Source organism: Pelodiscus sinensis, chromosome 18, assembly GCF_052426305.1.
Source record: "Pelodiscus sinensis isolate ZL-2025 chromosome 18, ASM5242630v1, whole genome shotgun sequence".
NCBI lineage: Eukaryota > Metazoa > Chordata > Testudines > Trionychidae > Pelodiscus > Pelodiscus sinensis.
The window spans coordinates 30,972,316-31,196,240 of NC_143069.1; the positions used below are offsets into that span (position 1 = coordinate 30,972,316).

At 58.8% G+C, this 223,925-nt stretch overlaps 12 protein-coding genes across 23 annotated transcripts; 8 read left to right on the plus strand and 4 right to left on the minus strand.

Moving 5' to 3' along the window:
• The first annotated feature begins 31,134 nt into the window (after positions 1-31,134).
• LOC102455996 (sulfotransferase 2B1-like) lies at positions 31,135-47,240 on the plus strand. Of its 4 annotated transcripts, XM_089770344.1 has the most exons (9): positions 31,135-31,285; positions 36,478-37,228; positions 37,525-37,574; positions 39,879-40,035; positions 41,078-41,286; positions 41,643-41,769; positions 42,553-42,647; positions 43,571-43,751; positions 45,490-47,240. In XM_089770344.1, exons 4-9 carry the CDS (start codon positions 39,894-39,896, stop codon positions 45,600-45,602), a joined length of 867 nt encoding a protein of 288 aa, XP_089626470.1. In that variant the 5' UTR covers positions 31,135-31,285; positions 36,478-37,228; positions 37,525-37,574; positions 39,879-39,893; the 3' UTR covers positions 45,603-47,240. The 4 variants fall into 4 exon arrangements, with proteins under 4 accessions (XP_089626470.1, XP_075771567.2, XP_075771566.2 ...); XM_075915451.2 differs by lacking the exon at positions 31,135-31,285 and having other exon boundaries at positions 35,057-37,228; XM_075915452.2 differs by lacking the exons at positions 36,478-37,228; positions 37,525-37,574 and having other exon boundaries at positions 31,167-31,285.
• Positions 47,241-48,735: 1,495 nt separating this feature from the next.
• On the plus strand, positions 48,736-55,328 carry LOC142823839 (sulfotransferase 2B1-like). The gene is made up of 7 exons (XM_075915444.2): positions 48,736-48,869; positions 51,050-51,200; positions 51,996-52,204; positions 52,561-52,687; positions 53,227-53,321; positions 53,887-54,067; positions 54,994-55,328. The coding sequence occupies exons 2-7, from the start codon at positions 51,065-51,067 to the stop codon at positions 55,104-55,106; spliced, it is 861 nt and encodes a 286-aa protein (XP_075771559.2). The 5' UTR covers positions 48,736-48,869; positions 51,050-51,064; the 3' UTR covers positions 55,107-55,328.
• A 2,108-nt stretch (positions 55,329-57,436) lies between these two features.
• On the plus strand, positions 57,437-64,397 carry LOC149523366 (sulfotransferase 2B1-like). Its single transcript, XM_089770354.1, has 7 exons — positions 57,437-57,546; positions 59,677-59,827; positions 60,546-60,754; positions 61,110-61,236; positions 62,291-62,385; positions 62,951-63,131; positions 64,059-64,397. Exons 2-7 carry the CDS (start codon positions 59,692-59,694, stop codon positions 64,169-64,171), a joined length of 861 nt encoding a protein of 286 aa, XP_089626480.1. The 5' UTR covers positions 57,437-57,546; positions 59,677-59,691; the 3' UTR covers positions 64,172-64,397.
• A 2,076-nt stretch (positions 64,398-66,473) lies between these two features.
• On the plus strand, positions 66,474-73,795 carry LOC149523367 (sulfotransferase 2B1-like). Of its 3 annotated transcripts, none has more exons than XM_089770348.1 (7): positions 66,474-66,592; positions 68,776-68,926; positions 69,645-69,853; positions 70,210-70,336; positions 71,398-71,492; positions 71,986-72,166; positions 73,093-73,795. In XM_089770348.1, exons 2-7 carry the CDS (start codon positions 68,791-68,793, stop codon positions 73,203-73,205), a joined length of 861 nt encoding a protein of 286 aa, XP_089626474.1. In that variant the 5' UTR covers positions 66,474-66,592; positions 68,776-68,790; the 3' UTR covers positions 73,206-73,795. The 3 variants fall into 3 exon arrangements, with proteins under 3 accessions (XP_089626474.1, XP_089626473.1, XP_089626472.1); XM_089770346.1 differs by lacking the exon at positions 66,474-66,592 and adding an exon at positions 68,175-68,195; XM_089770347.1 differs by lacking the exon at positions 68,776-68,926 and having other exon boundaries at positions 66,506-66,592.
• A 1,713-nt stretch (positions 73,796-75,508) lies between these two features.
• On the plus strand, positions 75,509-82,354 carry LOC142823841 (sulfotransferase 2B1-like). Its single transcript, XM_089770353.1, has 7 exons — positions 75,509-75,615; positions 77,789-77,939; positions 78,658-78,866; positions 79,222-79,348; positions 80,409-80,503; positions 80,998-81,178; positions 82,022-82,354. Exons 2-7 carry the CDS (start codon positions 77,804-77,806, stop codon positions 82,132-82,134), a joined length of 861 nt encoding a protein of 286 aa, XP_089626479.1. The 5' UTR covers positions 75,509-75,615; positions 77,789-77,803; the 3' UTR covers positions 82,135-82,354.
• Positions 82,355-83,547: 1,193 nt separating this feature from the next.
• LOC102445634 (sulfotransferase 2B1-like) lies at positions 83,548-92,074 on the plus strand. The gene is made up of 7 exons (XM_075915456.2): positions 83,548-83,686; positions 85,562-85,712; positions 86,323-86,531; positions 86,888-87,014; positions 88,253-88,347; positions 88,967-89,147; positions 90,569-92,074. The coding sequence occupies exons 2-7, from the start codon at positions 85,577-85,579 to the stop codon at positions 90,679-90,681; spliced, it is 861 nt and encodes a 286-aa protein (XP_075771571.2). The 5' UTR covers positions 83,548-83,686; positions 85,562-85,576; the 3' UTR covers positions 90,682-92,074.
• A 3,774-nt stretch (positions 92,075-95,848) lies between these two features.
• On the plus strand, positions 95,849-101,987 carry LOC102445395 (sulfotransferase 2B1-like). The gene is made up of 6 exons (XM_089770349.1): positions 95,849-97,295; positions 98,084-98,292; positions 98,649-98,775; positions 100,117-100,211; positions 100,656-100,836; positions 101,650-101,987. The coding sequence occupies exons 1-6, from the start codon at positions 97,160-97,162 to the stop codon at positions 101,760-101,762; spliced, it is 861 nt and encodes a 286-aa protein (XP_089626475.1). The 5' UTR covers positions 95,849-97,159; the 3' UTR covers positions 101,763-101,987.
• Positions 101,988-103,161: 1,174 nt separating this feature from the next.
• On the plus strand, positions 103,162-111,958 carry LOC142823840 (sulfotransferase 2B1-like). 2 transcript variants are annotated; one of them, XM_075915455.2, is made up of 7 exons: positions 103,162-103,257; positions 105,804-105,954; positions 108,184-108,392; positions 108,729-108,855; positions 110,054-110,148; positions 110,597-110,777; positions 111,620-111,958. In XM_075915455.2, exons 2-7 carry the CDS (start codon positions 105,819-105,821, stop codon positions 111,730-111,732), a joined length of 861 nt encoding a protein of 286 aa, XP_075771570.2. In that variant the 5' UTR covers positions 103,162-103,257; positions 105,804-105,818; the 3' UTR covers positions 111,733-111,958. The 2 variants fall into 2 exon arrangements, with proteins under 2 accessions (XP_075771570.2, XP_075771569.2); XM_075915454.2 differs by having other exon boundaries at positions 103,165-103,299.
• Positions 111,959-111,976: 18 nt separating this feature from the next.
• Positions 111,977-171,933, minus strand: LOC112545992 (immunoglobulin superfamily member 1-like). The gene is made up of 36 exons (XM_089770440.1): positions 171,663-171,933; positions 171,488-171,523; positions 170,325-170,618; positions 169,534-169,818; positions 165,698-165,988; positions 165,461-165,517; positions 164,258-164,422; positions 159,677-159,982; positions 159,502-159,537; positions 158,785-159,075; positions 157,748-158,032; positions 155,360-155,650; positions 144,623-144,913; positions 143,958-144,242; positions 141,647-141,937; positions 140,648-140,713; positions 138,678-138,788; positions 138,030-138,057; positions 137,653-137,702; positions 136,935-136,972; positions 136,387-136,515; positions 130,924-131,218; positions 128,610-128,900; positions 127,521-127,595; positions 126,086-126,211; positions 125,468-125,495; positions 125,123-125,172; positions 124,406-124,443; positions 123,932-124,063; positions 118,280-118,400; positions 117,416-117,451; positions 115,895-116,185; positions 114,563-114,853; positions 113,407-113,472; positions 112,506-112,645; positions 111,977-112,411 (listed from the first exon to the last, which is right to left on the minus strand). Exons 1-35 carry the CDS (start codon positions 171,691-171,693, stop codon positions 112,506-112,508), a joined length of 5,637 nt encoding a protein of 1,878 aa, XP_089626566.1. The 5' UTR covers positions 171,694-171,933; the 3' UTR covers positions 111,977-112,411.
• Positions 171,934-174,907: 2,974 nt separating this feature from the next.
• On the minus strand, positions 174,908-192,481 carry LOC149523368 (immunoglobulin superfamily member 1-like). Of its 6 annotated transcripts, none has more exons than XM_089770328.1 (8): positions 192,158-192,453; positions 191,939-191,974; positions 190,932-191,222; positions 190,234-190,518; positions 187,955-188,230; positions 187,489-187,560; positions 185,494-185,630; positions 184,605-185,396 (listed from the first exon to the last, which is right to left on the minus strand). In XM_089770328.1, the coding sequence occupies exons 1-7, from the start codon at positions 192,183-192,185 to the stop codon at positions 185,494-185,496; spliced, it is 1,125 nt and encodes a 374-aa protein (XP_089626454.1). In that variant the 5' UTR covers positions 192,186-192,453; the 3' UTR covers positions 184,605-185,396. The 6 variants fall into 6 exon arrangements, with proteins under 6 accessions (XP_089626452.1, XP_089626453.1, XP_089626454.1 ...); XM_089770330.1 differs by having other exon boundaries at positions 187,504-187,560; positions 192,158-192,451; XM_089770326.1 differs by lacking the exons at positions 184,605-185,396; positions 185,494-185,630; positions 187,489-187,560; positions 187,955-188,230 and adding exons at positions 174,908-176,650; positions 177,033-177,317; positions 177,906-178,196 and having other exon boundaries at positions 192,158-192,481.
• A 9,116-nt stretch (positions 192,482-201,597) lies between these two features.
• On the minus strand, positions 201,598-207,405 carry CACNG6 (calcium voltage-gated channel auxiliary subunit gamma 6). The gene is made up of 4 exons (XM_075915459.2): positions 206,974-207,405; positions 204,386-204,460; positions 203,086-203,223; positions 201,598-202,110 (listed from the first exon to the last, which is right to left on the minus strand). Exons 1-4 carry the CDS (start codon positions 207,299-207,301, stop codon positions 201,878-201,880), a joined length of 774 nt encoding a protein of 257 aa, XP_075771574.2. The 5' UTR covers positions 207,302-207,405; the 3' UTR covers positions 201,598-201,877.
• Positions 207,406-211,543: 4,138 nt separating this feature from the next.
• CACNG8 (calcium voltage-gated channel auxiliary subunit gamma 8) lies at positions 211,544-223,705 on the minus strand. The gene is made up of 5 exons (XM_089770339.1): positions 223,510-223,705; positions 220,265-220,913; positions 219,519-219,602; positions 214,070-214,210; positions 211,544-212,670 (listed from the first exon to the last, which is right to left on the minus strand). The coding sequence occupies exons 2-5, from the start codon at positions 220,416-220,418 to the stop codon at positions 212,066-212,068; spliced, it is 984 nt and encodes a 327-aa protein (XP_089626465.1). The 5' UTR covers positions 220,419-220,913; positions 223,510-223,705; the 3' UTR covers positions 211,544-212,065.
• Positions 223,706-223,925: the final 220 nt, after the last annotated feature.

A 223,925-nucleotide genomic window follows, 5' to 3' on the forward strand; every position in this document is an offset into this window, starting at 1 on the left:
CAGGCCCTGCCATGCTTCTCCGGTCACTCCCCTCCCTCCCCACACCGCTTGTGCCCAGACTGCTGGGGGCACACCCACCCACGCGGCCCCTCCCTGAGCTCTGCCAGGGTTGGCAAGTGCCCAGGTCCAAAGGTGCCCTGGGAGGAATGGAACCAGCTGCGGCGAGGAAAAGGGGGGGGCAGTACTGCCCAGTCTTCATAATAGGACCTAGGAGTCCTGGCTGCTCCCCCCCACCCTAACTCCCCTCCCAGAGCCCAGGAGTCCTGGCTCTCAGGCCACCTGCTTTAACCACTGGTGCCCACTATCATCCCAGAGCCAGGGAGAGAACCCAGGACTCCTGGCTCTCAGGCCACCTGCGCTAACCACTAGCCCCCACTCCCCTTCCAGAGCCCAGGGATAGAACCCAGGAGTCCTGGCTCTCAGGCCACCTGCGCTAACCACTAGTCCCCACTTCCCTCCCAGAGCAAGAACCCAGGAGTCCTGGCTCTCAGGTCACATGCTCGAACCATTAGTCCCCACTCCCATCCCAGAGCCAGCGAGAGAACCCAGGACTCCTGGCTCTCAGGCCGCCCGCTCTAACCACTAGCCCCCACTCCCCTCCCAGAGCCCAGGGAGAGAACCCAGGACTCCTGGCTCTCAGGCCGCCTGCTCTAACCACTAGCCCCCACTCCCCTCCCAGAGCCCAGGGAGAGAACCCAGGACTTCTGGCTCTCAGGCCGCACGCTCTAACCACTAGCCCCCACTCCCCTCCCAGAGCCCAGGGAGAGAACCCAGGACTCCTGGCTCCCAGCCCACTTGTGCTAACCCATTTGGCTCCCATATCCCACTGCCGCAGGGCGAATCCCAGAACACTCGAATGGGAAGAGACCCCAGGAGGTCATTGAGCCCCGGCCCCGGCCCTCACGGCAGGACCAAGCACCGTCTAGAGCATCCCTGGCAGGCGTCTGTCCAACCTGCTCTTCAATATCTCCAGGGACGGAGATTCCACAACCCCCCTCGGCAACTTATTCCAGTGCTGAACCACCCTGACTGGCAGGAAGTTCTTCCTAATGTCCAACCTCATCCTCCCTTGCTGCGGTTTAAGCCCCTTGCTCCTTGTTCTATCCTCAGAGGCCAAGAACAATTTTTCTCCCTCCTTGTGACACCGTATTAGGTGCTTGAAAGCTGCTACCAGGTCCCCTCTGGGTCTTCTCTTTTCCAGCCTGGCTGCAGAAAAAGGTTTTATCCTTCCATGGTGGCCCAAGCTAAAAAAAAAAAGAAAAAACGACTGGCGTTGGAAAAGGTTCCCCAAAGGGCAACAGAAGGGAATGGGGTCTGGGACGGCTTTTGTGTGAGGAGAGATTAAAAAAAGGGGCCTTTTCAGAGACCCCGACAGGAGGCGGATAAGCGAGTGTTATTCACGCCTGGCCGTAACACAGGAACTAGGGGGGACCCGAGGAAATGAACAGTCAGCAGCTTGACGAGAAGCAACAGGAAACGTTTCCTCACTCAACACGCCGCCAGGCCGGGGACTCAGCGCTGCCAACCAGTCAGAGGGTATAAACCCGAACACAGGGGGCCGCGTTGGGCTTTTCTCCCCACCCCCCACCGGTGCTGTGAGCAACAGGGACCCTCAGAGACCTGAAGACCCCAACAGAGGGGACTGGCCCAGGTTTGAGGGACACACCCGCAGTATCTGGAGGGGAGGAGGTGAAAGAAATTGCTTCCCCTGGTTGTCGCCTAGTGTCCAAGGGGGGTAGTTTTGCTCGCCTGCTTCTATTTAGCTCATCATCTAATAAACCATCTTGTTAGTCTTTAAAGTGCTACATTGTCCTGCACAGAGACCAGAAGCTTCAGGATCTCTACCAAACATTTATAAATCTCAACTACCCACCCAGAGAAACAAAAAAGCAAATTGAAAGAGCCAGACGAATACCTAGAAACCATCTACTTCAAGACAGACCCAAGAAAACCAACAATAGAACACCACTTGTCATCACCTACAATCCCCAACTTAAACCTGTCCAACACATTATCAATAAACTACAGCCTATATTGGAACAGGATACCATACTCAAAGAGGCTCTGGGAGACAGACCCATAGTCTCCTATAGACAACCACCTAACCTCAAGATGATTCTTACCAACCACCACAGGACATACCACACTAATACCAACCCTGGTACCTTCCCTTGCAACAAACCCCGTTGCCAGCTTTGTCCACATATTCATTCTGCTGATACCATTATTGGACCTAACCAAGTGAGTTATAAGATCAAGAACACATATTCCTGCGCATCCAGAAATATAATCTATGCTATCATGTGCCGAAAGTGTCCGTCTGCTATGTACATTGGACAAACATCTCAGACACTTCGCCAAAGGATTAATGCCCACAAAACAGATATCAGACAAGATCACAAAGAGAAAACAGTTTCTTGCCACTTTAACCAGAAAGGACACTCTCTAAATGACTTAGCCACCTGCATTCTGCTACAAAGACCTTTTACATCTGCACTTGAAAGGGAATCCTCTGAACTGTCATTCATGTTAAAATTCGACACTTACCAACAAGGACTTAACAAGTCTTTGAACTTTCTCACCCATTACCAAGACAGTTTCCCCAATTATCACCTGTAATACCATTAACTCACAAACATCCCACTCTCCCTACCTTTAATATCAGCAATTCACAGACACTTACCTTCCTTCCTCCCCCTTCCCACCCCCCCGCATCCCCCTTCTGTTCTGCAATGTGATTTGTCCTTTTCATATTTGTTCATTTTTTTAAATTGTATCCTTTGGTATATATGGTTGTGACTACTTTCTTCCACTATTTGATCTGAGGAAGTGGGTCTGGCCCACGAAAGCTCATCATCTAATAAACCATCTTGTTAGTCTTTAAAGTGCTACATTGTCCTGCATTTTGCTTCTATTTTGTTGTCTTTGGTCACTGTCAGCAAGGCGCAAGGTGTCACGGGGCCGGCCCCCCCCACATACGCAGCCAGAAGAGACTTTTGGCCAGCTGGTAGAATGGGCTTATTAGTTTTTAAAGTTTTTTTAAGTGACAAACTAACACGGCTACCCCTCTGAGAGGTTTATTGGGCGCCAGGGACACGTGTAGAACAGACTTGGCAGCACAGGAACCAGAATCATAGAAGGGGAGGGGACCTCAAGAGGTCATCGAGTCACGACCCTCATGGCAGGACCAGGCACCGTCTAGAGCAATGGTCCCCAACCTTTGGGGGCTGCCGGGCGCCCGGGGGCGGGGCCACTCACGTGCCAGGCACCCGGGGGCGGGGCTGTGCATGCGCCCCGGGATGGGGCTGCTCACGCACCTGGGGACGGGGCCACCCATACGCCGGGTGCCCGGTACTGGCACCACCCATGCGCCGCACTCCCGGGGCTGGCACCGCGCCTGTGACGCACGCCCAGGGGCGGGGCCGCCCATACGCCTGTGCCCGGGGCCAGAACAGCCCATGTGCTGCATGCCCGGGGATGGCGCCACTCCTGTGCTGCATGCCAGGGGCTGGCGCTGCCTCTGTGCCGCGTGCCCGGGGGCGGGGCTGGCCCCAATCACTCGGCGGGTGCACAGAAATGGCCCGGCGGGCACTTTCGCGTTGTGGACCACGGGTCTAGAGCATCCCTGACAGGTGTCTGTCCAACCTGCTCTGAAATATCTCCAGGGATGGAGATTCCACAACCTCCCTGGGCAATTTATTCCAGTGCTGAACCACCCCGGAAGTTTTTCCTAATGTCCAACCTAAACCTCCCTTGTTGCAATTTAAGCCCATTGCTTCTTGTCCTGTCCTCAGAGGCTAAGGAGAACAATTTTTCTCTCTCTTCCTTGTAGCATCCTTTTAAGTACTTGAAAACCGGTGTCCTGTCTCCTCTTGGTCTTCTCTTTTCTAAACTAAACAAGCCCAATTCTTTCAGTCTCCCCTCCTAGCTCATGTTCTCTAGATCTTCCATCATTTTGTTACTCTTCTTCTTTCTCCCATTTCTCCACATCTCTCCTGAAATATGCTGCCCAGAACTGGCCACAGTCCTCCAGCTGAGGCCTGATCCGTGCAGAGCAGGCGGAAGAACGACTCCTCGCGTCTTGCTCACAGAAGCAGTCAGTACAATCAGAACGAGGGCCCGAACTCTCCCCCTGCGCCCCAAACCAGCTGGGACGAACACCACACAGCCCGGCCCGAGCCCCTTCCCCGGGCTTTGGTTCTGCTTCCCGGGCAAAAAGGAGACATCTGCTCAGGTTAGGAGGGTCATTGGCCACTGCGTACGTGCTGGGGCCGGGGCAGCCTCCTTCAGTGAGAGTCACACCTAAAATTTTCCTCACCTGTGAAGTATTAGTGCAGTGCCCCGGGGAAACTGAGGCACACGCACAGGCTTTCCGGAGCAGCAGTTCCCAACTGCCAGTCCGCACATTGCCAGGCCACGCCCCCAGCTTTTAATTAGCCCCGCCCACTGGGGGTTCCCCATAAGGCAGTGGTCATCAACCAGTCGATCGGGATCGACGGGTCGATCTTGGAGCCTCTGACAGGGGATCCTGACTGGCTTGACTAGGAAGCTCTCAAGAGCTGGCACTTCAGTTGTCCCTCCTGCCACAGTCCTGCTGCTCCTGCCCTCTGCCTTGGAGCTGCCCCCCTGGGCAGGGTGTGGGAGGGAGTGGGAGTGGCTGTGCAGGGTGTGGGAGGGAGAAGAGGGGGGGTGCTGATGCCAGGGTGTCCCTCCTCCCTGGTGTCCCTCCTCCCCCCACTCCTGTATCCCATCCCGACCCAGAGAGAAGAGGATGGAGGGAGCTTCGCAATGCAAATCTCTGTCACACTCACACAGTGTGTGTCTCTGTCACACTCACAGTGTGTGTCTCTGTCACACTCACACAGTGTGTGTCTCTGTCACACTCACACACACCCTGTCCTTCCCTCTCCTCTCCTGACCCAACACACACGTGGGTTGTTGTTCCTGCTGCTGCTGCTTGCAGAGTGGGGTATTCTGGGTTTCTGACTGGTCTGTGCGTTTCATCGCTTTCATTTCTCTTGCGCTTACATGTAATTCTTCGGGCCGTGAGTTCTAAACTGCCGCACCTGCCCTGGCTGGAGTCATCAGCCCCGTGGCGATTGCTGCTGCTGGACGTGGCGGGCATGTCCCTGCAGCCCCTGAGAGAGGCAGAGCAGGGGGTCTCCACACGCTGTCCTTGCCTGCACACACCCCTCCTGCAGCTCCTATTGAGCAGTAACGGGGAACCGTGGCCGGTGGACGCTGTGGGCTCAGTGCCGGTAGAGGAGGAGCAGCACGTGGCGCCATGGAGCCGTTGCCGTACCTGCCAGCTGCTTTCAGGAGCGGTGCAGGGCCAGGCCAGGAGTAAGCTGCCGAAAGCCCACTGCTCCACCACCTGGAAGCCGTCTCAGTTAGACGGTGCCCAGCCAGTCTGCTCCCTGAACCCCTGGCCCTGCCGTGAGTCCCCCTGCACCCAAACTCCTTCCCAGAGCTTGCACCCTGAACCCCCTCCTGGACCCCAACCCCTGCCCTCGGCTGAGCCCGGAGCCCCTCCCACACGCCAAACCCCTTGGCCAGCCTGGTGCAAGCGAGTGAGGCTCAGGGAGGAAGGGGGATGGAGGGAGGGGGGAGGCCTTGGAGAAGGGGCGGGAAGGGTATCTGGGGTTGAGGTGGATCTGACATCACACTGAAATTGAAACAGTGACCTTGTGGTTAGAAAGGTGGGAGACCCCAGCCATAAGGGAATTCCCTTTCCACCCACTTCCCCACACAGCAGCAGGGTGAGCCAGGCGGGGGGCAGCCAGAGCGGGGAGGGAGCGGGACAGCAGCAGGAGCTGGGGCCACGGTGTGGCTGTCCCCACTGGGGCAGCCTCACCGCAGCCCCGGCTCCAGCTCCGTCCGGTTGGTGGAACCGCGTGGAGAGCGGCTGTGTTTGTGTGTGTGGGGGGAACCAGCACTCGGCTGGCCTGGGCCACGGGGTCCTGCCAGGTCTGGCTGAAGACACAAATATCGTCGATGTGAGCCAAGGCAAAGCTCTCCATCCCCCTCCGCCGCTGGTCCCCAGGCGCTGGAAGGAGGCCAACACCCAACACCCTCCGGAGGCCAAAGGGCAGAACCAGGAAGTCCTAGAGCCCCACCAGGGTGATAAACGCCGATTTCAGCCTGGCCTCGGGGTCCAGCGGCACCTGCCAATAGCCCTTGGTGAGGTCCATGGCGGCAAGGTAGCGAGCTTCCCCCGGCTTGTCCAGGAGCTAGGCTTGGGGGAGGGCGATTAGCTTCCGCTAGTCCATGCAGAATCGGATCGACCTGTGCTTGGGGACCTGCACTGCCGGAGAGGCCCAGGGGCTGGAGGGCAGTTGGATCACCCCTAGCGCCAGCATGTCGGAGCTCGCTCTCTCTCCAAGTCCTGGGCCGTCTTCCCCCTGACTCTGAACGGGGAGCAGCGCTCGGGGGTGGGAGCCCGTCTCCATCCGGTGCACAACCAGGTTAGTGAGGCCAGAGTTGTCAGAGAGCAGCTGGTGGGAGCGCAGCCCCTCCCGGATCTCTGCCTCCGGGCCGAGCTGGTCTGAGACACAACTAGATTCCAGCAAGGAGTCAGCTCCGCTCCTAGGGAACAGACCCACCAAGGGATCAGATTGTGTCCCTGCCCTTCCCAACACCCACACCCAGCCAGCATCCAATTCTCCCTGCCCCCATCATACTGCCACAGTGCACCCGCTGGCTGGTTCCACTCATTCAGCTGCTTGATGACCTTGTGGGGCCATCCAGCGCTGCCTGCACCATCCCTGACAATTTTTGCCCCAGTCCCTAAATGGCCTCTGCAAGGATTGAACCACAACCCTGGGTTTAGGTTTAGCAGGCCAATGCTCAAACCGCTGAGCTAACCCTCCTAGTCCAGTGCATAAATGTCTTCAGCTTCGCTTTAGCGCCCCACTGGTGTATCTCCGCCAGCCCCCTGGTCTGGGGGTGATGCACTGAGGCCTAGGTGTGCCGGACCCCGCACTTCTCCCACACACACCGGAGCTGGGATGAATTCTTCCCTGAATCTCTGCCCAAGATGGCTGCTGCAAACCCTGAAGACTGCACTGGGGAAGAACACACTTCCCGAGGCGGGGGAAAGTGTCTGGCTTGCGAGAGACACGCCTACAACAACATTCAGGGCGAGAAATTACTGCTGGCGGCCTGTTTCTTTAGCGCATTGAGCTTTGTTGGCGAGTTTGTTTGCTCAGGAATCTGCTTTGCTTGGTCCGTTTGCTCTGCCTTATGCACACTCAACACCCGTCGTTTTCCGGGAAGAAATCGGTTGTCTCCGAACCCACTTTGTGAAACTCATACCTGGGGCGGGGAGGGGTGACATAAAGCGGCGCACATCCTCCTCCACATTAAGGGAGGAGGTGACATTCGAAGAGCTGACGCACTACGGGTCTCTGTGCCGCGCCAGACAACACAGTTTGGGATTTGCGCCCCTGAGGGCGTGTGCGCTTGAGGCCGGTCCAGTGTCTTTCTCCAGCTGGCTGGGCCCCCTCTTGGGTGTGTGCTAGAGCAGGCTCCAGGGCCTGGCTCAGCCGGACGGTGAAATGGGGGGAGGGACTCGGAGGTACCCCTCAATCCATCAGGCGGCACCCCCGAGTGGGGGCAATTCATCACACCAGTGTGGGAACTGTCCGCCACTGCTGACGGGGGGGTGGGGGGAATTCTGGGTATCATCGCACCTGCACAGAATTCACACGCTCCACATCATTTGGCTTCCCCCCACCCTGCACAAAATCCTTTCTGGCCAAGAAGGGCTGCAGTTCCACTTTTGCCCACCAGAGGCCGCTATGAGACCAGAACAGTGAGTGGCCTGAAGGCTGTTCTGGCACCCCAGCGACCCCTGGTGGGCCAGAGGGCGAAGTGCAGCGCTTCAGGGACTGAATCTATTTTGTGCCCAGAAGGGAGTGTGTGTGTGGAGGGGGATTAGAATCCCCCCGAGAGTAGCAGTTCATCACAGCACCCTATCTGTGAAGCCAGGTTAGGACAGAGGGGGGCACACAGGGCTGCTGGGGGGGGGGGTCACAGGCTGGGGCATGGGTCCAGGAGCTAGTGGGGTGACAGCATTGAATCTGGGGAGGGGGGTGCAGGGATACATGGGAGCAGGGAGGGGGCTGCAGGGATGCATGGGGGTGGGGATTGCAAGGACAGGGGCTGATGTGCGTGACTGGATCTTACCCACAAGGTCACGCTAAGCCAATCCTTTAGAATTTACAATCTAACGGTTTATTACTAAAGGTGACATAGTGTTTTCCTCCCATAGCTTACATAATAGCTTACAACAAGTATTTAAAGAAAGCAGACATCAATTATCAATTATGTGTGAAGTGGCGATGTGTCTGTCAACTTCAGGAAGGTATCTTTGCAGGGATGTGGTCCATCTGGGGATTAAAGCAGAGACATTAGGAGGACTTGACAATTGTGTATTTGTTCCTAGCACTATTGAATGTGTCATGTCCTGTCTCCCATCCTGGGTCATTAGCTCTTTGACGACCTTTCGTCCATGGGCGAGGCGGGGGGAGGGGAGTAACGATCATGTGCCGTGTTTGTGTGTCAGCTTCAGATTGGAAATTTAGAATAGGGGTTCTTAACAGAATATTATAGCCTGCCTCCGAAATGTTTACCCTACACATATAGACCAGTGTTTCTCAACCAGTGGTATGAGGACCCTTGGGGTACTCGAGAGAAGTCGGGGGGGGGTATATAAACACAACTGCAGTTTGGAGACAACTGAATTTTTGTTGTAAGTTTTACAGCGCTTTGTTCTTTTTATACTTTTTACACCCAAACATTTCATCGCCTGCCCAGCTACGATTAAGTTCTTTGGAAAAAAAGAAATGAATGGAGATCGCCTCTCTCCTAGAGCTGGAAGGGCCCTTGAATCCAGTCTCCTGCCTTCACAGCAGGACCAAGTACCATCCCTGACAAATTTTTGCCCCAAATCCCCTCCATAGGGCTTGAACTCATAACCTTAGGTTTAGCAGGCCAATGCTCAAACCACTGAACTATCCCTCTCCACATCTTTAAACAAATGTGTTGCAATAGTAGAAAAAAAAATTTGTTTGTCTGAAAACTGTAGGTACTGGGGGTACTTATACATTTTTTTTTTGAAAAAGGGGTACTTTATTTTAAAAAAAGGTTGAGAAATACTGATATAGACCATAGAAACTTGGTAGTCAGTCTTTTGTATTAAGTCTTGGTAGGATAGTCCCTAAAATGAGAACCAGAAGAGAATGTCTTTGTAACCAGACTAGATCTCCCCCCTACCTTTGGCTGAATGGATTGCCCTGACGTGTGGATGAGTTATGAATGGATAAGGCATCTCCGGGCAGTTGCAATGGTTGGAGAGGGGATGGAAGCCAGATCCAAGAACAATGGGACCTGGGAAGTGGGCCCATTGAAAGAAGACTGGATCTCTTGAGGCAAGGGACTACTTTTGGGAGCCCCCTCTTTGGAGGGGAATGCAGCAGCATGGAGACCCGCCCCCCCAGAAGAAGGCGCCACAGATGACTCACCGCGTAGGCATTGGGTGACTCGCCCAGATCTTGCATGGGCCTAAGATGATGGATTTGCTACTATAAATTAAAGGCCTCTTGCAGGGAGACCCCGGGTTTTTGTGTGGTCGACATGGGAGCATTGATCTGGACTGGCAGGAGCCCGGCTCCTTAAGGTTTATGGGACCCCATGCAGCACTATTAAAGTCATGCCCCCATGCCAGAGGGCAGCCGGGGGAGCAGGGAGACCTGCTTTCAAAGCGGTGAGTTTATAACCTTCAGCCACACATGCCAGTGAAATATTCTGAAATAAAAAGTTCGGCTAAGTTCAGCTGTCGACTCACACCGTAAATTCGGAAACCGACAGGCTACACCTGAGGGCTCCCAATGCTTGTTAAATGGCTTGTTACCACTGGATTGGCTCTTTCGCCGGCTCATTGTTCTGCTCTCCGGAGGAAGCAGAGCCACGGAAGAGGGCTAGGAAGAGGCAGGAGGGTAGACATTAAGACACAGGGGTGCCCCCAATTTTCGGGTGCCCTACCGCAGCTACGTATTCAGGTAAGGACGGCCTTGGTGCAGCTCTCTGGGGAGGCACATGGTTCTGTGTCCTCCGTCACCCCTTGCTGCTCCTATTGGCCGCGATTACAGCCAATCGGAGCAGCGTGGGAAAAGCTTTGCTGTGCTGCTGTTTCTCCAGCAGGGGGAAGCAGCAGCACATGGAGCGGCTTCCTCCCCCCTGCACCAGGCAGAGGCCATGGGTCAGATCCAGCCCCAGGCTTGCCTGACTCCAGTCTGTGAGTCTCGGAGCCCCCCCGTCTCCCCGCAGCAGGCAGCCGATGCTACAGGGTGGTGTGCCAGTGTCAGCTCACTGGTGCCGGGAGCTGGGGGGAGCCACAAGCCTCGGGGGCCGAATCCAGGCAAGCTGGAGCCACATCCGGCTCCCAGGCCTTAGGTCCCACACCCCTAGTCTAGAGGCAAGCTCTGAGACAGCTTCATTAGCTCCAGTCCCTCAGAGAGCACCAAACACCTCCAGGATCTCTGTCCAACCTTCTTAAAGTTACAGCGCCCACCTGGGGAAAGTGCAGAAAGAGATGGACCAGGCCAGGCGTGAACAGAAGCCACCTACCACAGGACAGACCCAACAAAGAAAGCAACAGACCAGATAAAACCTCCCCGAGGACCACCAAAAGACAAACCGGACTGTCTTGGCACTGCGGAATAAACAGACGCATGCCAGACGCCAAGCATGGGACCCTACAAAGACCAGTGGGGGACCATTTCAACCTCCCACAGGCGTAGACTTGCTCGTTGCCAATGCTCAAGCAAAAGAGCTTCAAAAATGGCCTGCAACACACCACGGCCAAGCTGGAATTCCTCAGCAAATTGGACACCGTCGGGACTGAATAGAGATTGAGAATGGTTTGTTCATTCCCATAATTCTGCCTGTAATTTCCATAATCCTCAGGACTGCCCGGGCACTCATGAATAACTCTCAAAGTCAGGGGTTGTTTTAGGCCAATTCCACAAGCCAAACCCTCAGGGAAGTGTTGGAAGGTAAGTTCATTTACAGGGCTGGGAGCCATCACAAAGGTATGAATAAAGACGCCACCTGACAAGCGCATTACCTTCCACAAACAATAGGTCCTTAAGAACATTCTGTACCTTCTCTAGCAGCTTCAGGTAACATGAACCCTCTAATTCAGTGTTTCTCAACCAGTGGTATGAGTCCCCTTAGGAGTACTGGAGAGAAATCAGGGAGGCGGAGTATGTCAACACAACTGACATGTGGAGAAAACTGAATTTTTGTTATAAGTTTTACAGCATTTTACAATTTTTGTACTTTTTACACCCCAAAATGTCACCACCCGCCCGGCTACGATTAACTTGTTTAAACAAATGTGTTGCAATGGTAGAAAAAAAATGTGTGTGTCTGAAAACTGTAGGTACTGGGGGTACTTATAATCCTTTTTTTTTAAAGGGGTTACTTTATAAAATAAGGTGAAAAACACTGCTCTAATTCACTATTTTTTCCCTTCCTTCTCCACCCCCCATCCCCTATTTATTTTGAAACTGGATGTTTCACACTCCAGTCATCTGAAGAAGTGAGCTGTTCATTGTTTTTTAAGTTTTCCCAGTTACAGACTCACTTGGCTCTCCCACGGAAGCGTTCGTTCCCGTAAATCATTTTCCAGGTTAGATAGTCTCACCTTCTTATCCACACCCACCCTGCTTGCATGTGCTTTGATGTAACGCTCCCCCACCCTGCTCTGCAGCCCTCCTTTCTGTGTCTTTTTCTTGCCCTTCATGCATCTGATGAAGTGAGTTGCCACGCACAGAAGTTTACGCCAGATGAGTCCTGAAGGTGCCACTGGGTACCTGGTTGTTTTGGCTGAAACAGAGAAACACAAGCTACTTCTGCAACCTGACACGTCTCCGCAGCTGTGAACACAAGCCCTCCCCAGCCCGAATTGGAGACAGGATTACATTTTAGCCAGGAGTAGTGATGCGGGGAAATCACAAAAGAACCGTACACCACTGAGTTTGCAATCTAGACAAGAAGCCATGTTAACAAGAGCCAAGCCCTTTTAGCAAACACTCTACTTATTACCATCTTTAGAATTATATTCTTATACCCACAATAAAATACTCCCTTTTGACTACAATGTCCAACCTAAACCACCGTGGCTGCAATTTAAGCCCATTGCTTCTTGTCCTGTCCTCTGGCATTACAGAGAACAGCTCTTCTTCCTCCTGCCTGTAATCATTCTTACACCCTAGAAAACTGGTCTCATGTCCCCTTACACCTCATTTCAGGAGGAGTAGCACTTAATTCGAACTAAGGACTTAGTTCGAATTACCGTTTCACTGCCGTGTGTAGCAGTTACTTCGGGCTAGTGGAATTTCAAAATGGCGGCCAGACGGGAACATGCAAATAAAGTCTGGGATATTTAAATCCCGGGCTTCATTTGCAACTTCGAACTAGGGGGCTAGTGTAGACATACCCTAACTTCTGTTCTCCAGACTAAACAAGCTCAGTATTTGTATTTACTTCACCAGCACAAACCAGCTTCCGCATTCCCTTATAGGTCAATCAGGGCACTTCTGCGTGGCAGGGCAAAAGTTGAATTAACCTTCAGCTACGTTGATTGCGTAAGCTGCCGTTGAAATAGCTTCTTTCGGCTTTGGGCACCGTCCACACCACAGAAAGTCAAAGGGAGAATGATCTTCCTTTGGCTTCCGTTACTACCTGGTGAAAGGGAGGATACAGAAGCCAGAGTAAGAAGCTTTCCGGCTCCAAATGATTTCGAAATAACGGCTTGCTGTGTAGACCCTGTGAGGAAGCGGGGAGTTTGGGGGTACAAAGGGGGGTGTTTGATACAGGGGAGCACTCAGTGCCCGGCAGTGATGGGTTTAATGTGACAAAGGGGGGGAGTTCGTTGTTTAAGAGAACAGCCCAGAGTTTGAGCCGGGGTGTCTGGGACCCTGGTGACCCCGACTCTGTTTGGAGGACACATTCGGTTCTGGCCAGAAGATGGACAATGGTCTGCAGAGAGGGACCTGGCAACCGGCCCAGCTGACCCCAGCGAGGGGAGAACATTGGATGGAGGAGGGAGGCGGAGAAGAGGGGCCCAGGTGATCCTCTTACCTGGGGAGAAGACGATGGATTGGGGAGGGGCTGTTGCTGGAGGCTCTGCTCGGAGACTCGGGGGGGGGGGGGAGGAGATGAAGGGCCAAGTGTGGGCACGACCTGTGAGCCATGACAGACCCACTCTTTGTTATTTCGAAATTCCATCGGTTATTTCAATCCGCCCTGTGCCCATCAAGTACCCAGTCTTTTTTTTTTTTGTTCAACACCTTTTCCCCAGCCTCTTTTTTTTTTCTCAACAAAAAGTCCTTGGTGTTCCTCATAAAAAAAATATTGTTTGGTGTCCCTCCGTCTTAAAAAGTTTAAGAAACACTGCTGTATTCTAACTACGGCACATGTCATTCAAAATAATCTTGTTCAGAGGCTGCATATCAATGCTAAATCCTGACGCAGAAATAGCTGATCAGTTAATGACTGTCCATTCAGTTGCTTATCCAAAAGACAACGTCCATTAGAAACAACTTGATCTAGGTCAACTACTGATATATCACAGAACAGCTGCAACAAGGTCCCTCACCAAAGGCTCTTGTGTAAATTACATGGCCATGGGATAAGAGGGAAGGTCCTTTCTTGGATTGAGAACTGGCTAAAAGACAGGAAACAAAGGGTAGGAATAAATGATAAATTTTCATATTGGAGAGGGGTAACTAGTGGTGTACCCCAAGGGTCAGTCCTGGGACCAATCCTTTTCAACTTATTCATAAATGATCTGGAGAAAGGGGTAAGCAGTGACGTAGTAAAGTTTGCAGATGATACCAAACTGTTTAGGATAGTCAAGACAGAAGCAGACTGTGAGGGACTCCAAGAAGATCTCACCAAACTGAGTGATTGGGCAACAAAATGGCAAATGAAATTTAATGTGGATAAGTGTAAAGTAATGCACATTGGGAAAAATAACCCCAACTATACGTACAGTATGATGGGGGCTAATTTGGCTACGACAAATCAGGAAAGAGATCTTGGAGTTATTGTGGACAGTTCTCTGAAAACTTCCACACAGTGTGCGGCGGCTGTCAAAAAGGCAAATAGGATGCTAGGAATTATTAGGAAAGGGATAGAAAATAAGACCCAGAACATCTTACTGCCCCTGTATAAAACTATGGTACGCCCACATCTTGAATACTGTGTACAGATGTGATCTCCTCACCCCAGAAAAGATGTTTTGGCCTTGGAAAGGGTTCAGAAAAGGGCAACTAAAATGATTAGGGGTTTGGAACGGGTCCCATATGAGGAGAGGCTAAAGAGACTGGGACTTTTCAGTTTAGAAAAGAGGAGACTGAGGGGGGATATGATAGAGGTCTATGAAATCATGAGTGGTGTGGAGAGGGCTGATAAAGAAAAGTTATTTATTAGTTCCCATAATAGAAGAACTAGAGGACACCAAATGAAATTAATGGGTAGCAGGTTTAAAACTAATAAAAGGAAGTTCTTCACACAGCGTGTTGTCAACCTGTGGAACTCCTTGCCAGAGGAGGCGGTGAAGGCTAGGACTATAATAGAGTTTAAAGAGAAGCTGGATAAATTCATGGAGGTTAGGTCCATAAAAGGCTATTAGCCAGGGGATAAAATGGTGTCCTTGGCCTCTGTTTGTCAGGGATGGCAGGAGACAAATCACTTGATCATTGTCTTCGGTCCACCCTCTCTGGGGCATCTGGTGCTGGCCACTGTCGGTAGACAGGATACTGGGCTAGATGGCCCTTTGGTCTGACCCAGTACGGCTGTTCTTATGTTCTTATGTAATGGAACAAAAAAGTTAAGTGTTCCTGTTTCCTGCCCAGCTAAGCTTATCCTAGAGGGTGTCACTCAGTAGTGAGAGTAAAGCATGACAGAATGGACAGTAGTAATTAATTACAAGATAATTATATCTCAAGGCCTCATTTGTAATATCATCGTTCCACATTGGTTTTACTTCTTATATTCAGAATCTTATGGGACACTCTGTAACAATGCGTATCCCAGTATTTCAAAGCAGTCACCCCTAGAGTTGCCAGATACCGTCACAAAAAATCCCGAACAGGCAGGGAAAAATTGGTTGAGCAAAAGAAAAAAAAAAAAGGAGGTTGCTGCGCCTTTAAATTAGCTTGCTCCTTGCACCCCTCGCAGACACTGCCGGCCTTCCATCCGAGGAAAACAGAAAATACCGGACATTTTGTATGTCCAGTATTCTATATTTTTTTTTACCGGATGGAAGGCTAAAACACCAAACTGTCCAGGTGAAAATTGGACACCTGGCAACCCTAGTCACCCCAAAACCAGTAATGATACAGAGAATAACTATAATTGCCCTAATAGGAGTGTGCGCGATTGGAAAATAAATAGTTATAAGGGTGTTCCATATGTACACATACATGGTATGCCCATATCCATTACAAATATATCCCCGATATCCATTCACAGATGTGATTTGGAAGGGCTTCTAAGGCTCAGTCATAACATTACACTCCTCAGTCATGGTGCCAGGCCTAACATTCCCAGGCCCACCGTAAGGGACTAAGATACAATTGGCAAATAAAATCTGTCCCTCGGTCGTACGAGGGAATGTGCAGACTAAGAGACAGATGGGGCACGAATGTGTGAACGGTAAAACAAGGTGTCCACATACCAGTGTTTAGCCCACTGGGGCATCTTCAGTCCGTGCATCGTGCTTTTCTGGGATGATGGGTAAACATCCTCCCCAGAAAAAACGAAAGTGGGGGAATGTCGTACGAGGAGGGCGTGAGACATAAGCCGACGCAACACAGGTCTGCTCTGAGGCCTAGCTAACCATGGACAAAACATGGCGCACATGAAGCAAAGCTAAGCTGTGAGCAAAAGCAGACCTTAGCTCCCAGACCTTGACATAAACAGGGCTAGAACTAACTGGTACTAGGTCCAAGGCTGAGAGAGCACAGTCCCAGGTGGAGACCAGTCACTGGGGCCTTTTCAGGAGTTGTAAACACCCGGCTCATTGAAAAAGGCCATGATACCCACTCCTCATAAATACCAGATCAGGGTCAGGAAAAGGGTCTAAGATAAACAGCCTGAGAGAAAAAACAGCCTTAGAAAAGGGTCTAAGATAAACCCTTAGACTCCCCACAGATACTAACTCTGGTTCAAGAAAGAGTCGAGGTTGATACATGATGGATGGAGATGGTCTAATCAGATCACAAGGCACAAGGTGATTGGTGGTCGCCTGGCAACAGCAGAGGAAGGCAACCTCATGCGTCAGCAGTGATGTGTTTGTCCCTGTATATAAGGTGGTGTCTTGGGGGACAGTCTTTGAATGGCTCAGGGGGGCAAGGGAAGTGTTTCGTTGTGTTGAGCCAGTCCATTGTTACGGGGTACAAACGCACAGTGGTTCAGCAGAGTCTATTGACAGCTATTAATGTACGTCGCTTAAAAATAAACCCAGCCTGGCGCCGTCAATCCTTATCTGATTTGCAGTCTTTGGGGGCTCTCTCGGAGTCTGCTGTGAAGACTAAGGGTATGTCTACACTTGCAGCCTAATTCGAAATAGGCCTGCCAATGTCGGCATTCGGAATTGCAAATCAAGCCCGGGATTTAAATATCCCGCAGTTGATTTGCATCTTCCCAGCCGGGCGCCATTTTTTGAAATTGACAAGCCCGGAATAACTGCCCGCGTCTACATGTGGCAGTGGAACGGGTGCTTGAAATAAAACCCTAGCTCAAAATATCTGTTAAATCTCATGGCAGGAGGAACCCCCCTGGGCAATTTGTTCCAGTGTTTAGCCACCCGGACAGTTAGGAAGTTTTTCTTGATGTCCAGCCATGATGGGGTGGGCAAACCCTGCACCAGAGCAGGAGTAGCCAAAACCCTGCTGGAAGAGGAAGTCCTGCCTCTTCAACAGGACTGGGCGTGCCCCAAGTGCTGGGGCAGCAGAAAAGGCCAGAGAGCTGGGCTGGCCGGTGAAGGGGAAGGACTTCTAGCCAGGGCTCCGGAGCAGCAAGCACCAGTGATCCAGACAGCGGGAACCGGAGTCCCAGGAGATGGCGGCTACACGGCCCCAGCGGAGCCCCAGGGAGAAGCCGCTGCTGGGGAACCTGGAAACCCAGCTGCCACGTGGGACGTTGCCCCAGCAGCACCGGTAGGAAGCGACCCAGGGATGGTGCCGGAGCGGCCTTTCCCACCCAGGTACACTCGGCGTGTTTTGGCCAGATTCCCGCCGAGGGAGTGGTAGACCCATCTGCTGCTCATGGGGCCCTGGGTTAGGATCCGGTGCGGCAGGGTGGGCTTGGCTCTCCCTGCTGGGGCACTTGCCCCCAGTGCCACTGACTCTGGCCCTTAGGCCACACTGCCCTGAGACAAGGGCTGCCCACAGACTCTGGCTACTAGGCCACACTGCCCTGGACAAGGGCTGCTTACAGACGCTGGCTACTAGGCAATACTGCCCTGAGACAAGGGCTGCCCACAGACTCTGGCTATTAGGCCACACTGCCCTGGACAAGGGCTGCTTACAGACGCTGGCTACTAGGCAATACTGCCCTGAGGCTAGGGATGCCCACAGATTCTGGCTACTAGGCAATACTGCCCTGAGACAAGGGCTGCCCACAGACTCTGGCTACTAGGCCACACTGCTCTGGAGAAGGGCTGCTTACAGACGCTGGCTACTAGGCAATACTGCCCTGAGGCTAGGGATGCCCACAGACTCTGGCTACTAGGCCATACTGCCCTGTGACAAGGGCTACTAACTGACTCTCTGTGCTGCCCTGAGGCAAGGGCTATTTACTGACGTTGGCCAGTAGGCCATACTGCCCTGCCACCAGGGCCGCTTACGGACTCTGTGTTACCCTGAGGCAAGGGGATATTTACGGACTATAGACACGGCTGACGACCCTGCGGCCAATCAGCAGGTGTCCTCACCCCGGAATATTTTCACAGCCGTGACGGGGTGTGCCTATGCCGCCGCACCAACCTCAACCTCCCTTGCTGCAGTTTAAGCCCCTTGCTTCTTGTCCTATCCACAGAGATTAAATTTTCTCCCTCTTCCTTGTGACGCCCTTTTAGGTACTTGAAAACGGCTCTCATGTCCCCTCTCAGTCTTCTCTTTTCTAAACTAAACAAGCCCAATTCTTTCAGCCTTCCCTCCTAGCTCATGGTCTCTAGACCCTTCATCATTTTGGTTGCTCTTCTCTGGACCTTCTCCAGTTTCTCCACATCTTTCCTGAAATGTGGTGCCTGGAACTGGCCACACTATTCCAACTGAGGCCTAATCAGCACAGAGTAGAGCGGACGACTGACTCCTCGGGTCTGGCTCACAACACTCCTGCGAATGAATCATGTTGGCTTTGTTTGCAACAGCGTCACACTGTTGACTCATATTATCTTGTGGTCCCTTATGATCCCATATGGTCCCTTATGGTCCCATATTATCTTGTGGTCCCCCTCGATCGCTTTCTGTGGTACCCCTTCCTAGACAGTCTCTCCCCATGCTGTGTGTGTGACACGGGCTGTTCCTTCCTAAGTGGAGCCCTTGGCGTTTGTCCTTATTAAACTTCACCCGACTGACCTCAGACCATTTCTCCAGCTTGACCAGATCTCTTTGAATTAGGACCCCTCCCCCAAAGCACTGGCAACCCCTCCCAGCTTGGCGTCACCTGCAAACTGCATAAGCGTCCTCTCCGCCCCAATACTGAAGTCGTTGACGAGTTAACGTGGATGAGAGACAGTTCTGCCCACCCCAACGGATCGGACACGGTACCGGCCAGGCCCATGAATAGCTCCGACCTTGTCCCAGATGCGCACGTGGAATCATTTCTGTCGCTAGAGTACAATGGATGACCAGAGAAACGAGAGAGCTCATTGGCCAGCGGAGCCGTATGTATCCATGAACCCACGGGCCATGGGCTGGGCCCTGCCTGTAGCTTGTTCCGATGAGGCTCAGGGCTCCCCCCCCGCCCTCCCATGCAGCCATGTGAACCCTCGCTGCTGTGGCTGGAGAACTAGGGCCTGCAGCGGGGGGTGGGGAGCCCCGAGCCCCGTGGGCCCGGTGAAGGGACTCGCAGGCAATGGGAGTGACGGGGGGTCCCTGCACGAAGCCACCTGTGCCTCCCCCGGGCCCTGCACCAGGTTGGTGCCCCATTGCCTGCCCCCCAATCCTCTCCTGCACCCCCCGCCTAGACCCAGCACCCCCACCTGGTCCTGCATCCCCCTCCTGTCCGGTCCCCCGCACGCCCATCCCCGGCCCACTCCTGCACCCTCCCACCCAGCCTGCGCCCTACCCCCAGCCCAGCCCTCACCCCCTGCACCCTCACCTCCAGCCTGCTCCTGCACCCTCCCACCCAGCCTGAGCCTGCTCCTGCACCCTCCCACCCAGCCTGCGCCCTACCCCCAGCCCAGCCCTCACCCCCTGCACCCTCACCCCCAGCCTGCTCCTGCACCCCCCAACCCCCCGGCCCTGCACCCTACCCCCAGCCCACCCCTCACCCCCTGCACCCTCACCCCCAGCCCGCTCCTGCACCCTCCCACCCAGCCTGCACCCTACCCCCAGCCCTCACCTCCTGCACCCTCACCCCCAGCCTGCGCCCTACCCCCAGCCCAGCCCTCACCCCCTGCACCCTCACCTCCAGCCCGCTCCTGCAGCCTCCCATCCCCCTGGCCCTGCACCCTACCCTCAGCCCAGCCCTCACCCCCTGCACCCTCACCCCCAGCCCGCTCCTGCAGCCTCCCATCCCCCTGGCCCTGCACCCTACCCTCAGCCCAGCCCTCACCCCCTGCACCCTCACCCCCAGCCCACTCCTGCATCCTCCCACCCCCCAGGCCCTGCACCCCCATCCCCAGCCTGCTCTCCTGCAGCCCCCTCCAGCACAGTGAAACTCTCATTTTTGGCCCCATCCCAGAGCCAACAGAGAATTCATAAAACACACTAGCCCCGGCCCTCAGACGAGTTCACCCAGCCCTGGGGTTAGCCTTAAGCGTGGACACTCTGTCCCCCGTGGGGCTGGAGCGTGAGAATTTTTGGGTTTTTTGCTTCTCACCCCCACAATGGCCCCCACCCCCGACCTACGGACAGGAGATCAGACCTTGCGGTGCAGTGACAGAATGGAGATGATGGTCTTGTCATTGCAAAATCACGGATCGACTCCAGGGTTAGGACCCAGACTCAAAGCTTGTGGCCCGGTGCCCTGCCTGCTCAACACAGACCTTCCCACGGACCGCCAGCCAAGCACCCACCGTGACAGAATGGCTGGGGGATCTGGGTGGGAGGTAGGGTGCAGGAGCAGGTTGGGGGGTGGAAGGTGTTTGAGTGAGGGGGATGGGGGCACTTCCCTGGCTCTGCACCCCTCCCTCCACACACTGCTCCCAGGCCCCGCCCCCTGCTGCTCCCATTGACTGGGATTCCAGCCAATGGGAGCAGCAGGGAAAGCCTCCAGGCGACAGGGCGGGGGCGGGGGCGGGGAGGCGGCAGCGCACGGTGTCCCCACCAGCCAGATCTGGCCCACAGGGCTCACCCCCGCCTCCTCTGCAGGAAGCTGGCGCACCAACCTTGGGCAGGGGGCGGGGCTGGAGCGCCAGCGCAGGCTCCCGGCGGGGGGAGGGAGCCCTGCGCCCTCGGCCCACCTGCAAGATGGTCGCGGACCACGCGACTGCCCCGAGCCAACGTCCATGAGCCGGGCACGAGGATCTCCTGGGATCTCATTTCTTAGGGCTTCCCCCCGGAACATGCAAGCAGATCCGTGTCAGGACCCTCCATGTGCCACGGCCCCTTGCCCTGGGTGAACACAGTCGTCGTTGGATGGACCCTCGCGGTCCTTAACCCCCGGCGACGAGCATCAGGGGGCTTATCAGGGGGTTTATCCCTGATCTCGCCCACCACTCATCTAGATGTTTGTGTTCCCTTGTGAGCTCTGAATCAACAGGTAGCGAGAGACAGGAGCTGTCTGTTGACATGGTTCGCGTCTGTAAACACAAGGGACTAGGAGTACCTGGAATTTTTGACCAGGCCGGTCAGTGTTTCAAAGTTCTAGCATATCAAGCACTGAATGACCTTAATGAACAGTGATATGGTTTTCTCATGGGCCTGTACAGGTTGACTCTGGGGCACTTGGCCTGGGGTTGTTTGTTTATTCTTTTCTGGCCACGTGCCCTGCTTGGAGCAAGGTTTGGTTGCAGCCGTGAGCTGGATCCAATTTTGTTTTCCCTACCTGTGTGCGGAATAAATTTTATTCTGTGCACCAAAGCATGTGCAGATGGGCACCACCCATCGAAATACACGCTGCCGGCGGAGGGCGCTCCGCTTGCCAGCTGGGCAGCATTAGAATCTCTTCTGGGTGGCCGCCCGAGCGCTCAGGGCACAGGGAGTGCTGCCCAGGTGGCCACATTTGAATCAGATAACGGTACATCGTATTTTCTAGGCCTGTAATCATTTCCATGAGTTAGCCTGTAACTTTATAAACAACGAGTAGTCCTGAGGGATGAACGAAGATATATATATTTAGGACAGACTAGACTTCCTTGGTCCGGCACCGTTGGGACCTGACTGGTCCTGAAGGAGAAGACTTGCTGGACCAGGGGAAGTCTCCTGCCACCGACTCCCAAGGCTGCCCCAGTGGGACTCTGCCAACTCCCTGGGCTGCAGAGGCTCCCGTGCCTTCTGCAGGGGGCTCCGGCCCCGGCCCCACGCTGCTGGCAGCTGCTGGAGGCTGCCATGGGGCTCTGGCCCCGGTCTCGCACTGCCCTTAGCCAGGTTTTGGTTTTTTTTGCAAACCACTTAGACATGAGCTGATTTCCCAGTACACAGAACTCCGGAACTAGTTTTCCATCAGTAATAATTCAATTCTTTACAGAGCGGGAAAGCAAGAAAAAATGAGACTTGAGAACTTGTTAGTTAAAAACCGGCGACAGAAACTTCTGAGCTGGGCATGGTACAAACGGAGGCGGGAAGGAATAGTCGAATCAACAAGTCATGTCTGGGATTAGGATATTTATTTGTGTATTCTGACGGGTTGTAGTGGGGTGGTTGGGGGGTTTTGTGGCTGTTTTGTGGTAGTTGTGCTGGTGCATAAAGGGAGGGAAGTAATATCTTTAATTGGACCAAATGTGGCTGGTGACAGAGACAAGCGATGGAACCCCTCAGGGCTCTTCCTCAGGTCTGGGGGGCTCCGATGGGCAAATCTCTCACCCCTCAAAGCTGTTCCAAAATTTAAAAAAAAGATAGGACCTCCCCCCGCCCTTGTCTCTCTGTGTTTGAACAGCTTTAAAGCTTGAACTCTTTGCATCTCCACTGTGTCGGCCATTAAAAAAACGCTCTGCCCTCCCCTCGTGATTTCCCGCAACCGTGAAAAGTGTAAAAAGACAAAAAGTGTAAAACGTATTCCACGTCAAAAGGGCGTCCCGCCCAAGTCGTCGTGTAAGCCACGGGAGGGGGAGGAGCATTGCAGAGGGGGTGCAGGGATGGGCGATATGCCCATTGTGTTCCCTGGGAGTGTAAGGGCCTGATGGGACATGCAGGTCACTACAATCGCACCTGAGCCTCCGAGTCTCACGCTAGGAACCCGAGCAGTGTCCAGAGCGTGAAGCAGGTTGGCAGCCAAGAGAATGTCCTTGTTTGTCATCCCGAGGCAAGAACCAAGAGCTTTGACAAGGCCCCCTGCCGGAGGAAATTCCAGCATCCCGACACGCACAGCTTGTGGCGTAAACATAAAACCGGAGATTGGGGGGAGCGATCGGCAGCTGATCGGGGGTTCAGCCCCCCTCCCCCGCTGTGACCCGTTTCCCTTCTCCCTTGGGAGGGGGCACACACGATGGTCGATTTCCGAAGCAGGTTCCCCCCCCCCCCCCAAGTGAGTGAAGCTTCTGAGCCAGCCAGGGAAGCAGGAGGACAAGACCAACTGTGGTTGCGGGGGGGCACAATTTAAAGCCCCCCCCCCCGCCAACAACTCAAGTGTCATACTCCCCTCCCCAGCTGGTAACCCAGCCCTCCCCCTCAGTTCCCCTATGGGGCTTTTAGGGGGGAAAAGGAAGAAAAGGGGGGGGGGTGGACCCAGACCTGCTCCTCCAAACCCCAGCCAGGCAGAACACAGAGAGAAGTTGTGCGTACACACACACACACACACACACACAAGCAAGCGTGCACACACATACACAAGCGTACTAACAAGCACATGCACACACATGCATGCATGCACACACAAATACACACACATGCAACAAGAACACACACACACACAAGCGTGCGCACACACACACACAAACAAGCGTGTGCACACACACACACAAATAAGCGTGCACATGCACACACACACACGCAAACAAGCACACACATACAGACACACACACACAAACACACACCCTGGTCCAAGCCTCAGCCAGGCAAAACACAGAGAGAAGTGTCACACACTCACACACACAAACAAGCATGTGCGCGCACACACACGCAAACAAGCACACGCAAACAACTGCGTGCACACACACACACAAGCACACTCACACATGCAAACAAGTGCACGCAAACAACCGTGCGTGCACACACACAAGTACACACACACACGCAAACAAGCACACGCAAACAACCGCGCGCGCACACACACACACACGCAAACAAGTGCACACGCACACACTCGCAATCAAGCACACACACACAGACACACACATACACCCTGGTCCAAGCCTCAGCCAGGCAGAACACAGAGGGAAGTGTCACACACACACACACACACACACACACACACACACAAGCATGCGCGCACACACACATAAACAAGCGCACACGCACACACAAACAACTGCGTGCACACACACACAAGCACACACACGCAAACAAGCGCACACAAACATCCGTGCGCGCGCACACACAAGTACACACACACACGCAAACAAGCGCACGCAACCGCGCGCACACACGCACAAGTACACACAGACACACGCAAACAAGCGTACGCTCACACACACACACACACACACATTCCTACAATCCCCACCAAACTCAGCCGCTCACCCCGAACCTCTTCCAGCACAGCCTGTCCCCCTCTCTCCCCTCAGGGCTTCTACAGGGGGCCCTCTATCCCAGGGAGAATGGGAAGCCCCCCGGACATTCGCCCTGCTGCTGCTCCCACCAAAGCAGAGGAGTTACCTGATTCAGTGAGTGAGTGAGGGCCTCTGTCCTCCCTGCCCCGGCTGCTCTGTTTCCCCTCCTGCTTAGCTGGCTGGCCCAGGTAAGGTCATGGGAGACTATTCATATGTGCCTTCAGCACATCGCCCTGGGCAGGTGCCCTGGTTGCCCAGGTCTAGGGCCCAGTGGACCGGAGAGTCCCAGTTTTTGGAGGTACAACCTGTATCACAAGCTTATGTGGGCAAAACTCACTTCCTCAGAAAAGCAAAGATGTTCCCCTAACACAAGAACTAGGGGTCACCCAAGGAAATGAATAGGGAGCAGGCTTGAAACAAACCAAAGGAAGTCTTTCTTTCACACAGTGCACAGGCAACCTGTGGAACTCCTTGCCAGAGGATGTTGTGAAGGCCAGGACTCGAACAGGGTTTGTAAAAGAATGACATAAATTCAAGGAGGAGCCAGGATGGGTAGAAACGGTGTCCCTAGCCTGTGGGAATGGGTGACAGGGGAGAGATGGCTTCATGGTTCCCTGTTCTCTTCACTCCCTTTGGGGCACCTGGCGTTGGCCACTGTTGGAAGACAGGACCCTGGGCTAGGTGGGTTTTTGGTCTGACCCAGTTCTTATGTTACGATGTGATAATAAAATATGGAGACATACCATCTCATAGAGCTGGAAGGGACCTTGAAAAGTCTTCAAGTCCAGTCTCCTGCCCTCACACCAGGACCAAGTGCCACCGCTGACAGATTTACCCTAGATCCCTAAACAGCCTCCTTAAGAATTGAACTTGTAACCCTTAGTTTAACAGGCCAATGGTCAAACCACTGAGCTAGCCCCTATTTTAAACAGCTGGGTAGGTGTCAGGTTACACAAAGGGTGTCACAAGGAGAAGGGAGACAAATTGTTCTCCTGGGCATCTGTGGCTAGGCCAAGAGGCAAGGGGCTTAAATTGCAACAAGGGAGGTTGAGCTTGGACATGCGGCAAAAATTCCTGCCTGTCAGGGGTGGTCGTCAGAAGGCACCGGGGGGGAGAAGCCCTGAGAGATCCCCTGCTTCTTCGGTGGCGATGACCCCGTGATGTGCGCTTCTCCGTGGGCCGTGCACAAAGTGGCACCACAGCGGACTCCGAGAGAGCCCTCGAAGACCCCAAAATCAGACCAGGGCGGAAGCTGCCCGGGATTAGGCTACGAATTTGGGCCGGTGACAATGGACATGGCTCACTCACAGAACTGTAGGGTGGGAAGAAACCTCAGCCGGTGACGTGGGCTCCGTCCTGGCCCCCTCGGCAGCTCCTCGGGTCCACTCCAGACAAGTTTCACGTCCCTCGCGATGTCCCAGGTGGCCGCCCCTTGACGTTCCCCGGACCTACCCCCCCTTGCCAATGGTGCTTCGATAACTGTCAAGCTGCCAGTTTAGACCTTGTGTCAGTACGTTCCTCTTATCTGTGGGGAACGCGATGTGACTGAGATGTTCCTTCGCAGGCTGTGCGGTCACCACCCCTCTGGGGGTGGGGTGGGTAGGAGGTTGGGTGCAGGAGCGGGCTGGGGGTGGGGAGGTCTGAGTAGGAGGTTGGGTGCAGGAGCGGGCTGGGGATGGGGAGGTCTGAGTAGGAGGTTGGGTGCAGGAGCGGGCTGGGGGTGGGGAGGTCTGAGTAGGAGGTTGGGTGCAGGAGTGGGTTGGGGATGGGGGGTTCTGGGTAGGAGGTTGGGTGCAGGAGCGGGCTGGGGGTGGGGAGGTCTGAGTAGGAGGTTGGGTGCAGGAGCGGGCTGGGGGTGGGGGGTTCTGGGTAGGAGGTTGGGTGCAGGAGCGGGTTGGGGTGGGGGGTCTGGGTAGGAGGTTGGGTGCAGGAGCGGGTTGGGGTGGGGGGTTCTGGGTAGGAGGTTGAGTGCCAGAGGGGTGGGGTGGGGGTTCTGGGTAGGAGGTTGGGTGCAGGAGCGGGTTGGGGTGGGGGGTTCTGGATAGGAGGTTGGGTGCCAGATTGGGGTGGGGGGTTCTGGGTAGGAGGTTGGGTGCAGGAGCTGGTGGGGGGTTCTGGGTAGGAGGTTGGGTGCCAGAGCGGGTTGGGGATGGGGGGTTCTGGGTAGGAGGTTGGGTGCAGGAGCCGGTTGGGGTGGGGGGTCTGGGTAGGAGGTTGGGTGCAGGAGCGGGTTGGGGGTGGGGGGTTCTGGGTAGGAGGTTGGGTGCAGGAGCCGGTTGGGGTGGGGGGTTCTGGGTAGGAGGTTGGGTGCAGGAGCGGGTTGGGGGTGGGGGGTTCTGGGTAGGAGGTTGGGTGCAGGAGCGGGTTGGGGGTGGGGGGTTCTGGGTAGGAGGTTGGGTGCAGGAGCAGGCTGGGGGTGGGGGGTTCTGGGTAGGAGGTTGGGTGCAGGAGTGGGCTGGGGGTGGGGGGTTCTGGGTAGGAGGTTGGGTGCAGGAGCGGATTGGGGGTGGGGGGTTCTGGGTAGGAGGTTGGGTGCAGGAGCGGGTTGAGGTGGGGAGTTCTGGGTAGGAGGTTGGGTGCAGGAGCGGGTTGGGGGTGGGGGGTTCTGGGTAGGAGGTTGGGTGCAGGAGCGGGTTGGGGGTGGGGGGTTCTGGGTAGGAGGTTGGGTGCAGGAGCAGGCTGGGGGTGGGGGGTTCTGGGTAGGAGGTTGGGTGCAGGAGCGGGTTGGGGTGGGGAGTTCTGGGTAGGAGGTTGGGTGCAGGAGCGGGCTGGGGATGGGAGTTCTGGGTAGGAGGTTGGGTGCAGGAGCCGGTTGGGGTGGGGGGTCTGGGTAGGAGGTTGGGTGCAGGAGCGGGTTGGGGGTGGGGGGTTCTGGGTAGGAGGTTGGGTGCAGGAGCGGGTTGGGGGTGGGGGGTTCTGGGTAGGAGGTTGGGTGCAGGAGCGGGTTGAGGTGGGGAGTTCTGGGTAGGAGGTTGGGTGCAGGAGCGGATTGGGGGTGGGGGGTTCTGGGTATCTGGGTAGGAGATTGGGTGCAGGAGCGGGTTGGGGTGGGGAGTTCTGGGTAGGAGATTGGGTGCAGGAGCGGATTGGGGGTGGGGGGTTCTGGGTAGGAGATTGGGTGCAGGAGCGGGTTGGGGGTGGGGGGTTCTGGGTAGGAGATTGGGTGCAGGAGCGGGTTGGGGTGGGGAGTTCTGGGTAGGAGATTGGGTGCAGGAGCGGGTTGGGGTGGGGAGTTCTGGGTAGGAGGTTGGGTGCAGGAGCGGATTGGGGGTGGGGGGTTCTGGGTAGGAGATTGGGTGCAGGAGCGGGTTGGGGGTGGGGGGTTCTGGGTAGGAGATTGGGTGCAGGAGCGGGTTGGGGTGGGGAGTTCTGGGTAGGAGATTGGGTGCAGGAGCGGATTGGGGGTGGGGGGTTCTGGGTAGGAGATTGGGTGCAGGAGCGGGTTGGGGGTGGGGGGTTCTGGGTAGGAGATTGGGTGCAGGAGCAGGTTGGGGTGGGGAGTTCTGGGTAGGAGATTGGGTGCAGGAGCGGGTTGGGGTGGGGAGTTCTGGGTAGGAGGTTGGGTGCAGGAGCGGATTGGGGGTGGGGGGTTCTGGGTAATGGCTAAATTATCTGCCCCCAAACTAGAGTTTTCCAGTGCCTAAGTAGCCTAGAAGAGAGAGGTGAGATGTTTGGGGGGGGGGGAGGGTGCGAATGGGATAAGTTCCCTCCCACCTTGTTTGCTGCTTGGCTTGTACTGAGCATGCTCGGTAACACTTCTGAAGCTGCTGTCCTCAGTCTGCCCACCCCGTGCTCTTACTCTCTCCCACCCCCATCACGGTGTTCACGAGTTGCCGCCCCCCACCAAAATCTGACATGGCACCCCTGGGGTGCAGGAGTGGGGTATCGGCAAGAGGGAGGGTACAGGAGTGGGATGGGATGGGGCAGGGTTTGGGCACGAGAGGGATAAGAACATAAGAACGGCCAGACCGGGTCGGACCAAAGGTGCATCCAGCCCGGTACCCTGTCTGCCCACAGTGGCCAATGCCAGGTGTCCCGGGGAAGTGAATCGAACAGGTAATGACCAAGCGATCTCTCTCCTGCCATCCATCTCCACCCTCTGAGCCTAACCCTTACCCACACTGGCTAATAGCCATCTGTGGCGGGGCTCAGTCCACCCAGCTGCGCCCCACCTTCAGTCTCCTCCCTGCCGCCTCCCTTTCGGGCCTCCCGGCCGGCGTCCCACCCTCGCACACCGAGCGCGCTGGCCGCCCTCTCCCGGGTCCTAGGGTCTGCCGCTTGCGGTCCGGACCCTCCTGCGCCTGCGCCATCGGCATGCCGCTTGCCCTCGGCCGGGGCAGCCACGGTGCCCCCGGAGCTGCCACGTCCTGCCGGCCAGCTGGCGCAAGTGCGAGGATTGGCTTCCCCGTCACACCGTCTATGGTCTTAGCCTTCATGAATTTATCTCGTTCTCTTTTTGTAGCCAGACAGAACCGCCCCTCTCTCTGCCCCTCCTCCCTCTGACATACTTGGGAGAGAGAATCCTTGAGCGCGAACCTCTGTCTTCAAAGGCTCCCGGGCCTCCAGAGGTGCTGGCCCTGGATGCTAGACAGGAACCAGATAACAGCGGCAATTGGGCCAGCAGCGGTCGGGGGCCTCGGGCTGCCTTTGGCTGGTACCAGTACTGATACGCCTACACACACTGTCCCAGAAGAGGAATCCGCCGCCCCATCAGAAAAAGGACGTCCGGCCCTAATGATTTAGTCACCTCCACCTCACAGGTGCAAATTAAGCTTTGGACCCCCTGCGGGAACGGGCGTCACAAAGACGTTCCAACTGAATTGGCATTTTAATGACAAGAGAAGCGTCTACGTGCCCACTGGAGTATAAAGTACGGCCCTGTGCCCCACTCTGCTTGGAGATCCACCCATATACCTGCTGGCCAGGCGGTCTTGGACCCCTGAGACTTTAGGGACGCCTTCGTCTCGTACTGACTGCTTCCCATTGGGATTGAGAGAAACGCTGGCTTCACCGGAGTAAAGATCGCAGGGGTGAGAATAGGCCTGCTAGGTGTCTGGTTTTGCGCGCATTTAATAAGAGCTCAGAGAACCAAAAGGGTTTCATGGTACCTGTAAGTGACTTTTTAGTGTCATTTCTGTCTTGTCCTTTTGTGGTGGCTGTGTCATTTGTAACACAGCAGTAACATTTGACAGCTAAACTTGCCTTGTAACAATAAAATAGCAACTGTTTAAGCTTTAACCTGACTCCTCTTGTTGCTGTAAACAGTGGTCCCAACCTTTTGGGGCTGCCGGGCACCCGGGGGCGGGGCCACTCACACGTTGGGCACCCAGGGGCGGGGCCACTCATGGGGGGGCGGGGCCACCCATATTCTGTGTGCCCGGTGCCGGCGCCACCCATGCGCCGCACTCCCATGGCTGGCACCACTCCTGTGCCGCGTGCCGTGGGGCGGGGATGCCCATGTGCTGCACGCCCAGAGCTGGCGCTTCCCCTGTGCTGCACGCCTGGAGGCAGGGCTGGCCCCGATCACTTGGCGAGTGCACAGAAATGGCCTGGCGTGTGCCATGGCGCCCGCAGGCACTGCGTTGGGGACCACTGATGTAACAGAACCAGACACAATTAAAAGACTCATAGCTGGTCAGGGGTAAACGCAGTAAGAGCTGAGCATTGAGTTGTACCACCTCCACAGGGCAGACTCTTGGAGCACCCGTCAGCCTCCCTGGCTGCCCGCTGCGAAGAGACCCTGTCCTAGCAGTTGAAGACTCAGGTGTGTGATAGGGCTCACAGACTACTCACTACCCCGGCCACTGGCTAACACTTTTAAACCCTGTTCTAGTCCTAGCCTTCACAGCCTCCTCAGGCAAGGAGTTCCACAGATGACTATGCGCCGTGTGAAGAACTTCCTTTTCTTTGTTTTAAACCTGCTGCCCATTAGTTTCGTTTGGTGACCCCTAGTTCTTATATTATGGGAACAAGTAAATAACTTTTCCTTATTCACTTTCTCCACACCACTCATGATTGTATAGACCTCTATCATATCCCCCCTTAGTCTCCTCTTTTCTAAGCTGAAAAGTCCCAGTCTCTTTAATCTCTGGGGGATGGGGGATGTTTACCTGGCTCTATGACTCCTGCTGCTCCCATTAGCCACAGTTCCAGCCAATGGGAGCCGTGGGAAAAGCCTCCAGCTGAGTGGTTTTCCGCACTGTCATTCCCTGCTTCCTGCCTTTGTCAGGAACCCAAATCTCTCCTGAGCAGCCTGGGTGTTCATCCTACATTGAACCCTGGTTGGGGATCCCATCTGGCCCCTGGGCCTTAGGTCCCCATGCTCCCCACCCGCTTTGGACCCTCATTTTAGGACACCAAAGTGGTTCAACACTGGAATCAGTTGCCTAGGGAGGTTGTGGAGTCTCCATCCCTGGAGATATTTCAGAGCAGGACCGACACCTGTCAGGGATGCTCTAGACACTGGTCCTGCTGGGAGGGCCAGGGCCGGGCCATGATGACCTCCCGAGGTCCCTTCTGGTTCTCGGATTCTGAGTCCACGGTCCCCTCCATGCCGACCGCAGGGGCAACGACAGATGGTGGCCGATGCGCAATTATCATGGGAATCCCGAGACCCGGGACTCTGCTTCTCCTGTCTCAAGTGAGGGGGGCCACTCACCCCTGTCGGAACCTCAGGCGGGCCGGGTGTCAGAGCCCCGTGCAAGCAGGACAGGTAGGGACAAGTATCTGGCCCCGGTGCCTGCTCTGAGACTGGTTTGGCCTGTTCCTCTGTCCAAAACAAGAGCGAAATTGGCTTTCCGGAGAAGCTCTTTCATCATGGAAACCACTGGGGGCAGAATTCAGTGTCTGCCCTGCCTGCTAAGAACCAAAGTGCCCCCCCACCCCCCCACCCCCGTGCGCTGGGGCAGAGCTTTGGTCCAGCCTACGAAAGCGATGGGCAGATTCCCCCGCGACCGATGGGCAGAGGTGGCCATGGAAAGGCAGATGGCCCGGAGGAGGGCTGAGAGCCAAGTGCATGGATTAGGGGAGGTGTGGCAGATGGGGGTGGTGAAAGCAGTGAGCAAGCAGCCGGGGAGTGGCCAGTGGGGAAGGTGCCTCTTTAACACTCCCTTTGCCCAAAACTCTGCAGAGGCACCTGTTTGCCTGGGTCTGCACTGACCAAGGACAGCTACCGTGAGTGGGGCGCAGAGGAGGGTCGGGCGCGTGGTGAGGACTTGGGGGGGCGGGGCTGGATTTAAGGACCAGAGCAGGAATGGGCACTGTCCAACCTACTTGGGGTGGGACTTTTACTGGCGGATTTTGCTCCTGGGACCCTGGTTGGGGGGGTTTCCCACAGCAATGCCCCGTTGCTTCCCTCGCTTGCAGTAAAAGTTTCTTTTCTACCCTCCGATTCGGGGCATGCGGGCAGGGAAGCATTTGCCCCCCCTGGAGGTGCCCCGGGGTGGGGGTGTGAATTTCCCACCTGACTGGGTGGCAGCTCCAACCGGTTTGGTGGTGGATCAATGGAAAGGAAGCCCTCGATATTGAACTCGGCCCTAGCTGCAGCCGGTTCAACTTGGCAGGCAGGTTACAGTTCCACCGTTACCTCGCTCACTCCGAGTCAGCTTGTGATCCACTCTAACCCCCAGATCTCCTCCCTACGCCGCCCTCTCTGCAGTTTGTACGCGGGCCGCTGATTTTTCCTTCCTACGTGGGGCACTTTTCATTTGTCCTTTCTCTGCCTTCCACAAAAGGTGTCCAAGGCACACGGCGGAGACGGGGGCTTATGGAGATGAAGGACCCGCCTGCTTGGTGGCTGGGGTGGTGCTGAGACACGGGGGGTGTGGAGACACCCTTGGCCACAGCCTTGGGCCGCTCGGAAGCCGGGCGTCACGGACAGGCCGTGGCAGGGCACTGCAGGGGCTGGGCTAACTGACTGGGGAAAGCCGGGAGGAGAGGAGCGGGGGGATCTAGATGGGAGCAGCCAGAGCTCACAGTCCAGGGCAGGCTGGGAGCCCCCAACCCGCCTCTCCGGGAGCGGCACAGGCTGAGCAGCGGGAGTGAGGGGCACTTTGAAAAACGCTGGTGCTCCAGAGGGGGGAGAGGCACGTCACGGCCTGGCCAGAGAGCTGAGCCATAGAGCACAAGGGGGCTGCCCACCCCTGCTGTTCCCCAGAACGGCCAGCAGGAGGTGCCCTCCCAGCAGCGAGGGGAGCAAGCGTGGCCCCGCTCACACTCTGCCCCGAGCCCCCCCCTTCCCTGTGTCTCCCCCAAGGCTCAGGAGGGTGGGGCTGAGTGCTCCTCTTCTGTGTGCTCACTGGGGCTAGGGAAGGCTGGGCCATGGCCCCTTTCCCGGGTGCAGGCTGGGTCTGGGCGCTGTGGCTGGGGGAGGCGCTCTGCCCCGACCCTGATCCCCCTGCCCCTCCCGTTCCCTGCGTCCCATTCCCCGTGCCTCCCCTGCACCCCGCACTCTGCTCCCCCCAATCCCTCTGTCCCTCTGGCTCTGCGCCTCCTGTTCCCCGCGCCACCCCTGTACCTCCCACACTGTTCCCCGCACCCGTCTGCGCACCCCAGCACCCCAGTTTCCCTGCATCCCCCACTCTCCGTGCCCTTCTGGCTCTGCGCCTCCCATTCCCCACGGTGAACCCTGCCCCCCCTGTTCCCCACGCCCCTCTGGCTCTGCACCCTGCACCCTACTCCCCTGTGGGTCGGGAGTGAAGGGTGCTTGTCCATAGGGAGGGGCTGGATAGGGCAGGGAAAAGGCCGTTGTGACCCAGCAGTGAGCGAAAGGGGAAGGGGAGTTTACCTGAAGCGCCTTTGCCTTTATGGAAAACAAATCATTACAATTCGATTTGCTATTTATAGGGCTAAAATGCCAGGACAAAAACGGAAACAAACAAAACACCCACCATTGCAAAGTGCAAAGGTGTAAAAGCCAACAAAAAAAAGGTGGCCAAATATTTTTGCTTGGGGCAGCAAAAAACCTAGAACCAGCCCTGCCCACAGGGCCCTGGCAGCAGGGGCGGGGCCTCGGGCAGAAGGGGCGGGGCCGGGGGCTTGCCTGCCCCTGTCCTAGGGTTCCCTGCTGCTGGGGCCAGAGACCTCGCCTGTAGGTCCCGGGCAGTGAGGGCGCAGCCCTCCCGAGACGGCCACGGGGGTTCTGTGTCCAGTTTTGGGCGCCGCTCAGTGGGGGGATGTAGAGAAAGCGGAAAAGGAGGCGAGGACGCCCCCCGGGTCCGGCCCGCCAGCCGCACGAGCAAAGACTGAAGAAAGGGTCGGGCGAGTTTGGGACAGGGCCCCTCAAGCGAGGCCGTGCGAGCAGCCTGGGAAAAGTTGGAAGGTGGGCGTGGGAGAGACGGAGGCGCCGCCCTCTCCCTCGCCACGGCGGGCAGGGCGGGAGGCGAAGCTCTCCGACGGCAGGCTGGGGTGAAATCCAGGGACAGATATCCTCCCCGTGAGGCACAAGGGATACTGCGATCCTACAGTAGCCCCTTAGCGGGACAATGAAACTCCTCACCAGGGAGGGTGTGAAAACAGGGGGAGGGTGTGAAACCGCCCCCTGCTGGCGGCTGGTTGCAACGTTATCGGTTTGACATCTTAGCCAGCGGATTAAAACGGAGCACACGGCGAGAAAGGACGAACCGGCTCGCAGGCCGACTGACCCAGGGTCGACCCCTCAGTAAAGGACAAGTGCTACGTGTGCTTAGAGCAAGGATGGGAAATCTTGGGATCGGGGGCCGGATGTGGCCCCTGGCTTGTCTGGATCTGTCCCCTGAGGTTCAGGGCCCCCCCCAGCATTGGGGAGCCTGCCCTGGCACTCCAGCCCCCCCCCCCCTCGGCATCTTACCACAAGGCTGGAGCACACACAATCGACTAAGCTGGGCTCCCCTAGACTCTGGGGTGTGTGGGGAGGGACTGTGGGGAGAGTCCTTCTCATTGGGGGGCTGGGTCAGCGCGGGGTTTGTTTGGGTGTTTTGGTTCCGTTTGGGTTTTTGGCTTCTCACTTGTGTGCGGCCCCCGACTCATTCCCGCCTGGATCCTGGGCCCCCGACCCAAAAAAGGTTCCCCGGCCCCGGCAACTCTGACGTGCAAAGGTGCCTCGTTCGGAGCAGCCGTTTGCTCTGGTCTCGGGAGGGGGAACCAACCACCCACGTCTGCCGCCACCACCGCTTTAGGAGGGGCTAGTCCCATTTGTGATGAAACGGGACCGAAGAGGGACCCTCGTCTGTCTGTCTCCGGGAAAGTTGCAGTGAGCCGGCTGGGTGCTGTGCAAAGAACAAATTACTTTGCGCTCGCTCTCATCCTGTGTGGAAGATACCGTGCCAGAAGAAAAGTCCACCGTGTTCTTTGCTAAAGGAGAAAGTCCATTTGGAGAGGATCCCTTTTGTCTCTGAGTGGCTTGGCTGCTCCTTGCTGCCAGCCCTAAAGGAGGGTGTCATGATTATGAGGGTTAGCCAGCAGCCCGGGGATTAAGGGGTTAACTACACCTAGCCAGGTGGAGTGACCAGTAGGACTGTAGCTGGGACTTTCAAACTGGGACAAAGGAATTTGGGTTTTTTCCTTTCTCCCTTTTGTCTCTCTGGGGCCGTGTCCAGACTCAGGGTTTTTTTCGGGAAAAGTAGCCTTTTCCCGAAAAAACTTCCCCTGCATCCAGACTCAAGCCGCGTTCTTTCGAAATTATTTCGAAAGAACGCGGCTTTTCTTTCGATGGCGGTAAACCTCGTTTCACGAGGAAGAACGCCTTCCTTCGAAAGTTCTTCTTTCGAAGGAAGGCGTTCTTCAATGTAAAGAGGCCGTCTTCGAAAGAGAGCATCCAGACTCGCTGGGTGCTCTCTTTCGAAAAAGCGGATTTCTCTTTCGAAAGATCCGCCTGCAGTCTAGACGCGATCTTTCGAAAGATGCTCTTTCGAAAGATGCTTTCGAAAGAGCATCTTTCGAAAGAAGCCTGCAGTCTAGACATAGCCTGGGTGTGTTCTCTGCAGCTACACAGAGGGACAAGTATCTCTCTCTCTCTCCCCAAGACACCATTCCTCATTTTCTGTAAGTAGGGTAAAGTTTAGGTAGTTTCGTTAGGCTTTATTGTTTTAAGGGTTGGGTATGGGATCTGAGATCTGGCACTGTTTAAAAGATGTTTTGGCTTTTCTTTGTAACTAAGTTCTAGGCCCATGGAGTTTCTCCTTGGCTGTGTCTAGACTGGCAAGTTTTTCTGCAAAATCATCTGATTTTGTGAAAAAACTTGCCAGCTGTCTACACTGGCCGCTTGATTTTCTGGAAAAACTATGCTGCTCCCGTTTGGGCAAAAGTCTTTTCCCTGATTACTTTATCAACATTTGGGTGGTGGCAGCGGAAGTTTTATTCCCAAGATCTAGGTTTTTAAGATTTTGGGGGAAGTTTTATACCAAAGCCTGGTAGATAAAGGTTTGGGGTACACTTGCTGGCCCCCACTTCTGCATTTATCATGCCAGAGTGGGGAAGGAGCCATGACAGAGGGGTTCCCTTGGGAGCCTGGGTCCTTTATAATGAGCTTTGAATGAATCGCTCTGGACCAGTGTTTCTCAACCAGTGAAATGCGTCTGCTCTTCTGAAATGTTTTTCGGCAGAGCAGACACATTTTTTCAGCATCCTTGTAAACCTCGTTTTACAAGGAAGAAGGGATGTTCTGGAAAAGGGTTTTTTCCTGACATTTGGGCCAGTGTAGATGGGTCAAATGTCGGAAAAGCCTCTTCCAAAAAAAACCAGGAAAATATACGCCAATTGCGGGTCGCAATTTTTCCAGAAGAACAGCGTAGTCTAGACCAGTGTCTCTCAAGCAGCGGTACGATTACCCTCAGGGGTACTCGAGAGGAGTCTGCGGGATACGTCACCACAACTGAAATTTGGAGTAAACTGAATTTTTGCTTAAGTTTTACAGCACTTGACTATTTTTGTACTTTTTATACCCCAAAATTCCATCGCCCGCCCAGCTACAGTTAAGTTGTTTAGACAAATGTGCTGCAATGGTGTGTGTCTGAAAACTGTAGGTACTGGGAGTACTTATAATTTATTTTTGAAATGGAAGGCGGGACGCCAGGCTAGATGGGCCCGTTGGCTGGAGATGGGGTGGCTGGAGGAGGAGGCTGAGATGCCTTAGAAATGAGGCCAGGCTGGGTCAGCCAGCGCCCCCTAGTGCCATGCTGGGGCAATGGGGAGAGTGCCCCCTAAACAGCCTCCTGCAGCACAGCACCCCCTTGCATCTGGCTTGCTCTGACCCACATGATCCCCTGGACCCCCACTAACCTCCCCATAGAATTGGCTGCTGCCTCTGCCCCGACCTGGCCCCTTGGGTGCCAGGGGTGGGAGGGGTTTGGGGAGACACCGTCTGTTTCATGGCTGCTGCTGTTTCCCAGACGGTTCGGGGTCATCGGGATCTGATAGCCTTAGCACCCTCCTTATCATCGGGGTGAGCGTCGCGGCCATCAGCCTCCTCCTCCTCCTCCTCCTCGCAGCCTTTGTCTACTTCGCTAGAACCCGAGCCAGTAAGTTCCCCGCCCGGCTAGGGAAGGGTCGGAGCTGCCGCTGGGCAGGGAGAGAAGGGGTCGGGCTTGGATGGGGGGCTGCAGGGAAAGCCAAGGACTGGGGGTGGAGTTCAGTGGGGGGCGCCATCCCCAGGCAGCACTAGGGCTGGCTGTGCTGCAGGGAATGGGGGCGGGGGCGCTGCCTGTGTATCCCTGTGCCCAGAGCTGCCCCACCCCAGAGGTGGCCGCATCTCAGGCGAGGGGTCCTTGAATAAAGAGCCACCGATGCCGCACCGCTCAGGTACCTGGGTGCCGGGGGAGCTGACCCCGGATCAGGTTCGTTATAAGTCACTAATGAGGGAAGCTTAAGGGCAGGAAAAGCCCCCAGTTAATCTGCCCCGCCCCCCCCCCCAGCACATGGTGTTGTGCTGCCCCCTGCTGTCTGGCTCACTCCAGCAGGAGGCTCAGCCCCAGCAGGCGAAGGACTCTCCCCCCCTCGCTCACATCGCCCCATCCTGCCGCCCTGCAGGGCTGGGCGCCGGTACCGGGATCTGATTCCCCCGGTACCGGGATCTGATTGGCTCATGGGGGATTCTGGTTTGTGTCCCTCTGCAGGAAAAGGAGACACCCCGAGACCCAGCAGGTAAGAACCCGGCTCCTCCCCCTCCCGATCCACCTGCCTGGGTCACAAGGTTCCTGGTTCTATCCCAGACTCCAGGAGGGGAGTGGGGCCTGGTGGTTAGAGCAGGGGGCTGGGAGCCAGGACTCTTGGGTTCTACTGCAGCTCTGGGAGAGGACTGAGCAGTGGTGCTTGGGGTGGTGGGTTTAGGAAACAGGGTAATAATGTGAGATAGGATGGGGGAAGCTCCCTGGGTGTGTTGGGGAATCTCCCTGCAGGTGGGGGGCTATGACATTTACTAGGGGATGTTTCTCTTTTAGCACCATCCCCTTGGGGGCGTTGAAGGCCCCGGCTCAGCAAGATCCCATCTGTGAGTAACACACCCAAGGGACTACCAGGGTGAGGCAGAACCCTGGGGGAGGGGTGTGTGTTCCTAGACTTTGCCACTGTCTCTGTGCCTCAGTTTTTATTTAAAAAAGGGTGAGAAACACTGGTCTAGACACAGCCTGAGGAAGCGAGAGGTGGCTCCCGAAAGTTTGTGCTCTCGTGCCCTAATAAATTTTTTGGTACCCCTCTGAAACCTCCCCGTGGTGTAGCCGCACCTGGAGAATTGAACTCACCGGCCGGGAGGCAGGCACCTGGCTGCTAGGGATGTCAGCGACTACACAATGAACTGATGAGCCTGGGCTGATGGGTTAATCTTGTCGACTACACGCACTCCCCCTCCCCCTCCTGCTTGCTGCCTCAGTATCAGAGGCAGCTGGAGGGGGGGAGGAGCGGGAGCCGATGCCCCTGAGCTGGCTTGAAAGCTGGCTCCTTTTGAGAACCAGATCAACCTGTTCCCCCGCCCCCGCGCTGCTGCCTCTGCTAGAGAGGGGGGGCAGGGGGCTGGGACGCACCGGCTGCCGCCCCCACCCCTGGGGCCTGTGGGATAGTTATGCAAGGACGAGGTTTTTCGTGCTGTGACACGACTATTCAATTACGCTCTCTAACATCCCTGCCGGCTGCACTCCGACCCCCCGACGCCCGCGGGATCACGCCAGGAGCCAGAGCCGGGCAGTCCAATCCATCTTGGGGAGAGGGGGGCCCAGAACCCAGGCCCTGACCCTCTCTCTGCCCCCAAGCCAGCAAGGATGAACCCCCTCGCCCAGCAGCCTGGTCCCAAGCCCCTTCCTCGGGGCTTTGCTCTGCTTCGGGGCAAAAGGGGTCACCTGGCCGCCCCCCTTCCCTGTCCAGGCCATCAGCCTTTGTGTCGGTGCTGGGGCGGAGGCCGCCTCCCTCCGCGAGAACAACGCCGTGGAATTCCCATCCCCATCTCCCAGTTGGCGCAGTGCCCAGGGAAACTGAGGCACACACAGGGTTTAATATAAGAATAGAAGAACAGCCGGACTGGGTCAGACCAAAGGTCCATTTAGCCCAGTGACCTGCCTGCCCACAGTGGCCAATGCCAGGTGCCCCAGAGGGAGTGAACAAAACAGGGAATAATCATGTGATCCCTTCCCTGTCGTCCATCTCCAGAGAAACACAGGCTCAGGACACAATCCTTACCCATCCTGGCTAAGAGCCATCAATGGACCTAAGCTCCATGAATCTATCTAGCTCTTTTTTGAACCCTGTTAAAGTCCTGGTCTTCACAACATCCTCTGGCAAGGAGTTCCACAGGTTGATGGTGCGGCCAGTAGGACAGTAGAGTGCACATGCAACATCCCCAGGGGAATAAAATCCCCACTTCATTACAGGGACTCAGCCTGACCCTCCATATCACAGACTCCTTTGGGGGAGGGGGGTTCCCCACCCTGTCTCCCTCTGTAACAAAGCAGGGAGGAGGTTGTTTCTTAATGAAAATAGTGGGGATTTTCTTAATGGTTTGCAGGAGTGCAGCGTGTCCTTCAGTTTCCCTGTGTGCTGTGTGTGTAGCAAGGTGATGGTGTGTGTGTGTGGGGGGGGGGGTGTTGGGGCAGGGGGCCAGGCGTGCCCTCGCCTGGCAGCCTGGGCCCCGGACAACAGCCTGGAGACTGGGGAGCCCAGCGACTGACAATCGGGAGACACACCCCAGCTTGGCAGCCAGCTGGTGCTGGCCAGTGATCGCACCCAGGGCAGAGGAGAGAGGACCAGGGTGACTGGACCTGTCGCTCCCAGGCAGCGGGAAGAGGGGGGAGGGTGACCGTGATCCCTTTGTTGGGAAACAGGTGGAGAAGGGACCATGGGGGGATTGGCTGGAGGGGGCGGAGGACAGAGGCCAGGGTCTCTCCCCTCTAGGGGACACCAGTCCACATCCGGCCTCAGGGCAGAGACTGGCTGGCACAGGGGGGCAGGGAATGGGTCCCCGTCCTGTCTCCTCTAGGGCTGAGTTCTCTTGGGGTCCTGGGGACGTGCAGGGGGCCTGGGACTCAACAGCCCCAGGTGGTGCCCAGGACAGTCCCAGGTGGAAGAGAGGGGCCAGGATGCCTGGGTTCTATCCCTGACTCTAGAAGAGGAGTGAGGCCCAGCGGTTAGAGCTGGGGAGTGGGGGGCGGGAGCTGGGAAGCAGGACGCCTGGGCTCTGTCCTCGGCCCTGGGAGGGGAAGTGGGCTCCACGTGCCCCCTGCCCCAGGATACGGCACCTGACTGCATGGGCAGGCCGTGCCCCCAGGCAATGCGGCGCCGTTAAGCCAGACCCTCTGTCTGCCCGCAGGGAGCCACGGCCGTGATGCTCAGACACAGCTTCTCCCACAAGGGGATCCCCTTCCCCACAGAGATGGAGATCTACCACCCCGAGAGCATCGACTTCATAACGAACCGCTTCCAGGTGCTGGACGACGACATCTTTAGTGTTACCTACCCCAAGTCAGGTAGGGACCCTCCCCGCCCCACAGCTCCACCCACTAGGCCCCGCTTCCCTCCCAGAGCTGGGGAGTGAATCCGGGAGCCCTGGTTTCCAGTCCTCCTCTCAACCCCACCCCATCCCACAGCCTGGGGGGCGTCTCACATGTACAGCAAAAACCCAGGGGTAAAATCTTTCAGTTTCTCTCCCTAGCTCTGGGAAGGTAGCAGGGTCTAGTGGTTGGAGCAGGGTGGGGTGGGGAGTGAGGGCTCCTGCGTTCTTACCCCAGGTCTGGGAGGGGAGCAGTGTCTCATGCAGTGGTTCTCAACTTGTTTCAGTCCACGGACCACCAGGCCAATCAAAAACTTTTCATGGACCACCTCCTTTTTGAGACTTCTTACTAACAGATTTTTGGTGGCTGCCCACGCCGTGTGACTTTGGACAATGGACCACCAAAAGAGTCACCATGGACCACCAGTTGAGAACCACAGGCCTAGTGGCTAGAGCAGGGTGGGGCTGCGAGCCAGGATTTCTGAGTTCTCTCCCTGGCCCTGAGCGGGCAGCAAGGTCTAGTGCATGGGTGGGGAGCCTGGGGGCCAGATGCAGCCCCTGGCTTGCCTAGCTCCAGCCCCAGAGGCTCGGGGCTCCTGGTGAGGGATGGGTTGGTTTGTTTGGTTTTGTGTCTCACTTGTGTTCAGTCCCTGACCGATTTTCTGTGGGCCAGTGGCCCTGAACCAAAAAAGGTTCCCCACCTGGTCTAGTGGTTAGATCAGGACGTGGCTAGGCACCAAGACGCCTGGATTCTCTCCCTGGTTCTTAGAGGGGAGTGGAGTCTAGTGGTTAGAGCAGGATGGAGCCTAGGAGTCAGGATTACTGGGTTTTCTCCCTGGTTCGGAGGGGGGGGGGTCTAGCGGTTAGAGCAGAGTAGGGCTGTGAATCAGGACTCCTGGGTTCTCTCCCCAACTCTGGGAGGGGAGTGGGGTCTAGTGGTTAGAGTGCAGGGTGGGGATGGGTCTCCCCCCGGCTGTGGGAGGGGAGCAGGCTGCACCTGTTTTTTGCTCCCATCCTAGGTACCAACTGGATGATAGAGATCCTGAGCCTCATCTGGCAGCAGGGGGACCCGTCCTGGTGCCGCAGTGTGCCCATCTGGGAGCGGGCCCCCTGGCTCGAGGTCACTGAGAACGTGGAGAAGCTGAAGGCTGCAAAGCCCCCCCGCCTCATCAGCTCCCACCTGCCCATCCAGCTCTTTCCCAAATCCTTCTGGGGCTCCAAAGCCAAGGTGCAATGGGCATGAGGGGCTCCCCCCGCACCATTCTGGGATCCAAAAATGGTGGTTCCCTTACCCGGTTGTGGGAGAAGGCTCAGGGGGTCTCGCTCCACCCTCCCCATTGTGCAGGATCCTAAGGGCAGCGGTTCTGCTCATGGCAGAAGGGCCTAGTAGTTAGCACAAGGGGTGCTAGGTGTCCTGGGTTCTCTCCCAGCTGAGGGGGAGGAGTGGGGTCTAGTGGTTAGAGCAAGGAACCCACATCTACAACCTGCTTCCTCACAATTGCGGCCACCCCCCACCAGGGACAGGTTGAGGGGTCCTGGCTGCCAGCCCCCCAGGACAAGCGTTGCTTATGCACCTTCTTGCAGGTCATCTACACCGTCCGTAACCCCAAGGACCTGCTGGTTTCCCTCCATCATTACTCCAAGCTGGCGAGCTTCCTGGAAGAGCCAGAGTCCCTGGAGGAGCTACTGGGTGCCTTCCTGCAAGGGGAGGGTGAGTGGTATGTGGGGTGGCAGGGGGAGCCCTCACCCCCAGTCCTGGCTGTGGGGCAAGGAGCCTCTGCTCGTGCCAGCCTGGGAAGGGGGGAAGGAACCTCCAGAGGGGCAGGAGGACAGGGGGAGGGGCAGAACTGATGTGGAGACTGGCATGGGGCAGAATTTATTGCTGGACGGGAGATGGGCCTCCCCCATCTTCTTCAGAGCAACTTTGAACACTTTGTGAGCCTACTCCCCATACCTGCCCACCTGCCCAGGGTGCGCCCCCCTCCCCCACCCAGTCCTCTGTTGGGTCCCACTGTAAAAAGTTGTTTTCATAGCGGTGGGGTGGGGGGCACATTTTTATGCAGAAAGTTTCTGCTTCTGATGGAGAAATTCGTTTTTTTGGTCAAAGTCAACCCTCAAGAAAAATCTCTGTTTGGAAACACAGTGCCCCAGCCTGTCCCTTGTCCCTTCTCTGACCGGACTACATTTCCCATGCTGCATCATGGACAAGCGCTCCCAGAATGCACTGCATGCCAGCCTCCCCTCCCCCCGCACCAGGCTCGTGCAGTGCAACGTCACCTCCCTAGTCTTCTCAATGGGCTGAAACTCTCCAGCTGGACTACGCCTCCCAGGGTGTCATTCGCACCTCGGCTCCCCCAGGCTCAATCCGGAGTCACACCCGGTTCTCCCTGCAGCTCCCGAATCCTCCCTACAGCTACTGGCTGGGGTAGGAGCCCCCCTCCCCCGATGTGGGGGGCAGTTCCCCGGGGTGACACCCCCCCCTTTGCATTTCCAGTTCAGTTCGGCTCCTGGTTCGACCACGTCAAGGGCTGGCTGGGGCTGCGGGGCCGCGAGAACTTCTTCTGCATCAGCTACGAGGAGCTGCAGGAGGTGGGGCAGGAGGGGGAGGGGACCAAGGGGTGGAGTGGGGGGGGGGTATGGTGGAGGATGTTCCAGGTTGGGGGGGGCCGCCTGGGCTGGATGGGGGAGAAAGGGGCTGCAAGTGGAAGGGACAGTAATGAGGGAATCAGGGAGGCAAGAGGTCTGGGGGGGCAGAAGGCAGGGGTCGGGGAGTGAGTCCCAGCAGAGTGGGGAACTGGGGGGCAGAAGGAAGGGGTTTGGGGAGAGAGTCCCAGTAGAGTGGGGACTGGGGGGGGGCAGTAGAGATCGGTCTGGGGAGGGAAACTGGGGGCATAAGGAAGGAGTCTGGGGATGGAGTCCCAGCATAGTGAGGAAAGGGGGAGCAGAAGGAAGGGGTCTGGGAAGGGCAACTGGGGGGCAGAAGGGGAGGGCAACTGGGGGGCAGAAAGTAGAGATCTGGAGAGGGGAGGTGGAGAGGCAGGAGGAAGGGGTCAAGGAAGGGGAGGTGGAGGGGCAGAAGGAAAGGATCTGGGAAGGGAGTCTCAGCATAGTGGGAAAATGGGGGGCAGAAGGAAGGGGTCTGAGGAGGGGAATTGGGGGGGGGGCAGAGGGAAAGGGTCTGGGAAGGGGAAAGGGGGCAGAAGAAAAGAGTCTGGGGAGGGACTCCCAGCAGAGTGGGGAATGGGGGTAGAAGGAAAGGCTCTGGGGAGAGCAACTGGGGGGCAGAAGGAAGGAGTCTGGGGAGGAGAACTGGGGGGGCAGAAGAGAGGGGTCTGGGGAGGGGAACGGTGTAGGGGGCACAGAAGGAAGGGGTCTGGGGAGGGGAAGTAGGGGGGAGAAGGGAGGTTTTGGGCCGATGAGGAGCAGCGGGGGCCGGGACAACGCAGTGAGGTGCAGGCAGGTGCCCCCCTCACCAGGGCACGCGGCTGCCCCCCTTTCTCCACCCCGCACAGGATCTGCGGGGCAGCGTGGGGCGGATCTGCCGCTTCCTGGGCAAGGATTTAGCCGCCGCCGCCCTGGCCTCCGTGGTGCAGAACGCCTCCTTCCAGGCCATGCGGGACAACCCCATGGCCAACTACAGCCTGGTGCCTGATAACATCCTGGACAAAACCAAGGGCAGCTTCCTCAGGAAAGGTGGGCAGAGGCGGGGTCCCGGTGCCCGTCCTGTGCCCACTCCCTGCCCCCCTGCCAGCCCCTCCCCCAACGTGTGCCCACTGTAGGGGGCAGGCAGGAGGAACCTAGTCCGCTTGAATCCTTTCTCCCCGCCCCCACGTGCTTTGATTCCAGACTGGGTCCTGTCTACACGGTGCTGCCCCCCAGGGCTAGTAGAAGTGGAGCGACCCACCCCTGGCTGGAGCGTCCACACTCCGGCGTGACCCCGGGCTGAACCCAGGCGTCCTAGTGCCCTCCGGCAACCCGAGCCTGCGTCAAACCAGAGCCCGGGGTTCGCACCCGATGGCACTGCCGTGTAGACGCGAGCCCTCCGGCCTGGAGGATCGGGGCTGGACTTCCGGAGCCTGAAGCCAGCAGGGCTGCGTCTACATGGCAGAGCCCGGGGTGGGGGCCTGACTCAAGCTGAGCCCTAGTACCCCCCGTGGGGAGCTGAGGCGTGGGACCTGGGGGGAGCACTAGGAGGGACTAGCAGGAAGTGGATTCGAATCTCCTGTTGCCATGGAGATTCCACCGCTGAGTTTGCCGGCACTTCCTGCCGTTGCGCGTCAATTGTTCAGGGTCGGGGTTTCCGGTGCCTCCCTTGGGCCAGTTCCTCAATGCACCGTCCAGCCTAGTCCCCGCTCCACCCCACCCGGAGCAAAGGAGAGAGGGAAACTGAGGCACACTGAGGCATCATGAAAATGTTACCCATGGGGACGACCTCCCCGCTCCGTAGCGGAAGGCGGCTCTACAGCGAGTAGAAATAGGGCGCTGCCCTTTAATGAGGGGGGTGAACAGGTGCCGACCGGGTTCTGGGGAGGGGTGGGGGGGGGCCCCATGCCAGAGACAGTGGCTGGGTGCTAGCAGCCAGGGTGGGCCTGTGGGATGTAGCCGGAGAACGGGGATAGATGGTGCCCGTCGGAGGGGTGGGGGGCTGCGGAAGGGGCAGATGAGGGGGGCAACCAGACCTGCCATCCTAGTGGGCAATCTGGGGTCATTCACTCCCTTTTGCAGAGCCAGGGAAAGACCCCGGGAGCTGTCTTGGCTCCCAAACCCCCCTTCCCACCCTAACCACTAGCCTCCACTCCCCTCCCCGAGCTCATAGACTCATAGACTTTAAGGTCAGAAGGGACCATTATGATCATCTAGTCTGACCCCCTGCACAGTGCAGGCCACAGAATCTCACCCACCCCCTCCTAGAATAGTCCTCTCACCTATAGCTCAGATATTGAAGCCTTCAAATACTTTGAAGACCCCAAGATGCAGAGAATCCTCCAGCTGTGATCTGTACCCCATGCTAAGAGGAAGGTGAAAAACCTCCAGGGTCTCTGCCAATCTACCCTGGAGGAAAATTCCTTCCCGACCCCAATTATGGCGATCAGCTAAACCCTGAGTATGTGGGCAAGACTCACCAGCCAGACAGCCAGAAAGTTCTCTAGAGTCACTCCTATCATCCCTCCATTGACCTATTTCCCACTGATAATGAATGGTCAATTAGTTACCAAGATCATGTTGTCTCATCAAACCATCCCCTCCATAAACCCAGGCATCCTGCCCCACCACCCCCGCCAGCACTGTGGACCCTCATCGCCCCTGTAGGGACATAGCCCGGCTGCTGTGGAAATGCTCCCCCAGTAGGGGGCGCTGTGGGGGAGGGGCTCTGCGCTGTCCCAGCCCCCGGCACCAGGACCGCTGGCCCACCTGTGTCTCTGCTTTGCAGGGGTGGTTGGCGACTGGAAGAACCATTTCACCGTGGCGCAGAGCGAGCGCTTTGGCCGGGCTTACCAAGAGCGGATGCAGGACCTGGCTGGGACCTTCCCCTGGGACGAGTGACCCCCCAGCTCAGGCGGGGTGCACGGGGCTGTACAGAGCTGGGGGGGGCATGGAGCCAGAGCGCCCCCTAGTGGTGTCTGCGGTACTTCCCCCTCAGCTGCTACTGACCTGTCCGTCCCTCCCACACACTCGGCCCCTCTCTCTGCCCCCGCCTGCTCTTTCCTTCCTGCTTGTCCAGGCCTCCTAAATTAAACCCCGCCCCCTCTGGGGGTCTGTTTACACCACACCGCGCCTGAACCCCCTAGTCCGGACACCTGGATGCTCTGTCAGCATCTGCCTCCCATAATGTGTCTACGTGGAAGGCGGTGCTGAGACATGGAGGTAGGAGGCTGGGGGAGGGTGGACGCGCCTTTGGCCAGAGACCTCGCCTGCAGGCAGATGTGTAGCGAGAGTGTTATGTACCCAGGGGCAAAAGCAAAATTTGCATCCCCCTCCCTCCACCACCACGTGACAGAGCCCTGAACCTGCTACACAGCTGAGCTGCCCAACTTGTCAAAGGAGAAAGGAAACAGGGAGGCCAGAAGGAAAGGTTTGGGGAGTGTTTCTCAACCTTCCTTTCTAAAATACCCCTTTTAAAAAAAATTAGAAGCACCTCCAGTACCTACAGGTTTCAGACACACACGTTTTTCTACCATTGCAACATATTTGTTTAAACAACTTCATCGTATCCGCATCACTCCTTACAAGGTACACTGCCCATGGAGACCAATGGAACTGGGCTCGTTTATATGGAAAGTACTGAGAACTGTATAGGTCAATACCATGATGGCAATATGTATATTATGTAAGTAATACCGACTAATAATTGCCAAAAGAGACCACTTCCCAACCTGCTTACAAAGGGCCTGATACAATTTAAATTATAAGCAAAGATTGAGCCCAAAACAATCTCTTGATATGACCCCAAAAGATCCAGATAACGTTTAGTCCCCTTCAAACATAAGGGACCAGTCAGTAAAAGCCCCATGGCTTGGTAGAGGTGCTTTGGAGAGACGCTGAATTTACTTTTTCTGACAGCAGCGCTTTCTCTCCCTGAATGTGGGGTCTTCAGGCCAGGTTTCACTCTGTGTGTCAGAATAACAGAGAAATAAGTTGTCACGGCTAACTCCATTCAAGTCGAAGCAACGTGCACCCCAAAGACAGAAAAACAAGTCCCTTGAAGCTGGAAGTCAAAACACAAAGGGTCTTGTTCACCCAGAGACACGGGTCATGACAACGCTCTCTGGAGAGAGACGAAACGTCCTGCCTCTCTGTGGACGCACCAAGTGTTTCCACGTGGCATCTCACCATGCTGTTTGAGTCGACTGCTTGCATGAGGAAGACTCACAAAGAGTCTGTCCGTCAGCCGCACTGGAGCAACATGGCGATTTCACCACCGTGGGAACAGACCTGACATCTCTGTGGGCTCTTGTCGAGCAGCAGGGAGCCTGCAGCGGTCTCTTGCGAGGAGAGGCCTCTGTTGCAGTGGTCCTCAAGCTTTTTGGCCCATGGACCACGAGTCTCAATGGAAACCTTACCACAGACGGCCTGTTTCTAGTGGAAACTCACTTTTCATTGCACAATTCTCCCCAAGCCGTTTTGCTAGTGCTGCAGCTGGGGAGAATGGGTTAATTTCAATTATTAAACAGATTAAATGTTTTAACTTTCTCGTGTTAGTTTATCAAACTTCATTTTAAATAAAGTAAAATATTAATTTACTCGCCAATTGGCCTGTCAGAAAACGGGATTTTCAGGTCTCTCCTCCATGTCCTATTCCCTTTCCATCTCGGTCTTCTCTCCTGAGCCTCCGGTCTCTTGCTCCGTCTCTCTCTCTCCCCTCCTCCTACTGCCTCCCCCCCTCTCTCTCAACTCTCCACCTGGTGCCCCTCTCTCTCTGTCTCTCTTTCTCTTCTCCTCCTGCATGGGGAGCGCGGAGCCCAAATGGCTGTTTGCGCCACTTGCTCCCGTGCGGCGGCCCGGCTGAGCGGTTGCCTATGAACACAGGCTGCCCCCCTGCACTGATCCTGCAGCCTCCCAGTTATCCTCCACCTCCCTCTCCGCCTCGTTCCCCCACCCTCCCCCCCGACTAGGGTCTGTTCACGGCCAGGGGGTAGAGCCTGGAGCCGCAGTCACGGCGCACGTCACCGGCCTTCCCCCCTCCCCCTCCCGCCGTGGCATCCCAAAACATCCCCCACAATCCAAGGGAGAGCAGCACCAGTTCCCTGCACCCCTCGCAGCCCAGCTGAGCTGCCCGTCTGTTCCCTGTGGCTTCTCCCATCCACCTCAGCCCGGCTGAGCCCCTTTTCCCTGCACCTAGCCCAAACCCCGCAGACCTGCTGAGCCCAGCACTGATTTCCTGCACCTCCCTCCCCTTCTCCCTCCACTCGAGTCCAACCCTGGGTTCCTGGCATTTCCCTCCTCCTGCAGCCCAGCTGAGCCCAGCACCCCACATGTTTCCCACCCCTGCAGCGCAGGCCGGCTCCCCCCTTGCGAGGCACCCAGGAGAAACTGTCCCCTCTTACTTCCCCCTTGTTACGCCTCCGCCTGCAGGTCCCGGGCGGCGAGAGCGCAGCCCTCCCGAGACGGCCGCGGGAGTTCTGTGTCCAGTTTTGGGCACCGCTCTGTGGGGGGATGTAGAGAAACTGGAAAAGGAAGTGAGGACGCCCCTGGGTCCGGCCCGCCAGCCGCACTAGCAAAGGAGAGGGTGGGGCGGTCGGGCGAGTTTGGGCCAGGGCCCGTCAAGCGAGGCCGTGCGAGTGGTCTGGGAAATGTTGGAAGGCAGGCGTGGGAGAGATGGAGGTGCGGCCCTCTCCCTCGCCACGGCAAGCAGGGTGGGAAGCGACGCTCTCCGACGGCAGGCTGGGGTGAAATCCCCGGAAAGATCCCCTCCCCGTGAGGCACAAGGGATTCTATGGTCCTACAGCAGCCCCATAGCGACAAAAGGAGACACACACCCGGGGAGGGTTAGGGTTGCCAGATGGTTTAAACAAAAATACCGAACAGTCCTCCAAAAAAGAAACCCCACTGAGGAAAAATTATGTTGAAAAAAACCCAGGGGGGAGACCAAAGTTGCTGAGCAAAAAAAAAGGACCCCGAGAGCTAATAAACCCAAAAAATAAAATAAAAAACCCCAGCGTGGCCCCTTTAAGAAATGTTTTTCAGGCTTTTTGGCACAAACAAGCTGCTGGCAGCTGCCCACCATCTTGCCTCCGTGCGCTGGGCCGGACAGTTCCCCTGCGTAACCTGCTAAGCACCCAGGGCTTTCGCCTCCTGATCGGGAAAAAATCCGTAAGTGCTGAACATTTTCAGTGTCCACTATTTTGTGAATTTTATTACCACACAGGAGGTGAAAATACCAGATTGTCTGGGTCAATTCCAGACACCTGGCAACCGTAGGGAGGATGTGAAAACCTGGGAAGGGTGTGAAAACTGGGGGAGGTTGTTTGTGGCCTTATCCCCGGGTTCCCGACCCAAAAAAGGTTCCCCAGCCCCGGCAACTCTTACTGCAAAGGTGCCTCATTCGGGGCAGCTCTTTGCTCTGGTCTCGGGAGGGGAAACCAACCACCTGCGTCTGCCACCAACACCGCCGCTTTAGGAGGGGCGAGTCCCATTTGTGATGAAACGGGACCGAAGAGGGACCCTCGTCCGTCTGTCACCGGAAGGTTTGTGGTGACTCAGCTGGGAGCTGCGCAAAGAACAAATTCCTTTGTGCTCGCTCTTGTCCTGTGTGGAAGACACTGTGCCAGGAGAAAAGTCCGCCATGTTCTTTGCTAACAGATAAAGTCCATTTGGAGAGGATCCCTTTTGTCTCCGAGTGGCTTGGCTGCTCCTGGGGAAAAGCCGCCAGCTCTAAAGGAGAGGATCCTCGGGGAGTTGGGGTCCTTTACGATGAACATTGAATGAATCGCTCTGGCCCAGTGTTGCTCAGCCAGAAATAGGAGTACCCTTACAGACTCACGAGACTTCGGTGGGGGGGAGGGGGAAGGCGGGGAGGTTACGTCACCAGAACCGAAATTTGGAGAAAACGGAATGTTTGTTTAAGGTTTACTGCGCTTTATTATTTAGGAGTAAGTGGTTTAAACAAATGCATTGTAATGGTAGAAAGAAAAGTTGGGTGTCTGAGAGCTGTAGGTACTTATTTCCCTATTGGTGCAGTGCCCAGGGAAACTGAGGCACACACACAGGGTTTAATATAAGAATATGAGACTGGCTGGACTGGGTCAGACCAAAGGTTCCTCTAGCCCAGTGTCCTGTCTGCCCAGTGGCCAATGCCAGGTGCTCCAGAGGGAGTGAACAGAACAGGGAATCCTTACCTGATCCCTCTCCTGTAATCCATCTCCAGAGAAATGGAGCTAGAGACACCATCCCTGCCCATCCTGGCTAGGAACCATCAATGGACCTACCTCCATGAATCTATCTAGTTCTTTTTTGAACACTTGTCTTTATAACATCCTTTGGCAAGGAGTTCCACAGGTCAATGGTGCAGCCTGTAGGACAGTAGAGAGCACATGCAACATCCCAAGGAAAATAAAATCCCCACTTTGTTACAGGGACTCAGCCTGACCCTGCCCATCACACACTCCTTTGGGGGTTCCCCACCCTGTCTCCCCCTGTGACAAAGTGACAATAGTGGGGATTTTATTGATGGTTTGCAGAAGCGCAGCGTGTCCTTCAGTTTCCCTGTGTGTCTTGTGTGTAGCAAGGTGATGGCGGAGGGCGGGGAGTGTGTTGGGGCTCGGGGCCAGGAGTGTCTTCGCCTAGCAGCCTGGGCCCCGGACATCAGCCTGGGGACTGGGGAGTTCAGCGACTGAATATAGGGAGAGACACGCCAGCTTGGCAGCCAGCTGGTGCTGGCCAGCAATTGCACCCAGGGCAGAAGAGAGAGGACCAGGGTGACCAGACCTGCTACTCTCAGGCCGCGGGAGCAAAGGGCAGAGGAGGGAGGGTGACCGTGATCCCTTTGTCGGGAAACGGGTGGAGAAGGGGCCATGGGGAAGATGCTATTGAAGAGGGATTGGTTGGAGGGGGCGGAGGACAGAGGCCAGGGTCTCTCCCCTCTAGGGGGCACCAGTCTGCATCCGGCCCCAGGGACTGGCTGGCATGGGGGGCAGGGAATAGGTCCCCGGCCTGTCTCCTCTAGGGCTGAGTTCTCTTGGGGTCCTGGGGACATGCAGGAGGCCCGGGACTCAACAGCCCCAGGTGGTACCCAGGACAGTCCCAGGTGGAAGAGAGGGGCCAGGATGCCTGGGTTCTATCCCTGACTAGAAGAGGAGTGAGGCCCAGTGGTTAGAGCTGGGGAGTGGGGGGCGGGAGCTGGAAAGCAGGTCGCCTGGGCTCTGTCTTCAGCCCTGGGAGGGGAAGTGGGCTCCACGTGCCCCCTGCCCTGGGATACGGCACCTGACTGCATGGGCAGGCCGTGCCCCCAGGCAATGCGGCGCCGTTAAGCCAGACCCTTTACCCACCCGCAGGGATCCGGGGCCGAGATGCTCAGACACAGCTTCTCCTGCAAGGGGATCCCGTTCCCTGCAGAGATCTACGACCCCGAGACCATCGACTTCGTAGGGAACCGCTTCCAGGTGCTGGACGATGACATCTTTACTGTTACCTACCCCAAGTCAGGTAGGGACCCTCCCTGCCCCACAGCTCCACCCACTAGGCCCCGCTTCCTTCCCAGAGCTGGGGAGTGAATTCGGGAGCCCTGCTTCCCAGTACTGCCCTGAACTAATCCCCTCAATCCCACAGCCTGGGGGGCATCTTACATGTACAGCAAAAACCCAGGGGTAAAATCATGCTGTTTCTCTGCCTGGCTCTGGGAGGGGAGCAGAGTCTAGTGGTTAGAGCAGGAGGGGCTAGGAGCCAGGACTCCTGGCTTTTTTCCCCAGCTGTGGAAGGGCAGCAGGGTCAAGCGCAGGGGTGGGGAGCATGAGGCCTGGGGGCCAGATGCAGCCGCTGGCTTGCCTGGCTCCATCCCCAGAGGCTCGGGGCTCCTGGCGACAGATGGGTTGGTTGGTTTGTTTTTTGTTTCTCACTTGTTTGCAGCCCCTGACTGATTTTTCTGTGAGCCAGTGGCCTTGACCCAAAAAAGGTTCCCCACCCCTGTTCTAGTGGTTAGACAAGGACGTGGCTGGGTGCCAAGACTCCTGGAGTCTGTCCTTGATTCTGAGAGGAGAGTGGAGTCTAGGGCTTACAGCAGGGTGGGTCTGGGAGCCAGGACTCCTGGGTTCTCTTCCTGGCTCTGGGAGAAGAGTGGGGTCTAGTGGTTAGAGCAGGGTGGGGCTGGGAACCAGGACTCCTGAGTTCTCTCCCTGGCTCTGGGAGGAGAGTGGGGTCTAGTGGTTAGAGCAGGGTGGGGCTGGGTCTCTCCCCGGCTGTGGGAGGGGAGCAGGCTGCACCTGTTTTTTGCTCCCATCCTAGGTTCCAACTGGATGATAGAGATCCTGAGCCTCATCTGGCAGCAGGGGGACCCGTCCTGGTGCCGCAGTGTGCCCATCTGGGAGCGGGGCTCCTGGCTCGAGGCCCCTGGTAGCCTGGAGAAGCTGAAGGCTGCAAAGCCCCCCCGCTTCATCAGCTCCCACCTGCCCATCCAGCTCTTTCCCAAATCCTTCTGGGGCTCCAAAGCCAAGGTGAAATGGGTGTGAGGGGCTCCCTGGCCCCCCATTCCGGGATCCCAAGTGGTAGCTCCCTTACCCGGTTGTAGGAGAAGGCTCAGGGGGTCTCACTCCACCCTCCCCATTCTCCACGATCCTAAGGGCAGCGGTTCTGCTTGTGGCAGAATGGCCTAGTAGTTAGCAGAAGGGGTGCTAGGTGTCCTGGGTTCTCTCCCAGCTGAGGGGGAGGAGTGGGGTCTAGTGGTTAGAGCAAGGAACCCTCATATGCAACCTGCTTCCTCACAATTGCGACCATCCCCCACCAGGGACAGGTTGAGGGGTCCTGGCTGCCAGCCCCCCAGGACAAGCATTGCTTATGCGCCTTCTTGCAGGTCATCTACACCATCCGTAACCCCAAGGACGTGCTGGTTTCCCTCCATCATTACTGCAAGCTGATGAGCTTCCTGGAAGAGCCAGAGTCCCTGGAGGAGCTACTGGGTGCCTTCCTGCAAGGGGAGGGTGAGTGGTATGTGGGGTGGCAGGGGGAGCCCTCACCCCCAGTCCTGTCCTCCAGTTGGACTACATCTCCCAGGGTGCACTGCAACCCAGTGGTGCATCATGGGAGCTGTAATCTAGCCAGGCAGCTTGGTAGTGAATCAGGGGAACAACAGTTCATGGTGCACTGTGGTCAGGCACTCCCATGAGGCACTGCAGTCTATCTCGGGTGCCCTACTGCTGCCATGCATCATGGGAGCTGTAGTTTGGGTGCCTTCACCCTGTCCCCAGTCTGCTCTCCAGCCAGGCTACGACCCCAGTACATCTCGCAGCTCCTCTGGGGTCAAGCCTATCTGGAGCGTCCCTTCGTTGCCGTGGGGACAGGGTCTGATTCGGAGCTCGGCTCCCCCAGACTCACACTCCGGGCAGGGCTAGGTTCTCCCTTCAGCTCCACTCCCTGCTCCCGAATCCCGCCTACAGCTACTGGCTGGGGTAGGACCCCCCCACTCCCGATCTGTGGGGCAGTTCCCCGGAGTGACACCCTCCCCCCCTTACATTTCCAGTTCAGTTCGGCTCCTGGTTCGACCACGTCAAGGGCTGGTTGGGGCTGCGGGGCCGCGAGAACTTCTTCTGCATCAGCTACGAGGAGCTGCAGGAGGTGGGGCTGGACGGGGAGGGTCGATCGCAGCGGGGCCAGAGGACCTAGGGATGGGTGGGGGGTATGGTTGAGGATGTTCCAGGATGGGGGGAACCGTGCCTGGGCTGGATGGGGGAGAAAGAGGCCGCAAAGTGAAGGGACAGTAATGAGGGAATCAGGGAGGCAGAAGGCAGGAGTCTGGGGAGGGGAACTGGGGGGGCAGAAGGAAGGGGTCGGAGAGGGAGTCCCAGTAGAGTCGGGAACTTGGGGGGGCAGTAGAGATTGGTCTGGGGAGGGAAATTGGGGGCATAAGGAAGGAGTCTGGGGATGGAGTCCCACCATAGTGGGGAAAGGAGGGGGAGAAGGAAGGGGTCTGGGACGGACAACTGGGGGAGGGGCAGGAGGAATGCGTCAGAGAAGGGGAACTGGGGGGCACAGAAGGAAGAGGTCTGGGGAGGGGAAGTAGGAGGGAGAAGGGAGGTTTGGGGCCGATGGGGAGCAGCGGGAGCAACACAGTGAGGTGCAAGCGGGTGCCCCGCTCACCAGGGCACGTGGCCACCCTGCCCCCTTTCTCCGCCTCGCACAGGACCTGCGGGGCAGCGTGGGGCGGATCTGCCGCTTCCTGGGCAAGGATTTAGCCGCCGCCGCCCTGGCCTCCGTGGTGCAGAACGCCTCCTTCCAGGCCATGCGGGACAACCCCATGGCCAACTACAGCCTGGTGCCTGACAACATCCTAGACAAAACCAAGGGCAGCTTCCTCAGGAAAGGTGGGCAGAGGCGGGGTCCCGGTGCCCGTCCTGTGCCCGCTTCCGGCACCCGCTCTCCCCCCCGACGGCCCCTCCCTCGGTTCTAGGTGCACCACCCCAGACAGGGCCGTGAGGCCTCCCTTGCTATGGGCCCCCCTGCCAACCTCCCCCACCATGTGCCCACTGTAGGGGGGAGGCTGGAGGAACCAAGCCTGGTGGAATCCTTTCTCCCCCTACCCCACGTGCTTCGATTCCAGACTGGGTCCTGTCTACACGACGCTGCCCCCCAGGGTTAGTAGAAGTGGAGCAACCCACCCCTGGCCAGAGTGTCCATGCTCTACTGTGACCCCGAGCTGAACCTAGTGCCCTCCTGCAACCCGAGCCTGCATCAAACTAGGGCTTCGTAGTGGGAGGCGGCTCTACAGCGAGTAGAAATAGGGCGCTGCCCTGTAATGAGGGGGGTGAACAGGTGCCGACGGGGTTCTGGGAGGGGCAGGCAGGGCCCCACGCCAGAGACAGTGGCTGGGTGCTGACAGCCAGGGTGGGCCTACGGGGTGTAGCCAGAGAACGGGGGCTGAAAAAGGGGCAGATGAGGGGGGGCGACCAAACCTGCCTCCCCTTTGTGCCGTAGGGTCAGGGCCAGGTTCTGACCTCAGCAAACTTGGGTCATTCACTCCCTTTGCAAAGCCAGGGAAAGACCCTGGGAGCTGTCTTGGCTCCCCACTCTAACCACTAGCCTGCACTCCCCTCCCCGAGCTGGCGTGGAACCCAGGCGTCCTGCCCCGCCACCCCCGCCAGCACTGTGGACCCCTTATCCCACCTGTAGGCACGTGGCCCGGCTGCTGTGGCAATGCTCCCCCAGTAGGGGGCGCTGTGGGGGAGGGGCTCTGCGCTGTCCCAGCCCCCGGCGCCAGGACCGCTGGCCCACCCGTGTCTCTGCTTCGCAGGGGTGGTTGGCGACTGGAAGAACCATTTCACCGTGGCGCAGAGCGAGCGCTTTGGCCGGGCTTACCGAGAGCAGATGCAGGACCTGGCCGGGACCTTCCCCTGGGACGAGTGACCCCCCAGCTCAGGCGGGGTGCACGGGGCTGTACAGAGCTGGGGGGGGCATGGAGCCAGAGCTCCCCCTAGTGGTGTCTGCGGTACTTCCCCCTCAGCTGCTACTGACCTGTCCCCCCCACATACACTCGGCCCCTCTCTCTGCCCCCGCCTGCTCTTTCCTTCCTGCTTGTCCAGGCCTCCTAAATTAAACCCCGCCCCCTCTGGGGGTCTGTTTACACCACACCGCGCCTGAACCCCCTAGTCCGGACACCTGGATGCTCTGTCAGCATCTGCCTCCCATAATGTGTCTACGTGGAAGGCGGTGCTGAGACATGGAGGTGGGAGGCTGGGGGAAGGTGGAGGCGCCTTTGGCCAGAGACCTCGCCTGCAGGCAGAGGTGTAGCGAGGGTGTTATGCACCCAGGGGCAAAAGCAAAATTTGCATCCCCCTCCCTCCACCACCACGTGACAGGGCCCTGAACCTGCTACACAGCTGAGCTGCCCAACCTGTCAAAGGGGAAAGGAAACAGGGAGGCCAGAAGGAAAGGTTTGGGGAGTGTTTCTCAACCTTCCTTTATAAAATACCCCTTTTAAAAAAAATTAAAAGCACCTCCAGTACCTACAGGTTTCAGACACACACGTTTTTCTACCATTGCAACATATTTGTTTAAACAACTTCATCGTATCCGCATCGCTCCTTACAAGGTACACTGCCCATGGAGACCAATGGGACTGGGCTAGTTTATATGGAAAGTACTGAGAACTGTATAGGTCAATACCATGATGGCAATATGTATATTATGTAAATAATACCGACTAATAATTGCCAAAAGAGACCACTTCCCAACCTGCTTACAAAGGGCCTGATACAATTTAAATTATAAGCAAAGATTGAGCCCAAAACAATCTCTTGATATGACCCCAAAAGATCCAGATAACGTTTAGTCCCCTTCAAACATAAGGGACCAGTCAGTAAAAGCCCCATGGCTTGGTATAGGTGCTTTGGAGAGACGTTGAATTTACTTTTTCTGACAGCAGCGCTTTCTCTCCCTGAATGTGGGGTCTTCAGGCCAGGTTTCACTCTGTGTGTCAGAATAACAGAGAAATGAGTCGTCACGGCTAACTCCATTCAGGTCGAAGCAACGTGCACCCCAAAGACAGAAAAACAAGTCCCTTGAAGCTGGAAGTCAAAACACAAAGGGTCTTGTTCACCCAGAGACACGGGTCATGACAACGCTCTCTGGAGAGAGACGAAACGTCCTGCCTCTCTGTGGACACACCAAGTGTTTCCACGTGGCATCTCACCATGCTGTTTGAGTCGACTGCTTGCATGAGGAAGACTCACAAAGAGTCTGTCCGTCATCCGCACTGGAGCAACATGGCGATTTCACCACCGTGGGAACAGACCTGACATCTCTGTGGGCTCTTGTCGAGCAGCAGGGAGCCTGCAGTGGTCTCTTGCGAGGAGAGGCCTCTGTTGCAGTGGTCCTCAAGCTTTTTGGCCCATGGACCACGAGTCTCAATGGAAACCTTACCACAGACGGCCTGTTTCTAGTGGAAACTCACTTTTCATTGCACAATTCTCCCCATGCGGTGGCCCGGCTGAGCGGTTGCCTATGAACACCAGCTGCCCCCCTGCACCGTTTCCCTTCACCCCAGCACTGATCCTGCAGCCTCCCAGTTATCCTCCACCTCCCTCTCCCCCTTGTTCCCCCGCCTTCCCCCCCGACTAGGGTCTGTTCACGGCCAGGGGGCAGAGTCGGGAGCTGCTGTCACGGCACACGTCACCGGCCTTCCTCCCTTCCTCTCCCGCCGTGGCACTCGGCTGACTTCGGCGCCGCTCCGCCGGGCCGCCGCGCGGGAGCAAGGAGAGCAAGCGGCCGTTTGGGCTCCGCTGCGGCGGCCCGGCTGAATGGCGAGGCCATGCGAGTGGTCTGGGAAATGTTGGAAGGCAGGCGTGGGAGAGATGGAGGTGCGGCCCTCTCCCTCGCCACGGCAGGCAGGGTGGGAAGAGACGCTCTCCGACGGCAGGCTGGGGTGAAATCCCCGGAAAGACCCCCTCCCCGTGAGGCACAAGGGATTCTATGGTCCTACAGCAGCCCCATAGCGACAAAAGGAGACACACACCCGGGGAGGGTTAGGGTTGCCAGATGGTTTAAACAAAAATACCGAACAGTCCTCCAAAAAAGAAACCCCACTGAGGAAAAATTATGTTGAAAAAAAATGGGGGAGACCAAAGTTGCTGAGCAATAAAAAAAAGGACCCCGAGAGCTAATAAACCCAAAAAATAAAATAAAAAACCCCAGCGTGGCCCCTTTAAGAAATGCTTTTCAGGCTTTTTGGCACAAACAAGCTGCTGGCAGCTGCCCACCCTCTTGCCTCCGTGCGCTGGGCCGGACAGTTCCCCTGCGTAACCTGCTAAGCACCCAGGGCTTTCGCCTCCTGATCGGGAAAAAATCCGTAAGTGCTGAACATTTTCAGTGTCCACTATTTTGTGAATTTTATTACCACACAGGAGGTGAAAATACCAGATTGTCTGGGTCAATTCCAGACACCTGGCAACTGTAGGGAGGGTGTGAAAACCTGGGAAGGGTGTGAAAACTGGGGGAGGTTGTTTGTGGCCTTATCCCCGGGTTCCCGACCTAAAAAAGGTTCCCCAGCCTCAGCAACTCTGACTGCAAAGGTGCCTCGTTCGGGGCAGCTCTTTGCTCTGGTCTCGGGAGGGGAAACCAACTACCCGGGTCTGCCACCGCCGCTTTAGGAGGGGCGAGTCCCATTTGTGATGAAACGGGACCGAAGAGGGACCCTCGTCCTTCTGTCACCGGAAGGGTTGTGGTGACCCAGCCAGGAGCTGCGCAAAGAACAAATTCCTTTGTGCTCGCTCTTGTCCTGTGTGGAAGACACTGTGCCAGGAGAAAAGTCCGCCATGTTCTTTGCTAACAGATAAAGTCCATTTGGAGAGGATCCGTTTTGTCTCTGATTAGCTTGGCTGCTCCTGGAGAAAAGCCGCCAGCCCTAAAGGAGGGATTCCCTGGGGAGCCGGGTTCCTTTATGATGAGCATTGAGTGAATCTCTCTGGCCCAGTGTTTCTCAACCAGAAGTAGGAGTACCCTTAAAACTCAAGAGACTTCGGGGGGGAGGAAGGGGAATGTTTGTTTAAGGTTTACTGCGCTTTATTATTTAGGAGTAAGTGGTTTAAACAAATGCATTGTAATGGTAGAAAGAAAAGTTGGGTGTCTGAGAGCTGTAGGTACTTATTTCCCTATTGGTGCAGTGCCCAGGGAAACTGAGGCACACACACAGGGTTTAATATAAGAATATGAGACTGGCCGGACTGGGTCAGACCAAAGGTCCATCTAGCCCAGTGTCCTGTCTGCCCAGTGGCCAATGCCAGGTGCTCCAGAGGGAGTGAACAGAGCAGGGAATCCTCACCTGATCCCTCTCCTGTTATCCATCTCCAGAGAAACGGAGCTAGAGACACCATCCCTGCCCATCCTGGCTAGGAACCATCAATGGACCTACCTCCATGAATCTATCTAGTTCTTTTTTGAACACTCGTCTTTATAACATCCTTTGGCAAGGAGTTCCACAGGTCAATGGTGCAGCCTGTAGGACAGTAGAGAGCACATGCAACATCCCAAGGAAAATAAAATCCCCACTTTGTTACAGGGACTCAGCCTGACCCTGCCCATCACACACTCCTTTGGGGGTTCCCCACCCTGTCTCCCCCTGTGACAAAGTGACAATAGTGGGGATTTTATTAATGGTTTGCAGAAGCGCAGCGTGTCCTTCAGTTTCCCTGTGTGCTGTGTGTGTAGCAAGGTGATGGCAGAGGGCGGGGAGTGTGTTGGGGCTCGGGGCCAGGAGTGCCTTCCCCTAGCAGCCTGGGCCCCGGACAACAGCCTGGGGACTGGGGAGTTCAGCAATTGAATATAAGGAGAGACACGCCAGCTTGGCAGCCAACTGGTGCTGGCCAGCAATTGCACCCAGGGCAGAAGAGAGAGGACCAGGGTGACCAGACCTTCCGCTCCCAGGCAGCGGGAGCAAAGGGCAGAGGAGGGAGGGTGACCGTGATCCCTTTGTAGGGAAACAGGTGGAGAAGGGGCCATGGGGAAGATGCTATTGAAGGGGGATCGACTGGAGGCGTCAGAAGACTGAGGCCAGGGTCTCTCCCCTCTAGGGGGCACCAGTCTGCATCCGGCCCCAGGGACTGGCTGGCATGGGGGACAGGGAATGGGTCCCCGGCCTGTCTCCTCTAGGGCTAAGTTCTTTTGGGATCCTGGGGACATGCAGGGGGCCCAGGACTCAACAGCCCCAGGTGGTACCCAGGACAGTCCCAGGTGGAAGAGAGGGGCCAGGATGCCTGGGTTCTATCCTTGACTCTAGAAGAGGAGTGAGGCCCAGTGGTTAGAGCTGGGGAGTGGGGGGGCGGGAGCTGGGAAGCAGGTCACCTGGGCTCTGTCCTCAGCCCTGGGATGGGAAGTGGGCTCCATGTGCCCCCTGCCCTGGGATACGGCACCTGACTGCATGGGCAGGCCGTGCCCCCAGGCAATGCGGCACCGTTAAGCCAGACCCTCTGCCCACCCGCAGGGAGCCGCGGCCGAGATGCTCAGACACAGCTTCTCCTGCAAGGGGATCCCCTTCCCTGCAGAGATCTATGACCCCGAGACCATCGACTTCGTAGGGAACCGCTTCCAGGTGCTGGACGACGACATCTTTAGTGTTACCTACCCCAAGTCAGGTAGGGACCCCCCCGCCCCACGACTCCACCCACTAGGTCCCGCTCCCCTCCCAGAGCTAGGGAGTGAATCCGGGAGCCCTGCTTCCCAGTACTGCCCTGATCTAATCCCCTCAATCCCACAGCCTGGGGGGCATCTTACATGTACAGCAAAAACCCAGGGGTAAAATCATGCTGTTTCTCTGCCTGGCTCTGGGAGGGGAGCAGGGTTTAGTGGTTAGAGCAGGAGGGGCTAGGAGCCAGGACTCCTGGCTTTTTTCCCCAGCTGTGGAAGGGCAGCAGGGTCAAGCGCAGGGGTGGGGAGCATGAGGCCTGGGGGCCAGATGCAGCCCCTGGCGTGCCTGGCTCCATCCCCAGAGGCTCGGGGCTCCTGGTGACAGATGGGTTGGTTGGTTTGTTTTTTGTTTCTCACTTGTTTGCAGCCCCTGACTGATTTTTCTGTGATCCAGTGGCCCTGACCCAAAAAAGGTTCCCCACCCCTGTTCTAGTGGTTAGATAAGGACTTGGCTGGATGCCAAGACTGCTGGACTCTGTCCTTGATTCTGAGAGGAGAGTGGAGTCTAGTGCTTACAGCAGTGTGGGTCTGGGAGCCAGGACTCCTGGGTTCTCTCCCTGGCTCCGGGAGGAGAGTGGGGTCTAGTGGTTAGAGCAGGGTGGGGCTGGGTCTCTCCCCGGCTGTGGGAGGGGAGCAGGCTGCACCTGTTTTTTGCTCCCATCCTAGGTTCCAACTGGATGATGGAGATCCTGAGCCTCATCTGGCAGCAGGGGGACCCGTCCTGGTGCCGCAGTGTGCCCATCTGGGAGCGGGGCTCCTGGCTCGAGGCCCCTGGTAGCCTGGAGAAGCTGAAGGCTGCAAAGCCCCCCCGCTTCATCAGCTCCCACCTGCCCATCCAGCTCTTTCCCAAATCCTTCTGGGGCTCCAAAGCCAAGGTGAAATGGGCGTGGGGGGCTCCCCGGCCCCCCATTCCGGGATCCCAAATGGTAGCTCCCTTACCCGGTTGTAGGAGAAGGCTCAGGGGGTCTCGCTCCACCCTCCCCATTCTCCACGATCCTAAGGGCAGCGGTTCTGCTTGTGGCACAATGGCCTAGTAGTTAGCACAAGGGGTGATAGATGTCCTGGGTTCTCACCCAGCTGAGGGGGAGGAGTGGGGTCTAGTGGTTAGAGCAAGGAACCCTCATCTACAACCTGCTTCCTCACAATTGCGACCACCCCCCACCAGGGACAGTTGAGGGGTCCTGGCTGCCAGCCCCCCAGGACAAGCATTGCTTATGCACCTTCTTGCAGGTCATCTACACCTTCCGTAACCCCAAGGACCTGCTGGTTTCCCTCTGTCATTTCTCCAAGCTGGCAAACTTCCTGGAAGAGCCAGAGTCCCTGGAGGAGCTACTGGGTGCCTTCCTGCAAGGGGAGGGTGAGTGGTGTGTGAGGTGGCAGGGGGAGTCCTCACCCCCAGTCCTGTCTGTGGGGCAGGGAGCCTCTGCTCGTGCCAGCCTGGGAAGGGGGGAAGGAACCTCCAGAGAGGCAGGAGGACAGGGGGAGGGGCAGAACTGATGTGGAGACTGGCATGGGGCAGAATTAAAGAGGTGTTGGGGGGTTAAACACTTTGTGAGCCTACCCCCCGTCCCTGCCCAGCTGCCCAGTGTGGGCCCACCCCCGGGGCTCCTGTGTTGGGTCTCTGTGTAAAAAGATTTTCTAGGGGGGGGGGGGCAGCACATTTTTATGCAGAAAATTTCTGCTTCTGATGGAGAAATTAGATTTTTTTTTCCGTCAAAACCAACCCTCAAGAAATCTCTATTTGGAAACACAATGCCACACCCTGTCCCTTGTCCCTTCTCTGACCGGACTACATTTCCCATGCTGCATCATGGACAAGCGCTCCCACAATGCACTGCATTACAGCCTCTCCCACCCAGCCAGTGCATTTTGGGAAAAGCAACCTCACCTTCCTTGTCTCCTCAATGGGCTGAAACTCTCCAGTTGGACTACATCTCCCAGGGTGCACTGCAACCCAGTGGTGCATCATGGGAGCTGTAATCTAGCCATGCAGCTTGGTAGAGAGTGAATCAGGGGAACAATAGTTGATGGTGCACTGTGGTCAGGCACTCCCATGAGGCACTGCAGTCTATCTCGGGTGCCCTACTGCTGCGGTGCATCATGGGAGCTGTAGTTTGGGTGCCTTCACCCTGTCCCCAGTCTGCTCTCCAGCCAGGCTACGACCCCAGTACATCTCTCAGCTCCTCTGGGGTCGAGCCGATCTGGAGCGTCCCTTCGTTGCCGTGGGGACAGGGTCTGATTCGGAGCTTGGCTCCCCCAGACTCACACTCCGGGCAGGGCTAGGTTCTCCCTGCAGCTCCACTCCCTGCTCCCCAATCCCACCTACAGCTACTGGCTGGGGTAGGACCCCCCCACTCCCGATCTGTGGGGCAGTTCCCCGGAGTGACACCCTCCCCCCCTTACATTTCCAGTTCAGTTCGGCTCCTGGTTCGACCACGTCAAGGGCTGGTTGGGGCTGCGGGGCCGCGAGAACTTCTTCTGCATCAGCTACGAGGAGCTGCAGGAGGTGGGGCAGGACGGGGAGGGTCGATCGCAGCGGGGCCAGAGGACCTAGGGATGGGTGGGGGGTATGGTTGAGGATGTTCCAGGATGGCGGGGACCGTGCCTGGGCTGGATGGGGGAGAAAGAGGCCGCAAAGTGAAGGGACAGTAATGAGGGAATCAGGGAGGCAGAAGGCAGGAGTCTGGGGAGGGGAACTGGGGGGGCAGAAGGAAGGGGTCGGAGAGGGAGTCCCAGTAGAGTCGGGAACTTGGGGGGGCAGTAGAGATTGGTCTGGGGAGGGAAATTGGGGGCATAAGGAAGGAGTCTGGGGATGGAGTCCCACCATAGTGGGGAAAGGAGGGGGAGAAGGAAGGGGTCTGGGACGGACAACTGGGGGAGGGGCAGGAGGAATGCGTCAGAGAAGGGGAACTGGGGGGCACAGAAGGAAGAGGTCTGGGGAGGGGAAGTAGGAGGGAGAAGGGAGGTTTGGGGCCGATGGGGAGCAGCGGGAGCAACACAGTGAGGTGCAGGCGGGTGCCCCGCTCACCAGGGCACGTGGCCACCCTGCCCCCTTTCTCCGCCTCGCACAGGACCTGCGGGGCAGCGTGGGGCGGATCTGCCGCTTCCTGGGCAAGGATTTAGCCGACGCCGCCCTGGCCTCCGTGGTGCAGAACGCCTCCTTCCAGGCCATGCGGGACAACCCCATGGCCAACTACAGCCTGGTGCCTGACAACATCCTAGACAAAACCAAGGGCAGCTTCCTCAGGAAAGGTAGGCAGAGGCGGGGTCCCGGTGCCCGTCCTGTGCCCGCTTCCGGCACCCGCTCTCCCCCCCGACGGCCCCTCCCTCGGTTCTAGGTGCACCACCCCAGACAGGGCCGCGAGGCCTCCCTTGCTATGGGCCCCCCTGCCAACCTCCCCCACCATGTGCCCACTGTAGGGGGGAGGCTGGAGGAACCAAGCCTGGTGGAATCCTTTCTCCCCCTACCCCACGTGCTTCGATTCCAGACTGGGTCCTGTCTACACGACGCTGCCCCCCAGGGTTAGTAGAAGTGGAGCGACCCACCCCTGGCCAGAGTGTCCATGCTCTACTGTGACCCCGAGCTGAACCTAGTGCCCTCCTGCAACCCGAGCCTGCATCAAACTAGGGCTTCGTAGTGGGAGGCGGCTCTACAGCGAGTAGAAATAGGGCGCTGCCCTGTAATGAGGGGGGTGAACAGGTGCCGACGGGGTTCTGGGAGGGGCAGGCAGGGCCCCACGCCAGAGACAGTGGCTGGGTGCTGACAGCCAGGGTGGGCCTACGGGGTGTAGCCAGAGAACGGGGGCTGAAAAAGGGGCAGATGAGGGGGGGGCGACCAAACCTGCCTCCCCTTTGTGCCGTAGGGTCAGGGCCAGGTTCTGACCTCAGCAAACTTGGGTCATTCACTCCCTTTGCAAAGCCAGGGAAAGACCCTGGGAGCTGTCTTGGCTCCCCACTCTAACCACTAGCCTCCACTCCCCTCCCCGAGCTGGCGTGGAACCCAGGCGTCCTGCCCCGCCACCCCCGCCAGCACTGTGGACCCCTTATCCCACCTGTAGGCACGTGGCCCGGCTGCTGTGGAAATGCTCCCCCAGTAGGGGGTGCTGTGGGGGAGGGGCTCTGCGCTGTCCCAGCCCCCGGCGCCAGGACCGCTGGCCCACCCGTGTCTCTGCTTCGCAGGGGTGGTTGGCGACTGGAAGAACCATTTCACCGTGGCGCAGAGCGAGCGCTTTGGCCGGGCTTACCGAGAGCGGATGCAGGACCTGGCCGGGACCTTCCCCTGGGACGAGTGACCCCCCCAGCTCAGGCGGGGTGCACGGGGCTGTACAGAGCTGGGGGGGGGGGCATGGAGCCAGAGCTCCCCCTAGTGGTGTCTGCGGTATTTCCCCCTCAGCTACTACTGACCTGTCCCCCCCACATACACTCGGCCCCTCTCTCTGCCCCCGCCTGCTCTTTCCTTCCTGCTTGTCCAGGCCTCCTAAATTAAACCCCGCCCCCTCTGGGGGTCTGTTTACACCACACCGCGCCTGAACCCCCTAGTCCGGACACCTGGATGCTCTGTCAGCATCTGCCTCCCATAATGTGTCTACGTGGAAGGCGGTGCTGAGACATGGAGGTGGGGGGCTGGGGGAAGGTGGAGGCGCCTTGGCCTGCAGGCAGAGGTGTAGCGAGGGTGTTATGCACCCAGGGGCAAAAGCAAAATTTGCATCCCCCTCCCTCCACCACCACGTGACAGGGCCCTGAACCTGCTACACAGCTGAGCTGCCCAACCTGTCAAAGGGGAAAGGAAACAGGGAGGCCAGAAGGAAAGGTTTGGGGAGTGTTTCTCAACCTTCCTTTATAAAATACCCCTTTTAAAAACAATTAGAAGCACCTCCAGTACCTACAGGTTTCAGACACACACGTTTTTCTACCATTGCAACATATTTGTTTAAACAACTTCATCGTATCCGCATCACTCCTTACAAGGTACACTGGCCATGGAGACCAATGGGACTGGGCTAGTTTATATGGAAAGTACTGAGAACTGTATAGGTCAATACCATGATGGCAATATGTATATTATGTAAATAATACCGACTAATAATTGCCAAAAGAGACCACTTCCCAACCTGCTTACAAAGGGCCTGATACAATTTAAATTATAAGCAAAGATTGAGCCCAAAACAATCTCTTGATATGACCCCAAAAGATCCAGATAACGTTTAGTCCCCTTCAAACATAAGGGACCAGTCAGTAAAAGCCCCATGGCTTGGTAGAGGTGCTTTGGAGAGACGTTGAATTTACTTTTTCTGACAGCAGCGCTTTCTCTCCCTGAATGTGGGGTCTTCAGGCCAGGTTTCACTCTGTGTGTCAGAATAACAGAGAAATGAGTCGTCACGGCTAACTCCATTCAGGTCGAAGCAACGTGCACCCCAAAGGCAGAAAAACAAGTCCCTTGAAGCTGGAAGTCAAAACACAAAGGGTCTTGTTCACCCAGAGACACGGGTCATGACAACGCTCTCTGGAGAGAGACGAAACGTCCTGCCTCTCTGTGGACGCACCAAGTGTTTCCACGTGGCATCTCACCATGCTGTTTGAGTCGACTGCTTGCATGAGGAAGACTCACAAAGAGTCTGTCCGTCATCCGCACTGGAGCAACATGGCGATTTCACCACCGTGGGAACAGACCTGACATCTCTGTGGGCTCTTGTCGAGCAGCAGGGAGCCTGCAGTGGTCTCTTGCGAGGAGAGGCCTCTGTTGCAGTGGTCCTCAAGCTTTTTGGCCCATGGACCACGAGTCTCAATGGAAACCTTACCACAGACGGCCTGTTTCTAGTGGAAACTCACTTTTCATTGCACAATTCTCCCCATGCGGTGGCCCGGCTGAGCGGTTGCCTATGAACACCAGCTGCCCCCCTGCACCGTTTCCCTTCACCCCAGCACTGATCCTGCAGCCTCCCAGTTATCCTCCACCTCCCTCTCCCCCTTGTTCCCCCGCCTTCCCCCCCGACTAGGGTCTGTTCACGGCCAGGGGGCAGAGTCGGGAGCTGCTGTCACGGCGCACGTCACCGGCCTTCCTCTCCCGCCGTGGCACTCGGCTGACTTCGGCGCCGCTCCGCCGGGCCGCCACGCGGGAGCAAGGAGAGCAAGCGGCCGTTTGGGCTCTGCTGCGGCGGCCCGGCTGAATGGCGAGGCCGTGCGAGTGGTCTGGGAAATGTTGGAAGGCAGGCGTGGGAGAGATGGAGGTGCGGCCCTCTCCCTCGCCACGGCAGGCAGGGTGGGAAGAGACGCTCTCCGACGGCAGGCTGGGGTGAAATCCCCGGAAAGACCCCCTCCCCGTGAGGCACAAGGGATTCTATGGTCCTACAGCAGCCCCATAGCGACAAAAGGAGACACACACCCGGGGAGGGTTAGGGTTGCCAGATGGTTTAAACAAAAATACCGAACAGTCCTCCAAAAAAGAAACCCCACTGAGAAAAAATTATGTTGAAAAAAAATGGGGGAGACCAAAGTTGCTGAGCAAAAAAAAAGGACCCCGAGAGCTAATAAACCCAAAAAATAAAATAAAAAACCCCAGTGTGGCCCCTTTAAGAAATGCTTTTCAGGCTTTTTGGCACAAACAAGCTGCTGGCAGCTGCCCACCCTCTTGCCTCCGTGCGCTGGGCCGGACAGTTCCCCTGCGTAACCTGCTAAGCACCCAGGGCTTTCGCCTCCTGATCGGGAAAAAATCCGTAAGTGCTGAACATTTTCAGTGTCCACTATTTTGTGAATTTTATTACCAGAGAGGAGGTGAAAATACCAGATTGTCTGGGTCAATTCCAGACACCTGGCAACCGTAGGGAGGATGTGAAAACCTGGGAAGGGTGTGAAAACTGGGGGAGGTTGTTTGTGGCCTTATCCCCGGGTTCCCGACCCAAAAAAGGTTCCCCAGCCTCAGCAACTCTTACTGCAAAGGTGCCTCGTTCGGGGCAGCTCTTTGCTCTGGTCTCGGGAGGGGAAACCAACCACCTGCGTCTGCCACCAACACCGCCGCTTTAGGAGGGGCTAGTCCCATTTGTGATGAAACGGGACCGAAGAGGGACCCTCGTCCTTCTGTCACCAGAAGGGTTGTGGTGACCCAGCCGGGAGCTGCACAAAGAACAAATTCCTTTGTGCTCGCTCTTGTCCTGTGTGGAAGACACTGTGCCAGGAGAAAAGTCCACCATGTTCTTTGCTAACAGATAAAGTCCATTTGGAGAGGATCCCTTTTGTCTCTGATTAGCTTGGCTGCTCCTGGGGAAAAGCCGCCAGCCCTAAAGGAGGGATTCCCTGGGGAGCCGGGTTCCTTTATGATGAGCATTGAGTGAATCCCTCTGGCCCAGTGTTTCTCAACCAGAAGTAGGAGTACCCTTAAAACTCAAAAGACTTCGGGGGGGAGGAAGGGGAAGGTGGGGAGGGTACGTCACCAGAACCGAAATTTGGAGAAAACAGAATGTTTGTTTAAGGTTTACTGCGCTTTATTATTTAGGAGTAAGTGGTTTAAACAAATGCATTGTAATGGTAGAAAGAAAAGTTGGGTGTCTGAGAGCTGTAGGTACTTATTTCCCTATTGGTGCAGTGCCCAGGGAAACTGAGGCACACACACAGGGTTAAATATAAGAATGTGAGACTGGCTGGACTGGGTCAGACCAAAGGTCCATCTAGCCCAGTGTCCTGTCTGCCCAGTGGCCAATGCCAGGTGCTCCAGAGGGAGTGAACAGAGCAGGGAATCCTCACCTGATCCCTCTCCTGTAATCCATCTCCAGAGAAACAGAGCTAGAGACACCGTCCCTGCCCATCCTGGATAGGAACCATCAATGGACCTACCTCCATGAATCTATCTAGTTTTTTTTTGAACACTCGTCTTTATAACATCCTTTGGCAAGGAGTTCCACAGGTCGATGGTGCGGCCTGTAGGACAGTAGAGAGCACATGCAACATCCCAAGGAAAATAAAATCCCCACTTTGTTACAGGGACTCAGCCTGACCCTGCCCATCACTCACTCCTTTGGGGGTTCCCCACCCTGTCTCCCCCTGTGACAAAGTGACAACACTGGGGATTTTATTGATGGTTTGCAGAAGCGCAGCGTGTCCTTCAGTTTCCCTGTGTGTCTTGTGTGTAGCATGGTGATGGCGGGGGACGGGGAGTGTGTTGGGGCTCGGGGCCAGGAGTGTCTTCGCCTAGCAGCCTGGGCCCCGGACATCAGCCTGGGGACTGGGGAGTTCAGCGACTGAATATAGGGAGAGACACGCCAGCTTGGCAGCCAGCTGGTGCTGGCCAGCAATTGCACCCAGGGCAGAAGAGAGAGGACCAGGGTGACCAGACCTGCTACTCCGAGGCAGCGGGAGCAAAGGGCAGAGGAGGGAGGGTGACCGTGATCCCTTTGTTGGGAAATGGGTGGAGAAGGGGCCATGGGGAAGATGCTATTGAAGAGAGATCGGCTGGAGGGGGCGGAGGACAGAGGCCAGGGTCTCTCCCCACTAGGGGGCACCAGTCTGCATCCAGCCCCAGGGACTGGCTGGCATGGGGGGCAGGGAATGGGTCCCCGTCCTGTCTCCTCTAGGGCTGAGTTCTCTTGGGGTCCTGGGGACATGCAGGGGGCCCGGGACTCAACAGCCCCAGGTGATGCCCAGGACAGTCCCAGGTGGAAGAGAGGGGCCAGGATGCCTGGGTTCTATCCCTGACTAGAAGAGGAGTGAGGCCCAGTGGTTAGAGCTGGGGAGTGGGGGGTGGGCGGGAGCAGGGAAGCAGGTCACCTGGGCTCTGTCCGCGGCCCTGGGAGGGGAAGTGGGCTCCACGTGCCCCCTGCCCTGGGATACGGCACCTGACTGCATGGGCAGGCCGTGCCCCCAGGCAATGCGGCACCGTTAAGCCAGACCCTCTGCCCACCCGCAGGGAGCCGCGGCCGAGATGCTCAGACACAGCTTCTCCTGCAAGGGGATCCCCTTCCCTGCAGAGATCTATGACCCCGAGACCATCGACTTCGTAGGGAACCGCTTCCAGGTGCTGGACGACGACATCTTTAGTGTTACCTACCCCAAGTCAGGTAGGGACCCCCCCGCCCCACGACTCCACCCACTAGGTCCCGCTCCCCTCCCAGAGCTAGGGAGTGAATCCGGGAGCCCTGCTTCCCAGTACTGCCCTGATCTAATCCCCTCAATCCCACAGCCTGGGGGGCATCTTACATGTACAGCAAAAACCCAGGGGTAAAATCATGCTGTTTCTCTGCCTGGCTCTGGGAGGGGAGCAGGGTTTAGTGGTTAGAGCAGGAGGGGCTAGGAGCCAGGACTCCTGGCTTTTTTCCCCAGCTGTGGAAGGGCAGCAGGGTCAAGTGCAGGGGTGGGGAGCATGAGGCCTGGGGGCCAGATGCAGCCCCTGGCTTGCCTGGCTCCATCCCCAGAGGCTCGGGGCTCCTGGTGACAGATGGGTTGGTTGGTTTGTTTTTTGTTTCTCACTTGTTTGCAGCCCCTGACTGATTTTTCTGTGATCCAGTGGCCCTGACCCAAAAAAGGTTCCCCACCCCTGTTCTAGTGGTTAGATAAGGACTTGGCTGGATGCCAAGACTGCTGGACTCTGTCCTTGATTCTGAGAGGAGAGTGGAGTCTAGTGCTTACAGCAGTGTGGGTCTGGGAGCCAGGACTCCTGAGTTCTCTCCCTGGCTCTGGGAGGAGAGTGGGGTCTAGTGGTTAGAGCAGGGTGGGGCTGGGTCTCTCCCCGGCTGTGGGAGGGGAGCAGGCTGCACCTGTTTTTTGCTCCCATCCTAGGTTCCAACTGGATGATGGAGATCCTGAGCCTCATCTGGCAGCAGGGGGACCCGTCCTGGTGCCGCAGTGTGCCCATCTGGGAGCGGGGCTCCTGGCTCGAGGCCCCTGGTAGCCTGGAGAAGCTGAAGGCTGCAAAGCCCCCCCGCTTCATCAGCTCCCACCTGCCCATCCAGCTCTTTCCCAAATCCTTCTGGGGCTCCAAAGCCAAGGTGAAATAGGCATGAGGGGCTCCCCAGCCCCCCACTCTGGGATATCAAATGGTAGCTCCCTTACCCGGTTGTAGGAGAAGGCTCAGGGGGTCTCGCTCCACCCTCCCCATTCTCCACGTTCCTAAGGGCAGCGGTTCTGCTTGTGGCAGAATGGCCTAGTAGTTAGCATAAGGGGTGCTAGGTGTCCTGGGTTCTCTCCCAGCTGAGGGGGAGGAGTGGGGTCTAGTGGTTAGAGCAAGGAACCCTCATATACAACCTGCTTCCTCACAATTGCGACCATCCCCCACCAGGGACAGGTTGAGGGGTCCTGGCTGCCAGCCGCCCAGGACAAGCATTGCTTATGCACCTTCTTGCAGGTCATCTACACCGTCCGTAACCCCAAGGACCTGCTGGTTTCCCTCCATCATTTCTCCAAACTGGCAATCTTCCTGGAAGAGCCAGAGTCCCTGGAGGAGCTACTGGGTGCCTTCCTGCAAGGGGAGGGTGAGTGGTATGTGGGGTGGCAGGGGGAGCCCTCACCCCCAGTCCTGTCTGTGGGGCAGGGAGCCTCTGCTCCTGCCAGCCTGGGAAGGGAGGAAGGAACCTCCAGAGAGGCAGGAGGACAGGGGGAGGGGCAGAACTGATGTGGAGACTGGCATGGGGCAGAATTAAAGAGGGGTTGGGGGGTTAAACACTTTCTGAGCCTACCCCCCGTCCCTGCCCAGCTGCCCAGTGTGAGCCCACCCCCCGGGCTCCTGTGTTGGGTCTCTGTGTAAAAAGATATTCTGTGGGGGGGGGGAAGCACATTTTTATGCAGAAAATTTCTGCTTCTGATGGAGAAATTAGATTTTTTTTTTCCGTCAAAACCAACCCTCAAGAAAAATCTCTTTTTGGAAACACAATGCCACACCCTGTCCCTTGTCCCTTCTCTGACCGGACTACATTTCCCATGCTGCATCATGGACAAGCCCTCCCATGATGCACTGCATTACAGCCTCTCCCACCCAGCCAGTGCAGTGCATTTTGGGAAAAGCAACCTCACCTTCCTTGTCTCCTCAATGGGCTGAAACTCTCCAGTTGGACTACATCTCCCAGGCTGCACTGCAACCCAGTGGTGCATCATGGGAGCTGTAATCTAGCCAGGCAGCTTGGTAGAGAGTGAATCAGGGGAACAATAGTTCATGGTGCACTGTGGTCAGGCACTCCCATGAGGCACTGCAGTCTATCTCGGGTGCCCTACTGCTGCCATGCATCATGGGAGCTGTAGTTTGGGTGCCTTCACCCTGTCCCCAGTCTGCTCTCCAGCCAGGCTACGACCCCAGTACATCTCTCAGCTCCTCTGGGGTCGAGCCGATCTGGAGCGTCCCTTCGTTGCCGTGGGGACAGGGTCTGATTCGGAGCTCGGCTCCCCCAGACTCACACTCCGGGCAGGGCTAGGTTCTCCCTGCAGCTCCACTCCCTGCTCCCCAATCCCACCTACAGCTACTGGCTGGGGTAGGACCCCCCCACTCCCGATCTGTGGGGCAGTTCCCCGGAGTGACACCCTCCCCCCCTTACATTTCCAGTTCAGTTCGGCTCCTGGTTCGACCACGTCAAGGGCTGGCTGGGGCTGCGGGGCCGCGAGAACTTCTTCTGCATCAGCTACGAGGAGCTGCAGGAGGTGGGGCAGGACGGGGAGGGTCGATCGCAGCGGGGCCAGAGGACCTAGGGATGGGTGGGGGGATTGGTTGAGGATGTTCCATGATGGCGGGGACCGTGCCTGGGCTGGATGGGGGAGAAAGAGGCCGCAAAGTGAAGGGACAATAGTGAGGGAATCAGGGAGGCAGAAGGCAAGAGTCTGGGGAGGGGAACTGGGGGGGCAGAAGGAAGGGGTGGGAGAGGGAGTCCCAGTAGAGTGGGGAACTTGGGGGGGAGTAGAGATTGGTCTGGGGAGGGAAATTGGGGGCATAAGGAAGGAGTCTGGGGATGGAGTCCCACCATAGTGGGGAAATGGGGGGCAGAAGGAAGGAGTCTGGGGAGGGGAAGTAGGGGGGAGAATGGAGGTGTTGGGCTGGTGGGGAGCAGCGGGGGCTGGCACAACGCAGTGAGGTGCAGGCAGGTGCCCCCCTCACCAGGGTACGTGGCCACCCCCCCCCCATCTCCACTTCGCACAGGACCTGCGGGGCAGCGTGGGGCGGATCTGCCGCTTCCTGGGCAAGGATTTAGCCGACACCGCCCTGGCCTCCGTGGTGCAGAACGCCTCCTTCCAGGCCATGCGGGACAACCCCATGGCCAACTACAGCCTGGTGCCTGATAACATCCTGGACAAAAGCAAGGGCAGCTTCCTCAGGAAAGGTGGGCAGAGGCGGGGTCCCGGTGCCCGTCCTGTGCCCGCTTCCGGCACCCGCTCTCCCCCCCGACGGCCCCTCCCTCGGTTCTAGGTGCACCACCCCAGACAGGGCCACGAGGCCTCCCTTGCTATGGGCCCCCCTGCCAACCTCCCCCACCATGTGCCCACTGTAGGGGGGAGGCTGGAGGAACCAAGCCTGGTGGAATCCTTTCTCCCCCTACCCCACGTGCTTCGATTCCAGACTGGGTCCTGTCTACACGACGCTGCCCCCCAGGGTTAGTAGAAGTGGAGCGACCCACCCCTGGCCAGAGTGTCCATGCTCTACTGTGACCCCGAGCTGAACCTAGTGCCCTCCTGCAACCCGAGCCTGCATCAAACTAGGGCTTCGTAGTGGGAGGCGGCTCTACAGCGAGTAGAAATAGGGCGCTGCCCTGTAATGAGGGGGGTGAACAGGTGCCGACGGGGTTCTGGGAGGGGCAGGCAGGGCCCCACGCCAGAGACAGTGGCTGGGTGCTGACAGCCAGGGTGGGCCTACGGGGTGTAGCCAGAGAACGGGGGCTGAAAAAGGGGCAGATGAGGGGGGGCGACCAAACCTGCCTCCCCTTTGTGCCGTAGGGTCAGGGCCAGGTTCTGACCTCAGCAAACTTGGGTCATTCACTCCCTTTGCAAAGCCAGGGAAAGACCCTGGGAGCTGTCTTGGCTCCCCACTCTAACCACTAGCCTCCACTCCCCTCGCCGAGCTGGCGTGGAACCCAGGCGTCCTGCCCCGCCACCCCCGCCAGCACTGTGGACCCCTTATCCCACCTGTAGGCACGTGGCCCGGCTGCTGTGGAAATGCTCCCCCAGTAGGGGGCGCTGTGGGGGAGGGGCTCTGCGCTGTCCCAGCCCCCGGCCCCAGGACCGCTGGCCCACCCGTGTCTCTGCTTCGCAGGGGTGGTTGGCGACTGGAAGAACCATTTCACCGTGGCGCAGAGCGAGCGCTTTGGCCGGGCTTACCGAGAGCGGATGCAGGACCTGGCCGGGACCTTCCCCTGGGACGAGTGACCCCCAGCTCAGGCGGGGTGCACGGGGCTGTACAGAGCTGGGGGGGGGGGGGGCATGGAGCCAGAGCTCCCCCTAGTGGTGTCTGCGGTATTTCCCCCTCAGCTACTACTGACCTGTCCCCCCCACATACACTCGGCCCCTCTCTCTGCCCCCGCCTGCTCTTTCCTTCCTGCTTGTCCAGGCCTCCTAAATTAAACCCCGCCCCCTCTGGGGGTCTGTTTACACCACACCGCGCCTGAACCCCCTAGTCCGGACACCTGGATGCTCTGTCAGCATCTGCCTCCCATAATGTGTCTACGTGGAAGGCGGTGCTGAGACATGGAGGTGGGGGGCTGGGGGAAGGTGGAGGCGCCTTGGCCTGCAGGCAGAGGTGTAGCGAGGGTGTTATGCACCCAGGGGCAAAAGCAAAATTTGCATCCCCCTCCCTCCACCACCACGTGACAGGGCCCTGAACCTGCTACACAGCTGAGCTGCCCAACCTGTCAAAGGGGAAAGGAAACAGGGAGGCCAGAAGGAAAGGTTTGGGGAGTGTTTCTCAACCTTCCTTTATAAAATACCCCTTTTAAAAAAAATTAGAAGCACCTCCAGTACCTACAGGTTTCAGACACACACGTTTTTCTACCACTGCAACATATTTGTTTAAACAACTTCATCGTATCCGCATCACTCCTTACAAGGTACACTGCCCATGGAGACCAATGGGACTGGGCTAGTTTATATGGAAAGTACTGAGAACTGTATAGGTCAATACCATGATGGCAATATGTATATTATGTAAATAATACCGACTAATAATTGCCAAAAGAGACCACTTCCCAACCTGCTTACAAAGGGCCTGATACAATTTAAATTATAAGCAAAGATTGAGCCCAAAACAATCTCTTGATATGACCCCAAAAGATCCAGATAACGTTTAGTCCCCTTCAAACATAAGGGACCAGTCAGTAAAAGCCCCATGGGTTGGTAGAGGTGCTTTGGAGAGACGTTGAATTTACTTTTTCTGACAGCAGCGCTTTCTCTCCCTGAATGTGGGGTCTTCAGGCCAGGTTTCACTCTGTGTGTCAGAATAACAGAGAAATGAGTCGTCACAGCTAACTCCATTCAGGTCGAAGCAACGTGCACCCCAAAGACAGAAAAACAAGTCCCTTGAAGCTGGAAGTCAAAACACAAAGGGTCTTGTTCACCCAGAGACACGGGTCATGACAACGCTCTCTGGAGAGAGACGAAACGTCCTGCCTCTCTGTGGACGCACCAAGTGTTTCCACGTGGCATCTCACCGCATGAGGAAGACTCACAAAGAGTCTGTCCGTCATCCGCACTGGAGCAACATGGCGATTTCACCACCGTGGGAACAGACCTGACATTTCTGTGGGCTCTTGTCGAGCAGCAGGGAGCCTGCAGCGGTCTCTTGCGAGGAGAGGCCTCTGTTGCAGTGGTCCTCAAGCTTTTTGGCCCATGGACCACGAGTCTCAATGGAAACCTTACCACAGACGGCCTGTTTCTAGTGGAAACTCACTTTTCATTGCACAATTCTCCCCATGCGGTGGCCCGGCTGAGCGGTTGCCTATGAACACCAGCTGCCCCCCTGCACCGTTTCCCTTCACCCCAGCACTGATCCTGCAGCCTCCCAGTTATCCTCCACCTCCCTCTCCCCCTTGTTCCCCCGCCTTCCCCCCCGACTAGGGTCTGTTCACGGCCAGGGGGCAGAGTCGGGAGCTGCTGTCACGGCGCACGTCACCGGCCTTCCTCCCTTCCTCTCCCGCCGTGGCACTCGGCTGACTTCGGCGCCGCTCCGCCGGGCCGCCGCGCGGGAGCAAGGAGAGCAAGCGGCCGTTTGGGCTCCGCTGCGGCGGCCCGGCTGAATGGCGAGGCCGTGCGAGTGGTCTGGGAAATGTTGGAAGGCGGGCGTGGGAGAGATGGAGGTGCAGCCCTCTCCCTCGCCACGGCAGGCAGGGTGGGAAGAGACGCTCTCCGACGGCAGGCTGGGGTGAAATCCCCGGAAAGACCCCCTCCCCGTGAGGCACAAGGGATTCTGTGGTCCTACAGCAGCCCCATAGCGACAAACGGAGACACACACCCGGGGAGGGTTAGGGTTGCCAGATGGTTTAAACAAAAATACCGAACAGTCCTCCAAAAAAGAAACCCCACTGAGAAAAAATTATGTTGAAAAAAAATGGGGGAGACCAAAGTTGCTGAGCAATAAAAAAAAGGACCCCGAGAGCTGACAAGCCCAAAAAATAAAATAAAAAACCCCAGCGTGGCCCCTTTAAGAAATGCTTTTCAGGCTTTTTGGCACAAACAAGCTGCTGGCAGCTGCCCACCCTCTTGCCTCTGTGCGCTGGGCCGGACAGTTCCCCTGCGTAACCTGCTAAGCACCCAGGGCTTTCGCCTCCAGATCGGGAAAAAATCCGTAAGTGCTGAACATTTTCAGTGTCCACTATTTTGTGAATTTTATTACCACACAGGAGGTGAAAATACCAGATTGTCTGGGTCAATTCCAGACACCTGGCAACTGTAGGGAGGGTGTGAAAACCGGGGAAGGGTGTGAAAACTGGGGGAGGTTGTTTGTGGCCTTATCCCCGGGTTCCCGACCTAAAAAAGGTTCCCCAGCCTCAGCAACTCTGACTGCAAAGGTGCCTCGTTCGGGGCAGCTCTTTGCTCTGGTCTCAGGAGGGGAAACCAACTACCCGGGTCTGCCACCGCCGCTTTAGGAGGGGCGAGTCCCATTTGTGATGAAACGGGACCGAAGAGGGACCCTCGTCCTTCTGTCACCGGAAGGGTTGTGGTGACCCAGCCAGGAGCTGCGCAAAGAACAAATTCCTTTGTGCTCGCTCTTGTCCTGTGTGGAAGACACTGTGCCAGGAGAAAAGTCCGCCATGTTCTTTGCTAACAGATAAAGTCCATTTGGAGAGGATCCGTTTTGTCTCTGATTAGCTTGGCTGCTCCTGGGGAAAAGCCGCCAGCCCTAAAGGAGGGATTCCCTGGGGAGCCGGGTTCCTTTATGATGAGCATTGAGTGAATCCCTCTGGCCCAGTGTTTCTCAACCAGAAGTAGGAGTACCCTTAAAACTCAAGAGACTTCGGGGGGGAAGAAGGGGAAGGTGGGGAGGGTACGTCACCAGAACCGAAATTTGGAGAAAACAGAATGTTTGTTTAAGGTTTACTGCGCTTTATTAATTAGGAGTAAGTGGTTTAAACAAATGCATTGTAATGGTAGAAAGAAAAGTTGGGTGTCTGAGAGCTGTAGGTACTTATTTCCCTATTGGTGCAGTGCCCAGGGAAACTGAGGCACACACACAGGGTTTAATATAAGAATATGAGACTGGCCGGACTGGGTCAGACCAAAGGTCCATCTAGCCCAGTGTCCTGTCTGCCCAGTGGCCAATGCCAGGTGCTCCAGAGGGAGTGAACAGAGCAGGGAATCCTCACCTGATCCCTCTCCTGTTATCCATCTCCAGAGAAACGGAGCTAGAGACACCGTCCCTGCCCATCCTGGATAGGAACCATCAATGGACCTACCTCCATGAATCTATCTAGTTCTTTTTTGAACACTCGTCTTTATAACATCCTTTGGCAAGGAGTTCCACAGGTCAATGGTGCAGCCTGTAGGACAGTAGAGAGCACATGCAACATCCCAAGGAAAATAAAATCCCCACTTTGTTACAGGGACTCAGCCTGACCCTGCCCATCACACACTCCTTTGGGGGTTCCCCACCCTGTCTCCCCCTGTGACAAAGTGACAATAGTGGGGATTTTATTAATGGTTTGCAGAAGCGCAGCGTGTCCTTCAGTTTCCCTGTGTGCTGTGTGTGTAGCAAGGTGATGGCGGAGGGCGGGGAGTGTGTTGGGGCTCCGGGCCAGGAGTGCCTTCGCCTAGCAGCCTGGGCCCCGGACAACAGCCTGGGGACTGGGGAGTTCAGCAACTGAATATAAGGAGAGACACGCCAGCTTGGCAGCCAACTGGTGCTGGCCAGCAATTGCACCCAGGGCAGAAGAGAGAGGACCAGGGTGACCAGACCTTCCGCTCCCAGGCAGCGGGAGCAAAGGGCAGAGGAGGGAGGGGGACCGTGATCCCTTTGTCGGGAAACGGGTGGAGAAGGGGCCATGGGGAAGATGCTATTGAAGGGGGATCGACTGGAGGCGTCAGAAGACTGAGGCCAGGGTCTCTCCCCTCTAGGGGGCACCAGTCTGCATCCGGCCCCAGGGAGTGGCTGGCATGGGGGGCAGGGAATGGGTCCCCGGCCTGTCTCCTCTAGGGCTGAGTTCTCTTGGGGTCCTGGGGACATGCAGGGGGCCCAGGACTCAACAGCCTCAGGTGGTGCCCAGGACAGTCCCAGGTGGAAGAGAGGGGCCAGGATGCCTGGGTTCTATCCCTGACTAGAAGAGGAGTGAGGCCCAGTGGTTAGAGCTGGCGAGTGGGTGGCGGGAGCTGGGAAGCAGGTCACCTGGGCTCTGTCCTCAGCCCTGGGATGGGAAGTGGGCTCCATGTGCCCCCTGCCCTGGGATACGGCACCTGACTGCATGGGCAGGCCGTGCCCCCAGGCAATGCGGCACCGTTAAGCCAGACCCTCTGCCCACCCGCAGGGAGCCGCGGCCGAGATGCTCAGACACAGCTTCTCCTGCAAGGGGATCCCCTTCCCTGCAGAGATCTATGACCCCGAGACCATCGACTTCGTAGGGAACCGCTTCCAGGTGCTGGACGACGACATCTTTAGTGTTACCTACCCCAAGTCAGGTAGGGACCCCCCCGCCCCACGACTCCACCCACTAGGTCCCGCTCCCCTCCCAGAGCTAGGGAGTGAATCCGGGAGCCCTGCTTCCCAGTACTGCCCTGATCTAATCCCCTCAATCCCACAGCCTGGGGGGCATCTTACATGTACAGCAAAAACCCAGGGGTAAAATCATGCTGTTTCTCTGCCTGGCTCTGGGAGGGGAGCAGGGTTTAGTGGTTAGAGCAGGAGGGGCTAGGAGCCAGGACTCCTGGCTTTTTTCCCCAGCTGTGGAAGGGCAGCAGGGTCAAGTGCAGAGGTGGGGAGCATGAGGCCTGGGGGCCAGATGCAGCCCCTGGCTTGCCTGGCTCCATCCCCAGAGGCTCGGGGCTCCTGGTGACAGATGGGTTGGTTGGTTTGTTTTTTGTTTCTCACTTGTTTGCAGCCCCTGACTGATTTTTCTGTGATCCAGTGGCCCTGACCCAAAAAAGGTTCCCCACCCCTGTTCTAGTGGTTAGATAAGGACTTGGCTGGATGCCAAGACTGCTGGACTCTGTCCTTGATTCTGAGAGGAGAGTGGAGTCTAGGGCTTACAGCAGAGTGGGTCTGGGAGCCAGGACTCCTGGGTTCTCTCCCTGGCTCCGGGAGGAGAGTGGGGTCTAGTGGTTAGAGCAGGGTGGGGCTGGGTCTCTCCCCGGCTGTGGGAGGGGAGCAGGCTGCACCTGTTTTTTGCTCCCATCCTAGGTTCCAACTGGATGATGGAGATCCTGAGCCTCATCTGGCAGCAGGGGGACCCGTCCTGGTGCCGCAGTGTGCCCATCTGGGAGCGGGGCTCCTGGCTCGAGGCCCCTGGTAGCCTGGAGAAGCTGAAGGCTGCAAAGCCCCCCCGCTTCATCAGCTCCCACCTGCCCATCCAGCTCTTTCCCAAATCCTTCTGGGGCTCCAAAGCCAAGGTGAAATGGGCGTGGGGGGCTCCCCGGCCCCCCATTCCGGGATCCCAAATGGTAGCTCCCTTACCCGGTTGTAGGAGAAGGCTCAGGGGGTCTCGCTCCACCCTCCCCATTCTCCACGATCCTAAGGGCAGCGGTTCTGCTTGTGGCACAATGGCCTAGTAGTTAGCACAAGGGGTGCTAGATGTCCTGGGTTCTCACCCAGCTGAGGGGGAGGAGTGGGGTCTAGTGGTTAGAGCAAGGAACCCTCATCTACAACCTGCTTCCTCACAATTGCGACCACCCCCCACCAGGGACAGTTGAGGGGTCCTGGCTGCCAGCCCCCCAGGACAAGCATTGCTTATGCACCTTCTTGCAGGTCATCTACACCTTCCGTAACCCCAAGGACCTGCTGGTTTCCCTCTGTCATTTCTCCAAGCTGGCAAACTTCCTGGAAGAGCCAGAGTCCCTGGAGGAGCTACTGGGTGCCTTCCTGCAAGGGGAGGGTGAGTGGTGTGTGAGGTGGCAGGGGGAGTCCTCACCCCCAGTCCTGTCTGTGGGGCAGGGAGCCTCTGCTCGTGCCAGCCTGGGAAGGGGGGAAGGAACCTCCAGAGAGGCAGGAGGACAGGGGGAGGGGCAGAACTGATGTGGAGACTGGCATGGGGCAGAATTAAAGAGGTGTTGGGGGGTTAAACACTTTGTGAGCCTACCCCCCGTCCCTGCCCAGCTGCCCAGTGTGGGCCCACCCCCGGGGCTCCTGTGTTGGGTCTCTGTGTAAAAAGATTTTCTAGGGGGGGGGGGGGCAGCACATTTTTATGCAGAAAATTTCTGCTTCTGATGGAGAAATTAGATTTTTTTTTCCGTCAAAACCAACCCTCAAGAAATCTCTATTTGGAAACACAATGCCACACCCTGTCCCTTGTCCCTTCTCTGACCGGACTACATTTCCCATGCTGCATCATGGACAAGCCCTCCCATGATGCACTGCATTACAGCCTCTCCCACCCAGCCAGTGCAGTGCATTTTGGGAAAAGCAACCTCACCTTCCTTGTCTCCTCAATGGGCTGAAACTCTCCAGTTGGACTACATCTCCCAGGCTGCACTGCAACCCAGTGGTGCATCATGGGAGCTGTAATCTAGCCAGGCAGCTTGGTAGAGAGTGAATCAGGGGAACAATAGTTCATGGTGCACTGTGGTCAGGCACTCCCATGAGGCACTGCAGTCTATCTCGGGTGCCCTACTGCTGCCATGCATCATGGGAGCTGTAGTTTGGGTGCCTTCACCCTGTCCCCAGTCTGCTCTCCAGCCAGGCTACGACCCCAGTACATCTCTCAGCTCCTCTGGGGTCGAGCCGATCTGGAGCGTCCCTTCGTTGCCGTGGGGACAGGGTCTGATTCGGAGCTCGGCTCCCCCAGACTCACACTCCGGGCAGGGCCAGGTTCTCCCTTCAGCTCCACTCCCTGCTCCCGAATCCCGCCTACAGCTACTGGCTGGGGTAGGACCCCCCCGCTCCCGATCTGTGGGGCAGTTCCCCGGAGTGACACCCTCCCCCCCTTACATTTCCAGTTCAGTTCGGCTCCTGGTTCGACCACGTCAAGGGCTGGCTGGGGCTGCGGGGTCGTGAGAACTTCTTCTGCATCAGCTACGAGGAGCTGCAGGAGGTGGGGCAGGACGGGGAGGGTCGATCGCAGCGGGGCCAGAGGACCTAGGGATGGGTGGGGGGATTGGTTGAGGATGTTCCAGGATGGCGGGGACCGTGCCTGGGCTGGATGGGGGAGAAAGAGGCCGCAAAGTGAAGGGACAATAGTGAGGGAATCAGGGAGGCAGAAGGCAAGAGTCTGGGGAGGGGAACTGGGGGGGCAGAAGGAAGGGGTGGGAGAGGGAGTCCCAGTAGAGTGGGGAACTTGGGGGGGAGTAGAGATTGGTCTGGGGAAGGAAATTGGGGGCATAAGGAAGGAGTCTGGGGATGGAGTCCCACCATACTGGGGAAATGGGGGGCAGAAGGAAGGAGTCTGGGGAGGGGAAGTAGGGGGGAGAAGGGAGGTTTTGTGCCGGTGGGGAGCAGCGGGGGCTGGCACAACGCAGTGAGGTGCAGGCAGGTGCCCCCCTCACCAGGGCACGTGGCCGCCCTGCCCCCTTTCTCCGCCTCGCACAGGACCTGCGGGGCAGCGTGGGGCGGATCTGCCGCTTCCTGGGCAAGGATTTAGCCGACGCCGCCCTGGCCTCCGTGGTGCAGAACGCCTCCTTCCAGGCCATGCGGGACAACCCCATGGCCAACTACAGCCTGGTGCCTGATAACATCCTGGACAAAAGCAAGGGCAGCTTCCTCAGGAAAGGTGGGCAGAGGCGGGGTCCCGGTGCCCGTCCTGTGCCCGCTCCCTGCACCCCTCTCACATGGCCCCCCCCAAGCCCGGGGGTCTGGCTCTAGCCATGCTGCACTACCCCAGACAGGGCTGCGAGGCATCCCTGGCAACGTGACCCCCCTGCCAGCCTCTCCCACCAACCTGTGCCCACTGTAGGGGGCAGGCAGTAGGAACCAAGCCCAGTGGAATCCTTCCCCCCCCCCCCCCCCGACGTGCTTCGTAGCGGGAGGCGGCTCTACAGCGAGTAGAAATAGGGCGCTGCCCCTTAATGAGGGGGGTGAACAGGTGCCGACTGGGTTCTGGGGAGGGGCAGGCGGGTCCCACGCCAGAGACAGTGGCTGGGTGCTGGCAGCCAGGGTGGGCCTGCGGGGTGTAGCCGGAGAACGGGGATAGATGGCGCCCGTCGGAGAGGTGGGGGGGCTGCGGAAGGGGCAGATGAGTGGGGTGACCAGACCTGCCTCCCCTGAGTGCCGTGGGGTCAGGGCCAGATTCTGACCCCAGCATCCCAGAGGGCAACCTGGGGTCATTCACTCCCTTTGCAGAGCCAGGGAAAGACCCCGGGAGTCGTCCTGGCTCCCAGCTCCTCCTCCCCACTCTAACTACTAGCCTGCACTCCCCTCCCCGAGCTGGCGCAGAACCCAGGCGTCCTGCCCCGCCACCCCCGCCAGCACTGTGGACCCTCATCCCCCCTGTAGGGACGTGGCCCGGCTGCTGTGGCAATGCTCCCCCAGTAGGGGGCGCTGTGGGGGAGGGGCTCTGCGCTGTCCCAGCCCCCGGCGCCAGGACCGCTGGTCCACCCGTGTCTCTGCTTCGCAGGGGTGGTTGGCGACTGGAAGAACCATTTCACCGTGGCGCAGAGCGAGCGCTTTGGCCGGGCTTACCGAGAGCGGATGCAGGACCTGGCCGGGACCTTCCCCTGGGACGAGTGACCCCCCAGCTCAGGCGGGGTGCACGGGGCTGTACATAGATGGGGGGGGGGCATGGAGCCAGTGCTCCCCCTAGTGGTGTCCTGCGGTACTTCCCCCTCAGCTGCTACTGACCTGTCCCCCCCGACTCGGCCCCTCTCCCTGCCCCCGCCTTCCTTTTCCTTCCTGCTTTTCTGGGCCTCCCAAATTAAAACGCGTCCCCTCTGGGGGTCTGTTTACACCACTCCGCGCCTAAACCCCCTAGTCTGGAAGCCTGGAAGCTCTGTCAGCATCTGCCTCCCCCAATGAGTCTACCTGGGAGGTGGTGCTGAGATAAGGGGGTGTGTGGAGGCGCCTTCAGCCAGAGACCTTGCCTGCAGGCAGGGGTGTAGTGAGGGTGTTATGCACCCAGGGGCAAAAGCAAAATTTGCATCCCCTTCCCTCCACCACCACGTGGCAGGGCCCTGAACCTGCCACGCAGCTGAGCCCACCCCGGGTGGAGAGGGGGGGGATTGTACCGTGTCTTCCCCCACTCCCTCCAGTTTGGCGCGGGCACCATCCCCCTGTTGAAGAGCAAAAAGGGTGGGGCTGGGGGTGGAGAGACAGGGGGGAGGCTTCAGCTGGCAGTGGTGAGCGGAGGAGGAGCAGGCGAGCCGAGGTCTGATGGGGGGAGCAGAGGAGCAATTTCCCCTCCCCCCACCTCCTTTGCTATGTCAGAGCACGTAAGAGATTAACTTACCTGTTAACATAACACTCAGAAAAATCTTTCAACTAAAACTAACACACAGCACGAGAATCACCTTCACCTCCTTGAAGGCACGTGAAGCGCTAAGTAGCCAATGGCTGAGGGTACCCTGCAAGCGCGGCTTTCTGGCTGCCAGGAGGCCTTTTTCCTTCAGGCTGCTGTGAGATTCTGTCCCTAAGCAAAGGAGAGAGGTTTGGCTGAGCTGCTCTTCCAAATTTGACACAAGCCACTCAACGGAAGCCATCGATATCCAGAGTCAAGGCCAGCCTTGCTCTTTGCAGACGCCCTCGCCAGATATTCACAATCACAGCGTCCAAACAGGTATAAGACTTTTAGTTGGGAAAGCCACGTTAATGCCAAGTCTCTGGTAGGACTGGGAGAGGTGGCTGACCTATAGAAAACACCAGCATTTTCTTTGGAAAATCCACAACAAAACGTGGGGTGATCGATCCCTCAGTAATGCCAACTCCTTTCAACTGAGGTGCTGATCGTCCAGCCGCAGCTGAGGAAGAGCGGGCACTGTGTGCACACGTCTGATCTATTTTTACCAAAACTGCTAGCTGCCCAGCTTGCAGCTAGCAAAAGGGGGGGAGACCAAAGTTGATGAGGAAAAAAAATTGACCCTGAGAGTCATTAAAGCCAAACTAAATAAATAAATAAATAAATAAAAACCCAGCGTGGCCCCTTTAAGAAATGCTTTTCACGCTTTTTGGTCCAAACAAGCTGCTGGCAGCTGCTCACAATCCTGCCTCCGTGCGCTGGGCCGGACAGTTCCCCTGCGTAACCTGCTAAGCACCCAGGGTTTTCGCCTCCAGACCGGGAAAAAAATCCGTAAGTGCTGAACATTTTAGGTGTCTACTATTTTGTGAATTTTTTTACCAGACAGGAGGTGAAAATACCGGATTGTATGGGGCAATTCTAGACACCTGGCAACTCTAGGGAGGGTGTGAAAACCGGGGGAGGGTGTGAAATTGTCCCCCCCCTCCCCACTGGTGGCTGATTATGATGTTGTCAGCTTGACATTTTAGTCAGTGGATTAAAAGGGAGCACGCGGCTGGAAGGGAGTGACCACTCGCAGGCTGACTAACCGAGGGTCGACCCCTCAGTAAAGGAGAAGTGCTACATGAGCTTAGAGCAAGGATGGAAAATCTCGGGATCCGGCCCCCGGCTTGCCTGGATCTGGCCCCTGAGGCTTAGGGGCCCCCCCTTATCCTTGGGGAGCCAGCACTAGCCCTCTAGCCCCCCTCCTCTCTGCACATCACCATAAGGCTGGAGCACACACAGTCGTCTAGGCTGGGCTCCCCTAGACTCTGGGGTGTGTGGGGAGGGACTGTGGGGAGAGTCCTTCTCAATGGTGGCCTGGGTCAGCGTGGGGTTTGTTTGGGTGTTTTGGTCGGTTTGGTTTTTTGGCTTCACACTTGTGTGCAGCCCCCGACTCATTCCTGCCTGGGTCCTGGGCCCCCGACCCAAAAAAGGTTCCCCGGCCCCGGCAACTCTGGCTGCAAAGGTGCCTCGTTCGGAGCAGCCGTTTGCTCTGGTCTCGGGAGGGGGAACCAACCACCCGCATCTACCGCCCCCACCGCCGCTTTAGGAGGGGCTAGTCCCATTTGTGATGAAACGGGACCGAAGAGAGACCCTCGTCCGTCTGTCTCCGGGAAAATTGCAGTCGGGTGCTGCGCAAAGAACAAATTACTTTGCGCTCGCTCTCGTCCTGTGTGGAAGACACTGTGCCAGGAGAAAAGTCCGCCATGTTCTTTGCTAAGGGATAAAGTCCATTTGGAGAGGATCCCTTTTGTCTCCGAGTGGCTTGGCTGCTCCTGGGGAAAAGCCGACAGCCGTAAAGGAGGGATTCCCTGAGAAGCCGGGGTACTCTAGAGACGTCTGGGGGAGAGGAAGGGGATGGTGCATCGCCACAACTGAAAATTGAAGAAAATGGAAGGTTTGCTTAAGGCTGACAGTTCTTTATTGTTTTTGTGCTTTTTCCATCCAAAAATGTCATCGCCCGCCCGGCTAGGAGAACGTTTACACAAATGTGTTGCAATGGTAGAATAAAAAGTTGGGTGTGTGAGAACTGTAGGTACTGGGGGTACTTTCTAAAAAAGAAAGGTTGAGAAACACGGCTCTGGACGACTCTGCCTGGGCCCGGTCACTGCAAAATCCCCTTGGGCCACACACTTGCAAGTTGCCCTGCTCACCCAGAAAAGCTTCCAAACCAAACCGCAGAGAGAAACCGCAGAGCTGGACGGCAGAGGCCAATTTGAGCCCCAGAACAGGTGTCAACCAACATCCAGAATGGTTCTGCCAAGGAAAGTGTCTGCTCTGCCGAATATTTTTTCGGCAGAGCAGATACGTTTTTTGGGGACCTGTCTCCTCTAGGGCTGAGTTCCCTTGGGGTCCTGGGGACGTGCAGGGGGCCTACGACTCAACAGCCCCAGGTGGTGCCTAGGACAGTCCCAGGTGGAAGAGAGGGGCCAGGATGCCTGGGTTCTATCCCTGACTCTAGGAGAGGAGTGAGGCCCAGCGGTTAGAGCTGGGGAGTGGGGGGCGGGAGCTGGGAAGCAGGACGCCTGGGCTCTGTCTTCAGCCCTAGGACGGGAAGTGGGCTCCACGTGCCCCCTGCCCCGGGATACGGCACCTGACTGCATGGGCAGGCCGTGCCCCCAGGCAATGCGGCGCCGTTAAGCCAGATCCTCTGCCTGCCCACAGGGAGCTGCCACCGTGATGCTCAGACACAGCTTCTCCTACAAGGGGATCCCCTTGCCCGCAGAGATCTATGACCCCGAGACCATCGACTTCGTAGGGAACCGCTTCCAGGTGCTGGATGACGACGCCTTTACTGTTACCTACCCCAAGTCAGGTAGGGACCCTCCCTGCCCCACAGCTCCACCCACTAGGCCCCGCTCCCCTCCCAAAGCTGGGGAGTAAATCCAGGAACCCTACTTCCCAGTCCTGCCCTGTTCTAATCTCCTCAACTCCACCCCATGCTACAGCCTGGGGGCCGTCTTACATGTACAGCAAAAACCCAGGGGTAAAATCTTTCTGTTTTTCTACCTGGCTCAGGGAGTGGAGCAGGGTCTAGTGGTTAGAGCAGGAGGAGCTGAAAGCCGGGACTCCTGGGTTCTCTCCCCAGTTGGGGAGGGTTGGGGAGCATGAGGCCTGGGGGCCAGATGCAGCCCCTGGCTTGCCTGGCTCCATCCCCAGAGGCTCGGGGTTCCTGGTGATGGATGGATGGATGGATGGGTTGGTTGGTTTGTTTTTTGTTTCTCACTTGTTTGCAGTCCCTGACTGATTTTTCTGTGAGCCAGTGGCCCTGACCCAAAAAAGGTTCCCCAGCCCTGTTCTAGTGGTTCTAGTGTCCCTGGTTCTGAGAGGGGAGTGGAGTCTAGTGGTTAGAGCAGGGTGGGGCTGGGTCTCTCCCCGGCTGTGGGAGGGGAGCAGGCTGCACCTGTGTTTTGCTCCTATCCTAGGTACCAACTGGATGATAGAGATCCTGAGCCTCATCTGGCAGCAGGGGGACCCGTCCTGGTGCCGCAGTGTGCCCATCTGGGATCGGTCTCCCTGGCTCGAGTCCCCTAATGCTCTGGAGAAGCTGAAGTCTGCAAAGCCTCCCCGCCTCATCAGCTCCCACCTGCCCATCCAGCTCTTTCCCAAATCCTTCTGGGGCTCCAAAGCCAAGGTGAAATGGGCATGAGGGGCTCCCCGGCCCCCCATTCCGGGATCCCAAGTGGTAGCTCCCTTACCTGGTTGTGGGAGAAGGCTCAGGGGTCTCGCTCCACCCTCCCCATTCTCCAGGATCCTAAGGGCAGCGGTTCTGCTTATGGCACGGTGGCCTAGTAGTTACCCCAGAGGGCTCTAGATGTCCTGGGTTCTCGCCCAGCTGAGGGGCAGGAGTGGGGTCTAGTGGTTAGAGCAAGGAACCCTCATCTATAACCTGCTTCCTCACAATTGCGACCACCCCCCACCAGGGACAGGTTATGGGGTACTGACTGCCAGCCCCCTAGGACTGGGGTTACTATAAGCACCTTCTTGCAGGTCATCTACACCTTCCGTAACCCCAAGGACCTGCTGGTTTCCCTCTATCATTTCTCCAAGCTGGCAAACTTCCTGGAAGAGCCAGAGTCCCTGGAGGAGCTACTGGGTGCCTTCCTGCAAGGGGAGGGTGAGTGGTATGTAGGGTGGCAGGGGGAGCCCTCACCCCCAGTCCTGGCTGTGGGGCAAGGAGCCTCTGCTCCTGCCAGCCTGGAAAGGGGAGAAGGAACCTCCGGAGAGGCAGGAGGACGGGGGAGGGGCAGAACTGATGTGGAGACTGGCATGGGGCAGAATTTATTGCTGGACGGGGGATGGGCCTCCCCCATCTTCTTCAGACCAACTTTAAACACTTTGTGAGCCTACTCCCTATCCCCGCCCACATGCCCAGTGTACCCCCCCCCCCCCTCCGGGTCCTGTGTTGGGCCCCATGTAAAAAGATTTTTCCATAGCGGGGGGAGGAGGGGAGCACATTTTCATGCAGAAAGTTTCTGATTCTCGCTGACTCCCAAATGTGGATTAACCCAGACACCCAGGCTCAGCCTCCCAGGGAGAGACAAAGCGGGCTGGGGGGCAGGGCTGGAAGAGTTTTAGTTTCTGTCTGGAATCGTGGAAGAGGCAGCCTAAGCAAGGGGGCTGGGATTTAGGGGCACAGTCTCCCCCCATCTCAAGGGGGGCTGAGGCATCCTAGGCCTGGCCTTGTAACTAGATTACATCTGTGCTGTGCTGCATCCTTGGAGAAGCAATAAACTTCCTCAATCCCAGAGTCTGTTTGTGCCACTACGGGGGTGCAGGAGTCGGGAGAACCCCAAAGCATCATCACACTCACATTCCTAGTCTCCTCAATGGGCTGAAACTCTCCCGCTGGACTACATCTCCCAGGGTGCACTGCAACCCAGTGGTGCATCATGGGAGCGGTAATCTGGCCAGGCAGCTTGGGTGAGAGAGGTAAGTGAGTCAGGGGAACAATAGTTCATGGTGCACTGTGGTCAGGCACTCCCATGAGGCACTGCAGTCTATCTCGGGCGCCATGTTGCTGCGGTGCATCATGGGAGCTGTAGTTTGGGTGCCTTCACCCTGACCTCAGTCTGCTCTCCAGCCAGGCTACGACCCCAGTACATCTCTCAGCTCCTCTGGGGTCGAGCCGATCTGGAGCGTCCCTTCGTTGCAGTGGGGTCAGGTCAGATTCGGAGCTCGGCTCCCCCAGGCTCAATCCAGAGTCACATCCGGGCCAGGGCCAGGTTCTGCCTGCAGCTCTCTTCCCTACTCTGGAATCCTCCCTACAGCTACTAGCTGGGGAAGGAAGCCCCCTCCCCCGATGTGGGGGGCAGTTCCCCGGGGTGACATCCCCCCCCCCCTTTGCATTTCCAGTTCTGTACGGCTCCTGGTTCGACCACGTGAAGGGCTGGCTGGGGCTGCGGGGCCGCGAGAACTTCTTCTGCATCAGCTACGAGGAGCTGCAGGAGGTGGGGCAGGAGGGGGAGGGGGCGAGCGCAGTGGGGAAGGGACCAAGGGGTGGCGTGGGGAGTATGGTCGAGGATGTTCCAGGATTGGAGGGACCCCGCCTAGGCTGGATGGGAGAGAAAGGGGCTGCAAAGTGAAGGGACAGCAGTGAGGGCATCTGGAAGACAGAAGGAAGGGGTCTGGGGTGGGAATCCCACCAGAGTGGGAAAAGGGGGGCAGAAGAAGGTGTCTGTGTAAGGCAACTGCGGGAGTGAAAAAGAGAGGTCTGGGGAGGGGAACTCGGGGGGGCAGACCAGCGGAGTCTGGGGAGGGAGTCCGAGCACAGTGGGAAACTGGGGGGCAAAAGGCAGGTGTCTGGGGAGGAGAACGGGGGGTGGGGGCAAAAGGAAAGGCTCTGGGGAGAGCAATTGGGGGGCAGAAGAAAGTGGTCTGGGGAGGGGAACGCTCTTGGGAGGGAAAGTGGGGGGCAGAAGGAAGGGGTCTGGGGAGGGGAAGTAGGGGGGAGAAGGGAGGTTTTGGGCTGATGGGGAGCAGCGGGGGCTGGGACAAGGCAGTGAGGTGCAGGCGGGTGCCCCCCTGACCAGGGCACGCGGCTGCCCCCCCTTTCTCCACCTTGCACAGGACCTGCGGGGCAGCGTGGGGCGGATCTGCCGCTTCCTGGGCAAGGATTTATCCGACGCCGCCCTGGCCTCCGTGGTGCAGAACGCCTCCTTCCAGGCCATGCGGGACAACCCCATGGCCAACTACAGCCTGCTGCCTGGTAACATCCTGGACAAAACCAAGGGCAGCTTCCTCAGGAAAGGTGGGCAGAGGCGGGGTCCCGGTGCCCGTCCTGTGCCCGCTCCCTGCACTCGCCCCTGCCCCTCCAGCCAGGCTGCACTACCCCAGATAGGGCCGTGAGACCTCCCTGGCAACGTGACCCCCTGCCAGCCCCTCCCCCAACATGTGCCCACTGTAGGGGGGAGGCTGGAGGACCCAAGCTCGGTGGAATCCTTTCTCCCCCCCCCGACGTGCTTCGATTCCAGACTGGGTCCTGTCTACACGGTGCTGCCCCCCAGGGTTAGTAGAAGTGGAGCCACCCACCCCTGGCCGGAGCGTCCACACTCCAGAGTGACCCTGGGGCTGAACCCAGGCGTCCTAGTGCCCTCCGGCAACCCGAGCCTGCGTCAAACCAGGGCCCGGGGTTCGCACCCGATGGCACTGCCGTGTAGACGCGAGCCCTCCGGCCTGGAGGATCAGGGGCTGGACTTCCGGAGCCTGAAGCCGGCAGGGCTGCGTCTACATGGCAGCGCCCGGGGTGGGGGCCTGACTCAAGCTGAGCCCTAGTACCCCCCGTGGGGAGCTGGGGTGTGGGACCCGGGGGGAGCACTAGGAGGGACTAGCAGGAAGTGGATTCGAATCTCCTGTTGCCATGGAGATTCCACCGCTGAGTTTGCCGGCACTTCCTGCCGTTGTGCGTCAATTGTTCAGGGTCGGGGTTTCCGGTGCCTCCCTTGGGACAGTTCCTCAATGCACCGTCCAGTCTAGTCCCCGCTCCACCCCACCCGGAGCAAAGGAGAGAGGGAAACTGAGGCACACTGAGGCATCATGAAAATGTTACCCGTGCGGATGACGTCCCTGCCCCATAGTGGGAGGCGGCTCTACAGCGAGTAGAAATAGGGCGGTGCCCTTTCATGAGGGGGGTGGACAGGTGCCGACCGGGTTCTGGGGAGGGGAAGCGGGGGCCCCACACCAGAGACAGTGGCTGGGTGCTGGCAGCCAGGGTGGGCCTGCGGGGTGTAGCCGTAGAACGGGGATAGATAGTGCCCGTCGGAGGGGCGGGGGGGCTGCTGAAGGGGCAGATGAGGGGGACGACCAGACCTGCCTCCCCTGAGTGCCGTGGGGTCAGGGCCAGATTCTGACCCCAGCATCCTAGTGGGCAAACTGGGATCATTCGCTCCCTTTTGCAGAGCCAAGGAAAGACCCCGGGAGTCGTCCTGGCTCACTGTCCCCCTTCCCCACCCTAACCACTAGCCTGCACTCCCCTCCCCAAGCTGGCACAGAACCCAGGCATCCTGCCCCGCCACCCCCACCAGCACTGTGGACCCTCATCCCACCTGTAGGCACATGGCCCGGCTGCTGTGGAAATGCTCCCCCAGTAGGGGGCGCTGTGGGGGAGGGGCTCTGCACTGTCCCAGCCCCCGGCGCCAGGACCGCTGGCCCACCCGTGTCTCTGCTTCGCAGGGGTGGTTGGCGACTGGAAGAACCATTTCACCGTGGCGCAGAGCGAGCGCTTTGGCCGGGCTTACCGAGAGCGGATGCAGGACCTGGCCGGGACCTTCCCCTGGGACGAGTGACCCCCCCAGCTCAGGCGGGGTACACGGGGCTGTACAGAGCTGGGGGGGGGCATGGAGCCAGAGCTCCCCCTAGTGGTGTCTGCGGTACTTCCCCCTCAGCTACTACTGACCTGTCCGTCCCCCCCACACACACTCGGCCCCTCTCTCTGCCCCCGCCTGCTCTTTCCTTCTTGCTTTTCTGGGCCTCCCAAATTAAAACCCGCCCCCTCTGGGGGTCTGTTTACACCACACCGCGCCTGAACCCCCTAGTCCGGACACCTGGATGCTCTGTCAGCATCTGCCTCCCATAATGTGTCTACGTGGAAGGCGGTGCTGAGACATGGAGGTGGGGGGCTGGGGGAAGGTGGAGGTGCCTTTGGCCAGAGACCTCGCCTGCAGGCAGAGGTGTAGCGAGGGTGTTATGAACCCAGGGGCAAAAGCAAAATTTGCATCCCCCTCCCTCCACCACCATGTGACTGGGCCCTGAACCTGCTACACAGCTGAGCTGTCCAAATTGTCAAATTGAAAGGAAACAGGGAGGCCAGAAGGAAAGGTTTGGGGAGTGTTTCTCAACCTTCCTTTATAAAGTACCTCTTTTAAAAAAAATTAGAAGCACCTCCAGTACCACCTTCAGGTTTCAGACACACACGTTTTTCTACCATTGCAACATATTTGTTTAAACAACTTCATCGTATCCGCATCACTCCTTACAAGGTACACTGCCCATGGAGACCAATGGGACTGGGCTAGTTTATATGGAAAGTACTGAGAAATGTACCTGCAGGTAGCTAAGTAGAGGTAACTATCATGACATGCCTCCCATAATAGCCAAATTGCTGCTGCATCTCCTTTGGCAGCATTAGAAGGTTTGTACATGAGGATATAATGTGCCAATCTATCCTCTAGGTCAGAAATATTACAAATATCTTCAAGGGCATGTTCAATCCAAGGACTGTGCCCATATCTCTGAAGGATTTGTATAAAGGGTGTTATTTATTTTATAAAAGGCGAGGTTAGAGCTCCTTCAAACTCCGTGCCTCCCTCTGAGACTGCTTTCCCTGGACTCTTCTTAAACATCTTTAACAGGTGTGTAGTTTCCTTTATTACCCCTGAACTTTTGCAGCCTAGACTATCAATGAATAACCGTAGCTTCTATTTACAGCCTAAATTATTGCAATAATTGTAGCTTCTAGTTACACAGCCTAGATTATTTCAATGAATAACCGTAGCTTCTATTTACAGCCTAAATTATTGCAATAATTGTAGCTTCTAATTACACAGCCTAGATTATTTCAATAAATAACCGTAGCTTCTATTTACTATGAGCTCTTTTGTGAAGCCTCTATTCTCTGGAGGTCAGCAGGCTTTGGTTAACCAAAAAAAGAAAAAAAAAAAGAAAAAAAACCAACAAAAACTAGAACCACTCTCTGTAGAGTCAGCTTTGTGCACACCAATGTCCACAATACCTGAGGCTCTTTACCAATATTCCCCCTTTCGCATTCTCCACCAAAATGTTGTACCAATAAAAGCAAGCAGGCTCTTATGAGGGGGATAAGGCAAAAAGCCACATTTTGTAAAGATAATAATAACGAATAAAGAAAAGATAGAAGCAAACAACCGTTGTTTAGCTACTTATTCCTATCACTACTTAACCCTTATACACTTTTATATAGATAGATAAACATTCATTCAATCATTCATCTATTCATCCAGGTTCTGCGTATTTGTTATAGTTCCCAGCCTGGATGTTGCTTGTGACAGAATACTGGCCGGGTACTCTGTACACAAGTGATGGGAGTGGGGAGCGAAGTCCTGATCAGATGCGCATCTGAAGCTCCTGGTGGGCTGGCAGCAGAACCTTGGACTCTGACTCCATAGCCTTTTAGTCCAGTTCTTCTAGGAATTTCTTCCAATGCCAGTCTATGGGAATTGCTGCATCATGCTGATGTCCAGGATGGCTGTCAGGTGCTCGTCAGTGATCTCATCTGGTGGACTCCAGTACTTGGTTTTCTCCACTTGACACCTTTTTGGCACCTGACGCCTTCTTCAGCCCTTTGTTGCTGCATTCTCAGGCTGGCACCTCTCAGAACCATTCATTCATCATCCAAGCACTCTCTCTCTCTCTCTCTTCCATACATTCCCTAATTCATGTTTCTCAGACAGTATTTTGTATAATAATAACTTTACATATACAAAAGTTGTGGTTACAAAAAGTCACAAAAGTTTCTGGGTGGCATTTCTTAAAACATTCTCTCTCTGAGTGCTGAGTTAGTTACTGTTATAGTTACAATGTTTCACTTTGGGATTAGGGTTAATTGTTTCACAATGCTTTGAAGAGAACCGGCGTCAATTGTGTAACAATAAGTTTGAGCCTGCCCTAGGACACAGAGAAGGGAGCTGTTTCTGGCTACATAGTATTATATTCTTAACAGTTCTAAGTTACATGACCTAATATTACATTGCTAACGAATTATATTCTAAAGGGGCAATAATAATAAATCTAAACATTTAACAATCTTGTCGGGGACTCGAACCCGGACGGCCTCTGTTCGTTGTCTGACCGCAAAGAGACAGGCAACACCAGCAAGATCCAATCAGAAGCTCTTTATTGAATGGTGCACACAACAATAGAGAGCGGCCCATCTCCAAAGAGAACCAGCCCCGATTTCATTAACAGGTAGGCTTATATAGACAGTTCCGTCGCGTCATAGACTATTTGCCCAAGCAACCCACCCTCCTTTATCGGTTAGAAACTTTAGTATCCATGCACACCTGGCCAACTATACATCATGGCCTTAAGCAATTCATAATACATCAGCAATTTCTTATCAGCCCAAAAGACAGGTACTGGGCAACAAGGAGAGAGTTTGTTATGGCCAAAGGAGAACATAAACAGGGAGTTTGGAACGAACAGGGGGAGAGCAGAAACAGGGAGTCTCCTTATCAGTTCTCAAAACAAACTGTTCCTCATCACAGCAGGTACAAAAATGCAGCTTCTTACTTATCTCATTTTGCAACTTGAGCAAGCGTGTAGGGTGCATCTCTGCTTGAACCTGTCTCCAGTTCTGTCCAGGGACTACCCAGAAACCTTTGTTACATCTGCTTTAGCATAACTGCACTAAGCCTAATTTTCTAGGGCCTAACAATCTTAACAAATAATAATAAAAAATCTAAACTCTTATATGCTTATGCTACTTAACAAACTTATGCTACTTAGACTTTAAGTTGTGGGGAACAAATTATGGGGAGTCACTTCCACTTGGGGGAATCATTTTTAATACTTTAAGATGTTATCCCTACAGCCGTGCGAGCGGCCTGGGAAAGCTTGGAAGGCGGGCGTGGGAGAGACGGAGGCGCGACCCTCTCCCTTGCCACGGCAGGCAGGGTGGGAAGCGAAGCTCTCCGATAGCAGGCTGGGGTGAAATCCCCAGAAAGACTCCCTCCCTGTGAGGCACAACGGATTCTATGGTCCTACGGCAGCCCCATAGCGACGCAAGGAAACACACACCCGGGGTGGGTTAGGGTTGCCCCCACGGGGGGGGGGGGGGAATCCTGTTGAGAAAAAAAAGGGGGAGACAAATGTTGTTGAGCAAAAACAACGGACCCTGAGAGTTATTAAACCCAACCCCCCCCTCCCAAAACCCAGGGTGGCCCCTTTAAGAAATGCTTTTCACGCTTTTTGGCCCAATCAAACTGCTGGCAGCCGCCCACCATGTTGCCTCCATGCGCTGGGCCGGACAGTTCCCCTGTGTAACCCGGTAAGCACCCAGGGATTTTGCCTCCAGATCGGGAAAAAATCTGTAAGTGCTGAACATTTTCAGTGTCCACTATTTTGTGAATTTTTTTACCAGACAGGAGGTGAAAATACCTGATTGTCTGGGGCAATTCCAGACACCTGGCAACCATAGGGAGGGTGTGAAAACCGGGGAAGGGTGTGAAAACGGAGGGAGGTTGTTTGCAGCCTGATTCCTGCGTGGGTCCCGGGTTCCCGACCCAAAAAAGGTTCCCCGGCCCCGGGAACTCTGACTGCAAAGGTGCCTCGATCGGAGCAGCCGTTTGCTCTGGTCTTGGGAGGGGAAACCAACCACCCACGTCTGCCACCACCACCGCCACTTTAGGAGGGGCGAGTCCCATTTGTGATGAAACGGGACCGAAGAGGGACCCTCGTCCTTCTGTCACTGGATGGGTTGTGGTGACTCAGCTGGGAGCTGCGCAAAGAACAAATTCCTTTGTGCTCGCTCTTGTCCTGTGTGGAAGACACTGTGCCAGGAGAAAAGTCCGCCATGTTCTTTGCTAACAGATAAAGTCCATTTGGAGAGGATCCCTTTTGTCTCTGATTAGCTTGGCTGCTCCTGGGGAAAAGCCACCATCCCAAAAGGAGGGATTCCCAGGGGAGCCTGGTTCCTTTATGATGAGCATTGAGTGAATCGCTCTGGCCTTGTGTTGCTCAACCAGAGGTCGGAGTACCCTTAGAGACTCTAGAGACGTCTGGGGGGCGGGGGGGGGGGGGGGGGGGGAAGGGTACGTCACCAGAACCGAAATCTGGAGAAAACGGAATGTTTGTTTAAGGTTTACAGCGCTTTGTTATTTGGGAGTAAGCGGTTTAAACAAATGTGTTGTAATGGTAGAAAGAAAAGTTGGGTGTCTGAGAACTGTAGGTATTGGGGGTACTTATCCTGTTTTTTAAAGGGGTACTTTCTAAACAAGAAAGGTTGAGAAACACGGCTCTGGACGACTCTGCCTGGCCCGGGTCACTGCAAAATCCCCTTGGGCCACACACTTGCAAGTTGCCCTGCTCACCCAGAAAAGCTTCCAAACCAAACCGCAGAGAGAAACCGCAGAGCTGGATGGCAGAGGCCAATTTGAGCCCCAGAACAGGTGTCAACCAACATCCAGAACGGTTCTGCCATGAGAATAGGTCGTTTCCTTTAAGAGATGAGCCGCGTCCACACTGATCTAATTAGCACTGATGTTGCCCTCCCATCTCGGGGTTTCCTCTTTTTTTTTCTTTTCTGTCTTTCTTTTTCTCCTCAGCATCTGAGGGTATGTCTAGGCGGCAGGGTTTTTCCAGGACACTCCGCTCCTCTGGCAAGGAGTTCCACAGGTTGATGGTGCAGACTGTGGGACAGTAGAGAGCACATGCCACATCCCAAGGAGAATAAAATCCCCACTTTGTTACAGGGACTCAGCCTGACCCTGCCCATCACACACTCCTTTGGGGGTACCCCACCCTGTCTTCCCCTGTGACAAAGTGAAAATAGTGGGGATTTTCTTAATGGTTTCCAGGAGTGCAGCGTGTCCTTCAGTTTCCCTGTGTGCTGTGTGTGTAGCAAGGTGATGGTGTGTGGGAGGGGGTGTGTTGGGGCTCGGGGCCAGGCGTGCCCTCGACTAGCAGCCTGGGCCCCGGACAATGGCCTGGAGACTGGGGGCCCAGCGACTGACAATCAGGAGACACACCCCAGCTTGGCAACCTGCTGGTGCAGGCCAGCAATCGCACCCAGGGCAGAGGGGAGAGGACCAGGGTGACCAGACCTGCCGCTCCCAGGCAGCGGGAGCAAAGGGCAGAGGAGGGAGGGTGACCGTGATCCCTTTGTCGGGAAACGGGTGGAGAAGGGGCCATGGGGAAGATTTTATTGAGGGGGGATCGGCTGGGAAGGGGCAGACTGGGGGGCAGAGAATGGGTCCCCGGCATGTCTCCTCTCGGGCTAAGTTCTCTTGGGGTCCTGGGGAAATGCAGGGAACCTGGGACTCAACAGCCCCAGGTTGTACCCAGGACAGTCCCAGGTGGAAGAGAGGGGCCAGGATGCTGTAGTCAGAGAGGAAGTCCCCTGTAACATCCATCTTTGCTTGCCTGGATATGCAGGGTGCAGTGTGACCCTGAATGGCTGTAAACAGAGACATGCCAATTGCTTACCAGGAGTGCCCTTGACTAAAACCCATATTGATACAAACACACAGCCTCCGCGGGGGGAGGAATCTCTCGCCCAGTAAAAAAAAAAAAAGTCCAGTCCTCACAATTTAGTTATCTCCCTTGCAAGTGTAAATTAGCTTGAAACTTGCTTGTAAGAACTGGCGCCACAGAAACGGACCAGTACAATTTGGCATCTTAGATAAGAAAGAGGATACAGGCCCCCAGGGGTATATAGATGAGTCCAGCAGCACATTTCCTCTGATTGTCAATCTGCCATCTATCTGCTGGTCGGGTTAGGTGTTTGAGCTCCCAAGGTTCCACCTCGTATTCGTCTTTCCCAGGAATTGAGGGACCGGCCCTGGCTTGACCCGCTGGAGTCGAGAGGCACAGAAGGGGGTAAAAATTGTACCCGGATGTGTCCTTTGTCTTAAGTGTAGGGCTCTGTCCCCAGCCCTGGGACGGGAAGTGGGCTCCACGTGCCCCCTGCCTTGAGGAATGGCACCTGACTGCATGGGCAGGCCGTGCCCCCAGGCAATGTGGCACCGTTAAGCCAGATTCTCCACCCGCCCGCAGGGAGCCGCGGCCGAGATGCTCAGACGCAGCTTCTCCTGCAAGGGGATCCCGTTCTCTGCAGAGATCTACGACCCCGAGACGATCGACTTCGTAGGGAACCGCTTCCAGGTGCTGGACGACGACATCTTTAGTGTTACCTACCCCAAGTCAGGTAGGGACCCTCCCCGCCCCACGACTCCACCCACTAGGCCCCGCTTCCCTCCCAGAGTTCGGAAGTGAATCCGGGAGCCCTGCTTCCCAGTCCTGCCCTGAACTAATCCCCTCAACTCCACCCCATGCCACAGCCTGGGGGGGTGTCTCACATGTACAGCAAAAACCCAGGGGCCTTGCAGTTTCCCTGCCTAGCTCTGGGAGGGGAGCAGGGTCTAGTGGTTAGAGCAGGAGGAGCTCAGAGCCAGGACTCCTGGGTTCACTCCCCAGCTGTGGAAGGGCAGCAGGGTTGAGTGCAGAGGTGGGGAACATGACGTCTGGGGGCCAGATGCAGCCCCTGGCTTGCCTGGCTCCATCCCCAGAGGCTCAGGGCTCTTGGTGACTGGTTGGTTGGTTTTTTCTCATTTGTTTGCAGCCCCTGACTGATTTTTCTGTGAGTCAGTGGCTCTGACCCAAAAAAGGTTCCCCACCCCTGTTCTAGTGGTTAGATAAGGACGTGGCTGGGTGCCAAGACTCCTGGATTCTGTCCTTGGTTCTGAGGGGAGTGCAGGCTAGTGGCTAGAGCAGGATGGGACCTAGAAGCTAGGATGCCTGGGTTTTCTCTCTCTCTCTGGGAGGGGAGCGGGGTCTAGTGGCTAGAGCAGGGTGGGGCTGAGAGCCAGGACTCCTGAATTCTCTCCCTGGCTTTGGGAGGAGAGTGGGGTCTAGTGGTTAGAGCAGGGTGGGGCTGGGTCTCTCCCCGGCTGTGGGAGGGGAGCAGGCTGCACCTGTTTTTTGCTCCCATCCTAGGTTCCAACTGGATGCAGGAGATCCTGACCCTCATCTGGCAGCAGGGGGACCCGTCCTGGAGCCTCAGTGTGCCCATCTGGGAGCGGATCCCCTGGCTCGATCTCTCTGAGAACATGGAGAAGCTGAAGGCTGCAAAGCCCCCCCGCCTCATCAGCTCCCACCTGCCCATCCAGCTCTTTCCCAAATCCTTCTGGGGCTCCAAAGCCAAGGTGCAATGGGCATGGGGGGCTCCCCGGTCCCCTATTCCGGGATCCCAAATGGTAGCTCCCTTACCCGGTTGTGGGAGAAGGCTCAGGGGGTCTCGCTCCACCCTCCCCATTGTGCAGGATCCTAAGGGCAGCGGTTCTGCTTATGGCACGATGGCCTAGTAGTTAACACAAGGGACGCTAAATGTCCTGGGTTCTCACTCAGCTGAGGGGGAGGAGTGTGGCTTAGTGGTTAGAGCAAGGGACCCTCATCTACAACCTGCTTCCTCACAATTGCGACCACCCCCCACCAGGGACAGGTTGAGGGGTCCTGGCTGCCAGCCCCCCAGGACAAGCATTGCTTATGCACCTTCTTGCAGGTCATCTACACCGTCCGTAACCCCAAGGACCTGCTGGTTTCCCTCTATCATTTCTCCAAGCTAATGAGCTTCCTGCAAGAGCCAGAGTCCCTGGAGGAGCTACTGGGTGCCTTCCTGCAAGGGGAGGGTGAGTGGTATGTGGGGTGGCAGGGGGAGCCCTCACCCCCAGTCCTGTCTGTGGGGCAAGGAGCCTCTGCTCCTGCCAGCCTGGGAAGGGGGGAAGGAACCTCTGGAGAGGCAGGAGGACAGGGAGAAGTGCGGTGTACTGGTAGTTCGAATTAGGATCTTTAATTCCAACTACCTACTCTGGGCCGTGTGTAGCTGCTGGCACAGAGTTTGAACTAAGGGGGATTCAAAAATGGTGGCGCCCGGGAACATGCGCATGAAGGCTGGGATATTTAAATCCTGGGCTTCATTTGTAACTCCACTTGCGCTAATAACCCTATCTAGCTCGAACTAACGAGCTAGTGTAGACGTAACCTGGTATGTTTGGTGGTTGGTGGCAGAATTAATTGCTGGACGGGAGATGGGCCTCCCCCATGTTCTTCAAACCAACTTTAACCACTTTGTGAACCTACCCCCCATCCTTCCCACCTGCCCAGTGTGCACCCCCTCCCCCCCTCCCGGGGTCCTATTTTGGGTCCCTGTGTAAAAAGATTTTCTATAGCAGGGAAAAGTGGGGGGGGGGGGGGGGGGCGGAGCACATTTTTATGCAGAAAGTTTCTGTTTGTGATGGAAAAATTGGATTTTTTTTTTTTGGTCAAAGCCAACCCTCAAGAAAAATCTCTATTTGGAAACACAATGCCACGTGCTGTCCCTAGTCCCTTCTCTGACTGGACTACATTTCCCATGCTGCATCACGGACAAGCGCTCCCATGATGCACTGCATTCCAGCCTCCCCCACCCAGCCAATGCAGTGTATTGCGGGAACAGCAACCTCACCTTCCTTGTCTCCTCAATGGGCTGAAACTCTCCCGCTGGACTACATCTCCCAGGGTGCACTGCAACCTAGTGGTGCATCATGGAAGCTGTAATCTGGCCAGGCAGCTTGGGGGAGAGAGGTAAGTGAGTCAGGGGAACAATAGTTGATGGTGCACTGTGGTCAGGCACTCCCATGAGGCACTGCAGTCTATCTCTGGCGCCAGGCTGCTGCGGTGCATCATGGGAGCTGTAGTTTGGGTGCCTTCACCCTGTCCCCAGTCTGCTCTCCAGCCAGGCTACGACCCCAGTACATCTCTCAGCTCCTCTGGGGTCGAGCCGATCTGGAGCGTCCCTTCGTTGCAGTGGGGACAGGGTCTGATTCGGACCTCGGCTCCCCCAGGCTCAATCCGGAGTCACACCCGGGGCAGGGCCAGGTTCTGCGTGAAGCTCCCGAATCCTCCCTACGGCTACTAGCTGGGGTAGGAACCCCCCTCCCCCGATCTGTGGGGCAGTTCCCCGGGGTGACACCCCCCCTTTGCATTTCCAGTTCTGTTCGGCTCCTGGTTCGACCACGTCAAGGGCTGGCTGGGGCTGCGGGGCCGCGAGAACTTCTTCTGCATCAGCTACGAGGAGCTGCAGGAGGTGGGGCAGGATGGGGAGGGGACAGTAGTGAGAGCATCTGGGAGGCAGAAGGAGAGATCTGGGGTGGGAATCCCAGCAGAGTGGGAAAAGGGGGGCAGAAGGAAGGGGTCTGTGTAAGGGAACTAGGGGGGCAATAAAGAGGGTCTGGGGAGGGGTATTGGGGGGAAGACTGGAGGAGTCTGGGAAGGGAAACTGGGGGTGCAGAAGGAAACACTCTGTGGAGGGAAACTGGGGGAGAAGGAAGGGGTCTGGGGAGAGATTCCCAGCAGAGTGGGGAAGTGTGCGGGGTCAGAGAAGGAAGGGGTCTGAGGAGGGGAAGTAGGGGGGAGAAGGGAGGTTTTGGGCCAGTGGGGAGCAGCTGGGGCTGGGGCAAGGCAGTGGGGGCAGGCGGGTGCCCCCCTCACCAGGGCACGTGGCCTCCTCCCATGTCTCCGCCTCGCACAGGACCTGCGGGGCAGCGTGGAGCGCATCTGCCACTTCGTGGGCAAGGATTTATCCGACACCGCCCTGGCCTCCGTGGTGCAGAACGCCTCCTTCCAGGCCATGCGGGACAACCCCATGGCCAACTTCAGCCTGATGCCTGACAACATCCTGGACAAAACCAAGGGCAGCTTCCTCAGGAAAGGTGGGCAGAGGCGGGGTCCCGGTGCCCGTCCTGTGCCCGCTCCCTGCAGTCGCCCCGCCACCCCCAGCCGGGCTGCACCAGCCCAGACAGGGCCGCAAGGCGTCCCTTACAATCTGCCGCCCCTGTCAGCTCCTCTCACCAACCTGTGCCCACTGCAGGGGGCAGGCAGGAGGAACCAAGCCCGGTGGAATCCTTTCTCTCCCCGCCACGTGCTTCGTAACAGGAGGCGGCTCTACAGCGAGTAGAAATAGGGCGCTGCCCTTTAACGAGGGGGGTGAACAGGTACCGACCGGGTTCTGGGGAGAGGCAGGCGAGGCCCCACGCCAGAGACAGTGGCTGGGTGCTGGCAGCCAGGGTGGGCCTGCGGGGTGTAGCCGGAGAACGGGGATAGATGGCGCCTGTTGGAGGGGCGGGGGGGCTGCAGAAGGGGCAGATGACGGGGCGACCAGACCTGCCTCCCCTGAGTGCCGTGGGGTCAGGACCAGATTCTGACCCCAGCATCCCAGAGGGCAACCTGGGGTCATTCACTCCCTTTGCAGAGCCAGGGAAAGACCCCGGGAGTCGTCCTGGCTCCCAGCTCCTCTTCCCCACTCTAACCACTAGCCTCCACTCCCCGCCCCGAGCTGACGCAGAACCCAGGCATCCTGCCCCGCCACCCCCGCCAGCACTGTGGACCCTCATCCCACCTGTAGGGACGTGGCCCGGCTGCTGTGGAAATGCTCCCCCAGTAGGGGGCGCTGTGGGGGAGGGGCTCTGCGCTGTCCCAGCCCCCGGCGCCAGGACCGCTGGCCCACCCGTCTCTCTGCTTCGCAGGGGTGGTTGGCGACTGGAAGAACCATTTCACCGTGGCGCAGAGCGAGCGCTTTGGCCGGGCTTACCGAGAGCGGATGCAGGACCTGGCCGGGACCTTCCCCTGGGACGAGTGACCCCCCCCAGCTCAGGCGGGGTGCACGGGGCTGTACAGAGCTGGGGGGGGCATGGAGCCAGAGCTCCCCCTAGTGGTGTCTGCGGTACTTCCCCCTTAGCTGCTACTGACCTGTCCCCCCCCACACACTCGCCCCCTCTCTCTGCCCCCACCTGCTCTTTCCTTCCTGCTTTTCTGGGCCTCCCAAATTAAAGCCTCCCCTCTCTGGGGGTCTGTTTACACCACACCGTGCCTGAACCCCTTAGTCCGGACGCCTGGATGCTCTGTCAGCATCTGCCTCCCCCTATGCGTCTACCTGGAAGGTGATGCTGAGACACGGGGGGACGTGGAGGCGCCTTCGGCCGGCTCAGCCTTGGGCCGCTCGGAAGCCAGGCGTCGCAGACAGGCAATTTTTTCTACCATTGCAACATATTTGTTTAAACAATTCAGTCGTATCCGCATCCCTCCTTACAAGGTACACTGCGCATGGAGGTCATGGGACCCTCTCCCCCTCCCCTTGAGTCCAGCCCTGGGTTCTTAGCATCTCCTTCCTCCTGCATCAGAGGGGTAGCCGTGTTAGTCTGAATCTGCAAAAGCGACGAGGAGTCCTGTGGCACCTTATAGACTAACTGAAGTGTTGGAGCATAAGCTTTCGTGGGCAAAGACCCACTTCGTCAGATGCATGCCTCCTGCAGCGAAGCTCAGCCCAGCACCCTGCATCCTGCTCCCCGCAGCGCAGGCCGGCTCCCCCCTTGCGTGGCACCCAGGGGAAACTGTCCCCTCCTACTCCCCCCTCGCTGCCCCTCTGCCTGCAGGTCCCAGGCGGGGAGAGCGCAGCCCTCCCGAGACGGCCGCGGGAGTTCTGTGTCCAGTTTCGGGCACCGCTCTGTGGGGGGATGTAGAGAAACCGGAAAAGGAGGCAAGGACGCCCCCAGGTCCGGCCCGCCAGCCGCACGAGCAAAGGCTGATGAGGGGGGGGGGGGTGTCGGTCGAGTTTGGGACAGGGCCCATCAAGCGAGGCCGTGCGAGCGGTCTGGGAAAAGTTGGAAGGCGGGCGTGGGAGAGACAGAGGCGCTGCCCTTTCCCTCGCCACGGCGGGCAGGGCGGGAAGCGACGCTCTCCGACGGCAGGCTGGGGTGAAATCCCTGGAAAGATCCCCTCCCCGTGAGGCACAACGGATTCTATGGTCCTACAGCAGCCCCATAGCGACACAAGGAGACACACAGCCCGGGAGGGTTAGGGGTGCCAGATGGTTTAACTAAAAATACAGGACAGCCCCCCCCTAAAAGATATCCCCCGGGGGGAAATATTCTGTTGAGAAAAAAAGGGGGGGAGACCAAGTTGTTGAGCACAAAAATAAGGACCCTGAGAGTTAAGCCAAAAAAAAAAAAATTAAAAAACCCAGCGAGGCCCCTTTAAGAAATGCTTTTCAGGCTTTTTCGCCCAAACAAGCTGCTGGCAGCCGCCCACAATCTTGTTTCCCTGCGCTGGGCCGGACAGTTCCCCTGCATAACCTGGTAAGCACCCAGGGCTTTCGCCTCCAGACCGGGAAAAAATCCGTAAGTGCTGAACTTTTTAGGTGTCTACTATTTTGTGAATTTTTTTACCAGACAGGAGGTGAAAATACCAGATTTACCAGACACCTGGCCACACTGGGGAGGGTGTGAAAAACCAGGGGAGGGTGTGAAACTGCCCCACTGGTGGCTGGTTGCGATGTTGTCAGCTTGACATTTTAGCCGGCGGATGAAAAGGGAGCATGCGGCGGGAAAGGACTAACCGGCTCGCAGGCCGACTGACCCAGGGTCGACCCCTCAGTAAAGGACAAGTGCTACGTGTGCTTAGAGCAAGGATGGGATAGGATAGAGCTTTCCTGGATCCGGCCCCCGAGGCTCAGGGCCCCCTCCCCCCCGATTAGCCTTGGGGAGCCAGGACTAACCCTCCATCCCAAACTCCTCCCGGCACCGGGACCTCTGACTGCAAAGGTGCCTCATTCGGAGCAGCCGTTTGCTCTGGTCTCGGGAGGGGGAACCAACCACCCGGGTCTGCCGCCCCCACCGCCGCTTTAGGAGGGGCTAGTCCCATTTGTGATGAAACGGGACCGAAGAGGGACCCTCGTCCACCTGTCTCGGGGAAAGTTGCGGTGAACCGGCCGGGTGCTGTGCAAAGAACAAATTACTTTGCTCTCGCTCTCATCCTGAGTGGAAGACACCCTGCCAGGAGAAAAGTCCACCGTGTTCTTTGCTAAGGGATAAAGTCCTTTTGGAGAGGATCCCTTTTATCTCCGAATGGCTTGGCTGCTCCTGGGGAAAAGCCGCCAGCCCTAAAGGAGGGATTCCCTGGGGAGCCGGGGTACTCTAGAGACATCTGGGGCGGGGGCGGGAGGGAAGGGGGGATGTGCGTCGCCACAACTGAAAATTGGAGAAAACAGAATGTTTGTTTAAGGCTGACAGCTCTTCATTGTTTTTGTGCTTTTTCCATCCAAAAATGTCATCGCCCGCCCGGCTAGGAGAACGTTTACACAAATGTGTTGCAATGGTAGAATAAAAAGTTGGGTGTGTGAGAACTGTAGGTACTGGGGGTACTTATCCTGTTTTTTAAAGGGGTACTTTCTAAAAAAGAAAGGTTGAGAAACACGGCTCTGGACGACTCTGCCTGGCCCGGGTCACTGCAAACTCCCCTTGGGCCACACACTTGCAAGTTGCCCTGCTCACCCAGAAAAGCTTCCAAACCAAACCGCAGAGAGAAACCGCAGAGCTGGACGGCAGAGGCCAATTTGAGGCCCAGAACAGGTGTCAAACAACATCCACAATGGTTCTGCCAAGAAACGTGTCTGCTCTGCTGAATTTTTTTACAGCAGAGCAGATACGTTTTTTTGGGACCCCTCTGAAACCTCCTCATGGTATAGCCTCACCTCGAGAATTGAACTCCCCGGCCGGGAGGCAGGCACCTGGCTGCTAGGGATGTCAGCGACTACACGATGAACTGATGAGCCTGGGCTGATGGGTTAATCTTGTCGACTACACGCACTCCCCTTCCCCCTTGCTGCCTCTGCATCAGAGGCAGCTGGGGCCGGGATGTGGGGGTGGGGAGTGGGAGCCGGTGCTTGTGAGCTGGCTTAAAAGCTGGCTCTTTGTGAGGACCAGATCCACCTCTTCCGCCGCCCCCGCACTGGGTTCCCGACACGTGCAGGGAGCCGGTTTTCAAGCAGGCTCCCCGGATGTGCTGGCTCCTCAGATCTGCCTCCCTCCCCTTGCTGCCTCCTCTAGAGACAGTGGGGTGGGAGGAGGCAGGAACCAGTGCTGGGGGGAGTCAGCTTAAAAGCAGCGCAGGGCAGCAGGCGGGAGCTGGTCTGTGCGGGGAGCCAGTTTAGAAACCGGCTCCCCTTGTGGACCGGCAGCTGCTTCTGCTAGAGAGGGGGAGACAGGGGGCTAGACTGCACCGGCTGCCGCTCCCGCCCCTTGGGCCTGTGGGATAGTCGTGTATCGGTGACGTGACTACTCAATTATGCTCTAACACGCCTGCCGGCTGCACTCTGAACCCCCCTCCATCGCCCGTGGGATCAGGCCAGGAGCCAGAGCCAGGCAGTCCAATCCATCATCAGCACCAGCCTGCATCCAGCCCCATGGCTGGCACAGGGGGGCAGGGAATGGGGCCCTGGATATCTCCCCTCTAGGGTCCGCCAGCCCCCATCTTGCCCCAGGGCAGGGACTGGCTGGCACAAGGGGGCAGGGAATGGGCTAAGTTCTCTTGGGGTCCTGGGGAAATGCAGGGGGCCCAGGACTCAACAGCCCCAGGTGGTACCCAGGACAGTCCCAGGTGGAAGAGAGGGGCCAGGATGCCTGGGTTCTATCCCTGACTAGAAGAGGAGTGAGGCCCAGTGGTTAGAGCTGGGGAGTGGGGGGCGGGAGCTGGGAAGCAGGACGCCTGGGCTCTGTCCTCAGCCCTGGGACGGGAAGTGGGCTCCACGTGCCCCCTGCCCTGGGATACGGCACCTGACTGCATGGGCAGGCCGTGCCCCCAGGCAATGCGGCGCCGTTAAGCCAGACCCTCTGCCCGCCCACAGGGAGCCACAGCCGAGATGCTCAGACACAGCTTCTCCTACAAGGGGATCCCGTTCCCCGCAGAGTTCTACCAATCTGAGACCGTCGACTTCGTAGGGAACCACTTCCAGGTGCTGGACGACGACATCTTTAGTGTTACCTACCCCAAGTCAGGTAGGGACCCTCCCCGCCCCACGGCTCCACCCACTAGGCCCCGCTTCCCTCCCAGAGCTGGGGAGTGAATTCGGGAGCCCTGCATCCCAGTCCTGCCCTGATCTAATCCCCTCAACCCAACCCCATACCACAGCCTGGGGGGTGTCTCACATGTACAGCAAAAACCCAGGGGCCTTGCAGTTTCTCTGCCTGGCTCTGGGAGGGGAGCAGGGTCTAGTGGTTAGAGCAGGAGGAGCTCAGAGCCAGGACTCCTGGGTTCTCTCCCCAGCTGTGGAAGGGCAGCAGGGTCGAGTGCAGTGGTGGAAACATGAGGTCTGGGAGCCAGATGCAGCCCCTGGCTTGCCTGGTTCCATCCCCAGAGGCTCGGGGTTCCTGGTGATGGATGGATGGATGGGTTGGTTGGTTTTGTATGTTTGTTTCTCACTTGTTTGCAGTCCCTGACTGATTTTTCTGTGAGCCTGTGGCCCTGACCCAAAACAGGTTCCCCACCCCTATTCTAGTGCTTAGATTAGGACGTGGCTGGGTGCCAAGACTCCTGGATTCTGTCCTTGGTTCTGAGGGGAGTGCAGGCTAGTGGCTAGAGCAGGATGGGGCCTAGGCGCTAGGACGCCTGGGTTTTCTCCCTGTCTCTGGGAGGGGAGTGTTACCCCAAATATATTCTCACTGGAGACCACCAGGGTTACACTAGTACGGGTTTACTGCTGCTAGGTAAAACTAAAGAGGAGAAAGCAGCCACCAAAGGTTTAAGCTAAAGAAGATAAAACTCTCTGTCTCTCACACACACACATACAGACAAGCAAGCAAGCACACACCCTTCCATTCATTCACACCCCTTCATTCCTGCCCTCACACACTTACACAGACATATGGCTTGCAGAAGGAGCCAAGGCATGTGGATCCTGGAGGGTCCGTGTGCTCATCATGGCTGGGGAAGCTGATCAGGTGAGAGACACTGGAGAGGAGCTTCTCTTTATATAGTGTCTGAATGGCTCCTGTGAGTCATTCACCTTGTCATCAGGGAGCATGCCCAGACTTCCCTTTATCCAGCAGTGAGCATGCCCAGACTTTGATGACTCATTGCCATGTGGTCCATTGTTCCAAGCCTTCTTCAGACACACACTCACACTCTCCATTCACTCAGGGGAGAACGCACTTTAGGGAAAGTTACGAGCAAAGTGGCTGCGTGTTACAAAGATTACAAAGTTGCAGTTTACAGTAAACTTGAGAGTTACACAGATTACAAAGATTGACAAAGATCACAATAAGTTGCAGTTTAAAACCTTAGACCAGGGGTCCGAAATGTGGTGCCCGTGGGCGCCGCGGTGCCCGCGGGTGCCATGACACCCACCGGGCCATTTCTGTGCGCCCACCAAGCGAACGGGCCAGACCCACCCCCAGGCGCACGGCACATGGGTGGTGCCGGCCCCTGGGGCACACGGTGTATGGGCGGCCCCGCCCCCGGGTGCACAGCGTTTTGGTGGCCTTGCCCCCAGGTGCGCAGTGCAAGGGCTTTGCCAGCCCCGGAAGCGCAGCACATGGGCAGTGTTGGCCCCGGGCGTGCAGCACAGGGGTGGCACCGGCTCCAGGCATGCAGCACCTGGGCGGTGGCTGCCCCGCCCCCGGGCGTACGGTGCATGGGCTGTTCCGGTCCCAGTGCACAGCGTATGGGCAGCCCCACCCCTGGGCACGAGGCACAGGAGCGGCACCAGCGCTGGCCCCGGGAGTGCAGCGCATGGGTGGCACCAGCACCAGGGGCGTGCCGTACGGGTGGCTCTGCCCCCAGGCATGTGCACGGCTCCACCCCCGGGTTCATGTGTGTCCCCGCCCCCGGGTGCCCGGCACGTGAGTAGCCCCGCCCCCGGGCACCCAGCAGCCCCAAAAGATTGGGGACCACTGCCTTAGACCTTACAGTTTGGTGTAGCTTTAGAAAATCCATGTATATAAATCTAGTGAGCTCAGGAGGAGGTGTTTTTATGCAACAGGGAGTTGAGCCTGGTGGTTAGAGCAGGGTGGGGCTGGGAGCCAGGACTCCTGGATTCTCTCACTGTCTCTGGAAGGGGAGTGGGGTTTAGTGGTTAGAGCAGGGTGAGGCTGGGAGCCAGGACACCTGGGTTTTCTTCCTGGCTGTGGGAGGTGAGTGGGGTCTAGTGGTTAGAGCAGGGTGGGGCTAGGTCTCTCTCCGGCTGTGGGAGGGGAGCAGGCTGCACCTGTTTTTTGCTCCCATCCTAGGTTCCAACTGGATGCTGGAGATCCTGAGCCTCATCTGGCAGCAGGGGGACCCGTCCTGGTGCCGCAGTGTGCCCATCTGGGATCGGTCTCCCTGGCTCGAGGCCTCTGGTACCCTGGAGAAGCTGAAGGCTGCAAAGCCCCCCCGCCTCATCAGCTCCCACCTGCCCATCCAGCTCTTTCCCAAATCCTTCTGGGGCTCCAAAGCCAAGGTGAAATGGGCGTGAGGGGCTCCCTGGCCCCCCATTCCGGGATCCCAAGTGGTAGCTCCCTTACCCGGTTGTGGGAGAAGGCTCAGGGGGTCTCGCTCCATCCTAAGGGCAGCGGTTCTGCTCATGGCACAATGGCCTAGTAGTTAGCACAAGGGGTGCTAGGTGTCCTGGGTTCTCACCCAGCTGAGGGGGAGGAGTGGGGTCTAGCAGTTAGAGCAAGGAACCCTCATCTACAACCTGCTTCCTCACAATTACGTCCACCCCCCACCAGGGACAGTTGAGGGGTCCTGGCTGCCAGCCCCCCAGGACAAGCATTGCTTATGCGCCTTCTTGCAGGTCATCTACACCATCCGTAACCCCAAGGACCTGCTGGTTTCCCTCTATCATTTCTCCAAGCTGATGAGCTTCCTGGAAGAGCCAGAGTCCCTGGAGGAGCTACTGGGTGCCTTCCTGCAAGGGGAGGGTGAGTGGTGTGTGGGGTTGCAGGGGGAGCCCTCACCCCCAGTCCTGTCTGTGGGGCAAGGAGCCTCTGCTCGTGCCAGCCTGGGAAGCGGGGAAGGAACCTCCAGAGAGGCAGGAGGACAGGGGGAGGGGCAGAGCTGATGTGGAGAGTGGTATGGGGCAGAATTAAAAAGGCGTTGGGAGGATCTCGTATATTTGGGGGTAGGTGGCAGAATTTATTGCTGGACGGGGGATGGGCCTCCCCCATCTTCTTCAGAGCAACTTTAAACACTTTGTGAGCCTACCCCCCATCCCTGCCCACCTGCCCAGGGTGGGTCCTCCCCTTCCGTCCCCTCCGGGTTGTTTTGGGTCCCTGTGTAAAATAGTTTTTTCCATAGCGTTGGGGGGGAGGGGAGCACATTTTTATGCAGAAAGTTTCTGCTTCTGATGGAAAAATTAGATTTTTTGGGGATCAAAACCAACCCTCAGGAAAAATCTCTATTTGGAAACACAATGCCACACCCTGTCCCTTGTCCCTTCTGTGTCCGGACTACATTTCCCATGCTGCATCATGGACAAGCGCTCCCATAATACACTGCATTCCAGCCTCCTCCACCCACCCGACTGGTGCAGTGCCTTGTGGGGACAGCAACCTCACCTTCCTAGTCTCCCCAATGGGCTGAAACTCTCCCGCTGGACTACGTCTCCCAGGGTGCACTGCAACCCAGTGGTGTATCATGGGAGCTGTAATCTGGCCAGGCAGCTTGGGGGAGAGAGGTAAGTGAATCAGGGGAACAACAGTTCATGGTGCACTGTGGTCAGGCACTCCCATGAGGCACTGCAGTCTATCTCGGGTGCCCTGCTGCTGCGGTGCATCATGGGAGCTGTAGTTTGGGTGCCTTCACCCTGTCCCCAGTCTGCTCTCCAGCCAGGCTACGACCCCAGTACATCTCTCAGCTCCTCTGGGGTCGAGCCGATCTGGAGCGTCCCTTCGTTGCCGTGGAGACAGGGTCTCATTCGGACCTCGGCTCCCCCAGGCTCAATCCGGAGTCACACCCGGGGCAGGGCCAGGTTCTGCCTGCATTGCCCCTCCCTGCTCCCAAATCCCACCTACAGCTACTGGATCCTCTCTATGGCTACTAGCTGGGGTAGGAGCCCCCCTCCCCCGATCTGTGGGGCAGTTCCCCAGGGTGACACCCCCCCCCCCTTTGCATTTCCAGTTCTGTACGGCTCCTGGTTCGACCACGTCAAGGGCTGGCTGGGGCTGCGGGGCCGCGAGAACTTCTTCTGCATCAGCTACGAGGAGCTGCAGGAGGTGGGGCAGGAGGGGGAGGGGACCAAGAGGTGGGGTGGGGGGGGGTATGGTCGAGGATGTTCCAGGATGGGGGGGGCCGCCTGGGCTGGATGGAGGAGAAAGGGGCTGCAAAGTGAAGGGACGGCAGTGAGGGCATCTGGGAGGCAGAAGGAAGAGATCTGGGGTGGGAATCCCAGCAGAGTGGGAAAAGGGGGCAAAAGGAAGGGGTCTGTGTAAGAGAACTGGGGGGGACAAAAGAGGGCTCTGGGGAAGGGCACGGGAGGTAGACTGGAGGAGTCTGAGGAGGGGGTCCCAGCAGAGTGGGGAACGGTGCGGTGGGCACAGAAGGAAGGGGTCTGGGAAGGGGAAGTTGGGGGGAGAAAGGAGATTTTGGGCTGGTGGGGAGCAGCAGGGTGCCCCCCTCACCAGGGCACGCGGCCACCCTGCCCCCTTTCTCCGCCTTGCACAGGACCTGCAGGGCAGCGTGGGGCGGATCTGCCGCTTCCTGGGCAAGGATTTATCCGACGCCGCCCTGGCCTCCGTGGTGCAGAACGCCTCCTTCCAGGCCATGCGGGACAACCCCATGGCCAACTACAGCCTGATGCCTGATAACATCATGGACAAAACCAAGGGCAGCTTCCTCAGGAAAGGTGGGCAGAGGCGGGGTCCCGGTGCCCGTCCTGTGCCCGCTCCCTGCACCCCTCTCACATGGCCCCGCCCAACCCCGGGGGTCTGGCTCTAGCCATGCTGCACTACCCCAGACAGGGCTGCGAGGCGTCCCTGGCAACGTGACCCCCCTGCCAGCCCCTCCCACCAACCTGTGCCCACTGTAGGGGGCAGGCAGGAGGAACCAAGCCTGGTGGAATCCTTTCTCCCCCCCCCCCCGACATGCTTCGTAGCGGAAGGCGGCTCTACAGCGAGTAGAAATAGGGCGCTGCCCCTTAATGAGGGGGGTGAACAGGTGCCGACCGGGTTCTGGGGAGGGGCAGGTGGGCCCCACGCCAGAGACAGTGGCTGGGTGCTGGCAGCCAGGGTGGGCCTGTGGGGTGTAGCCGGAGAACGGGGATAGATGGCGCCCGTCGGAGAGGTGGGGGGGCTGCGGAAGGAGCAGATGAGGGGGGTGACCAGACCTGCCTCCCCTGAGTGCCGTGCGGTCAGGGCCAGATTTTGACCCCAGCATCCCAGAGGGCAACCTGGGGTCATTCACTCCCTTTGCAGAACCAGGGAAAGACCCCGGGAGTCATCCTGGCTCCCAGCCTCCCTTTCCCACCCTAACCACTAGCCTCCACTCCCCTCCCCGAGCTGGCGCAGAACCCAGGCATCCTGCCCCGCCACCCCCATCAGAACTGTGGACCCTCATCCCCCCTGTAGGCACATGGCCCGGCTGCTGTGGAAATGCTCCCCCAGTAGGGGGCACTGTGGGGGAGGGGCTCTGCGCTGTCCCAGCCCCTGGCGCCAGGACCGCTGGCCCACCCGTGTCTCTGCTTCGCAGGGGTGGTTGGCGACTGGAAGAACCATTTCACCGTGGCGCAGAGCGAGCGCTTTGGCCGGGCTTACCGAGAGCGGATGCAGGACCTGGCCGGGACCTTCCCCTGGGACGAGTGACCCCCCCAGCTCAGGCGGGGTGCACGGGGCTGTACAGAGCTGGGGGGGGGCATGGAGCCAGAGCTCCCCCTAGTGGTATCCTGCGGTACTTCCCCCTCAGCTGCTACTGACCTGTCCTCCGCCCCTCATTCGGCCCCTCTCCCTGCCCCCGCCTGCTCTTTCCTTCCAGCTTTTCCGGGCCTCCCAAATTAAAACCCGCCCCCTCTGGGGGGGTCTGTTTACACCACACCGCGCCTGAACCCCCTAGTCCGGACGCCTGGATGCTCTGTCAGCATCTGCCTCCCCTAATGCGTCTACCTGCAAGCCAGAACTCCTGGGTTCTCTTCTCTGGGAGGGGAGTGGAGCCTAGTGGTTAGAGCAGGGGGGCTGGGAGCCCAGACTCCTGGGTTCCGTCCCTGGCTCTGGGAGGGCAGTGGGGTCTAGTGAGACCAGCCCAGCTGGGTCAGCTGGTGGGACCCTGACACTCTCCGGGGGCTGCTTGTCTGGCTGTTGCCACAGGGCTACTGCTGTTTGTGAGCCCGGGATCCGATTCCAGGGTGTGGCTGGGAGGGGTCAAGGGGCAGATACCCTGAGGCAGGGACGTTTGGGGCTGGGGGTTTTGTGCCAGTGTCTCAGCCCTCTGAGGGGCAGCAGCTCGTCCCAGGGAGATTCTCTTCTCTGCAAGGACGGATCCAGGCTCCTGGGGACGCAGAGAGACAGTGGGTTGGAGGGGCCCCTGTCGCCCTGGGCCCAGCCTCTCCCGGGAGCACGGGGTGGGGGGAGGGTTACCTCACCTAGGGCTCCCCCGTCAGGTGGCTGCAATAGGCCTTGGCCAGGATCAGCCCCAGGGCGAGCAGGACCCCGGCGCCCAGTGCCAGGCGGGCGATGTTGCTGTGGGTTAAATCCAGGTGCTCTAGGGGCGCTGGCGCTGCTGCTGCGGGGGAAGGGGGAGGAGTCACTCGGTCTGGAATGGGGAGATCAGTGCCCCAAATCCTTGTCTGGCAGGTCTGGCCATGTCCATGTCCCCCTCTAGGAGTGTCCCAGGCCTCAGAGCTCTGGAGCCTCAGTTTCCCCAGCAAAGGTGTTGCCCAGGTAGAGAAACTGCCCCTTGGTGCTGCCCCTTTTCTGAGGCCACGCCCCCTCCCTCCTTCACTCACACTCCTCCCCCACCATCACGATGGAGGCAGGCATGAGGGATTGGGAATGGCAGAGGGGTTCAGCGTGTGGGAGGGGGCTCAGGGCACTGGAGGGGGGCACTGATCTCAGGAAGCTCTTAGGCGGCCAGGCAGCTCTGGCTCCACCCATGGGCACCACCCCACTGCTCCTACTGGCTGAGGTTCCCAGCCAATGGGAGCTGCAGAGGCAGCCTGCCAGCACCTGATCAGCACCACGGGCTCCAGAAGCAACTGGGAGTTCCGGGGAACACCTGGATCATGGGACTCCCGCCCCAGGACCCAGCACCCAACTTGTCCCAACCCCCGAGCCAGGCCCCCCCCTTTCTGCCCCTCTTGGGGGATCCCCCAGGCAGCAACGTACAGAACAGGTGGTGGTGGGGGAGATGAGGTAGGAACGTGGCAGCCCCTCCCCATAGCGTCTGGGCCCATGCACTCCCACCCACTCAACCAGCCCCGAACCCTGAGGGCAGCATGAGCCTCCGAGGGCTGGTTTGATGGTGATTCCCCCCAGCCCTGGTACCTGGTCTCTTGTTGATTGGGCAGATGGGAGCTGGCATTGCTCTGGGCCATGTTGGGTCGGTTCCCTCTGCAGGAATAGAACCAGCATCCATCAGGGGATGCGGAGAGGAGGCTGAAATAGCAACTAGGTGATTGCACCCCTCCCCCAACCTGGGCTCTGGGTCCTCAGTGCAGCCCCACAGTGGGGACAGCCATCTAGGGGCCGGGATCCCCCTCAGTCCCAACTTTCCAGTGCTCACTGCTCCCCCCCGGCTGGAGAACCCCCCAGTAATGCTGTCCCTGCTCCCCAACTGGGCATCTCCTCTTCAGGGCCCAGGGCTTGGAATAGAACCTGGCTCTGTGGGTCGTATCTGGGTGTGGGGCTGGAAGTGGGGAGTACCCTCACCTGCTCTTTCCACACGGCCATCCTCACCCAGGTGCAGAATACGCAGCTGTGTTGGGGCACCCGAAAATTTGGGGCACCCCTGGGTCTTAAGTGTCCACCCTCCTGCACCTTCCTATCCCTGTTCTGTGGCCCTGCGTCCTCCGGAGAAGAGCTAGTGAACACAGAACCTGTGAAAGGGTGGCCACAGAGTCACTTCACAGGCACTTCTGTCCTGCCGGGTTCTAGCCCGTCGGTTTCTGAACTCACTGCATTAGTCGCCAGGGTTAAGTTTAAAAATGGGTTTCATTCGGGTGTTGCTGAAGATTATAAAACAGTGTTTCTTAAACTTTTTAAGACTGAGGAACACCAAACAATTTTTTTTTATGAGGCATTTTTGTGGAGACCAAAAAAACCCCAAAAAACAAAAACAAAAAAAAAACCGAGGGGGGGGGTGGTCAGGGGGAAAGTTATTGAGCAAAAAAAAAAAAAGCCACCTGTCCCTTTAAGGGCGGCCTTTTTGAAATCTGCTGTTCTCCGCTGCACACCTCCAACAGCCTCGTGGCACACCGCTGTGCCGCGGAGCAGTTTAAGAAACACTGTTATAAAATCACAGCTCTACAAACTCGCCCCCTGGCGGCCCTCGGACATACAGCCACCGATCCAATAGTATTGCCTAGGGCCCCATAAACACTAAGGCCGGTCCTGGGCCACCGGCTCTGAGCATCACGTTAGTGGTGAGCCCCACTGGAGATCCGGCTGGGGGTGGGGCTGGAAGTCAAGCCGGGCCCCTCACCTGCTACCACCAGCCCCACGGGGTCGCTGGGCGGCGAGGAGACGAAGGGCTCTGCCCGGGGCCGGTAGCTGCAGCTGTAGCTCCCTCCGTGCTGCCGGCCCACGGGGCAGACGTGGAACTCGGCCCCGTCCCCAGCAGGGTCCATGGGGCGCGGCCGGGTCAGCTCTCCAGCCTGGTGCACGAAGAACCTCACGTCCCCGCCCGGCCCCTGGCACCGGATGGTGACGTCTGCCCCTGGGGCAGTGACCCCAGTGGGGCTCAGAGAGGCGGAGGGTCTGGGCAGGCTGGGATCTGTGCGCAGGAGACAGGCAGTGAGAGCCAGGCCTGGCCCTGCCCACCTCGGCCGGCCCCAGCCACGGGCAGATCCAGGACCCCTGGCAGAAATTCTCTCCCTGACCCCCGAGTCCCAGGATCCCGCCCTGCGAGCTGGGTCCCAGCCCCATAGACACGGAGCCGCGGCTCCCTCATTCTTGGGATCCCCGTGTGCCGTGGGAGGCCCCTGCCTCGTTCACCGTGTCCCAGCTGCAGGGGCTGCTCTCCAGGGCCGGCACCGTGGGGCTGAGGGTGGCCACCAGGCCTCCAGCTTTCGCCCCCAACGTCTGAGAGACAAGAACCCGGCAGAGTCCAGCCAGCACGCTGATCACCTGCACTGACTGGTCTCTGCCAGCAGGGGGCAGCAGCAGTGCCCCTAGCAATGGGGGGGGCTCATGGCTCCTCCCCCTTCCCCTCCCCCTCCCCCAGGCCAGCTGTCCCTGCTTCCCCTTTCCTCCCTGCCCCAAGCATGGCACTCTCTGCCCAATTCCCCCCATCCCTCGAGCACGGCTCTCCCTCCCCCTGCCTGCCCCACTTGCCCCCCCACCTCAAGGGACGGGTGGAGGAGAAAGCAGCCAGGGAAAGAGGAGGGGGTGGGGCCTTAAAGGAAAGAGGTGGGGCAAGGGAGGGGCCTCAGGGAATTGGGGGCGGGTCTAGCACTCAGTGTGCGGTTTTCACAAAACAGAAAGCTGGCCCCCTAGCAGGGCCCGAGCCCCACACAGGAAGGGAGTCACCCTCCCAGCCCCCGCCCTCCCCCGAGGCTGTCCGCCAGGATTCTTTATCCCCATTCTACATGGGGGAAACTGAGGCACAGAATCACTTTCCTTACCGAGCTTTCTGGGGGAGGGCCGTCTCGGCGTTTATGCCGTGCCTGGCACAGTGGGGCTCTGCTCATGTCTGGGGAACCCCCACCGACCCCATCCCTGCTCCTTGGCCAGGCATGCCCTCTGTGGGGCCCAGAGCTCACGGAGCCCGCTTGGGGTGGGGCTGGGAGCCGTGGGGTTGGGAAGGGCCCCATACCTGCTACAATGATCTGCACCGGGTCGCTGAGCTCCGAGTAGGCAGCTCGTCCTGTCCTGTTGGCATAAAGACAGGTGTAGTTTCCACCGTCTTCCCGCCCGGCGCTGACGATGGGGAATTCGGCCGCAGAGCCGGCAGGTTCTGTGTAGGTCTGATAGTTCCCATCCCCGTCCTTGTAGAGCAGGAACCTCATGTCCAGGCGCTGAGTCCAGCACCGGATGGTGACGTTTCCCCCCATGGGGATCACCCCCCCGGGGCTGGCGGAGATGGAGGGTTTGGGGTACAGCCCCTCTGGATGCACAAACAAACCGGCATTAAGTTCCGCCTGCTTCCCCCTCTGCCCATCTAGGCCCAGCGGGTTCCCCCTCGCCCGGCCCTGGGTGCAGGCCCGGCCCCGCGGCCACAGCCGGGGTGAGACACGCGGGAAAGGAGATTTCCAGCCCCTGACTCCTCCAGCTCCCCAGGGTCACTCCTGTCCTGCCCCCGGGGCAGCCAGGGGGCGAATTGGGATCTACCCTGCGGGTTCCTGCCCCACGTTTGGCTCCTGCGAGCAAGCGGCTCCCGGGATCACTCACCCCAACACACGCGTGTGCAAATGTGATAAAGCGGGGGAGGGCGTGAAAGGGGAGGTTGCATGTGGGGGGCACTTAGCGTCCCTGGGTGTGACTGGTGGAACGAGGGGAGCGGGTTGGTTGTTACAGGGACCAGCACAGACCCGGAGCCCCCAGCAACTGGGGCCCTGGTGCCCGGCAGACCCAGCTGGGTCTGGCTAGTGGGAGCCAATGGGTTGCAGAGAGGGAACCCCAGTGCCCTGCCCCACTGGTCCCAGCTTGGGGGGGAGCACAGGACAGAGGAGAGGAACCCAGGTGACCCCAGTTACTAGGACAGGGGGAGAGGCTGCTGGGGGGGGGGATACTGGAGGCTCGGCTGGAAGAAGGGGGCTGCTGGGCTGAAGGAGCAGGCAGAGCCCCCCCCCACCCCCCGGCTGCAGGGCAGGCTCAGACGGGTAGGGCTATGGGGGGCCAGGCCGACAGGCCCGAGGGTCCCTGTGCTGGGTTCAAAGCTCCATAAACCCGCCTGTGTGAGGCTGGGCTGGAGAACAGGGCTGCACCCTCCCTTCCGGGCGTGGGCCCATGGGGGGTCCAGAGCGAGGGGGACCCCTCCCCAGGAGGCTCCCAGCAGAGACAGGCCCTGAGAGGCGCCTACTCGGAGGGGGAGGGGAGGGGAGGGGAGGGCCCCCCCAGGAGAGAGTGCCCCCCCAATAAGGGGCTGTCACACCATTGGGGGTTCTGCCCAGGCCAGGTGGGCGCCACCTGTGGGATGGTGACAACGAAATCCTCCCGTTGCTCTAGCGGGCGCCCATCCCTGTCATGAGCGGGGCGAGGGCTCAGCCTCTGCATGTGGGAGGCAGCCCCGGTCTGACAGCATCGTCCCTGGGGGGTCTGCATGTGCCCCCCCCCCCATGTCCCTCGTCCTTAATACGGAAACTTCCCTGCTGCCCCGGGGTCCACAGATACTCACGCCCCCAAGCCCAGCTCTGCCCGGCCAGCCAGCAGCCTGGAGAGGAGACGGGTCGTTAGGGGCCAGAGCCCGGAGAAACTGGATCCCACAGATCTCAGCTCCACGTCCTTCCCCAGACACTTACCTCAGCCTCCCCCCCCCCCCATGGGCACATGCCCTGGTCTCAGACCCCCCCCCATGGGCACACGCCCTGGTCTCAGACCCCCCCCATGGGCACACGCCCTGGTCTCAGACCCCCCCCCCCCATGGGCACACACCCTGGTCTCAGACCCCCCCCCATGGGCACACGCCCTGGTCTCAGACCCCCCCCCCCCCCCCATGGGCACACACGCTGGTCTCAGACCCCCCCCCATGGGCACACACCCTGGTCTCAGACCCCCCCCCATGGGCACACGCCCTGGTCTCAGACCCCCCCCCCCATGGGTACACATCCTGGTCTCAGACCCCCCCCCCCATGGGCACACACCCTGGTCTCAGACCCCCCCCCCCATGGGCACACACGCTGGTCTCAGACCCCCCCCCATGGGCACACACGCTGGTCTCAGACCCCCCCCCCATGGGCACACACCCTGGTCTCAGACCCCCCCCCATGGGCACACGCCCTGGTCTCAGACCCCCCCCCCATGGGTACACATCCTGGTCTCAGACCCCCCCCCATGGGCACACACCCTGGTCTCAGACCCCCCCCCCCATGGGCACATACCCTGGTGTCAGTCCCCCGCCATGGGCACACACCCTGGTCTCAGACCCCCACCCCCCATGGGCACACACCCTGGTGTCAGACCCCCCTCCCCATGGGCACACACCCTGGTGTCAGACCCCCACCCCCCATGGGCACACACCCTGGCTGTCTCTGTTACTCACCCAGGAGAAGGACGGTGAGAGCAGACACCATGGCGGGGCAGTGGGGCGCCCAGCTCCACCCCACCTGAGGCCCGGGTGCAGGGGGGAGGAGGAACTGCGCTGGGGGTGCCGCTCCGGCCTCCTTCTTCCCCATCGGATTGTTTTTGTGCAATCACCAGGCCAAATCTACCATGGTCACTATGAGATCAGCTCCCTGCAGGGCCCAACATACCACATCCCCCTTGAGCTGCAGCCTGGTTCCCCTTTCACTCTTCCCCCCCCCCCACATCCCCTCCCCGCCTCACAGGGAAGCTACACCAGCTGGAAACGGGGGGGGGGCGGGGGGGGGGGAATCTCCAGAGACATCAACAGGTGCCCAGGCTAGGGCTGCCAGACACGCTAGACATGACATCACAATCCACATTCCATCGGATTTCGGACACACCCGACAGTTCTGTTCTCTCATTCCTATTGGCTCAATTTGGTTGCCGAACACAAAGCTCAAATCCTGGACTGTCCGGTTCAAAACCCGACACCTGGTCCAGGCTGCCCTGACTTTTCTCCGCAGGCCTCTCTGGAGCAGCAGCTCAGAGTGGAGGAAGCCCTGTGCCGGCGAGAGATTCCTTCCTGACCCAGCTGGGCCCAGCGCCTGCCCTGGAGCATGGGGGTGGAAAGACCTGACCACCCTCCTGCTGCAGATGCTGCTCTTAGCCCAGTGGTGTGGGTGGAGGTGAGTTGGGGGGGGCTGTGGTTTCTGGCCCCTGTGAGCAGGGTGAGCCGGGAATTTATTTAGACCCAGAGGAGGAACCAAAGCATCCAAGAAAGGGGAAGTTTTCCTAGAGGTCATGCTTAGGGTTGCTGCTGCTAGGTGTCCACTTTTGAACCGGACAGTCTCTGGTCTGAGCTCTCTGGTCGGGAAACAACTGGAGACAATAGAAATGAGAAAACAGAAATGTCCGGTGTTTTCTAAACACGCTCACTTGCTGTTCCTGCGTCTACCAACGCAACTCAGCGTAAGCCTGATATCCCAGGGCTGGAAGTGGGGCGCTGGGGGGCGCCGGGCTCGGGAGTCCGGGGGTGTTGTCAGCGACAGAAGGGAACATAGAGGCTGTGTCGAGACTGGCCGCTTTTTCCGGAAAATCAGCCGCTTTTCCGGAAAAACTTGCCAGCTGTCTACACTGGCCGCTCGAATTTCCGCAAAAGCACTGACTTCCTGCTGTAAGAAATCAGGGCTTCTTGCGGAAATACGATGCTGCTCCCGTTCGGGCAAAAGTCCGCAGCGGGCCTGTCCAGTCTGTCTGGAGTCGCAACACAGAGCAGAGACGGGAAACCCCCCACAGTCCCCCCCTCCCCGGCCCCCTCTGGAATGGAGCAGGGAAGAGATTCTTTCCTGACCCCGCTGGGCCCTGGAGCATGGGGGTGGAAGGACCTGACCAACCTGTAGCTGCAGATGTTGCCCTTAGCCCAGCGGTGTGGGGCGGAGGTGGGTTGGGGGAGGTCAGAGGGACTGTGGTTTCCATTCCCTGTGAGCGGGGTGGGAACAGGGATTTATTTAGCCCATGCGGTGTTAAAGGAGGAGCCAAATAAATCCAAGAAAGGGGACGTTTACCCAGAGGTTGCTCTTACTGCTTCTACCACCACAACTCAGTGCAAACCTGATATCCCAGAGCTGGATGTGGGGAGCTTGGGGGTGTCATCATCAGTGAGAGAGGGGAACATACCTATCTCATAGAGCAGGATGGGACCTCGAAAACATCAAGCTCTGCCCCCCACCCCCACAACAGGACCAAATGCCATCACTGACAGATTTGCCCCACATGGCCCCCTCAAGAATTGAACTCACAGCCCTGGGTTGAGCAGGCCAATGCAGAAACCACCAAGCTACCCCTGCCCTCTGTACAGCCCTAGGGTGTTTGTCAGAAAATGTGTAACCCTTCTGCTGGGTAGTGCCAGCAGCAGCCAGGGCTGGCTTCAATATCTAGGGGTCCCTTTCTATCCATCTCACACAGAACCGGCTCAAGCCCCCACCCAGTCGCGTGGGAAATTCACACACCCCGGGCGCCTCCGAGAGGCAATGCTTCCCCGCTCCCACGCACAGAGTCTGAGCGGAGAAAAGAAACTGTTAATGAAAGAGAGAAGTCACACGGCATTAACTTGGGAAAATACCACAACAGCGTTCATAGCCTCCCCCCATGAGTAATCATCCCAGCTCAAAAGGATTGAGCAATGTCCTTTGCCTCTCACGCTCACCAGTCCGACAATATAAGGGCCCCATTCACCTACCCAAACTTTCTCCGTACCCCACTTCAAACCCCCGATTTACAGCCCTGTCCAGTCAGTGCGGACCCTGACACATCACCTGATGACTTCACTCACTCAACCTGATGCCACCTTTGTGCTGCTCCTGGGGTCCACTTGCTCCACCTGCTGCTGTTCCTACGGGCCGCCTGACGGTCGCTCTTGCCAGCAGTTTTACTGGCTGCAATGGGTCTGGCTCCAGGCCAAACCAGTGACTTCAAATCTTTGGCTACGTCTACACTGCAGGCTTCTTGCACAAGAACTGTTTTGTGCAAGAGTTCTTGTGCAAAAATTCTTGCACAAGAGCGCGTCCACACTGCTATGTGCTTTTGTGGAAGAGATGTGCTTTTGCACAAGAGCGCCCATGGCAGTGTGGACACACTCTTGCACAAGAAAGTTCTGATGGCCAGGGCTTGACAAACCGTGGTGAGAGCCACTCACCAGCCCCGTACCACGCCTGCGCCAGACCAGCACTACGCATGTATGAAACTCCGGTGAATGGGGTGCACGGAGCAACCGGCTGAAATCTATTCGCCCCAGGCGAGTAGATTCAGCGGTTTGTTGAGCCCTGCTGATGGCCATTTTAGCCATAGGGGTTTCTTGCACAAGAAACTCCAGTTGCCCGTCCACACTGCCTTTTTGCACAAGAGCTCTTGCACAAGAGGGCTCATTCCTCATGGGGAGAGGAACAACTCTTGTGCAAGAAGCCCCGTGTTCCGACACTTTACTGTAAATTTACTTGCACAAGAATGCGTGTGCAGTGTAGACGCTCCACAAGTTTTTGCACAAGAACAGCCTTAGTGATTTCAACTCTTAAGCCACCCCCTAGGCTGGCAAAAGATTCCAGCTTCCCCTGAACTAACAAAAAACTCCTGATGGAGTCTGCCTTAGGTCTGTGCTTAAAACAAGGCAGAAAGAAACAGGTTGAACCAGTCTTACATAAGCGGCGAGGTGTCCTGTGGCACCTTATAGACTAGGGCTATGTCTACACTCGCGGCTTCTTGTGCAAGAATCTGCAGGGTCTCTTGTGAGCTGTTGTGAGCACTCTTGTGCAAAAGTACAGCTCGCACATGGCAGTGTGGACGTTTTCTTGCGCAAGACTTCTTGCACGAGAACACTTGCGCAAGAACATCTTGCGCAAGTGTGCTTGTGCAAGAAGTCTTGCGCAAGAAAACGTCCACACTGCCATGTGCGAGCTGTGCTTTTGCACAAGAGTGCTCACGGCAGTGTGGACGCTCTCTTGCGTAAGGAAGTTCCGACGGCCATTTTAGCCATCGGGCTTTCTTGCGCAAGAAATCCCTCCCGAGCGTCCACACTGCCCTCTTGCGCAAGAGCTCCTGCGCAAGAGGGCTTACACCTGTTAAAAAAGAGCGTAGCTCTTGCGCAAGAAGCCCTCTCTTACCACGCCGTGCTGTAAATTTCCTTGCGCAAGAGCGGGCGGGCAGTGTAGACGCTCTGCGGATTCTTGCACAAGAACGGCCTGTGACGGCGCGTTGGGGGTCCCCCGTCTCCTGCACCCCGAAATGGCACAAACAGACTGCACCAGCCGGTGAAATAGAGGAAGTTTATTGCCTCTCCAGGATACAGCACAGCACAGATGTAATCTGGTCACAGAGCTGGGCTAGGATGCCTCAGGCCCCCTTGAGATGGGGGAGACCGGGCCCCTAAACTCCAGCCCCTTTCCCTAGGCTGTCTCCTCCATGCTCCCAGCCCGCAACTAACTAACTCTCTTCCATCCCTGCCCCCCAGCCAGGGCAGCATTCCACCTTCCTTTGTTCCTCTCCGTGGGGGGTGTCTGGCCATACTGGTTTGCATAATGACTCATCCTGTTTTGCTGGGTCCTGGTACCCACGGCAGCCAGTGGGGGTTACCCCAGAGCCAGCAGCATAGAAACCAGCCAGGTACCCCCACTACGTCACATGGCCATACTTGCGCAAGAAGCCACAAGTGTAGACATGGCCTAACAGATTTATTGGAGCATAAACTTTCATGGGCAAAGACCCACGCTGTCAGATGCATGTAGTGGAAATTCCAGAGGAAAGTATAAATATGCAGGCATAGGAAAAGAGTGCCAATCAAGAGTAAGACCGGCAGGTATGAAGCAGGCTGGCTCAAACCCTTTCCCCCCAACTCAGTTCACTCAACTCTGGAAGGGAGAGACCACTTACAATGATGGTGTCTGTCCTGCAAGCACTGGTCTCATATTTTGAAGTTTCCACATTAAGGGGTAGCACGGTTTGTGACCCCACAACAGCCCAAATTAGTTACAATACATCACATTCAGTCTAACAACCGATCCTCCATCAGCCCTGGCTGAATTGGGTTTATAGAACCACACCTCGGATTTTTTTTCCATCCCGGCATGAGCTGTATTTACATAGCAACAGTTAACAGTTAATTATCTTGCAGAGCTAAGCAATTTGAGTGAGCACCACACCCACCCCAGGCAGATCTCTCCTTTTCGCTGGCTGATAGGAAGCAGTAGTTCAGCCCCTGCTTACAAACGTTTCAGAAGAAAAATGGCAGCGGGCGTTATTTTGCTCTCTCCTTCACACGGCTTGAGCATCCACCGAGGAAAGATTCGGCCGAGCGAGGCAACACGAGGAGACCCAAGGGGCTGAGTGACTTTAATAAGCTGCTGGGGACAGGAAAACACTCTTGAACAAGGGCACGGATCTTCCCCAGAGCCGGGCCCATGAGGAATTTTCGGCCGCGGGTGACGCTGGCGGCCTCAGCGGCTTTGGGGATCCGGCTCCCGCTGCTGGTCGCCGTCACGGGGGCCGAGGGGAGCTTTCCGAAGCTCGGACTCATGAAAAGGGATTTCAGTGATGAGCCCACCCCGCACGCCGACTCCACTCTGCTGTGTAGACGAGGCCGTCTGTGGAGGGGGTGTCCTGGAACGGCCTCCCACCTGCCTTCCAGCCTCAGCCCGACACATTTCCGAGGGAGCGGGGGGACGCGACGTCCTGCGGCAGGACAGAGCCGGGCTGCGCCCGCCAGCAGCAAATGACCACAGCGGCCTCTGGGGCTCGGCCTGACCCCGCAGAATCCTTCCTGGGGTCTGGCTGCTGGGTCTGCCCCACAGGCCCCGGGCATGGCTGGTTGCCGTTTGGGGTCAGGGTGGAATTTGACAAAGATTGGGGGAGGAGGGGTGTTTCACCTCCCTGTGCTGCAGGGGACCCGGGGCCTGGGCGGGTTCAAACTGGTGCAAATGGTGGCGTCTGTGTAACCCCAAAAGCCCCAGGGGCCGTCGGTCTCTCCAGAGGCTCCGGCCTGGTACAGGAGGGGGCGGCACAGAACGTTCTCTTCTGACTTTAAAGTCGATGAGTCTCTCCCCCCGGGGGGCCGGTGCCCCGTGGTTCTGGGGGGCTCTCATGGCGGGGCCCCCCGGCTCCTGCTGACGGCGGCGTACAGGACGGGCTCCGGGGCAGGGGCCCCCCGCTTGGCCTGCAGCGCCTGGTGGTCCAGCTCGGCGTAGGTGAGTCCGTCGGGGTCGGGCTCCTGGGGCTGGGAGGGGAGAGAGTCACTGGGGTGTGGATGGGCCTGTACATCCAGCAACTGTCCCCCCCAACACACACAGAGCAGGGCCTGTCCCCTCCAGCAGGGGGCGCAGGGACACACACACACACACACACACACACACACACACACACAGAGAGCAGGGTCTGTCCCCTCCAGCAGGGGGCGCAGGGACACACACACACACACACACACACACACACACACACACACACACGGTGATCCCATAATCCCAGCTCCACCCCCACGCTGCGAGCCAGGTCAGGCGGGTGGGGCCCACGTGGGGCAGGGTTGGGGCTCAGGCCCCCTGGGGGAACCAGGGACACTCACCAGACTCTGCGGCTGTTTCCCTTCGTCGACGGAGGCGTCTGCAGAACAGAGACACCCGCTGAGCAGCGCCCCCCAGCCAGCCTGGAGCAGAGCCCCACCCCCTGTGCTCACCCCCCCCCCACCTGTCCATCCAGGGGGCTCTGAGCCCAGCACAGTGCCCCCTACCCCACAGCACAGGACATTGGCACCGTGTTACAGAGCGGGAAACTGAGGCACAGAGCTGGCGGCAGAGTCTAGGGGATTATTGGGGGGGTGGGCAGCTGGGAGTCAGGACGTCTCAGTTTTCACTCCAACCCTGACAGGGGAGCAGAGTCTAATGGTTAAAGGGGGCGGAGCCAGGACATTTGGGTTCTGTGCCCGCCTCTGGGAGGGCCGCGGGGGTCTCATGTTTACAGCGCGGGGGGGGAGGGGAGATTCCCTCAGGGCTCTGGCTGGGATGGTCTGAGGGAGAAATTAAGGGGGGGGGGATACACAAAGGCCAGAGGTGTGGGAATGGGGGGGTACAGGGCAGTCCTGAAATTGAGGGACCTGGGGGCAGCCAAGGGGCTCCTGGGGATACAACGTGCTCAGCTGGCACCAGCTATCTCGGGGTCCCCTCCTTAGTCCCACTCAGCAGCGGGTGTAAAGCAGGCCCCGCCCTTGTGGGTGGGGCCCCACAAGCCCCTCCCCTCCCCCGGGGTTCCACCCCTCTGGTAACCCCTTGGGTGTGTTACTCACAGACGGGATCTTGCTGAGCCGGGGCCTTCAGCGCCCCCAAGGGGATGGTACTAAAAGACAGAACAATCCTCTTGTAAATGTCATAGCCCCCCACCCACAGGGAGATTCCCCAACACACCCAGGGAGCCTCCCCCATCCTGCCTCACAGTCTTATCCAGTCCCCTAACATCCTCCCCCCCTCCAACTTCTACAGCATCAGCCTCTCCCAGAGCTGCAGTAGAACCCAAGAGTCCCCGCTCCCAGCTCTAACCACCAGGCCCCACTCCCCTCCTGGAGCCTGGCATAGAACCAGGAGCCTTGTGACCAAGGCAGGTGGATCGGGAGGGGGAGGAGCCGGGTTCTTACCTGCTGGGTCTCGGGGCGTCTCCTTTTCCTGCAGAGGGACACAAACCAGAATCTCCCATGAACCAATCAGAGCCCGGTACCGGCACCTCGGCCCCTCGGCCCTGCGGTGAGGCAGGATGGGGAGGTGGGGGGGCGGGAGGAAGCCCTTTGCCTGCAGGGGCTGAGACTCCTAGGGTGAGCCAGACAGCAGGGGACAGCCCAACACCATGTGCTGGGGAGGGGGGCTGATTAACTGGGGGGCTTTTCCTGCCCCCAAACCTCCATCATTGGTGACTTGTTATAATGAAATGGATCTGTGAGTCGGCTTCCCTGGCACCCCAGTACCTGAGCGGCGCGGCGCCGGCGGCTTTTCCGACAGGGACCCTTTGCCAGTTCTGAGATGCAGCCACCTCTGGGGTGGGGCAGGTCTGTGCACAGGGATCCACATGCAGCCCTCCCCCCCTCCTTCCTACTGAGCCCCCACCCCATTCCTTGCAGCACAGGCTGCCCTAGTGCTGCTCAGGGATGGCGTCCCCCACGGAGCCCCACCCCCCATCCTTGGCTTTCCCTGCAGCCTGACCCCGTCCCACCCTGCTCAGTGGCAGCTCCGACTCTTCCCTAGCCGGGCGGGGCACTTACTGGCTCGGGTTCTCACGAAGCAGACCAAGGCCGCGAGGAGGAGGAGGAGGAGGCCGATGGCCGCGACGCTCACCCCAGCGATGAGGGGGGTGCTCAGGCCATCAGATCCCGATTGCTCCGAATCGTCTGGGAAACAGCAGCAGCCGTGAGGGCCGGGAGCAGCTGGTCTGTCCTCCCCCCCGTCCTCCCCGCAGAGTCCTTCCCACACAGTCAGTGCTCAAGGGGCCAGGACACCGCAGGGCAGAGGCAGCAGCCAATTCTATAGGGAGGCTGATGGGGGCCCATGGGATCAAGTGGGGTCAGAGCAAGCAAGCGCTGGGCTGCAGGGGGCTCAGGAGGGGGCGCTCTCCCCATTGCCCCATGTGGGGCAGCCTGGTCTACCCAGCCTTGGCCATAACTGGTGATGTCTGCCTTGTCCACAGTGCGGAGTTCGGGCCTGTCTCAAGTCTGGTGCGCCGAAGCACGCAGGCTGGGCCCGAGAGTGGGGAATCGTTTTGCATAACACGGCCGATGGAGCGTGTGGTACGCGAGGCCACGTGAGGAACACGGGCCAAGCGGCCTTGTACTGGGACTTGGTTCTGATCAGCAAAACGTGCAGATGCAGCCTCGAAATTGTCAACTGCGCCCAGAGCAGCAATATCCTGAGCAGGATGTACCCCTGGTAGGGGCCTTGGGCATCTGACGTATCCCACCCAACACGTAATCAATGGGCAAATAGCATGAGAACAACCGAGTCTCTCTCTGCTAGAAATTGGGTTTAGTAGGAACAATCGGCGGGAGGGACTGGGCAGTTACGCTGGATGTAACTAGAAGTAATTAGGCCCTTCACAGTGCCTGGTGGGTAAGAACGGAAACAGGACCCCCCGCCTGGCACTGTAGGTAGCGTACGGGTGACGTGTAAGTGAATTAGGCTTTAGTACTGCATGTAGTATAGTAGATCTTTGAGTAATTGCTTTTGCGCTGTATTTGCTTTAGAATTTATAGTGTTTAAGGTGTAAGTTGTCCAGTCACTGTTCTTAAGGATTGTAACTGTATTAGGTACTTAAAGCTTGCAATAAATAAGGACGTGGTTAAATAGCCCTGAAGTGTCGTCCCTGATTCCCAGTAGATCTAAAATAAATCGAACGGCCCCCCCTAAGCAGGGCACTAGGGGGTGCTGGCTGACCCAGCTTGGCCTTGCTGCTAAGGTATTTCAGCCTCCTCCTCTTGGCCGCCCCATCGCCAGCCAACGGGCCCATCTACCCTGGCGTCCCACCTCAGGCTGGCTGCTTTGCCAGGGCACCCTAGTGGCCGCTGATGGGCCCGGCTGCCCCCAGAGGGAGCCTCCAGTCTGAGCAGGAAGGGGAGTCACTGCCCCTGTGAACAGCCTCCCCCCCCCCGTCTCCTCCCACCGGGGCAGGCACTGCGGGGAGCTGCCCTGTGATCAGTGACTCACCAGATTCTCTTCCATCCCCGGAACCCGCCCCCGCGCTGTCTGATGCTGCTCCGGGCTGGGTCAGGTCGGTTTCCCCTGTGGGAACAGAACCAGCGTCTGTCAGGGGGCGGGGGTGGGGCTGAAACACCCACCCAGAGATCACCCTGCAGCCCCGCAGCCCCTGCCCCCAGAGGGGGGTTTAGCCACCGGGACTGGGGCCAAGGGGGGTGGGTCCTGAAGGCCTGGGCATCGTGTCAGCAGGGCGGGGAGGGACCCAGTGCCCAGCCCCACCCCCGGTAGCAGAGACGGCCTTGTCCCCACAGCCGGGGTGGGGGGGATCCCACAGGGAGCCCTGCTGGGTCCGTGGGGTCGGGGACGCTCTGGCTTCCTGCCACGGCTCCAGGGCTGGGCAGCTGCAGCCTGTGGTTGGGCGGGGGAGGGGGACTGAGCGTCTCTGCTCTTGGAGTCACAGTGGGGGGGGGGGCAAGAAAGTAGCAAACGGGCTGTGGGGCTGTAGTGGGGGGAGGGAAGGGGCAGGGCTGTGGGGAAGGGACAGAAAGGGGAGGGGCTGTGGGTGGAGCCATGAATGAAGGGGCGGGACAGGGACTGCAAGCAGAAGGGGTGGGGGGATCCCCACTTGCTCTGCCTCAGGGCCCCAAGAAACCTTAATGGGCCCCTGCCACAACCCGGCATCAACCGTCACTGGCATTCCCAGCGGGGGGGGGGGGGGGTCTGTGTGTGTCTGTCTGTCTTCTATTTATGTCTCTGTGTGACTGTCTGTGTGTGCGTGTGTGGCTGGGGACACTGCTCGTTCGGCAGCCCCCGGTCCCCAACTCCTCTGGGCATCCCCACGAGCGGGAGGTGCAGCTGCAGGAGCACCCCCTGGGAAAGGCCCCCGGTTTGCAGCTCCCCCTGGGGCAGAGATCCCCCCCCTCCCCCCCAGCCCTGAACCTCCAGCGGCTGCTTCTCCTCCCCCAAGGCTGGGACCCCGCAGTGATTCCGTCCCCACCCCCCAGCCAGGCGGGTCCCAGGTCCTGGGGCAGAGCCTGGCTCTGAGTGTCCCATCGGGATGGAGACCCCCAGACGATCTGGCTGAGCCGGGCCCCTCACCTGCTACCACCAGTTCCACGGGGCTGCTGAGGTACGAGGAGACGAAGGGCTCTGCCCGGGGCCGGTAGCTGCAGCTGTAGCTCCCTCCGTGCTGCCGGCCCACGGAGCGGATGTGGAACTCGGCCCCATCCCCAGCAGGGTCCATGGGGTGCGGCCGGGTCAGGTCTCCAGCCTGGTGCAGGAAAAACTTGATGTCCCAGCGCGGCCCCTGGCACCGGATGGTGACGTCTGCCCCTGGGACGCTGACCCCAGTGGGGCTCACAGAGATGGAGGGTCTGGGCAGGCTGGGATCTGTGCACAGGAGACAGGCAGTGAGAGCCAGACCTGGGCAGCCACCCAGCCCCATTGTCCCCGGCCGGCCCAGCCCCATGCAGATCTGGGGGTCCTGGGCAGAGATTCACTCCCTGATCCCAGATCCCCTCTAATCCTGAATCCTGCAGGATCCCAGCCCCACAGACACGGAGCCGCGGCTCCCTAGTTCTTGGGATCCTCATGTGCCCCTGCCTCGTTCACGGCCTCCAGCCCCGGACACAGAGCGACTCAGGGGCTGCTCTCTGGCACCACAGAACCTGAGCCTCTGGAGCGGGGTGGTCACTGCCCTGCTGGCACGAAACGGGTTAAAATAGCACTGGGAGAGGGCTGTAGATAGCGGCCAATCATGAGGGGCTTTGTGACAGCCAATCAGTGCCCAGGAGGGTGCTATAAAAGAGATGGCTGGCCAGGCTCAGGTGGGTATAGGAGGTAGGGGGTTCCCTGAGGGGAAGGACTCCAGTACGTGGGGGTATGGCCATGGGGCAGCACCTGGAGGGAAGGCACCACGGTCTGGGAGGGACACGGTCTGAACTCAAGCTGGCGGAGGGGAAGAGCAGGCGAGACACCAGCTGAAAGAGGCCGCTCAGGTGCTGAGTGGAGCTAATTCCCACAGTGACCAGCAGGAGCCACCGTGCTGGGGAGGCGCATCCTGTTACAACTTCACCCAGGAAGGGAGTCAGTATCTGTCCCCATTCTATACTGGGGGAAACTGAGGCACAGAGAGATTTCCTTAGGGAACATGGTGGGGGAAAGGATCTCTCTTGACTCACAGCTGGGGCCCGACCTGCTCCCACAGCACAAGGGATCCAGCGCTACTGAGCTCAGAGGTTGCAAAAGCGCCCCCCCCATGTGGGTGTCTCAGTTTGTGGGTGCTTGGCCTGAGATCCCCACGTTTGATGCTCCCCAACAATGAAGGGGCACTTCTGAACCACATGACGTGCTCTCAGCCCACGGGGCAGGTGTGGCCACACGAGGAGCTGGGCCGGATCTCCTGGGTCCCAGCCCAGCGCCGTATCCACCGAGGCGCCGCTTCTCCTGCAGCCCCTGCCTCATTCAGCTCAGGCTTGGGCACTGCCTGGGGCAGGGGCTGGAGAACACGGGGGATGGGATCCCGGCATTAAACAGCGACTCACGGTTCAGGGGCAGCGTTACAGTAGCCGATAGGGTTACCAGGTAGACCCCCCCCCTAGAAAATACTGGACAAACTTGATCATGGATGGGGGACTAGCAGGGAGAGGAGCGGGGCCGGCCGGCAGGAAGAGGGGCAGGAGGCGGGGGGGAGGAGGTAGAGGGCCGTGGGGGTGGCCAGGAGGAAGGGGGGCAGGAAGCAGAGATGGTGGGCAGGGGGTGCAACCACTGGCTGCAGCCCGCGTCCAACAGGCCGTGCCCCCGGCAGGCACTCCCTTTAGTTGCTAGTAGAAGCCAGGCAGGGGCGGGGAGAGAGGCTGGGAGCCCTCCCCCTTCCCGGCTTCTGCGCGCAACCAGAGGCTCCTGGGGCCGCGATTAGCGCTGGGAGCCTCTGGTCGTGCGCAGAAGCCGGGCAGGGGGAATGGCTGGGAGTCCCGGCTCCCGCCCCACCCCACCCCACTCGGCTTTTGCACGTGACCACAGGGCTCCCAGTACCAACGTGGCCCCGCCTTCGAGTCACTCCCCCGACCCTGCCAGGCTTCCGTCCGGTGCCGAGCCAGGAATTCAGACAATACCGGACATTGCACATGGCACTTTGCACGTGTTTGGTATTTTCTGAATTTTTCTACTGGACAGACGGTGCAAATACCAGGTGCAAACCGGACACCTGGCAACCCTAATAGCTGGTCCCAGGTCTCCAAGGGCAGCTGCTCCCCACTGGCTGGGAACCCCCCACTCCCCGCGATTCCATCCCCCTTCCCGGCTGGGCGTCCACTCGCTGGGCCCAGGACAGACCCTGGCTCTGCGCGTCCCTTTGGGTCTGAGCCCCCTGCCTGTGGGGCTGGGAGCGGGGAGGCCGGGCTGGGCCCCTCACCTCTCAGCACCAGCTCCACGGGGTCGCTGGGGTAGGACACGGTGAACGGCTCCGATTTGCTGTGGTAGGAGCAGCTGTAGCTCCCGCCCTGCTCCCGGCGCAGGCGGCTGAGGGGAAACTCCGCCTCAAACCCGCCTGAGTCCTTGTGCAGAAACTGGCCTCCCGCTGTCTTCAGCACGAACAGCCTGCCCAGGTACGGACCCCGACACCGGACGCTGACAGATGCCCCCAGCGACACCCCCCCGCTGGGGCTCAGGGAGATGTTGGGTTTGGGGTCGCTGGGCCCCCAGTGACTCTCCCTCCCCCAGCTGGGTGTCCCCTCTGCTGGGCCCAGGGCTCAGGGCAGAGCCTGGCTCCCCACATCCCAGCGGTGCAGAGACCCCCGAGGGTCCAGCTGGGAGTGGGGGGAGCAGGACACCGGGCCGGGCCCCTCACCTGCTACAGTGATCTCGACAGGGTCGCTCAGGTGTGACCAGCGAGTCAGCTCCGTTATGGGTCGATATTCGCAGGTGTAGCTCCCGGCATCTGCCCGGCCCACGCTGGGCAGGGGAAACTCAGCCACGGTCCCAGCAGACACCACCCGCTGCTGCAGGTTCGGGTACCTGCCCTTATGCAGAAGGAACTCCGCGCCTGAGAACCGACCCTCACAGCGGATGGAGAGGTTTTCCCCGGGCGCCACCACCCAGCGGGGGCTCCCCCCGACGAGGGGCTTGGGGAATTCGCGCTCTGCTTTCGACAAGAGACAGGAGTTAAATGGAGACACGACCTGCCCTGCCCCCGTGCACTCAGCCTGTCCCCATTCCACTGCCCCAGGAGCTGCCCTGCCAGCGCTGGCACTGCCGGGCCACGGGGCTCAGGGCTGGGAGTTCACCCCACGTAGCTCAGGGCCCGGCTGTAGGGGGAGCACCAGGCCCTGCCTGAGGCAGCCTAGGCCGTGGGCCCCCTGCGGCTCTGCCCCCTGGCGCTCCTGGGGTTGGCAATTTCCTTTGGTGCTTGCTCCGTGCTTCTCAATACACGGGCTGTGAGGAACCCTCCTTTCCCCCCAGGGAGTGGGAAAAAGGGGGAAGTGGTGTTGGGAGGCTCTGAAACATCTGGGACAATCTAGCTCTTCCCCTCCCCCGTGCACCCTTATCTTCCAGGTCCAGTATTGTGTCCGTCTCTTGTCACACACACATTCAATGATACAGGCCCGGCCCGGCAGCGTCTGTCTGAGCTGAAATAATTCAGCATGACCCCACTCCCCGACCCGCACAGCACTGAGCCAGGGACGGATCAGACCCCAGCTGCTTCCTCAGACCCGCACACGCCGGTGCCTCGTACCCGCACTGGGGATGGGGAGGGAAAGAGAGGAGGGGTTGGAGCCCACAGGGGCATCTTGGGGTTGGGGGGAGGTTCAGGGCTCAGTTCCTCCCTTCCCCTCCCCCAGCAGCCTCCACCCAGCCTTGAACTCAGAGATACTCACGTCCCCACGTCCCACTGTGCCCGGCCAGCCAGCAGCCTGGAGAGGAGACGGATCCTTAGTGCCCAGAGCAACTGAATCCAGCACCCTGGTCTCAGATCCCCCCCCCCTCCCATAGGCACAAGCCCTGCTCTCCAATCCCGCCCCCCCAGAGGCACACGCCCTGGCTGGCTGTGATACTCACTGAGGAGCAGGACGGTGAGAGGAGACACCATGACAGGGCAGTGGGGTCCCCTTTTCGTAGCCACCAACACCCCGGTGCCCAGCTGCACCCACTCTGAGGTCCGAGTGGGAGCAGAATGAGGAACTGCGCTGGGGCTGCAGCTCCGGGAAGCTGACGAATCACTCGGCCCCTTTCTTCCCCGTCAGATGGTTTCTCTGCAATCTCCAGGCCAAATCTACCGCGGGCAGAGCAAAGCCAGCGCCCTGCAGCACCCAGCAAACCACATCCCCCGCACAGCCTCCAGCACCTCCCAGCCCCACATGGGAGCTGCCCAGTGCGAGCACCAGCCGGGAACGGGGGAATCTTGGGAGGTGTCCAGAGGGGCCCAGGCTGCACCGGCCTTTCCCAGCGGGCCCGTCCTGCTTGTCCACAGCTGCAATGCAGAGCAGAGACGGGGAACCCCTGCACAGTCACAACCCCCATCCCCGAGCGCCCCTCTCTCGTGGAGCAGGGCAGAGATTCCTTCCTGACCTGTCTGGACTCCGCATCCGCCCTGGAGCATGAGGGTGGAGGGGCCTGGCCAAGCTCCCGCTCAGGTAGCGGCGCTGCCAACGCTGTTCTCAGCTGGGGGCCCTGAGGCAGAGGCAGGACGTGGCAGGGAGAAGGCGGATGTTTGTGGCTTCTGGCCCAGTGAGTGGAGGAGGCTGAGACACACATGTAGGCTACGTCTACACTGGCATGATTTTCCGCAAATGCTTTTAATGGAAAAGTTTTCCGTTAAAAGCATTTGCGGAAAAGAGCATCAAGATTGGCACGGACGCTTTTCCACAAAAGCACGTTTTGCGGAAAACCGTCTGTGCCAATCTAGACGCGCTTTTGCGCAAAAAAGCTTTTTTGCACAAAACAAATCTGAGCTGTCTACACTGGCCCTTTTGCACAAAAGCTTGTGCGCAAAAGGACTTTTGCCGGAATGGAAGCAGCATAGTTTTTCCGCAAGAAGCACTGATTTCTTACATGAGATCGTCAGTGTTCTTGTGGAAATTCAAGCGGCCAGTGTAGACAGCTGGCAAGTTTTTCTGCAAAAGCAACTGCTTTTACGGAAAAACTTCCCAGTCTAGACACAGCCGTAGAGTCTGTGTTGTGAAAGGAGGTGCTGAAAAGGCTACTCAAGCCTTCTCGGAAGCACTACGGCTCCATCTTTCTTGGGTTCTTCTTATAATTTTGCACAGCTCTGTTAATGAACTTCTCCAATGCAGCGCGTTCATCTTCGGAGGCTTCTCGTGCGTCCGGCACTTCCATTCCTTCACTGGATATGCTCATTAGTTCATTCACATGATCAGGCAGAAGGCGACTTCTTTCAGAACACAAAATTCTATTCGGTGATGAAAAACAACGCTCAACGGTAGCTGTTGCGACCGGGCACAGCAAGAGATGAATTCCTACTTCTTTCACCCCAGGAAACACGGCATAAAGATCCAGTCGAGCCACTAGTGACAATAAAAAGAAGTTGAAGTCAAATCTTCATTCATTTGTCACATGATATTCCACTCTGTGTTCAAAATCTCTATTCTCTCCTGAGCACATGGCAGCCCCCTTGCTGGTAGTGCCTCACTCCGCTCAACTGTCGGTGTTTGATAGGACAGGCTTCTGTAAAAGCTACGTAGAGGTTGAGTAGAATCTAGAAGTCGCTGTTGTAGATTTTTAAGAATCAAGTCTGTGTACTTTTCAGTTGTCTTAACAAGCACTTCGTGTCCTCTTCACTTAAGGATTCAATATAATGCCTTCATTAGTCAACTTCTGGACTGAAATCTTTGCTTCTTTGTTTTGATCTGAGGAAGTGGGTCTGGCCCATGAAAGCTCATCACCTAATAAACCATCTTGTTAGTCTTTAAAGTGCTACATTGTCCTGCACTTCTGGACTGAAATCTTTCCTTCTTCAGTACTTTTTCAATGGATAGCTCTCTGATGGAGACAAATGTAGCTTCTATTGCTGGACAAAGATCTACTACTGTTGTAGTAGATGCCTGGATGGCATTGTTTAATGACCCAAGTGTTTTCAAAAGTTGATTTACGAGAGAGAGAGAATGACAATAGTCTTCTCTGAACGTAGTAGCAAAAGTAATCCCCCAGCCTCACTACTTAGATCCATCCCATCTTGGTAGATACTTTCCAAAGCCAATAATAACGGCTGGAGTAATTTTAAGCCAAGGATCGCTCATGAGAAAGCCAGCAGGTTTTCCTCAGGAGGTCAAGTCCAGCCCCAGGAACAATCCCAACTAAATCAACCCGGCCAGGGCTTTGTCAAGCCGAGACTTAAACACCTCTAGGGATGGAGACTCCACCACCTACACAGGGAACCCATCCCAGTGTTTCACCACCCTCCTAGGGAAATAGTTTTTCCTAATATCCAATCCAGACCTCCCCCACTGTAACTTGTGCCCATTGCTCCTACTGTGAACAGCCTCTCTCCATCCTCTTTGGAACCTCTGTGAGGAAGTGGGGGATTTGGCGGTTCAAAGGGGGGTGTTGCATACAGGGGGACACTCAGAGCCCAGCAGTGACTGGTTTAATGTGACAAAGGGGGGGGGTGTTTGTTGTTTCAAAGAACAGCCCAGAGTTGGAACCGGGGTGTCTGGGACCCTGGCGACCCCGACCCTCCTTGGATGACACAGGTAGCTCTGGCCAGAGGACAGACAATGGGCTGCAGAGAGGGACGCTGGCAACCAAATCCAGCTGATCCCAGCAAGGGGAGAACATTGGACGAGGAGGGAGGGGGAGAAGAGGGGCCAGGCGACCCTCTTACCTGGGGGGAAGACAATGGACGGGGGAGGGGCTGTTGCTGGGGTTTTTGGAGGCTCTGCTGGAAGACTGGGGGGTGTTGTGAGTTTTGGGGACTGAGAGCAGGGCAGGCAGAGCTGAGCTGGCTGCAGGGAAGACTGATGAGTGGGCTGAGGGCCCAGGCCGACTGGCCTGAGAGACCCGTTGCTGCATTCAAAGCTCAGTAAACCCGCCTGTTTGGTGCTGGCTGATAGTTGCCCTGGTCCAGAGAACAGGGGGGCACTGTTCCTTCTGGGAGTGGAGGCCCCGGGGGTCCAGAGGGAGGGGATTCCCCAAAGGGCTCACAGAAGAGGCAGGCGGCTGGAGGCCCTGAGAGGCACCGCCCAGAAGCGGAGGGGCAGACCCCCCAGGTGAGAGTGGGCCCCCCAAGAGAGGGTGGCTGCACTGGAGTGGACCCCTGAGGAAGGGCTGTCTCACTGCCGCTGGAGAGGAGGGGGCTCTCCGAGAAGGGGCTGCCGCCCTGGGCGAAGGGTCTGCCCAGGAGCCGAGGGGCCAAGTGTGGGCAGGACCTGCGAGCCGTGACGGGGTGTCCAGGAACGGCCTCCCACCTGGCTTCCAGCCTCAGCCCGACACGGTTCCGGGGGGCAGGGGGACGCGGCGCCCTGCGTGGGACAGAGCCGCGCCGCCAGCCGCAAATCTCCACAGGGGCCGCTGGGGCTCGGCCTGACCCCGCAGAATCCTTCCTGGGGTCTGGCTGCAGGGTCTGCCCCACAGGCCCCGGGCCTGGCTGGTCGCCATGTTCGGGGCCAGGGAGGAATTTGACAAACTCCGGAGGGGTGGAAGCAGGGTTTCACCTCCCTGTGCTGCAGGGGGCCCGGGCGGGTTCAAACTGGTGCAAATGGTGGCGTCTGTGTAGCCCCAAAGCCCCAGGGGCCGTCGGTCTCTCCAGAGGCTCTGGCCTGGTACAGGAGGGGGCGGCACAGAACGGTCCCTTCTGACTTTAAAGTCGATGAGTCTGTCCCCCGGGGGGCTGGTGCCCCGTGGTTCTGGGGGGCTCTCATGGCGGGGCCCCCCGGCTCCTGCTGACGGCGGCGTACAGGACGGGCTCCGGGGCAGGGGCCCCCCGCTTGGCCTGCAGCGCCTGGGGGTCCAGCTCGGCGTAGGTGAGTCCCTCGGGGTCGGGCTCCTGGGGCTGGGAGGGGAGAGAGTCACTGGGGTGTGGATGGGTCTGTACATCCAGCAACTGCCCCCCCCCAACACACACAGAGCAGGGCCTGTCCCCTCCAGCAGGGGGCGCAGGGACACACACACACACACACACACACACACGCACAGAGCAGGGCCTGTCCCCTCCAGCAGGGGGCGCAGGGACGCACACACACACACACACACACACATACACAGAGCAGGGCCTGTCCCCTCCAGCAGGGGGCGCAGGGACACACACACACACACACACACACACACACACACACACACCCTGGTGATCCCTTCACCCTGTAACCCAATTCCCAGCCCCACCTCCCCACTAAGTGAGCCAGGTCAGGCGGGTGGGGCCCACGTGGGGCAGTGTTGGGGCTCAGGCCCCCTGGGGGAACCGGAGACACTCACCAGGCTCTGTGGCTGTTCCCCTTCGTCGACGGAGGCGTCTGCGGAACAGAGACACCCGCTGAGCAGCGCCCCCAGCCGGCCCGGAGCAGAGCCCCACCCCCAGCGCTGACCCCCCCCCCCACCTGTCCATCCAGGGGGCTCAGAGCCCAGCACAGCGCCCCCCACCCCACAGCACAGGACATTGGCACCGTGTTAGAGAGAGGGAAACTGAGGCAGAGTCTAGGGGGCAGCTGGTAGCAGAGTCTAGGCGGCTCTGGGAGTGGGGGTGGGCAGCTGGGAGTCAGGACATCTCAGTTTTCACCCCAGCCCTGCGAGGGGAGCAGAGTCTAATGGTTACAGGGGCCCGGACGTTTGCGTTCTGTGCCCGCCTCTGGGAGGGCCACGGGGTCTCATGTTTACAGCGGGGGGGGGGGAGGGGATTCCCTCAGGTCTCTGGCTGGGAAGGTCTGAGGGAGAAATGGGGGGGACGCACAAAGCCCCAGGCCAGAGGTGTGGGAATGGGGGGGCCTATGGAGGCCCTGAGGGAGCAGGGGGCAGCCAAGGGGCTCCTGGGGATACAACGTGCTCAGCTGGCACCAGCTTTCTCGGGGTCCCCTCCTTAGTCCCACTCAGCAGTGGGTGTAAAGCAGGCCCCGCCCATGTGGGTGGGGCCCCACAAGCCCCTCCCCTCCCCCAGGGTTCCACCCTACCCTGGTAGCCCCTTGGGTGTGTTACTCACAGACGGGATCTTGCTGAGCCGAGGCCTTCAACACCCCCAAGGAGATGGCACTAAAAGACAGAACAATCCCCTTCTAAATGTCATAGCCCCCCACCCACAGGGAGATTCCCCAACACACCCAGGGAGCCTCCCCCATCCTGCCTCACAGTCTTATCCAGTCCCCTAACACCCTCCCCCCTTTCCACTTCTAGAGCATCGGCCTCTCCCAGAGCTGCAGTAGAACCCAACAGTCCTGGCTCCCAGCCCCCTGCTCTAACCACCAGGCCCCCCTCCCCTCCCCTCCCCTCCCCTCCCCTCCCACCCCACAGCCTGGGATAGAACCAGGAGCCTTCTGACCCAGGCAGGTGGATCGGAAGGGGGAGGAGCCGGGTTCCTACCTGCTGGGTCTCGGGGCGTCTCCTTTTCCTGCAGAGGGACACAAACCAGAATCCCCCATGAGCCAATCAGATCCCGGGACCGGCACCCAGCCCCTCGGCCCTGCGTGGAGGCAGGCAGGGGTAATGGGCGGGAGGGGGGAGCCCTTTGCCTGCTGGGGCTAAGCCTCCTGCTCTGGTGAGCCAGACAGCAGGGGGCAGCACAACACCATGTGCTGGGGGGGGGGCAGATTAACTGGGGGCCTTTTCCTGCCCCCAAACCTCCATCATTGGTGACTTGTTATAACGAACCGGATCTGTGGGTCGGCTCCCCTGGCACCCAGGTATCTGAGCAGCGTGGCGCCGGCGGCTTTTCCGACAGGGACCCTTTGCCAGTTCTGAGATGCGGCCACCTCTGGGGTGGGGCAGCTCTGTGCACAGGGATCCACGTGCAGCCCCTCCCCTTCCTCCCCGCCGAACCCCCACCCCATTCCTTGTAGCACAGTAAGCCCTAGTGCTGCCCGGGGTATCGGGGCCATAGTGACCCAGGGCTCCCCATTGAGCCCCACCCCCCATCCTTGGCTTTCCCTGCAGTCCCCCATCCAAGCCCGACCCCTTCCCGCCCTGCTCAGTGGTAGCTCCGACCCTCCCCTTGCCGGGCGGGGCACTTACTGGCTCGGGTTCTCGCGAAGCAGACGAAGGCTGCGAGGAGGAGGAGGAGGAGGCCGATGGCCACGACGCTCACCCCGGCGATGAGGGGGGTGCTCAGGCTGTGAGATCCATCTGGAAAACAGCAGCAGCCATGAGGGCCAGGAGCAGCTGGTCTGTCCCCCCTCCCCCAGAGTCCTTCCCACCCAGGCAGTGCCCAAGGGGCCAGGACACCGCAGGGCAGAGGCAGCAGCCAGTTCTATGGGAAGGCTGGTGGGGGCCCACGGGATCAAGTGGGGTCAGAGCAAGCAAGCGCTGGGCTGCAGGGGGCTCAGGAGGGGGCGCTCTCCCCATTGCCCCGTGTGGGGCAGCCTGGTCTACCCTGCCTTGGCCATAACTGGTGATGTCTGCCTTGTCCACAGTGCGGAGTTCGGGCCTATCTCAAGTCTGGTGCGGTGAAGCACGCAGGCCGGGCCCGAGAGTGGGGAATCGTTTTGCATAACACGGCCGATGGAGCGGGTGGTATGCAAGGCCATGAGAGGAACAAGTTCCCTTGTACTGGGACTTGGTTCTGATCAGCAAAACGTGCAGATGCAGCCACGAAACTGTCAACTGCGCCCAGAGCAGCAACATCCTGAGCAGGATGTACCCCTGGTAGGGGCCTTGGGCATCTGACGTGTCCCACCCAACACGTAATCAATGGGCAAATAGCACGAGAACAACCGAGTCTCGCTTTGCTAGAAATTGGGTTTAGTAGGAACAATCGGCGGGAGGGACTGGGCAGTTACACTCGATGTTACTAGAAGTAATTAGGCCCTTCTCAGTGCCTGGTGGGGAAGAACGGAAACAGGACCCCCCGCCTGCCACTGTAGGTAGCGTTCGGGTGACGTGTAAGTGAATTAGGCTTTAGTACTGCATGTAGTATAGTAGAGCTTTGAGTAATTGCTTTTGCGCTGTATTTGCTTTAGAATTTATAGTGTTTAAGGTGTTAACTGTCCAGTCACTGTTCTTAAGGCTTGTAGCTGTTTTAGCTGCTTAAAGCTTGTGTAACCCACACACATGGGCTGTGTCTAGACTGGCCAGTTATTCCAGAAAATCAGCCGCTTTTCCGGAAAAACTTGCCAGCTGTCTACCCTGGCCGCTTGAATTTCCGCAAAAGCACTGACTTCCTACTGTCAGAAATCAGTGCTTCTTGCGGAAATACTGTGCTTCTCCTGTTCAGGCAAAGGTCCCTTTTGCGCAAAAGGGCCAGTGTAGACAGCTCAGATTTGTTTTCTGCAAAAAAGCCCCGATCGCTTTTGTGGAAAAGCACGTCTAGAGTGCCAATCTAGACGCTCTATTCCAAAAATGCTTTTTTCCGTTAAAAGCATTTCCGGAAAATCATGCCAATCTAGACACAGCCCTAGTGTGGTTACTGAGTACTGCAAGTGGCACCTAGACCCCTGCAACAGTTAATACCAAGAGACCTCTACAGCAGGGGCTGGGAGCCAGCTGGCTTTTAGCTCAGAGGGTAGAGGGTCCTATAGTCAGCTCCTGAGATCTCAGGTTCAACTGTGCCTTGGTGGTGGTTACACTTGAAATAAACAAGGAAGTGGTTAAGTAACCCTGAAGTGATCCTGGTTTCCTGTGGATCTAAAATAAATCGAACCACCCCCCAGCAGGGCACTAGGGGGCGCCGGCTGACCAGCCTGGCCTCGCTTCTAAGGTATTTCAGCCACCCCATTGCCAGCCAACGGGCCCATCTACCCTGGCGTCCCGCCTTCCAGGCAGGCTGCTTTGCTTTGCCAGGGTTCTCTTGTGGCCACGAATGGGCCTGGCTGCCCCCAGAGGGAGTCTCCGACTGCCCCATTACAGGCGGGTCAGTGTCTGAGCAGGAGGGGGGAGTCACTGCCCCTGTGAACAGCCTCCCTCCCTCCCTCCCCCGGGGCAGCCATTGCGGGGAGCTGCCTTGTGATCCCTGTGACCAGCAGCAGAGTTTCCCCCAGCCCTGCTACCTGCCCCTGTGCCTCCTGGGCGGGTGGGATCCGGCACCGCTCCGGGCTGGGTCGGGTCCGTTTCCCCTGTGGGAACAGAACCAGCGTCTGTCAGGGGGCGGGGGAGGGGCTGAAACACCCACCCAGAGATCACCCTGCAGCCCCGCTGCCCCTGCCACCAGAGGGGGGTTTAGACGCTGGGACTGGAGCCCTGGCCAAGGGGGGTGGGTCCTGAAGGCCTGGGCACTGTGTCAGCAGGGCGGGGAGAGACCCAGCGCTCAGCCCCACCCCCGGTAGCAGAGACGGCCTTGTCCCCACAGCCGGGGTGGGGGGATCCCACAGGGAGCCCGGCTGGGGCCGTGGGGTCGGGGACGCTCTGGCTTCCTGCCATGGCTCCAGGGCTGGGCAGCTGCAGCCTGTGGTCGGGTGGGGGAAGGGGACTGAGAGTCTCTGATCTTAGGGTCACAGTGGGGGGGCAGGAAAGTAGCAAACGGGCTGTGGGGCAGCAGTGGGAGGATGGAAGGGGAGGGGCTGTGGGCGGAGCCATGGGTGAAGGGGCGGGGCAGGGGACTGCAAGCGGAAGGGGACCCCACTTCCTCTGCCTCAGGGCCCCAAGAAACCTTAATGGGCCCCTGCCACAATCTGGCATCGACCATCACTGGCATTTCCAGCAGAGGGGTGTGTCCGTCTGTGTGTGTCTGTGTGCGTGCGTGTGTGGCTGGGGACACTTGGCAGCCCCCAGTCCCCGACTCCTCTGGGCATCCCCACGAGCGGGAGGTGCAGCTGCAGGAGCACCCCCTGGGAAATGCCCCCGGTTTGCAGCTCCCCCTGGGGCAGAGATCCCCCCCCCCCCCAGCCCTGAACCTACAGAGGCTGCTGCTCCCCCAAGGCTGGGACCCCGCAGTGATTCCGTCCCCACCCCGCAGCCAGGCGGGTCCCAGGCCCCGGGGCAGAGCCTGGCTCTGAGTGTCCCATCGGGATGGAGACCCCCAGACGATCTGGCTGAGCCGGGCCCCTCACCTGCTACCACCAGCCCCATGGGGTCACTGGGAGGCGAGGAGACGAAGGGCTCTGCCCGGGGCCGGTAGCTGCAGCTGTAGTTCCCTCCGTGCTGCCGGCCCACAGGGCGGATGTGGAACTCGGCCCTGTCCCCAGCAGGGTCCATGGGGCGCGGCCGGGTCAGGTCTCCAGCCTGGTGCAGGAAGAACCTCACGTCCCAGCGCGGCCCCTGGCACCGAATGGTGACGTTTGGCCCTGGGACGCTGACCCCAGTGGGGCTCAGAGAGATGGAGGGTCTGGGCAGGCTGGGATCTGTGCACAGGAGACAGGCAGTGAGAGCCGGGCAGCCACCCAGCCCCATTGTCCCCAGCCGGCCCAGCTACGGGCAGATCTGGGGGTCCTGGGCAGAGATTCACTCCCTGATCCCAGAGCCCCCCCAGCCCAGAATCCTGCAGGATCCCAGCCCCACAGACACGGAGCCGCAGCTCCCTAGTTCTTGGGATCCTCATGTGCCAGGTTAGGCCCCTGCCTCGTTCACGGCCTCCAGCCCCGGACACAGAGCGACTCAGGGGCTGCTCTCTGGCACTGCAGGACCTGAGCCTCTGGAGCGGGTTGGTCACCTCCCTCCTGGCACAAAAAGGGTTAAAATAGCACTGGGAGAGGGCTGTAGCTAGCGGCCAATCACGAGGGGGCCTTGTGGCAGCCAATCAGCGCCCAGGAGGGTGGTATAAAAGAGATGGGTGGAAAGGCTGTGTTCTGACTCCAGCTCTAGAGGGAGGAGGATCTAGTTGCTTGCTGGACTGGGTGGTCCCAGGGGGGTTTAGCTGTTTGCTGGTCTGGGTACAGTAGACCCAGCAGGGCTGGGGGAACTTCAGCTTCAGTGGTCCCAGCGACAGAGGCCTGAGGGCACTGGGGAGGCAGCTGGGGCAGGAGAAGGCAGCAGGATCCCCCCTTGCCTATGTGTGGCCAGGTCAGGCTGCAGTTTCCCTTGAGGCAGGGGCTGGCCGACAACTGGCAGAGGGTCACTGAGGCAAGGTGGGTATAGGAGGTTGGGGGTTCCCTGAGGGGAAGGACCCCAGAGGGTGGATGCACGGCCATGGGGCAGCACCTGGAGGGAAGGACACTACGGTCTCGGAGGGACATGGGTTCCAACACAAGCTGGTGGAGAGTAAGAGCAGGCGAGACGTCAGCCAGAAGAGGCTGGTCTGGTTCTGAGTGGAGCTAATTCCCACAGTGACCAGCAGGAGGCAACCAGTGACAGCTTCATGCAGGAAGGGAGTCAGTGTCTGTATCCCCGTTCTACACTGGGGAAACTGAGGCACAGACAGTCACTTAGAGAACACGGTGGGGGAGGGGCCTTCTCTTGACTCTCAGCTGGAGCTTTACCTGCTCCCACAGCACAAGGGGCCCAGTGCTGCTGAGGTCAGCATTTGCAAAAGACTCCCCCCAACGTGGGTGTCTCAGTTTGTGGGTGCTTGGCCTGACAGCCCCAAATTTGATACCCCCCAACAATGAAGTGACACTTCTGAACCACTCAGCCCACGGGGCAGGTGGGGCCACACTAGGAGCTGGGCCGGATCTCCTGGGACCCACCTCAGCGCCGTATCCACCGAGTCTCCTGCAGCCCCTGCCTCGTTCAGCTCCGGCCTGGGCACTGCCTGGGGCAGGGGCTGGAGAACATGGGGAATGGGATCCTGGTATTAAAGAGCAACTCACAGTTCAGGGGCAGCGTTACAGTAGCCGGCCCCAAGACTCCAAGGGCTGCTGCTCCCCACTGCCTGGGAACTCACCACTCCCAGGCCGTGTCTAGACTGGCAAGTTGCCAGCTGTCTACACTGGCCGCTTGAATTTCCGGGAAAGCACTGACGATCTCCTGTAAAATCATCAGTGCTTTTGCGGAAATACTATGCTGCTCCCGTTCGGGCAAAAGTCTTTTTCCGAAAGACTTTTGCGCAAAAGGGCCAGTGTAGACAGCATAGTGCTGTTATCCTCAAAAAAGCCCCAATCGCGAAAATGGCGATCGGGGCTTTTTTGTGGAAAACCGCATCTAGATTGGCCACGGACGCTTTTCCGCAAAGAGAGCTTTTGCGGAAAAGCGTCCTGCCAATCTAGACACGCTTTTTCCAAAAATGCTTTTCACGGAAAGCTTTTCCATGAAAAGCATTTTCGGAAAATCATGCCGGTGTAGACATAGCCCCAGCGATACCATCCCCCTTCCCGGCTGGACGTCCACTCGCTGGGCCCAGGACAGACCCTGGCTCTGCGCGTCCCTTTCGTTCTGAGCCCCCTGCCTGTGGGGCTGGGAGCGGGGAGGCCGAGCCGGGCCCCTCACCTGTCAGCACCAGCTCCACGGGGTCGCTGGGGTAGGACACGGTGAACGGCTCCGATTTGCTGTGGTAGGAGCAGCTGTAGCTCCCGCCCTGCTCCCGGCGCAGGGGGCTGAGGGGAAACTCCGCCTCGAACCCGCCTGGATCCTTGTGCAGAAACTGGCCTCCCGCTGTCTTCAGCACGAACCGCCTGCCCAGGCGCGGACCCCGACACCGGATGCTGACGGATGCCCCCAGGGACACCCCCCCGCTGGGGCTCAGGGAGATGCTGGGTTTGGGGGCGCTGGGCTCTGCAGAGGGAAGCAGACAGGCCGGGAGACGCAGGCCCCGTCACTCAGCCCTGGGGCCCGGCCTCACCACGCGGCCTGAGGCGGGTCAGACCCGGAGCCCTGGAGACGGGCCCCTGAGACACGGCGCAGCCCCAGCCCTGGAGCCCAGAGCTCTGCTCCCTGGCAGGTGTCAGGGCAGCCCAGTCTCCAGGGTCCCAAATCTCCAAGTGCCGCTAACCCCACTGTGTCTGGGGACCCCCAGTGACTCTCCCTCCCCCAGCTGGGCGTCCCCTCTGCTGGGCCCAGGGCAGAGCCTGGCTCCCCACATCCCAGTGGTGCAGAGACCCCCTTGGGGTCCGGCTGGGAGTGGGGGGAGCAGGACACCGGGCCGGGCCCCTCACCTGCTACAATGATCTCGACGGGGTCGCTCAGGTTTGAACCGTGAGTGGGCGCATTTATAGGTCGATATTCGCAGGTGTAGCTCCCGGCATCTGCCCGGCCCACGCTGGGCAGGGGAAACTCAGCCACGGTCCCAGCAGGCACCACCCGCTGCTGCAGGTTCGGGTACCCGGCTTTATGCAGGAGGAACTCCATGCCTGAGAACCGACCCTCACAGCGGATGGAGACATTTTCCCCGGGCGCCACCACCCAGCGGGGGCTCCCCCCGACGAGGGGCTTGGGGAATAGTCGCTCTGTTTTCGACAAGAGACAGGAGTTAAATGGAGACACGACCTGCCCTGCCCCCGCGCACTCAGCACGTCCCCATTCCACTGCCCCAGGAGCTGCCCTGCCAGCGCTGGCACTGCCGGGCCACGGGGCTCAGGGCTGGGGGTTCACCCCACGTAGCTCAGGGCCTGGCTGCAGGAGAATCACCTGGCCCTGCCTGAGGCAGCCTGGGCCGTGCGCCCCCTGGCGCTCCTGACAATAGTCTGACCAGCGGGAGTCACGTGTGACCCCCTTTTCCCGGCCTTGGACGCCGGGGGGCTGGCCGTGTGGGGGAGGGGGCTGTTGAGGGCAGGTCTGGGGGTTTCTCCCCCACGGCTGCACTGACACAGCTCTGATGGCTCTGAGGGGAACCAGAGCCCACGGAGTGAGAGAGGCCGTGGGCTGGGCCCAGCTCCGTGGGATGTATGGGTGGGGGTACCCTAGGGCAGATGAGGGGGGAAATTGGTGGGAGGGGAGAGGCCCTGGAGGGGAGCTGTGGGGGGGAGGGGCACTGTCTGGACGGGGAGCACTAGGGCCTGGGGTCGTTATAGGGCCATGTTCGGGTTGGCCCATTCCCACCCCAGCTGCTCCAAGACCCTCCCCCCTGCCTTAGTGTTTCTTTCCGTGGCTGCACCGCACGTGCCTCACTGTGCTTTACGAGCCTCTGCGGCCTCCGCTTCCTGCTGCCCTCGCGGGCGTGTGTGTGTGGGGGGGGGGGGGGTTGGAGGACAGCTCTGTGGGCTGCAGAAAAGCCGGGAGCAAGAGCTGGGAGTTCAGCCCTGGTCCATGGAGGGTGAGGTCTGTGATTTAATAAGCGAAAGCTGATCTGTGCCGGGCACCACACAGACCGTCCCTGCTCCAAGGGCTCTGGACCAGACGGGGGAGGCAGCGCTAATGTACCGGCCTTTCTGGGCACCGGTCAATGTAGGATCAGCATGTGGAAAACACAATCACAGTCGATTGCTTTGGGGCTCTGTTCTGTTAGCGAGGGAACGAACACAGAGACTGGAACTTGCTAAAGTCGCAATCTGAGTCACCGTCAGGCACCGAATCCTCAATTTCCTTTCGTGCTTGCTCAGTGCTTCTCAATACCTGGGGGCTGTGTCTAGACTGCATCCCTTTTCCATAAAAGGGATGCAGATTAGACACATCGCAATTGCAAATGAAGCGGGGATTTAAATCCCCCCCGCTTCATTTGCATAAAAATGGCTGCCACTTTTTTCCGGCTCGGAGCTTTGCCGGAAAAAAGCGCCAGTCTAGACGCGGATCTTTCGGAAAATAAAGCCTTTCCCGAAAGATCCCTTATTCCTTATTTTAAGAGTCATAAGGGATCTTTCGGAAAAGGCTTTATTTTCCAAATAAATAGATCCCCGTCTAGACTGGAGCTTTTTTCCAGCAAAGCTCCGAGCCGGAAAAAAGCGGCAGCCATTTTTATGCAAATGAAGCAGGGGGGATTTAAATCTCCGCTTCATTTGCAATTGTGATGTGTCTAATTTGCATCCCTTTTACAGAAAAGGGATGCAGTCTAGACACAGCCGGGCTGTGAGGAATCCTCCTTTCCCCCCAGGGAGTGGGAAAGAGGGGGAAGTGGTGTTGGGAGGCTCTGAAACATCTGGGACAATCTAGCTCTTCCCCTCCCCCGTGCACCCTTATCTTCCAGGGTCCAGTATTCTGTCCGTCTCTTGTCACACACATATTCAATGATACAGGCCCGGCCCGGCAGCGTCTGTCTGAGCTGAAATAATTCGGCATGACCCCACTCTCCGACCCGCACAGCACTGAGCCAGGGACGGATCAGATCCCAGCTGTTTCCTCAGACCCGCACACGCCAGCGCCTCGTACCCACACTGGGGGCGGGGGAAGAGGGAAGAAGAGGAGGGGTCTGAGCCCACAGGGGCATCTTGGGGTTGGGGCGAGGTTCGGGGCTCAGTTCCTCCCTTCCCCTCCCCCAGCAACCCATCCTTGATCTCAAAGATACTCACGGCCCCACGTCCCACTGTGCCCGGCCAGCCAGCAGCCTGGAGAGGAGAAGGATCCTTAGTGCCCTTAGTACACTCTGGTCTCCGATTCCCTCCCCTACACCATGAGCACACACCCTGGTTTCCAATCCCCCCCATGGACATACACCCTGGTCTCCGATTTCCCCCTCCCCCCCATGGGCATACTCCTCGGTCTCCAATCGCCCCCATCTCCAGTCCCCCCCAATAGGCACACGCCCTGGCTGTCTGTGATACTCACTGAGGAGGAGGACGGTGAGAGCAGACACCATGACAGGGCAGTGGAGTCCCCTTTTCGTAGCCACCAACACCCCGGTGCCCAGCTGTACCCAGCCTCAGTGGGAGCAGAATGAGGAACTGTGCGGGGGCTGCAGCTCCGAGAAGCTGGCAAGTCGCTCGGCCCCTTTCTTCCCCATCAGATGGTTTCTCTGCAACCTCCAGGCCAAATCTACCGTGGGCAGAGCAAAGCCAGCGCCCTGCAGCACCCAGCAAACCACATCCCCCCACAGCCGCCTGGCCCCTCCTGCAGCACCGCCCAGCCCCACATGGGAGCTGCCCAGTGCGGGCACCAGCCGGGAACGGGGGAATCTCGGGAGGTGTCCGGAGGGACCCAGGCTGCCGTAGCCTTTCCCAGCGGGCCCATCTGTCCTGTCCACAGCTGTAATGCAGAGCAGAGACGGGGCACCCCTCCACAGTCACAACCCCCATCCCTGAGCGCCCCTCTCTCGTGGAGCAGGGCAGAGATTCCTTCCTGACCTGTCTTGACTCCGCACCCGCTCTGGAGCATGAGGGTGGAGGGGCCTGGCCAACCTCCCGCTCAGGTAGCGGCGCTGCCAACGCTGTTCTCAGCTGGGGGCCCTGAGACAGAGGCAGGACGTGGCAGGGGGAGGGGGATGTTTGTGGTTTCTGGCCCAGTGAGCGGAGGAGGCTGACACACGTGTAGAGTCTGTGTTGTGAAAGGAGGTGCTGAAAAGGCTACTCAAGCCTTCTCGGAAGCACTACGGCTCCATCCTTCTTGGGTTCTTGTTATAATTTTGCACAGCTCTGTTAACGAACTTCTCCAATGCAGCGTGTTCATCTTCGGAGGCTTCTCGTGCGTCCGGCACTTCCATGCCTTCTCTGGATATGCTCATTAGTTCATTCACATGATCAGGCAGAAGGCGACTTCTCTCAGAACACAAAATTCTGTTCAGTGATGAAAAAGAAGGTTCAACAGTAGCTGTTGTGACTGGGCGTAGCAAAAGATGAATTCCACCTCCTTTCACCCCAGGAAACACGGCACAACGATCCGGTCGAGCCACTAGTGACGATAAAAGAGAGGTTGAAGTCTAATCTTCATTCATTCTTCGAATGATATTCCACTCTGTGTTCAAATTCTCTATTCTCTCCTGAGCACATGGCAGCCCCCTTGCTGGTAGTGCCTCACTCCATTCAACTGTCGGTGTTTGATAGGACAGGCTTCTGTAAAAGCTACCTAGAAGTTGAGTAGAATCTAGAAGTCGCTGTTGTAGATTTTTAAGAATCAAGTCTGTGCACTTTTCAGTTGTCTTAACAAACACTTCTTGTCCTCTTCACTTAACGATTCAATATAAATGCCTTCATTAGTCAACTTCTGGACTGAAATCTTTGCTTCTTCAGTACTTTTTCAATGGATAGCTCTCTGATGGAGCCAAATGTAGCTTCTATTGCTGGACAAAGATCTACTACTGTTGTAGCAGATGCCTGCTTGGCATTGTTTAATGACTCAAGTGGTTTCAACAGTTGATTTACGAGAGAGAGAGAATGACAATAGTCTTCTCTGAATGTAGTAGCAAAAGTAATCCACCGGCCTCACTACTTAGAAATCCATCTTGGTAGATACTTTCCAAAGCCAATAATAAGAGCTGGAGTAATTTTAAGACAACAGCCAAGGATCGCTCATGAGAAAGCCAGCGGGTTTTCCCAGGTTAGATAAGCATAGAGATGGAAGAGAGACCTCAGGAGTCATCAAGTCCAGCCCCCTGCCCAAGGTAGGACCAATCCCAACTAAACCAACCCGGCCAGGGCTTTGTCAAGCCGAGACTTAAACACCTCTAGGGATGGAGACTCCACTACCTCCCTAGGGAACCCATCCCAGCGCTTCCCCACCCTCCTAGGGAAATAGTTTTTCCTAATATCCAACCCAGACCTCCCCCACTGTAACTAAAGACCATCGCTCCTTGTTCTGCCATCCCTCACGACTGAGAACAGCCTCTCTCCAGCCTCTTTGGAACCTCCCTTCAGGAAGTTGAAGGCTGCTCTCAAATCCCCCCTCACTGGTCTCTTCTGCAGACTAAAACAAACCCAAATCCCTCAGTCTCTCCTCGTAGGATATGCGCTCCAGCCCCCTAATCAGGTTGGACTAATTTGAACTTCAGTCCCAGTGTATCTTCTATATGTTCCAAGATGGCCTCTGCAGTGTGTATAGGAGAGATTAGAGTTACACTTTTCTCCGAGCAAAGCTTGTTCTCCACCATGTCTTCCAGAGAAGTTTGCAGTTCCATCAAATGCACAAGCAACCATCTGTTTGGGGTCCAATTGACAAGCACTTAACTCTTCTAAGATGTGGGTTGTCACAGATGCAGCTGATGTGTTTTCTATAACTTGAACATCTAGCAATGCGTCTACCCGCCTACCACTGACATCAAGATAACGTACACAATGGCTTAATACTTGATGCTCATTTGCATTGGAGCATTCATCAGCCATGTATATATGCAAACTTTTTGAACGTGGGGAGAGACTTCTTCACTTTTTCAACTGCTGAGTCTTTCACACCGCATGCTTCTAGCCAGTCCGTTGAGTTTATTGCAGAAAGATAGCGGGCATTTGCTGGTCTTGTTCGGAACCAGCGTTCAACGTCAGGATGAACGAGTGACAACACACTTAACATTGGCCTCCAGTTTGCAGTGTGTGGTAGCTCTTGCTTAAATAGAAAGTATGATGCCACAGCCATGTGGTCTGACCCAGTGTGACCATTCTTCTGTAAAAATTCATTACAGGCAGTCCCCGGGTTACATGGATCCGACTTACATCGGATCCCTACTTACAAACGGGGTGAGGCAACCCCGCGCTAGCTGCTTCCCCCCAGCAGACCAGGGAGACACGAAGCTAGCACCCCTCCCCCCCCAGAAGACCAGGGAGACGCGAAGCTAGCACCCCCCCCAGCAGACCAGGGAGACGCGGAGCGGCTTTTTTCAGCAGACACCTCAGCTTGAGAATAAAGGACTGAGGGAAGTGAGGTGTGGGAGAATAAAACTGAGCTCTGGAGAAATGTTTGGCTAGAGTTTCCCCTACAATATGTACCAGTTCCGACTTACATACAAATTCAACTTAAGAACAAACCTACAGTCCCTATCTTGTACGTAACCCGGGGACTGCCTGTATAATAATAAAAATGTTTAGTACAGAAACTCCCCAACATAATGCCCTCTCAAGATAGCAACGATGTGAGATAACAACCTTGGCAAATAACGCATTTTAAAACTCTTGGCCTGCTAGGAGACACATTTATATAAGTTTCCATTCCCAGTCACAAATCTAGCATTCTGGAGCAAAGTCACTAAAATATAGTCCAACAAACAAATGTTTATTTCATGTGCCCCTCATTTTTCCCTCCACCTCACCCCACTCACGGATGTTGCCCTTGCTCAGTGGAGACTCAGAGTTCAAAGGTGCTGTCCCGTGAGTACTCCTCCCAGGTGGGGGGGCAAGGAGGCATCTTGCTTGTTCCTCCAGCTGCTCACTGTTCGCTCGGGCCACGGTTGTTCGTTGTGCCACCGTTCACTCCATCGTCTGTTGCCGTTGGCCCTGCGCTGTCACCTTCTACTGTCACCTGCCACCGTGACCTCTGCGAGTTGGTCTCTTGAGGTTCCACCCAGCTCCCGGTGATTCCAGCTGAGCTCTCGGTGTGGGAACCTTGCTGATTATCAGTGATTTCAGCTGGAGTGGTCATTTAAGAAAACAAATGACGATATAACAGGACTATGTAGGACTTTAAAGACTAACAAAGATGGTTAATTAGATGAAGAGCTAATCAGCTCTGTCTTTAAACAGGGGAGAGGGGCAGGTCAAATAGCACTTGTGACTCAGACAGACCATCAAGCAAAACACCTGTCGCCACCCTCTTTCTTGATGCCCTCAATCAGTCCAGGTTAAGTTCAGTTCTACTGCCCTTTACTCATACAATAAGAACAACATTTCATTTCATCCCTCCCAACCCTCCCCCCCATTCAAGTGATTTATAACCCAACCGCAGCCAAAATCTATCACTTGGGCAACACAGCTCTGTTTGCTGGATACCTAGGTAGATTAGGTGTGAGTGTAAATACAATCTGGTCCTGAAGCCTTTCCCCCTCAGCTCCCAGCTCATCACGAGCTGTCAGGGAGAGCTCATTTGGACACTGTGTAGGCTCTTAAAATGTGTATTAATGTTTCAGTTTTAATTCAAATGTCCAAACAATCACTAAATGGGCATGTAACTAGTTCACAAAACTGGGGGGGGGGGGTTGGGGATATTCGGGGGGGTGTACACCCCATAGGGGGGTGTGGGGAACCCCCCCCCTTTGAATTCACACAACCCCCCCACTTTCTCACTGATGTGATTACAGAAAAGGGGGGAACCTTTTTTGGGTCGGTGTCCACCGACCCACAGAAAAGTCAGTCGGGGGCCGCAAGTGAGACGTGAGGGGCTAGTAGATTTTGTGGGGAAAAGCCCCCAGGCAGCGTTTACTGCCCCAGCCAGGGAGGGGAACGGGCGGAGCCACTTCCACCCCCCACCAGGCAGAGCCCGGGGGTCGGATTCGTCTCTGGGTTCCTGACCCCAGCACGACACGTTTCCGAGGGGGCGGGGGGACGCAACGCCCTGCAGCGGGACAGAGCCGGACCGCACCCGCCAGCAGCAAATCTCTGCAGTGGTCTCTGGGGCTTGGCCTGACCCCGCAGAATCCTTTCCCGACTGGGGGTCTGCCCCACAGACCCCGGGCCTGACTGGTCGCCATGTTTGGGGTCCGACTGACAAAAAGCTGACCGGGGTGGGGGGTGTTACACCTCTCTGGGGCCTGGGTCACAGGCGGGTTCAAACTGGTGCAAATGGTGGCGTCTGTGTAACCCCAAAGCCCCAGCGGCCGTCGGTCTCTCAGCCAGAGGCTCCAGGCCTGGTACACGAGGGGCCGGGCGGCCAGTCATAGGGAGTCTTTGAGTCAGAGTCCTGTGGTTCTGGGGGCTCTCACGGCCGGGCCCCCTGGCTCCTGCTGACGGCGGCGTAAAGGACGAGCTCCGGGGCAGGGGCCGGGGCCCCCCGCTTGTCATGCAGCGCCTGGTGGTCCAGCTCGGCGTAGGTGAGTCCCTCGGCGCCGGGGTCGGGCTCCTGGGTCTGGGAGGGGAGAGAATCACTGTGTGTTCATGGCGGGGTGGGGCATCCACATCCCCTCCCCCACAGCGGGCTTGTTCCCTCCAGCAGGGGGCGCTCACCCCACTACACACACATCCTCCCATAAGCCCAGCCCTCGCCCAGCAACACCACCCCGCACTGACTGAGCCAGGCCAGGTGGGCAGGGCCCACGTGGGGCAGGGTTGGGGCTCAGGACCCCTGGGGGAACCGGGGACACTCACCAGGCTCTGCGGCTGTTTCCCTTCATCGACGGAGGCGTCTGCGGAACAGAGACACCTGCTGAGAGGCGCCCCGAGCCAGCCTGGAGCAAAGCCCCACCCCCTGTGCTGACCCCCTTCCCCCCCACTTGTGCATCCAGGGGACTCAGAGACCAGCACAACGTCCTCCACCCCACCCCACAGGACATTAGCGCTGTTTTACAGAGAGGGAAACTGAGGCACAGAGACAGTGGCAAAGTCTAGGAACACTCCCCTCCCCCAGGGTTCTGCCTCACCCTGGTAGCCCCTTGGGTGTGTTACTCACAGACAGGATCTTGCTGAGCCGGAGCCTTCAACACCCGCAAGGGGATGGTGCTAAAAGAGAAACATCCCCTAGTAAATGTCATAGCCCCCAACCCGCAGAGAGATTCTTCAATACTCAGACAGCTCCCTCATCCTGCCTCACAGTATTACCCTGTTTCCTAACCCTCCCCCCCCTACAGCACAGACCTCTTCCAGAGCTGCAGTAAAATTCAGAAGTCCTGGCTCCCAGCCCCCAGCTCTAACCACCAGGCCCCACTCCCCTCCCACAGCCAGGGATAGAACCAGGAGCCTTGTGACCCAGGCAGGTGGATCGGGAGGGGGAGGAGCCGGGTTCTTACCTGCTGGGTCTCGGGGCGTCTCCTTTTCCTGCAGAGGGACACAAACCATGAGCCAATCAGATCCCGGTACCGGCGCCCGGCCCGCCCTGGGGCAATCGGGAGGGGGGTGGAGGGGCAGGATCTTTATCTGCTGGGGTGAGCCAGACAGCAGGGGGCGGCACAACTCCATGTGCAGGGATCGGGGGAGGGGCAGATTAACTGGGGGCTTTTCCTGCCCCTAAGCCTCCCTCGTTAGTGACTTATAATGAACCAGATAAGGGGTCAGCTCCCCATGCACCCCAGTGCCTGAGCGGTGCGGCATCGGTGGCTCTTTATTCAAGGACCCCTCGCCTGAGATGCGGCCACCTCTGGGGTGAGTCAGCTCTGGGCACAGGGATCCACAGGCAGCGCCCCCGCCCCTATTCCCTGCAGCACAGCCGGCCCTAGTGCTCCCCAGGACATCAGAGCCCCAGTGCTCCACCCCCCACTGAGCCCCACCCCCCATCCTTGGCTTTCCCTGCAGCCCCCCCTTCCCACCCTGCTCAGTGGCAGCTCCGACCCTTCCCTTGCCGGGCGGGGCACTTACTGGCTCGGGTTCTCGCGAAGCAGACGAAGGCCGCGAGGAGGAGGAGGAGGAGGCCGATGGCCGCGACGCTCACCCCGGCGATGAGGGGGGTGCTCAGGCTGGAAGGTGTCGGGGGTCCCAACCCCTCTGGGAAACAGCAGCAGCCATGAAACAGACGGTGTCTCCCCAAACCCCTCCCACCCCCAGCACCCAAGGGGGCCAGGTCAGGACAGCACAGGGCAGGGGCAGCAGCCAATTCTATGAAGAGGCTGGTGGGGGGCCCAGGGGATCAAATAGGGTCAGAGCAAGCCGGACGCAAGGGGGCGCTGATCTGCAGGGGGCGGGGTGCCCTTTAGGGGGCGCTCTCCCCATTGCCCCAGCACGGCAGTAGGGGGCGCTGGCTGACCTAGTCTGGCCTCATTTCTAAGGCATTTCAGCCTCCTCCTCCAGCTGCCCCATCTCCGGCCAACGGGCCCATCTAGCCTGGCGTCCCGCCTCCCATGCTGGCTGCTTCTGACTGTTTTGCAGGGAGTCCAGGGCACCCTTGTGGCCATCAAAGGGCCCAGCTGCCCCGTTACAGGCGGGTCGGTGTCTGAGCAGGAGGGGGAGTCACTGCCCCTATGAACAGCCTCCATCATCCCTGGGGCAGCCATTTGCACCTGTAATCGGTGACTCAATAGATTCTCCGGTATCTGCCCCCACGCTGCCTGGGCGGGTGGGATCCGGCGCCGCTCTGGGCTGGGTCAGGTCGGTTTCCCCTGTGGGAACAGAACCAGCATCTGTCAGTGGGTGGGGGAGGGGCTGAAACCCCCACTCAGCGATCACCCTGCTACCCCGCTGCCCCTGCCCCCAGAGGGGGGTTTAGCCCCGGGGCCTGGGCCCAAAAGCCCCAGCTGGGGCGTGGGTCCTGGAGGCCTGGACACCGTGTGAGCAGGGCAGGGAGAGACCCAGCACCCAACCCCACCCCTGTGGGGGGGGAACTGAGATTTTCTGGTCTTGGGGTCACAATACAGGGAGGCAGGAAAGTAGCAAACGGGCTGTGGGGCTGCAGTGGGGGGATGGAAGGGGCAGGGCTGTGGGTGGAACAGGGGCAGGTCTCCGGGAAAGGACAGAAAGGGGGAGGGGCTGTGGGCGGAGCCATGGGTGGAGGGGGCGGAGCAGAGACTGCAAGTGGAAGTGGTGGAGCGACCCCCACTTGCTCTGCCTCAGGGCCCCAAGAAACCTTAATGGGCCCCTGCCACAATCTGGCATCGGCCATCACTGGCATTTCCAGCAGAGGGGTGTGTGTGTGTCCCTGTGTGTGTGTCTGTGTGTGTGCGTGTGTGGCTGGGGACGCTTGGCAGCCCCCGGTCCCCGACTCCTCTGGGCTTCCCCACGAGCGGGAGGTGCAGCTGCAGGAGCACCCCCTGGGAAATGCCCCCGGTTTGCAGCTCCCCCTGGGGCAGAGATCCCCCCCCAGCCCTGAACCTCCAGCGGCTGCTGCTCCCCCAAGGCTGGGACCCCGCAGTGATTCCGTCCCCATCCCGCAGCCAGGCGGGTCCCAGGCCCCGGGGCAGAGCCTGGCTCTGAGTGTCCCATCGGGATGGAGACCCCCAGACGATCTGGCTGAGCCGGGCCCCTCACCTGCTACCACCAGCCCCATGGGGTCGCTGGGCGGCGAGGAGACGAAGGGCTCTGCCCGGGGCCGGTAGCTGCAGCTGTAGCTCCCTCCGTGCTGCCGGCCCACGGGGCGGATGTGGAACTCGGCCCTGTCCCCAGCAGGGTCCATGGGGCGCGTCCGGGTCAGGTCTCCAGCCTGGTGCAGGAAGAACCTCACGTCCCCGCCCGGCCCCTGGCACCAGATGGTGACGTCTGCCCCTGGGACAGTGACCCAAGTGGCACTCGATGAAATGGAGGGTTTGGGCAGGCTGGGATCTGTGCACAGGAGACAGGCAGTGAGAGCCAGACCCGGGTAGCCCCCCAGCCCTGCCCTCCCCCGCCGGCCCCAGCCACGGTCACATACAGGAGCCCTGGGCTGCGATTCACTCCCTGATCCCAGAGCCCCCCCAGCCCAGAATCCTGCGGGATCCCAGCCCCACAGACACGGAGCCGCGGCTCCCTAATTCTTGGGATCCTCATGTGCCGTGTGAGGCCCCTGCCTCATTCACGGCCTCCAGCCCCGGACACAGAGGCTACGTCTACATTGGCAAGATTTTGCACAAATCCTCTTTAACGCAAGAGTTTTTGCCTTAGAGTATTTGTGCAAGAGAGCGTCTACACTGGCATGTGCTTTTGTGCAAGAGCATCCGTGCCAGTGTCGATGCCCTCTTGCACAAGAAAGGCCATTTTAGCCATCGGGCTTTCTTGCGCAAGAAATTCATGTAGCCTGTCTACACTGGCCTCTTGTGCAAGAGGGCTTATTCCTGAGCGGGAGCATCATAGTTCTTGCGCAAGAAGCCCTGATTTCACACATTAGAGCATCAGTGTTCTTGCCAAGAACTCCCCGCCAGTGTAGACAGGCAGCAAGTTTTTGCACAAAAGCGGCCGCTTTTGCACAAGATCGCTCCAATGTAAACACAGCGTTAGTCTATAAGGTGCCACAGGACTCCTCGTTGTTTTGGCAGACTGCAGTTCCTCTCAGGAAGGGGCTAGGTAACGGCTGGCAGAGGGTCAGTGAGGAAAGGTGAGTGTTGGGGGCTCCCCAAAAGACATGGGCCCTAACACAAGGTGATGGAGAATAACCAGTAATAGCAGGCAAGACACCAGCTGGAAGAGAACATAAGAACGGCCATATTGGGTCAGACCAAAGGTCCATCTAGTCCAGTATCCTGTCTGCCCACAGTGGCCAATGCCAGGTGCCCCAGAGGGAGTGAATGACCAAGCGATCTGCCTCCTGCCATCCATCTCCACCCTCTTACAAACAGAGGCTGGGGACACCTTTCCTTACCCACACTGGCTAATAGCCATTTATGGACGTAACCTCCATGAACTTATCTCGTTCTCTTTTAAACCCTGTTCTAGTCCTAGCCTTCACAGCCTCCTCTGGCAAGGAGTTCCGCAGGTTGACTATGGGCTGCGTGAAGAAGAACTTTCTTTTCTTTGTTTTAAACCTGCTGCCCATTAGTTTCATTTGATGACCCCTCGTTCTTATATTATGGGAACAAGTAAATAACTTTTCCTTATTCGCTTTCTCCACACCACTCATGATTGTATAGACCTCTGTCCTATCCCCCCTCAATCTCCTCTTTTCCAAGCTGAAAAGTCCCAGTCTCTTTAATCTCTCCTCATATGGGACCTGTTCCATAAGTGGCTGCTCTTGTGCTAAATCCCAGAGTGACCGGCAGGAGGCACTGTGTTGGAGAGGTACATCCTGTTACAGCCTCACTCAGGAAGGGAGTCAGCCCCCCAGGAGACAGACAGTGCCTTTTCCCCATTTTTCAGTGGGGAAACTGAGGCACAGATTGACAACGGGGCCCTGCTGACAGCTGGGGCCCCATCTGCTCCTACAGCACAAGGGACCCAGTGTGACCGAGGCCAATGGTTGCAGAGGTCTCCACTAAGTGTAGGTGTCTCGGTTTGTGGGTGCCCTGCCTCAGACCCCCTGAAATTTGACACCTCCCTCCACCCAATGTGGGGACATTTTTGAACCACACGATGTGTTCCCATCACACTGGGAGCCTGTGGCCACTAGGAGCTGGGCCAGATCTCCTGGGTCCCAGCCCAACACTATATCCACTGTATCGCTGCTTCTCCTGCAGCCCCTGTCTCATTCAGCTCCAGCCTGGGCACTGCCTGAGGCAGGGGCTGGAGAACACGGGGGATGGGATCCCGGCATTGAATAGCGACTCCTGGTTCGGAGGGACAAAGAGCAGCATTAAAGTAGCCGGCCCCGAGTCTCTAGGGGCTGCCGCGTCCCACTGGCTGGGAACCCCCCGTTGACTCCATCCCTGCTCCCTGGTGGGTGTCTCCTCAGCTGGGCCCAGGGCAGACCCTGGCTCTGTGCATCCCATTGGGTCTGAGCTCCCCCCTCACCTGTCAGCACCAGCTCCACGGGGTCGCTGGGGTAGGACACGGTGAACGGCTCCGATCTGCTGTGGTAGGAGCAGCTGTAGCTCCCGCCCTGCTCCCGGCGCAGGGGGCTGAGGGGAAACTCCGCCCCAAACCCGCCTGGATCCTTGTGCAGAAACTGGCCTCTCGCTGTCTTCAGCACGAACAGCCTGCCCAAGTGCTGCCCCCAACACCAGATGCTCACGGCTCCCCCCAGGGACACCCCCCCGCTGGGGCTCAGGGAGATGCTGGGTTTGCGGTCGCTGGGCTCTGCAGAGGGAAGCAGACAGGCCGGGAGACGCAGGCCCCGTCACTCAGCCCTGGGGCCCGGCCTCACCATGTGGCCTGAAGTGGGTCAGACCCGGGCCCCCGGCAACGGGCTCCTGGACGACTTCCCCCAGGGGCCCAGGGCTTCCCCTGAAACACGGCGCAGCCCCAGCCCTGGGGCCCAGAGCTCTGCTCCCTGGCAGGTGTCTGGGCAGCCCAGTTTCCAGGGCACAGTCACTCCCTGGCTTCTCCTCAGGAGGGCTGGGGCCAGGACTCCTGGGTTCTCTCCCAGATCTGGAAGGGCAGTGGGGGCTAGTGGTTAAAGCAGAAGGACTTGGAGTCAGGACACCTGGGTTCTCTCCCCAGCCCCGGGAGGGGAGTGAGGGCTAGTGGTCAGAGCAGAGGGACTTTTCAGTTCTCTGCTCAGTGCCACCACTGACATGCAGGGGACTGAGCAAGTCTCCACGATACACTGAGCTCTGTGACCGTCAGCTTCCCCCATGACCCCATAACTGATGTGGTGCTGGGGACAGGCCTGTCCTAGTCTGCAGCCCTCCGGGGGCAGGGGTCCCCCCCCACCGACTCCAATTCCATCAGCTGCTGCTCCCCCCTGGCTGGGGAACCCCCAGTGACTCCGTCCCCCCTCCCATCAGGACAGCCCCTCTGCTGACTCTGAGGGCCCCACTGGGGTGGAGCCCCTAAGGATCTGGGGGAGTGTGGGGCTGGGAGTGGGGATGCTGAGCCGGCTCCTTCACCTGCTACCACCAGCTCCAGGGGGTCGCTGGGATGTGACCAGCGAGTCGGTGCCATTGTGGGGTGATATTCGCAGGTGTAGCTCCCAGCATCTGCCTGGCCCACACTGGGCAGGGGAAACTCAGCCACGGTCCCAGCAGTCTCCACCCACCGCTGCAGGTTCGGGTGCCCGGCTTTACGCAGAAGGAACTCCACGTCTGAGTACCGACCCTCACAGCGGATGGAGACGTTTTCCCCGGGCGCCACCACCCAGCGGGGGCTCCCCCCGACGAGGGGCTTGGGGTATTCGCGCTCTGCTTTCGACAAGAGACAGGAGTTAAATGGAGACACGACCTGCCCTGCCCCCGCGCACCCAGCCCGTCCCCATTCAGTCATCCTAGGAGCTGCCCCTGCCAGTGCTGGCGCTGCCGGCCTATGGGGCTTGGGACTAGGGGTTCACCCTACGTAGCTCAGCACCCGGCTGCAGGGGGATGACCTGGCCCCCGCAAAGCCCCACCTAAGGGGGCACCTGATATCCCCCTTCCCTAGGCCTTGGTCAGTACTGGGGGGCTGGGTGTGTGGGGGAGGTAAATGTTGGGGTTGGGTCTGGGGGTTTCTCCTCCCAGCTGCAGGGACAGTTTGGGGTTGGGGGAGGTTCAGGGCTCAGTTCCTCTTTTCCCCTCCCGCAGCAGCCCCCTCCCATCCTCAAACTCCTCGTCCTCCCACAGGCAGATACTCACGTTCCCATGCCCCACTGTGCCCGGCCAGCCAGCAGCCTGGGGAGGAGACAGATCCTTAGTGCCAAGGCCAGAGCAACTACACTGTGGTCTCACCCCCTCCCCCCATGGGCACATGCCCTGGTCTCAGACCCCCCCTGCCCCATGGGCACACGCCCTGGCTGTCTCCGATACTCACTCAGGAGGAGGACGGTGGGAGCAGATGCCATGGCAGGGCAGTGGGGGACCCTCAGAGCTACCACCAATGCCCCAGTGCCCAGCTGCACCCAGCCCGAATGGGAGCAGAATGAGGAACTGCGCCAGGGGGAGGCTCCGGGAAGCCGGCGAGTCGCTCGGCCCCTTTCTTCCCCGTCAGATGGTTTCTCTGCAACCTCCAGGCCAAATCCACCGCGGGCAGAGCAAAGCCAGCGCCCTGCAGCACCCAGCAAACCACATCCCCCCGCAGCCGCCTGGCCCCTCCTGCAGCACCGCCCAGCCCCACACAGTCACCCCTCCCCCCCGAGCGCCCCTCTCCCATGGAGCAGGGCAGAGATTCCTTCCTGACCCAGCTGGGCCCAGCACCCGCCCTGGAGCATGAGGGTGGAGCTAGCGCTGGTCTCAGCTGAGGGCCGTGGGACAGAGGCGGGGCGTGGGGGTGGGGGGGTGTTTGTGGTCTCTGGCCCCGTGAGCGGAGGAGGCCGAGGGACACGTTTTGAGCCGGTGTTGTGAAAGGAGCCAGCTCTGGCCTGGGGCTTCTGGAGCTGCCCCGACACTCGGCCCAAACCCCATTCCCCAGCAGCTCCCATGGGAATGGCTCTGGGAGGGCAGTGGAGGCCAGTGGTTACAGTGAGGGGGGGATGGGCTGGGAGTCAGGACTCCTGGGTTCCCCCCTAGCTCTGATGGGGGTGGGGTCTAGTGGTTAGCGAAAAGGGCACAGATAGAAGTGGCCCCCTGGAGGTGAAAGGCCCCGTGTCCCCTTCCCTGGCCCGTTCCATGGCCCCCATCTGCCCTGGCTCCCCAAGGGCAGGAACCCCCGACTGCCATCAGTTAACATGGCCACCGCCCCCTCACTGCCCTCACACTACGGCCATGCTGCCCCTGGCTAAGATGGCCGACGCCTGAGTCTTGTGGTGAAATAATCCTGCACCCCCCCAGACCATCAAAGGGGCAGTGGAAAGAGCCCCCCCCCCCAGCTTATATGACCCTGCCCTGGCCCCCAGCCTGAGCCCCCAAAACCCATCTCTAGATCTCTCCCCACCACCTTAAGGGGTCATTGCCCCACATCCCCCCTCTCCTGGCTGAAGCTGCCCCATTGCCACAATCCTGCTCTTTTGCTGTGTGGGGGGAGCTGCCTGGAAAGGAGCCCCCCGGCCTGCCCCTCCATGCTCACCTCCACATCGGCCCAGCACCCCCAAACTCCCATCTCCTGCCTGTCCTGTCCCTGTCAGGGAGGGGGTGAGAGGATGTGGGGGCAATTATAGGACAGGCAACGTGTGGGGCAGGGGGGAAAAGGGAGGGGGAAGAGGGCTGAGACTGAGGGGGCAGGAGCTGAGAGGAGGCTGGGGGCAGGGCAGTGAGGGGGGAGGGGTTCTGAGGTGAGTGGGGTCCCCCCATGTGTGATTCAATCTACGTTGCCCCATGGCCATGGCGGCGCCCAGTCCCCAGCCTCTCCCGGCTCAGCAGGGGTCTTCACAGGAAATAATCCAGCCCCTTCAGCACAGACCCACTGAGGGGGGCTGTGGGGCAAAGTGTGGGGAACAGGGAAGAGGGGTGAGTTAGGGCACTGGGGCCGGGAGAATGGGGGGGGAGTTTTTTGGGAGGGGGATGTGTCCAACGTTCTGGGTCTGGCTCCAAATCTGGAGCCTCCTAGTCCACCCCAAAGCCGTCCCCCCAGAATGCCCTTCTCCTGTGCCCCAACCTCCTCCCTCAGCCTGCAGCCCCCTTCTATACTCTGATCACTCGGCCCCTGCCTTGAGCCCTCGTGCACCCCAAACCCTTCATATGTAGTCCTACCCCAGAGCCCCTGCACCCCAAACCTCTGCCCCAGCTCTGGGCCCCTCAGCCCCGCGCCACCAGCCAGAGCCCTCACACCCCTGAACCCCAACCCTCTGCCCCGGCCCTGAGCCCCCCTCCCACCCTCAGAACCCCTTGGCCCCACCCCCACCACTTTAATTTCGTTCTGTGCATCAATCCAAACCGGACGTGTCTTCCAGCCCCTCCGTGTCGCACCCCCCCACACACTGGGCACACCCCCAAATGCCCCCTCTCCGGGGCGGGGATGATTAGAGGGAACCCTGCAGGGGAGGAGGGTCACGGCGTGTGGGGGAGTCCCCGGGCCCTGCACCCCCATCTGCGGCCAGATGAGACCCTCAGCCAGTCCGTAGAACAGGAGGTTTATTGGGGCACAGGGACACAGCGCAGCTCAGACTTGTTGTGACAGGAGACAGGAGCATTCGGTGCAACACACCTCGGGGAAAGGGCCCCAGGCCAGCTAGGCTGCCTCCTCCCCCAGTCAGCTGAAAACTAACCCACCCACCCAGCTACTGCTCACAGCCCCTAGGGAGCCCCCCCCCTCCTGCTCTGTCCTGTGTTCAGGCCCAAGTGTTATTTGCTGGCCCTGGGGAGTGAGAGACTGAACTTACTTCCCCAGTGACTCCTGCCCGGCCTCCCCCTCCTCATCCAGTTAGTGCTGCAGTGCCCAGGGAAACTGAGGCACACACACACACACACACACACACACACACAAATAGTCACAGCAGAACAGGGCAGGGCAGCAGAATCACATGCAACACAACCAAGGAAACCAAGTGATTACAAAACAGAGTGAACACAGTGACCACAGGGGCCCACACAGCCCCGCTACGTCACAAAGGATGCAACACGGTGAGCCACGGAAATGCAAAGAAAGCGAGAGTCTGGCTCAGCGTGAACACAAGGAAATCCTTGAAAATGGTTTGAGGAAAGAACCAAACGAGGAGCAAAGGCCGCGGCCGAGCGTGCGCACTCCGAACAGCACTGCGGCCCCGTTACAGACCAATAGTCCTTGCTCCACACCAGCCAGGTGCTGATTCCAATGACACGTTCGGTTTGGGGTCATAGAGAGTTTTCCCACGCTCCGGGAGGCAGGGGGGTGTTGGGATTGGAGTTCTGGTTCCATCGTGCAGCAAACCACATGGGCACGCGGAATTCAAAGTCCTAATCTAATAAATACTTTCCCCCTCCCCCGTCCTACCCTCCAACAACTTAAGCCCCCATATCTAGCCAGAAAAAGTCCAATGCGTGTTTTGCCCGGATTGTCACCTGTCCATGGTGCTGTAGTCAGCAACCCTGGGAAATTCCTGGGAAATACGAAAGCAAAATAAAAGCCGGAAAGGAAGAGCCCTAAACACACCCCCAAGAGGGGTGTCAGGAATGGCAGCCCATCCCCTTGATGTTTTGTCCATCCTTGAGGCATCAATTGTGACACCCCAACTTTGGGCCATGGATTCCAGCTCCCCCACTTCTCCTGTACCCCAGCCGTGCTCAGGGGCTCTGTCTGGCACCTCATCATTGAAATCTAGAATCCCAGGGCTGGAAGAGACCTCAGGAGTCATCAAGTCCAGCCCCCAGCTGACGGCTGCTCTCAAATCCTCCCTCACTCATCTCTTCTGCAGACTAAACAACCCCAAATCCCTCAGCCTCTCCTCGCAGGCCATGTGCTCCAGCCCCCGAATCGTTTTGGTCGCCCCCCGCTGGGCCCTTGTGACGGCGCGTTGGGGGTCCCCCGTCTCCTGCACCCCGAAATGGCACAAACAGACTGCACCAGCCGGTGGAATAGAGGAAGTTTATTGCCTCTTCAGGATGCAGCACAGCACAGATGGAATCTGGTCCCAGAGCTGGGCTAGGATGCCTCAGGCCCCCTTGAGATGGGGGAGACTGGACCCCTAAACTCCAGCCCCTTTCCCTAGGCTGTCTCCTCCATGCTCCCAGACAGCAACTAACCCACACTCTTCCAGCCCTGCCCCCCAGCCAGGGCAGCATCCACCTTCCTTTGTTCCTCTCCATGGGGGGTGTCTGGTTCAGCAGGTTTGGCATCACCTTTGCATAATGAGGTTTTCCCTGCTAGGTCTTGCTCCAGACAGCAGAGGTCACCACAGCCCAGCAAGTACCCCCACTACGTCACAGCCCTCTCCAATGCGTCCACACCCTTCCCATAGAGCAGGGTTCCCAAACTTATTGGCATCAAGCCCCTTTTTCAGCAAAAAAAAAAAAAAAAAAAAAAGGAACTGACCGGGGCCAAAAAACAAAAATAGGAAGGGGATTGATGGGGAGCGGGGCGGGGCTGAGACGCCTTGCACCCCCCCTGGATTACCTTCATGCCCCCCAGGGGGGCACACCTCCCAGTTTGGGAATCCCTGCCACAGAGGGAGGCCCATAGCCAAACACAGGGGAATAACCTCTTCTCTGGCTCTGCTGGCGATGCTCCCACGAGAGTAGCCCGATGAGCCGTCGGCCTTCTCGGTCGGGCTGGACCAACCCCGCCCCCCCAATTCCTCCCCATGTTCACTTGACACTGGGGGCTCCGGTATCCCAGCTGCTCCCGCATGGGGAGGTTTGGGGGCCGGGGGGAGAAGGTTCTGGGGGGCTGCAGAGCGAGGAGGGGGGTCAACCCCTGGGGGCAGCATGTGACGTTATTCCTGGGCCGGATGCAGCCCCCCCAGGAACCAAGGGCTCTGTCTCGGGGTGCGGGGTCTCCGCAGGGCGGGGACCCCAAAGCGCTCAGGGCAGGGGTGGCTCTTTTAGCTGGTGCCGCAGGGGCTGGTGCTCCAGGCTGGCCGTTGGGGTTTGCTCCTGGGTGCAGACGTTGGGTTGGTCCCTGAGGCTGGGCTGTTGGGGGCTGGGGTTTGTGCCGGCGTCCAGTTCCTCCCCCGGGAGAGTCTCTTCTCCACACGCCGGACCCAGGCTCCTGGGGGCGCAGAGAGACGGCGGGTTAGAGGGGCCCCCGTCGCCCTGGGGCCAACCCCTGAGGGGAGCACGGGGCACAGACGGGGGGGTCACCTCACCTAGGGCCCCCCCCTCGGGCGGCTGCAATAGGCCTCGGCCAGGATCAGCCCCAGGGCGAGCAGGACCCCGGCGCCCAGTCCCAGGCGGGCGATGTTGCCGTGGGTGAAATCCGGGTGCTCCGGGGAGGCTTCTGTGGGGGAAACGGGGAGTCACGTGGTGGCGGGACTGGGAGATCAGCAGCTGGTGCTGCCTCAGGAGCAGAGCCCCCAGGTGCCGTCTGGCAGGTCCGACCTGACCCCACCTCCCCGGGTTCTCCCAGGAAGTGCGGCTCTGGGGCCTCCTTGGGGCTGACCCCTCAGGGGAGGCTGCATCCTGCTGCCCTGGGGGACTGAGCCTCAGTTTCCCCAGTGAAAGTGGCTCCTGGGTGGTGAACTGTCCCCTGTGACTCCTCTGTGCCCCCCACAGGCATCTCTGCCCAGCCTGTCGGCTGAGCTGGGAGCCCATCCCCGGGGTGTCCTGGCTGCTGTGAGACACAGTCCAGCCCTGTGTGAAGGGGGAAGCTGGGACAGCACACGCTGCCCCCCACACCACGGTGCCCAGGCCCAGCCAGAGGCAGGAGAACATCTATGGGGGGTGGTTCAGGAGGATCCGGGGGGGGGGGGAAGCAAGAGCAGAGGGAATTCTGGGTCATGCAGCCCAAGAGCTTTTACCCCAGGGCCTGGGCACCCAGCTGGCACCAATTTCACAGCCTGGACCCACAGATCCTGCCCCCTGCCGGGATCTCCCTGGAGCTTCCAGACAGGCGACCCACCGGGGAAGAGGGTCGGGGGAGCTGGGGGTCTGGTGGGGAGGGAGGGGTTGCAGCTGCCCCTTTCCATGGTGTGTGGGCCCCCCCACTAGAAGTCACTGCCCCTGGCCCACCCTCCCCAGGGGTGGCTCTTTGGGCACCAGGAGTCTGTTCCCAGGGCTGTTTTCAGGGGCTCCTCCCCATCCCTGGTACCTGGCCCCGCACGGGTGGGATCCGGCGCCGCTCCAGGCTGGGTCAGGTCAGTCTCTCCTGCGGGAATAGAACCAGTGTCTGTCAGGGGAGGGAAGGGACCAAAACAGGGACTCAGCGAGCCCCACCCCCCATAACACAACGCTCAGTCCATGGGGCTGCCTTGGGCCCGACTCCTCTGTGTACCCCAGAGCTGAGATGCATCCTTGGGGAGCAGGGACATTGAGCCGGGCCCCTCACCTGCTACCACCAGCCCCACGGGGTCGCTGGGCGCCGAGGAGACGAAGGGCTCTGCCCGGGGCCGGTAGCTGCAGCTGTAGCTCCCTTCGTGCTGCCGGCCCACGGGGCGGATGTGGAACTCGGCCCCGTCCCCAGCAGGGTCCATGGGGCGCGGCCGGGTCAGGTCTCCAGCCTGGTGCAGGAAGAACCTCACGTCCCCGCCCGGACCCTGGCACCGGATGGTGACGTCTGCCCCTGGGACGGTGACCCCAGTGGGGCTCAGAGAGGCGGAGGGTCTGGGCAGGCTGGGATCTGTGCACAGGAGACAGGCAGTGAGAGCCAGACTCGGGCAGCCACCCAGCCCCATTGTCCCCAGCTGGCTCAGCCCCGGGCAGGTCTGGGGGCCCTGAGCAGAGATTCACTCCCTGATCCCAGAGCCCCCCCAACCCAGAATCCTGCGGGATCCCAGCCCCACAGACACGGAGCCACAGCATCCTCCGGCCCATAGCAGGTCACATGGAGCCTTGCTAATTAGCATATCCATTGGCTGAGCATTCCTTGCCCCGTGCTCAGCCGCAGACAGAGGATTTTCCAGCATCCCTGCTGAATACGTGTTCATAACTCCACATACAGACATTATACAATGACAGGAAGAGCATATACAGAATCAGGAGAACAGAAGCTTTCATGTGATACCTCACATGACCCCTTTGTACAGACTTTTGGGGCAAACACCCCCCAGGGGTGCAGCTGCTCCCCTTAAAATCCAGCAATGTGACAACAGGGTGGAAGACAAAATGGAGGGTTTCCAGGGCCTTGTTACCATCTGCCAGGTGGGGTAATCCCCTTGTTCTCGCTGTGGAAAAGTACAGCTACAAGATGGCGGTTGGGGTCACATGGGCAAGATGGCGCCATTTGCGCCCGTGTTGGTCTGATGTTTGCCGGAAAGCTCATTGGATGAGGATTGTCCCTGCCCAGGGCCCATGGTCAGGCGAATTCTTGTGTTCAACTAGGCTCGTCCCTTCGTCCTGCTGGTGTCTTCCCATGGCAAACATTTGCAATACAAAGGCAGAGCCAAAGCTCACGACTTCCCATACAAAAATGCCACCTGTATGCAAATGGTATAATCATGGGTCAGGGAAGATAATGGAGCAAGTAATTAAGGAATCCATCTGCAGACAACTGGAAGTTCATAAGGTGAGAGGGAACAGCCAGCATGGCTTTGTAAAGAACAAATCATCTCAAACCAACCGGAGACCTTTCTGTGATAGAGGATAACAAGTCCTGTGGCTAAGGGGGAAGCGGTGGATGTGGTATACCTAGGCTTTAGTAAAGCATGTGTTATAATCTTGCATGATCTTGTCAATCCATGAGGGAAATACTACTTAGATGGGGCTATTCTAAAGTGGGTTCATAACTGGCTGAATAAACGTTCTCAGAAAGTAGCTATTAACAGTTCAGAGTCATGCTGGAAGGGCATAACAAGTGGGGTTCTTAAGGTTCTGTTCAATATCTTCAGTGATTAATGGCACAGAGAGGATGCTTATTAAGACTGCAGATAATACCAGGCTGGGAGGGGTTGCCAGTGCTTTGGAAGATGGGTCCTAATTCAAAATGATCTGGACAAGCTGGAGAAATGGTCTGAGGCCAATGGGATGAAGTTTAATAAGGACACATGCAAAGTGCTCCACTTAGGAAGGAACCACCCATTTCACACACACAGAAAGGGAAGTGACTGTCTAGGGAGGAGCCCTGCCGAAAGGGATCTAGGGCTCGTAGTGGACCACAAGCTAAATATGAGCCAAGAATGTGACACTGCTGCAAAAAAAGCAAACACGATTGTGGGCTGCACTAACAGGAACGTTGTGAGCAAGACACAAGGAGTCATTCTTCCTCTCTACTCCGTGCTGATTAGGCCTCAACTGGCCACGTCTACACTGGCCCTTTTACGCAAAAGTTTTTCGGGAAAAGACCTTTGCCCGAACGGGAGCAGCACAGTATTTCTGGAAAAGCAGTGACAATCTTACATGAGATCGTCAGTGCTTTTGCGGAAATTCAAGCGGCCAGTGTAGACAGCTGGCAAGATTTTCTGCAAGAGCAGATGATTTTGCGGAAAAACTTGCCAGTCTAGACACAGCCCTGGAGTCTTGTGTCCAGTTCTGGGCACCGCATTTCAAGAAAGATTTGAAGAAATTGGAGAAGAGCAACACAAATGATGAAAGGTCTAGAGAACAGGACCTGCGAAGGGAGGCTGAAAGAATTGGCTTGTTTAGTTCGGAAAGGAGAAGACCGAGAGGGGACATGACAGCAGGTTTTCAGCTCCCTAAAAGGATGTCACAAGGAGGAGGGTGAAAAATTGTTCTCCCTGGCCTCTGAGGAGAGAACAAGAAGCAATGGGCTTAAATTACAGAAAGGGAGGTTGAGTTTGGAGACTAGGAAAAATGTCCTGCCTGTCTGTAGGGGTACCAGGTAGACCCCCCAAAATACCGGACACACTTAATTGTGGGCGGGGGGGGGGGAACTGGGTGGGAGGGGGTGCGCTGGCCGGGAGGAAGGGGGGTGGGAGGAAGGGGGAGCAGGAAGCAGAGATGGGGGGGATCGGGGGCCGGGGGAGCTGGGCCAGTGGAATGGAGCAGGAAGCAGAGCTGGGGGGCGGGATCGGGGGCCGGGGGAGCTGGGCCAGAGGAAGGGGGGCGGGAAGCAGAGCTGGGAGGGATCGGGGGCCAGGGGAGCTAGGCCAGAGGAAGGGGGGCGGGAAGCAGAGCTGGGGGGGATCGGGGGCCGGGGAGGCTGGATGAGAGGAAGGGGGCCGGAGGAAGGGGGGCGGGAAGCAGAGATGGTGGGACGGGGGGTGCAGCCACTGGCCGCAGCCGGAGTCCAACGGACTGCGCCCCCGGCAGGCGCTCCCTGTAGTTGCCAGTAGAAGCCGGGTGGGGGCGGGAGAGTGGGTTGGAGCGAGCCCCTCCCCCCACACGGCTTCTGCGTGCGACCAGAGGCTCCCAGCGCCAGTCGCGGCCCCACCTCCCAGCTGGGAGTCCCAGCCCCTACCCCCACCCCGCCCTGTCCCGCCCGGCTTTTGCATTGACCACAGAGCTCCCAGCACCAATCGCGGCCCCGCCCCCCAGTAGCTCCCCCACCCCCACCAGGCTTCCATCCGGCACCCAGCCGGGAATTCAGAAAGTACCGGACATTGCACAGGGCACATTGCACATGTCCGGCATTTTCTGAATTTTTCTACCGGACAGACGGTGCAAATACCGGACTGTGCGGTAGAGAAACGGACACCCGGCAACCCTAGCTGTTTGGCTGGTTAAACACTGGAATAAGTTGCCGAGGGGGGTTGTGGAATCTCCATCCCTGAGATATTGAAGAGCAGGTTGGACAGACGCCTGCCAGGGGTGATGTAGATGGCACCTGGTCCTGCCGTGAGAGCCGGGGACTGGACTTGACCTCCGAGGTCCCGTCCCGTTCTCGTGTTTTATGGTTCTGTGATTCCACGCGAGGCAGCAAACCCTGAGCTACCCACGGCCCCCTCGCCTGGCACACCTGCTGCAAGAGTCTTATCCACACGTGACCGTGGTTCCAACAGTGACCTGCATGTTCATATTTCTGTCATGTAACGTCATCCCTGGACACAGACTGGGCCGGGGCTGGGAGAACACGGGGGCTGGGATCACGGCTACTCACAGGTCAGAGTTACAAGAGGCAACATTAAAGTAGCCGTCCCCGAATCCACAGCAGCTGCCCCCAAAGGCTGGGAGACCCCCAGTGACTGAATGCAGGTCCCTGACCAGGCATCCCCATTCTGGCCCCCAGACTCGGAGTGTGTGGCTGGGAGGCCGAGCCGGGCCCCTCACCTCTCAGCACCAGCTCCACGGGGTCGCTGGGGTAGGACACGGTGAACGGCTCCGATCTGCTGTGGTAGGAGCAGCTGTAGCTCCCGCCCTGCTCCCGGCGCAGGGGGCTGAGGGGAAACTCCGCCCCGAACCCGCCTGGATCCTTGTGCAGAAACTGGCCTCCCGCTGTCTTCAGCACGAACAGCCTGCCGAGGTGCTGCCCCCAACACTGGACAGTCACGGCTCCCCCCAGTGACACCCCCCCGCTGGGGCTCAGGGAGATGCTGGGTTTGCGGTCGCTGGGCTCTGCAGAGGGAAGCAGACAGGCCGGGAGACGCAGGCCCCGTCACTCAGCCCTGGGGCCCGGCCTCGCCACGCAGCCTGAGGCAGGTCAGACCCGGGACCCTGGGGATGGGCCCCTAGATGCCTTCCCCCAGGACTTCTTGGTTCTGTGCCCAGCCCCACCACTGACATGCAGGGAACTGAGAAAGTCTCCACGATACACTGAGCTCTGTAACCGTCAGCTTCCCCCATGACCCCATAACCGATGTGGTAGCGGGGACAGGCCTGCTCTGGTCTGCAGCCCCCCTGGGGCAGGTGACCCCCCCCCCACCGACTCCAATCTCCTTCAGCTGCTGCTCCACCCTGGCTGGGGAACCCCCAGTGACTCCGTCCCCCCTCCCATCAGGACAGCCCCTCTGCTGGGCCCAGGGCTCGGGGCAGAGCCTGACTGTGAGGGTCCCACGGGTTGAGCCCCCAAGGATCGGGGGGGGGTGGGGCTGGGAGTGGGGATGCTGAGCCGGCTCCTTCACCTGCTACCACCAGCTCCAGGGGGTCGCTGGGATGTGACCAGCGAGTCGGTGCCGTTGTGGGGTGATATTTGCAGGTGTAGTTCCCGGCATCTGCCCGGCCCACGCTGGGCAGGGGAAACTCAGCCACGGTCCCACCAGTCTCCACCCACCGCTGCAGGTTCGGGTGCCCGGCTTTACACAGAAGGAACTCCACGTCTGAGAACCGACCCTCACAGCGGATGGAGACGTTTTCCCCGGGCGCCACCACCCAGCGGGGGCTCCCCCCGACGAGGGGCTTGGGGAATAGTCGCTCTGCTTTCGACAAGAGACAGGAGTTAAATGGAGACACGACCTGCCCTGCCCCCGCGCACTCAGCCCGTCCCCATTCCACTGCCCCAGGAGCTGCCCTGCCAGCGCTGGCACTGCCGGGCCACGGGGCTCAGGGCTGGGGGTTCACCCCACGTAGCTCAGCACCCGGCTGCAGGGGGATCACCTGGCCCTCCACCATCCCACCGGAGGGGTCCCCAGATACCCCCCTTCCCCAGGCCTTGGATGCTGGGGGGCTGGGCGTGCGGGGGAGGGAGCAGTTGGGGGTCGATCTGGGGGTTTCTCCCCCACGGCTGCGCTGACACTGAACGTTGCGGTTACGCTGAGGGGAGCCAGAGCCCACGGACGGGCCCCATTAGCGCCTGTCAGAGCTGAAATGAATCCACGTCCCCCCCCCCGCACAGCCCTGGGGGGCAGGGCACGGAACCAGCTGCTCCCTCAGACCCCAGCTCCTCGTGCCTGGGGACCAGGGGCCAGGGCGTGTGCCCATGGAGGGGGGTGGGAAGGAAGAGGACGGGTGGGGCAGGGGGGATAAGGGGCAGAGTGTGGGTGGGACCCCACCTGGCAGCTTGGGAGGCAATTCCCAAGGCTGGGGGAGCTTACGGGGGGCGGGGGGAGACCTGCCCCTACAGGGGGGGGAGTTGGAGCCCACAGGGGGCGGGGCCTCAGGTGGAAGAGGCGGAGCTAAGGATTTGCCTCCCTCTGCCCCTGTTTCACCCACTGTCCACGAACACAGGTCTGAGCCCACAGGGGCAGTTTGGGGTTGGGGGAGGTTCAGGGCTCAGTTCCTCTTTCCCCTCCCCCAGCAGCCCCCTCCCACCCTTGATCTCCCCGTCCTCCTACAGGCAGATACTCACGTCCCCGCGCCCCACTGTGCCCGGCCAGCCAGCAGCCTGGGGAGCAGACAGATCCTTAGTGCCAAGGCCAGAGCAACTGGGTCCTACAGCCTGGTCCCAGAGCCCCCCCATTGGCACATGCCCTGGTCCCTGATCCCTCCCATGGGCACACGCCCTGGCTGTCTCCGATACTCACTGAGGAAGAAGATGGTGGAAGCAGACGCCATGGCGGGGTGGTGAGGGCCCCTTGTCCCTGCCACCAACGCCCCGGGTGTCCAGCTGCACCCACCCTGAGCTCCGAGTGGGAGCGGAATGAGGAACCGCGCCGGGGCTGCAGCTCCAGGAAGCCGGCGAGTTGCTCGGCCCCTTTCTCTGCAACCTCCAGGCCAAATCTACCATGGGCAGAGCAAAGCCAGAGCCCTGCAGCACCCAGCAAACCACATCCCCCCCGCAGCCGCCTGGCCCCTCCTGCAGCACCGCCCAGTGTCCGGAGGAGCCCAGGCTGCCCTAGCCTTTCCCAGCGGGCCTGTCTAGCCTGTCTGCAGCCGCAACACAGAGCAGAGATGGGAACCACCCCCCCACAGTTATACCTTCCTCCCCCCCGAGCGTCCCTCTCCCACAGAGCAGGGCAGAGATTTCTTCCTGACCCAGCTGGGCCCAGCACCTGCCCTGGAGCATGAGGGTGGAGGGGCCTGGCCAAGCTCGCAGTCAGGTAGCGGCGCTGCCAGCGCTGTTCTCAGCTGAGGGCCGTGGGACAGAGGTGGGACGTGTGTGTGTGTGTGTGTGTGTGTGTGTGTGTGTGTGGTTTCTGGCCCCGTGAGCGAAGGAGACCGAGGGACACGTTTAGATCCAGTGTTGTGAAAGGAGGCGCTGAGAAGGCAGCAAAGGGGAAGTCTGCCTGGAGCCAGCTCTGGCCTGGGGCTTCTGGAGCTGCCCCGACACTCGGCCCAAACCTCATTCTCCAGCAGCTCCCCTGGGAATGGCTCTGGGAGGGCAGTGGGGTCTAATGGTTAGAGCAGGGGGCGGGAAATGGGCTGGGAGTCAGGACTCCTGGGTCCTCTTCCTAGCCTTGGTGAAGGTGGGCTCTAGTGGTTAGAGATAGACGTGGCCCCCTGGAGGTGAAAGGCCTCGTGTCCCCTTCCCTGGCCCGTTCCTGGGCAGTGGGTCGGCTCCGCTCCGAGCCCCGGGCAGAGCTCACGGGGCCGAGGGCTGAGCCGCGTTTCCTGCCCGACCTCAAGATGCTGCGTAAGAGATGGGGGAGCGACAGCCGCCAGCCGGGGGGAGGGGGGGGACGAGGGACAGAGCCCACAAGTAACTGGCCCCCCAGCCTCGGTCGCTTCCCCCATTCACACCCCCCAGCCTGTAGACCCCTCACATCCCCCCATCAGGTCCCCATCCTCCCGTTCTGCCCCGTCCTCTGTCCCTTCTCCCCATTGTGTCCCCTCCCCCGCCCATGTGTCCCCCACCCCCAACAGCCCCCGTCCTCCCTCCCCTCCCATCTCCCTGCCGCCTGCTCTGCCCCAGCCTGTGTCCCCACCCCCAATCACAGTCCACCCCAACACCATCCCCAGCCTCTCCCCCTTCGCAGCCCCCACTCGCCATGGCCCCCATCTGCCCTGGCTCCCCAAGGGCAGGGACCCCTGGATGCCCTCAGTTAACATGGCCCCCCCACCGCCAAGACCCTTATTTCTTCTGCTGAAATAATCCTGCACCCCCCAGACTGTCAGGATGGTGCCATCAAAGGGGCAGTGGAAAGAGCCCCCCCCCACCTTATATGACTCTGCCCTGACCCCCAGCCTGTGCCGCCAGCTCCCATCTCTTCATCTCTCCCCGCGGCCTTGAGGGGTCCTTGCCTCCACCCCACGTTCCCGCTCTCCTGGCTGACGATGCCCCATCCCCACAGCCCCCTTCTGTACTCGGATCCCTCGGCGCCTGCCTGGAGCCGCCCTGCACCCCAAGCCCCTCACACGTAGCCCCCCCCGAGCCCCTGCACCCCAACTTCTGCCCCAGCCCTGGGCCCCTCAGTCCCGCCCCACCAGCCAGAGCCCTCACACCCCTGAACCCCAACCCTCTGTCCCAGCCCTGAGCCCCTCAGCCCCGCCCCACCAGCCAGAGCCCTCACACCCCTGAACCCCAATCCTCTGCCCCGCCCTGGGCCCCTCAGCCCCGCCCCACCAGCCAGAGCCCTCACACCCCTGAACCCCAATCCTCTGCCCCAGCCCTGGGCCCCTTAGCCCCACCCCACCAGCCAGAGCCCTCACACCCCTGACCCCCAACCCTCTGCCCAAGCCCTGAGCCCTAGATTTCACTCCCTTCCCAGAGAACACACCCCAGCGCCTCCCCACCCTCCTAGGGAAATAGTTTGTTCTAATCTCCAACCTAGACCTCCCCCACTGCGATGTCAGACCATTGCTCCTTGTTCTGCCACCTGCCACCCCCGGGAACAGCCTCTCTCCAGCCGATGGATCCCCCGTTGAGGGAGTTGAAGGCTGCTCTCAAACCCCCCCCCACTCTTCTCTTCCGCAGACTAAGTCCAAATCCCTCAGCCTCTTCTCACAGCTCATGTGCTCCAGCCCCCGAATCATTTTGGTCGCCCCCCTCCCTCCCCCGCTGGACCCTCTCCAAAGCATCCACATCCTTCCCGTAGAGGGGAGCCCAGGACTGGTTCCCCCTCATCCAGCCCTGGGTGCAGGCCCGGCCCCGCGGCCACAGCCGGGGTGAGACATGAGGAGGGGAAAGGAGATTTCCAGCCCCTGACTCCTGCAGCTCCCCAGGGTCACTGGGGGCCTGACTCGGTGTTTCCTGGGGGCAGAGGCTTGGGTGCAGGTGAATCCTCCCGCCGTGGTGCCCATCCCTGTACTGAGCCGGGCGGGGTCTCAGCCTCTGGCCGTGGGAGGGAGCCCCAGTCCCTCGTCTTGCCTGGGGAAATTTTCCTAGGTGCCCCGTGCCCCACAGATACTCACGTCCCTGCGCCCCGCTCTGCCCAGCCAGCCAGCAGCCTGGAAAGAGACGGGTCGTTAGGGGCCAGATCCCAGAGCAAGTGGATCCCACAAATCTCAGCTCCCCTTTCCCCCCATGAGCACACGCCCTGGTCTCAGATCCACCCAGCACATGGGCCCACACTCTGGCTGGCCCCGATACTCATCAAAGAAGAGTATCGCCTCATGGTGGGAAGGTGAGGGGCCCCTCCGCTCTGCCACCCACGCCCGGTGCCCAGCTGCACCCAGCCCCAAATACAGGGCTCAGCTGGTGGCTGCAGCGACAGGAAGGTGAGGATGTCTCGTCTCTTCCTGTGTCCTTCTCACTTTGGCCCTAATCTGCAGCTGCCATCTAGAGCGGTCGCAGTGAGCACAAGTCTCTGCACAACCCTGGAAACCTTGGGACCGGCAGCCTGGCCAGGCCTCCTGCAGCCCCAGCTTGTGTGTGATTCTGTGGGGGAGGGAGCCATGACATCCTCCAGTGCACCCTGCCAGCATGAGGAAGGTGCCCCAGGCTGGGAGCCAAGAGACCTCAGGCCGTGTTCTTCCATCTTCCCGGAATCACGATCTCCATTCAGATGTCCCTCCCTCCTCGCAGCTTTTCTTAGCAGCTGGGTTCAAGTGGCCGATGACCCATGTAGGCAAAATTAATAGGTGATCGTGCAAGTAAAGGTTGGCATGGGAATGAGGGGCAGAGTTAAGGGTGTTTAGGGAAACTGTCACTGTGGTGTTTCCTGGTTTTGAAGGATTTCACTCTGCTGCCTTCCTATCCAGTCTGCAAGGCAGCCCACATGCGACACGCGCCTTGGCACCGTGCGAGGAGCGGACACGATGGGGCACGCCTGGGTTTGCGGCTTCTTGAGCCACAGCTGAGCGGGATGGCGGCTTTACACTGTAACAATGTAGTAAGTTGAGGGTCAGGTTGGAAGCAATTCCTTCCCCCTCCCTCCCCCGCCCCACATCATCTCCATCCTGGGGCTACTAAGGTGCTGGAAAACTCTTTTTTGGCAGACAACGTAGCCGGTAGCAGGAGCTCTGTGTCTAACTCATATAGAAAGGAAAATAAAGTAAATGAATATTAGAGCCGCTCAGCTCTGACACTAGCATGTTCTGACCTCTTAAGGGACACTGGTTCACCTTCAAATATTTATGTCTAGTCTTACTTAGTGACTGACTCTGGGGAGAGAGAGAGAGACCCCAGCAGGACTCCTGGGCTCTCTCTCAGCTCTGCAACGGCAGTGGGGCCTAGTGGGTTACAGCAGGGGGCAGATACATTTCAGCTCTATGTAAGAATATCAAAACAGCTGGACTGGGTCAGGCCAAAGGTCCATCTAGCCCAGGGTCCTGTCAGCCCACAGTGGCCAATGCCAGGGGCTTCAGGAGGAATAAACAGAAGAGGCAATCATCACGCTCATTCCCAGCTTTTGCCAAACAGACCCCAGGGACACCATCCCTGCCCAGCCTGGCTAGTAGCCATTGATGGACGTATCCCCCTTGAACTTATTTTGTACTTATCGGAACCCTGTTATGGTTTGGGCCTTTCCACCATCCCCTGGCAAGGAGTTCCACAGGTTGATTGTGAAAAAAAATGTATTTTATTGGTTTTACAGCTGCCGCCTGTTAATGTAATTGAGTCGGCTTCTTGTGTTCTGTCAGCGAAGGAATGAAGAACATTTCCTTATTCCCTTTTTCCACACCGTTCATGATTTCCTAGACTTCTAACACATCCCCGGTGACTGGCCACCGGCACGGGCGGCGTCTGCCTCCAAGCCTCAGCCTCTAGGGCGCCCTATGTCCCTATAGCTCCACCCGCCTTGTAGGGCCCGGAGCTCTCCCCAGGGCGCCCTGTGGTGCAGGCTCCGCATACCACCGCCGCTAGCCGTCTCTGCCACCCCCAGAGGGAGGCCCGAGCACTGCACCTCCCCAGCCCCATGTCGCGGTCGGTGGGCCACTCAGTGGGGCCGGCTCACTCGGGTTCGGCCGCAATGGTCCCTCCGGCTCCATCCCGACGATGCGGCGTCACGTCGCTCGGGGTGACAGTGACCCACTGCCCCTCCCCCACGCTTGAGTGGGGTATGATGGGGGGGTCACTTCAGCTAGTGCCTGCCCCTCCCCCAGCCATGGGCAGCCTCAGCCAGGATCAGGGCCAGGCCCAGCACAACCCCGGCGGCCAGGGCCAGACGCACGATGTTGCCCCGAGTGTAATCTGGGGGTGACAGAATGGGAAGGGGGTTGGTGCCGTCAGACCCACTGGGCCCCTCCTGCCCCCCACAACAGGAAACCGCGACAGCTTCCTGTCCCCCTCCCCTTCCTGTCTGGCTCCGTGTGTCCCCGTGCGAACCCCTCGGTCCATCCCACTGCAGGGACCCCTCCCCATGGTGTCTGGTCGCACACGCCCCCAGTGACTCCAGCCTCTCTCCCCTCCAGCCTCCGCCCTGCGTGTCTTCCCCGGGGGAGGGGGCTCCCGGGACCGAACCAGCCCATTTCATAGACTGAGGGGTCCCCTCCCCTGCCCCCCAATATCCCCTCGCTGCCCAGGCCCGGGACTGGCACAGAGTGACCGGGAACGGTGGTTCTGGGCCCCTCACCTCTCACCACCAGCCGTGCGGGGTCGCTGGGGCGGGACAGGGCGACCGGCTCCCGCGAGGTGTGATAGGAGCAGCTGTAGTTCCCTGCATCCTCCCATCCGGCGCCGGCCACGGGGAACTCGGCCACGTGCCCCACGGGGGCCGCGCGCCCCCAGTAGCCCCCGTCTTTGTAGAGAAGGAAGGTGGCGTTCTGGGGCCCAGCCCTGCAGCGGATGGTGGCGGCTGCCCCCAGGCGGACGCCCCTGCTGGGGCTGATGGAGATGGAGGGCCGGGGCAGAGTGGGCTCTGGGAGCAGAATGAGACAGGCCGTGAGACGCAGACCCCGGGGGGGAGGGGCCGTAGGCTGGGGGGCATCTCTCAGATCCCTCCCCCCTCCGTGGGAAGAGCCCCACACAGTCCTGGGTTTGCAGGGGCTGGGGATGGGCCCTGGATTCAGAGTGTGAGGGAGGGGCCGGTTGGGCAGCCCCTGGGTCCTGACCCCTCTGTGCCCCCAAGATGGGCAGCATCCCCTTAGAAAGGCCCCTGCTCCGCAGCGCCTTCTGACAACAGGGTCTCCCCTCCCCCAGACTCAAAATTCCCCCCGTTACTCAGTCCCTCCTCCCCCACCGGGCGTCCTCTCTCCTGTCTTCACAGCCCCACCATTAGGTTCCAGGGCCAACAGAGTGTCCCTCCAAATGGCCAGGTTCCCGTGGTAACGCCCTGGCTGCCTGGGTTGGGAAGTTCCAGGTTAACACCCTGCTGTGCAGGCCTCATGTGAAAGGGGGAGCCCTCTGTCTGTGGGGCCCAGGGCAGAGCCTGGCTCAGTGCTGAGTGCCCCCAAGGGCCCAGCTGGGTGTGGGGCTGGGAACGGGGATGCGGAGCCAGGCCCCTCACCTGCAATCACCAGCCCCACGGGGTCGCTGGGCACCGAGGACACGAAGGGCTCTGCCCGGGGCCGGTAGCTGCAGCTGTAGTTCCCTCCGTGCTGCTGGCCCACGGGGCGGATGTGGAACTCGGCCCCGTCCCCAGCAGGGTCCATGGGGCGCGGCCGGGTCAGGTCTCCAGCCTGGTGCAGGAAGAACCTCACGTCCCCGCCCGGCCCCTGGCACCGGATGGTGACGTCTGACCCTGGGGCGGCGACCCAAGTGGGGCTCAGAGAGACAGAGGGTCTGGGCAGGCTGGGATCTGTGCACAGGAGACAGGCAGTGAGAGCCAGACCCGGGCAGCCACCCAGCCCCATTGCCCACCCAGCCCTGCCCTCCCCAGCCGGCTTGGAGGTTTGCCGGAAAAAAGTGCCAGTCTAGACTCGGATCTTTCGGAAAATAAAGCCTTTTCCGAAAGATTCCTTATTCCTTATTTTAAGAGGACAGACCCTGGCTCTGCGCGTACCTTTGGGTCTGAGCCCCCTGCCTGTGGGGCTGGGAGGGGGGAGGCCGAGCCGGGCCCCTCACCTGTCAGCACCAGCTCCACGGGGTCGCTGGGATAGGACACGGTGAACGGCTCCGATTTGCTGTGGTAGGAGCAGCTGTAGCTCCCGCCCTGCTCCCGGCGGAGGGGGCTGAGGGGAAACTCTGCCCTAAACCCAACCTATGTGGGGCACCTGATGGCAGCTGTAAGGTGACCAGCGTGCCGGGGGGTGGGGCTGCACAGGCGTCGCGTGCCCACTGCCCGGGGCGCAGGAATGGCTCGACCCGGCCCTGCTCCGGGCGCAGGTTGCTGAGGGGAAACGCCGCCTCAAATCTGCCCAGATCCACATGCAGAAATTGGCGTCCCTCTTTCTTCAGCACGAACCACCTGCCCAGGTGCTACGCCGACACCAGACGGTCACGGCTCCCCCCAGCGACACCCCCCTGCTGGGGCTCAGGGATATGCTGGGTTTGGGGTCGCTGGGCTCTGCAGAGGGAAGCAGACAGGCCGGGAGACGCAGGCCCCGTCACTCAGCCCTGGGGCCCGGCCTTGCCACACGGTCTGAGGTGGGTCAGACCCGGGGCCCTGGGGATGGGCTCCTGGACACCTTCCCACAGGTGCCCAGGGCTTCCCCTGAGACACGGCGCAGCCCCAGCCCTGGGGCCCAGAGCTCTGCTCCCTGGCAGGTGTCTGGGCAGCCCAGTCTCCAGGGTCCCAAATCTCCAAGTGCCGCTAACCCCACTGTGGCTGGGGACCCCCAGTGACTCTCCCTCCCTCAGCTGGGCGTCCCCTCTGCTGGGCCCAGGGCAGAGCCCGGCTCCCCACATCCCAGTGGTGCAGAGACCCCCAAGAGTCGGCTAGGAGTGGGGGGAGCAGGATGCTGGGCCCCTCACCTGCTACAATGATCTCAACGGGGTCGCTCAGGTGTGACCAACGAGTCGGCTCCGTTGTGGGGTGATATTCGCAGGTGTAGTTCCCGGCATCTGCCTGGCCCACGCTGGGCAGGGGAAACTCAGCCACGGTCCCAGCAGGCACCACCCGCTGCTGCAGGTTCGGGTAGCCTGCTTTAAGCAGAACGAACTCCATGTCTGAGTACTGACTCTCACAGCGGATGGAGACGTTTTCCCCGGGCGCCACCACCCAGCGGGGGCTCACCCCGACGAGGGGCTTGGGGAATAGTCGCTCTGCTTTCGACAAGAGACAGGAGTTAAATGGAGACACGACCTGCCCTGCCCCCACGCACCCAGCCCGTCCCCATTCCACTGCCCCAGGAGCTGCCCTGCCAGCGCTGGCACTGCCGGGCCACGGGGCTCAGGGCTGGGGGTTCACCCCACGTAGCTCAGCACCCGGCTGCAGGGGGAGCACCTGGCCCTCCACCATCCCACCGGAGGGGTCCCCAGATACCCCCCTTCTCCAGGCCTTGGATGCTGGGGGGCTGGGCGTGCGGGGGAGGGGGCTGTTGGGGGTCGATCTGGGGGTTTCTCCCCCACGGCTGCGCTGACACTGAACGTTGCGGTTACGCTGAGGGGAGCCAGAGCCCACGGACGGGCCCCATTAGCGCCTGTCAGAGCTGAAATGAATCCACGTCTCCCCCCCCCCCCGACTCGCACAGACCTGGGGGGGCAGGGCACGGAACCAGCTGCTTCCTCAGACCCCAGCTCCTCGTGCCTGCTCTGGGGGCGGGGAGGGAAGGAAGAAGACGGGCGAGCCAGGAGGGATAAGGGGCAGAGTGTGGGTGGGACCGCACCTGGCAGCTTGGGAGGCAATTCCCAAGGCTGGGGGAGCTTACGGGGGGTGGGGGGAGACCTGCCCCTACGGGGGGGGAGTTGGTGCCCACAGGGGGCGGGGCCTCAGGTGCAAGAGGCGGAGCTAAGGAGTTGCCTCCCCCTGCCCCTGTTTCACCCACTGCCCATGAACACAGGTCTGAGCCCACAGGGGCAGTTTGGGGTTGGGGGAGGTTCAGGGCTCAGTTCCTCTTTCCCCTCCCCCAGTAGCCCCCTCCCACCCTTGATCTCCCCGTCCTCCCACAGGCAGATACTCACGTCCCCGCGCCCCACTGTGCCCGGCCAGCCAGCAGCCTGGGGAAGAGACAGATCCTTAGTGCCAAGGCCAGAGCAACTGGGTCCTACAGCCTGGTCCCAGAGCCCCCCCATTGGCACCTGCCCTGGTATTAGACCCGACCCCCCATGGGCACCAGCCTGTCCTGAGACCCCCCTCCCCATGGGCACACGCCCTGGCTGTCTCCGATACTCACCGAGGAGGAGGACGGTGGGAGCAGACGCCATGTCTGGACAGTGGGGGGTCCCTCCGCGCTGCCACTGACGCCCCAGTGCCCAGCTGCACCCCGCCCGAGTGGGAGCGGAATGAGGAACTGCACCGGGGGGAGGCTCCGGGAAGCTGGTGAGTTGCTTGGCCCCTTTCTTCCCCGTCAGATGGTTTCTCTGCAAACTCCAGGCCAAATCTACCGCGGGCAGAGCAAAGCCAGCGCCCTGCAGCACCCAGCAAACCACATCCCCCCGCAGCCGCCTGGCCCCTCCTGCAGCACCGCCCAGCCCCAAATGGGAGCTGCCCACTGCGGGCACCAGCCGGAAACGGGGGAATCTTGGGAGGTGTCCGGAGGGACCCAGGCTTCCCATTCTCAAGTGGCCTGTCTGCAGCCGCAACACAGAGCAGAGAGGGGCAACCCCCGCACAGTCACCGTTCCCCGCTCCCCCGAGTGCCCCTCTCGCATGGGGCAGGGCAGAGATTCCTTCCTGACCCGGCTGGGCCCAGTATCTGCCCTGGAGCATGAGGGTGGAGGGGCCTGGCCAAGGTCCTGTTCAGGCGGCGGCGCTGCCAACGCTGTTCTCAGCTGGGGGCCATGGGACAGAGGCGGGGGGGGGGCACTTTTTGCGGAAAAGCGTCCGTGCCAATCTAGACGCGGTGTAGCGCAAGAAGCACTGATTTCAGACAGTAGGAAGTCAGTGCTTCTGCGCAAAATTAAGCGGCCAGTGTAGACAGCTGGCAAGTTTTTCCGCAAAAGCAAGTGCTTTTGCGGAAAAACTTGCCAGTCTAGACACAGCCAAGTAGGGGGTGGGGACTAGTGGTTAGCGAAAAGGGCACAGATAGAAGTGGCCCCCTGGAGGTGAAAGGCCCCGTGTCCCCTTCCCCGGCCCGTTCCCTGGGCAGCGGGTTGGCGCCGCTCCGAGCCCCGGGCAGAGCTCACAGGACCAATGGCTGAGCCGCGTTTCCTGCCCCGACCTCAAGATGCTGCGCCAGAGATGGGGGAGCGACAGTCACCAGACAGGGGAGGGGCGAGGTCGCGGAGACTGAGCCCACAAGTAACTGCCCCCCCCGCCTCTGTCTCCTCCCCCAGTCACACCCCCACCACATCCTGTGTCTCCTCATGGCCCCATCTCCTCTGTTCTGCCCCCCCCTCCGGCCTCAGTCACCTCCACTATTCACACCCCCACCACATCCTGTGTCTTCTCATGGCCCCATCTCCTCTGTTCTGCTGCCCTCCCCCCGGCTTCGGTCGCCTCTCCCTTGTGTCCCCCCAGCCTGTAGATCCCTCATATCCCCCCTCGGCTCCCCATCCCACCAGTTCTGACTCCGTCCTCTGTCCATTCACCCCATTGTGTCCCCTCCCCTGCCCATGTGTCCCCCACCCCCAACAGCCCCCGTCCTCCGTCTCCTCCGCCTATGTCCCCTCCCCGATTCACACCCCACCCCAACACCGTCCCCAGCCTCTCTCCCTTCACTGCCTCCAGTAACCATGGCCCCCATCTGCCCTGGCTCCCCAAGGGCAGGGGCCCCTGGATGCCCTCAGTTAACATGGCCCCCCCACCCTCACCTGCTGCCCTCACATGGTGGCCATGCTGCCCCTGGCTAACGTGGCCGATGCCCGAGTCTTGTGCTGAAATAATCCTGCACCCCCCAGACTGTCAAGATGGCGCCATCAAAGGGGCAGTGGAACGAGCCCCCCCACACCTCATATAACTCTGACCTGACCCCCAGCTCCCATCTCTTCACCTCTCCCCGTGGCCTTGGGATGTCCTTGCCTCCACCCCACGTTCCATCTCTCCTGGCTGACGATGCCCCATCCCCACAGCCCCCTTCTATACTCTGATCCCTCGGCCCCTGCCTGGAGCCGCCCTGCACCCCAAACCCCTCATACGTAGCCCCCCTGAGCCCCTGCCCCCCAACCTCTGCCCCAGCCCTGGGCCCCTCAGCCCTGCTCCACCAGCCAGAGCCCTCACAGCCCTGACCCCCAACCCTCTGCCCCGGCCCTGAGCCCCTCAGCCCTGCTCCACCAGCCAGAGCCCTCACAGCCCTGACCCCCAACCCTCTGCCCCGGCCCTGGGCCCCCCTCTCATCCTCAGAATCCCTTGGCCCCACCCCCGCCGCTTTAATTTTGTTCTGTGCACCAATAGGAAACGGACGTGTCTTCCAGCCCCTCCGTGTCGCACCCCTCCACACACACACTGGGCACATCCCAAAATCCCCCCCTCTCTGGAGCAGGGATGATTAGAGGGAACCCTGCAGAGAGGAGGGGTCATGGAGTGTGGGGGAGTCCCCGGGCCCTACACCCCCATCCGTGGCCAGATGAGACCCTCAGCCGGTCTGTAGAACAGGAGGTTTATTGGGTCTCAGGGACACAGCGCAGCTCAGACTTGTTGTGACAGGAGACAGGAGCATTCGGTGCAACACACCTCGGGGAAAGGGCCCCAGGCCAGCTAGGCTGCCTCCTCCCCCAGTCAGCTGAAAACTAACCCACCCACCCAGCCACTGCTCACAGCCCCTAGGGAGCCCCCATCCTGCTCTGTCCTGCGTCCAGGCCCAAGTGTTATTTGCTGGCCCTGGGGAGTGAGAGACTGAACTTACTTCCCCAGTGAGTCGTGTCCGGCCTCCCCCTCCTCATCCCGCTAGAGCTGCAGTGCCCAGGGAAACTGAGGCACACACACACACACACACACACACACACACACACTGAGTCACTGCAGAACAGCACAGGGCAGCAGAATCACATGCAACACAACGAAGCAACCCGAGTGATTACGAACCAGACTGAAGACAGTGACCACAGAGGCCAACACAACCCCCACAAGAGGTGGGAGGCGGCGACCCACAGAAATGGGAAGAAAGGGAGAGTCTGGCTCAGCATGAACACAAGGAAAAACCCAGAAATGGCTTTGGGAAAGAACCAAACCGGGAGCAAAGGCCACGGCCGAGCGTGCGCAGTGTCCACAGCGCCGCAGCCCCGTTACGGACCAATAGTCCTCGATCTACACCAGCCAAGTGCTGATTCCAATGACAGGTTCGATTTGGGGGTCAGGGAGTTTTCTAATCAATTGTGACACCCCAATTTTGGATTATGGATTTCTGCTCCCGCAATTCTCCCGTACCCCAGTCATGCCCCAGCCCTGCCCTGGGGCGCTGTCCGGCGGCTGGTCCTAGAATCCCAGGGCTGGCAGAGACCTCAGGAGTCATTGAGTCCAACCCCCTGCCCAAAACAGGACCAACCCCAACCCAATCAGCCCAGCCAGAGCTTTGTCAAGCCAGGACTTAAAAACCTCTCGGGATGGAGATTCCACCCCCTCCCTAGGGAACCCGTCCCAGTGTTCCCCACCCGCCTAGGGAAAGAGTTTTTCCTTATCTCCAGTTTAGACCTCCCCCGCTGCAATGTGAGACCATTGTGCCTCGTTGTGCCATCTGCTCCCCTAGAACAGCCTCTCCCCATCCCGTGGAACCCCCCTTGAGGGATTTGGAGGCTGCTCTCAAATCCGCCCTCGCTCTTCTCTTCTGCAGACTAAACAAACCCAAATCCCTCAGTCTCTCCTCATAGGTCGTGTGCTCCAGCCTCCCAATCATTTTCGTTGCCCCCCACTGTACCCTCTACAATGCGTCCACATCCTTTTTGTAGGGGGGGCCCAGAACTGGACACAACACTCCGGATGTGGCCTCCCCAGAGCCGAACATGGGAATCATCACTTCTCTGGCTCTGCTGGCGATGCTCCCACGCGAGCAGCCCGATGAGCCGTCGGCCTTCTCGGTCGGGCTGGACCAACCCCGCCCCCCGATTGTCCCCAATGTTCACTCTCATGCCGCATGCAGAACCTCCCACTTGACACTGGGGGCTCCGGTATCCCAGCTGCTCCCGCATGGGGAGGTTTGGGGGCCGGGGGGAGAAGGCTCTGGGGGGGGGGGCTGCAGCGTGAGTGGGGGGCAGACCCCTGGAGGCAGTGTGAAAGTAGAAAGAATTATACTGTAAGAGAAAGACGAATTGTGCTGTAATAAATGAATAAGTTGAAGGAATTCTGTTTGTCTTTTAAGAGGAAGAAGAAAAGTACGTTAATGTTGATTGTAGGTATGCAGATCAGCGTGCTAGCCAGGTGGGCCTGAGTTAACAGGAAAAGGAGCATTAGGTGTTAGGCAGAAAGCATTTGAGATAACCAGGGAGATATGGACAGGAGATTGCTGTGTGCTTGATGTTGAAACGAAGATACTTGACTAGTCTCACACTAATCATGTGAAGTTTTGCCCCCCTTTTAATCCTGTTAACTTGGCTTTCTTTTGACTGTATAAATCAAGGGGTTTGAACCTTGTAGGGTGCTCACATTTTCTGGGTGCATTTAGCAGAGCTTTGCTAATAAACAGAGCGGTCTGACAAATCTGTGAGTCCTGTCTGACTTTGACAGCAGCATGTGCCATTATTCCAGGGCCGGATGCAGCCCCCCTGGCAGGAACTCTGTCTCGGGGCACGGAGGCTCCGCAGGGCGAGGACCCCAAAGCGCTCAGGGCAGGGGTGGCTCTTTTAGCTGGTGCCGCAGGGGCTGGTGCTCCTGGCTGGCCGTTGGGGTTTGCTCCTGGGGTGCAGACGTTGGGTTGGTCCGAGGCAGGGCTGTTGGGGGCTGGGGTTTGTGCCAGTGTCTCAGCCCCCCGAGGGGCAGCAGCTCGTCCCCGGGAGATTCTCTTCTCTGCAAGGACGGATCCAGGCTCCTGGGGGCGCAGAGAGATGGTGGGTTAGAGGGGCCCCTGTCGCCCTGGGCCAGCCCCTGAGGGGAGCACGGGGCACAGACGGGGGGGGTCACCTCACCTAGGGCCCCCCCCTCGGGTGGCTGCAATAGGCCTTGACCAGGATCAGCCCCAGGATGAGGATGAGCAGGACCCCGGCACCCAGTGCCAGGCGGGCGATGTTGCCGTGGGTAAAATCCGGGTGCTCTGGGGGGGCTGCTGCGGGGGGGGGGGGGAAAGGAGAGTCACATGACAGCAGGATGGGGAGATGAGCAGCTGGTGCTGCCTGGGGAGCAGAGCCCCCAGCCCCCATCTGGCAGGTCAGACCTGCTCCCCCCCCCCGGAAGTGCAGATCTGGGGCCTCCTTGGAGCTGACTTCTCAGGGGAGGCTTCATCCTGCTTCCCTGAGCCTCAGTTTCCCCAGTGAAAGTGGCTCCTGGGTGGTGAACTGTCCCACGTGATGCCTCTGTGCCCCCCACAGGCACCTCTGCCCGGCCTGTCGGCTGTGCTGGGAGCCCATCCCCAGAGCATCGTGGATGCTGCCAGACACAGCCTGGCCCTGTGCGTGGGGGGGGAGGGGGCTGGGATTTCACACACTACCCCTCCCCCACCTCCCACCCCCCGGTGCCCAGGCCCAGCCAGGCTGTGTCTAGACTGGCCAGTTTTTCCAGAAAAACTTGCCAGCTGTCTACACTGGCAGCTTGAATTTCCGCTAAAGCACTGACGATCTCATGTAAGAAATCAGTGATAGAAATGTAGCCGTGTTAGTCTGGGGTAGTTGAAGCAAAATGCAGGACAATGTAGCACTTTAAAGACTAACAAGATGGTTTATTAGATGATGAGCTTTCGTGGGCCAGACCCACTTCCTCAGATCAAATAGTGGAAGAAAGTAGTCACAACCATATATACCAAAGGATACAATTTTAAAAAAATGAACAAATATGAAAAGGACAAATCACATTGCAGAACAGAAGGGGGATGCGGGGGGGTGGGAAGGGGGAGGAAGGAAGGTAAGTGTCTGTGAATTGCTGATATTAAAGGTAGGGAGAGTGGGATGTTTGTGAGTTAATGGTATTACAGGTGATAATTGGGGAAACTGTCTTGGTAATGGGTGAGAAAGTTCAAAGACTTGTTAAGTCCTTGTTGGTAAGTGTCGAATTTTAACATGAATGACAGTTCAGAGGATTCCCTTTCAAGTGCAGATGTAAAAGGTCTTTGTAGCAGAATGCAGGTGGCTAAGTCATTTAGAGAGTGTCCTTTCTGGTTAAAGTGGCAAGAAACTGTTTTCTCTTTGTGATCTTGTCTGATATCTGTTTTGTGGGCATTAATCCTTTGGCAAAGTGTCTGAGATGTTTGTCCAATGTACATAGCAGACGGACACTTTCGGCACATGATAGCGTAGATTATATTTCTGGATGCGCAGGAATATGTGTTCTTGATCTTATAACTCACTTGGTTAGGTCCAATAATGGTATCAGCAGAATGAATATGTGGACAAAGCTGGCAACGGGGTTTGTTGCAAGGGAAGGTACCAGGGTTGGTATTAGTGTGCTTCTTGCAGAAATACTATGCTGCTCCCGTTCGGGCAAAAGTCCCAGTGGCGAAAATGGCGATCGGGGCTTTTTTGCGCAAAAGCGCGTCTAGATTGGCCACGGACGCTTTTCCGCAAAGAGTGCTTTGCCCCAGAGGCAGGAGAACATCTATGGGGGGTGGTTCAGGGGGACCCAGAGGGGGAGGGGAAGCAAGAGCAGAGGGAATTCTGGGTCATGCAGCCCAAGAGCTTTTACCCCAGGGCCTGGGCACCCAGCTGGCACCAATTTCACAGCCTGGACCCACAGATCCTGCCCCCTGCCGGGATCTCCCTGGAGCTTCCAGACAGGCGACCCACCAGGGAAGAGGGTCGGGGGAGCTGGGGGTCTGGTGGGGAGGGAGGGGTTGCAGCTGCCCCTTTCCATGGTGTGTGGGCCCCCCCACTAGAAGTCACTGCCCCTGGCCCACCCTCCCCAGGGGTGGCTCTTTGGGCACCAGGAGTCTGTTCCCAGGGCTGTTTTCAGGGGCTCCCCCCCATCCCTGGTACCTGGCCAAGCGCTACCTGGGCGGGTGGGATCCGGCGCCACTCCAGGCTGGATCGGGTCTGTTTCCCCAGCCTCTGTCAGGGGAGGGAAGGGATGAAAACAGGGACTCAGCGAGCCCCCCCTGCCCCCCATATCGTGATGCTCAGTCATTCCTGGGCACTGGTATTGCGGATCCATGGGGCTGCATTGGGCCTGACTCCTCCATGCACCCCAAAGCTGGGATGCAACCCCCTGGGGACAGGCCTGGCTCTGCAGCTCCCCCTAGGGACAGGGATCTCCTGGGTCCGGACCCCAAAACGCCAGCGGCTGCTGCTGCCCCCTGGCTAGAGAACCCCCCTGCGTCCATCCCAGCATCCCCTCTGCGGTGCCCAAGGAGAGCTTGGTCTGAGCAGCCCGACGGTGCTAGATCCCCTGAGGGTCTGGCTGGGAGTGGGGCTGAGGGCGGGGACACTGAGCCAGGCCCCTCACCTGCTACCACCAGCCCCACGGGGTCGCTGGGCGCCGAGGAGACGAAGGGCTCTGCCCGGGGCCGGTAGCTGCAGCTGTAGCTCCCTCCGTGCTGCCGGCCCACGGGGCGGATGTGGAACTCGGCCCCGTCCCCAGCAGGGTCCATGGGGCGCGGCCGGGTCAGGTCTCCAGTCTGGTGCAGGAAGAACCTCACGTCCCCGCCCGGCCCCTGGCACTGGATGGTGACGTTTGCCCCAGTGGGGTTCAGAGAGACGGAGGGTCTGGGCAGGCTGGGATCTATGCACAGGAGACAGGCAGTGAGAGTCAGACCCAGGCAGCCACCCAGCCCCGTCCTCCCCGGCCGGCCCAGCCCCATGCAGATCCGGGGGCCCTGGGCAGAGATTCACTCCCTGATCCTGGAGCCCCCCCCTCCCCCAGCCCAGAATCCTGCGGGATCCCAGCCCCACAGACAGGGAGCCGCGGCTCCCTAGTTCTTGGGATCCTCAAGTGCCGGGTGAGGCCCCTGCCTCGTTCACGGCCTCCAGCCCCGGACACAGAGGCTGCATCTAGACTGGCATGATTTTGCGGAAATACTTTTAACGGAAAAGTTTTTCCGCCAAAGAGCATCTAGATTGGCAAGTTCCTTTGCGCAAAAGCATCTGTGCCCAGTATAGACACGGTTTTGTGCAAGAAAGCTCCGGCTGCCATTTTCACCATTGGGGCTTTCTTAGCAAAAAATTCCTGTCCCTGTCTACACTGACCCTCTTGTGCAAAAACATTTACACAAGAGGGCTTTTTCCTGAGCGGGAGCGTCAAAGTATTTGCACAAGAACACTGACAATCTTACATGAGATGGTCAATGCTCTTGCACAAATTCAAGCGGCCAGTGTAGACAGGAGGCAAGTTTTTGCACAAAATGTTGCCAGTCTAGACGCACCCAGAGCGAATCCGGGGCTGCTCTCTGGCACCGCAGGACCTGAGCCTCTGGAGCGGGACGGTCACCTCCCTCCTGGCACAAAACGGGTTAAAACAGCCCGGGGAGAGGGCTGTAGCTTGCGGCCAATCATGAGGGGCCTTGTGGCAGCCAATCAGAACCCAGGAGGGTAGTATAAAAGAGATGGCTGGCTAGGCTAAGCACTCTAACTCCAGCCCTGGAGGAAGCAGGAGCTGCCTGGCTGGTGGTCTGGGTACTGTAGACCCAGCAGGGCTGGGGGAGGCCCAGTGATAGAGGCCTGAGGGCACTGGGGAGGCAGCTGGTGTAGGGGAAGGCATCAGGATCCCCCCTTGCCCATGAGGAGTGGCCAGGTCAGGCTGTGGTTTCCCCCGAGGCAGGGGCTGGCCGACGACTGGCGGAGGGTCACTGAGGCAAGGTGGGTATAGGAGATTGGGGGATTCCCTGAGGGGAAGGACCCCAGAGGGTGGGGGCAGGGCCATGGGGCAGCACCTGGAGGGAAGGGCACTGCTGTCTGGGAGGGACTTGGTCTGAACACAAGCTAGCGGAGGGGAAGAGCAGGCGAGACACCAGCCGGAAGAGGCTGCTCTGGTGCTGAGTGGAGCTAATTCCCACAGTGACCAGCAGGAGCTGCCATGCTGGGGAGGCGCACCTGTTAGTACAGGAAGGGAGTCAGCACCTTTGTCCCCATTCTACACTGGGGGAAACTGAGGTACAGACAGACTTCCTTAGGGAACATGGTGGGGGAGGGGCTCTCTCAACTCACAACTGGGCCCCTACCTGTTCCCACAGCACAAGGGACCCAGCGCTATGAGGTCAGTGGTTGCAAAAGCCCCCCCCCCCCCACATGTGGGTGTCTCAGTTTGTGGGTGCTTGGTCTGAGATCCCCACATGTGATGCCCCCCAACAATGAAGGGTCCCTTCTGAACCACATGACGTGCTCCCACCCCACAGGGCGGGTCGGCCCACACTAGGAGCTGGGCCGGATCTCCTGGGTCCCAGCCCAGTGCCGTATCCACCGAGGCGCCGCTTCTCCTGCAGCCCCTGCCTCGTTCAGCTCCGGCCTGGGCACTGCCTGGGGCAGGGGCTAGAGAACACGGGGGATGGGATCCCGGCATTAAACAGCGATTCACGGTTCAGGGGCAGCATTACAGTAGCCAGTCCCAGGTCTCCAAGGGCAGCTGCTCCCCACTGCCTGGGAACTCACCACTCCCCGCGATTCCATCCCTCTTCCCGGCTGGGCGCCCACTCGCTGGGCCCCGGACAGACCCTGGCTCTGCGCGTCCCTTTCGTTCTGAGCCCCCTGCCTGTGGGGCTGGGAGCGGGGAGGCCGAGCCGGGCCCCTCACCTCTCAGCACCAGCTCCACGGGGTCGCTGGGGTAGGACACGGTGAACGGCTCCGATTTGCTGTGGTAGGAGCAGCTGTAGCTCCCGCCCTGCTCCCGGCGCAGGCTGCTGAGGGAAAACTCTGCCTCAAACCCGTGTGGATCCACGTGCAGAAACTGGCCTCCCGCTGTCTTCAGCACGAACCGCCTGCCCAGGCGCAGACCCCGACACCGGATTGTCACGGATGCCCCCAGGGTGACCCACCCGCTGGGGCTCAGGGAGATGTTGGGTTTGGGGTCTCTGGGTTCTGCAGAGGGAAGCAGACAGGCCGGGAGACACAGGCCCCGTCACTCAGCCCTGGGGCCCGACCTCGCCACACAGCCTGAGGCGGGTCAGACCCGGGGCCCCGGAGACAGGCCCCTGGACACCTTCCCACCGGCGCCCAGGGCTTCCCCTAAAACACGGTGCAGCCCCAGCCCTGGGGCCCAGAGCTCTGCTCCCTGGCAGGTGTCTGGGCAGCCCAGTCTCCAGGGTCCCAAATCTCCAAGTGCCGCTAACCCCACTGTGTCTGGGGACCCCCAGTGACTCCTTCTGCCCCAGCTAGGCGTCCCCTCTGCTGGGCCCAGGGCAGAGCCCGGCTCCCCACATCCCAGTGGTGCAGAGACCCCCTGGGGTCCGGCTGGGTGTGGGGGGAGCAGGACACCGGGCCAGGCCCCTCACCTGCTACAATGATCTCGACGGGGTCGCTCTGGTGTGACCAGCGAGTCGGCGCCGTTGTGGGGTGATATTCGCAGGTGTAGCTCCCGGCATCTGCCCGGCCCACGCTGGGCAGGGGAAACTCAGCCACGGTCCCAGCAGGAACCACCCGCTGCTGCAGGTTCGGGTACCCGGCTTTACGCAGAAGGAACTCCGCGCCTGAGAACCGACCCTCACAGCGGATGGAGACGTTTTCCCCGGGCGCCACCACCCAGCGGGGGCTCCCCCCGACGAGGGGCTTGGGGAATTCGCGCTCTGCTTTCGACAAGAGACAGGAGTTAAATGGAGACACGACCTGCCCTGCCCCCGCGCACTCAGCCCGTCCCCATTCCACTGCCCCAGGAGCTGCCCTGCCAGCGCTGGCACTGCCGGGCCACGGGGCTCAGGGCTGGGGGTTCACCCCACGTAGCTCAGCACCCGGCTGCAGGGGGATCACCTGGCACCCCACAGCCCCACCTAAGGCAGCCTGAGACGTGGGCCCCTGCAGCTCTGCCCCCTGCCATCCCTGGGGTTGGAAATAGACTCTGATCTGCAGGAGTCACGTGAGACCCCCCCCCTTTCCCAGGCCTTGGACACTGGGGGGGCTGTGTGTGCAGGGGAGGGGAATGGTTGGGGTGGGTCTGGGGCTTTCTACCCCCAGCTGCATGGACACTGAACGTTGCGGTTACGCTGAGGGGAGCCAGAGCCCACGGACGTGCCCCGTTAGCGTCTGTATGAACTGAAACGAATCCATGTCCCCTCCCCCCAGCAACCCGCACAGCCCTGGGGGGCAGGGCACGGGTCAGATTCCAAATGCTTCCTCAAACCCCAGTTCCTCGTAACTACACTTGTGGGGGGAGGAAGAAGACGGGTCTGAGCCCACAGGGGCAGTTTGGGGTTGGGGGAGGTTCAGGGCTCAGTTCCTCTTTCCCCTCCCCCAGCAGCCCCCTCCCACCCTTGATCTCCCCATCCTCCCACAGGCAGATACTCACGTCCCCGCGCCCCACTGTGCCCGGCCAGCCAGCAGCCTGGGGAGGAGACAGATCCTTAGTGCCAAGGCCCGAGCAACCAGATGCTACACCCTGGTCCCAGATCTCCCCCTCCCCCATGGGCACTCACCCTGGCCTGAGACACCCCCCCCATGGGCACACATCCTGGTCTCAGATTCCCCCTCCCCATGGGCACAGGCCTTGGCTGTCTCCAATACTCACAGAGGAGGATGGTGGGAGCAGACGCCATGGCAGGGCAGTAAATGGAGGGTCTCTCCCTGCTGCCACCAATGCCCCGGGTGTCCAGCTGCACCCACCCTGAGGTCCGAGTGGGAGTGGAAAGAGGAACCGCGCCGGGGCTGCAGCTCCAGGAAGCCGGCGCGTCGCTCGGCCCCTTTCTTCCCCGTCAGATGGTTTCTCTGCAATCTCCAGGACAAATCTACCGTGGGCAGAGCAAAGCCAGCGCCCTGCAGCACCCAGCAAACCACATCCTGCCGCAGCCGCCTGGTCCCTCTTGCAGCACCACCCAGCCCCACATGGGAGCTGCCCAGTGTGGGCACCAGCCGGGAACAGGAGACTCTCGGGAGGTGTCCAGAGGGGCCCAGCATGCCTGCCCAGCCTGTCTGCAACCACAACAGATAGCAGAGACAGGGAACCCCCCCGCAGTCCCTCCTCCCCCACCCGTGAGTGCCCCTCTCCCACGGAGCAGGGCAGAGATTCCTTCCTGACCCGGCTGGGCCCAGCACCCGCCCTGGAGCATGAGGGTGAAGGGTCCTGGCCAACCTCCCGCTCAGGTAGCGGTGCTGCTGACGCTGTTCTCAGGGGGTGTTTGTGGTTTCTGGCCCCGTGAGCGAAGGAGGCCGAGGGACATGTTTAGAGCCGGTGTTGTGAAAGGAGGCGCTGAGAAGGCAGCAAAGGGGAAGGCTGCCCGGAGCCAGACAGCTCCTCATTCCCCGGCAGCTCACCTGGGAATGGCTCTGGGAGGGCAGTGGGGGCTAGTGGTTACAGTGAGGCGGAGAATGGGCTGGGAGTCAGGACTCCTGGGTTCCCCCTAGCTCTGATGGGGGTGGGGTCTAGTGGTTAGAGAAAAGGGCACAGATAGAAGTGGCCCCCTGGAGGTGAAAGGCCCCGTGTCCCCTTCCCTGGCCCGTTCCCTGGGCAGCGGGTTGATGCGGCTCCGAGCCCCGGGCAGAGCTCACGGGGCCGAGGGCTGAGCCGAGTTTCCTGCCCCAACCTCAAGATGCTGCACAAGAGATGGGGGAGCGACAGCCACCAGACAGGGGAGGGGCGAGGTCGCGGGGACAGAGCCCACAAGTAGCTTGCTCCCTCAGGACACGCCCCAGCTCCTGGTCTCAGCTCCCCCCCTGGGTTTTGCGGTTTGCGGTGCGGTTTGGGTTTACACTGGGCTCAACACACGGCCTGTGGGTAGGATCCTTTGAACGCGGGCTCCACTGGCCAGTCGATGTAACGGTCTGATGCTGATCCGCAGTTCGGTCGTTCGATTCCTGGCCTGTCGTTGCTCTTTCAAAGTGCTGACACATGGGTGGAAATCGAGTAACAGTTGCATTTTATGAGTATCCCGCAGGACTGACTTAAATGGGGCCGGCGTGGTGTGTGGGCTTGCCTTAATCTTTGTAATTCACACCCATCAGTGTGAAAGAAGCTATTTGCATATATTTGCATGTATATTTGCATGTTTATGCAACCACACTTCAGCTGCGGCCCTCAGCATGTGCTGGGAGTATCACTGTGGGCTCCGGCGCTTCCGAAGTTGAGTAGACCTGGTCTAGTGGTTAGAGAAGGGGAGTTTGGGAGCCAGGACTCCTGGGTTCTCTCCCTGACTTGGAGAAGGAAGTGGGGTCTATGGGTTAGAGCAGGGGAATCTAGGAGCCAGGACTCCTGGGTTCTCTCCCTGACTTGGAGAAGGAAGTGGGGTCTATGGGTTAGAGCAGGGGAATCTAGGAGCCAGGACTCCTGGGTTCTCTCCCTGACTTGGAGAAGGAAGTGGCCCATGAGACCTAGCAAGGTTACAACCATCTCCTACCACTAGATGGCAGCACAGGCTCAAATAGCCCAGAATTTTTCCCAGGAAAAATCCTTACAAACTTCCTACATTAGAGATCTGAAGAGGTAACTGGTTACCCAGGAAGCATCACCCATACTGGAACCGATGCCCCGGTGCAGCCCCCCACCCCACCCCATCTGCCGCCTGCTGTGGGTAAAGGGCTGTTCCCTGGAGCTGGGATCCCACTTAGTCAGTGAACTGCGGGTTGAACATTAGAACCTTAAAACACTAGAACAGGAAGGGACCTTGAGAGGTCGTCGAGTCCAGTCCCCGGCCCTCACGGCAGGACCAAGCACCATCTAGACCATCCCTGACAGGTGTCTGTCCAACCTGCTCTTCAATATCTCCAGAGATGGAGATTCCACAACTCCCCTCGGCAACTTATTCCAGTGTTTCACCACCCTGACAATTGGGAAGTTTTTCCTAATGTCCCACCTCAACCTCCCTTGCTGCAATTTAAGCCCCTTGCTTCTTGTCCTGTCCTCAGAGGCCAAGGAAAACAATTTCCTCCTTGTGACACCCTTTTAGGTACTTGAAAAACTGCGATCATGTCCCCGCTCAATCTTCTCTTTTCTAAACTAAACAAGCCCAGTTCTTTCAGCCTTCCCTCACAGCTCCTGTTCTCTAGACCGTTCATCATTTGTGTTGCTCTTCTCTGGACCCTCTTCAATTTCGCTACATCTTTCCTGAAATGTGCTGCCCAGAACTGGACACAATCCTCCAACTGAGGCCTAATCAGCACAGAGTAGAGCGGAAGAACGACTCCTCGTGTCTGGCTCACAGCATTCCAGAATCAAGTTGACTTTTTTTTGCAGCAGTGTCATGCTGTTGACTCATATTTAGCTTGTGGTCCACTACGAGCCCGAGTTTCCTTTCGGCAGGACTCCCTCCTAGACAGTCGCTTCCCATTCTGTGTGTGTGAAACTGATTGTTCCTTCCTAAGTGGAGCACTTGGCATGTGTCCTTCTTAAACTTCATCCCATTGACCTCAGACCATTTCTCTAGTTTGTCCAGATCCGTTTGAATTAGGACCCATCCCCCAAAGCACTTGCAACCCCTCCCAGCTTGGTATCATCCTCAAACTTAATACGCGTCCTCTCTGTGCCACCATCTAAATCGCTGATGAAGATATTGAACAGAATCGGTCCCAAAACAGACCCCTGCGGAACCCCACTTGTTATACCTTTCCAGCAGGATTGTGAACCATTGATAACTATTCTCTGAGAACGGTTATCCAGCCAGTTATGCACTCGCCTTAGGGTAGCCCCAGCTAAGTTGTATTTTTTTAGTTTAATGATGTGAAGGTCATGCGAGACCATATCAGATGCTTTTCTGAAGTCTAGGCATACCGCGCGTCTCCCTTATCCACAAGGCTTGTTATCCTATCAAAGAAAGCTCTCAGATTGGTTTGACATGATTTGTGCTTTACAGAGCCATGCTGGCTGTTAACTATCACCTTCCAGATGTTTGCAGATGGATTCCTTAATTATTTGCTCCATTATCTTCCCTGGCTCAGCAGTTAAACTGACTGGTCTGTAGTTCCCTGGGTTGTTCTTATTTCCCTTTTTATAGATGGGCACTAACCTAAGATTTAACCAGTTAACTGATTAATCAGGAGTTTACATCCCTATTCTAAATGCTGCTGAGATTTTCTCTCCGCGCACAGCAAAACCTGTTTGTCAGCTCCTGAGAGCTGCAAAAATCACAATTCACCTCCCCCCCCACACCCCTCCCCATGTATCCTCTAATCTTTTCCATCCATTACTGCAGGGGTTCCCAACCTGGGGTACGTGTACCCCCAGGGGGTACAAGACGCTTGTCAAGGGGATATGGGGAATATTTGGGAAATAGCTAGATTATCCTAATTGAAATATTCCAAACGCAGTAGTGTTAGTGAAAAAAGCTGTGGATTCTAGAGTCTAGAATTGATTTCCTTTCATATTGAATAAGGGGTACGGGAAGGTTTACTAAAAGCTAAGGAGGTACGGGGACTGAAAAAGGTTGGGAACCTCTGAATTAGTGGATTTTTCCCCATCCATGTGCGGAATAAATTTATTATGTGCACTGAGGCATGTCAGAATGTGGACCACCAGTATAAACAGAAAACCCAGCTGTGGATGCTTTGCTAATCGGCTGGGTGACGTTTGAACTTCTCCTGAGCAATCGCACAAGCGCCCAATTGATAGCGAACATTGCCACACATCCGCTGACACAAATTAATCAGCTCTGCTCTGACATTGTAAGGCTGGTTTGAAAAATACAGAGCGTGGTGTATAAACTAGGGTGTGTGGCTTTCATCTTTAGGAGTTCTCTTAAACAATGGTGAGGCGGTTTTAAAACTCAGATTATCGGCTCGTGCCTCGCGGGTGTGGTTAAAAATATCCCCCACGGGAGCGGTTTAAAATTTGTGCGAGTGGTTAAAAGCTCACAAGATGGGTTCACAAACAGCGACCATGGTTTTTAAACCGTCGTCGGGCTGGCTTGAAAATCGCGGAAGTGGTTTACAAATTGGGAGATGCATTTAAAAATCACAAGCACTGAAACCCACAGGACTGGCTTCCCCTCTTGCAGTATGTCTAGACTGCATCTCTCTGTCGGCAGAGGGATGCCGATTAGGCAGGTCAACATTGCAAATGAGGCAGGGATTTAAATATCCCATGCCTAATTTGCATAAAAATGGCCACCACGTTTTGCCGACTCAACACTTTGTGAGCTGGGCGCTTTATGGAGAGTAGGGATGTTAAATATCGGTTAATTCAATAGTCGATTACCCTCATGAATTCTTATTGGTTACTCGACTAGTCTATAATCCCTGGGGGCGGGGCCAAGCAGCCAGGTCGCTCCAGCCCCACTCCTGAGAAGACCCCTGCCACTGCGCTGCTGCTTCTGTATCAGCCCAGGCCCTGGGAGGACATCACACACACACACACACACACACACACACACACACGTGTGTGGGGGCGGGGGGAGCAGTACTGATCTCAGCCACCAGGGGGCAGCAGGACACAACCACACCCCATCTGCCTGCAGGGCTGTGGTTGCAGCTGCAGCGCCCTTCCTCTAGGGAGCGCTAGCTCCCACCTGGCCTCGGGGCACACCTGGCTCAGCCCCAGGGCAGCTGCCTGGAAAACTGGGACACAGAGAAGCCCATTTCTCAACCCAAATTACAGAAGGGATTTTACATCCGGTCGTTCTTCAGCCTTTGTTTCTGCAAGAAAGAAAGAAAAAGAAAAAAAGGGGGGTTGTATGGGGACAGAGAGACAGAGAGAGAGAGAAGGGGTGTGTGGATGAGGATAGATAGATAGATAGATAGATAGATAGATAGATAGATAGATAGATAGATAGATAGATAGATGGGGTGGGTGGGGATAGATAGATAGATAGATAGATAGATAGATAGATAGATAGATAGATAGATAGATAGATAGATGGGGTGGGTGGGGATAGATAGATAGATAGATAGATAGATAGATAGATAGATAGATAGATAGATAGATAGATAGATGATGGGGTGGGTGGGGATAGATAGATAGATAGATAGATAGATAGATAGATAGATAGATAGATAGATAGATAGATAGATAGATGATGGGGTGGGTGGGGATAGATAGATAGATAGATAGATAGATAGATAGATAGATAGATAGATAGATAGATAGATAGATAGATAGATGGGGTGGGTGGGATAGACAGACAGCTAGATGGGGGGGTAGGTGGATTGATCGATCAATCGATAGATTCTGCCTCTCCCCAGGGCCTATGCAGATCGGGGAGGAAGCAGATGATTCTACTGTGTCCTCCGCGTCCTCTATTCCTCCGTCCTTCCCTTCTGCCTTCTCTCCATTCCCCCCCCCCCACACACACACACCTCCCTCCTCCCCCAGCCTAGCACCTTGTGCTACTGCAGCAATCTCCTGAGCTCAGCAAAAGGGAAATGAACTGCCAAGGCCTGAGCTGAAGGCAGAGTTATAATAGAGGCTAGTCATGTGGTGGGGGGTGTGTGCGTGTGTCCGTGTGTGTGCGTGTATGTGTCTGTGTGTGTGCGCGCGCAGTCTGCATGTTGTGAGTGGGGTGTGATGTGTGTTAGTGTCCACATTGGTGTGTAGCTTGCGGATCTGTGCAAGTGTTGGTTGGTCTGTGGATGGCAATGGGGGTATTTACGGCTGTGTTGTGTGTAGGTGTGATATTTGTGTTGATTTGGGTGTTGGTTGGTGGGTCCAGTGCATTCCTGGCTGTGTTGTGGGCATGTGTGTCAGTATGTAATGGGATGGGCGTATGTGTATTTGTAGAAACCTAAGTGTGGTATGTTTATGGCCGTGTTGTGTGTTTGTGTAGATCTGTGTGTGTGTGGAGGGAGTGTTTATGCCTGTGTTGTGTGGCTGTTGTGTGGCTGTTTCTGTAGCTCTCCGTGTGGTGTGTTTATAGCTGTGTTGCGTGGCATTTGTGTATATGTGTGTGAGGTGCATGTTGTGTAGATTTTTGTGGGGAGGGCATGTATGGCTGGGCTCTGTGTAAGTTTGTGGGGGGATTATGGCAAGGCTGTAGTGTTTGTTGTGTAGATGTATGTATGGTGTGTAGATTTGTATGAGAGGGAGTATCTGGCTGTAGTCTGTGTTTGTGTAGATGTGAAGGTGTGTGCGTTGTGTAGATTGGGGCGGGAGGGCATATATGGCTGTGATCTGTATTTGTCCAGATAAGTGTGTAGGGTTGTGTGTTGTGTGGATCTGTGGGAGGTGTGCATGGCTGTGGTGTATGTGTGTGTACATTGTGAATATAGTTGTGCAGTGTCTGGGTGTGGATGTATGTATAAGTTGTGTGATGTGTAGATCTGTAAAGTGTGTACATGGCTCTGTGCAGGGGGGGCTTTGTGTGGTCGTACTGCCTGACAGTGCAGCTGAGAAGTGGGGTGTGGAGAAGTGCCCTGTGCAGGCAGATGTGGGTGTAACACACACACACACACACACACACACACAGTCTCCATGCCCTGGGCGGGAGTTGGAGGCCTGGGGGGGCATGCGGGGTGGGCGAGGGAGGGGCTGCCCAACGCAGGGAGGTTGCTGGCAGGGCCCAGTGGAGGGAGGGGCTGCCGAGGGGACACGGGGGGGGAGGGGGGTGCGGACACCGGCCTGCACCAGAGCTGTTCTCATTCTCATGCCAGGCCGCGTCTGCAGCGCTGCAGAGCCCAGCTGGGCCCGCCAAGCACAGCGGCCTGGCAGGGCCCCTCCCCCAGCTCTGCGGCACACGGCCTCCCCCCCCCACCCGCCCGCCAGAGAACCCTGGCGCCCAGCCCCCCCTGCTCTAACCACTAGCCCTCATGCCCCTCCCACAGCCAGGGAGAGAACCCAGGGGTTCTGGCTCCCGGCCCCGCCCCAGCCGCTGCTCAGACACTGGGGCTGCAGCCGGGCCCCCGGTTTAGGGCACAGGGTGTAATTGGAGAACCAGACTGGCCCAGAATAACCCCGCCCGTGGCCTGGGCCCCAGGGGTGAGCTGAGCTCATTGCACCATGCGCGCACCTCACCCCCCCGTGCTGACCTGCCTTCCTGCCTGCAGCTGCCCCCCAACTCCTCCCAGCCCCCCAAGCCTCCACCTGGGCCCCCCAACCTCCTCCCAACTCCTCCCAGCCTCCCAAACTTCCACCCACCCCAGGAACCCCCCCAACCTCCTCCCAGCCCCCCAAACTTCCACCCACCCCAGGGCCCCCCCCCCCCTCCTCCCAGCCCCCCCAACCTTCCACCCACCTCAGGGCCCCCCCAAACTGCCCCAACTCCTCCCAGCCCCCCAAACTTTCCCTAACTTCCCCTCCCCCCAAACTTCCACCCACCCAAGGGTTTGCCCCCACCTCCTCCAAGTCCCCCCCAGCTTCTCCCTTCCCCAAAATTTCCACTCACCCTGGGGTTCCTCCAACCTTCCCCCAACTTATTCTGCCCCCCGACCTCCACCCACTCACCCCTCTGATCCCCAAACCTTCCCACCTCCCTTCCTCCTCAAACCTAACCCCAATCGCCCCCAAACCTCCCCGGAGTGCCCCAAACCGTCTCCCCAAAACTCATCCCAAACCCCTAGTCCTTCCACCCAAACTCCCCCCAGTCCCTGACCCCCCCCCCCCCCCAAAAAAAACCCCCCTTATCTCAGTTTTCCTTCAGACTTTCAGCTGCAAATGGAAACACTACACTGGCCGGCTAGGTGCCAGCGCCCCCTAGAGGAGACAGGCCCCTTGCCCGTTCCCCACCCCCCTGGGCCAGCCAGTACCTGCCCTGGGGTTCTCCTCCCTCCCCTTCCCCCATTAACGCTAGCGTCGCCCGATCACTTTCATTCGTTCAGCCATGCGCCCGTGTCCTCCCCGCCTGGAAGCCACGGCCGGATGGACACGTGGCTGGTCCGAGCAGCTGGCCTGTGTCGCCTGCAGCGACAGGAACAAGCCGAGAGCTACTGCCGGGGCTCTTCACTCAGACCGGGTCCTTAGTCTGAACCCACTCTGAATTCCGCGCTTGGTTTACACTGAGTAAATCTGGACTGTGGATTGGCACCTCCACCCTAGGCTAGAATCAGAAGTTGGCCCTGCCCCCAATGCAATTGGAAGTTACTCTGGATTGACGCCAGGAGCTAAACTCAGAATCCAGCCATGACCCCAGTGCAATTGGAAGTGACTCTGGATTGACGCCAGGAGCTGAGCTCAGAACCCAGCCATGCCCCCAGTGAAATCGGAAGTGACTCTGGATTGATGCCAGGAGCTGAGCTCAGAACTCAGCTCTGCCCCCAGTGCAATCAGAAGTGACTCTGGATTGATGCCAGAATCTGAAAATAGAACCTGGCCCTGCCCTGCCCCCAGTGCACTCAGGGGTGACTCCAGCTTGACTCCAGGAGACTGAAGTCAGAGCCCAGCCCTGATCCCACTGCAATTGGAAGTGATTCTGGATTGACGCCAGGAGATGAGCTCAGAACCCAGCCATGCCCCCAGTGCAATTGGAAGTGACTCTGGATTGATGCCACAAGATGACCTCAGAACCCAGCCATGCCCCCAGTGCAATTGGAAGTGACTCTGGATTGACGCCAGGAGCTGAGCTCAGAACCCAGCCATGCCCCCAGTGCTATTGGAAGTGATTCTGGATTGACGCCAGGAGCTGAGCTCAGAACCCAGCCATGCCCCCAGTGCAATTGGAAGTGACTCTGGATTGACGCCAGGAGCTGAGCTCAGAACCCAGCCATGCCCCCAGTGCAATTGGAAGTGACTCCGGATTAACGCCACAAGATGACCTCAGAACCCAGCCATGACCCCAGTGCAATTGGAAGTGACTCTGGATTAACGCCACAAGATGACCTCAGAACCCAGCCATGACCCCAGTGCAATTGGAAGTGACTCCGGATTAACGCCACGAGATGAGCTCAGAACCCAGCCATGCCCCCAGTGCAATTGGAAGTGACTCTGGATTGACGCCAGGAGCTGAGCTCAGAACCCAGCCATGCCCCCAGTGCAATTGGAAGTCACTCTGGACTGATGCCAGGAGCTGAGCTCAGAACCCTGCCCCCAGTGCAGTCAGGGGTGACTCTGGATTGAGCCGGAGGGAAGGGGGGGACTGAGACCAGAGAGACGCCCCCTCCAGCTAAAAGTAGCCATTTATAAAACCCAGGAAGAAATACAGACCTGCTGACTGTTAGCGCTCCCCCCTCTTAACACCCCGCGTCCCGGCCCCTTCCCGCGCTCGCCAAACACCCCAGAGGTTCCGTGGCAGGTGGGAGGAACAAACAGCTCCCAGGTTGGGGGGGGGGCTGATCCGAGGCAGGGCCCCCCCCCACAGGCAGGGCATTGAGAAAGAGTTTGTCTGCGGCCCCCTCCCTCCCCCGCAGAGACTCGGACCCCCCCCCGGGAAGGGGTCTGTCAGGTGCTGCTGGCAGCGGTGCCCCGCAAACAGCACTGCCAGGGCCTCTTGGGCAGGGCCGGGAGGGAGAGCAGGAGGAAGCAGCTGCCGCCGAAGATCTGCACGATGCCGGCGGCCACGGCGCAGGCCACGGACCACGAGTACTCGTACTCCAGCGGGATGCTCTGGTCGCTGCCCATCAGCCACCGCACCGAGTGGCGGAAAACCTCCAGGCTGATCAGCACCATGATCCCTGCGGAGAGAGAGGGAGAGTGGGAGCGCCGCGAGGGGGTGCCGTGGGGCAGGGGTTGGGGGGCCCCGCAGAGGGTGCGGGGCTGCAGGGAGAGGGCCCAGCAGGGGGCGCTGGGCTGCGGGGGGGCAGCAGCGGGCGTTGGACTGCAAGGAGAGGGGTGGGGGGACAGCAGGGGTCTCTGGGCTGCAGAGAAAGGGAGAGGGAGGACCAGTAGGGGGCACTGGCTGCAGAGAGCAGGAGAGGGACCAGCAGGGGGCGCTGGGCTGCAGGGAGCAGGGCAGAGGCCCCACTGGGGGCAGGGGGCTGCAGGGAGCGGGGCAGGAGCCCCACAGGGAGCAGGGGGCTGCAGGGAGCAGGGCAGGGGCCCCACAGGGAGCAGGGGGCTGCAGGGAGCAGGGCAGGAGCCCCACAGGGAGCAGGGGGCTGCAGGGAGCAGGGCAGGGGCCCCACAGGGAGCAGGGGGCTGCAGGGAGCAGGGCAGGTGCCCCACAGAGAGCAGGGGGCTGCAGGGAGCAGGGCAGGAGCCCCACAGGGAGCAGGGGGCTGCAGGGAGCAGGGCAGGGGCCCCACAGGGGGCAGGGGGCTGCAGGGAGCGGGGCAGGGGCCCCACAGGGGGCAGGGGGCTGCAGGGAGCGGGGCAGGGGCCCCACAGGGGGCAGGGGGCTGCAGGGAGCAGGGCAGGGGCCCCACAGGGGGCAGGGGGCTGCAGGGAGCGGGGCAGGGGCCCCACAGGGGGCAGGGGGCTGCAGGGGGCGGGGCGGGGGCCCCACAGGGGGCAGGGGGCTGCAGGGGGCGGGGCGGGGGCCCCACAGGGGGCAGGGGGCTCCAGGGGGCGGGGGGGGGGCCCCACAGGGGGCAGGGGGCTGCAGGGAGCGGGGCGGGGTCCCCACAGGGGGCAGGGGGCTCCAGGGGGCGGGGCGGGGGCCCCACAGGGGGCAGGGGGCTCCAGGGGGCGGGGCGGGGGGCAGTACCAACCAGAGACCACGAAGAAGCAGGAGGCGGGTTTGAGCAGGAACTCCACCCCTTTGCTGAGCGCCATGGTGATGCACAGGGACCCCAGCACCATCAGGGTGATGCTCAGAGTGGAGACCACGGCGGCCGTGATGTTCAGCTCTGGGGATGGAGACAGAGCGTTACCCCCCTTCTGGGAGCACAGTGCCTGGGCACCCCCCAGAAACCTTGGCTGGATGGGCCCACGGGACTGATCTTGGGCAAAGCGGAGGCAGGACGCCAGGGCAGATGGGCCCGCAGGGCAGGGAGCAGGCAGGACAGGGGGGTAGATGGGCCCATGGGGCTGGTCTGGAGCAGGAGGGGATGGGACATTGGGGTAGGACATTTTCAGCTTGGAAAAGAGGAGACTGAGGGGGGATAGGGTAAAGGTCTATACAATCATGAGTGGTGTGGAGAAAATGAATACGGAAAAGTTATTTACTTGTTCCCATAATATAAGAACGAGGGGCCATCAAATGAAACTAATGGGCAGCAGGTTTAAAACAAATAAAAGGAAGTTCTTCTTCCCACAGCGCATAGTCAATCTGTGGAACTCCTTGCCTGAGGAGGCTGTGAAGGCTAGGACTAGAACAGGGTTTAAAAGAGAACTAGATACATTCATAAATGGCTAGTAGCCAGGATAGGTAAGGAAAGGTGTCCCCAGCCTCTGTTTGTCAGTGGGTGGAGATGGATGGCAGGAGCGAGATCGCTTGATCTCTGTTCGATTCACTCCCTCTAGGACACCTGGTACTGGCCACTGTGGGCAGACGGGGTATTGGACTGGATGGACCTTTGGTCTGACCCCGCATGGCCATTCTTATGTTCTTAGATGGGCCTATGGGGCTTGTCTAGGGCAGGAAGCAGGTGGGACACTGGGGTAGATGGGCCCATGGGGCTTGTCTAGGGCAGGAAGCAGGTGGGACACTGGGGTAGATGGGCCCATTGGGCCTGTCTAGGGCAGGAAGCAGGTGGGACACCGGGGTAGATGGGCCCATGGGGCTTGTCTAGGGCAGGAAGCAGGTGGGACACCGGGGTAGATGGGCCCATTGGGCCTGTCTAGGGCAGGAAGCAGGCGGGACACTGGGGTAGATGGGCCCATTGGGCCTGTCTAGGGCAGGAAGCAGGCGGGACACCGGGGTAGATGGGCCCATTGGGCCTGTCTAGGGCAGGAAGCAGGCGGGACACCGGGGTAGATGGGCCCATTGGGCTTGTCTAGGGCAGGAAGCAGGCGGGATGCCAGGGTTGATGGGCCTGTGGCTCTGATGGGGGGAGGGGAATTCCTGACCTTTTTTTGTCGTTCTCTGGAATATGTGGGCGTTCTCCCCGGTGCTGAAGAATCTGAAGTAGGAGCAGTTGGCTTCTGGGAAGGGAGAAAGCAAGGACGGGGGTGAAGGGGGAGCAGGAGGAGCCGGGGTGGGGCAGCATGGGGGGGGGCCGAGGAATCAGGATGTGGGGTGGGAACACCAGGCAGCCAGGCTGAGCATGGGGAGAAGGGGTCAGGGAGGGTGAGTTAGCAGCAGCAGCCCCCCCCCCCCCCGTTTCCCAGCCTTGGGCTCCTCTCCACCCCCCAAACCTTCCTGCAGGAACTTCGCACCCCAAGCTCACCCATCCCATCAAACCTGCACCCAATGCACCCAGGCCCCCCTCCCCCCGCTAGAAATATAACCCACAGAAAGTCACCCTGGGCAGCTGAGGGGGTGTCCCGGTGCACTGCCCAGGGTGTGGGGAAAGCAGGGAGTGCGGGCAACTCATTAATACACTGGACACTCAGTCACAGATAGATAGATAGATAGATAGATAGATAGATAGATAGATAGATAGATAGATAGATAGATAGATGGGGTGGGTGGGGATAGATAGATAGATAGATAGATAGATAGATAGATAGATAGATAGATAGATAGATAGATAGATAGATAGATAGATAGAGGGGGTGGGTGGGGATGGATAGAGGGGTGGGTGGGGATGGATAGAGAGATAGATGGATGTAGGGTTGCCAGGTGTCTGGTTTTGAACCGGACAGTCCAGTATTTGAGCTTTCTGTTCAGGAAGCAAATTGAGAAAACAGGTGTTTTCTCAATCCGATGAAATGTGGATTGGGATGTCATGTCAAGTGTGTCCGGTATTTTTGTTGAAACCATCTGGCAACCCTAGAGGGGGTGGGTGGGGATAGAGGGAGAAGGTGGGTGGGGAGGAGGGAGGAGGGCTGGGCTGGGTGGGGAGGGAGGAGGTGGGTGGGGAGGAGGGAGGAGGGCTGGGCTGGGTGGGGAGGGAGGAGGTGGGTGGGGAGGAGGGAGGAGGGCTGGGCTGGGTGGGGGAGGAGGTGGGTGGGGGCAGACAGATGGGGCGGGTGGGGATGGAGGCAGGATAAGATTTTCAGAACACAGCCCCCTGCTCTGTCCCCTGCCAGGTCCGGCTCCATAGCTGCTTGGAGCCCCAGTCCCCAGCGCCCCCCTGTGCCCAGGCCCAGCTCCTGGAAGGAGCACGGGTCTGAGCCAAACACACCTGCATGGGACCACCCTGGGGGCACCGGGCTGGGGGGCAGGGAATGGGGCCCAGGGCCTACAGGACACCGGGCCTCAGAACAGCCCTGCAGGGCGCTGGGTCTCCGGTTGCGCTATTTCCAGCCCAGTGGCACTTGCTGGCCCCAGGCCCCACCCCTTGCCCTGCCTGGACTCCAGCCCAGGCCCTCGGGCGCTGCAGCAGCGTCAGGAAGAAGCACAGAGACGGAACCCAAAGCACTCCTGGGCATGGCCGAATACCTGCAACCCAAACCCAGGAGTCCTTCTGCCCAGCCCCCTGCTCCAACCACTGAGCCCCACTCCCGTCCCCGAGCTGGGGAGAGAACCCAGGAGTCCTGGCTCCTGCCCCCCTGCACAGACCCAAGTGGGATCAGACCCCGGGTGGGTCGTGCGAGGGGGCGAGGGCAGGGGGTTATTTACGAAACTCCAGCTGTGCAAAACTCTCTGCGTCAGGGACAGGAGGATGGGATCAAACATGAAAGGGAGGGGAGGAGATGGAGAAATGTAAACAAGGGAGAATGGACGGACGGACAGACAGACCGGGGGTGGATGGGGACAGCTGGGGAGAGATGTTTGGGGTAGATGGGGACAGACAGACAGACCGACGGGGGTGCATGAGTGGATGGGGATAGACAGACAGATGGGGGTGGATAGGAATAGACAGACAAACGGGGGTAGGTGAGGACAGACTGACAGCCCAACAGGAGTGCATGGGGACAGACAGACAACCAGCCTGACGGGGGTGCATGAGTGGATGGGGATAGACAGACAAGACAGGCAGGGCTGGATGGGAATAGACAGACAGACGGGGGATGCATGGGGACAGACAGACAGACCGACGGGGGTGCAGGAGTGGATGGGGATAGACAGACAGAAGGGGGTGGATAGGAATAGACAGACAGACGGGGGGTGCATGGGGACAGACAGACAGACCGACGGGGGTGCAGGAGTGGATGGGGATAGACAGACAGAAGGGGGTGGATAGGAATAGACAGACAGACGGGGGGTGCATGGGGACAGACAGACAGACCGACGGGGGTGCAGGAGTGGATGGGGATAGACAGACAGAAGGGGGTGGATAGGAATAGACAGACAGACGGGGATGGGTGGGGACAGCCTGACAGGGGTGCATGGGGACAGACAGACAGCCAGCCTGGCAGGGGAACATGAGTGAATGGGGATAGACAGACAGACTGACGGAGGTGCATGGGGACAGACAGACAACCAGCCGACGGGTGCACGGGGCCAGCTAGGGAGGGGTAGGCCGGGGGGCGGCGAAGTGGGGGGAGAAGGGAAACGGGCAATGAAGGAACAGGCGGGGGGCCGGGGGGGCGGGCCGGGGCCCCCTCACCTCCAGGCAGCTCGGCCGGGCCGCAGGTGGCCCGGGTCTCCTCCATGTCCTCCACCCAGAGGCGCTTGTAGCAGAGCTTCCAGAGGCCGTAGTGGGCGGCCTCGCACAGGGCGCTGTGGTTCTGCTTGTAGGTGTTGAGCTCCACCCAGAACTCGGTGCCCACGGCCAGCACGGTCAGCGTCAGCCCCACGATGGCCACGAAGAAGGCCAGCTTGATCTTGCCCTCCTGGGCGTCGGAGAGGGCCGGGCGCCGCTTGGCCGGCCCCCGGCCCCGCCAGCTGCCCATGCGCTCCTCCTCCTGCTGGAGGAAGAAATTGGGCCACATCATCTGTGGCGCGACCCCCTTGTCCCCCGCTCTGCCCCACGCCCGGCCCGGCCCCGCTGCCAGGCTGTCCTCTGAGCCCAGACGCCTGCTGCTGCCCAGAGCCCCGGCTGCCCGCCCCGCGGCCTGGCGGTAAATACGCCCCACACCTGTTCGGAGCCATCACCCATCTCCAAGGCGATGGAGGCTATTTTTAAGGCACCGGGTGCCTGTGTCTTAAAGCGGCACAGACAACCCCGGGAGCTGCCCACGGATCGCGCCCACCCACAGCCCTCCTGCTCTGCGCCCCACAAGCAGCCCTCCTGGCCTGTGCCCCACGGCGCCCCACAGCCAGCCCTCTTGCCCTGTGCCTTACAGTCCTCCTCCCCCATGCTCCACAGCCAGCCCTCCTCCTTTGCACCCCACAGTGCCCCACAGCCAGTCATCCTTCCCCCATGCCCCACAGCCAGCCCTCCTGCCCCACAGCACCCCCTGCTGGGAGAGGCTCCTTGTGCAGCCAGCACATGCACATTGCAGCCCGGGATGCAGGACAGGGGTTAAACCAGGGCTGGGCTCAGTGCTGAGCCCCTAAGCGGCTGCTGTTTGGTGCTGGGAGTCCAACAGGGCTCACGGGGCACAGCAGGGGGCGCTCTCCTCTCAGTCACAGCCGGCCACAGGGCTGCTGGTGATGGGGCCCTGTGAACACAGCCCTTGCGCTCCACCCCAGAGCAGGTCACACCTCTGCCCCGGCTGCGTGACTTGTGATAGAAGAAGTCCTACAGCTCCCATCAGAGAGCCTCTTCTATCAAGGGGCTCGGTGTCTGGGCAGCGCCCGGCCCCACGGGCCCCGATCCCAGTGACTCTGTGTCTGGGCAGCGCCCGGCCCCACGGGCCCCGAATGAACCCCAGCCCGGAATTTTCCATAGTACTTTATTTTTAAAGAGCGATTCCAGTAAAAATCCATGCATTTGGGCTGAGGTTTTTTTCATTGTCGCTTTTCACATTGAACCGGTTTGTTGTATTCTTCCTTTAAATCACCAGGACCACAACAGCTGGGTGCGGGGGGGGCGGTTTAAGTAGGGTTTTTTTTGTTTTTTTATTTATATATATTTATTTTTTCCTTTTATACGAAACACACTTTGACAGGTGACTTCCACTGGCAGACACGGCTGCTCCACATGTTTCTTTTTTGTCGCTTTTCTGATTGTTTTTTTTTTTCTTTTTTTACGTTTTTTTTTTTTGGTCCTTTTTGATAGCTTTTTTTTTTTTCCACAAAAAGTTTTCAAGGTCTTTCCCTCCTCCCCCCCATCTGGATGGCACAAAAAACGGGAAAGCAAAATCGACATCCCCCCCGCCCCATCCCTGATTCAGCCCCCATCCCCATGAAATGAACCAACTGAAACCACACGGGGAGAGAGAAATGGAAATAAATAAATAAATAAGTTAAATAAACCCCCAGCTAAAACCACTCAGAACATCTTTGGAGAGGATTGTCTACTATGTATCCTGCCCCCGGAAGGACTTTTGGGTATTGCCCAGATGGGAACAGGGGAAGATGACCGCCAAAAAGGAGGTGAAATTGCAGGTTATGTGGGTATGAAAAACCCTTGTTCCATGTTTGATCTTCTATTCCAGCCGGTGGCAGCCGGGTGCACAGACGTGGCCTTTGTGCTCTGGGTTTGTACAGCGCCAAGCGTAATTCTTCTGCAGGAAGCCGGACGCGAACAGGCCTGGCTCGAAATTGCTGAATCTCAGAGGAAGACCTCTTCCCACATTCACAGGAGGGTTCGAGTAGAGACCAAAATCAGTTTCGTCTCCAGGACCTGGAATTTCTCCCTCTTGCCTTCTCTGTGCATCTCCCCCGCAACGCCACGGCTGCAAAAAAAAAATCCCCCCTCCCCACACACACACAACACATGCACACGGCGCAAAAAACATGTCAATAAACCATAAAAACGCAAAACAACCCGACACGGCCTCTCCCCAACGGTGCAAAATCTGGTATCGACAGACCCGATGAGAACCGAAACCTAAGAGAAGCGCAACACCGATTCGCTATAGATAGGTCTCTCTCTAGGTGTGTATATATATATATCTATATCTATATTTAAGCTCTCGCGTGAGGGACTGGGGCTGGGGGGGAGGGAAGTTTTAAAAAGAGGTTTCTAATTTTTTGGTGGGCGGAGGGGTGGGGTGGGGGGGTTGGAAGACAACGGAAACAGGAGGGATTCACGGCCGAAGAAACGAATGGGAGTAGGAAATCCGTCTCGCGGGATCGGTGTGAGCGAGCGGCTTTGCTCAGATCCGGCGCGGGATGGTTGGTGAAACAGCTTTGACACCACCCCAGAAGTGGCTGCAGCTCGGTGCTGGGGAAAGGGGCCTTTTGTAAACATCGCTCTTACCAGAGGTGGCTGCTTCAATGCACTCGGCGAGGACCCTCCTGGGTAAACCACCCCCTCACCCCTACTCCACAGTGCCTTGGGCGAAGGGGCCCCTAGATAAATAGCCCCCCTGCCTCACCCCAGCCTCAGCTGCATCTCAGCGCAGTGTGTGCCTGCCTGCGAGGTTCAAGTGCATGCGATACACAGTCCTGTTTGGCTGGGCAGCCATGGTCCCCTGGGAAGGGGGTCCCTTGGGGGGTGCTGGCGGGGATGCTGCGGTCGCTATCTCTTGGAAAGGGGGTTTTCAGCCATGGGCCGAGCTGTGGCCTGTGTTTGTTGATTGCCCGGCAAGGCTGGTGATGATGGAGGCCATCGCCCACCGGGGGGCAGAAGGGTTATTGCCTGCCAATCCTGTTTATTGTAGGGTCTCTAGCGCCCCTGGGGGCTGGACACTGAGCTTAGCAGGGCTGCTTGCTGCGGGTCCACGTGGCCTGGGGAAATGGCTTGTTTTATAGTCCCAATAGGGACCGCGTCATCTGTGTGAATTGTTCATGAGCCGCTTGGGCCTATGGGGTGGAAGGGGGGCCAAGGAATAGCTACAGGGCGGGGCAGCCCAGCCATGCCTCACCTGCCCTCTCTGGGCCTTGGGGTCAGGGAATAGACACAGTGCCTGTGGGGGGGGGGGGCTATGGCGAGAGGCAAGGAGCTGTGCATGGGGCGGACTATCGGGGGGCTCTGTGGGGGGCAGCTGTAGGGAATTTCTTCATTCTGCTCCCCCTGCTCCGGGGTGAACTCTGCCCCCTCTTGGATCCGGGGTCATTCAGCTCACGGCCCTTGCTTGGGGGGGCGGGGGCACTGCTAAGGGAAGCTCTCCCCCTATGGAAACAAAGCTGGGCGCAGAACTCCCCCATCCCCACTCTGGGGGCCCCCCTGAAGACCAGGGAAAGGCCCGGCTGGAGGTGGGAGGGTGAAGCAGACAGAAGATGGGGAGGGTACTAAAACAGAGAGAGACCCCTCCCCCTGAAAATACCAGCACACTGAGTTACCACCCCCCGCCAGCAGGGGGCGCCTGGGGGGTAACATTTTGGCACTTGGATTTGGCACGACTATGAGCCCTTGGTGGGTGGGGAGGAAGGGAGAGGGGGTGATTCTAGGTCACTGACACCCCCCCTTTTCAATGTCCCCCCCAGGTACAAAGTTGCCCCGTTGTGAATTTGGCACTGGCAAAGTACAAGCCTCCCCCATTCTAACCCCTCCCTCGTGATCCCCCAGAGAGGGAGGGGTCCAGCCTGGGGACAGGTTCAGAGGGAAGGAAGGGGACCCCAGCACTGAGACTTGGCCACATCCCCCCTGCAGGGCCCATACCAACAGGACGGTGCTTGAATCGTTTCAACCAGCGCCCATGCTGATCCAGACTTTCCCACGGTCTCCTGGGACCCCCATCCAGTCCTCCCCACGGACAGCGACGGCTGGGACGTTACGTCCTCCAGGCGGGGAAATGCAACCGGCAAGAGGGGAATGGTGGGGAAAGGGGAGAGGGATGGATGGGGATAGGAAGGAGAGGAGAGGAGAGGAGAGGAGAGGAGAGGAGAGGAGAGGAGAGGGATGGATGGATGGATGGATGGATGGATGGATGGATGGGGATAGGAAGGAAGGAAGGAAGGAAGGAAGGAAGGAAGGAAGGAAGGAAGGAAGGAAGGAAGGAGAGGGATGGATGGGGATAGGAAGGAAGGAAGGAAGGAAGGAAGGAAGGAAGGAAGGAAGGAAGGAAGGAAGGAGAGGAGAGGGATGGATGGGGATAGGAAGGAAGGAGAGGAGAGGAGAGGAGAGGAGAGGAGAGGAGAGGAGAGGAGAGGAGAGGAGAGGAGAGGAGAGGAGAGGAGAGGAGAGGAGAGGAGAGGGATGGATGGGGATAGGAAGGAAGGAAGGAAGGAAGGAAGGAAGGAAGGAAGGAAGGAAGGAAGGAAGGAAGGAAGGAAGGAAGGAAGGAGAGGAGAGGGATGGATGGGGATAGGAAGGAAGGAAGGAAGGAAGGAAGGAAGGAAGGAAGGAAGGAAGGAAGGAAGGAGAGGGATGGATGGGGATAGGAAGGAAGGAAGGAAGGAAGGAAGGAAGGAAGGAAGGAAGGAAGGAAGGAAGGAGAGGGATGGATGGGGATAGGAAGGAAGGAAGGAAGGAAGGAAGGAAGGAGAGGGATGGATGGGGATAGGAAGGAAGGAAGGAAGGAAGGAAGGAAGGAAGGAAGGAAGGAAGGAAGGAAGGAAGGAAGGAGAGGGATGGATGGGGATAGGAAGGAAGGAACACCGGGTTCAAAAGACACTTTGCTAAGAATGCCCCTTCTTTCGCCTGAGGCCCTCCCGTCCTGCCCCGCGCCGCGTCTCCCGGCCCCGCCGCCGGCCCCCCGCCGCCCCTACACGGGCGTGGTCTTCCGGTTGAGCGTGTTGGTGTTGGAGGAGGCGTCCTTGCCCAGGGTGCCGGTGGCGCCGGCGGCGCCGGGCCCTGTCACCGTGACGGTGACGCCGGGGTCCTTGGGGAAGGTGTTGTGGAGCTGCAGGAAGCCCCCGCCGGCCCCCTCCCGCTCGGCCCCGTAGAGCCCGCTGACGTTGGCCTTGGAGGGGTCCCGCGACAGGGTGTACATGGAGATGTCGGTGGAGGGGACGCCCTTGAGGCCCACGGGCGAGGCGTCCCGCGACTGCGAGGGCTCGGTGGAGCGGGAGCTGGAGCGGGAGCGGCGCCGGTAGCGGAAGCGGTAGCTGGGCAGGCGCAGGATGGCGGAGGAGGACGAGGGGTTCTTCAGCAGCTCCGTGCGGCTCTTGCAGTGAGCCTCCCGGTTCTTCTCGATGTAGATGTTGACGGCCAGCACCCCGATCATCTCGGCCAGGATGAAGGACAGGCCCCCGAAGTAGAAGGACCAGCCGTAGGAGTAGTGGCTTTTCTTCTCGTCGTCCCGCTTGGTGCCCGGGTCGCCGGCGTTGGCCGAGATGTACACGATCACCCCGATGATGTTGCTGAGGCCTTGGGGGGGGAGGCGGGAGTCAGGGGAGGGGCAGGGGGATGGGGGTGGAGGAGGGGTGGGAAGGAGGTGGATTCGAGGGAGGGGTGGGGGGATGGGGCCGTGGGTGGAGGAAGGGCGTGGAGGGGAAATTTGGGGGAGGGACAGTGGGATGGGGCAGTGGATGGAGGAGCAGTGGGGAGGGGGAGGATTCAGAGGAGGGGCGAGGGGTGGGGTCGATGGATAGAGGAAGGGTTGGGGAATGGGAGGATTCAGGGGAGGGGTGGGGGAGTGGGGAGGAGATAGATTTGGGGGAGGGGTGGGGGGAAGAGGCCGTGGGTGGAGGAAGGGTGGGGAGGGGATGGACTCGGGGGAGGGATGAGGGAATGCGGCCGTGGGTGGAGGAGGGGTGAGGAGGAGGTTGATTCGGGGTAGGGACAGGGAGGATGGGGCCATGGATGGAGGAGGGGTGGGGGTGGATTTAGGGGACAGGGACAGGGAGGGGCGAGAGGAAGGGGCAGAGAGGTGAGGAGGCAGCAGAGGGGGAGTCGAGTAGCCAGGGCAGGAGGGGAGAAAAACAGAAGGTGCAGGAGGGGCAGGGCACAGAGCGCCATTAAGGGGGCAACCATGGAGCCCTCCCCACCCCAGACTGCCCCATGGGGACCCGTCCAATCCCCCACCCCTGAACCACCATGGTGGATCCTCCCTGTGGGGGGCGCAGGGGGAGGCTTCCCCCGTCCCCCAGCCCAGCCTCAGCCAGCCCCACACCCAGATGAAGGCTGGGTAGGTTCCTTCCTTCCTCCCTCCCTCACTCCTCCCTCCCTCCTTCCTCCCTCCCTCCCCCTCCCTCCTTCCTTCCTTCTTTCCTCCCTCCCTCCTTCCTCCCTCCCTCCTTCTTTTCTTCCTCCCTTCTCCCTCCCTCCTTCCTTCCTCCCTCCCTCACTCCTTCCTTCCTGCCTTCCTCCTTCCTTCCTCCTTCCCTCCTTCCTCCCTCCCTTCTTCCTTCCTCTCTCCCCCTCCCTCCTTCCTTCCTTCCTCCCCCTCCCTCCCTCCTTCCTTTCTTCCTCCCTCCCCCCTCCTTCCCTCCCTCTCTCCTCCCTCCCTTCCTTCCTTCCTCCTTCCATCCCTACTTCCTCGCTTCCTTGCATCCATCAATCCAGGTTCAGTGCCCGTGGGTGGCCTGGCTCATCCTAGACAAGCTTGGGGATTGGACCAGAATTCCCTAAATCTGGGCCCGTGTGCAAGAATTCTCAACCCCCCACCCCCACCCCAGCTGTGCCCACGGGCCCCTCCCACTCGTATGACCCCAGGCAAGTTCCATGACCTGGGCTATACCTGAGCCTGGTAGGGTGGGTGGGAAACATACCCTGCCCCATTAAGCCCCTCCCATTAAGCCCCGCCCATTAAGCCCCACCCACTCACCCGCAGCGACGAATAGGATCCCAGCCCCCAGGATGATGTTGCGCTTGGACTTGTAGACCCGGCTGGCGGCCACACAAAAACCCCCCAGCAGCAGCAGGATGGCGCTAAGGATGGGGAAAATGCTGGAGGCGCGGACCACACCTGTAAGGGAGGGGAGCAGAGGAGATGTGTCAAGGGGCGGGATCTCCAAGGCTGGCCTATTGGTGAACAGGACAGTGCCCTGTGGCCAATCAGAATCTAAGCTATTCTAGCATGCTGAGGCCAATAGCCAATCAGAATCCAGGGTTTCTTGGCTCTCTGAGGCAGTGACCAATCAGAATCTGGGGACTTCCAGCCCTCTGAAGCCAGCAGCTTATCAGCATCTGTGATTTTTTGACACTCCAAGGTCAAGAGACAAATTACAATACAAGGTAGGTCAACAGCCAATCAGCGTCTCTAATTTCCCCCATGCTTTGAGGTCAAGAACCAATCAGAGAACAGGACTGCTTAAGGGTCTCAATCTGCCAGCCAATCAGCAGGATTACTCAAAGATCTGCAATGATCACACAATGTACAGATTTCCCGATGCGCTGGTGCCACAGCCAATCAGAAGGCAACTTCTGCGATTGCCAGCCAGTCAGCATTCAAGGCTTCTCCTTATTCCCAGGCCAACTGGAAAACACAATGTCACTGTGAGGCCAACAGCCAACCAGAACTGTGCGTGTTCCAACGCTCTGACACCCCCACCCAATGAGCATCTGGGGTTTTCCCAGCATATTAATGCCACCAGGCAATCAGCGTCTGGTATCAGCCTCCAAGTCCGTCTATGCTTCGAAAGCTCTTAGCCATTGAGAGCCTGGGATTTCCCTGCCCAGGGAAAGCCATTAAGGCAGCCAAAAACAGGGAATGGCTCACGTTAAGGATGTCTAAATCCCCTTAACTCTCCCCCCTTGGTTAAAAAAAAAAGCATCTCTAAGGATGCTGCCCCATGCTATTCCTTCAGTAGAGGGCCCTTCACGCCCAGTGGATGGGAGGGAGAAACGGCTGGGGTGTATTGAATGACCAGCTATCTGCCCAAATGATATGAAATAATACAATATTTTCTGCTGAATCCAATCACTTCGACATTGATTGTTGAAGATGGGCAGACAGATACAGTTGCCCCATCCACCCATCCCTTCTCATACACACCCATCCACAGATTAATGCTATAGACTACATGCATCAGCCCCCTCTTCCCCTGCCTGCCAGTACATTTTTTTAACAGGCTGGCCACAGCCTGACTCAGTCCCAGCTTGTGCCAGGTCTGGGACCCACCCCTGCTGCAGCTCTGCATTTAAAGAGCATTAGGATCCGGGCGGGCAGGCAGCCCGGCTCTGTTCCAGCTCACACTGGGTCCAGGAGCTCAGACTCCCTCTGTATCAGAGGCAGCAGCATGGGTTGACAGGCAGCCAGTCCGCAAAGGGAGCTGGTTTTTAAACTGGCTCCCCTCGCAGACCAGCTCCCGCCTGGCACCCCACGGGAGTGGCAGGGGACACCTTGGGCGTGGGGCCAGGAGCACACTGGCTGCCGGCCCCACCCCCAGGGACTATAGAATAGTCGATTAACCAATAAGAATTCATGAGCTTCATTGACTATTCGGTCAAATGCTATTTAACATCCCTAATGTACACCTGTAGGGCAGGGGTGGCCAACCCGTCCCAGAGGAAGAGCCGGTGGCGACAGTGACGAGCTGGGGAAAAGTCTCCACTGCTATTGTGACTCACAAAAAAAGCCCTGGGAAGGGAGGAGAGGGGCAAGTTCTGGGAGGGAATTTGGGTGAGGATGCTGGCTCAGGGAGGGCTGGAGAGTGTTGGGGTGAGGGGGAGGGTTGGGGTGCTGAGCAAGCCGCAGGCTTGTGGCTGTGAGGGTGAGGAGTTTGGGCTGGGATACAGGAGGGGCTCAGGGCAGGGAGACTGGGGGTATGATGGGCTCAAGACACTGATCTGCAGTGTGTGGATGGTGCAGGAGTGTTGTAGCGGAAGACTGGGGGTGTGGGGGTGCAGGAGTTTGGGAATGTGAGAGGCTCAGGACAGGGGGTTCCAGAGTATGATAGGTTCAGGTTTGGGGTCTGGGGGGGTGCAGGAGTGTTATGATGCTGCGGCCAGATGGGGCTTGGCCCCAATTAGGGGCTTGTTGGCCAGGCTTCATTTTTAAATAAAATATTATTATATTATTAAATTAAATATTATTATATCCAACACAAAGGCTGTGTCTACATTGGCATGATTTTGCGCCAAAGCAGGTGCTTTTGCGCAAAAACTTGCTGCCTGTTTGCACTGGCGGGGAGTTCTTGTGCAAGAACACTGATGCTCTAATGTGTGAAATCAGTGCTTCTTGCACAAGAACTCTGATGCTCCCGCTCAGGAATAAGCCCTCTTGCACAACTGTTCTTGCACAAGAGGCCAGTGTAGACAAGAGGCAGGCAACATGAATTTCTTGCGCAAGAAAGCCCAATGGCTAAAACGGCCATTGGAGCTTTCTTGCACAAGAGCATCTACACTGGCACGGATGCTTTTGTGCAAAAGCACATCTCTTGTGCAAAAGCACATGTCAATGTCGATGCTCTCTTGCACAAATACTTTAACGCAAGAACTCTTGCGTTAAAAGTAATTGCGCAAGATCATGCCAATGAAGACACAGCCAAAATGTTTCAGCCTTGTCTTTATTTATGAGAGGGGCGGCTTTTTTTATGTTTTGAGTCAGGGGTCACTGACCCACACAAAAGTCAGTCGGGGCCACACAAGTGAGATGCAAAAAAACAACCCCTCCAAAACCCTCCAAGCCTCACTAATGTGGCCCCAACAGTGCTGGTGGGGGCAGCGGACAGGGTGCTGGTGGGTGCTGGGGCAGGGTACTCGTGGGGGGGGGGGGGCTGACCAGGGGAGGGGACAGAGCCAGGCATCTTCCCCTCAACCTTATGCCCGGGTCCCGAAACCGCTGCCAAAGCCTCTGCCTGCAATCAGCAGCCGGCTGCTAGCACGTGTAGGCTGGGACGCTGTGTGTGACCCGGTCTGCACGTGCAGGATATGACACAGTGCGGTGGGGGCCGTGAGTGGAACGGCGCGGGCCGTGAGACCAGCTGACCTGAGCGGTTCTGGATTCCGTCCCGGTTCCATCAGGAGCCGCAATTATTTTTCTTCGCGAGCCGCATGCGGCTCATGAGCCTCTGGTTGGCCACCCCTGCTATAGGGGAACACTTCAACCTTCCTGGACATTCAGTAATGCCTTTAAAAGTAGCCATCCTTCTACCAAAAAAAACCCCAAACTTCAAAATCCGATTGCAGAGGGAAACAGCGAAACTCTAATTCGTTTATAAATTCGAGACAATCAAATTAGACCTGAATGAAGATTGAAACTGGTTAACACACTACAAAGGCAATTTCCGCTCACTTGGTATTTACATCTCCACATCCGCTGCTCATTAGCCTCATTAACACTGGTCCTACACTTGATAAGTAACTTCTTCAGTGTGTATATCCACACCCCTGCCTCTGTAACTTTCACTCCATTACATCTGATGAAGTGGGTTTTACCCACGAAAGTTTATAAATCTGTTAGTTTCCACGGTGCCGCTGAACGCCTTGTTGTTTTTACATCTCCAGTTTTCATGTGGATGGTCTCTGGCAAGCTCTTCAATTGTCCCTCTCTGTTGAATAACTAATTTTGCAGGATGCATTTCAAACAATTGGTCAAGGACTGCAACGCAGGGGACTCAAGTTTCCCTATAAAAAGTGCGGTCGAAAGGGAAGTTCTTTGGAAAATAACTCCTCCCCACAGCCCAAGATCAACGCAGCCAAACCTCAGCATCCTGACAACTGACCTCAGCTTGGGCTGGCCACTGGGTAAAATCCACCTGCCTTAGTGGGAGGGGTGAGTATTTTACACTTAGCTCAGGCCTTCTGTGTTGGGGAGTGTTAAGGTTAAGGGGATTTCGGGGTCAGGCTTTTGCACTGGGAAAAGGCCCCACAAACCCAAAGAGGATTAGGCCTTGAGTCCTGGGAACTAGACAAAGGTAGGTGCCTTTCGCTCAGAGCTGTAGGGAACTGGGAAAGGGGGGGGGGGTGCATAAATTAGCTGAATTACGCCTCGAGCCCATGGAAGGGTAAAGGTGGGGTGCCGTCGCATGTGATGGTGACACTCTATATGCAGAGAGCCTTTGATAACAGCTCTTAGACTGTGAGTTGCCCCTATCAATATTGGGTGGGTGTTTACTCTGGAACCTAATGATGATCATTAAAATCACCTCGACTCACAATTATTTGTTTTATACATTTAAGAAGCGACTAGAGGCTCTCACTGAAATTAGGGGCCTCAGATGTGCTGGGGGCTGTAGCCACAAAGGGGCGGAGACTGGTGCCCCATTGCACCGGGCGCTGCCCAGACAGTCGCCCCAATATCAGGACCCATCATGCCAGGTGCTGCCCAGGCACAGAATCACTGAGATCAGGGCCCCGTCATCCCAAATCGGCACAAACCAAGAGGCAGAACCCGACCCTAGCAGCTTACTAGCTATGTCAGGGGTGGGGAGCATGCGGCCCACTCCCTGACTTCCCCACCCCGATCTGTATGGACAGAAAGGAAGTATTCCTGCCTCTGCTTCTGAGCCTTGGACTGTGAAAGTTTCCTGGCTTCTCCGCAGATCTTTTTTATCTTGTGCGAGTGCACAGGGAATTTCCCGGGTTTTTCTTCGGTGGGTCCTCCCCCCAACCCTCCAAAGGGAGCCATCTGCTCCCACCAGCAGGCCGGAAAAAGGAGAGACAGCCTGAACGCGACGCCAGCTCCGCGGAGGCTGCTCCTGGCTAAATCGCAATGGATTTGCACCGAGCCGGGGGAAAGAACTGGACTGGCCCAAGCGCGATTTTGCTGCCAAACCTTCCACTCCGGCGCCCCAGCTGGCGTGGGCACCAGAGTCGTGTCCAAAAAAAACCAAGGTCCAAGATTGCACCGTTCCGATTCGGCGCTTCCGAACCCCTCCAAACGGAATGGCACAAGGTCGGGCTCGGAGCACAGATGGGGCCTGGGGCCTGGGGTATTTAACCCTAGAATGGGAACAACATTTAAAAAAGGGGCTTAGAACGGGAAAGTTTAGGCAACCTTACCTAGAGGTGGGCACAAAGCTCAGTTAGGGTATGTCTACATTACCACCCTAGTTCGAACTAGGGATGCAGTGTAGACATACCCCAAGTCACCTTCCCACTTGTATTACAGCTGTCAGCAGCCCCAAGGCTGAGATCCCCCCCTCCTCGCAGTATTACAGCCCCCCAGAAAGCTCCAAACTGAGATATCCCTGGGTCCCCTCTGCCATTTCAGCCCCCAGGAAGATGGCATGTGGCAAGCTAAGTAGGATCTCCACTCCAGCGCCAAGTGCCCAAGCATGGCACAAGGCCATGACGGGGCCTGCCAGCTGGGGAGCCTGATGGATACGTACGCAGGAGGTACTCCGCACTGTCGTGATCGTAATCCGTGTCCTCGGGGAAATGGTTAATTTTCACGCACACGCCCCTCTTTAGGCCTGCAACGGAGATGGAGAAATCAGAGTCCGGGGCCTGTCTCCCGCTCAGTATCGCGCTCAGACCAAGAGGGATGCCAGCCTGGGGGGGCATCCCTGCCGTGGTGCCCAACTGGGTGCTCCAATGCTGCGTGCTTCCCCACAGCAGTGCCCCAGATGCTGTCAGTTTCCCCACCGTGGTGCCCAGCTGGGTGCTCCAACGCTGTGAGCTTTCCCACAGTGGTACCCAGAGAGGCGCTCTGATGCTGTGAGCTTCCCCACAGCAGTGCCCCCACCTGGGATGTTGAAGCTGCGAGCTTCCCCACAGCAGTGCCCCAGATGCTGTCAGTTTCCCCACCGTGGTGCCCAGCTGGGTGCTCCGACGCTGTGAGCTTTCCCACAGAGGTACCCAGAGAGGCGCTCTGATGCTGCGAGCTTCCCCACAGCAGTCCCCCCACCTGGGATGTTGAAACTGCGAGCTTCCCCACAGCAGTGCCCCAGATGCTGTCAGTTTCCCCACCGTGGTGCCCAGCTGGGTGCTCCGACGCTGTGAGCTTTCCCACAGAGGTACCCAGAGAGGCGCTCTGATGCTGCGAGCTTCCCCACAGCAGTGCCCCCACCCGGGATGTTGAAGCTGCGAGCTTCCCCACGGCAGTGCCCGGCACGGGATCACCCAAGGGAGGTACCTTCCAAGCAGCATATCCTCCAGAGGCCGGAATGGGTGAGACCCCCCGGGTCCTTCTTGTCCTTGTGGGGCATCTCCTCGCTGGAGATGTTGGTGGTGTTACAGATGAAGGCGCGGGCGTAGAGCCAGTAGTCGGTGCCAATGGCGATGGTCATGAGGCCGAAGGCCGCGAAGGCTCCGACGGTGGTGAGGAGGATCTGGACGCCCTTCTCACACCACACCACCCTCTCCTCGTTCCAGCGCTTGAGGGACTCCAGCTTGGCGGGGGGGCGGGGTGGGGCCACCCACCGGACCAGACGACGGGGAGTTCCCTACACCTGCTGGGGGCCGGGGGCCGCCTAGGGAACCCAGGAGTCCGGGTCCCAGGACTCTGCCTGGACCCCACGCGCCTCCCGGAGTAGGAGACGGAATCCGGGCTGACAGCCGCCCTCCCCTGTTCTAACCACTAGCCCCTGCTCCCCTCCCAGAGCACAGATCTTTCTGAAGCAGGTGTCTCCTTCCACAGCTTCAGCCCCGAGCGCGGGGCTGGAGGCCGAGCGGGTCGAGGGGTGAGGGCTCCCGTACTGGCAGCCCCAGGGGCGATTCCATGGGTGGTGCCTGCCCTCTCGGTGCGCAGCCTCTCTCCAGTGTGAGGTGCGGTGCCAGCTGACCTGGGGGTGGGAGAGAAATGGAGGAGCCAGGTCAGCAGGGGATGGGCCAGGAGACGGGCGAGGGACAGGGACAGTTTGTGCCACCGGGTGGGAGAGCCAAACCAGCCACACGTGCATACACACACACGCACGCTCACACAAGTGTGCACACTCACTTGTGCACACGCTCACCTGCACGTGACGTATGCATATGCACACACACACATGCACACTCTCACACGCACACACGTGTGCACATGCACATGCCTGTGCACACTCACGCATGCGCACCCACTCGTGCTCACACAAGCACACTCGCACATGCGCACACACTCACTTGCATACACAACCCTCTTACACCAAGCATCAACCCCACCACAGGATTCTACCCCCAACCCCAACTCCTTCAGCCTGCGTGCCCAACACCTGCCCCCCCCATGCCTCCCATACTGCAGAAATCCCTCCCCTATTCCCCTCATGCCTCTGCGCTCCTGTGGAGGGGGAGGGAGGCTGGCAGCCAGGACCTCTGGGGTCTGCCCCTAGCTCCGTGACTTTGGGCCTGGCCCTTTCCGTCATTTAAAACGCAGGGCACATGCAGACTAGCCACCACACGTGGCTAGAACAACTGTGCACATGTGTGCGTGACATTTACACAAGCACTACCCACCAACTGTAGCTAGAGCACCCATGCACACGTGTGTGTGTCATGAACACCAGCACTAGCCACCATCCATGGCTAGAACACCAGGGCACACAAGTGTGTCGTTCACACAGAGAAGATCACCCAGAGACACAGTCAACGTCACGTCACACACAGCGGCAACACCAAGACACACACATGCAGAAAAACACACAGGAGACACATGCTTCATTGACCAGCTGCGCGTGTGTGTGTGTGTGTGTGTGTGTGTGTGTGTGTGTGTGTGTGTGTGTGTGTCCTGTTCCCAAAATTCCTGGCCTGCCCAACAACCCCTCCACCTGGCTCCTACCCTTGCACTATTCCCCCCTCCCCTCCTGTTATGCATTTCTGTGCTGCCTTTGCAGCCGCCTGGCGATGCAATTTCTTTCCAGGATGCAGAATCCAGCAACCCCCCCACCCCCGTCCGCTAGAAGCCCTGCAATAAAGCGACCCCCTCTTCCCAGCCCCCCCCTTCCATCCAAGCCCCACTTGCTCCCAGCCAGATGCACGCATGAGCTGCCCGTGGATCCCCGGCACGGCCGTGCGGCCATGAAATCACCAAGCAGATCTGTTGCATTTTCCACGCTTGTTTCCTGTTCCCTTCCCCCCCACAGACACCCCCAAAAGCCAGCCACTGAGCAGCGGGAGGGCTCATTTCCTCAGCACCCCCCACGCCCATGGAGCCCCCCAACGTCCATTAGGCCCCATTTCTTCCCACCCACAAAGATACTAACCCCCCCAGTCCATCCCCTGAGCATCCATGGGCCCCATTTCCTCTGCCCCCCCATACACCCCGCAAATCTGCCTGTTGAGCATCTTTGGGTCTCTCCCCCTACCGTGCGTGCACCCCCAAATCCTCACCCACTGAGGGTCTTTGGGGCTCATTCCCCCCCATATCCATCTGCCGAGCATCTGTGGGGTTCGTTTTCCCTGCTCCCCCATACACCCCGAATCCCTCTGCTGAGCATCTTTGAGTCTCATTCTCCTGCATCCCCCCCGTTCCTTCCCAAATCCACACCCATTGAGGGTCTTTGGGACTCTTCTCCCTCCATACACCCCAAAATCCCTTCACCCAGCATCTTTGGGGCTCATCTCCCCCTACTCCCCCAAATCCATCCACTGAACATCTCTGGGCCTTATTTCCTCTGCCCCCAGGCACCCCATATGCACCCAACATGCATCTTTGGGCCTCGTTTCCCTGCCCCTCCTACACCCCCAAATTCATCCACCAAGCATCTCTGGGCTCCTTTCCCCTGGGCCCCCATGCACCCCATATGCACCCATCATGCGTCTTTGAGGTTCATCCCCCTGCCCTCATGCACCCCCAAATCCAGCATCTCCCTGAATACACCCCCAAATCCATCTGCTGAGAATCTTTGGGGCTCATCTCCCCTGCCCCCTATGCACCCTGAAATCCAGAATCTTTGTGCCCCATCTTCCCCCATACACCCCCAAATCCATCCACTGAGCATCTTTGGAACCCATCTCTTCCTGCCCCCCCAATCCCCCCGAATTCCAGCATCTTTGGAACCCATCTCTTCCTGCCCCCCTAATTCCCCCCGAATTCCAGCATCTTTGGGGCCCGTCTCTTCCTGCTCCCATGCACCCCGAAATCCATCCGCTGAGCATCTTTGGGGCCCATCTTCTCCTGCCCCCATACACCCCGAAATCCAGCATCTTTGGGGCCCATCTCCCCGCATACACCCCCAAATCCATCCGCTGAGCATCTTTGGGGCTCATCTCCCCTGCCCCCATACACCCCGAAATCCAGCATCTTTGGGGCCCATCTCCTCCTGCTCCCCGCACCCCCCCCAAACGCCTCCACGAGCTTATTCCAGTCCCACCCCCCCGCAGCCCCTGTCCCGGGGGGTCCCCACGCGTGGGCCCACCGGCTGGCCCGGCCCCGGTTCTTTGGGGAGCCGCGGGGGGGGCGCTTACCGAGCACTGGCGGGGGGTCTCTGGTCCGGGCCGGCCCGGGAGCGGTCAGGGGGCGCTGGGGGCGCCGGGGCGCGGGGCGATCTCGGCGGGGCGCAGGGCGCGGGCGCCCCGGTCCATGCCCCGCTGCAGAGCGGCTCGGGGCGGGGGGGAACGCAGCAGCCGGCGCGCGCCCGGCAGCCCGCGAGTGTGGCACCGGGAGGGACCGCGGGCGGAGGCTGCGAAGGAGCTGGGGGGATGGGGAGCGGGAAGGGGAGGGGAGAGGAGGGGAAGGGGCCACGGGGAGCCGGGCGGGGGTGCAGGAGGGAAGTGGGGGTGCAGGGAGGAAAGGCACGGAGGGGGAAGGGCCCTGGAGGGGAAGGGGTGTAGGGAGGGGCACAGGGAGGTGGGAGGGGGTGCAGAAGGGAAGTGGGGGTGCA

Bases quoted from the DNA above. Each gene is read 5' to 3' on its own strand.
- LOC102455996 (XM_089770343.1), top strand. From the start codon at position 41,952: ATGGGCCTCCCCCATCTTCTTCAGAGCAACTTTGAACACTTTGTGAGC. The intron at 42,648-43,570 runs GTGGGGCAGGAG...CACCCCGCACAG, and splicing joins GCTACGAGGAGCTGCAGGAG to GATCTGCGGGGCAGCGTGGG. The intron at 43,752-45,489 runs GTGGGCAGAGGC...TCTGCTTTGCAG, and splicing joins GGGCAGCTTCCTCAGGAAAG to GGGTGGTTGGCGACTGGAAG.
- LOC142823840 (XM_075915455.2), top strand. From the start codon at position 105,819: ATGCTCAGACACAGCTTCTCCTACAAGGGGATCCCGTTCCCCGCAGAG. The intron at 105,955-108,183 runs GTAGGGACCCTC...CTCCCATCCTAG, and splicing joins TGTTACCTACCCCAAGTCAG to GTTCCAACTGGATGCTGGAG. The intron at 110,149-110,596 runs GTGGGGCAGGAG...CGCCTTGCACAG, and splicing joins GCTACGAGGAGCTGCAGGAG to GACCTGCAGGGCAGCGTGGG.
- CACNG8 (XM_089770339.1), bottom strand. From the start codon at position 220,418: ATGACCATCGCCATTGGCACCGACTACTGGCTCTACGCCCGCGCCTTC. The intron at 214,211-219,518 runs GTACGTATCCAT...CCTCCCTTACAG, and splicing joins CAGTGCGGAGTACCTCCTGC to GTGTGGTCCGCGCCTCCAGC. The intron at 212,671-214,069 runs GTGAGTGGGTGG...TCCCCCCCCAAG, and splicing joins GATCCTATTCGTCGCTGCGG to GCCTCAGCAACATCATCGGG.
- LOC142823841 (XM_089770353.1), top strand. From the start codon at position 77,804: ATGCTCAGACACAGCTTCTCCTGCAAGGGGATCCCCTTCCCTGCAGAG. The intron at 79,349-80,408 runs GTGAGTGGTGTG...TTACATTTCCAG, and splicing joins TGCCTTCCTGCAAGGGGAGG to TTCAGTTCGGCTCCTGGTTC. The intron at 80,504-80,997 runs GTGGGGCAGGAC...CGCCTCGCACAG, and splicing joins GCTACGAGGAGCTGCAGGAG to GACCTGCGGGGCAGCGTGGG.
- LOC112545992 (XM_089770440.1), bottom strand. From the start codon at position 171,693: ATGGCGTCTGCTTCCACCATCTTCTTCCTCA. The intron at 144,243-144,622 runs GTGAGGGGCCCG...TTCCCTCTGCAG, and splicing joins CGTCGAGATCATTGTAGCAG to AGCCCAGCGCCCCCAAACCC. The intron at 112,646-113,406 runs GTACCAGGGCTG...CTTCCCCCGCAG, and splicing joins CCCAATCAACAAGAGACCAG to CAGCAGCGCCAGCGCCCCTA.
- CACNG6 (XM_075915459.2), bottom strand. From the start codon at position 207,301: ATGATGTGGCCCAATTTCTTCCTCCAGCAGGAGGAGGAGCGCATGGGC. The intron at 204,461-206,973 runs GTGAGGGGGCCC...CTCCCTTCCCAG, and splicing joins CCCGGCCGAGCTGCCTGGAG to AAGCCAACTGCTCCTACTTC. The intron at 203,224-204,385 runs GTCAGGAATTCC...CTCCATCCCCAG, and splicing joins CCAGAGAACGACAAAAAAAG to AGCTGAACATCACGGCCGCC.
- LOC102445634 (XM_075915456.2), top strand. From the start codon at position 85,577: ATGCTCAGACACAGCTTCTCCTACAAGGGGATCCCCTTGCCCGCAGAG. The intron at 87,015-88,252 runs GTGAGTGGTATG...TTGCATTTCCAG, and splicing joins TGCCTTCCTGCAAGGGGAGG to TTCTGTACGGCTCCTGGTTC. The intron at 89,148-90,568 runs GTGGGCAGAGGC...TCTGCTTCGCAG, and splicing joins GGGCAGCTTCCTCAGGAAAG to GGGTGGTTGGCGACTGGAAG.
- LOC149523366 (XM_089770354.1), top strand. From the start codon at position 59,692: ATGCTCAGACACAGCTTCTCCTGCAAGGGGATCCCCTTCCCTGCAGAG. The intron at 59,828-60,545 runs GTAGGGACCCCC...CTCCCATCCTAG, and splicing joins TGTTACCTACCCCAAGTCAG to GTTCCAACTGGATGATGGAG. The intron at 62,386-62,950 runs GTGGGGCAGGAC...CGCCTCGCACAG, and splicing joins GCTACGAGGAGCTGCAGGAG to GACCTGCGGGGCAGCGTGGG.
- LOC149523367 (XM_089770348.1), top strand. From the start codon at position 68,791: ATGCTCAGACACAGCTTCTCCTGCAAGGGGATCCCCTTCCCTGCAGAG. The intron at 69,854-70,209 runs GTGAAATAGGCA...ACCTTCTTGCAG, and splicing joins TCTGGGGCTCCAAAGCCAAG to GTCATCTACACCGTCCGTAA. The intron at 70,337-71,397 runs GTGAGTGGTATG...TTACATTTCCAG, and splicing joins TGCCTTCCTGCAAGGGGAGG to TTCAGTTCGGCTCCTGGTTC.
- LOC102445395 (XM_089770349.1), top strand. From the start codon at position 97,160: ATGCTCAGACGCAGCTTCTCCTGCAAGGGGATCCCGTTCTCTGCAGAG. The intron at 98,776-100,116 runs GTGAGTGGTATG...TTGCATTTCCAG, and splicing joins TGCCTTCCTGCAAGGGGAGG to TTCTGTTCGGCTCCTGGTTC. The intron at 100,212-100,655 runs GTGGGGCAGGAT...CGCCTCGCACAG, and splicing joins GCTACGAGGAGCTGCAGGAG to GACCTGCGGGGCAGCGTGGA.
- LOC142823839 (XM_075915444.2), top strand. From the start codon at position 51,065: ATGCTCAGACACAGCTTCTCCTGCAAGGGGATCCCGTTCCCTGCAGAG. The intron at 52,205-52,560 runs GTGAAATGGGTG...GCCTTCTTGCAG, and splicing joins TCTGGGGCTCCAAAGCCAAG to GTCATCTACACCATCCGTAA. The intron at 53,322-53,886 runs GTGGGGCTGGAC...CGCCTCGCACAG, and splicing joins GCTACGAGGAGCTGCAGGAG to GACCTGCGGGGCAGCGTGGG.
- LOC149523368 (XM_089770326.1), bottom strand. From the start codon at position 192,185: ATGGCGTCTGCTCCCACCATCCTCCTCT. The intron at 191,223-191,938 runs GTGAGTATCTGC...TGTCGAAAGCAG, and splicing joins GCACAGTGGGGCGCGGGGAC to AGCGCGAATTCCCCAAGCCC. The intron at 178,197-190,233 runs GTGAGGGGCCCG...TCCTGTGCACAG, and splicing joins CGTGGAGCTGGTGCTGAGAG to ATCCCAGCCTGCCCAGACCC.